At 39.6% G+C, this 208,134-nt stretch overlaps 2 protein-coding genes and 1 long non-coding RNA gene across 10 annotated transcripts; 1 reads left to right on the top strand and 2 right to left on the bottom strand.

The window, feature by feature from the left end:
* Positions 1-9,113: 9,113 nt before the first annotated feature.
* On the top strand, positions 9,114-127,196 carry EML6 (EMAP like 6). 3 transcript variants are annotated; one of them, XM_027783268.2, is made up of 42 exons: positions 9,114-9,842; positions 45,251-45,410; positions 51,326-51,424; positions 53,547-53,615; positions 56,267-56,452; positions 58,362-58,497; positions 62,430-62,631; positions 68,894-69,031; positions 71,675-71,931; positions 73,543-73,755; positions 74,662-74,829; positions 75,745-75,851; positions 78,870-78,988; positions 79,649-79,835; positions 80,529-80,634; positions 84,156-84,249; positions 88,009-88,109; positions 89,972-90,174; positions 91,556-91,667; positions 92,276-92,403; positions 94,035-94,176; positions 95,385-95,537; positions 95,808-95,939; positions 97,724-97,812; positions 98,415-98,591; positions 98,700-98,901; positions 99,129-99,255; positions 111,152-111,230; positions 112,420-112,549; positions 113,743-113,841; positions 115,033-115,053; positions 115,420-115,593; positions 116,297-116,505; positions 117,460-117,617; positions 118,340-118,454; positions 119,699-119,887; positions 120,994-121,166; positions 121,756-121,918; positions 122,632-122,735; positions 123,863-124,016; positions 124,390-124,490; positions 126,062-127,196. In XM_027783268.2, exons 1-42 carry the CDS (start codon positions 9,646-9,648, stop codon positions 126,084-126,086), a joined length of 5,898 nt encoding a protein of 1,965 aa, XP_027639069.2. In that variant the 5' UTR covers positions 9,114-9,645; the 3' UTR covers positions 126,087-127,196. The 3 variants fall into 3 exon arrangements, with proteins under 3 accessions (XP_027639069.2, XP_005235088.2, XP_055671984.1); XM_005235031.3 differs by lacking the exon at positions 115,033-115,053; XM_055816009.1 differs by lacking the exons at positions 111,152-111,230; positions 112,420-112,549; positions 113,743-113,841; ... (10 more) ...; positions 124,390-124,490; positions 126,062-127,196 and adding an exon at positions 104,696-106,728.
* Positions 127,197-129,047: 1,851 nt separating this feature from the next.
* Positions 129,048-176,498, bottom strand: RTN4 (reticulon 4). Of its 5 annotated transcripts, XM_055816010.1 has the most exons (9): positions 175,903-176,498; positions 159,940-159,996; positions 156,653-159,103; positions 141,331-141,538; positions 138,396-138,534; positions 132,477-132,546; positions 131,752-131,798; positions 130,463-130,521; positions 129,048-130,076 (listed from the first exon to the last, which is right to left on the bottom strand). In XM_055816010.1, exons 1-9 carry the CDS (start codon positions 176,360-176,362, stop codon positions 130,034-130,036), a joined length of 3,534 nt encoding a protein of 1,177 aa, XP_055671985.1. In that variant the 5' UTR covers positions 176,363-176,498; the 3' UTR covers positions 129,048-130,033. The 5 variants fall into 5 exon arrangements, with proteins under 5 accessions (XP_055671985.1, XP_055671986.1, XP_055671987.1 ...); XM_055816011.1 differs by lacking the exon at positions 156,653-159,103 and having other exon boundaries at positions 175,903-176,480; XM_055816012.1 differs by lacking the exons at positions 156,653-159,103; positions 159,940-159,996 and having other exon boundaries at positions 175,903-176,478.
* A 3,912-nt stretch (positions 176,499-180,410) lies between these two features.
* Positions 180,411-187,250, bottom strand: LOC129785317 (uncharacterized). Of its 2 annotated transcripts, none has more exons than XR_008749225.1 (4): positions 187,126-187,250; positions 186,756-186,816; positions 185,488-185,580; positions 180,411-182,126 (listed from the first exon to the last, which is right to left on the bottom strand). It is a non-coding gene; the product is annotated as an uncharacterized LOC129785317 (long non-coding RNA). The 2 variants fall into 2 exon arrangements; XR_008749226.1 differs by having other exon boundaries at positions 185,488-185,595.
* Positions 187,251-208,134: the final 20,884 nt, after the last annotated feature.

Here is a 208,134-nt window from a genome sequence, read left to right on the forward strand (position 1 = left end):
GTTATTAAGCAGTGGAATATTCGTGCACATGAGTCTTTACTTCTGTAATATTGTATTGTTACAGTCTAATTATTAGTAAAATGTAGGATAACACCACTAGTCTTGTGAATGTGAAATTTAATACAAGATAAAAAGCTGAGGTTTAACATTAGAAGAGAATATGAAACGTTCTTCTTTAGTTGATTAAAGTACACAAAAATGTTGATGCCTTACCAGATTTGTCACGTCATTTAAGCTATTATGATGAGTAGTTTAACAGATTGATCTTGGTTACCTGTTTTGTTTAACTGTGTAGTGTCTTGGTTGAACATGCCTTCAGAGTTGCTTTTCTTGTTTGTCTTGCCTCTTGCTGCAAGTTGTTCCTGAAAACTATTTGAATAAAAATCCTTTCTGCTTAGGAACTGATTTCAAGTTGCTGAGGAACACGAGTGAATTCTAGTAAGCCTTGCCTGTTTTCCCTTTTGGACCGTAAGGGCGCAGTTTCCGTGCAGAGGGAGTTGGTGGGTCAGGAAGGGCCTCGTCAGACAAAGCCAGGTCAGACAAGTCAGGTCAGCGTGCACAGCCGGTCCTGGCTGCTCTGCTTCGGAAGGGAGAAGGACGGATGATGGACGGTGTGGGCGTGTGGAAGCGGGACTGGAATCGGAGCGGGCGTCACTGCCACCCGAGTTAAGTGTTGCAGAGGTGGCTGTATGACTTTCTGAATGGCACCGCTAACCGTGGTTGGGGCCCCTGATAGATGAAACGTTCTATTCCTCCTTACTGCTGTGCTGAAGAATGAGGATTTAGAGTATAGTTTAACACTCTACTGCAGTTTCCTTCGTTAGTTGTTCTTTTAAGCTAACCCATATTTAAGTTGTTTGTATTTCCTTGGGAAATACGTTGCAAAAGTAATACAGAAGTTGAACCCTAAAATTTTCAAAGAAAAGTCATTAAGGCCAACCACTTCTCAGCTACATGGCTGTCGTTATTAAGAAGAAGAGGAGTCATCCTCTAGTCAGGTCAGTCTGCCTTTTTTTCCTCTTGATGGGAGCCTCACATTGCATCTAAGTTGAGAGACTATCAGAGAGCGGCACCTGAAGGGTCCTTTCCAGGCCCTGACAAATGAAGTGCAACAAGAGGGAAAAAAAAACCCCAAAACTCATTAGCCATAGGAATTAAGCATGTGTTGGGTGGGAGGGTTTTCTTCTAGACTGATGCAAATTGTTAATCCATCTGTCCTGCACAGAGAATATGTTCTGTTGTAGGGTTGTACTCTGTATAAGGAAGATTAATGGTAAAGGAAAAGAAACATACAATTAATCTCTGTTCTTGTGGAATACTGTATTAGATGGTGCTTCACTTCACAGTGTTCTCTTTTTTGAGTTCACTGAGAATGGACTTTAAATGTGGAGGGTCTCTAAGAATATACTTTTGTCATAAATAACTTGCAGGTATGATAGAGTTTTGCTTTTTTTGGTGGTTTTTTTCCCTACCTTAACTAATCACAGGTGGCTGAATAAATATAGAAGCTTAAATTAACAATGAGTTGAAACAAACATTAGTCCTTTCCATTAAAAAAACCCAAACTATTCAGAAAATCAGGTTGTGCTAAATGACTGACTTAGCATTAAGAATTAAATTACTGAAAAAAGCAGAATTCAGCTTTCTAGTGCTACAGCTCTACCTGTGGACTGAGCAATCGAGGCCACCTGACAACAGGAGGAGCAGGAGCTCTCGGTCTGCAGAAGTGAAGAAGGATTCAGCTTGCTTTTTGATGTCCTGGTATTGAGAAGATATGTTTTGAGGTCAAGCAGAACAAAATTCAGGTAAGAAAGCACTGTGTTCTCAATCCATTGGGATCTGAGTTGTCCCGCTGGCTACGGCTGTGCAGGGCCTATTGAGGAGACCGTATTCCACGCTTGAGACTCTTTATTTCCTTCCTTACTACTGATTGTGATTTATCCCCTGTTGTCCAGGGCTTGTTTTCTCTAGGCTTGTGACAGCAATTCAGTGAATATTGTGGTAGATTGCTGTTTTTTGTTTCAAAGGATTTAAAATTATTAAAGTACAAGTAAGGCGAGGCATAAACCAAACCCGTGATGCAGTACTGTAAATGCTGCAGTACATGGGACAACGAGTGAGAATGAAGAGAAATGTATTACAACATAGAGCAATTAAACGCAAAAAGCATAGGAGTTAGGAGGTTTCCCTCTAATTCAGCTTGTACCCTTTGTTGCTGTGCATTCTGACAGCAGCCTGGTGGGGTGAGGCGTCTCATAACGTGCTAAAGCTATCGAAGCAAATCTAGATGAGTCGCATGTGCTGTCACCTGACATCTGAGTCACTCGGTGTAGCCGAGGCAGCGGAGTCGCTTCAGCAAGGCCACGTGGTCACATCTGCAGTGCGTCATAATGCAGCATATGCAGCGTGTGCATGGAGCACGGAGCAGCCGAGAGGAGAGCCGGTACTCGGTCATCGCACCTGCAGCAGGGTCCCAGAGCAAAGGATCAGGAGACCTAAAACAGCCTACTTTGCAATAAAGTGCCAATTTATTCTGTACAGCATGAAATGAAGGATTTTGTGGATAGGTGTGTAACGAATCCTCCCTTGCTGCTTAAGCTCGCCGTGCTGGTTAGTCTGACGACGGTGAACATCGAATCTACAATGCAGTTCAATTACATGTGGTGTTCTATGTTTGAAGTATCATTTACATCATATATCAAAATAATGAATTTCCCATAATAATCTTTAACTGTTAGATGAGGTGCTGTGGTGGTTCATTGCACTGTAATGGTAGCAATTGTCTGGGCCTACCGTGACTTCTGTTACTAGTTTCTTATTAATGCAGCTATTTTTTTTACTCTCACAGCTAGCTGAGAAAAAAATTCCCTTGTTCACAGCGTGCTGGCATTATCCATGAGAGGTCACCCTGTCCAGAGAGATGCTTAGCTGCAGCAGATCCACTACCGCCCGCACAGTACACCAAGTAGTATTTGTGCACTGGAGGGAATTAAGAGCTTGGATGAAAGATCTCTTAACTTGGAAAAGTCAGATATTGAAAGAGTTATGTAAACTTGTGGCAAGATTTAGTCACATCTCACATGAATCATCGTAGGAAGGAAGCAGAGTCAAGTATGGCAGCCAGAATACTGAAAGGTGAGGAACACCACCATCCTTGCTGCGGCAGGGAAAATTAGACTGTGGTTTCTGTGGGAAGATCAAGATCTCTGCGGTGGTGATAGTGATTTTAAGTCAGTCACTGAGGCTCCATAAAAAGCCTACAGAAAGCCAGCCCCATACGCAGGTCTGGATGAAGGCAGGCAGCAGCCTGCCAGAGGCTGGATCTGCTGCTGGGCCTGGGGTGCCCTGGGCAGGAGGTGCTGTGTTAGCCGGGGGCGGCTCGGGGGGGCTCAGCCAGGCTGCCGCAGGGGCTGGCCGGTCTCTGCGGCCCACCCTGCGCACTCTACCTGCAGACTCTGAGCAGGGATGAGCGCGGTAGACTAAGACAGGTGTTTTTTATTGATCTGCTGTACGTGGCAGTCCTGGACTGCACTTAAGACATGCAGCAAAACAAATGTATTATGGCTGGTCAGAAGGACTTTCTCTCCGGGCTAGGATTTGAAAGGCTCTGCTGTGTCTGATCTTTCAGAAATGAGCTTGCTTTGCATTTGAGGATGGAAAAGACTCATTTTTTTCTTTTCTCTTTTTTTTTTTTCCTAACACTGTTTCTGGCCAGATCCTAGCATTTCATCAATGCAAATCAGTATTTCTGCCCACAAAGAGTAAGAGCTTAGAGCCAATTCCCCTGTTATTTATTTTGTAGTTAAATTGTAAAATCACTGAGAGGCATCAATCAGGATTGGATTAATGTAATGCCAGGCAGCAAACAGAAATAGATCACAGTTCCTGCTCCTGATCCCTCCCCCCAGGTTCTTAGAGATTTTATATAATTTAAATATTTACAGCTCAAATAAGATGTACCTGTTTTGACATACCAATTAATATGCCATCTCTGTGCATCTGCTATACATTCATCCATAAAAATAGGAGTTATAAATGGTATTTTTTGTAGCAAAGATCTAGGGCATAGCACAGATGTTTCTGGGAGGGAAAATCTCAGTGTTTATTGTTAATCAGAGCTCTTAGATATGTATAGAGTGGGCAGGATATATCACAGAGGATTGGAGTTAATTTGAGATCTGGTGCTTTTTGGCATCTTCTGTACAAGGCATGCTTTAAAACAACAACAAAACACCACCACCACAAAAAACCCCAAAGCCCTCAAAAATCCCAGCAGCAGTGAATGGTCCCTTTAGCAGAGAGCGATTGTGGTAACTGTCATTCAGGTACTACTCATGCAAGATGCTATATTAGGGGATTTTGCATTTAAAACAAAGGAAGTAGTAAATGTCATGAGATGTATGTTCTAGGCTAGGCCAACAGGCTTCTTGCCACTATGAGGAGGAAAAATGGTGCTATTGCAAATTTTTATTTATCTTTTGATTATGTTCTTAAATATATTTTGAAGAGTGATTTTTACAAGAGTTACGTTAAATTGGAAGTGCATTCAGACTACTCTTTTTCAAACATAAATACCTTTCTGTACTGAGGTTCACACTGTCTTGGTTTGTATTCGTCCCTCCCAGCCTTCCTCATATTTGTGATACTGAGAACTCCAGAACCCCATTTATGGTTTTTTGCAGCTGCCAATCTAAAATAAAGCATATGTTATTAGGCCTCTAGCTCAAGAATTACATTCAGTTAGATTTATACCTAGTGCTAATGCTGAAAAGATGATGTGAAAGTGTCGGTGATATTGGCGCTGTTCCGAGGCTGAATGGTAGCTTGCAGTATCGAGGAGTGCTTTTAGTGACATGACAGCTCTGAATAGGAAAGCAATAATGCCTTCATGTTTTGTAATTGGAAAATAATACAAAAATACCATGTCACAAAATCCTTGAGAGTACAGATTATAGGAAAATAAGTAAAAACAGCTTAGAGTTCCTTGTGTTAATTTTAAGGTGTTTCAGAGTGTTGCATCACGACTAGCATACTTCATTGCTACAATAATGATAATGATTTATAACATAATTTTTTGAAAACAGAGGGTATATTTTTAGTAAAACATGTCTATTGTTTAATCCCCACACACTTTGACAATGCTAAATGGCTCCCCCCCCCCGAAAAAATCAACCACCCATAGTTTTACTGAAGGATGAAATCAGCTTGGCCACCGCTGCTCACAGCAAGATAGCAGCTGTACAAGCAGAGACTTGAAACTAGTTTTTTGTTTGTCCTTGTTGAGTAGGTGAGGAGCCTATTTTTCATCTGTATTAATTTTTTAATCAGAGTTATTCAGTGTCACAGCAAATGTAAAAAAAGAAGTCTAAGATCACACGGAGGTTATTCCATTACATAGTGCTGAGATGAGAGAGGATGAAGAATTCATAATTCATTGGAAGTCTTATTAGATACCCACATCCACTGCTCGACAAAACAATTTTCCACATTCTGATGTTTCAGACCATCAAAAATAAAATAATGAGACTGAAATTTTTCCATAACTACATGAAGATAATTTACGCTGGTTTCCAGCACAAGTGGGTAACGCAACACATGGTTGCTTTAAAGCTGTTCTTGCTTCTGTCCTTCTGAGGCTACACAAAGATTATGAAACACAAAAGAATGTGAGAGGTTATATCAAATTTCTCTTCTAGGAGAAAAAGCACCTGCCTACATGTGGATGGCTGTGGCAGCGTTGTCAGTGGGACCACCCAAGTTTGTTACATGACCTGTTGGGGAGTGGTGAGCAGATTACAAGTCAACAGAACGCTAGCTCTGTTTTATTAGCGGTTTTGTCATCGTTTAGCCCCAGCTGGCAACTAAACCGCACACAGCCACTCGCTTTGCCCCCCTGCAGCGGGGTGGGGAGCGGATCGGAAGGGTGGAGGTGAGAAAGCTCGTGGGTTGACGTAAGGACAGCTTAATAAGTAAGGCAAAAGCCGCACACGCAAGCGAAGCTGCTCCCCACGGGCAGGCAGGTGCTCGGCCATCCCTGGGACAGCCGGGCTCCATCACATGTAGCAGGGACTTGGGAAGGCAAACGCCATCGCTCCGAATGTCCCCCCCTTCCTCCTCCCCCCGGCTTCACGTGCCGAGCGTGAGGCTGTACGGTGTGGGATACCCTGTGGGAGCTGGGGCTGGCCGTGTGCCCCCGCAGCTCCGTGTGCCCCCAGCCTCTGTGTTGGCGGGGTGGGGTGAGGGGCAGGAAAGGCCTTGGCTCTGTGTAATTCTGGCCAGCAGCGACTGAAACATCCCTGGGTTGTCAGCGCTGTTCCAGCACAGATCCAAAACGGCCCTGTAGCCGCTGTCGTGAAGGACATGAATTCTATCCCAGCCCAAACCAGCACCCTTGTGTGGTCCGGGGCATCACAAGGTTCTTCCAAGAACGAATCTGTAAGAAAAGAAGTATCTTAAACCCTAAAGGGTTCCTTTATGATAAAAGTTAAATACATATTCATCATTTTAAATACATTTTCTAAAAAGAAGGCAAGACAGAGGGTTGATTTGGCAATTGCACATTACTGTAATTTTCAGTGTTTAAGTTTATTTCTCTAAATGAGTGGGAGATAATCATAAAGGCACTCAGGAAACTGCTGCACCCTGTATGAATGTGAAATATTTTAAATAGCTCTTAAAACCATTCCAATTACGTGCAGAACTGACTTTTAACATCGGTAAACAGCAGCCTTAAAAGTCTTTGCGACTAGGTTCCTCAAGGACTGCTGGAAGAGGGTCTTTTTATACAGGCATGCCTGTCCCGAGGACCTGGCATATTACCAAAGGGAAATGAATGAAAGATCAAAGACTTGTCCCGACAGATTTGAAATGGCAGAGATCAGCACACGAATGTAAATGCATTTGCTGTTTTCTGTGTTATCATTCTGTTTGAAAAGGGCTTTTGCAGTAATGGATTGTGAGCTCGGCCACAACGATCGCCGTGCTGGCAGTCCAGGAGCGCACAGAGCAAGGCGTGTATGTGGCTGCGTGACTGCTGCGATTTGCCCAGCGACCTGCTGGAAAATCAAGTGAATGCAGCAAAATGTGGACTGCAAAGAAAGGATGGACTCATTTTGTTGTACCTTCGTTTTCCTAAATTCTTGTGAGACTTTTGGATACAATTGCAACAGGAAAAGCAGAAAGATGAGATTTCTCGTGTGCGTTTGCATATGGCCCGTGTAAATACGCAGCACGACTTTTGAGGGAAGGGCTGGGGGCAGGTGCGTTCAGCGTCTGCCGCTCCTTTTCGGCTCGCCGGTGGAAGTGCCTGCGCGAGGTAACCCCACGCACGCCTGCACACGAGCAGCCCCCGCCGCAGGACGCGCCCTCGGCACGGCGGGAACGGCGGCGCGCGGGCGGGCGCGCGTGGCGGGCGCCGGGCGGGAAGGGCTCGCGCCGCTCCCGTTGCAGCCGGGCCGCCGCCAGGGCCACCGCCCGCCGCCAGGGCCACCGCCCGCCGCCAGGGCCACCGCCCGCCGCGGCAGAGCCGTCCCGCCGCCAGGGCCACCGCCCGCCGCCAGGGCCACCGCCCGCCGCGGCAGAGCCGTCCCGCCGCGGCAGAGCCGTCCCGCCGCCAGGGCCACCGCCCGCCGCCAGGGCCACCGCCCGCCGCCAGGGCCACCGCCCGCCGCCAGGGCCACCGCCCGCCGCGGCAGAGCCGTCCCGCCGCCAGGGCCACCGCCCGCCGCCAGGGCCACCGCCCGCCGCGGCAGAGCCGTCCCGCCGCCAGGGCCACCGCCCGCCGCCAGGGCCACCGCCCGCCGCGGCAGAGCCGTCCCGCCGCCAGGGCCACCGCCCGCCGCCTCGCCGCGCGGCGCCCTGGGAGTCGTAGTCTGCGCCCTCGCGCTGGCGCCGCCGTGAGGCGCCGCGGCGGCCCGGCTGAGCCCCGCCGTTGCCGCTCATCGCGCTGAGGGAGCGCCGGCCTGTGGCGCCGCCGCCTCCGGTGCGCACGGGGAAGGGGCGGCTGTCGTCGGGCGGCGGGGGAGGCGCCGCTGCCCGCCCCGCCGGGCTCCAGCTCGCCGAGGCGGAGGCGCGCTCCCGCCTCCCGGCGGTGTCCGGCCCTGAGGCGCCGGGGGTGGCCCGGCTCGCCCGCCCCGGGCGGGGACGTTGCTGCGTCGGCTGGCGAGCGCCAGGCTGATCGCGGTAGGGGCCGGGGGCCGTGAGAGGCGATACCCTCGTGGCGGCTGTGGCTTTGGGCGTGATGCCAGGTTTTACTGTAAGGTTTGCCCCAGGTGTGGAGCGCAATTCGCTCGGGGCAGGTGGTGCCGCTTGCGGGTTATGTTGCCTGCGTCCCGGGGAGCGCTGCCGGCGCCGTGGCCGTTTATGTAAGCCGCTATCGACACGCTGCTCTTCGGTTTGGGCAGACAGGGAACGTGAGGCAAGTTGTGTGGGGAAAGGTAAAGGGGTTAGCCTGCTAGCGGGCAGTTGATTCTTCCCTTCTCCCTGGCGCTATGCTGTATGAATGAGCCTTCGGTTTTGCTCCTCTGATTTTAGCGTTCTGTTCCCTGTGGTTGTGGCCGAGTTTCCGGAGGGTTGGGATTGGTTTCTTGTTGAGTGATACTATAAAGCGGTGGATACCTTATCACAAACAACATGCAGCAACCTCACGCAGCTGATAATGACAATACAAATCTTGCTTTAGAAAAAGCAGAAGACAGGAAAGGAAATTTTTCCTTGGTAATATTCCAAAGGATGACAGTAAATAAAAACACAAGCCCCCGCTGCTTCGTGGCAAATTGGAGCGGTTTGTAACTGAAAAATGGGAAACGTAGTATTGTTTTAATCACCTAGTTGCTGTAGACTCCAAAAGAAGGAAGAGTTGGGTTGCTGGGGGATAAGGAAAGGTGGGGTAATATCACCATGTTTATGCTGGATGTTCTATATGAATCCTCTCTTCTCATATTATCTCATACGAGGACTCAGAGCATTGGATCCTGCTGGAAAGGCTTGAAAGACCCTAGACCACTCAGAACTGCCACAGCATGGATCAAACAGTGCCCCCCCCCCGCCCCCCGCCCCCCGCCAGAGTAGTCCCTTTGCATTTGAAATACACATGCATTCTGCAATTCAAAACCACGGGTTTTGTGTTTTCTGTCTTTCAGTTTTGACCCAAAGATAGCTATCTTAAAAAGGAGAGCTCCCAGGAAGCTTTTTGCAGGAAGCCAAGAAGGTGCAATACGGGAGATGCAGCAGAGAGCCTTTGGCAGGTGGTGGTGGTGGTGACGCACAGAAGTTACTTTGCCTTCGGAAAGAAAAAGCCCTGTCTGCTGCTGATGTAGGTGTGTTTTTGTGATCTCCCTTCTCCCCCAAGAAGTTGCCTGGGTCGCGCAGCGGCGGGGAAACGGCAGCTGCTCGTCCTGGGCAGCAGCAGCAGCAGCAGCAGATTATGGTGGCAGCGCAGCGGCGAGAGCAGCGGCGGCGGCAGACCTGATCCGCGAATGCGTTTTCCACTTCAGATCGTCGCTCGGAGGTGCCACCTGAAGCTTCTCAGCTGGGCAGGGATCGCTAACGTTTGAGAGCGGAAAACCCTGGAGGGGGAAGGAGTTAAGGGAAGGAGGGGCAGCGCTAGGTTTTGTGTGTGCTTGTGGGGAGAGGGGATTGGTTATCATGGCGGATCGGACAGCTCCTAGATGCCAGCTCCGTCTGGAGTGGGTTTACGGGTACAGGGGTCACCAGTGCCGCAACAACCTGTACTACACGGCAGGCAAAGAGGTGGTTTACTTCGTGGCTGGAGTCGGCGTGGTTTACAACACCAGAGAGCACAGCCAGAAATTCTTCCTCGGGCACAACGATGATATTATCAGGTAAGGGGGCTGACTTTTCTGCTGGTGGGGTGGGGTGGGGTTTAAAGGGAAGGGAGGAGAATGTAGGGCTGGCAGAATACCCCCTCCTTGCTGCATACAGCTCAGCTTGTACCTGTCGTTTCAAAGCAGCTCAGATTTGTTAGCAGCAGGGTCTGTGAAAGCTGAATTTCTAGATACTGTTGATCATCATCATCTTTGTAGCAAAGCTTCAAAATGTTGCACTAAGAGAGAAGATAAGGTTTTCTATGGCACTGCACCAAAAGGAAAGCACTTTGTTTCGGTATGGAAATGCACTGGAAAGGTCTTGGTTCAACAGTGCTGCAAAATTGTGGATCCCGCACCTTGACATTTCCACAGCTGGGACCCTGGCTTACTCATTCTGATGTCTTATAGAAGGCAGGTGTAGCTCACCTTACACTCAGCAAACCCCAGCACAAGTGTGCCAATAATTTGGCACACAGGTCAAACTAATATTTTTTATTATTATTTATTTTATATATTTATATATCTATAAAATCTGGAAAATTTAAATCAAAATCAAGTTTAGCTTTTTGTACTGCAGCCAAAAACTCCCAAGCGTGCTGGTGCAAGATGGCTACAGATGCCCAGGTCTTGCTCCTGGTCTGACCGGTTCGTTGTCTCTTTCTCTTAAATTCTGCCCAAGAAGTGAATTTAATTGATGATGTTGTCCTACTGAAATACTACTTTTGTTGCATCTCACAAAAAAACACAGTAAAAATGTGGTTACAGAGTAAAAAGGTAGCCTTTTAACACATCTGTCCAAAATACAGAAATTTACATCTGTAAAATAGAAAATGAATGTTGTATCTACTACTTTATGACAGAAATCTGAACCTAGAAAATCCTTATAAAGGATGTTGTGTGGTAATGATACTCCTTTGAGCATAGCTAACTGCTGCCCTCCCTATTCACCTAATTCAGCATGAATGAAGTGTTTTCCTGATGATGTGAAACCAGAATAGTCCCAGGTGACTCATGGTGCGGTAGTACTGTGGAAACATCTGCTGAAGTCAGAGTTTTGACACTCAGTAGCAAAATCACATAACTGCCATGTAATCATTCTGGAACCTTGTTTACAGAAAACCATCCACTTTTCCTAGTGAGAGCTTGTGGCTGCTGTGTATCCTCATAGCATTCTTCTCTTTATAATGTATTAAAGCAGTAGCATTTTATGAAGTACGGTGGATGTTTGTAAAAGTTTGTTCTGGTTTCAAAGGTATTATCAGTTCCAAAAGGCTGTTTATATAGACACTCAGCTGCTCCAGACCTTCAGAGAAGAATGAGTATTTTAGCTGTTTATTTTAGGACATCTCATATTAGGTGACTGCTTTTGGCAGCGTCACATTTAGAATGTACCATGGGAATAGAAAGAATATCGGATTCTGATATTTGTACTTCGATACTGCCTATGCCTGTTCTCTTTAAAGAAAACTAGCAACCACCTCTTCAGGCTAGGAGGTGTTTTGAGGGACTCGCTGTATGTCCAACTAATGCTTTGGAAAGATGAGTTTGGTTTCTGATATGCAATGAGATCAAAATTCTGTAGGACAACTGTAGTTTCTATAAAGGATGAAACATTTGGGTCCAGAGAGCATGAGCAGGACCCAAATAACAGTTAATTTCACCTTTTAGTGGCTGAGAAATGTTGCTGTCGCATGGGATTTAAGGAAGTAGAGAATCTCCAAAATACTGCTAGAATATTCTATTGTTTGCAACCATTTGTTTGCCTCCTTTGCTGTTGATGCACTTTGCAGTCCTTATTGATGCGATATCCCATCACTGTAAGCACTTTTAAGTAGATGGTTCCTTGTGTGGTTATGTGGTATGGCTAATAAATGCGGGAATTTAAATTCTCATATTTTCGGCTTCACAGCTCTCATCCAATTGAGATGAATGGGATGAATGTACTTATTCAATTTTTCTGGTTTTGTTGGTATTTGCTTGCCTGAGACCAGCTTCTAAACAGCAGGGCTTACATTCGCAGTCCAACATGTTGTAATTTCTAAAGAGATTTGAAACACCATTTAAAAAAAGAAACCTTGCAGATTTTGCAAAATACCGCAAAATCATGAAGACTGGAAGACCTTGAAGTGGGAAGATCTTCCCTTCTGAGGACTGCCATTAGCCATTTCTGTGTTGAAAGGTTTCAGTGAATACTATTTTGTGGAAAAAAACCCTAGATGAACCCATAATTCAGAGAGTTGAGAACCTGTGTATTACCTTGAAGTATTTATTAAAATCATGAAAGTGGATATTTGTCCTTGGTGAAAAGGTCAGATGTTCAATGTGTTTTCACAAGATAAATAGTTCTGCCTCTTGTTTTTGTATCAAGATAATGCAGTTGGACATAATTTAGTTTGGCCTAAGGTAGACCAGAATGTATGGGATTAATGGAGAAATACCATTTTTTTTCCCCAAAATTTGTATTTGAAAAACAAGTTCTGTTTGTATAAAGAACTTGACCTATGCACTCAGCTAATAAGGTGGAGGTTCAGAGTACGAACAGGGGAGCTCTGAAGCATCTGTTTTCTGTGCAAGGCCACTGCAAGGTGTTGTGCTTCCAAGTTCTTCCTCCTTTTAACTTCAGGATGAGATGAGGTCCTGAACTACCCGAATTAGCTTTGAAGTGAGCCCTGCTTTGTGGAGGGGTTGGACTGGCTATCCTCCAGAGTTCTCCTTCAACCTAAAGTGTTCTGTGACTCTTTTGTTATTTCCAGCCATATAATACAGTTCTTTTTGCATGTTACTTAGTTCATGCTATTGATTAACAAGTACTGTCATTATATGTCCTTACTTTGGATCAACACGTAGTTGAAATGAATAGAGTTGGCTCCAGTCTCTGAAGTCTGCCAATGCATTTTGTTTAGAGAATAAAAAGTCATGTCATTTATGAAGTTTACTTTATAATCAGATCATGAAATACACCCTGTTCTTCTCCCTTCCTCTTTAAAAAAAAAAAATTAATAAAATTTTTGAGTGAAAATCTTTGATTCTTGAGTGCAGCCTAGCAGCTCTGGGGTGGTGATGGTCAGAATGCTCCTCCTTTCTCTGAGCTGTGAGCCCTACAGTTTACCCGACAGTCTGTGTTACAGGCTACAAAGCAATCGTGAAGTGTCTTGCACGGTAGTTCTACATTTGATTGTTCTGGAAAGGTGATCTAGCTGAAGCATCATAGCTAACGTGTAATAGCTAGGTAAAAGCATAGCTATTGCCACGTTTTAATGTGGAAAGTGTCATGTAGCCGTATCGTTGTGCGTGTAACTGATTTTCACTGAATTCAGTCATTCGTGCTTGGCAGGATTAGGTATCAGAAGCTGTAATATTACCATATGGGGATTGTTTCCTTCTTGAGTAAAAATGGCCTTTTGCAGCAGCTCATCATAATGGCTGTTAGGTTGATGTATTAATGAGAATCTTGCAATTCATGCAGTGTCACCACCTTCAATGGAATTCATGCAAGTGTAGGATCTATGTTTAGCATTACCACTTGCAAGACTGGATCGTTAGTTTTGACAGTAATTGAACACTTTCAAAAGAACAGTAGGTTTTCTTACTTCTATAGTATTACTTCTATAGCAGCAAGCAATTAGATCACTCCTCTTTTTTAATCTTGATGAAATATTGAATAGAGGCAGTTCTTTCCTCTAATTTTTCTACAATTTCTGCATGTGAAAGCCAAAAAATCTTGCCATGGAAAACAGCAAAAATAAAAATATAACCAGCTGATACACTTTCCAGTATAATTAAAAATACAGTTGATTTTATTTATTTTTACAGAATTCATTTGCAAACAGAGGTTCCTAACTGTGAGAAAATTTTCCAGTGGTGTTATAATAAAGTTATATCATATGACCCTGTTCTTGTAGTTCTAAGAAATTTTGCAGTATTGATCAGTATTCCTGAATATGTCGAAACTTACTGAGAGAACACCTTTGACAGCATATTGAAGACTTCACCTACCTCAGTTTCTTCTGTTATCTGTTGTAGTGTTACACACTTACAGAAGCACATTTTGCATTCCAGTTGCCTTCAGGCAAGTCACTGGTGAGGCAGAGTGCCACAAGAGACGGTTCCCTTTCTCAGATCTCTCTGCAGTGTTTGCTGCCTGGGCATGGTACCTGGAAAGCCATCCTCTTATCTGTGGATACCAAAGCATGTTGTTTATCTAAGGCTGCTTACAATGTAATAGCAATGTCGGATTTATCGGAATACTGCTGTAAGTATGCTGGGGGGGGATGTTCCACTGTGCTGACAGATTGAGATTAAAAATGTGGATGTGCCAGTGGTGATTAGATTTACTGGGCTGTGAGAGTGACTAGAGGCCTGGTTTGTTCTTTGGAGCGATTGTTTCAGGAGACAGGATGCATATTGGAACATGACTGCACGTTTTCCTGACTTTCTGCAGCTCGGAAAAAAGAAATACGATGCTTGAAGCAATGTCATATATTGTTGGCTGTAGTAAATCAAATTTTGGAGTAAGTAAATTGATGGCAGAGGTATGCAAATCAAAACCTCAGAGTTAAAATATCTAAACTATACTTTAATATTTTTACTTAGAATTGTGTATTATAATATTTCTGGTTATAGGGTTGTGCTTACTTGAAGGGATCTAAAATACTTTGAATTTATGTTTAGTTGCCACCACTTGGGTGGTAAATGACAGCACTTGTTTGCTACAGAACGAAGCTCAAGTTGCTGTGGTTATAAGTGCATGGAAGACTGTACTGCTTGTGGCTTGTGCTAAACCTTCACAGAAGGTGGACATACAGGACTTCTGAAATGTAGTGACCTAAAAGATAGCAAAATAGCAATGAAGCAGTCGGAGATTTTTAACAACAGAAATTCCAGACCTGTTTCTTATGTGAATGCTATGCAAGTTCCTGTGCAAAGCCATTAAAACTTGAAAGGACTTTGGAACAGCTAGGGCGAAGCAGAATGTGAGATCCACGTACACTAAGGTGCTTTGGGAACTGGTTTGAGACAGTAGGTTGTTAAGAGTTTCATATTTGAGAAATTAATCCCCCATAAAAACTCATCTAATCAGCTTATTGCTTCTTTTGCTTTCCATCTCAAAAGAAAAAAGGGGAAAATGCCATTTTTTTCATGAAATTCTGGTGGCCACTTTTTGCTCTGCCTCATTGCTGTGCTGCATTTAGATTTTAAGTCTTTTCTGGGGCATGAGCAGCTATAAATATTTGTTTCTTAAATATCCATATTAATGCATCAGACATGTTGGAATATATAGTTAGAGTATCTTATTGAATGTTATCTTAAAAATGCATAGATGAGTTAAAAGTGTAGAGAAACTCAGCAGGCGTTTGCAGCAATATGTCTGGGAGAACAGCTGTCCTTTAACTGCAGTATTTCAGCAGACCAGTCCACATGAATCCCAGTGGTAGGGGATGGGTCAGGTATGGTAGCAGAAGAATAAGTAAGATCTATTGCTTGTCCAGCCACAGCTCGCTTGCTTGTTTGGACAACTGAAAAGATGTTTATTATTAAAAATCACAATTAGAATTTTGAACATTCAAATAATCAAATTGATTTAACTCATTTTCAAAATGGAAAAGAAATTACCATGTCCAACAAAACAGGAAGTACTTGCATTGCTCTGTAGAAAATGTTTGGATCTTTATTATGATTTTAGCTTTTCACAGCTGAAAAAGACAAGTGGTTAAGTCTGTATCAGATAATATATTAAATTTCTTATTGGATTTCCATGAATAAACTCATTAACATGCAGAACTGAGTATCTAGCTTATTAAATATCAGCGTTTTCGTATGTGTTAGTCTTATATTGGTATTTTGCAGTTAGAGATTTCTCTGTCACATTATTTCACCTTACCCCTGCCCCTTCACTGCTTACAGTATCTTAAAAAAATTAACCTTTTTTTTTTTTTTTTTTTTTTTTACACATTTGCTCTGCATTAGCTATCTGCAAGTCTTTGCGGTTTTTATTTTAATTTTATCAGGTAGTGGTGTATAATTGCTGTTTTAACAGGATGAAAACTCATGGAAAACATTTTGATATGAATAACCAAATTATCTTTTTAATTAGAAGTATAGGGGTGGGGGGAACTTAGAGGTTAGTTTTATATTACCATTTTCTACTATAAAAATTCCTGCAAAAGTATACAAATTGTAATTTTTACAGAAGTTTATAAAATGTATCTTGTAGGACAGAAAAGATCAACCTCTATGAACTATTATTTGTATCTTTCTTACTGACTAAATAGATGTCAGATAGATTTACCTAGGCAATTTCCAGACACGCAGTTTCTTCCAAGTCTTGATTAGGATTTTGCAGGAAGAATCATATCTCTCTTTTAACACTTAATGGAAAAATACTATTGTGTATTTCAGCAATTAGGATTAAAAATTCATACTTTTGCCTGTAATAACTTGTTCATAACTGGGTATCTCAAGAAAAAGTTGTGTCTGGTAGGGGCTGCAAGCATCCTTCCAACATATTCACCATGCAGACTGGCAACTAGGATTTTTCAGATGAGGAGGTGCAAGTTGCTGTAGGCCAGGCTTTGGGCTTTTCCTCAAGGACACAAGGCCTGCACTTCCTTTGGTGAAACTAGAAGAGAGAGTGTTTTGGTTTTGTACTGCATTGCAGAAGAAAGCTCTTTTGCTGTAGTATATTTAGGAATAGAAACAGGGTTTTCAGTTTGTGGAGGCTGTTACTTATTTTTTTAAAAAAGTCTTGGATAAGAAGAACTGCAGCAATATTTGTAGGAGTACTTCTGAAACATCTCTGTAGAAGGACAAACTGCTGGCACTGTTTTCAGGTACCATAAATATTCTATGAAGTATCCTCCATGACTTTAGTACTAGGCTTGTGGCTGGCATCTATGTGCTTTCTACAGCTCCAAGGGTTTGAATGTTCCTCTGCAAAAGTAGGAGGGGTGTTAAGGTCTTCAGAAGTTTTCTGCTCACTTGCCTACTGCTCAGGCTTTTAGGAACCTTGGTGAACAGCAAAAATGCCTACTTTTTTTTCCCGCTTAAAGTCTCTTCTTTGGAATAGCAGCTTGTTTTTCATGACATGCATTTCCACCCCAAGGACATTTAGTTGTCCAGAGTTTCTGTCTTAACACATGTTGAATTGTTCTTTAGAGGTGGTATTTATAATGGACTTGGAATGAGACCTCCAAAGCTTTAGGTAGGCCTGAACTTAAGGCCAAGTATAAACCATATGTTTATGTCTGTCTTGAAGACTGACGCGATGAACCAACCCATGGGATCTCTAAAGGAGACACCGTTGAACCCTGCTGTGTTTCCGGGGACAGTGGCATTGGGTGCACCCCGGGAAGAACATCACAGCGCTTTTGGCTGGGGTCATTGGTAGTGCAGGGAAAGGGTTATAGGCATTGTGCAAATATGCTGGAAAGAAAAGTTACTGGTTTAGTTTTCACCTCACTTCTATGTTATGTTCTGAACAAAATTGTGAAAGTTGTTAAGAGCAACTTAATGATGGTGTATTACTCAAACGAAGCAAGGAGGTGTTGCTGTTTGCGTGACACTGCATAGTGGTGATGTATATAGTGAGTTGTACACTGGCTTTTGCAACCTCCTGAGCTTTTTGCGCTTACCGGTGCAGTCCCACTTACAGCGTAGTGACTCAACTCCACAGTCAGAGATGGACGTGTTGATTCCAAATGTTGGTGTGTTGTGTTGCTATCCACATTCAGATTTCAGAATTCTTGAGGTATTTTGTGTGTACTAATGTGGTTTTAATATAAAATGCATCAAGTTTCTTTAAACAGCCTAACAGTATAATGAACTTTGGTATGCTGTATCTTGGTGATATAATTTCTCTTGATGCTGGCACTGAAGCCTGTTCTTTGTTTTGTGACAGATGGATTGGAATACACTGAACCTATGGTATTGAAATAGAATATGAAATAAACTATACTCTGAGAGAGATATAGCAACCCCTTAATTTTGGTTGCTTGACACTCCTTGTTACAAAAGGTGTTACTGAATTTTTACGGGGAATTTTGAGCACCTTCATTATTTTTAGCAGACCTGCACATTCAAGCAATAATCCTACATGAAAGTTACAGACTAGTAATATAGTTGATGTATAGGCATACTAATATTGATGCATCTACATCAAAATTGGACGTGTATTTATGCAAAACATCTGCTTCCTCATCTTCAGAAATTGTCTTCCATATGCAGGGATAAAAATTGCAAGTGTCATTTACTCTTGTACTGTCTTTAGTAGTAACATTACTTGCAAATATTAATTGCAAAGTAAGGTTATCTATAACAGTTTAGGCCAAGATAAGCTGAACTGAAGAGTTCAGGATACAGTATAATATTTTCCCCGCTCTTTTTTTTTAAAAGTAATGCTGTTAATTCTAGAAATTATTTAAGTTAACTACAGTAAAAAGAGAGAAACACTAAAATATCCCTTCGGTATATTACAGCTTTACTTGCAATTAAGGTTAGAGTATTTTTTCCTGTCGCCCTGACTAATCAGACCATACTTCCTTCTATCTTAAGCTGTGTTTAACAAAAGGTTAGTCACTGCCAGCTTCTGTCTGACCAGAAAACATGTTAAATTTCCTTCATTTTTTCTTTCATATCTTTATTTTTTGAATACTATTCATAAAGCATCTCAAGGAACTTCTGGCTTAGTTCTTCAAATGCTGGTGTCTATGATTAAGTAGAAGCTGAGCTTTCTTTTTGGCCTTTTATCTGTCAGAATATAAGAAGGATGATGATATATATGTGACAAGTTGCACTAACAGGGCCAGCTCTTTGGTCCTGTTTACACTGGTCTTGAGTATGTATTAGTGTGGCTGCATTTAAACAAGATTTTAGCAGTAGGTCTATAGCAGAAACCTGATCCCTCTAGGATTCCGAGATGTTTAGAAATGATACTTTTTTTTTTTTAAAACATTCATTGAAATGCTGTTCAATGAAGCTACTCTTTCTATTAGCAGCTGTAAAACAAGTTTGAAATGTGCAATTATGCTCCTGATCCAAGGTCTTACGCAGGTCCAGTGACTACTGCGTGTGGACTGGCTCCACTACTTTGAGGTTTGCATTTTTTTAAAAATACCTGACAAGAGGAGGAGGCCACAGATGTCTAAAAGGATATTGCATTGAGCCTTTAGGAAAACTGTCTCTTGTTGAAAGAGCCATTTTAAAACTTTTGCTTGTCAGACAGAAGAGACTTGATTACATCTGGGAATTAGATACAACCATCGCAGTTTGACAAGCTGCCTTAAGGATGGGCAGCTCTGTGCTATATTCCTTGTAAGACTGCTTATAATGCAATCCCTCTTTCCCAAGAGGTAAATACTGTCAATGTCTTTTGCCAGAGAGTTCTCTTGGCTGTTTGGTTAAGCATCTGGAGGTGGCCTTGCACTAAACCGTAAGACTGTACCTGTGTTTTCCCTGCGTCTGTGCAGCTGACACCTTCAGTGTGGTTGCCTTAGGGTTGGCTATGTAAGTTGCGTTCCAGCACCTGTAGTCCTGATCTGTGGCATAAGAATGTAATGGTGTTGTACAAATGAGGATCTAACCCAGAATTACTTCTGTCGGACTAATCTTGAAGACATACTCTAGTTTTGGCCTGTAGTGGCTATTTTACGTCTTAATCCAGGAAACAGTTTTTAAAGAATTGCCCCTGAGCTACATGGTTGTGGAAAACTGCATTTTGCAAAAGGTGCTTAAAGCAGGTAGCCCACTAAAATCACAAACAGGAATATTGCTTTCTCTTCTTAGAAGCATGTTAGTTTAATGTAACACCATAGGTCTGGCAGGTAAGTATCATTAATTGGGTAAACAAGTAATAATTCATTAAACATTTTAAAAAGAAATGTACCCCAGAGAACTTTATTACCTAGTAATAGATACATGTCTTCCTTAAGTGGTATGTTTTCACAAAAGGTTTTACCAGAACTTGTTCAGGTAATGCTGTTTCAGGAAATTTGCTAGATGCATCTCTTTGGATAGAGCCACCTGAAAGAAATAGAAAGGGATTGTGCACTAAAGTTTAACATAGACATGACATTGATAATGATAGAAAAGTTGCTTATCCAGACGCTTGCGCAGAGCCTTCCTGGATATTTTTAGAAGATTGAGATTATTGGACATGGGCTCAGGATATGAAACTCTGCTCTTTGACACTCAGTAAGATTTTTGAGTGGTTAATGTTGCTAAATAATGGTGTTAAAAAGAAATGCCACTGTCTTTTGTGCATTGTCACTGTTTTTTAGGTGCATGGCACTTTCCTCCTCTTTATTTCCCACGTCTTCATTTAATGAATTGGTTTCTATACCACATGTCATGCTATTCAGAATGTAATTACAATGGGGGGGGGGGGATTCTTTTGGATATGGGACTCTTTTGAACATAGAATTTTGAATATAAATTGTATCACAGATCTCAAAATAAATGTTTCCAATTAATTTCAAATGAAAATTTGATACTTTATATTGTGACTGGAAACTTTAGCAAGGACTAGATTTAAATCAGAGAGCTAATGCTCTTTATTTCTCTTCTATGAAGTGGAGATAGAACACCTTTTTTAAGAAATCTGCACATCTGTGTTAGGTTCATCTCTCTTCCATCCACTTCAGAGGAGCCTCCTTCTCTCTGCCAGAGAAGCTGGGGGATGCTAAGGCTTGCTAGACTAGAGCTGGCTTTTGTGAACATTGCTGGAGCCTGACGTTAGCTACTAGAGCTTTTGGATTCCTCCTTTCTTCTTTGTATATGCTCTAAAAAGTTTTGCAATTATAGTTCAAGAAATGGGTCATGGTGTTGCTGGAGTAGGCTGAAGTTCTTTGGGAGCAAATGGGGGGGGGGGGGGGGGGAAGCAGTCTGTGTGATGTATTTTTTGAGATGTGACCACTACATAAGTGACCTTGGGATAAATGGAAAATGGGCTAGCAGCACTGAGGAGGATAGTTAAGATTATTAAGTGAATAGGCCGGTAATAAAGTGGTTATTGAGCAGTTTGTATCCATTTCCTATGCATCAACTTGTGAACTGTACCTCCGGACAGTGTTAAGTTGGCCTAATAGCCAGTAAGGAGTTGGACTTGATGATCCTTATGGGTCCCTTCCAACTCGAGATAGTCTATGATTGCATGTAATAGGTACTGGTAGCCTGCTGCATTCATAAAAAAGTGTTGATGGTTAAGGTAAAGGACAACAAAGTGGTTTTGGAATAAGGCTCGTGTTAGCCATAATTGGTTTCTGCATTTTGTTACCTCCTGAACAGCACATCGATCCCATGACTTTCTCTGAATCAAAGAATATACAACTATTGCTTTGTTCCAAGTGAAACTTCCTTAATCTACCCAATAACAAAATTTTTGCCGGTGCATTGTTCACAGTTCAGAAGAGTTCTAAGAAGCAGCTGTGCAGGTGCTGATTACTTTTATTTCAAACTAGAAACTTTAAAACAAGCTGTGTAGGCCATGTGACAGATCTGTGTAAATAGGCTTGCTGTTTACAGGTTTGGTCTTGCAAATCTTTTTGTCTTGGTGGGAGGTTGGTGCAGTCAATACAGTGACAGTGAAAGCTGATGTTTGAGACGGAGGCAGTAGCTGCAAAGTATTTTAGACTAGACTTCTTCCGGTGATAGAGGTCTGGAAAAGCTGATTTCTCTGTAATTGCCACATTTAAAAATATATTATTTTGTAACCTGTGACTAGTGAGGACAACTAGTGTGTAAGATGTATGCATTTATTAATGGTCGTAAACCATTACTTTGGATCCAGCTAAAAGGGTGAAAGCTTTTACATTTCTGCTGTGAAATGTGTTTTGAGAAATAGATGAAAAACGGGAAGAGTTTAATCCACTATATAACTATAGCCATTGAATGTTGATAACTAGATTAATCCATCCAATATCCTCCATAGCCTCTAATTTAAGCTTATACAATGGATCAGTGAAGGTACTTCATTCCTTGCAAAGGTAAATATCATTACATCTTTAAAATGTACATACACCTTTCTAAACTAAGGATAGTAATCCTGAGTTCATTTGGCTAAGTGGTAGTTGGTTTTGTTTTTTTTTAATTTCCCTGCATGGTCATATTTCTGGTTCAGTGAAATTAATAATTCAGAAATAGAGCTAAGATGAGAAAATGTTCAGGGATCTGCATCATAAATCCCTGTAAAGGGAAAGACAAGATTAAAAGACAGTAATAAAGCATGCATGCATGTGCACACACACAGAGCGTAAACATTGTTCTAAAAAAACCTGGGGTGTTAAAGAATTTGGAGATGATGAACTCCAGATACTAGCATTTTAATGAAATTTGCATTTAATTAAATCCCTCAAATTCTATCCAAAGATCGAATACGATGAAAACATGTGGGGTTTTATTTTTTGCTGTGACCAAAATGTATCGGGCTGTGTCTGGAATTTTGCCCAGCCAACCAAAAGGGAGATTTTAATTATTGGAAGGAGTAGAGGCACTGAAATACCACAGTTGCATTCTGTTTAATTGAGCAGCATATTTGTATCCCTATTCACTTTATATCACAGCCTTATATCACTAGTATACAGGTTTTGGACTATTCTGGTATTCCTATAGCTTATAGATTGCAAGCTTCTTAGCTGCTCTTGTACCATACTGCTTCAATTAATTATATTTTAGATGATGATGAATTGCCAACAAAATCACTTTTGATACTAAAACATTTCTTGTATGAGTGATGTCCTAGTCTGTATGGCAGCCTAAAATTACTTACTGCCTTTTAAAAATTATTCTTTTATCCTTTTAAGTTTTCTTATATCCTTTTTAAAATTACTTTTCATAAATTCAGGTCTTCTCTGGCAAAACGCAAATAGTTCTATCAAAAAGAAGTGCAGTTTTATCAATAATTACTATCTTAAGGAATAGATATAAAGTGATTTCTTTGAGATAGAACTGAGCTAAGAACTTAGTTTTGAGGTTTTGAGGCATTTGCATTTTTTGTTTTGTTTTCACGTTTACTTTTCTCTAGGTTTCTATCAGATTTTCAGATTTCTAAGTTATATTGCTTCTCTCCTTGTAAGGAGATTAATTTCTTCGAGAGAGAAATAAAATACAGCATGAAAGAATATCGTATCATTTTAGTTATGTTTGCAGAGTGAGTGGAGTGCATGGCGCTAGCTATGCTAGTCTCCTACCAGTTCTTGGCTACTCACCTCCAAGGCATCACCACTGTATTACACAGCTAGGAAGGGGGCAATAAGGAGTTGTTACAAGCAGCCAGCAGTATCATTATAATAGAAGCTATAGAAAATAATTCCTCTCTTCATGTAGCAAGAAAATACAGAAGTTGATAAATGTTGGTACCTTTAAAGGCTTTTAGCAAAATATGACCTATTGTTTTATTGCCTGCTCTGCAGATGTAGAGAAGAATTCTAGAATAGTAGAACTTCAAAAGCACGTAAGGCAACAGCCTCCTACAGTTTTCAACTCTTGCACCAAACTAACAATGTCAGTGTGTATTTTCAATTTTTTTTATTGCAGTATAGATTAATGAATTACTGGAGAAATTATAAATAATAATATAATTATACAGAAAATGCGTGGCTCACATTAACAATAAATGCCAGGAATGGGATATGTTTTTGGAGAGTCCACTGTATTTTTTTGCTTAGGCTTATACTGAAGAATCAGGTATGATATATCTTTTTGCAATAGGTAACTAGCATGGATGCAGTTTAATTCTCAAAATTCCTTGATTAAGAGAGGTTGTTTTGCTCAGGAAACCTGTAAGAGGACAGAAGAGTAAGTAGATATCTGAACTGTATAGAAGGACACATGAAATCTTTAAGAGCTTGTATTTTTCAAAGCTCTGAACTAGCTCTAACTAGTATCTTAAATCAGTAATGAAGACCTGTTTCTTTGTCTGCCCACAATTAAGTCCATTGTTATTTCACACACCTGGCGGTCTGCCATCATATGGTTAAATCTGGATGTCTGCTAAGCCAAACTGAATGCAGTTGATTAGCTTGTTTTATTGAAACTGCATTCCTTTAATCCTAAATTGGGTTCATGCTCAAATAGTCTGTTCAGTTTTAGCTTCTGAGTATCATATGAGTTATTAGCAAAACCCACTTTCTCCGTGTAAGGGGAGAGTGTAATGCTTTGTCTACAGAGGCAGAAGTAAATAGAAAATAGGATATGAAGAGGAAGATGAATTTAGTTCTTCAGATGAGCCTGACAGTTGTGGCATGAAGCCTGCTGTCTCTCCTACTGTAATGTAGAAGGCAAAAACCGCTGTAACATCCATGATGCCATAAGCTAGAGAAAAAACAGAGTATTAGAAAATGACAAGCAGTAAACCGGATTATAACTGCCTGAAACTACATGCTGCCAGGCAGCTACATAATTGCATGAAACTATTTAGTCTCCCCTGCAGCCCTGAACCAAAAATACAGCAAAAAGGTCTCTGATGAGGTCTGCTCTCTGAGATTTCACAGAAAGCAGAACTCCAGATTCAGAATCTCTGCTTTGAATAGTTTGCTAAGAAGTCAAGAGAAACAATAATAGGCAAGAGAATGAGTCATAGTGCTTATGTAAAAAAAAACCCCAAACAAATATTATGACTTTTTAACTCCTAGTACCAGACTCGAAAAAGAATAATAATAATTTAAAAGGTGTTCTTTGGATAATTGTAATCTCTGTCAAATACAGCACTTAATGGATTTTGGTGGTGTAATAACTTTACAATACCTGCTCTTTCATATTTGTATCTGTGGCTGGCTGCACATCCAATAAGACACAGATAAAATTAATAACTATATGGATAATTAGTAACTGTATATTGTATAAAAAGATGCATGTGTTCTGAATAATAGGGTGTCTTGTATTATGAGGGTCCCTAATGTAGCTGCTCCTACTGAAGAAAAAATAAGCTGAAGTGGTTTGTGTATATCTTCAAAATGTATGATCAGTCATTCACCAGAACATGGAGGTTAGTGAACACTTCCAGTGATACCCTGGTTCCTCAGATATTTAATATTGAAAATTTTATCTACGTATGTAAAGCCTAAATTAACTACATGGCATTACTTTTTATTTGAAACTTACTGTATTTGCATTTTATAACAAATCAAAGCAATCCTGCCAACACTACTTAACTCAAGATAAGTCAGTATCAAGTGAGATAGTGCGTGTAGCCTGAGGGCTTTGAAGAGCGTGTCAAGTATTTATGTAGTTTCTTTCAGTTATTTAGCTTAGGTGCTACTTGAGTCAGGAGCCCAAGTTTATTTGGTTGTCAAAGGAGGACTGTTTCCAGTCAGGCAATTCAAACCTCTACCAAGTTTGTTGCCTAAAATAACCTTAAATAGAGGTACTGAGTGATTTCCCTTCATACTTTTTTTCCCAACTATCCATTTTGTAGCCAGCACAGAAGAGAAGTTACCTGATTCAAAGAACATGCTAAATTTCCAAACTCCCTCTTCGTTTTTTGGATACTTCTCTTACCATTCTGTAGAGTTGCCACAGATGTAATTTGCTTTTCAGCTATTGTGATGGCTCTGTGGGCACCACCCTATGTGCCAACATATGAATTGCTCTGTTAACACAGATGGATCATTTTAAAAGTTTGGAAGTAAATTAGTCTTCAATTTCTAGAAAATACTTGAATTTCCAGGAGTTATTTGTATGCTATGATGGAAACTAGGATGTAGATCTTTAACTGTAAAGTACTAACACAAGTAATCTAAAAATCTTTACCCTTTTTCAAACCAAAAATCTTTATGGTTTACTAATGTAACTCTGCTGAAACTTTCAATAAAAATTTCTGTAGTTCAATTGACACTGAACTTAGCTCTTAATTGCATGATTTTAATATTGATGGTGAAGCTCTTCTCTTTTAAATCATCAGCCTGAAATGTCATTCAAATTAGAGTGTGACAGTGATAAACATAACAACTGCTAGAGATGGTGGAAGTCCTGGTGTGTGTAAATACTTCTGTTTAGCTGTCTATGTTATATGGCGCTTCCTCTGTTTGCTAGCAATGATCGCACTGACTATCTGCATGTGATCTCTGCTGTTCTTAGAGTACACTGGTTAAACCAAGTTCAAAACAAGTGAAATCAGCATACTAGATTTTGGGTAAGAGATTTACTTTACAAAATCTGGTGAATACATGAGTGTGACTAGTCATGTAAGGAGATCTTAGATCTACCTAGAAGATGGGTGACAGCTGTTTATTTTTGTAAATGCCTATCTAAGAATATTTTCAACCTGAACAGATACTATTTTTCTCTGCAAGTTGGCATCATGTGAGATACAATTTTTCTGTAAGAGAGCTGAGAAAACAGTGTCCATTTATCTGAGCAAGGAACGTTTTGACACTTGTGTCTACATCAGTATAATTTTACAATTATATTTCAGTTAACTGTTAGACCTGGTGGTGGGTCATAAAATAATTTAAATTAGGACTAACCATGGTATTTTGTTTTTCAATAGAGGACAGATGAAATCAAATATGAGTACACTGCTGTTAAATAAGACAGCTCTTTAGAAAGTGCTGTGTTTCTTGCTGTATTGAATAGTTATTTGATGGAAGTATTCTGAATGTGCTCTGTTCATAGTGTATTGCATTTCACGCTTTCCCTGTGGTATCCATTATTTTTCATTTTGAATCTATGAGATGCCCTACTGCCTAGAGCTAAATGTTCTTTTACCTCATCATTTAGTTTGTTATGAATTACTTTATACATGGTGACAGTTAAGTGCTCTGCACAGATATTTTTTTTTTTTGCCTTCTTCCTCCCTAACAGATACAACTATTTAATCAGCCTCACCCCCTTGAAATGGAGCATTTTCTGCAGTTGTCACAGATTACCATCACTTGCACTATAGTTTCTGTGTACCGATCCCCCTCAATCTTTTGTCAGGATTGCGTTCTGGTTTTTAAGTATTTTTTAATATGTATATGCACACACAAATATCTGTAGTGTGTGTGTGTATATATATATATGTGGAATGATTATATAATTATGTAGATTTATATAATACATAAATATGTAAAATATACATATTTGCTTTTCAAATGAATTGTTGACTAAATCTTTTACATAAACGTTCAATATTACAAAAAGCCCCACACCTTTCTTCCATGTTACAGCATCATCTGTGCTTTGGATTTATGGACAACTGAGCTGATCATGGCCACAGTCTATGTAATTATGAGTTACCCCTGGCTAAACAGGAATATGTCTCTCCCAGAAAGATGTGTGTTCATACAGCAACAAATTAGGGAATGAGCTTCCCTTCAGCTTTCCAAAAAGTCCATTTCACCATAATTTCAGATCAATAGTGTTAGAACTCTTGACAATGAAATCATACTGATTGTGGCTGCCTCAGATTACTCCTTTAACTTCTAGACACTTCTGTCCTGGTGGTAGTAGTGATGCTGTCCCTTCATTCAATTCAGGAGTGTACTGGACTTCAACCTGGAATTTTTAAGCAGTTGGAACTAAATAGAGATGTTCAATACTGGCAAATCTGAGACTTTTCTGAGTTGTGACAGAATTTTAGGCTCCTAGGAAACGTTACCAGTAAAAAATAAGCTCCTGCAGTGTGACAGGAGGGGTTTTTTTGGTTGTGGTATGTGATAGAAATTAAAAAAAAAAAAAAAGTGATAGGCACCAAAAAAAGTGACAGTCACAACCATATTAGTTCTTTGTGGATTGATCTACTGGCTTTTATAATGACGTGTCCAAATCTAGTTTATTGGTAATAGCATACATACTCTCTAAATCACAGATAGAAGAGCTTCACTCTATTTCAACATAATTTTAAGGCAAGAGCCTAAGCGATTACATTCTGCTCAGAAGATGATGGGGATTTTTAGCTCTTCATTTCTTTCTGAAGACAGATAATGGTGTTTCACGTGCCATTTCCAGTTATCTTCTGTACTGATTATTCCTGTGGGAATGTTACCATACTCGTTCTAACATGTTGTACTTCAGTGTTTCTTCTGTCTCCATTGAGTCAGTTAGGTAGAACAAGTTTCCTGTTTCCCTTGGCATCCACCACCCCATGTAGAATAGCGTCGATGGAACTATAACTAAAGTACATTTGTCTCTCTCCTGTTTTGTTCTTGGATTGCTCACGGGTGTGGGACTTCCCAGACTCAATTGTTCATACAATATGCCAACATATTTTACCAATCTTATTTTGAAAATTTTAGCATGTGTCTTTGATCAGCTGTTTCAGAAACCAGTAAAAAAGCCCTGACATATTTAGTTCATAGAAAAACTTGCCAGCATATCATAAGTTTTGAACATAATTTTCTTGTTAGATATGTAATCTTTATTTTTCTTGATTAGTCTTCATTTATATTTTAAAGTATGCTTCCCTTGATTTAATATTTTTTCCCTTTTTTTCTCAAATTTATTATACTTCTTACATTGTTGTAAAAAGAAAGCTTAACTTTGTGAATAACACTTTGTGACAGTGAATAAAAATGAGTGCTTCTGGCTAGCCTTTAGGGAGATGACTTCATAGTTATCAATTAAACTCCCACGCAGCTGCAACAATCTGCTTTGACTGATGACCGAAGTCACCTCCCTAAAGGCTGGCTAAAGGTCTCTCTTCTCTACACTAACTCAGAGACATTCTTTGACAAGTATGTGGAAAGTTTCCTTGCTGTGTTTTCTTTTAGTTCTGTTCAGCTTGCAAGATTACATCCTTTTTTTTTTAAAAAAAAAGAAAAAAGTATCTATTTTCACTCTTCTGTGTTAATCTAAATATTTATGTTATAGTTCCTTCTAGTCAACATAAGACGATACCCCTTGGGTAAACAATAATTTGTTACAAATCTGCATTGTTTCACCAGATCTGTGAGAGTTAACTCTTAGCTGTGTAAATCAGGATCTGTTTCTTTCTCTAAAATGAGGTTCCGTTGTTTGTAATTTTTCTAACACAAGAGAGTGCTGTTGGGTCAAGGGGCAGCTGACCGCTTGTAAAAAAGAGATGAGGCGTTTGGTTCTCCAGCCTTGAGAACAAATAGCATGGTACAGCTTGCATCCACACACTAGCCTGGTTTGCTTCCTCAAAAGAGGTGACAGCAACCAGATCACAGGAAATGTCCGTGCCACGTTTTTTCTTCCAAACCTTGTTCAGGCATTGTATGGGAAAGCACTAAATGCCATGGGCCAAAACTGCTGCAGTTTCAGTGACACAGATCGCAGCGGGTCAGTGCTGAATCCATGTTCTGGCAGTGGTTTATTTGCTAGTATAGACATAGCTATTAACACGGTTTATGCTGAGGGCTTGGCGATTAAATATCCAGCTCTGAATAATAAATCAGGAAATTGCTATTGAAGACCCTTTCTTGGTGGAATGCTAGGGTGGTAGCAGACTTCCATCAGGCCGCAGTACTAGAGGTCCTGGAGGTACAACAAGCCAGGTTGGGTACAGAACTGACAATTAAAACTTGGTCACTTGTAGAAGCTCTCAGGATTGTGCTACACATCTAGATATTTTAGCATTTGTAGAAGTAAGTAAAATAAAGCCCATCAAAGTGTAATCTTTTTCTCTTCTTTGCCCTCATACAAACATAACACAATTGCATGTATCCCTGAAAATTGCCTGCAGTACTGTTATGCAGATTTCCAGGAAGGATGGCTTTCCCAGAAGAGTGCTGCAGAAACTTTTGCTATTAATCTCTCCCACACTTCAGTGGCTGAACCGTTCTGTCCAAGCTATCCAGGCTAGTGTAAAACACAGAAATAATGGCACATATTCCCTGTTCGTTAATATTTTTATTTTCTGTGCATGTCCGTAGTCTCTTGCAGTTTCAGTGTATGTTGCTTACATTCAGTTGTGCACCAGAAACTAGTGACATGTTTACCTTGTTCATCAATAGAAGTGTTTCTCCTGAAGAAGGGACCTTGTTTCTTTTGAGGATTGTTTTCAAAATACTCAAATGAAACCTAAAAGAGATTATCTTTGTATGTAACAAGCTATTTCCATCTGGCTAGGAGGAACTGTGACTCAAATGCGTGCATTATCTGTAAAGAGATTAAAGGAAAACTTAAAAGGGGCCTCTTTCTAAGCCTACTATATAGATATGATGATGGTTTTTAAATGAGGAATTGTTGGAAAAATGTATGGCAATCTTCAGGTTTGGGTTTTTTTGTTTAATATTGTTGAACTGCACCAGAAGGGTTATTTAGGTTTGTTCTTGATGCTTATAATATAACCAAATTACAGATTTATTTTGTTGTGGTCAAGAAACCAACAAGGGGTGACATCCTGTTGGACCTCATATTTACAAACAAGAACTGGTCAGGGATGTCACAGTCAGGAGCAGACTTGGCTGCAGCAACCACCAAGGTATTCAGGATCCTGAAAGACAGCAGTGAGGAAATTAAGCAAGATCACAAACCCAGATTTCAGGAGAGCAGACTTGGGCCTTTTCAGGGATCTGCTTAGCAGAATCTCATGTATCAGCATTTGATACATAGTGCTATTGCTCGTCTGTTTTTTGCTTTTAGTTTCGAATCTTTATCTTAAATGTGGAGCACCTCCTTGTTTTTATGTTGTTAGGCCATCATGTATAGTTTAAAATTTGTTTTAAAAAAAGGTCCAGTGAGCCATATTTTCAGCCAAATGGGATAATTTTAGTATTATTAGACTTAAATACAATCATTTCAGTCATTTTTTAATTAAATAAAAAATATATATTTATCTAATGCCATGTGAAAAAAAAGACATGAAACTTTTTTTCTTTTTAAAAGGTGTGTTCCAGTCAGGTTGTGAAGCTCATTTCCAAAGTAAAAATGCAAATGTTTCTAAATATATTTATGACTTTGCTATGAGATCATAAAACCCAAAGTATATAATTTTAATATTTTAATCATGAATATGAAATAAAACTTTGGCTTACAATTTTTTTTTAATTCTGAGTTGATTACAGATCTTTTTTTACTTATTCTAGCTGCCTGCATAATACAAAAATGAAATCAAGTTTATGCAAAATGCATTGAACAAATTAACATATTAAAAATCTAGTTGTTTCTCAACTAGTCTGATATTTTTGCCAGAAAGAGAAGAATGTGGATAATGTGTCACACATCAGTCAGATGTATTAATCTTTTGCTTTCAAAAATACAAATGTAATCAGAAAATATTCATGGCTGTATTTTTGGCTGAACTGCAAGTATATTAGTACTGCAGAGTATAATGTTCCTGGAGATATTTTAAACTAGCTAGCTTAGGTACCACTAGCACGGAACTCAAAAAGGGCAAACTTATCCTTAGTTTTATTATTCTTTCAGTGGCAAATCTGGGAATTCCTCCAATGTACCATTGCTTAAAATACATCTGCTTCCCATTTGATCTATTTGCCTATACTGAGAACACAACACATGAATACCCAAATCAGCTCAGAAGCTGTTTTGCCACACAACATTTTGAAAGCTATACCCTGAGTATGCTGTATCTATGATATATCCCGTAGACCCTGTAGATGCAGTAATTTGAATTAGGTGGATTTATTGTATTAAAATCTTAAATTAAATTTTAATATGCATGTAAAAAGTTATGATTGTATAAACAGTTATTGGTAAAACAGCTTTTCGATTTATTTCACTTGTAGAAGTTGTATTTGCTGTCATACGTTTCTGTTCTGAAGCTAATGAAGAATGAAATCTGTATATAGTTTTTCTAGTGTTGCATATGAAGCTTGGGATGTATTAAGACAACTTATACCTGGTATATCCTTCTCCTTTATGGAATTCCACATTTATGAATCCAGTGCCAAATAATACATTTGCTTTGTTTCTTGAGAAGAGGTACTAGTCACTCTCATTCAGTTCTTTGATTTGTTCTGGTAAAGTATGAGGCTGTCCACATGATATAAGAATTTAGAGAATTTTAATTGTCATTAAGGTAGACAGCTTGAGCCTTTTTGAACTTTCTTACCCATCATCTCTATTGCTTTTAGCAATACTAATTTATGGTGCCTCCCTGTGTTAGGTCAGAGACATTTGGGAGAAGTAGATTCTGCTGTCATCTGTAGCAGAGGAGCTGGTGAATCTCGGTGGCAGAGACAAGGGATGTCTTTTATACAGTACCCAGACTACATACAATGGGCTTTCTTAGATACAGACTGCACAGTGACTTGCGTGTGCATACTCTTTATGTTGTATATATGTTATTATGCACATAGACATAGTCCTGATATGCTTTCAAACAGTTATCACATGTTCTTCCTGAATATCGTTAAAATACTATGTTTATGTTAGTATTAACTCCTGATTTTTGGAATTATAATCTCAAGGATAAACTTTTATATCATAGAAGTCTAAGAAGTAATTTGTTTTTCTAGACCTGCTGAACTGCAGTGTCTCATCTGAAAGCACTGCTCATGCCCACATTACCCTGGAAAACAAAAAACATTGTTAGAGCTTATACAGTCTTCTGTGGGATTCCAAAAGGCAATAGCAAAGAAAGATTTTACTTTGATTTGTGTAATTAGTATAAACATTTACAGCTGAAGCTGCTTCTTTCTTTTCCTTGGTTAGACAGTGGGTTGATGGAATAATATAATTGACTTTCTAATGGACTTTCTAGCTCCTCAGGCAGTCTGCTTTTGTATGGACCACCTGTCTACAGTGAACTTGACGTACTGAGTAACTAGTAAAGCCATTTACTTTTTCTCCTTGGTTTCTCTCTTTTTTTAGAAAAGCATGAAAAGTACTTACATAACATGGCAGTAAATGACTTAAAGGAAATAATACTATCAAAAGAAAATACTAAGGGTTAAAAACAAATTAGAAGTGGAATAATTGAAATTTTTTTTAGTAACCATACAAAGTTTATTTGAATATTAAGCATCATAGAATTATTCTAACACATAAAAATGATCAATGAATCAGGAAAGACATAAGAAAATTAAAAGAAACCTACCTTCCTGATTATAATTTTTCTATACAGTTCAGTTTTAAAAATGACATAAGTGAATTTCTGTCTTTCACCAGATACAGGTGTGAGATAAATTTGTTTAAATCACATAGTTTTGGGTTTTACACTGCTATGGCAAAGGGTAATATTTTCATACTATCTTAGTGATTTCTGTAAAGATAAAATCAATGTTTGTACATGTTGAGTGAAGCACGATTTTTAAGGGCTTTAATGTGTTTATCTAATTCTTACGGTATTTTTAGTTGTTTTAATAGGAAATGTAGGTCTCAGTGACATATGTCAGTGTTAGGTTTGTTTCTGTTAGCCAGTAGCCGAAAATATAACTAAGAAAAACTTGGCAGAATCTGACTTTTAAGTAAATTTGGAAAAATGTCAGTTTATTGAAATACTTTGAGTTACAGTTCTCAGATTGACAAAGGCCACAGGTTATATGGCCTAAATAAAATCACCATTTACCTACAGTTTGTGAAGAAATAACTTTACAGATATATTTGGTATCTGCCCTTGTTTGTAGTGGATATATTTATATGTACTGCCTTCAGGAAGAAAGGCTGCTTCCTTTATTACTGTGATGAAGAGGGAGGCACTAAGCTAACTGTACATCTGTTTTGTTATCTTTTACATAGGCTTTCACAGTCCTTTAACCTTCACAGTGCCTCTCTGTGATGAACAGCTAGAAGGAGGTGAGATAAACCCTTTGCTAGTAAACTTCCATCTAGTTGGCAGCTGTAATGTGGAGCCGGAGAAATTTTGAGTTCACTTCCAGTTTCTGAGAAGAAATGGACCTTTGTAGTCCCACAGATTTCTGTTGCTGCTAGATTAAAGAACTCTTAATATCTTAAGACATTTTCACCTCCAGTCTCCCTGTTCCCAGTTCCTGCATCTAGTGTAACAGTCAGAGATGGAGCAATCACAGCTGAAGTCTTGGTGCCTGTGTCCGAGATCTTCAGAGAATTCCACTAGCAAATAGATGTCTTGATGGTGATTTTCTAAGACATGTGAGTTGGCCATATGTAGGCATATTTTCACAGGTGAAGCAAAACACATACCATGCTTCAGTTTGAGCAACTGAGCTTTGGAAACATTTTCGATTACTGCAGGCAGTGCTATGAGCCAGATTTCTGTTGAAATTGTATCCTTTGATTACTTTTGATTAATAAGGTTTTTATTTCAGTGTAAGACTTCAAAATTATCTTGCTTTACCTAGACATCGGAAAACCTCCACCTGGCAAAGTGAACACCTTAACTATGCTTAGTGTGTAATGTCTGTGTCTCAGGTGCTAGAGATTCCAGTGGGGAAAAGACCTTGACTGTAGAATGAATTCTGTGATATCAAATTTATGTGGACTTGAATTTTAGCTTTTTCTAATGTCTTTATATTGTGTCCTGTGAGGATTTTCTAAAGCAGTTAAGCACACATTTTTCTCAGCTGTGTCTTTCACCTCTACTTCACCTGCTGAACTTGAAAAAACAGAAGTTTCTACTACAGCATGATCAACAAAGATTAGCTGCTTTTTGCAGCAGTTGGCTAATGTAGATACTTCCAGTTCCTGTGTACTGTGCAAGATTCTGCTCTTCATTATACCTAGAGGTCGCTTAGCTTATGGAGGGATAACTGGCTGCAGAATATGGATAGTTGTCATTCAGAAAGTACAAAAGTAAACTTAAATCTAATCTCCACCACAGGAAAATTTTTTATCTCCCTCACTGTGATCTGATGATCCAGAGTACAGTCCTATATTTTTGAAAAGTAACAAAATTTCTAGTCTTACCATCTCACAGAAATGCAAGGCCAAGAAACGTCAGCTGGCAGTGTTCAAAGGAAGAAAATCCATTCTTAGTAGCACTGAAAACTCCCCATAGTTCATGGCACCTAAAAATTAATCTTTTTTCTCCAGCCACGTTTAGTGTCATCACATTTATCATTTCTGTAGACATCTGTAGACATTCTGTGTAAAAAGAATCATCATCTGCTTCTGACTGACTGAATGCAGCTCTGCGTGCATTCGTTTGATATATTATTGAATCAAGCTCTTGCTGTTCTCTACTTCTTTCCATTAAAGTGCTTAAACTCAAAATGTTGTATGACAGCGTTATTGTTAGAAGAATGCCTAAGCAGGATGCATCTGTAACACCATGCGTTCATCGTTCTTCAGGTAAGAAGTTTCCCAGTTCTGCTTATCAGTTAAAGGCAAACCTATACAAACAATATTGTTATCCCATGTGATTTTTTTAGCAGGAGCCTATGAGTTTTGTCAGATCATACAGATTGTCATAGATGTGAATGCTCAGGGTGAGATGGGATGATGAGATGAAATCTCTTAAAATTAAAGTGGGAGTGATCCAGAAAAGTTATGACACTGGCTGTTTTTTTCTGTGGTCTCAACAGTATTTCCTATTTCTCCTTGACTGTTGTTCTCTGGGCTTTTTCTATTTATTTTTATATCCTTTAAAAAAGATTTTAATATTTTTATAGTCTGTTACATATTTTTATATTTTATGTATTATATATTTATATTTAATTTCAATATATTTTATATTTTTAGTTTTTATATAGTCTTCTATATTTTATTGATTTTGTAAGTCCATCTTGATTCCTCCTTTTGTTAGCTATATCTATTTATCTGTCCTTTTTCCATGATTTTCTTTCTGTTTCCTCTCTCCTTTTTCTCAGGTGTTTCTGCAAACATTTTGACTTGGATTGTGTCTTGGGTGATCTGCATACTTAACACCTATATTCACTGCCGGTTGTTAGCTGTACAAAAAATAGAGTAGACCCAGGAAATCCCAAAGCAGTTAATTACTGAATTAGCCTCTGGAAGGAATACCTTCAGCAGTGCTGTCAGGAATAGGACCCATCTGCAGCAGCACTAGTACAACTTGATTGACATCATCATTCTGTGGGCAATTAATTATCACACAGATATTTGCTGTTCATTGTGACCACCAGTTTTAGAGCTGCTGGCTTAACCTTTTGCCTGCATTATGGTCACATGTCTGCATTTGGGAGAAAAGGCACAGCTCCGTTCAGTCCAGTTGTTTCAGCCCTAGAGTGTGATGAAATCAGAAAAATAAGGAGTTTGATTACTAGTAGCAGTGCACAGTTCATGTCATCTGTTTTGACTGCACTTTGAATCTGGTATTTCAACACAGTCAGACTGAAATAGGGTGAACACAGGAAATAAAGGAGGCTACAGCATGTGACAGTGGCTGTGATTTCTTAACTTAAAAATTTTATCTGATGTGTAAATTGCATTTTCAATCACAGTGTTCAGAGTGGCTTTAAAATTCTTTATACCAGATGAACATGAAACTTTTTCTAGTTTCTGTTGAGCAATACTAAATTTACAGCTGTGTGTAATTAGTTTTTCATGTATTGAAAAATCATTGAGTTAACCTGGTATCATTTATGTTACTGTTTTTATCTCAACATCATAGACCAAATATCTACTTGATGTTTTACTATGCATTTTATTGCAAAACATTATACATTGTCCATTTAACTGTCATAAAAATTGAACAAAATAGGGTAGGGGGCAAATGAAATGCTGAACTGAAAGTCTTCCCTCTCTCCTGACCCTCCATTTTTGGTCTCCAATTGTAGCATGTTTTTCTTTACAATTGATTTGATTCAGCTCTGTCTTACTGATTTTGTCAAATCACAATGCTTAAGTCAAGAAGTGCCACATATATCTGTCTTGGGTATTTATTTACTCATTCTTTGGCCAAAGCCTTTACAGTCTTGTCACCATTTTTTAGTGATTGCTATGATTTTCAGACTTACATGCCTATAATTTTCAAGCAGAGCAAAGAATGAGGCCATGCAGGAAGAGGTTATCCAGAAATTCTTCAGGTATCTGAAAAGCCTATTCCCTCTCCTTTCTAATTTATGGCTTTGGTAGTTTCCTGCTCTGTTTCTACACCAAAAAAAAAACCCAACCAAAAACCCCAGTAAGTTTTATTTCAGACCAGAAAAAGTACTATAGCTGTTCTGGCTAAACCTCGCACATCAATGCAACTTTTTCCAGCTCATGTTTGTTTAGCAGTATCTCCATACTTCTCTCAGCATGGGCCAAGGCCCTCTCTTTCCAGTATAGCTTTATAGCTTTAGGTCTTTCTTGAAAAAATACTCACACCATGCTACATATGAAAAGTTCTGGGAATGTCATAGTTGTGTCATTTTGGGGGTTATTTTCACATGTTGCAGCATGCTGCAATCAGCATTGTGAATGCAAATATGATTGGACTCAAATGGAAACTCTGTGCACTCAGTGAAAGCTGAAGGGGAAAACTGCTATATGGTAGTTTAATTTCAGAATTGCACAGTGGGTTCTGTTTGGTGCAGTGCAGCTAATATGAAATACTGTCTATTTTTCTGATCACTTGTTGCTCAAAAACCACATGAAGACATCAACTGTTGTTTATACTTAGCTTTCAATGTCACTAAATGGGCGTTGGATAAAATCTAGGACTACTTTTCACTGGCAGAAGCTTAGAGTTGCAGAACATACATGAGATATATGTGAAGTAAATATGCATGAGAAAAATATGTCCTTAGAGAACCGTGTGACCTTTGTGTTACTGCAGCCGTGTGTGATGACGAACCACTGTGCTGCAGTGCCATTCCCTTTTATTGAACCTGCCCAATTTTCGTCTGTGTACAGGTGCATGAGTGTAAATTGGAGCTGGCCTTAATTACAGCGCAGAATAGTTCTGCTCAAAACATTACATTTTAAAGAGTTTGTTTTCTCTTGCTTCTTTTCCCTTCTGTTGTTGGGGAAATCTTAATCATTTGATGAAAAGCAATTTAGTCTTTAAATCTGGACTGACACTGTGACCCTTCTGTAGCTCTGCAGCGCAATCACAAATTCCATGTTCTGCTAGGTTGCTTACACAGCCTTTTGGGCCTGATCTGTCAAGACTTCTAATAAGCACTGAGCAGCTGAACAAATGTTATTGAAATGTGGTGGAATAACTCCGTAGGCTTGAATAAGAAACACTGGCACAGGGAGCAGCTCAGCAGTAATTTCCCCAAAGACAAAGAGGAGTAATTTTAGAGTGGCAGGAATGGTTATAACTTTGCATGCTTTTGTCACCATTCTGCTCCCCCCCGAAGTGAGTTCTGGAAAATAGAAATAAAATCCTTGTCAAAATGCCCCTTGCATTTCCAGGACACTGTAAGTATACTTTAGCATAACAACAACTATTATACTTTAGCATAACGACAGCTATTACTGTGTGTGCTTCAAAGACCTGCATCAAGGCCAGCTGAGCCGAACATCCACCTCATAAATGATTAAACTTAAGACTCAGTTTGTGACCAAGACCAGTTGTGAGCACCAAGCCTAAACCAGTGATTTTCAATCACAGTCTGCATTGACTTCATTCAGAACTGTAGGTGTTTACTTCCTCTGACAAACAGATGGTAGCTGTCTGAGGCAGGCCACCAAATTCAGAAATTGCTGCTGAGAAAGTTAGCCTGTAATGACTTGTTCTAGGTAGGAAGCCAGTGCAGAATGACAAATAAGTGCTCGAACCTCTAGCTGTATCACTCTTCTTCCTACACAGGGAAGATGGAAGGGAAAAGCAAGTAGTGGAATAGTTAGTAAGAACGTAGACCTAAAAAGTGCCTTACTTGCCAGATGATCTTAAAAACATATTTCTGTAGCCATATGCTGTTCTGTGATATATATATATATATAAAAGCAAGATATTACCGAATGAAAATCAAGCCAGTAAACTAAGATTTTGTCATTGCCCTTACCCAGTGGTGTTTCCATCAATATTTATATTCTTATTTTTTCAGGACAAACATGTTCTGTACTTGAGTTGTTTGCAACAAGTGTGTGGCAATATTTTGTAAATTTAAAAGTGTTATTACAGCTATATGTTCACATGTGTAAAAATTCATTTGTATGGGTGTGTGCATTAACTGTGTTATACACACACAGTCTGTGTGTGCATCAGAGCTACCAGGTCACTGTTGTCTGTTCTGGCAGTGAGACCTGCAGCGCACTCGCATAGCCTGTCACCTGCACTATGGAACGTGCCAGATATAATTGGTTATCCTGGTGTGTGGTCTGCCCGCCAGCTCTTTACTGCATGTGGGGGTCACTGCCTTGCACTGGAAGAGCAAAATTTGGGAGCTGTGTATGTGCATGAGTAGCCATCACTTTCATTATTAAGAGACTGATTTTCCTCAAATAATAGTTGTGGTGTTTATGTTTCAGAAGTAATCTGGGAGGAGATGATATTCAGAATAAGCCTGTCAAATTCCTGGAGTTTTCTTGTCAACACTCCTTTTTGTTTTTACAGCATGATCTAGTGGGGTTTGTGCAGGTTGCTTTGTTCTTGCCTTGTTCCACTTCCCTTTTCCTCACTCCCCTTTCCTTTCTCTTGTTCCCTTGCTCCTGCAGGCCCCCACGTTTGCTTCCATTTAACTGCTGATCTTTATTCCGTTGCTCCTTTTCATTAGGCTTCATTATGTTTTGTGTTATATTCAGAAATGGGGATCAGGCTGCGTCTTGCCTTACTTTGCTCGTAATACGCTCTGTCTGTACAGTGCATTACAGTCTTCCCTTTGGCCCCAACAGCTGAGGAAAGAAATTAATTTTGTTCTGTGAAATGAGGAATTCCTGAAAGAGCGTTTGTGTTCTTTGCTGACACGTGAAGACAGCTCTGTCCTTAGCACCGCATGAGCAGTGAAATGTAGCTGAAAAGTTCCCTGGTCTTCAGACATGCCTGCTGGTCTCTCAGGATCTTGAAAGTGTCACTTCTTTCTGCACTGAGAACTAAGTGGCGGAGCTGAAGGAGGCAGCAAAGTAGAAAATACCTGCTGGCACGTAATGGCCTGTTAAGGGACAAGCTTGGAGCTTCTTGGAAATATTCTTTCTTCAGAGATATTTTTTTGCTGCAGAGAAAAGAAAATCATAGTTGTGTTATTTATCTGTCCGTCATTCAAGCACAGTGCAGTCAGTGCCCCGAGTACTTTGCTACAAGTTTGGCCTAAATTCTGAGGAAAGACTGCTATGTTTGTTCTGCAAAACAGTAGGGTTTGTAGCAGGTTTTGAGCAAGAAAGCATGAATTCTTTCATTAATTTCTGAAGAAAATTAACATATACAGACAGTATCTAAATTGCTATGGAATTTGATTTTAAATTTACCTCACATTTCTCCCCAAGTCTTCATTATCATTGTATAGCACTGTGTTACATAAAACGGCATAATTCTGTAAATGTTTGTCTAAACATGAAAGTTATCCCAAATTTAAAACAGGATGGATTTGAAGTAGGGAATAATTTATCTGTTTCTAACTATCTAGAGTTATTTTAGAACAGCATCAAATTGGCGCGCAGCTTTAGGGTGCACAACAGCCCTAGCACTGGGAATGACATCTTGCATTGTCAAGAGATGGATACAAGTCCATCTAACGTGGTGATTGTCAATGACAGTCTGCATTGACTGGATCCAGAACTCCAGGGGTTTGCTTCCCCTTTCAAAAAGCAGTTCTTGTTTGTCAAGTGGGGCATTCTGGAAACCTAGGTTTAGTTTGTATGAAAAGTGTATTTGCTTGATTTATGCTCACCAAAGGATAGTTAATAGGATGGTTATAAAAAGATTCAATTTAATACAACATTCATTAATACAAAACAAACCATGAAAAATTACACACTCAAAATTTGGAATCATAGAAAAGTTTAGTTTGGAAGGGGCCTCTGGAGATCATCCAGACCACCTTTCTCTTGAGAGCACAGCCTTAGATTAGGTTATCCAGGGTCCTGTCAAGCCAAGTAAGTCTTGAATCTGTTCCAATGGGGGAGATTGTGCCACTTCTCTGGGCAAACTATTCCAATCTTCAATTCTTCTTGTGGCGAAGAATGCTTTTCTTGTATCCAGACAGAATTTCCCATGAAGCAACTTGTGTCTCTTACCTTTTGTCGTCTCACCGTGCATCCTTGTGAAAAGGGTACTCCACCTTCCCTGTAACTGCTTTTGATGTTCTGGAAGACTGTCATTAAATCCACCCTGAGCCTTCTCTTATCTCCTTGAAACTTCTCTTCCTCAACCGTCATCTGTTCCCTCATCCCTTTTTTGTTCTTCCCAGTCATCTATTCTTTCTACCATCTGTAATCCTCTGGTTCCTTGACTGTGTGCTTTATGAAGAAAAAGTTGTTTTATCCACAGTTTGGGAACAAATTAAATACGGAAATTACAATTTAATATTCAATGTAATATTCAACTATTTGAAGTAGCTTGCATTCCATATCTAAACTTTTCTACTTAGCTCTGTCTGTTTTAAACTTTAAATCTGTATTATATATACATAAGCGTATAGAACCTGTTGCAGAAAAAAGACTTATAGACAAGAAACAAATACTTTCAGTGCCTTGAAGTTCTCATGTGGTTATAAAAGAGAAAGAAAATCTTGGAGCGGAATGTTATTGCAACAGAAATTGCGGAGGTAGTAAGAGTTTACCATCTGGCAGGGCCCCCAGACCAGATGGATCCACTAATGACTTTTATAAAGCATTTCATCAGACCCTGCTGGAACACGACTGGCATCTTTAATTATCCTAAATTAACAGGGTTCCAGCCTTGGATGCTGGATTCATGATTGTTGATCTTGGATGGGAAGGAAAAGGAAATGTTCCCTGAAATCTCTTCTTCCTAACAGAGCTTTTTATTAATGAAGTGTAATGTTAAAATATTACCTAAAGTTTATTGGTTCATCTTAAATGGATTGTTGGCTTAAGAGAAGTGCCTATCAAGGTACTTAAAAGACATTTTTTGCAAACATATCAGAGTGGCTTTGGTATTCACAGTTAGCTTTATGAATACACAAAAGCATTCAGCTGCCCAGAAGAGCAGACTGCCAGGAATCCCCTTGCTTGCTTTAACCTTCCCTGGAAGGAAGGGAACATACATTTCCAAAGCAGTTATCTCTGCTTCTTACTTTACATGTGCATCTGCTCCTGTTAACTGTTGCCACAGAGAGAGGGTCGAGTCTATGGGGAAGTGGCTGCCACTACCAGCGAGCAGTGCCAGCAGCAACTGCTGCTACTTTTATCCTCTCTTGTTTCCACCCCAACTCTTTAGCAAGAGAGCATCCGCTTCCTTTTCCCACAAACCTGGAAAGCAGGGACAAAGTTTCTTGTGAAATTTCTTCTGCCCTTCCTGCTTAGAGCTTGTGGGACTACATCCTGGTCAGCAAGGCTGCCCTTGGTTTTCTGCTTCTTTCCCCTTGGAGCAACCCTTCTCTCAATGCTCATTGATAGTAAACCCTTTGCTAGTGTAATTTGTGGTTTGCTTATGGGAAAAGCACAAGAACTACGCGAATTACATTTAAGAGAAATGCTGATTTTAAGGTGTAAGTCTTGATTTTATTTTCCCATTTTATTTATTTTTGTTATTGGTTACTGGAACTGTTAGGTATTCTCTAAGCTGAGAACAGGTCTGCAAATGTACATACCCTGAGAAGACTGGGCAGACGCTAGCGGATGAGCAAGCAAGGGAGTACAGGCACGGGGAGGTACCATTGTGTGGTAGGGGGTGTGGGAGTGAAGAAATTCATAGCTTACTCAGAGGTGTTAAGTCTTCAGTGGTCCAGCCATTCAGTTTAGTCGAACAGCTCTGTTGTACAATAATGCATCTTGAACAGCTAATCTGCAGAGCTGTTGCCTGTGACTTGCAGAAGAATGTCTGGTTGCATGATAAATACTTTTGTTTCTAGATGATCTTCCTGTTGGGAGGAACAGGAAGTAATTCCCTAATAATATTTTTCTATATCATAAATTTATGTTGTTTTAATGCTTAATCTATTCTAATAATCTGTTCATACTGCACTAATACCATAGTATTTCAGTATCTTCCCGTGGCACAAATGGTGATGTGGTATCATTATAAATGGTATAGATACAGGATAGGATGTTTGCTTAGAAAGGTTGAATAAATGCACCTAACAGTTCAAAACACAAGCATTGAAGTTCATATTCATTTTAAAAGGCAGGGAAGGTCACAAAACCTGTGCCAGCAGGAAATCTTACAGTCCGAAGACAGGAAGTGACCCATGCAGCAGGATATATTTTATAGGTGTACATATACTTTTTATATTTTAACACACAACAGATACTTAAATCATATACGGGTTTCAAATCATCACCAAGATTTGTTCTTGAAATTGGACTCCTTTTCCTTACTCTGTAACCCACTGTTCTGTCTGCCAAAAATAAATGCTTGGTTATCTAACAGCCAGACTGAACGTAGGCAGTTATAGTGCATTGTAAAGGCTGTTAGCAAGAGATGAATGTCCTTAGCGGTTCTGAAAAATCAGACTTCTTATTTAGGTGCCAAAAATTGATATTAGTTCCTAATTTTAGTTCCCCCACTAGTTGACTTCATGCATCAAAAACGATAAAAGAAATAACAGATACATTAAGTACAGGTGTATTTACGTTGTAGGAAATGTGTTCTTGTTTTTAACGTTATATCCTGGAATGGAAATACAAAACATAAAATAGGAAGTTCTAGTATGTGAAAACTGAACTGTGCAAAACAGTGGTAGATGTAATTAAGCTGCAGTTCTGTTCTAGCAGTACGATAGATGAGCCCAATTAATCTTTTCCATCTGGTTCTTAGCATTGAGGGAAAGTATTCTGACTTAATTATAGGTATCACAGCTTAAGTATGGTGGAGTCATCCTTTATTCCCCTTATAGGTTTAGAATTGAGGTGAACTAGTTGACACGCAGTTGTAATGTAGAATCCAATCCTATAAAGGAAAGGAGGAATGCACAAGTGCAGGAGCAGATAAGACAATTTTACTGGGCATTGTGCTGAAATTGTTCTTTTTGCATGAATTGTTCTTTAACATGAAAAACTGAGTACCTATGTTTGTGACACTTCCTTAACTTTTTTGATGAATTCTTCTTAATAATTAGAATTATCTACTCCTGGGATAGAAGACATATTCAGCTTCCCTAAGCAATCTGTTGAATGTCAGTTTATTAATAGGATATTTTTCCTTATTCCATCTGTAGCTCACGTACTCAGACATTGTTCAAATTTGTTTCCTGGATAATAGTGTAAAACTGTCTTTGTATTCATATTACTTTAGGGAGGGTTTTTTATTAATAAAATCCCCAAGTTAGATTTTTTCAAACTAGATCCTCTGGGTTTTGGCAAAGAGAATACCTCAAGGGTTGAAGAGTAGCTTCATAATAGGTCAGAATAATTGCAAACAACAGCTTCTGGTACTGTGTCACTACTGATAGCCTGCATTCCTCATGTTAATGTGCAATGAGGTTTGCTAATTGGTGGCCTTTCGTCTTTTGTGTTACAGTGAAAATCTGGTATGTGTGATGAGCAAAATGGAATTTATTTTTTTTAAAATGATGCTACTGCTCGGTTCCAGAAAATGTATGTAATCTAAGAGAAATGCTCCCAACACAACAAAATGGAAGTCAATACTAGTGTTCATACTTAGGCAGGGGTGAGAGAGGATAGTGTGGGCTGCCTGGTGGAGATTTTCATGTATGAGAGATTGTGAACAGAAACCTAGTTTGCTTCTGCTAATAGAGCCAGCATTAGAGTGCAGCTTGCAGTAACAGATCTCTGTACAAATACTACACAGAATAAAAAAGTTGAGTGTTTAATATGTTTAATAAATGTATAAGAAAGAGTTGGCCAAAACAAGTCTTCTGAATGGTGGTAGTAGAGTTAATCGCTGAAAACCAGGAAACAGTTTCTGAAACATTGGCACCTTTCTTGGATTTAAGTAGTGGAAATAGTGCTTGATGTGAAAGTTCTTGTGCAAAGTACTGTTTCTAATTGGTTGTTAGAGAAAATGAGGTAAACTAATGGTTACAGTAAATTTTATCTCTCCGTAGACAGCAGTAACTTCAAGTAGATCTTAAAATACAGATCATTGTTCTTCAAATGTAGGAGAAACAATTTATTTCTCTGTCTCTTCTGAGGCTACTACCTTTAAACATGTAAAGATAAGAGCATTTCTTGCATGTGTTTTGCATAGTGAAAAATATTCATTAAACTGCCACTGGTCCATATTTCAGAATATTTGAGCTGATGTGTGAAAGGGGAATAAATTGTACAAAATGATCCACTGACTTCATAAAGCTATGAAAGACTAAGATAAAAGCCTGTGTGTTCATTCAGCTTATCAGTCAAAAGTATTAAAAAAAATTCTGGTTATGTTTTCCTTAAGTTTTCTAGTTAAAATATTATTATGTGATAAATTGTATTCAGCACTAGTCATGTTGGTCTACGTAAAACATATTAGGTAAATAATGGGATAAACTGAGTTTTGAAGACAGTCGGTGTGATCATTTCAATAAATCAAAAGGAGCTCATAGTTTTTGAGAATTAAAAAAAATATTACTTTTAAATCTGATTTTTACATGTTATACTACTTTACTGATCCAGAAAGTGTAATTATAACCAACTGTGTTCTATTTCAGCCTTGCAGTTCACCCGGATAAAACTTTAGTAGCTACAGGGCAGGTTGGGAAGGACCCTTACATTTGCATCTGGGATTCCTACCGTGTACAGACTGTGTCTGTTCTTAAGGATGCACATACACATGGAGTTGCCTGCTTAGCTTTCGATTCAGATGGCCAGGTTTGTATATCTTATTTCTCTGTGAAATTTCTCCGTGAAATCTTATTTCTCTTTGAATTTAGTTTGATTTCTGATTCTAGATGATATGCCCATTAAAGTATTTTATGTTTAGGTAGCTGTATGGCTGTAGCACTGAAAGTCCTATTACAATTAATTTTTTAATGCAAGGACTGTAAACATAACTCCTTCAAAGATGATGTTTCTGAGGCAAAAATCATGATGTAGAGGGATTGGGTGTTGGACAAATATCCAGAGAAGAAACGGCCCTCTGGCTCAAATGTAATACCTCCACCACATACTTGTCACCTGCTGTACAAAGAGATCAGTTCCTGGCAAAGTTCTCACAATCCTGCAGCTTTTTTGGCAGAGGAGCTCCAGCGATCTCACTGCTAGGAGAGCTCGTTGGCTGGGGTGTGCAGTCAATTTAATTGAATAATGGGGTTAGGACACAGAGTGTGTGGCTTTGTACAATGTGATTAGATTATATGATATTTTGAGACAAAATTGAAAATATAAGTAAATGGTGGGCTATTCACAGCTAAGCACGTTGATTTCCACACACATACACACACACAGAGGCAAACTGTTTAAAGCATTCAGTTGTGAGTGAAGTAGGACAATAGAGCTACGATTCACATAAACCTGAGAAATATTTCACATTCATAGTTTTATAGATACTTATCTGTGCAATTTTGTTGTTATTGATATCCAAATGAGCTTTCTGCTGTAATGCTGTGGTCATACTTTATAGATGGTTGCTGAAGTATTTTTTGGAATGCTTTGATTAGCTGATACCTGGATTCTTGCACAGATCCTGATTGTTTTTTGTATTTGCTTGTGTACCTCAGATTTACATCCCAATAGGGTGGAACTGCCTTTAGATGATTTTCTTAGAACAGCTGTACTAGATGGTTAGCTGTCTATTGAGAAGTGTGTTATTATCATGTGCCTAGCTACTCTTCCACTGACCCCACAGTGCTTTCACTTTTTACTCTTTCAGAGAACAGAACTGGCTGTGCAATGCATAAAATGTATTCTCACAGGAAACAAAAGTACTTTGGGGGGGGCGGGCATTATCTTGTGTATTTTCAGTTTAAAGATTAGTCTGAAATGAAGGACACCAACATGAGCAATTGCCTTGAACGCCTTTAAAAAGCATTGGGTAACTTGAATTACTGAACAGCAGTATGGATTGCATTTCCCCATTAAAAATTGGAACTAGCTTTCTATTTTAAGCCCAGTTTTCAAATATCTTCCTCCAGTTTTCTTAAAAGTAAAGCCATTTCCTCTGAAATCTCCTGTGCCAATTATAATTAAAGAAAAAGGTGTTTCTGGGAATTGTGGAATAAAAAAATCAACAGAACAAAATTTCTAATGCTATTATATTTTTAAAGACATTGCGTGTTCAGAAATACCTGTTTTTACATTTTTTGCTTATTCTGAACTTTGTAAGACTGGTAGATAAACTTATTTAAGCACCTAATGGGAATAAAGCCTCACAAAAGAGCCTGGTCAGTATGAATTAAAGGTGGAGGCTCTTCTGAAAATCCTGCTGGGTGCTGTGCTGTAATTTAAAACTGAACTTTCTGTGGTGTTGACCTTGCAGAACAGTAACGTTCTGTTTCTGGAAATGCTGGAGAAGTTGCGGTTTGTTCTGGAAATAAAAATTTGCATGGGACGCTTTTATATCTGGAGCAAGACCAATGCTGGAAAACATAAATATGGATAATGTATCTTGGCTTTTTGCTGCTCTTTCTGGCTTTGCAGAAGAAGCTGCTGTGCTGAGCCAAAATCAAAGGGCATGGTAGAAAGACGTTGAGTATTTGGAATTCAGAGCTGCTAGCAGTTCCAGTTTATTTAGTCAGCACACCCAAGAGAGCTGGCATCTTGTGACAGGGCAAAACAGACTCCATACATTGCTTACACCTTTCCTTCTAATGCATATCTTTATTTTATATTGATTATCTATTAATATCCAAGAAAGATTGGTATTTTAGTCCCAAACCACAAATAAATTCAAGTCATGTAAGGTATAGATGCAATAAGAAATGTATTCTTTTCTCTGCTACCTCTGTCAGCTGTCCACTTTCTAAATAAAAGTGGACTGAGGAAAAGCCCAGATAATTCTGCTTCTCTACCTGAGCTGGATCCCTATGGTCAGCTTGGCTTCCTCCCACTGCTGTGCACAGCTTCTAGTTCCAAGGGTAGCTGCTGTGTTGAGCACCACACAGCTCCAGAATGTGGACTTAGTGTGGATCTCAAAATAGTGACACTGCGTCTATATTTTAGCCAAGTTAATTAGCTATGCTTGTACCAGAAACTCTAGGGTGTCTGTTTCAGGCATTCAAATGAATTAGTTCTGAAATATTACTCCCTGCTGGACTTCAGCTGACCCTGCCTGGAGACAGCATAGTAGTTTCTGTGGTGCTTGCCTGGCATAATTTACCACAAACTGGCTAACGGAGAGTAAACAGGGTTTGTTATTTTTTTATACTATATGAAGAAGATCAATATGCAGCTTAAATGAAGGGATAGCTTATATGCTTCCTTTATTTTATGTACCTTCAATATGGCTTTACATTTGGAAACAGATATATTTTGAGTAAATTTTCCATTTTGTATGTTACGTGTAATTATTACTGTATTTTAAAAGTACTGATGGGAGCTGAATATCTTGCAGAACTGTTGCTATTTGAAAATACTTTTTTTTTTGGGGGGGGGGGTTTGTATGGTCAGGAGGTGACATTTGATGGGAGGCAAGCTGCACTTTGGTCAAATGTTTAATGAATAGCTGTCAGTTTGCCTATGATTAAAAACATCTTTTGTTGAATCGGGAATTAATTGCAGTTTCTCCTTAAATTACTAATACCTACCCTTCACAGAATTACCTACAAGGCTGATGTCTTTTATATTGAAGTATTTCACCAATACCGCACAGTTCAATTTCTGGTCTGAGTTATTCTAGATGAGCCCTTTTGTGTGCTTTCCAAAAATAATACTTTTTTTTTTAAAATGAAGTGAGGAGGGCACTGCCATAATACATACATACACTTCCAAATTTGGCATTAGGTAGCAGTAAGCTTCTTTAGCCAATCTTCTAAATCTGTGTAGATTTAAAAATAATTGTTTAATTATGTGCGTAAACTACTTGGCAGATATTTTCTTCTGGTAGTTCTGTGAATACTCTAAACATAATTCTGTCAACTTCTCTTCCAGAAGGAGGACTTAAAAGGGTGTTTCAACCAAAAAGGAAATTCTGTGTTTATCACTTTTCTGCCAGCAGGAGATCTTCCTCAGTAGACCTATGTTAAAAGAAAATATAAAATATTTCCTAATTTCCCCTAGTACTTTCTCTGTCCATCTACCGCCCTAATGGTAATTTCCTGACTGGTAGTTACAGTTCAGATCTGCTGTTGTTCACATTATGAATCTAAAAGATACTGTAAGTACTGCCATGGTTTCCATGGTGAAGAGGGAGAGTATAAAAGAGGTGAGAAAAAGTTGGAATCGGTGAAGGTTCCATGAAAAATATCCTGTGTTTCGATCAGTACATCCAAGCCCCTGGCTAGGTGTAGATTGCTCAAGGACAAGTAAGACTTCTGCTACAACAGTCTTTTCTGAAAGTAAATGTTTCTGTGTTGGTAACTGGCAGGAGCAGGTTTCTTTCCCATATTTGATTTTCTTTTTCCTTCATGACCACACATCTGATAATCAAGCATGTTACCTTTGGTTAAATGTAGATATTCAGTACACATCTGAGATAGAACTCCAGATTTTGAACCTACCTTTATCTGCCATTTCAAAAACTCACATATGGTGAGTCTTCGGGCAGATTTTGTGTTAATGTATCATAATCAAATCTTCCAATTATTTGGTGTCTTGCAAGTTCCTGCAGTAGATTCTCACGCAGTTTGGTTTTTCAAGACCTTGAGTATTTTTATTTCAGTGAATGACAACATAAAAGTAGGCTGGGCTCAGAGATATTTGTGGCATGAATCTGTAATTAGGTTTTTGGGGTTTTTTGTTGGTTTGGTGGGGTTTTGGGTTTTATTTTTTTCTTTTCATTAATACCATGTTGCTTAGTACATTTGCTGGTAAGATATTGGTTGGGTTATGCATTATTCACTAGGCAGAGTTCAGGTATTATATTAGGCATAACGCATGTTGTCAACTCCCATGAAACCAGTCAAAAAAGATATATTTCATTGCTCTGAAATAAAGGAACTGTAACTGTTAAGAAGGCAGTGAAGGATGCATGTGGGCCTACTGCATTTAAACCAGAGCCTTTTGGTGTAGTGGCTGGCCTAAGAAGGAAGACAAACACTATGTTTCTACACTTTAAAATGGTGTGGAAAGGCATGGAGTACCTGGTCTCTGAATTATTTTGCTACAGAATGAAAACCAGAACCTTCTGTTTCTTTATGAATAATGATTTATTCTCTCAGTTGTACAGTAGTTGATAGCCTTACTGCAATTAGTATTTTTTCTAATGTAGCATTTCAGAGGAATCTCTGGTAATTATGCTTGTTTTCTTTGCCAGCTCAGTCTTTTGGATTATCATAGACATCTCTAGACTGTAAACAATTTGCCTATTGAAAATTTGAGCCAAAAAATAGTGGACATTTAGTTCAAGGAAATCCAGTTGAAGAGATTCACTTTGCAAGTCATGTTCTTGAAGCAAATCTTGAGGGAAAGGATCTGGTCAATCTGATCTCTGAAGCATATGTCCCTTTGGACCAGATGGTTCATCTGCTGATCTTTGAGGCAAATAGAAAGGTTTCATTTATTGCATGTTCTTGAAGTGCAGGCTTTCCTATAACAGAGCAAAATGCATAGAAGTTTCAGTTGGACTGTTAATTCCTTATGATAAGAAGTTATTAGACAGGACAATGAGAACAAGGGATAGGCAGTATGGACACAACAGATCTGGCTGTTTTTAAGAAGTCATGTTACTGAGCTGCAAGATTGTTTCCCATGGAAACAGCCTCGCCTCTTCCCAAGGGGCAAGTTACTCAGGCATATTCCTTTTAACTAATGCATGTTGGACATATCCATTACATACCCCTATCCACACGCATTGGTATCACATCCATTATGTACACTTGCAGTTATGTACATTTGGCATTGGCTTGGTCTTTGGTACAGATCACAACACCCAGTTGTAACATCTCTGATCTGCAGTCAAAGCTTTCTCACCTAATAAGAAATCCTGGAAATAATATAAAGTTGGACATAATTAGTGCAGTCACTGGAAGGGAAAAAGTCTACAACCTTCACAATAACCGTTGGTCATCTGGGTATGTTGCAGATTTTCCCTTCCATTTTATTTTATCCTTTTTCTTTCTTGCATTATTGAGATTTATAAGTGTTAGAATTATTAGTTATCTTAATTGATGATTAATTAATAATTTTAATAATTTTAGTTACTTTGGTGGTTAATTAATAATTTAAGTTATTTTAATTGGTTTGATATACTAAGCTATGTAAAAGGCAATTATTAAAATTATATCCAGTTCTGATTCTAAAGGTCAGCAAAATGAGCATAATGAACAAAATTGTATTTGGAAATAAGAGGGCTTCTATTTCCCCTTCACTTTTATTGTGAGATTAATAAATCAAATGCTAGAATGGTGTGTACCTGAAACAAACACTTCAAGTATTTCATTATAAGGATTGTACTTGAAACATTGGTAACCTGAAATCAATGATCTGATTTTTTAGAAAAGATGAGACATTTCAGTACTTTCTACAGGGAGTAAATGTTAAGCGCAAGTATCATGATGGTGCCTTTGCGATGTAGTTCAAACCCAAGTCACATGTGGGAAAATCAGTTTGTACACCTAATAATCTGAAATACAGTAAAGTGATTTTGGAGTTGTTTTTCTGTTAACTGGATTACTATTGTTTTTCCTTAGCGTTTAGCTTCAGTGGGACTGGATGCCAAAAATACAGTGTGTGTTTGGGACTGGAAGAGAGGAAAACTACTGGCAACAGCCACAGGCCATTCAGACAGGGTAATTGTATGAAGGATTTACTGAATTTTTTCTGGGAGTTGCAAAATTTTATTAAAATAATTTTGGTTTGTATTAGGTTAATGCAAAGATGATTTTGATCATTCTACCTGGCTTTTAAAATACTGAACAAGGTATTCGTTTATTCTCATTATGCCAGATATAGCATGCAGCACTGTGTTAGTAACTGAGGCACATGATGGATCCTTGAGCTGACTAGTAAGCCTAGGGAGGAAGTACTTTGTAATTGCACACTGATTAGGACGATTTAGTGCTCTTTACATGAGCTGCGAAATGCTATATCAATGGACACAGATAATGTTCCTTCTGAATATGTCAAAAAGACAGTTTATCCCGAGGGAAAGTTTAATTCTCTCTTTTATTTTGCTTAAGAGAGTTACCTGTAGAAGAAACACAATTAGGATAAATATTCCTTTTATATCTATTAACTTCAGGTAAAGGATCATAAACTCAATAAATAGGAGAACTGAACAGGTTTGAGTTTGGAATATTATTCAGGATTAGGAAATGTTTAACAGGTTTAGCATAAGTGGAATACCTCCCCAATATATATAAGCACTAGGATGCAAACATTAAAATAAATTAAGGACATGTTCTGACAATTTTTCTTTTATCCATATTATGATATTATAGCATGTTAGAATGTTATAATATTGAAATAGCATAATGTTTTACTACATGTGATGGAGTATTTATATATGCAAAGCAACAGACTAAACCCTTCTTTACAGTTTGTGCGCACATGCAGTCTATTTGCATCTTCTGTGTCATCTCAGTCAATCTGGTAGTTAATTTTTACTTACAGTGTTCACAACAGAACAGAATCTTTGTCCTTATTCGAATTTCTCTTTCAGAACTGATTCACTTCCAAGTTACATCAGTGGAAGTTTTGCTACTGACCTCAGTAGGTACAAGATCAGGTTCTGAATTAGCGGAAGACTCCAGGACAGGCAAGAAGTACTAAGATCTTAGTCCCAGTAGAGTTTCACAACCACAAAAAGGAGATTTTGCACTGAAGAGGGAGTGGGAAAGAATGCATATCTAATTAGGGCACAAATTCTGATGATTTAGCATGCACGCATCATAAAGCATTTCTGGAGTTGAAGTATCTTCTGTGTTCTAACAAGATTCAAACAAAATAGTACTTGAACTATTGTAAATCCTGATGATATCTTTATAAAGAAAACAAGTAGTTTGCAGGAAGGCATTGCTTCCTCGTGTATAAAATGAACGATGGGTAAGCTTAAGATAGTATGGTCCTGTAAGGTGATTGAAATTCTCTTGTGACTTAGCTCCTCAGCTAGCTGTTAAGTATATCAGAAGCAAAATGTCCCATTGTCTTTCTCTACAGACATACATTTCCTGAAGTGATTTATGGTTGTGGTAACCTCACTGTTTTTCAGCTTGGGTGTTGAAAAGCTGAATGCCGGGGGTAAAAAGTCTAAAAATGACATATTGTTGAAAATCTGGGCCAAATTACAAACTTTTTGTTTCCAGTCTTTATACAATATTCTTCATTTGTCATAATCCCATAGGCATAGAATAGACTGTAAGTTTGTTCTGGTAAGCTACGCAGGATCTGATACTTCATTTTTTGATGTGTACTATTAAAAATGTAAATGTAACATTAATCAAAACGAAAAATTCAATTTTAACTCTGTAGATTAGGTCAGATGAACTACATTCACTCATTTTGTCACCGTGGTCTTCCATAATCTTGTTAAATTAGACACTGTACCTTTTACCTAAAATAATGAATAAAGATAAATATACTGATCTTTCATCCCTAAATGAGAAGAACGTTATATTACACTATAATTCCCATTTTATGTGAGACAGTAAGTACCATTTATTCAGTAACACCTTGGAGCTGGGATAGATTGGAAGTGTGAAGGCAGGAATGAGGTGTGTTGACAGAACTGTGTGAGGAAGCCTGCATATTTGCCTTCATCTTTGTTTACAAAGAGTTCCAAATTTACCTAAATAGCATTCTTTCCTTTTTAGTAGTACTTTGTACAACAGAGATTATGCCTAAAAATTGGTGGAAGCTAACTGACCTGAAATGCAATTAATGTATAAATCAGCTTATTGTATTTCTTAACAGATATTTGATATTTCCTGGGACCATTATCAACCAAATAGAATCGTCAGCTGTGGAGTAAAACACATAAAGGTAAATAGTTTTTATTGCTTACTTGTTAAAAAGTAAATAAATATCATGAAATAAAATTGTCCTCTTACATGATGTAGGCTTTAAATATAAGATTATATATATTTTTCTTTCTTTACTCTATAAACATTTTAGCAAAACTTTTTGTTTGAAGCCTATTTAGACATTGTGACTGAGGCACAGATCCACTTAACAAGCAAGGAAGGAAGATCATTGGTACAGTTTTTATCATTATATACTTGTAATTTTGGGGTTTTCTGCTTTCTCCATTCCACCTAAATTGTCTCAAAATTGTCTCAGCTGTTAGTGATTTCTCTCAGTTACTGAACAGGTATAGGAGGAACTAAGTTAAAAGAATGAATTGAATGAACTGCTTGCTATTTGGCCTATCATGCTACCAGCATTTGTAGCAGTACCAAAGAGAAGGTATGCAAGACCTGCAGAGATGAACAGATGAAAACTCTAGTGCCCCACTATTTGCTCCTTCTAAGTCACCTTTTCTGGAGTTGTTTTAAATATGAAAATTAATATATACTATAGTTTAGGACACAACATTCTCATGTCTGTGAAAAGCTTAGAAAGTAATCCTTCTGTTTGCCAATATTCCTTGCAGGTTTCTAGTTTTCTTGTGTCTTATCAAAAGCATTCCTAACAGATGGCAATTATTTCACATGACTGGGGTGGGAAGAGCTTTAACTGGAAGTTTAGGAAACCCGTTAATATCTCTAGTTCTGGTTACTGAGAAGCTTGTGCCCTTAAAACCACCGCTGCTTTCAAACTGTGGGTGGTTTTGACAGCAATGATACCATCTGTTGTATTCTGCAAGCTGTTTTCCCAAACCTGTCATTGTTTGGCACCTGTATTCTGTTTAAAATGGCCATAATTACCCTGCACATGCATAATACCAGGCAAAGTAAATACATATAGAGGCATGCCAAAAGAAAAGAAAAGAAAAAAATAGTGAGGAGGGGAAATGAATCCTCTGCAGTTCCCCTCCAGTGATGCTCAAACAGCAGTCTGTATACTTGCCATTTGTTGTAAGGCTGTGGACATGTGATAATTAACTTGCAACAAAGCAAAAGAACAGCTCTAAAGTAATTGTATGACTGTGAGAATTGGAACTAATGCTTGGGAATAGTGCCATTTATTCCTTTAGTGTTACAGGTCTGTTGGCTTATTTGGCTGAGCAGACATTAGAAGCTGTGGTAAAGCCTAGGAGCTGAGGAATCTCACACTGATCTCAGGATCCTCCCTCCGCCCGTTTCCTAACACTGCTACCCGCTCTCTTGCCCTTCTACAGCTAACCAGAAGTGAGGCGAGTATATGTTTTACTCACAGGATGAAAGCCCTGGGGAAGTATTCCCGCTGTCTTCTCATAAATTGTCTTAAGAGGCAAAGGGAAAATTTAATTGAATTAGAAGTACAGAAGGATCTGAAATAAAAAGTCTTGATCCAAGGATTTGCTGGAATTCAGCTTTATAGGAATTTTATAGGAGTGAGTACAGAGAGGAAGACCTAAGAATTCAGCTTATAGCCATGAAAAGATGTAGGCATATAAAGCAGGAATGAGATAGACATTATGCATCTATGTTAGACATTTCAATATTCCTGTCCAGTCCCTGACAGTATCTCTGCAGTGCACAACAGACCACAGGGCATAGATGCCTTGACTAATAAAGACCTGAGCTGGCAAGTCCATTCAGGACTGTGCTACACCACGTAGATTTACTGTTCTGTTCCTGCGTGTGTCCAGAACGTCCTAGTGCTGGCAGGCCTGAATATTTCAGCATGTCTCTTACAAATCTAATTGAAATGCTTTTTGCCTTCCCAGGAAAGTCTGGTCCTTGAGAGGGAGCTGAGTACATGAACTATCCTCTCTGCTTGATAGAATTAATGTTTATTTTTTAAAAAGGGACTCTGATTCTAAAAGAAATAGTATGGTATTTCTAGCCCACCACTACAGGCACCCTTCCAAGACAAACTTTGTATTGTCTTGACTCTTTTTCTCTTCCCCAGTCAGTCTTATGTTCTTTTTTTGCAGAATGTTACTGTGTCTGTGTAGACGTAGAGAACCTATTACTCTCATAGTTCGAGAGTTGTTTCTTATACAAGCATTTGCAGTCTCCATCCAGTAGATGGTTACTCAGTAAATGTAACTATATTTGAGGGATGTATATCTCTCAGTACACTGGAAAAGGGCAGAGATGTCTACTCCAGGCACATAAATTCTGTAAGATAAAGTATTTTATTACTTCAGAACTACACCTGTATTTTAAGTTTTGCAGGCAAGAAAATTGAGATGTTCCTGGCTTTAAAAGGTGTGCATTCTTACTGACATATCACCGAGCAAAACACCATAAAAGATAGTGAGATAATGAGAAGGGGTAGTGTAGCAATAGCAAGTCAGAACTGTGCCTCACTTTCTCAAACAATTTGCTTATTTTGGTTTATTCTTAGACTTACTGCGTTTACCTGGGGGGTTCCTTGGTTAAGTGGGAAGTTTTGGAGTAATGGGCAGCCTGGTAGGACTACCAGGAGCATGTCTGTCCAGATGCTGCTCTGTAACGATGTACATCTGTGAGATCTGCATACTAATATGAAAAAAACAGAAATTGTGCAGAAATTTTTCCTAATATGCCGTTTACATTTCACAGTTTTGGACATTGTGTGGAAACGCACTGACAGCAAAGAGAGGAATATTTGGTAAAACAGGAGATCTCCAAACTATACTTTGTTTAGCATGTGCAAAAGAAGATATCACGTACTCTGGTGCTTTAAATGGAGACATCTATGTTTGGAAAGGGCTAAACTTAGTCCGCACAATTCAAGGAGCACATAGTGTAAGTTATGGTTTTAATGTCAATTTCTGAAATTATCTTTTTTTGAATTGAATAACTTCTTGAAGGCTTATCTACAGAGATGTTCTTCTGTTTCAGGTCAGAAGAATGTCTAAGACTGTTTATCAATTAAGAACTTTTATGTAATCTTAAATTTGTTTACATGTTGTCAACAGATGCTAGCTGCTGAACTGATACTGACAGGACTGCTGATATTTATAGCATTGATTTAACCAAGCAGACTAAAGTGACCTGTCTAAATCTAAAGTTTTACAGATTGAGTAGCTTCAGTTATGATCAGTTTACTTAAAAATAGTTGGTAATTAAATCATCTTATTTTAAATAGAATTTTATCACTAAAATTCCCAACAAAGAAGACTGACTCCTCATAAAAGCTTCAATGTGGAGTAAACCTGTTTAATCTGTGAATTGCACTCCAGATATATTCCAAAGACAGTTTACTCCAGTTGGCTTCGTAACAACACCACCACCACCCCTCCCAGTTTGGAGCACTTATAATGACAGAGAGAAGGGGGAGTGCATTGGATCGATTTCTAACCAGTCTAATAAATGTGTATCTCTGTTGTTGCTGCAGTAAAGGCACAGTAGGATGGTTTTTTTTTTTACTAGTTTCAAATGTATTTGAGAACTACTCCAATTTTGAATATGATTGTGGCTAATGGCATTCTAGCAAGGGGGGGGGGGTGTTGAACAAAAGGAAACAAGTGTATTTTCCTTAGGAGTGATATGAAATCTAACAGTTGTTGCTATAGTTTTCTTCTAGAACCTTTCTAGAAATAGCACTGCAAACAACAGGGTTTTTTTCTGATCTTCCCAAATTAGTTACGTTGATAGTGAATCAAGATTCATAGTAGCTCTTCAAATTAGATCTAAGTGTTCAGGAGACTAATTGTTATTTATAGATATAATCCCTAGTTTGTGAAAGCAGTCAGACTGAAGTCAGTGGGACACCTTACCTGCAGAACTACTGTGTACTTGCCAGGTTGTGGTTATGTGCAACTGCAATAACGTGGGAATATCTTTGGCAAACGGTAAACCCCGGTAGTATGTTTGCAGAATTCTGTTTGCAGGATTTTATTTAGATTCATTAGAATGATTAAATACAATCTCTTTCTATATAATGTGTTCTGTTTCATCATTAGAAATTATGGGGTTTGCATAGCTAACGTGCATTCGCTTGCCCAATTCCTAATCTCCATGTAATTGATTATTAGAAATGTTCATTTATTAAGACAATGAACAAGGCCATTTTGAAAACAGTTGTTCATTGTATTAATTTCCATGCAGTTCGACACGTCTCATAACTGAGAAATGTTCCTAATAAAATACTGAATCAGCAGGCATTCCATGAGCTATTCCAATGTAGTACAGCATACTCATCATAATGAGGTGTTTTCAAAAATGAAGAAGGAATTCAAACTGTAATAGAAACTTGTCTTTCAACAAAGAGAATGAATTGACACTCTTTCAGTTCCTGTCAGATTCCAATGATGTCTGAATTCATGAAAGAATGTCTCAATCGTCTCTGCACCTGTAAGAATATTCGTATTGCTTGTTTGCTTGTTTTTGTTTATTCTGGGTAGCTATTTATTTTAAGTGTTCCATTATTTATTTAACAGTCCTTATAATAGTATTAACTAAACTAAATTTAAAGTTCTGCAAATAGGCTATATCACTGCTATTTGTACAAAAATTTCTACATAAATCACTGAAGTGGGAGCACTTGAAATAAAAGTATCCCCCTGTGTTTGCTGGTTTGCTTTTTGGATGGACAACATTTTGCTGCCTAGCAGTTTCTAGACTTTAACAAGAGTCTGTTCAAAAACATTTGGTTTGTGTGTTTAAATCAATTGTAAAGAACTTTAAAACTTGTTATACTGTTGGTTAACAGGCTGGAATTTTTAGTATGTATGCTTGTGAGGAAGGTTTTGCCACTGGAGGGAGAGATGGTTGCATTCGGTTATGGGACACTGAATTCAAACCAATTACTAAAATTGATCTCAGGGAGACTGAACAAGGATACAAAGGTAATGAGCTATTACTTTAATGGTTTTTCACACATCTAGATAATGGATTATGACACAATTTAATCTGAAGCATTAATGTATCTGCATACTGCTGATTTTCTTAATGACTGTATTTACTTTTGAGATCTGTATTCCCCTTTTTTCTCTGACAATGATGTAGCCTGAAGAGAAGGGGTTTCCATGTTTCGTACTATAAACAGAGGGATGCTTATAGTTGCAGCTCCCCACCATGCAAATAAAAGAAGATAAGTAAAACTAATTAATCACAAAACAATAGGAGAATGAAGTTGGCCAACCTTTAACTTAATCAATTGCAATTTGTTTAACTAATTGAGATTTCTGGAACCTGATATTCAAAGATGCTGACCATCTTAGCGCTCTATTAGGTTCATTTGGAATGGTAGCACCTGGCATATTTAATAGAGAGAATGTTATTAAATTCTTGACCATCATATGCTTCCTATGAGCTTAGTCATCATTTCATTTAATGATTAGACTCTCGGAGCACTTATAACCTCCATAGATCATAATGCATGCTTTATCAAGACCTTAGTCTTCTGGGAATTCTACTCTTGCATTTGGATTGAGAGTATAGCAGTCTGTTGGCTGGTTTGAAGCAAGCTTTATACGCTTTTGGCAGCCAACTTTGTAATGGCTAGCGTTAATTTCCCCTGCTTCTTGGCTTGTGTTTTCAGACCTAGTCTTCATACTAAAATTGCCAGTGAAATAGTCAAGAGGTCACTAAGAAGGAAAAAATTTTCTTTCTCAGTTCTGGATATTTTGGCCTGTGATCTAGTAATGAGCTAGTTATGTTTATTTTTCATCTTAAACCAAGTGAGCTGATGATTCTAATACTTGTAAAATGCATAGGTTTGCAATATCTAGGTTCATCCAACAAGCAAACTGCCAGCAGCCTTAGATGAACACTGCTCCAACAGTGCTTACTGTAGTGTAAACTCATGGAATTTAGCCCTTAAGAAAGTCAGATACCCAACCAGGAGTCCCTTTGCTCTCCTGTTCTGTCTTTATGTAGTTTTTTGCAGCCAGGATCATAATGTTTAACATTCATTTCTAGAAAACAATAGCAGTACTTTATGACCATTTACAGCAGTTTTGATAAATTTAGAAATACTTTCTAAAACTGTGGAGAAATAAGCTTGTATACCTGGGTTAGACAGGTCATTCTGGCTGATACCAGTCTTGCAGGCCATCTGTTCCTAATAAAAGTCAAAATAAATAGGAAGGGTGACACAGAGAAAGCAGTGCTCACCAGTGAAACACGCATCTTCAACTTCCTTGGTTCTTTGTGAAGTGATTCTGGGAGGGAGATTTATCCCACACATTTGTGAGACCAGAGTAGAAGCTTTTTTTTTTTTTTTTTTCTCTCACTGCTGCCTGGGATGTGTCAACACTGAAGGCAAAACAGACTTTAGCTAACTTCAGTTACTTTTAATTGACTGTAGTTATCTTCTGTGGCAAATTATTACTTCAAAATTATAACTTACATTACAGAGCTGTAATGTAGTCATAAGGTATTTTCTTGCTGCACGTTATCTGCAGAAAGCACCTAGCTATCCTGCAGGTTGCCTAAGAAATTTTGATCTTGATGGAAGTGAAATCAAGGAAGGGCTTAGTGAAGGTGAATTCTCATTAGACACGCGATGGAGTGATTCTAACTTGATGCCATTATTTCTACCATCTCTTCAGTGCTACAGGATATAGAACATATAGATGAGAGCAGCTGAGTAGAACCAGGCACTGTAACAACAGCGATATGGCTGAGAGACAGTCAGTAGAGGTTTTTGCTGTCTTCTTACTCAGGGAAAGTAGTAGAAAATTTCATTTCCAGAAAGTGAATTGAGTTGCCATTTAGACTTGTATGTAGGTGCTAACAGTTTGTTCAAAATTGATACATTAATTGATTTCTAAAAACTAAAACTAGAACACTGTCCAAATTTTGTCTTCGAAGTATTTATTCAGGTTTACGTTTGTTTGTTAAAATAAAAACATTGCCTGGTTTAATGGCAAGAAACTGACTTAAGCAAAATTTATCAAAGCTTAGGCAAAGACGGTGTTCCCATGAGCATAATCATTGAGACTAAGTAAAAAGACATAATGGTGTATCTGTGAAAAGTGTGGCGGGACTGCTGATCTGACTACAACTATAAAAAATTAGTGCCTTGAGGATGACTGCAGGTCATAATAGCCAAGCATACACTTACACCTTGTCACCACAATTTTTTAAAATCTTTACCTTTTTCCTATTTCAGGGTTTCTTCTCTCTCTGTTCTTTCAGTGTGATGGAACTCTTGCCTGCAATGTTTCTGTTATGTCTGTCCTTTTCTGCTGTTTCTGTCTAACATGTCACCCACTGATGATCACTTCCATTTATTGCTTGCTACTAACAGACTGTGGAAATTCTGTTTCTGTTTTCAGTTATGTCAATGGCACTGATTAGTTTAAGCACATATGTAACTTCAGGCAATGGTGGTAGCCTTAACTGCTTACCTATGACCTTCTGTCCCTCCTTTCCAATTACCTTTTCCAAAGCAGTTTGCAAAGGCATCAGCTTTGAAACTTAAAACATCTTTCTAGGGTGCCAGGAAGACTTTTTCCCCACCCTCTTGTATACCAGTCATCCTGTACTGAAGGGTACTAAACACCTGTTAAGTGAGATGCATCACCAGTAACAATCTGATCATGGGCTTGGGTTTTGTATTTAAATATATATATATTAGTAAAAAAATCTAATACATAATCTTTCTTTATGTGCAGTACCTCACAGAAAACATTACCTTTCCCACATCAAAAGATGTACTTTGTATTCTAAAACTTAACAGTATCCATTTTCCACTTAACATCTGAACATCATTTATTGTGTGGCCTTTGGCGTGTACCAAGAAGATGTAAGTCATAACTTCAGTTTTAATTTAGCTAAGTCACAAAACGTCATTATCAAAAGTAAAAAGTACAGGGAATGGACAAGACAATAAATGAAAATTAATTTGCCCTTCTCAAGAGATGACACAAAATGCCTACAATGTGTTTTATTTATGTGACCAGTAGTTAATTGCATTATGTATTTGGTGCCAAAAGATGTTGAAATGATGAAGTGGTTGACAATGACTATGCGACAAATGGATTTTTTTATTCATTCACATCTCACAGCATCTAGACCCATTATTCAAACTTTGATTTCCATATACTGGAACAGAAAATACAAATGCTGCAGGCAGTTCACCAGAGAATGCTATCAAATTGCTCAGCCACCTAAGAGGGTATTTTTAAGATTGTGGGTAGTAAAATTCCAGCTGCTAAGTTAGGATCAGATTTGTGGAATAAGGTCAAGTTCTCTAAAAGTTATGCAAAGCAAGATTCTGTTGGTTTGGGGTTTTTGGAGGATTTTTTGTTCATGGTTTGTTGGTGTTTTTCAGTAATCTTTTGGGGCTAAAATGGGGAAGCATGGTAACGTCGGCACAAACCATTTAAGTTCACCATTTGAATTTTATTCAACATTTTATTTAAATGTGCAAATAAGAAAAGTACTGATAAAAAGGAATAAAACCAACTTCAGTCACAGGAAACTACTCTAATCTAAAATTTAGATTTTTAAATCATGTGAAATTAATTGTTTTTTTGAATTCAGTTCCCAAGGTGTGCACAAAGCGTAAGAGCTTGATCCATTGAGAAACTGGCAGCAGCAGTATTAGACACTCAGCATTTTCGCAGGATTGAGCTTTCTCTCTTTGTCAGGTGGAGATAATGTAACAGAATTGTTTTGAGATTTTAATCAGCTGTCATGTATCGTAGGACTTCAGTGTCAAAACATAACAGTTGTTGCAAATTAACTCTTGAGGTCTTAATGATCTTCATTGTGCTATCACTTTGTCTTGTCATTTCCATTAATCTAAGATTATTCTGTCCCCTGTCAGGTTTGTCCATCCGAAGTGTCTGTTGGAAAGCGGACAGACTTTTAGCAGGGACACAGGACAGTGAAATATTTGAGGTGCTAGTAAGAGAGAGAGATAAACCCATGCTGATTATGCAGGGCCATTGTGAAGGGGAGCTCTGGGCCCTGGCGGTCCATCCAAAGAAGCCTTTAGCAGTCACAGGCAGTGATGATCGATCTGTACGGTAAGGCTAGATCTTATTTATTTTTTATCTATTCTTTCATGTACACATTAATTTGTAATTTATTCATTTTATGGCCCTATGTTATGACTCCACCCCCCTTATTCTTAGCAGCTTTGCTTTTTCTTGTCAGCCCTCATATTTGGGCTCTACACATCATGCAAAAAGTATTCAGAATTTGTGTTCAAAACATGTTGGATTTATATACTCTGCTTTATGTACCAATTCATTACTGTTCTGAACAGCAGATGTAGGTATCTAAATGGAGAATGGTCACCTCATACTTCTCTTCTGTTAATAATATGCCACAAAGCTAAAACCTGAATATCTTTGACCGGTGTTTTACACAGCAGGTGTCTGCCTCAGCCTCGAGTATTTAGAAAATTTGATCTAAAACCTATTCAGTTAAAATGCCAGAAAATGAGATTAATGAAAATGGGCTGGTGTACCCCAGTGAAACAGATCTGCCTCAAGGCTTTGTAGCAGAGATTTGAAATTTTGTACACATTTGTGGGAATTGTTGCAAAGTCAAGGATGTTCCTTTTCCTGTCCCTGTTAAAATTTGGCAAAGTGATAAGCCTCTGAAAAAAACCCTCAGCATTTTTAATATGCTTAGTAAGGCTTTACTGTAAAGGTTAGAAGTTAAGCTAAGATTCTCATTGTAGTGGAAGTACTCCCATACCCATGCAGCCGTTGTGTGGTGTCTCAACTGGGCGTGGACACTACCCATTGTGACTTACTGTTTACCTGTGACTAAAGAGAGTGAGATTTTCCTGACTGCCAAAGCTACACAGGGGGACTGGAGAAATTTTGGGGAGACCTGGCTTTATTATGGCAGTCTCTGGAGTCTTTCATCAAATTGTGGTTCTGCTCTTGCCCTGAAGCCCTTGCAGCACAGCGCATACAGTGGGGTTCATCACAGCTTGGCTTCCCAAGCTCTGATTCCCCTAATGTCCTTCTTAGTGGTTTCTCCTGACCGTACTATCCTAATTTCTAGTCCCTCCATCAGGTTTTTCTCCAGCCCTGTGCTAGATGGATGATGACTGCTTTTCATCTTTTGTAGATAATTTGAGTGTGTATTTTCAAATCAACCCCAGGCAGTTACCAAACAGTTTTTCTTTTTTTACGGGCTACTGGTCAACTTATTTCAGAGACGTACATGTGGATTCTACCACTCAGCCATATTTCAATAGGAAAAAACAATCTCCTGCCATACGTACAGCTTCTAATTTATGCTCCTTCAGATTACACATTATGATTCACCTCTGCCCTGAAGCTTGCTGGTCAGTTGGAATTTCTTTTTCGCTTTTCTTTCTATCTTTTTACTTGTACTGGTTTCCTGTCCCTGCCATCCCTCATCTCTTTTTAACCATAATTAAAATCCAGAGTGTGTTCACTGCAGTCTGTTCACTGTACTAAGTTCACTGCAGTCATGTTATCTCCCCATTTCCTACATATTAGTATTACTTCTTTCAGTTGATAAAATGCATGAATAGTCTCTTCTGCTTGGGTTTGTCTGCAGAGTTTTATAGACAGGCACAAATTCACACTGCCTGCTTTCTGATAGGGTGCAAGTCCGTTCAGAAACAAGAGCTGCAAAGCTGGGATTAGTATTGTACTGCCCTCAAGCTAATAAGCCATGCTAAGACTTTGGATTTATTGTCTTGGACTCTTGGTTAGCATGGTAATTCAGCTCTGGCTTGGTGCTGGATAACGTACTGCTACTGAAAGTGTGTGTGAACAAACTTGTGCCCCTGCCCCTCTATGGAAGACACTGCAAGCATGCTCTTTGGGCACATAAAGCCTTAATTAGTGGTGCTCTTATGATTATTATTATTGTTTAGTTATTATTATATTACTGATGCCTTTGAACACTGCCGTTCTATAAAATGTGTGTTTGTTAACATTGCAGGTATTTTACTGCACTACATTACACATCCATTTAGGTGTTTAGGCACTAGAGAAAGTGGGATTTGAATTCTAGTTCAGACAGTGGTATTTTTTTTAAACTATGGCTTCATGCAGGGAATTCCAGTGAAATATATAAATATTTTCATTAAGATAAAGAAGTACAAAATGTTTTCTTACAATTCTTTTTTCCAAATAATAAAGCTGCATTGACAGGAATGTTTCTGTATTGCTGTTCATTGTATAATTTTTATTAGTATTTGGTTATCACATTATTTTGAAAAGAATGGCTATATAAATTGTTTTACAAATAAAAGTATTTAGTGGCCCAGGTTATATACTCATGTCTAAGTGAGGTTCTAAATGAAAAAGACCTCTGTGGAGTTAAGGGGAATTACTGTAGATTTTCCCTAGTGCAGCTGAGAGAAGGCTCTAGCCAAATACAGGTTTCCTACATTTTGAACTTCAAAAGCCTATCAACTAGGAAAGCTGCCTGCTTCCTGTCTCATACAACAGGAACAGGAAAAAAGCATCATTCTATCTGAGTGCTGAGGCATACAAAATTATTACATTTGTTCCGTGGACCCCATGTGTCTTTTTGTAATGTAACACTAGAAAGTCTGGCTGCCAGACCAGAAGTAGCTGCTGTTCTGGCAGAATATCTCTGCTGCACTGTCTGCCTTCCTGAATGATCTCTTTCTGTGTTCCTGCATTTATGAGAAGATTGATTAGAAACCTGTTTTTATGTGAATGCATTTGAATATTCATATCTCTGATTTTTGTGTGGAATATTGTTGTGCCAGCTGAATGTAACAAAGCGGCAGTAAAGCTCCTGTCATCAGCCACGGCTTTTCCTGCAAATGAAGTGGTTACCAGTAAGCCTTTGGGGAGGCTGTAATCTGTAGGTACTCCAATAAGCAAACTCACCTGTCAGGTATATGACAGAAAAGACCAGAATACTGACTAATAAAATAATGTTTCATGAGCCTATCTGTGTTTTTTTAAACAAACACATAGGAAAGTTGCCAAAGAATGGTGGAAACACATCTTTGCTTTATTTGGAAATATATACACTATATGGAAATTGTTTGTTTGTCTGGCTTTTCCAAAAACAGCGTGCAGAAGTATTTTGCCAGAAAAGATACTTTTTCTGGTTTTGTAAGCAAAGCCAGGCTTTTATGTTGTCAGTGGTGTAAACAAATGCCTGTATGTATATGTGTCGTGGTTTAACCCCGGCTGGTAATTAAGTACCACGCAGCCACTCACTCACTGCCCCCTCACGGAGAGGGATGGGGAGGAGACTTGAAAGGAGTGTAAAACTCAAGGGCTAAGATAAGAACACTTTAATAATGTAAATAGAAGAAAATGAAAGAACAATAATAACAACTATGACAATATCAGTTATAATGAAAAGCGGGAGGGAAGGAATAAAATCCAGAGGGAGAGGAAGAAAGACAACGTGCTGCGCAAAGCAGCTGCTCGCCGCCCGCCCCTGACGCCCAGCCAGTCCCCAAGCAATGATCTGCCCGCCCGGGCCGGAATGACCTCCCATGCTATGTTTGGGTCACCTGGGCTGGCTGCATCCCCTCCCAACTCCTTCTGCCCCTCCAGCCTTTTTGCTAGCAAGGCCTGAGGAACTGAGAAGTCCTTAGTATAAACATTACCTAGCAGCAACTGAAAACATCAGTGCATTATCAATATTCTTCTCACATCAGAGCCAAAACACAGCTCTGTACTAGCTACTAAGAAGTTAATTATCTCCATCCCAGCTGAAACCACGACAATGTGTACAAAATACTTTTTTTTCTGTTATGAAATTAAAAAGCCAATATTTGAGATTACCTTTCCATTAATTTGCAAAGCTTTTTTGGTGGGTTTTTTTTTTTTCTTGTTTTTTTTTACAGAAAATTGAATCGTTCTACTTGCAATGCCATTATTGCAATTATGCTTCTAATGTATTGGACAAAGTGATTCACATGGAAGCAACGTTTTGGAGGCATACTTTATCTTGGTGTTTCCTTTGAAATCTTTGCAAATTCTTTCTGGTTCATTCCTTATTGTATTGGGCTCATAGCTTCTTCCTAGCAAGGCTGCTAAGATTCTTGCATCTGATCCTACTTCTGTTTTGTCTTTGAAAACATCTGTTTTTTCATGAGGAAATGGTACTTGTCAGTTTTTTCCACAGAAAAGCCTTTCAAGTTCTTTCTCATCCTTGAATTCTCTCAGCCTAAGAGGAAATCAGCATCATTCAGGGTTGTTGATTCTAGACTGATCCTGATAAACATTAACCTCACAAGGCCTGAAGGGTTTCTGTTTGAAAAGAATTGCTCAAGTCATAGGTTACCACCCTTTCCCAATGCAGGCAGGCAAAGCCTGTAATGTAATCCTCTTACTAAATTTATCAAACTTTTCTTTTTTCCCCTGTTACTCCAAGACTGTATCTAAATGTTACTGCTGGGGTGTCAGAAAATTCCTTCTTTTCAGGAGATATTCATGTTCTGTTTATGCTATTTGTTCTAGTGCCAACATGTTCCTTCAACATAACTTTTTCTCCTTTGACGTTTATCCTACTGATGTATTTTTCGAAGCAATGCTATCTCTTCCCAGCCTTTGTTTCGCTCAGGTATAAAAGTTCAAGTCTTTTGATCTTCTTTAATGTGATACAATCTTCATTCTCTTATTCATCCTAATAATCCCTCACTGCCTCTGTTCCTGTTTTTATTCTGATTTCTTGAGGTAATTCATAAAGAACGTGCCAGATGAGGTCACTATGTGTTGTGTGCTATTGTTTTCATGTACCTCCTGGAATAGCACCCAGGATATATTTTAGGATCAAATTTCCTTTTTCCTGTCTGCAGCTCACTTGTGGATGATGGTCATTCTATAATTGAAAAGTAGTGTGAGATCTTACTCCTTTTTGCTGGTTCCACTTGTGTTTCAAGCTTACAGCACCGTGCTAGGCATAAGGCTCTGAAAATAGGGCTTTGGTTAAATTTCATTCCATGTCTGTTTGTTTCATCATCAAGAAACTTCTGTTCCTTCTGATACAATAAATCCATCCCTGGGTTCACAGTGCCTCCCAGCTTGCTGTCCATAGCAAATCTCATTAGCATTCTCATCTTTTGTGCCAGTGTCTTTAGTGAAAATATTAAATGTTACTATTCCAAAGCTTGTACCTAGAAATCTGAGTAGTATCTTCCATCCAGCCTAATTGTTTCTTTCTGTAAAGCTTGCTATAAAACTTCATTCAGTATCACATTGCACTTCTTGTACAAATTGTCATTTTCTTGAGTTTAGCCAATAATCGCATATGCTACGATTCAAATATTTTACTGAATATTTTATAAATCTTGTACAAATGCATTAATTTATGACACTGTCCTCAAAATAAAGATAGTTGGGTGTTGATGACTTAATTTTTCTACCCCAAGAGGTCTTTTGTGCATTTTGTTCTGTACTTTATTAATTATCCTTTTCTTTAAATTTTTTTCTAAATCTTACATGCTAATGAGATCTGATTAACCAGTTTGTAGTGATCTGGGAAACTCCTTCCATTCCTTCTTAAAGACATAGGTACATTATTTGCATTTCTCTATCTTATGGCATAATTTATTGGTTGATTCTTTTTATTTAAAATTATGTAAATGAGCAAATCAGCATGTAGTTTTGTCCATTAGCTCATTCAGGGTTATGACAAGAAAATTTTCCCCACAGTGGGTATGTTTATGCTCTGAATATTGCTTTCACTTTTAGTGAAAATTTTAGTCTGATCTGCATTGACCCTTTCTGTCTACAGAAACTGCATTTTTTTATTATTCATCCAAGGGAGTTCTATTATACCAAATATAGTTTGGAGATAACACCAAATGATTATGTAATTTAGCTTCACCCTGTTTTCTCTTCTGCTATCATAGATGTATGTTCAGGCCTGAGGTGCCATTCCTGCTAGAACTGGGGACAGTAGAGACTCCTTCATTTTTGAAAGAATTTTGAACCTGGAGCTTCACTTGAAGGTGTCCAAAAGCTGCATTTGATAGTATTTGCCAAGACATTCAGTGCCACTGTCGTGAAATTCTGTGTTCATGTATTGATTCAGGCAGTCGTTGTACACCCTCTTTCTCTTCTGGATTAATAAGCAGTTTTGAGTTTTTGTGTAAGTCTGTAAGCTCAAGTCAGTGAAATTATCTTCGTTCCATGGTTGGAAAGGAATCAATACATTATAAAATCTAAATATAAGATATGCACTTAAATAGGCCTTTCCCAGTTGGGTTAGGCTTTTCCTTTTTTCTCTTGATGATACTGAAATATTGCACAGCCGGGAAAAATCTGCTACTGCTTTCAATTTCCCTTGATGCAGATTGTGGAGTCTTGCTGACCATGCCTTGATAGCTCGTTGTAACATGGAAGAAGCAGTGCGGAGTGTGTCTTTCAGTCCTGATGGATCACAGTTAGCACTTGGAATGAAGGATGGCTCCTTCATTGTTCTTCGAGTGAGGTAAGATGGAAAATTCTTACATTAGTTTCTCATGTTAGTGGGTTTTTTTTCTCTGAGTAACTCAAGATCATATTATAAAGTCTTTTATTCCTATAAAAATAATTAAAAAAAATCATCGGGTATTTTATCAGAAACAGAGAGTAAAAATTGAACATATGTTTCCATAATATCACTTGGTGTTTTAAAAGTTGGTAGTTTGGCAATGAGGAGAAAACCTGTGCTTTATTTAATTCCAAATATTATGTCTTAGTAATAATGTAGATAAAATTCAAGATTTTCAAGTTTTACTTTTTTCCTTTATTGAGAAATTATACAGATATTTTGTGAAAAGAAATGTGCATAACAGAGATAACAACATAGTTTTGAGAGGGATCTCCTTGATTAAGTGGTTCATTTCCTGTCATTGACAAGAATGGCTGATTGAAAGACTTTGAAGCATTTGCAAGACACACATGAATTCTGCTTTTCATATGAGATGGCAAGTGGGTTTTTGCATGACTCCGTCTTATACCGCAGATGTTTTCTGTCTGTAATTCTATTATGGAAGACATACAAAAGCATGTAAAACATAAAATTAGCCATAGAGTGAAATAGCCAAACAAAATAGTGTGATTTCAAGACACATACGCTATTTTAATTGATAATTGGAAGAGCTTACCACTTATTTAACATTACTCCATATGTTTGGTAAGCATATATTTAAAATATTTTGAACTACTAGCCGATAGGAGGGAAAAGACTGTCATCAACAGAAGATCTGTGAAATCTCCTGTAATGCGCTGCTTTAATGACTTCAATAAAACTGATCTGTTCATATTAATTTAAAATCCCTTTCAAAGACCAGTGTTTTTCTAAAGAAGTTAATCTTCTTTGTCTCACAGTAATCTTGTTTTTGCTAATGGGCCTGATTCCTAACATTATTCATGATTCAGCTGGTGGAGACTGATAATGATAAGCCCAGCAGTATTCCTTGACAGTGGCAACACCCTCATGTAAGGCACTGAATGCAATTGCTTCTCCACCTGTTCCTTTGCCATGACAGGTCTTCTGTGAGAGTAACAGATCTACAGCCTGTGATCCAGGAAAACTAGACAATGGCAATGTTGGTTGTTGGCATTTCTTTTCAATCATGCACTCAGCAACATGAATCTTTATTCTCATTTTTCTTGGCCATAAAGGATCTAGATCTATGGAAAAATCCGGAGAATTATCTGCTCTTCTCAGTAGCAGTATTTACCGCTATGGAATAGTTATGTTACTAGTTTTCAGTAATAAGGCAGAGCTAAGAATATTTTTCTTTTCTAAAATATGTTTTGAAGGGAAAAAATGGCTATGAATAAATAAGAATATTCCCAGCAAAATTTCTCCTGTTAATTGACTTTTGGAGTTTCACCTTTTTAAGAGAAGTGTCTAACAAAATTATTCTGTTAGATTTTTTTAAGATCCTGATTGTCTGCAATATTAACCTTTCCAATCATATCGGCATTTTCCAGAAATCTTTGTCTTCAGTTATAGATTATTCTCCTTCCAGGATTCTGCTTGCAACAGTTTTATGTATCAGTGTTTTTAAGACATATTAACAAAAATTATTGTTTCTTTAAGTAAATTCAGGTATTTTCATAAATTTGATACTACTAGCCATAATTAATTAAAGCAAGGATCAGGAAAAATACTTAAAAAGCTTAGAATAGTAACAGAAGCATGACACCTGCAGAAGACACTTCCTCCCAAAATTTCTTTACAGCACAAATGTATAATCTGGTATGGATTGTCTTTGTAAATACATAATTAATGGCACTGAGACGACTCATTGTTCAGTCAACTCAAGAGAAGATTTGTTTTTGATTTAGTCTTAATTTTTTCCTCATAGCCAAAGAATTTGGGAAACGTACTTGCAAAAATTTTGTCTGCATTCACTAGCATTGCAGTTTTTTGTTTCTTGATTGATAGGAAAAGGGGTTATATCAAATGTAATTTGATACAGAAGAATTGAATATATTTTTGAAAACTATACTATATAGCTGCCTCTAATTTTTTTTCAAAGACACATGCAAGGTATTATCCCTTCTCTGTTTTCCCACTGTTTGATGATGGTGGTGCTGGAACCTCAAGACCTGTAGCTGACTGGTCATGGTGTGTGGGATTAGTTATATCTAACTTTAGCCATCTTAATTGTTAGCCTTTAATCTAAACTTTTCTTGTCTCCCCAAGAGTCAGTGTGGAGAAACAGGTATCTCTCTCCCACAGGCCATTTCAACAGGGTCTTGCGAGAGACAAGGTAATTGCTTTTTAGATAGAACTCTCTTCCCTTTGTCTGTGTAAAACAAACAATAAACCCCCCCAAAAACGTAACAAAGAAAGTCTGGTCTGGTTTAGATTAGATAGCTAACAACATTACAGCTAGAATTAAGTGAATAGAATGAAAAGTATCGTTGACAGCTAAAGTCATCTCTTGTCTTTTGCTTTAGAAGTGTGCTTGTAACCAAAGAAAGCAATAGGAACTTAGCAAAAAAAGGTTTTTAGTGAAATCTGTTTTTTGTTGTACAAATAATTCAGTGCATCTATTTTCATAATTGTCTTAAATATTTGTGGATTGTGTGTTCACAAGTTTACAGTTCACGTTTTCACTATTGTTTCTTGCAGAGACATGACAGAGGTAGTTCATATTAAAGACCGAAAAGAAGTGATCCATGAAATGAAATTTTCACCAGATGGCTCTTACCTTGCTGTGGGTTCTAATGATGGCCCAGTGGATATCTATGCGGTTGCTCAGCGATACAAAAAAATAGGAGAATGCAACAAATCTTCTAGTTTTATTACTCATATTGACTGGTCTGTGGATAGTAAATTCTTGCAAACCAATGATGGTGCAGGAGAAAGACTGTTCTACAGGATGCCGTGTAAGTTTGCAAGTGGCTTATGTTATGAACAAGGAAACTTCAGTGTGGAGTTGCAGAGAACAACAAAAATATAATAGAAATAGTACACTTACAAGCAGAGTTTCTTTGCTGAAACTTACATAAATATTTACTGTTCATTTTTAAAAGCAGTGTTCACAGAATATACCCACCTTCAGCTTTGATTAGGTAAAAGCTGCCTCTGCATTTACTGTGCATAATTGCATGTTTCTGTATAGCAGCTTTAACAAAATGACTCATTTTTGCTTTGTAGATAAATACCAAAAGCACCTCTGTCCTTGTTGTAGTTCATTCAAATGATGAACAATTCCAATATCAGTGATTAGAATGTTTTTAAGAATGTAATAACTAAAAATGGGAGAGATGATTGGGTCAAATTATTTAACTGATTAAGTTTTAATGTTAAAATTTGTTATTAGAAACAACATTCCAAACTGTCACTTTGACAGGCCAAGTGAAAGCCCTGAAAGCCACAACCAATATGTGGATCATAGCAGGGAGTGTGCAGCAGAAATTGAGAACGCTGTTGGTAACGGCTGTGACTCGAGTAGCACAGCCAGAATTGCAGAAGACAATTCAAAAGACTTCAAATAAATTAGAGATGCCTCTATGGCATCATACATGTTACCTCAGTACCTCTTCTGTTATTGCAACAAAACTCAGAATTCTAATTATGGGGTTGTGATAACAACATAGAACGGGCTTAGAATGAAAGTATAAATATCACATTCACTTGTAATGTGGGACATTGATATTCACATCATCAAATTAAAAAAACACCCCACAAATTCATGTATACCAAACGTGTAACCTTTCCTTATATATTTGGAAGAGTGCATTTTTCATTTGTTGGTAGCAACCTCAACTTTATATATATGTCATATATATTAAGATCTATGCCCAGTACAATCGCACTACATGCCCACAATCCAGCTCATCACCTTTCAGGATGATTGTCCTGTAAAAGTATTTTTAATTAATCTGTAACAGCTTGATAAATAATTGATTTATTCTTACTCTTATTTGAGAATGCTTTCTAATATTGAGAAGCAACTGGCATAGAACAGAAGAGAGCTTTAGGAATAAGATTTGTTCTTATTTGAGCTAGTTTGGCAGCCTTCAATCAACTATAAAGCAGACTCTGTAAATGAAAAGTACCATAGTACGACTGGCTGACCAAATACTCAGATTTGAGTGACTTTATATGATTAGAACGAAACAATTCCTTCTAGCACATGTAGCATTGTTTTAAAATGTGTGTTATTATAGCACTGGAAAGCGTTCTAGGAACTCATGTTATGTAGATGTACTTTTTATTGAAGACATTTCTTTGGTATAAGTGATGTGGAATTACAAAGGTTTTCCACTGTTGTATGTTCTTGGCATGTTTCTGTGCAGCTGCATTAGAACTCGTAAGATGTGTGATGACCTTAAACATCACAAATGTGAGATTATACAGATTTAAAGGAAATTGTGAATCTTTTTGATTAATTTAGGTTAAAAGACTATTTGCAATAAAATTACACAGGTAAATGATGAAAAGAAATGGAGTTTACTGAAAAACAAATGGATTATTCACTTGTGTGTTTTCAGCTGGGAAGCATCTAACTAGCAAAGATGAGATAAAAGGAATTCACTGGGCCTCATGGACCTGTGTGATAGGATCTGAAGTGAATGGAATTTGGCCGAAATATGCAAATATTACAGATGTCAACTCTGTGGATGGAAATTACAACAGCTCAGTGCTAGTGACTGGAGATGATTTTGGGCTCATTAAATTATTCAGATTTCCATGCCTAAAGAAAGGTAAGGCGGTATTTTGTATTTCTGAACAGTGCAGTATTTACCTTGATACCTTGATAATCATGCTTTCTAATGGTGGCTTTTGATTCTTGTGTATAATTCAAATTGATGTGTGTACAGTTCATATTAGTATTAATGGACATAAAGATGAGCATTTTACCCTCTATATATCTAGCAATTTCCTGCCAGTGTATATGTGCTTCGTTTGAGAACTGTTGCGAATGTGTGGTTTAACGTGTGCTTATTCTGATACTATATTTTCAGAAATTAATTCAGTAAGACTTTACATCACATCAAAATTGTATCAACACCAGACGCACTACTATAATTCGTCCATGTTTATGCCAGTAACAATTTCAGAAACTTCAGTAGGGTTTCACTGTCTGTTAGCACGTGTCAGTGTAGCTGTGTGTGAACTATTTGCTTTGTATCTGTAGTAGGCTTTTAACATAGGTTGTTTCCCCAGGATTTGCACTGTACCATGCATAAAGCCAACAAAACTAAATAAAACAACCTTTTGGCTTTCCATGATCTTCAGTGTTTAATTTGGTACCATATTGGTATGCTTTCTTACAGTGAATTTTAATTTATGTTTATTGTACTATACATAATACATGTGTAATTCCTTTAGCAGGAGTGGCTATGAAGGTGAAAATCAAACCCTATGTGTATCTGGTACTTCCTGTCAGGATTTAAGTACTTTTCTGAAAACTGAAGTGAATATATCATCCATATTATTTTATGCCATTTATTTTACATTGTAATTAATTTTAGTATCATAATATCAAGAGACATTTAAGTATTTTTTTGCATTCAGTTTTCGTAAGTGTGTTTAGACTGTGTTTCCATTAAAAGCCTAACATTATAGTTACAGTGTTACATACCAACAACTCTATATTTGTTTTTTAGGAGCTAAATTTAGAAAATACATTGGCCATTCAGCACATGTAACAAACGTCCGTTGGTCCCATGATTTTCAGTGGGTTTTAAGTACAGGAGGTGCTGATCACTCTGTTTTTCAGTGGCGATTTATTCCAGAAGGGATAACAAATGGCATCCTTGAAACATCTCCGCAAGGTAAAAATGATCTCTTCTGGAGTATTTATAAATAAAACCAACATAGAATGAAGCGCTGGTGGGAAAACTTTTACAGAATTGACAGAAAATATTTTTATTGCAATTCCTGCAATTACATCTACTCAGCATGTTTGGGACATTTTACTTTTCATAGACAACCATTTTTTTCAGGGAAGGTATATTAAAAACTCCTCTGCAGTCTGTAATATTGTTTGTTTAGGAATACACAAGTAGTATTCATTGAAGTATGTGGAAAAAGACATTTAGAGGGAGATTACTAGATCAGATTGAATTGTCAAAATCAGCTATCTAATTTGCATTCAGAAGTCTCACTGCAGATGCTGAATTGTTTAATTTTTTTGATGCAATTGTACTTTAGAACTTTTTACTTGTTATATTCATGATACTTACAATATTCTACAAAAGCCGTGTGAGCTACATAGTTGTAGTTGCTGAAAACTGGATTCCCTTCAGCAAAAGGGCGAAACTTCATGCCATTCCCACACAATTTGGTAAAATATCTATGTTACAGCAAATCTTTTTAAACACAGGCTGTGATCACACTGAAAGTTTTTTATTTACCATTTCTGTATGTTTTAACTCCAAAGCCTGTTAAGAAAGCAGTATTCTCTGGAAATGTACAAGTAACTACGCAGTTATTCTGCTTCCCTCTGCCACCTTCCTGCCCCAGGCATTGAAACAGGAGAAACAGAAGTGAAACCTGACAAATTAAGTCATCCCCCTGATTTTTACAAGATGCTTAAGCTTCCAAAGCTCTTGAATGCTGCGTCGCACATAGTCCAAATTATATAAAAGTATCACATACTATTTTCTTGTGATGAGATGCATTCAATATATCTTTTAGTCTGTTGGTTGTTTGTTGTTTTTTTTTTTTGTGTGTGTGTGTGTGTGCAGAGGGTGGCGTTGATTCCTACAGTGAGGAATCTGATTCAGATTTATCTGATGTGCCAGAGTTAGATTCTGACATTGAGCAGGAAGCTCAAATCAACTATGATCGACAGGTGAGTAAAAATTAACACACTATCAATTTATCATAACTATTCAGTAAAGTAAAAGAAGTTTGCATCATCAGACTACTCAGAGAAGATTATTTTGATAGTATTCAGCTGATTATGCAACCAGTATACAAAAAACAAATTTACTTTAGCTGGAGATGAGAATTTAAAAGGGTTTGGAGAAAAAGCATTGGTATATATACTACTATATGTTAGAATAAAGAATATATCTTAAAAAGCACAAAATTAAACAAGAATTTGTGAGAGCTTATTGCTATTGCTATTCCCATTCCCAGGTAGGTGCTTGAGAAGACTTTTCAGTCTTCTCAAATTCAGAATCCCAATTTGTGGAATGCAGCTCATGGAGGTTTTTTTAAGACTTCTGCATATTCAAAGCAGAATACTCTTAGTATGAAGCCTGTATAATACATTTATTTGTGACAGATTCTTTTTTATTGCCGAGGATGACCATGTCTCAAGAATTAAAATTGCCATGGTTTATGGGAACCAAATAAAACTGGTCTTTAATAATCATTTAATATGCTTAATCTTTTTTTCTATTTACACTGCAACTATATTCTGAGATAAATTAAGATAGATTGCTTCCATGCAAAAAGAAAAGAAATCAAGTTTTCTTTACTGCATTGATTTTTTTCAGGAATGGTAGTATGCAATTCCACTCTTTACCCTGAGCTTTCAGTTTTGATTTATGCTGTCACTATGGGCTTGCCTGGTGATCAAGACTGTTGCCTGAACTTGGTTACAGTCACCAAATCTGCTGAGCTCATGTCACTCGGGCACTGTGGGACTGCACCCATCTCTGGAAGGGCATTCTCTTGACTGCCCTTGTTACCATGCTCAGCTCTTGGCTCCTTTTCTTTTACAAAGCAGTTTTACTTTGCTGCTCCCTGATGCAAAGTTTCTCTCAACCTGCATCATAACAGTTTGCACCCACACTATTATTATTCAAGTCACAAAGTTACATGACGTTTAGAAAATGCCATAATAGAACACAGTTTTACTCTTTTTGGGTGCATGGATTATGATTACACATTTCTGCAAGACTTCTACTTCATTTGGAGTGTGGGATATTTAGCTCTTGCCTAACAAGAAACTATTCAGTCCGTTTTCATTCATCAGGCTGTTCCATGGCCATCTTTATTGCACGTTGCTTGAACATGTCTCTGAAGACAGAATTATTTTCCTCGTGGTTCTTTCCACTCCATTCATGATACTGAATGCTTTGCGAACACTGATCTTTGCAACAGTTTGATGTGGAAAGGTGCTGTTATCCTTGTTTTGTAGGAAAGGAAACATTAACGTAGAATTCTGCTGTAGCAGCTGTAGCTACTGCGAATAGAATATTACTTGTTGCCATGTCCTGTTACCTTATCAGCTGCATTTGTGAAAGGTCAGAACTTCCTCAGACCAGAACTGGGATCTGGTACTAAACATTAAAAATATGCAATAAGCCTGCTTTGAGCTGGTTTGAGTGGTGCAATGGCTGATACAGAGCTGCTTTCTAGAATGTGGAAGGAGCACCTCTAATGTTCTATGCTTTAGCCAAGGACCATCCTTTGTCTTTTCACCTTACCTTCTAGATTCTGCAATAAATGACATAGGTCCTTCTGACAGCAGCTTATTTTACTACTTTATTACAGAGATCAATTGTGTTTGCCAAAAGAAACAGAGGTTTTGTCAAATTTTCTACCTCCTCTCTGTCTCACTCCCAAGCCTCACTGGAGTGCTTGTCCCATCCTCTTGCTCTTCTCCTCCTGATTTTCCATCTGTATTCAAATCAGACAGCAGCATCTTCCATGCTGTCTATGTGTCAAAAAGGACATCTGGGTTTAAAAACTAAAAGTGAAAAAATAGTTGTAGTCATCTAAACAGCAATATTCCAGGCAGGTAATGCATGAAAAAAGCTAGAAGCAACTTAAAATAGAATCTTATCTAGAAAGTGTGAGACAACCCCAAGCATAAGCTGCATTTTACATTTTTTTAAAGGAAATAATTTGCAAAAATCACATGGTAACAAAAACATTAATCTTTTTTTGGTAATTGAGTTTGTTTGGGTTTTGTTTGTTGTTTTTTTTAATCTTATGGATGAAGCAGTATAGAGGATTCTTGATTTTTGAGATGCATTAGAAAATGATGATTCTATATTCTGTTTCATTGGTAGCATTCACTGAAGAACAAGAATAAGTGGATGAGAACTCAGCATAAAGTGCAATATGTATGAGTGACAGACACAATATGTTATGCTCTGTGTGCCTACCATTTCAAAATCTCAGCCCATTATATGAACACATTTCTTGTAACAAATCCAGTGTTCTATCTTTGCAGTCAGGAGATTTCCATGGGAATGGCAATTTCATTGTCCTTTTGCAAAATCCAAGAAACATAGACCCAGAAACCAAACAATAAAGCTGTATTTCAGCATTATAATGGATTTTGTTTGGTACCACAGCTTTGAAGATGCTTTGAACATCTTTAGCAGCTCCGCAGAGTTTCAGCATTTGTGAAAGATTTAAACACATAGTATTTTATGTCTTTAGTCTATTTATGGAGCTGTAGTTCTACTTCAGGATTCTGGATACTTTGGAAAATCACTTAAGTGCTGTTGGTTACTGTATATTTCAATATAATCCCTAGATAGAATTAATTCATTATGTCCAGTTTAGAGTATGTACACTCAAGCACATACGAAGTTAAAGTGACATTTAAAGAGTTCCAGTCAATATTGAAATTCCTTTTCACTAAGTGATGCTGGAATCTTCTAGAAAAAAATACACTCTGTGCTACTCCAGACTAATGTTCTGGGTCACTCACATGTCAGGGGACTTTATTGTTTGGAAAAAAATCATTATTAACTGAAGTTCTGTATGGAGCAATAGTGACGTACTCCATGTTGTAACTACTGAACATCACATTAACATATATTTAACACTTAAAGTTACTTTCATATATACAAATATTTCAAAAACAGGAGATGTGCAAGTAACTTTAACAATTATTCTTCAGGTTTACAAAGAAGACCTACCTCAGCTGAAACAGCAAAGTAAAGAGAAAAACCATTCTGTGCCCTTCCTTAAAAGAGAGCGAGCGCCTGAGGACAGTTTGAAGTTGCAGTTTATACATGGGTAGAGTAATGTTAGATAATACTTGTTTTTTCTGGTTCTTTTTCTGAAACTTCCTAGCAATGTTAATCCATTCGTATCAGAGCATTTAGCAAAGCATTTTTCAGTGTTTACCAAGAATAATTTGTCATTATTACTGTGGGCAATTTTTTGAATATCAGACATAGATTTTCCTTTTTCAGTTGTATTTGTTAAGGAACAATAATAATAATAATAATACTGTAGCCATATAATAAATAATGCATCAGCATTTTATAAAATTATATTTCTGACTAGCTGTTTCCTACACATTATGTTTCCTGGAGCAAAGATTCTCTGTTAAGCTGATCATGATTGTTGTGATTTGTAAAAATGCCCAATAGCTTTCTGCTTGAATCCATTCCATGTAAAACTTACCTGGACACAATTCTATGTGAATTATATATTCTTTTTGTGAAAATAGTACTAATTTAGGAGTTAGGTGCAACGTAAACCATGAGAAGATTCATGAATGTCTGCTGTTGGTGGGAAGAGCCTGCCTGTGTGCTGTGAGACTTTTGGTATAAAGCTGACACCACAGCTATACTCTTTTCAAGTTAATGCACAAATTGTCTGCACAACTTGTTACAGGAGTTACCAGAATAGTTTTGGAACAGAATATAACTTGTTTTATATTTACTTCAGTTACAGAGGCTACGACTGTCGAAATAACTTGTTCTACACACAAACTGGAGAAGTAGTGTATCATATTGCTGCTGTAGCTGTTGTATATAATAGGCAACAACACACTCAAAGGCTGTATCTTGGTCACGATGATGACATCCTCAGCCTAAGCATTCACCCTGTGAAAGACTATGTTGCTACTGGACAGGTGGGTATTTAGAAGTGATGATTTTGGCAAAATGTGGAAATAAAATCCCTTTACAATATACAGTTAGGAAAAATGTGGTTCTCTTTGTCCTTCAGTAGTATAGTGTTTCCTCCTAAATACAGGTGAGTTGTGTGTTGTTTCCCATATCCCTGCCAACCTGCTGGGGAGTACTGGACTGGAAACTATTTGAGGTGATTGTTAAATCATTCCTGTATAACAAAATCTGCCAATTTTATGCTGTGGCCTGGCAAAAAATCTTACATTCACTCTGAACCTCTGTTTTCATCTGTAAATACAGGAGCTGTATTTTATCTACATCCTAGGAGGATCTGAGGTTTCATCGGTCAGTCTCAGTATTTTTGTACTGTAGTAGTGTTCAAAAGCCTTGTTCAGATAAAGGCTGTTTTATGTTGGGCACTTTACTGATACCTGGTACTGAATATGATATATTCAGTGTATTCATATATATTCATAGATCATGATAAGTTATATCATTAATGTGATACTGAATACTGATGTTTTAGAGACTATCTACTGATCTAAAAGAGAAAATAGATCTTGAAAAAGATAAAATAAAGCAGTTGGAAAAGCAGTTACCTCTGGAGTGTTTTGAAGATACGATAGGGCTAATTACTGGTACTGGTGTGCTTTGCACTTCTATGCACAGATACTCTGATTAACTCTCTGATTTAGGTTGGAAGAGATGCTGCTATCCATGTTTGGGACACGCAGACACTGAAATGTTTATCATTGCTCAAAGGCCAGCATCAGAGAGGAGTGTGTGCACTGGATTTTTCAGGTAAGCCATAACCTGCATTTATGTAAACAATCAATCGAAAAGCAATCCTTATGATGAAATCTGAATTTGAATAGCTAGCCAATTTTACAACCAATACAAATTTTACCTAAAAGTCTGCTGACATTTTTGATAAAAATAGTGTGTGTAAGTGAAGTCAGTCAATGGCCTTCTGTCAATCGATCAAGAATTGATTTTTGTGATGCATAATACATAATACCAAGTGTACAGCTGGGACTCTGGTAGCTATCTACATGGTGATGTAATAATTTAAAAGCAGGCAGGATAGTGACTTGAAGTGTATAAATGAGGTGGAAATGTGATCTCTGGGCTCATACAGTTCTTCACATTTGCCAACAATTCCCACATTTTTCAGTGAGTTTACAGAAGTAGTAGATATGACAAACAGTTGTCTTCTGTTTCTCCTGTCTTTCTGGGATGGACGACCTAAGTTGTCTCAGTTCTCAATGGGTATTCCCTGTTTCAGCATTGAAAAACATCATCCATATGGTGGTGACTTACATACTTTTGCATCTTTATAAAAATGCTTACAAACTCATTCTCCTTTTTTCTATATTTTTTAAAAAATGAGATTACTTTAGCTGAACTATCCTTTTCTTAATCTGAATTTTTTCAATTTAACATAATTTATTTAATATTCTCTCTAGAAATGTGGTAAGAATTCATTAGGACGTAGATCACATTTATGAGACAGGATTATTTGAAAGAAGTTTTACTTCCACAAGGTCTGTGGTACTGAGTCATACTCCATTATGAGAAGAGGAGCCTTGGTGTTCATCCAAGAGCTGGAATTCAAATGTGAAATTGCTGATCCACTGTGGCATGTAACGTAGCTCTGAAAGTAGATGCGGTACCAGAAGAAGGGAAAATTGATAAGGATGATCTAATTGACATCATGTGCATAGCTGTTAAAAAAAATTCTCATTAAGATCCCTAGCTGAAAAAATGTTCATATATTTAGAAAATACTTTGTGGTTTACTTTTTAAACACAAATTAGATTCCTGTTCTACGTGTACTAGAATCCATGTACCTCTATCAAAGCCTAAAGAATAAGCTGGCCACATTATTCTGAAGACACAAATCTGTAAAAAAATATTAAAGCTTTTCCTAAAAGTAGCAACCACGGGCATCATTACAGCATTGCTTTAGGACCTGATCCTGAGAATGCACATGCTGCATTACTCACTGGCTTCAGTTAAGATTCTTGGCATAGGGAGGAGCAGACAGGTGTGCAAATATGCACCTCACTATGGGATCAGAGTGTTACTTTGGTCTTATGTAGGGAGTTTTCATTGCGTTAATAACAGATATTTCTAAATTAGGTTCAGGTCACACTACTTGCAGCTTAAAGAAAGCCAAAATTCCCAACCTTTTTGGGTTGGGTGGCTGACTATACTGCCAGTTCTTTCTGCACTTTCTAACACCTCTGCTATTGGTCATTACTGAAAAGATTGTACAGAGCTAGATCACTTTTGTAGGACCATTCTGATGGTGTTACGATTTGAAGATTAGAATTTCATTCATGCAATGTTTGGTTGTGCCCTCTGGTGGCTAATTTAACTTCTATAGTTTTGGATGTGAGTCGGCTTGTATAGCCCGTATTAGTGCAGAAAACCTCCTGTTTCAAGTGAATAAAGCTTAAATTGTATTCTTACCAACATAATTTTGTCAGCCATGCTCAGTTTACATGATTGAGTTACCCCTAAAAATAACTATCGTCGTCAAAAAATACAAATATACCTCCTAAACATTACATATTACTGCACGTTTACCTTTCCTATCAGCTATCACCACAGCATTTTATCTCACTAAAACTGAGATATAGAATAGTATAGGTATAGAATAGTTCTTACTGCCTCCTTTGCTTTCTTGTCTCATTAACTTTTTGTGTTTCCTTGTTTGTGTCTTTTTTTTTTTTTTTTTTTTAAATAAACTCAGTTTTGGTTTCCTGTCCTGTGTTTCAACTTCATTCCACTCTGCCTACTTACGCTCCTTCCATCTAGGCCTATTTCATTCAACTGTGAACTCTTTCCCTCTTTCTGTGATTCCCCTACTCCTTGACTTGCTTCTCATAGAACTCGGTTGCTAAATACTGTGAGCCCAATCTCGCTGTGAGGGCTTAGTCAGCCTTGTGAGCTTTGATGTAGTCCTAATGCAGTAATTTATACCAGTGGCACTCTTACTATTCTTGAAGTCAAATATGCTTAAGCGGAGAGTCTTTACCATCTCTGTTAACTTACAAGAAGTAACATCCTCAAATCATTGCTTCCGTTCACTCTTTTGACCATCTCACCAGTGCTCTACCTCCTCCAGCTTTAACTTTTCTTCAGTTAAAAAAAAAATTAGGGAGTGAGCTCCTGCTACAACCTATAAAGTTCAATTGTCTTGTCATGTACTTCAACAGTTGTGGTTAAGTTTTTAAAATTTTTTAAAATTTCATTATAGTAGTTTGTCTCTAAAGTTTGTTAACAATGGTCTTGTTTATCATTATTTCATACACATAGCAAGGATGCCTAGGTGTATGATATTGTATGTGTGTGATATGTACGTATTGTATGTCTGATATTCTGTTCTTGGTTTTCTTCCTCTTGTTATCAGTAGTTCTGTGTATTTCCTGCAGTAGAAGAGATGATAGCCAGCAATTAATTTTAGCCTTATAGTTTCTTATCATATTTATAGTTTCATAACATTGGCTATTAACTTTTAACCACCCATTTCATTATACACTAGTAATTCTTGTCACCATTTCAAGCAGAAGAAAGGAAGCATAATCTGGTCAGAAATATTTCAAATAAAATTATTTTGGAGTGCTAGGATTTTATGAAATTGACTTTCATTGTCTTGTTTCACCCTACCTACCTTCCTTGTACTTACACACAGGAACGTTTTGTTGTCTGCCTTTGGGAAAGGTCAATGGTTTGATAAGGAATACAAATTTTAAAAAAACTAAATTAGGTCAGACATACAAACATAATAGAAGATAATGAAGTCAAAAGAACACCTTTTCTAGAAAAGAATAACCTGTCTTGTAATCATCCAGTTAAAAATTGAGCAGAAAAACCTATTCTGTCTCTGATAAGGGTGATGCCATATTTAAAATCACCTTGGTTAGGTAATGGATTAGTAGTGTGCTCTGTGAAATCTAGGGATTCCAGTTTGATGTGTCATCACCCAATAGGTACTCATTTTGGTGCTAAATATTGCACTTGTGAATAAAACTTTCAGCAGGTATAGACCAGTTATCTTAAGAGTTTGGACATGCTGACTGTCTCAGTTTGTTTAATTCTGTACGCACTCTGCTTTGGGAATTGAAGGCCATCAGTGAATCTGAACTCTCAAAGTATTAGTTCTTTTTTTTTGTTCTTTTTTTTTTGTTTCATATATATACATATTATATACATAATTTGAAATTCAGGTTACAGTGTATTTGTTATGTTCATTGCATGTTACATTTTCAGCTAAAGACTTAGCACCTTTAACATTAAGTATTGTTTCTGCACAGCTGATGGAAAATGTTTGGTGTCTGTTGGACTAGATGATAATCATGCCATTGTGTTTTGGGATTGGAAAAAAGGAGAAAAGCTAGCAACAACCAGGTAAGAATACATTCCGGTGTGTCTCCTGTGATTATGTTTTTCTGAATAGCATCATCCACATGTATTACTTTGCTTATAGGAAAAAACCTGAATACCTCTCTGAAAACAGAATGGTGTTTCAGAGCAATATATCAAGACTAAAATCCTTGGGATCTACAGCTTAGTGTCTGGAAATCCTGTGAACTGTTTCTGTCAAAAATTCCCTAGCTTTTCTGTTAGGATAGCTACTTTGATATTGCAGTTCATTTAATGATTTTCAAGTTAACATTTTCTTCCAATTTTATTCCTGATTCAGGGCAAAGTCATCAGAGAGGTCACATTTTCCTTTATGTATTAAGATGATATGCTGGGTTTCATCAGTATACATAACCAGATCACTTTTCTAAAAAGAAAAAAGAGTTCCCTCTAATACAAGTATATTTTTCTTTGATGAATATGATCTTGACTTTCTTCTGAGTCAGCTTTTTCTGAGATACTTGTTCTATGCAGTTACTAACTGAAGGCTTAGCTAATAACCCGACAGTGAAGAAGCTTCTGCAATTGCTTGAAGGGACCAGTGCTGGGAAGAGGAATGGATTATGGTTTAAGTGTTTGCTTTATTTCTTCTAAAATATTGAACTGCAACATTTTCTTTATACTGAACTAGTTGTACATGTCAGAAGCATCAAACTTTTTGAAAGCTTGGTTTCTGTCTTACATTTGGACAAATCAAACATACCTCTGATGTCAAGATACTAGAATTGTATAGAATTTGTGTAAGCATGGGCGTCTGTACCAGAAAGGCAAGGAGTTAATTTCATATGCTGCCTGCAAGCATGTAACATCTAGCATTGGTCAGTAGAAATTGTAACTGCAAAAAAGTGCCTGTAAAAGATAATTTACTTTAATTACTATATGGTGACTAGTTTCAGAAGGAATAAGGTTTTATTGTGGCCACACGATCTGTCAGTAGTGTACCGTTACTGAAGAAATAAATGTTTTGATCCTAGTATGTATGTACCATAATCTATATTAGCTATATAATTTTATCTCAGACATATAGTTTATTAGGCAGCAAGATTTTAACTCCTGTTTAAAATTTGCGATGTAGGGCTTGTTTATCAACAGTGTTATCTGTGTTGTAAAACGTGATGTTTTCATTTGCTTTGCAATCCTAGTTTTACTGTCTCCAGACAGATTGTGCTTCATACTCACACGTGGAGAAATACCTTATATATTCCCATAGAGACCTTCTCAGCTTTTAAAAACAAGATAATGATGGGCTGTAATGGCTACCTGTCTCATGTTGCTCACAGGACAGATGTAAGATTAATTTCTCAGGTTCTTTTCAGCGTATAATACTATATGTACCCAATGTATCTACTATTATTGCTAATTTTTTTGTTTTGCAAATATGCAGGGTCCTTGCAGAGAACATAGAAATAGTTTGTCTTCTAAAATGTTCCAGTTTAAATTATTGATTATATTTTAGCAGTGCCTAAAGGCAAGTCCCTCATTCTGGTGGGCACAGTAAGACATATAAAGAGAGAGACAAAGGCCAATACAGGACGATTTACATCTAAATTTTAGACATGACCTTTGTGGCCTTAGGAGACAAGAGGAATAGGACACCTCCTTTTAATCATATAGATCCACAAGAAGAATTCATCTGAAGGACTAATCTGATTCTGCAGTTCTTTTATATATATTTTTGTTAATATTATTTTTGCTTAATCTTATTAGGATTATTTATTTCAGCGTGACTTCTCAGTTTTCTGGTTGCAGTGTTCAGAATATATGTATATTTATTTGTTTTAATTGCTTCCTAGATAAATTATACAGCTTGTTTCCCATTCTTGGCTTCACAATCTTCTGTCTAGTTTCATTAAAATCCTTACTGAGTAAGCGTATGCAGTTGGAATCAAAATCTATCTGAGCTTCTTTTGCTAGCTTCTTATGTCTTATATGCTGATACAGTGCTGGTCCTGTTTGATCCTTGTGCTTTGTGTTAGTGGACAGCAATCCCTGGGGGAGCTGAAGGAGGGCGTTGTCAAATTTATTTACAATCTAAATCAGTGAACATCATGCTCTTCTCCTTTCTTTACTCTGTAAGAGTGAGTATCCTGTACCAGTCCCTCAGAACACAAGGACACAGAGGACATTGGGGTGGCAATGTAGGCCATGCAGTCCAAGTCTCATGTGTCAGCACTATTCATCCTATCACAGATGCAGCCATGCTCTTGTCATTTTATAGGGACACCTGCACTGGGATGCAATTAGTTTGATTTTGCACTCGAGGCAGTACATTTTGCTTTCCAGAAGCAGCAGTACAACTGGCCTGAACTGAAAGGCTGGGCATCATTACAGCAAAGTAGGGGAACAGGAGAAAAAGGAGTCGCAAGAAGATGTACTTCAAATGTCAAAGGTGTAAAGGACTGGTTTTCATCTAAACTGATTCACCAAAAGAAAATACTGAATCCAAGGAGGTTATCAGAACCATGTGATTTTCCAGACCTCCTAAACCTGTCAGACAAAAGTGCACCCTCAGCAAGTTTGATGCTCAGAGGGCTGGAGCCTATGAGGACAGGCTGCGAGAGATGGGGCTGTTCAGCCTGGAGAGGAGAGGGCTCCAGGGAGACCTTAAAGCAACTTCTGGTACCTAAAGGAGCCTAGAAGAAAGATGGAAAGCAACTTTTTACAGGGACGTATAGGACAAGGGGTAACAGTTTTAAACTGGAAGAGGGGAGATTTAGATATTAGGAAGAAATTCTTTACTGTGGGGGTGATGAGGCACTGTCCCAGGCTGCCCGGAGCAGCTGTGGCTGCCCCATCCCTGGCAGTGCCCAAGGCCAGGCTGGACGGGGCTGGTGGGAGGGGTCCCTGCCCGTGGCGGCGGGTGGAACTAGCTGATCTTTAAGGTCCCTTCCAACCCAAACCGTTCTGTGATTCTGTGACATTATCACAGCACAAAACCTGAAAATTGAAAAGCTAATGATTTTTTCTTTTGGTGTTTTATAAAACACTGAAATAGAAATAATTTCTACTTTACATCTAGGAATATTTTTTGCCATGGTGAAAATTAAACTTACACATTCCCATAAATACATACTCCCAATAATAAATTTGATTACCTGACAACTGAATTTGAAGGTGTCTATGCTGCTGAATGAACTGTTTCCTAAATTACAATTTTATAATTTTTTTCCTCTTGAAGCACAGTAGGTTAAAGACTCCCTCATGTTCCTTGACAGAGCATTTTAAATATTTATTAATTGAGTTCTTATCCATTTAAATATTTATGTTGCTCTTTGTAACTTCTTTTAATTGCATTGACCTTTGTTGCCTGCTTCTTCATTATGACTTAAATGAACGGAAATTCAGTGGGAGACAATTTTTATTCACCATGTTTCTGTAGTCTAATTCCTATACTGCATATGCTCAAATATATTCTGCCAGCCCTGCGGGGTCAGACTCCCAAGGCTAAACTCTTGTGGGTTAGAAATACGGCACTCAACTTCTTGTTAGATGGGGTGACGATGCTGGGACTTGTCTGCCAATCCTCCTAGTGTTATGGACCATGCTGTTGTATTTGCACCGAGACTATGACAGTCATGGTGATAAGATTCTCATTGTTACAGACTATGTTTGCTTATGTATTTGCATATTTCACAATATATCGCAATACATTCATTGAGATACAATGAAATGCCTATTCAAAATAAATTAGTTTGAAATAAAGTCATTCCTTACTGTGTTTTTTAATTTTTATTTTTATCGCAGGGGCCATAAAGATAAAATATTTGTAGTGAAGTGTAATCCACATCATGTAGACAAACTAGTCACAGTTGGGATGAAGCACATCAAATTTTGGCAGCAAACAGGTACTGTCTTGAATATTTTCTATTTAATTTATTTGAGACTGTGTATTTTTAATACTGGAACATCATGTTCTTGGTTTAAGAATTTTATTTATTTGTAAAGCAATTTTCTAGTTAACAAAATTCCGAAGGGGTGAAAACCTACCTCTGAATCGGCAAATGTCACAATATTCCTTTCTCTTTAGAAGTCATTTTGAACTAATTGTTCTTTAACTCTAGTCATACTATTAAGGATTTCTCCTGAACAGGCCTCCTTGGCTCACAGAAAACATGCAGTCCTATAATTCTCTTAGGCAGATTATGACCCTTGTGAAAATGCCAGCTGGTAGCTAAGAATCTTAGGTGCCTTTGGCATGCTGCGAAAAATGGTAGTGTCTGCACTTCAAGTCAGCAACCCTTCAGTTTCATGACAGAGCTGTTTTTCAGTCATCAGAGATGATTTACAGAGATGGAAACATATTTCAAGGTGCCAGGCTGGAAAGATAGGTTTCAGGATGGACCTTAAAATATGTGCCTGGGCAAAACAAAAAAGAAATAAAGAATCAGGTATTTTGCAGAAGTTCAGTTAGAGTAATTTATGTTTTATCCATTGGGCTAAAAATCACGATATGTTATCATAAGAATCAAGATATCAAGGCGTGTATTTTTTGTATGACACGGGAGTTTTGTTTCCTTTTCTAAACAATGAAAATTGAAAATGCTTTTTTCATTATTTATAAACAGGACATGATTCTGCAAACTAATAAGCAACATGTTCAGAATAGAAAGTAGCTCTCAGTCTAGACTGTTCTGTCAAACTGAGAAAGACAGCAAAGCTGGTTTCTCATTGAAGGTATTTTTTATGCAGGACTGGGTTTTTTGTTTTTCATAACTTTTAATCCTATACATACTACATGAGTACTCAGTAAAAAGATTTCAAGGAGCATCTGTGTAAAGTTCAGCAAAGGTAGGCAGCATAAGGGCAGCTAAATATAGAACTCAAGGCAACTCAAAATTAGATAGTTTTAAGAAGTTCATATACTTATACTGTAGTTTACAGTGTTCAAGTGTTTCAGGTGCTCTCAGATTAATATTATTTTTTTTACATTTTTTATGTTTGGGCTATTTTTGTAGTAATTAAATAGGGTTGCATTGCTGTTTGCAAAATTCTATTTCAAGAATTTGCATGAAGCAGTATCTTACTCCAAGAATAGTCTCTTTGGTATATTTTGGATTAAGACTTGGTCAGTGGAATTGTGACCATCATTCTGGTGTTAAAAATTAAATACGTGATGCCATGATGCAAGGACAGCACTGCCTATATTATTTTGTAACTGTATGTGTATTTTTGTCTATAAGCACTCAATTTATGGGCACATATGGCTACTTCTGCTGTCTGAACCAGAGTAAGGCAATTTGGTTTTCTGACAATCAGAAAAGAAGCACATCCTGGCATTTATTCTCCAAAGCTGCTGTCAAATTGTCAGGTTGCCAGTGGACAACTAAAACAAACCCCTAGCATCTCATTTATAGTTGTGGTCACCCCTAAAGAGAAGAAGCTTGGTAGGCAGTTTGCAGACTGTTCTGTGCAAAAAAATACTCTGCCAGCCATTGTATTAAGGCTTTTTACACAATTTCTCACCAGAATTTATCATTTGCGTGGAAATCACAATCGGAAAAAAATAGAGCCTGTACTGCTTCAAAACTGTCATTACTAGATAAACTTTCTTCTATTATGTTTTTCCCTTGTGCACTGTGTTTTCAGTATTTCTAGTATCTTATGTCCTAGGCAATCACAAGAGATGATGGGGTCAAGATATTTGTCCTTTACAGCACTATGGCTACAAACCAAAATAGAAAAAGACTTACTTTCATTTATATTGCAGGTGGAGGCTTTACATCAAAACGGGGAACATTTGGAACTACTGGAAAATTGGAAACTATGATGAGTGTTTCGTATGGACGAATAGAAGATCTGGTTTTCTCTGGTGCTGCTACTGGAGACATTTACATCTGGAAGGATACTCTGCTGCTTAAGACAGTGAAAGCCCATGATGGACCTGTATTTGCTATGCATGCATTGGATAAGGTATTTATCGTCTTAGGTGATCCACTCATCTTTAATACTTTTGTTGCAATAATGGATTTTAGAAGTGTATAACTAACATATCTCCTAATGAAGTTACTCAGGTTTTGTACATGTTTGCAAGCAATATATTGTTCTGCATTGCACTAACATTGAAGATGTTTTAATAAACAAAGGCATAACAGAAAACAAGTTGCACTGGATGAATCTGAATGTGATTAAAATCACAAAACCAATATTAATGAATTCTAGATATGTATTTGTCTGCACCATGTTGTATGTGCTTGTTACCTGGCCAATAGACTTCTGACCTGTAAATGTGCAGAATTTGTTTCTCAATGAGCTCATGCGTGTCATTTTCATATTTTTAAACCACAGGAGAGTAACAGGTAACATTCATTGCCTCTTCAACTTGATCCCAAAAATATTTCTGCATTATCAGTTCCCAAAATGTGAAACGTGATTTTTCAATAATATTATCCGTGTATCTTAAGCAAACAAGGATTTGGATATCCAAAGGTATTGTTTTTTCTGGGTTAATTATTCCAGATATCAAAAGTATTTTCCTTCAGTTGCATCAATAAATATTGAAAAGAAACTATGGCAAAATATGTTATTGACCTGACATAAACAAGGTTGGGGCAAAGTTTTGCCACTTGAAATCCACCAGCAATTTGAAGATGTTGATAATGGAATATCCTTTTGAGATTATTGTTTCAATTTTAAAAGTAGAGAAGAGCATGAGAAGAAGAGTATTACAATTTTTATATGTCAAGGTCAGTTAGGATCCCTGTGGCTCAATCCCTCCTGGCCCCAATCAATTGTTCCTAGCTTTTTCCATCAGTTTTTCTATTTGATTTTGGGACTTTTATGTTCTGAACATCCTCTTCACTTATGTTTTTGTTGGTTAGTTGTTTACACTGTCTTTTGCACTCACTTGGCACAGATAAAGAGAATCTACTAAGGGAATTAATCAAAGAATTGGTCCTTATGTGTTATTAGAACTCAGTTTGAAGAATCTATTAAGTCCATTGAATTTGGAATAACTTAAAAGCCTGTTACTACCAACTTACTGCCTCTTCTAAGGATGAAGCATGTATTTTTCCATAGCTTATTTCCACATGCATAAAAATGTTACAGTCCAGCATTACTATGTAAAATGGTACACACTCTGCATGGTTATAAGTCCTTATAACCCTTGAAAAGCAACTTTCTAAATCTTATCCCTTATATTTTTTTCTTCATAGGTACAGGCTCTAGTATTTTTAATCTGACATGTGAATAAAATGCAGGGAAGAATTTATACTGCCTTTGGATATGTCTTTTTAAATATTAACATATGTATGCTGACGTGTGTGTATGTTTTCATATTGTGATTGTTCAGGGTTTTGTAACTGGTGGCAAAGATGGAATTGTGGCGCTTTGGGATGATATGTTTGAAAGGTGTCTGAAGACATACGCTATTAAAAGAGCAGCACTATCTGCTAGTTCTAAAGGTATTATTTTTCAGTGTGTTTTAGTAAGGACTGTATGCATGACGGCTGGTAAAATGGCAGTAAGAGGTGTCAAATCTTACCAGAACACCAAGGGAGCAGGAATACACTACTTAATACTCTGTGCTGTATTGCACAGAGTCTTTGCCATTTATAGTTTGTTCTGCTATTTCCTCCTCTATTCTGTGACACTTGGCTTTGTTTTCACGGAAGAAGTGATTTTTAAAAGAAATGTCTCAAGCTGAGACCAGGTTCCTTGTGAGTTGGAAAGGCCTGTTAAATTCCCCAGGCATCCGTGTGGAAGGCTGCAAGGTGATATTCACAGAGGATCACAGAATTAACGTCCATGTTGCTGTAGCATCTGAACCCCTGATACACTGTCACTGTTGAAGCAGTAAAATATCAATCTTTATCTTACCACAGTATAGACTACCACAAGCTCCCCTCTTTTGAGCTATTAGTTACCTCTAGTAGTTTGATCAGGCAAGTGTATCTCATGTTTCATGATTTTAAACAGATTTTAATTATAAGTGATATAAGCTGTATAAACTATAGGTTTCTATTTTGATTTCACAATAAAAACCTAAAATCACTATCTTTCTATTCTTCAGGTTTACTTTTAGAAGACAATCCCTCTATTCGAGCCATCAGTCTAGGACATGGACATATACTAGTGGGAACTAAAAATGGAGAGATACTTGAAATTGATAAAAGTGGTCCTATGACTCTGCTTGTTCAGGTACTGTATGGATCTTCCATATCAAAATATTCCCTGTAGAAATACAAGATACGGTAAGATTTTCCTAGCAATTTTCTTTCTGTTTTCGTTAATCCTGTTGGCCACCATTCCTTTCTTTGCTCAGGCAGAAGTTGATTCTTTCTTACGTAAATGACTTTGAGATTCACTGTGCGTTACAGAATCCTGAAGGTAAAACAAACAGTCCATTAAGTTCAAAGGTTGATGAGACTTCTTAGGATTTTTTCAGACATTTTAGTTTAGGACCCAACATAAAAATGAAGCATAGAGCTAACGCAATTTATTTTGTTTTGACAGTGTGCTTCCATGTATTTGCTTTTACTGAAATAATACAGTATATTCTGAAGGATCCTATACTTTAACGTGTGAAAAACTGCTTTAGAGTTATGACAGTTTACTACAGTGACACACAGTTCTCATTGCATGTGCTGCAAAGCATAACGAGACCTCTTTTGCAAGACAAAGGATTTTGCAAAATTTGGTTTAAAACATTTCATATTTACATCCACTGATGTATTTGATGTTGCTTTGACTTGGTGTCCTGAATAACCCTCATGTCTATATGTAGAAAATTGTATATATCATTTGCTGAGTTACAATTTATCAAGTTTTTACTTTTTGTTTGCTTTAACTGACTAAATTAACACTTTTTTTACAAAAATACTGTTTCTTTGCTATTTTTCTTTCTAGTTAGTTCTGATCACATAAAGTAATCTTTCAAATTTATATTGCCTACACGATAGCCTTACTAACCTAAACGTGCAAAGTTTTATTTTATAAATTATTTAACTCATTCCCTAATTTAGAAGGGCAATATCATCCTAATATAGTTGCCTTCACGTGAATACTAAGGTTACAAGGTAATAAAAATACCTTAAAATTACCTGATTGCTGTCAGTTTTGTGATAAAGAGAAGTGTTACAATTGTCATCCAACTTACATTACATGCATACATGCATCAACTTGAGCCAACATAGAAAATATATAAGGTGTAATCAAGGTGTCATGACAGTTCCTCCCCTTTTTCTTCTTATGGTATTTTTCCATCTCAACAAAAACACCAGTTACAAAACTGAAATCCAGGCTGAGAATAGTCAGAAATGATTTAACCTTGAAATGCAGTGCCAGCAAGCTGTATGCAAGTTGAAGGAAATCTAGAAAAAGCAGAAAGAGTGATTAAAAGGTTTGAAAACCGAGTTCTGAGGAAAGATTACAAGAAGTAAGTATGTGTATGTTGGGCAAACATGTTCTCCAGGATCTAAATTTATTACATGAACCTCGAAGACAAATTAGCCCGTGCTAGGATTTCAGGATACAGTCCTATTTGGGGCATAAATATTTCCTGTTCGTTTGAAGTCTGGAAGAGAGAGAGTATTGGAAGAACGTTGGAATTACAGCTAGTAGTAGTGGACGAGACTATGGAAGAGTGTATTTTAGGTGGGTATCAGACGTTGAAACAGACAGGATATTCAGGTCACTCTGAATGTGGAAAATTTTTGAGAGGAGATGGTAAAAGCCTAATTGTCCAAGACTTGTAAAAGGAGGCAGGGCAAATGTTAGAACATACTACATAAACACAAGTGCATTGTTTTATATTAAATTATTTCCTTTAGGGACATATGGAAGGAGAAGTCTGGGGCTTGGCAGCTCATCCTCTCTTGCCTGTCTGTGCAACAGTGAGTGATGATAAAACACTACGAATCTGGGAACTTTCTTCCCAGCACCGCATGCTGGCAGTGAGGAAACTCAAAAAAGGTAATTCTCATTTGGCCATACACTGTGAGGGTAATGGTACTATTCTATGTCTGTAACAGTTCCATCTTTGCTTTTGGTGCACATCACAGGCATTAATTAGGTAGGAAGAGGACAGTCATTAAGAAATTGGAAGCATAGGAGGTAGATTGTCTTTGGCATGTGTCAAGTCAATGAAAAGGGTAGAAAGGAAAAGGATTATAATCTATTGTAATGAATAGTAATAAAATTAACTTTAATCTCTTTTCCTCTGATTCCGAGGGGAATGAGTTGAGCTCAGAATCATTTTCCTTCCTAAGAATACTTAAGGCCAGTGTACTCTTTGCTGACATTAAGAAGTTTCCTTATAAAGACAAATGTAAAATTTTCTACATGTTGAGCACAATCAGCCTTCAGTGGCCATATGAACTTTACATGTTATACAAACTTCTTTGAAAATGAACAGGTTTCGTGCCCTCACGTCTATAAAATTAGGTGAGCTATGTTGAAAAGCTGCCTTCTCAAAAATACTCTTATTTTGTTTACTCATTGATATCCTTAGGAAATTTTACGGTGTAAATTCAACATGCTTCATTTTCAGTGACAGATCCAAAGCACAGGAACTCTAAGTGGCTGAGGGAAAACAGAGTCAAATGTTTTGGAGAGGTGAACTCGGGGATGGATAAGGATTATCTGTATGAGACAGTATGGTCAGAAATAATGTTAAGGGAAAAAGTAAGTGGAGGAAGTGTAGTACATCTCTGTTTTAAGTGTGCTCCACCTGAAAGGAACCATTATTCAGTCATGTAACAAAGAAGCTTTCAAGTGTAGTATCCCTGAAAGACATGTAGTTATGCTGCCCATAATAAGTCGTTGAATTTTCCATCTGGCTATCCTTTCTGTATGTTGTGGGGGTTTAGGGTTTTTTCCCATTTTATTTTATTATAGTTCTATCATTGGTGCATTTAGAACATAGTTGGAAGGTGATATTTGCACCTAAACCCATTTCAAGACTGATCAAATCACCATCGTCAACTCAAGAAGAGCCTATACAGAGGGTACATTCCCATTTAGTAAAACATTGATCATAGCCCTCCTATCACATAATATATTTGTTTTAATGAATAAAAAAATCTATTTTAGAAGTATACCTTTCAGTTGCAGTTTATTGATGGTTTTCTCAATCCCAAGTTTGTAAACCTTAAGATACTCTTTTCCGTTTTCCTTTGTAGGTGGACGATGCTGTGCCTTTTCTCCTGATGGGAAAGCCTTGGCTGTGGGGTTGAACGATGGGAGTTTTCTGGTGGTAAATGCTGACACTGTTGAGGACATGGTCTCTTTCCACCACAGAAAGGAAATGATCTCAGATATAAAGTTTTCACGAGGTATAATCACATGATAAGGTGGAAGGGGAGTGTTTATCCAGGAGTTTGTTTTTCTCCTCTAGACAAAAGATAGAATGTTCAGAAGGTGGTCTGGCTTTATATGCACTCCATGCATTTAAATACTTTCACTTCTGTGTGGTTGTATGCAGCCTCGTGTAACGGGGCCCACCCCTAACTGGTGCATTTGGATGCACTACAGTAGTAAAAATGTGTAACAATAATAATTATAACATGTACACCTTTAATAACCTCAGTGTCTCTTCTTTACAGAATCAGGAAAGTACCTGGCTGTGGCTTCCCATGATAATTTTGTAGATATTTACAATGTACTTACCAGCAAAAGAGTTGGCATTTGTAAAGGTGCATCTAGCTATATCACACACATTGACTGGGACTCGAGAGGTAAAATGTTTGAGCAGAGATATGGATTTAAAATGACTATAAAACAGAATATCAGAAAACTGTTCTTGTACCAGTTACTAAGATACACTGTAACAACTAATGCAAGTGATTTTTCAGCATCAAGCACCATATGGGTGCATTGCAATTACGTTTGTTGGTGTAACTCGTCCCCCCTTGTAGCATTTGTACCAGAGTATGTGCGACTTGACTGCTGACAACGTACGACTAAATGTCACTTACGAACATAGCGTTGATTTCCTTTGCCCTGTTCTTTTTATAGTTTTGTAGTGTGCGGCACATTCTTCTTTTCCACCTTTTATGTCCAATTTCCTTTCTTCTTTGCTGAGCGTTGCCTGGCAATCACTGCAATGAAGTTAGAGCGCCTTATTGTCACAACTAATTAAGTCTAGCAGGATCAATAATGAGCTCATGCAAATAAGCCTTCCTAGACCTAATATGATTTTGTGTGGAATCACCTGTGTGTCTGAGCCCTGCTTCCCCTGTTGTGCTAGTCCCAAGATGTGGTGCGAGCTCACTGACATCAACAGAACTCCTTTCAGAATCTGTCCAGGTCTGGGTTCTCGAGCCAGTAAGCCATGCTGCAACTGAGCTGGCACTGTGTGCCTGCTTCCAGTCCTGATAATCTGACTGCTGATAGTTACAAACATGATATCAGCAATTTGTCGCATACTACCCGTATATCTGTAGTAGCCAGTTCTGGGATGTGTTACATGTACAGATAAAAGAAAACTGAAAAGTTTTTGTGTCCTTATTGGTATTTATTGCACTAATTCTAACTGAGCTTCTAGCTGTAAAGGATTAATATACTAAATTGTATAAGCTTGTGTTATGCAGGTCAGATGGGAAGGGCATGATATTAATATAGCCCCATATTGCACATCTTGTGGTCAGTGATTCCAACGGCCTGAAGGTATCTCATGTAACAAAGGGTAAGATGCCCAGCCAAAGTACAGCAATGTTGGAACTGCACTAGTTCATGTCGGTTGATAATCTAATTGAGCATTTCTCAGTAAAAGGTGCTTTCCCTGGCAGTTATGCAGTTTAGCTATTGTAGAACTGCATTTATGATAATAAATCCCTGCAGTATTTCTTATACTGTTATAGTTGTTATAATTTGAAAAAAATCAGAAAATGCCTTAATTTTCTTATATCAGAAATATTCTAAAACTGAATTTGAAAGCATTTTTTGCTTCATCATTCACAAATGCTTGCCAATATACTATCAGTTGCATGCAGGATTATATTCATGATATCACATTGTACGGGTGTAGTAAACTCCCTGTGCAAGGACAGTTTGGTGTGTAGCTGGACTGTAAGCTAGTTAGGCAGTACAAAGTAGACAGGTGCTTACAATGTTTCTAGCTTTCAGCAAAACAGTCTTGCAAAATCATTATAAAATAGTTATGAAAATGAGTAGGACAAGGTTTTTTGAGTCTTTGGTGGTTTTTTTTTTTTTGCTTTCCATTATCATGATGATGAAAACACAAGCAAAATACTTCTTAACAGAAGAAAGTGATTTGCTGCAAGACAGTAACTTTTTAAGGATGTTGGATGGTATTTAAAATATTACTTCGGCAGTGAATCAGGAGCATAGGATTCTTATGAGAGTGATTCTAAGCATCTGTTTTACTTTTGCTATGAATAACTCTCTGGAGGATAATTTCTTAGCTTATCCCCAGAAATCTCTTCACTCAATCAAAATAAAGTTGATAATATTCATGTTAATGAATAAGATTCATAATAAACTCTTGTTTTGTATCCAGGAAAGTTACTGCAAGTCAATTCTGGTGCCAAAGAACAACTATTTTTTGAAGCACCAAGGGGGAAAAGGCATATTATAAGAATTGCTGAGGTACGAATTCTGCTTACTGCATTTTTTTAACTGTGAAAGTTATTTTTCTGGACTGTTGAAAAAGAACATGGTTTTGTCTTCAAATGGTATATTTTTCCTTTTGAAATACTATATTTACAGTGGTTAGAATTAGAATTATTTAATGATTCTTTATAATGTCTTTCCTAGCATTTGTGTGTGGTGGAACCTGCAAGTTTCTGTTTGTGTATCTAAATTTGTTGTTTGTTTAATAGCAGTCATTTCGCATAATCCCCTTTCCTGACCAATCGCCTGGTTTCTGTGTAATTGGTGTGCATACAGGTTATAAACCATCTTTAGACACGGCTTTTAACAATGTTGATTCTTCTACAGAATTGCCAATGTTTAGCACCTCAGAAAAATCTTTTAAGGAGATTTGTATTCAAATCATGCTCTGCCTTGGGAAAGCAGGAATGTTTAGTTTTAAGCCTTTTGATGAGGATATGCAGTTTGTATATTAAGCTGGAAACAGTATGTAGTTTCTAAAAACACTGAAAAAAAACTAGTATCAAACAGAAAATATACATGTGAAACCAGTGTGAATTTGGTATGTATGACTTCTTTTGGGGAAATTTTGATTGCAGATAGAGAAGATTGAGTGGGACACCTGGACATGTGTTCTTGGTCCTACTTGTGAAGGAATTTGGCCCATCCACAGTGATGTCACCGTTGTAAATGCAGCTAGTCTTACAAAAGATGGAACACTATTAGCTACAGGAGATGATTTTGGGTTTGTGAAGCTTTTTTCGTATCCAGTGAAGGTAATAAGCGTATTTATTTCTGAGACTAGAAACTGCAAAAGAAAAAGAACTAAGGAAGACACTTCGCAATATGTCAGATTGCTAATACAGGAATTCTTTGTGCTGCAGGGCCAACATGCAAAATTCAAGAAGTATGTGGGTCACAGCGCACAGGTAACCAACGTGCGGTGGTTGCACAATGATTCTGTGCTGCTGACTGTAGGTGGTGCTGATACAGCTTTGATGATCTGGACCAGAGAATTTTTGGGCATTCAGGAGAGTAAGCTGGTTGATAGTGAAGAATCAGACACAGATGCAGAAGAAGATGGAGGTAAAAAGGATTACCAAAAATACGTCTTTAATTTAGTCTTTATTCCCCAGGGGCTCACACAGGTGTTTAACTTGAAGTGGGCAAGAAACTTTTCATGTGCTAATGTTCAGTGTAGGGAGAGCTCAGTAGGATTTGTTTCCTTCCTTTTATTGGCGCAGATCTTGTTTGCTACTCTTCCACTATGAAACAAGGGTAGTCTGTTTTATTTTATGTTTTATTTTTCAAAGGTTATGATAGTGATGTTGCAAGAGAAAAAGCAATTGACTATACCACTAAGATTTATGCAGTAAGCATCCGAGAGATGGAAGGGACAAAACCACATCAGCAGCTGAAGGAAGTTTCAGTAGAAGAGAGGTATGTCACACAAAGGCATTCGTTTCCAAATGTGTGTTGCATTCTCTTGAATCTCTTTGAATTCAACTAAAATTAGTCCCTAGAAAGAAGCAGGAATTTTAAAATTCACAAGATAATATTTAAAATGGTATTCACAGGGTACAACATGTTAATGTGATAGAGAAAAATACATGTAGGTAAGTAAAACACCAGTAAGTGTTTTGTTCTCTTCTGCTGTCCACACAAACAATTATATTCTTTCCTAATTAGCTTGCGTAGCTGTGCGTATGTCTACAGCAGGACATTTGTGGTTGGGTGAGCTTGTAAATACTTTGCAGTTAAGGCTTTTGGTGATGTTTTGGTTGAAAGATTTTCAGTGGCTTGTAATTGTGTCAGGTTGTTACTGTTAAAGCTGAAACTTCCTACGGCACACATGGACCTTAGGCTGAATTATTCTGAAAAAAAATAAAAAGCAAAACCAGCTGGAAAAACACTATTGGAGAGGACAGTAAAGAAAAGGGATAAGAGCTAAGCACAGAGGGTGAGGTCCAGTGAAACACAAACGTAGGGGAGTGGGTGAGTGAAAACTGACTGGGACAGGACTGCTGGGACAGAACAGGAGTTTCTATAACCAGTGAAATACGTTCCTCTTTGTAATCTGGAACAGTAAATCTACACCTGCGAGTCCAGTTGATGACTCAGCTGTGAATCCATGCAGTCTCTTTCGATAAAATTTCTTTTTATAGGTGGTTGTTCTTTTATCATGAGTTTTCTTGCTTTTGCCCAATGTTGGGCACTGACAGAAAGGACTCCTGAGGGTTAGCCCACAGAAAGAATTTAAGCCTAGTTGTTTCCCCTCAGTTTCCCCAGGACGCATGACTAGTAACAATACCAGTAGTGTGATGGCATAGTGTTGTCCCCACAGGCATCCTGCCCTAGTTAGAGAACAGGATCCCTAGTCCTCGGGGAATACAGCGGGTGTGGAAGTAAGCAGTGCTGTGCTGTAGGATCCCTCCTGCAGGTATTGCAAAAGATAAGAGGGCTGTGTGTAGGAAGAGGCTGGGGTGGCAAGAAGAGAGCGCGCTGGAGCCTGTGGAGAGCTGCCTTCTTGTTCCTGCTTCTGTCACAGAGCTTCTTGTGATGGCTGGCAGATAGAATATTTTGCAGGCAGCCTCTGGCTCTGAGTACCACCTCGTTTCCTGCTGTCAGCCGAGAGGAGCGTGGCTGAATTTGCAGAAAAACTGCATGCTCATAGCTGCAAGTGGAGATCATATAAGCGGTTTTTTGAACAAACACGTAACACGTAATTACACTGAACAGATTAAGTGGCTGCTTCTGAGATTTTTGGCTCTAAATCTCCTTGGTGTCCTGATTTGCAAGATACAAAATGGAGTTAGGAATACTTCCTAATCTCCTACAGACCTTCGAAAAATAAATTAGCTTCTGTTTTTAAAGCTCCCAAAGAAAGCAGTGCTGAGCATCGTGGACAGCAAGTAATAATATTTTTTCACTTGGTATTTGAATAGGAGAACAAATGTTGAGTATGAAAAATGAGAAGAATAATGTTGCACACCCCCCCTTTTTTTTCATCACAACATTTTAACAAAAACATGCAGCGGGAGGATTAGTGATTTTTTTTCAATATAATGTTGGACCATAACCATTTCTTTTCCCCTTCTTTTATGGATATCTCTTTCCATTTTCTCATTTACTCCTATAAAGTCTTTGCTCCTCCATTTTTCTATAAAAAGGCATAGTGTATTATCTAGTAAACATGAATGTTTTGAGATTGAATTAAAAAAGGAAAAATATTATTTTATTTTGGGCAAATACTGCTAAATCATTATTACACATGAAATAACAAGTGCCAGTGGTACAATGGCCAGATGTTTTACACCAGCAACCCTTGTACCCTGCAGCTGCTTTATTCTGCTTTGATGATGCAAAAGTAACTGTCGAGTGAGTTTAATTGACCAATTAAGCTGGGCTTACAATTGTTTTGTACTAGTGAATTGCCAACAATATGAGCATAAGCATCAGCCTCTTCTGCAGCTTTTCAGTGCTATTTTCAGTCCAGGAATGAAAATCATTGCAGTCCCTTTGGGTCCCTAGGAAGCTTTTCTTCTCTGAAACCTGGCCACGGGCCTGCTGTCTGATGCAAGCCAGTACTCTGCTTCTCAGAGGAGCATCTCAGTCTGCCACATACACGTCAGGCTTCCTGACTCGAGTCTGTCCACATTCTTAGTCCTGCGCTGGATGAGCTGATTCAGCTGAGCCTGCTGTGTTGCTGTGGAGGAAGGCACCCCCTGAAATAAACAAGCCGTTTGCTTTTTTTCAACCTTTTAAACCAAACCTGCGGTACCTGCAAAGCAGCATGTAAGAAGAGAAACGAAGCAGGCTTCCCATTTGTCACAACGACACTGATCATCCTTAATGCCGGGAAAACATGCTTTGTGCTATCCAGCACCACAAAGCAACACTGAGGCTGGAAGCTCCTCTAGTATTTCCACACTACCCACTCTGTTTATAGCTGGTGCACCTAATTACATGGGTAGGCACCTCCTCTGTAGTGAGGTTGCCTCCGATTTCCGTAGTAGTCTCTTCGTAATGACTGTAAATGAAAATAGCATACTGTAGCCTATCTGAAAGAATAATCTATCCTGTAACAAGCTCTAGACTGAAGAGAGCAAAAAGGAAAATGTTTACATTCTCTGTACCTTTTTTTCTTCTTACTGTCTCTGTGTAATCAACAGTTTTGTATTTCATTTTAAAATAGCTTAAAAATAAACCCTTGTACCGTCCTTTCCATCGTTTATGCTGAAGAGTCACAGCTATTCTACACGTTCTTTATATGACCTCTAGGGCTACTTCAATATAATCACATCTTTTGTATTTGGAATTTGCTGTTCTGTTACATTTGTCAACAGATCCCATACTTTTCATATATAGCTTCTTAGTCAAAGATAAATTCCCTTCCCTTTCTTCATCAGATTGGTGTACATTAGCAGAATTTATAGTCAAACAGAAGCAGAAATTATATGGTGAAATGCAGGCAAATGCAGTTTCTGAGGGTGTTGTGCTGGGATAGAGCCTGAGGCTGTGAAAGGTACTGGGTTTTGGATGCAGTTAGAGGAGATGAATGTGTTGGCGACTGCAGTTGTCAAAGGCTTCAATTTTTGGCCACAGTTGCACTGATGTGTGCACAATTTATGCAGAATCTTGACACTCCCTATTACGAGTGCTTCAGGGTGAAGCTCGCTTCCCTCGTAAGACATAAGGATTAGGAGGGAGGCTTCATAGCTGTGCCACGTTCATCTTTTCAGAGAATACAAAGACATGCAGCAGCTAATGAAGGGTTTGTCTGAGCATGTTCTAAAAGCTTCCTGAAAGCACTGGGCTGACTTTTCTTTGCATCTGCAAGGGTCCAAAGTGACAGTCGATCAAGCCAGATGAAATTGAAAGTTTACAAGTACTCAACTGTCAGTGTTAAGGAAAACCTAAGTTCTAAATCAGCAGGTCTTCAAGACATGGAGTCTTGAAATCCCTCTGTGCACAGAGCTGAGTGAGATGGCAACGAGTGATACTGAAGCCAGTTCACAAAGCTTTAAAGCTTCTGTAAAGGGCACAGCTGAAGTAGCCTCTCCCAGTCCCTTCAGATACGAAGAAGGGAACCAAGAGGCTGTATTCCATTCTCTTTCAGGCAGGTACATGTGAAAACCTGGTAGTCTTTTCAGGGGGAAGATTGTCTGGAGAAGATATTCTAATCCCAAATCTTTCGTCTTTCTAATTGTGCCATATATCTGTATGAAGACCCCAAAGACTGTGCATTTGGCGGGATTTACACACTGGGAATATTCTGAGATTGTTAACATACTGTCTAAATTTTGAAAAATATGTTACAAGCTGGAAGGCCACTTAAGATAGTTAATCCCAAGTCCTGAAAAACTGCTGGTCCACTTTCACTGCAAAATGCAATAAGGATCTGAGAAGTATCCCCCTTCCTGTATTTTCATTGCATGTCTGAGACGGGAAAAATTGTGAGATATTCAGAAGTATAGTGGGTAGAAACCCAGAGTTAAACAAAGTAGATTTAAATTAAGAAAAGGAAAAACAGAAAAATAAGCATCCAGCTCAAGCAAGAGGCAGGAATAGCTAGGGCTGTTGCTCTGAGCTTCTTCTTGGGAGCAAGGACTTCAAGATAACGATGTTTCTTTCTTTAAATAGTAATATTTAGAAGGTGAACTGTTGCTGTGAACAAGTTATTTCCCTCCTTACATAATACAAATATGCTTCGAAGGTACTATGTGACACCTAGTAGACAGTTTTGGTTCAAGAAGATGGCTGTTTTATTTTCCTCTTCATTATAGCTACATTTCCATCTTTTTAACATTTGTGTTCGCTAGAATAAGCTTGCAGGACTCTGTGTTTCTGTAATATTAAGAGTGGTGAATCTGAAAAACTGGAAGTACATTATCCCTCTAGAAATAACGAATCGTTGTACAATTCAGGAGGAGTTTGATCTCAAGAACTGAGATGTGTCTCCTGAGAAGATTGCAAGTATGTGGCTGAATGCTGATACAGGCAGCGCCGGGTTATGAGGGGAGAGTTTGCAACAAACACCACCCTTCTGGAAAGGAATCAACAATTCACAATGACTCCCCCAAAATTAACGCAAAGACTTACTCTGCTGTCTTTTTGTCAAAAGAGATCAGCCACTAATTCGCCCTTCTCTCCCCCATCATGGGAGAGAGTAGGGGGACAGACTGGAAGTAATACTCGATACCAGATAACCGCCTTTGAGATATCTGCAGTTATCTGCTCTGCATCCTCTAGTACTACCCAGCACGTGCCCTGTGCTTAGCACGATCCAGCAAGGTGAAAAGGAAATCTGTATTACACTGGTCTTCCCCAGGGTATTGGGCCCCTGAGCAAACAGGGCAGAGAAATTTCATTATTATAAAGGGCAAAAAAACTTGTATGTGACAAATTTGGGGATAATATTAAGGTTTTTTTCCTTAGAAAAGAAAATGAAAGCACTTTATCAAATGTACTTTTCCTGTCTTATTTATTTACATAATGAAAAAAATGATGATTCCGTTAATACCTCCAAGGAACATAGAAGTTACATGATAGATTTTACTTGCAGGATTTGAAATAAGTCATGGTCTAGTATTATTGAGGGGGACCCAAGGTTTACTGTCTCCGTCAGCAGTTACAGCTTTAGGATGGAAAAAGAACAGAAGAGATGAGGCTTAGGAACAGTTTTAAAATGTCTTGCTGTTGTACTTGTCAGTGCGTTCGGTTCAGATAATTAATTGATTGTTGTTTCTCTCTCCTCTCCCCAACCTTCTTGTTTTTCTTCTTCTCCCTTTCCATGTCCTTTCCTCCCCACCTGCCCTTATTTTCCTCTTCCTTTTTTTGCTCCTCTGATTGGCATCCTCTTCGTTGCTCTGCCTGTAAGGTACCGAAGCGGGGTGCCAATGAGAGGTGCTGCAGGAGCAGTCTCACGGTGTGGGAGCTCCAAGAGCAGTGCTCCCACACCATGGGACCACTTGGTCACTGGTGGGACTATCCCAGACAATCCAGGACAATTGTAAGCTATACTGCGTGTTCCACAGGCATTGTGCTTTATTTCAGAAAAAGGCTGACTTTTGAACTGGGACCGGTTTAACTGGCAAAGAATTTATATTATAAAATTAAAACCAGCTTGCGTGAAGACTACATGTTACTAATATGAAAGGCAAAGATTTGTTTGCATTTTGCATTCTATTAACCACTAACATGTATCCTGTTTGCAGCTTTCATTTAGTTTGATTTGCATGATTCTACATAAACTGAAAACTCTTGTAATACACCTGGTGATGGAAACCCCTTTAAAGCAGGTTGAATGTGTAGAAAACAAAAAGCAGCATTAGCATGTTTGTCTAGTTTTCTGTTTTCTTAACATGCTTGTCTCCCTTTCCGTGGGTTATCTGTCTCAGAGCCTGTTCTCAGTTGTGTTATTACACGTCATTTGTAATCATATGTTCTGATAAAGAGGAGAAGTTAAGGGAGGTTAAGTTGGATTTTCTCTCTTCAAATATTATTCTCTTGATTATTTATTTCTTTAAAATTATATGAGCTGAATTATATAAGCTTTCAAAATAGCCCCCACACGTGGCAAGTACAAGCCTTTGTATCATAAACTGAATTATTAGACATATGGTTACAAAATTTGTTCACGCAGTTTTACATGCACACTGCTGTGGGCGCAGTGTAAGAGCTTTGAATGTAAATCTGTGTTGTATTGATGTGTAGGTGGGAGCTACTCAAAATGTATCTGGAAAAACACATCTCTGGGGTGGAGAAAATAACTTGGGCTTATTTCAGCAAAAACCCACTCTTTGAGAATGAGTAGCATCCTTTGGAGTATTCACTTATACCTCCTCAGCAGCATTATGTCAAGTTAATGCATCCTAAATGGATTTGGCAGCACACTGGTTTCATCACAGTTGTCCCCAGGCTTGAACACATTGTGCCTGGTATTTTTACGATCCCTGCCAACCTACTGCAGTCGGAGCCAATCTCACTTCTCCCACAGGTCAGCACAGAGCTGGCCCAAAGGCATTTGTGTGACACTTGGTGGGTGTGGAATTGAGGGATGCCAATGCTGTCACGACACATGGCGCGTTACCAGTGTTTCTCTCTCAGAACCTGAGCGCTCTCTGTGCTGAGGTTGATGCGAAACATTCAGCTTTGTTTGAGAGTTGTTGTGTGGGTTGTAGTCCAGGACGGATCAAAAAAGTGTTGTTTCCGATAGGTTTTGTTGTGCAGGGGAAGGATCTGTCTAGTATGTTTTGCCTCCAGCCCAAAAGTTCTCCATATACTATTGGTTAAATATTTTTACTTGTACAATAAGCACAGCTTCCAAACAGGGAATCAGAGTTTATGTAAGGAACAACAAAAAAATGGAAAAGGCTCTTCCTCTCAAACATGATCACACACCCCAAGAGACATCTAAGGAAAGAGAGAGACCTTCCAGAACATGCTAAAGTTGGGTTGATTCTGATGCTTTGGGAGTGTATGGAGAGAGTTCTCCCGAAGTCTCATTACCTGAGGTATTTGAAACTTTTTAGCCCAGGCAGAAACGTGGGTTTTGCCTAAAGCACATTATTGCAGGGTGTTCCCTGAAGCCGGTTTTGGCAAACAAGACTGAAGGATCTTCCCAACAGCCCTGCCTGTCCAGTGTGTTGCACGTATGGCCCATCTCTGCACAGCAGGGCCAGCCGTTTACAATAGCTGTTTAAACTAACAGCTTTACAAGATGTTTTGAACAATGACCTTGTTAAAAAAGAAAGGCCTTCAGATTTCATTCAGAAGTGATTACCCGTCTTACTAAGCTGCTTTTCTCCTTGGTTCACATTTGGAGACTGAACCAGAATGACATGTGAATGCAATGACTAGCTTCCCTTGCAAAGCACAAAAATGGCTATCACTGCCATATGTTCTGCAATACCTTTGGGGGGGGGGGGGTGTTGGGGTTTTTTTGGTTTTTTTTTTAAAGAGTGCATCAGCATACATGTGAAATTATAAATACTGTAACCATGCTAAGGCTTTTTCAGTGCTACACTTTTAAAAAATAATTTACACTACAACTAATGTTTCCCTCTAGTTTTGTTTCAGCTGCACTTTGGTCACTGTGTCAGTCTCGGCTATTTTTCCTATTGAATACTATTCCTTTTTGTTGTCTCGTGTTATCTACAAAATGTAAAGGAAAAGTAACAGCAGAAAAGTTATATGTAAAACTCCTATGTATGTTGGCATGGGAAAATGCAAAGGTTTAGAATTCACAAAATCTTTTAATCACTTCTTACAGCTCTTGGAGTTTTGCAGCAGTTTTAGGGCGCTTGGGAATTCCCCTCCTGTCAACTAGCAGAAGCACACTTTTAAAAGCTGCTTTTGCATTTTTTTTTCTGAAACGAACAGTATTATTTTCTTAAAAAAAAAAAAAGCTTGGGTTTTTTGTTCTGTTGTCCAGACACCAGTAGTAGATTGTCTTACCTCTCTTCAAACCTTGCTTTCTCTTCTTGGGAGCAGTCCTGCTTCTTTTTGTTTTTGTGTAGCATCCAAGTATGTTCCCTCTCCAGCAAGCAGCCATCTAAATTCACGTGTTAGTCTCCCTTTTGGACTCTCTTTGGTTTCTTCTCTACCCATTCCTGCTGGGCCCAGCCCGTCACCTTCTCAGTGTCAGGATGTTTTTGTCCATCTGTCCCTGCTCCAAACCTCATTGTTTATCGCTTTCATGCAATGTTGTTTTTGAAGATCCAATTCTGTTCCCGTTGGTGTCAGAACAGAATATTTGTGTTCTTGCCAATTTATTACTGATGCAGACATCTCTCACCAGAGAAGCAATTATGCCATGTGCTTTAAAAACATGAGTTTGTTATCCCTATCCCTTAGATTTTATTGTAAAGATTATTTTTGGTCTGGTTTTTCTCCATTATTTTCAGTATAAGTGGATCTAACACCATCCCCCTGCTCCCCACCCCCACCCCTGCACTTTGGCCCTGTTCTCGGACATCACTCTCTCTTCTCCCTCAAGGTGCCCACTGTTCCAGAACTCCATTCCCTGCCCCCCGCCCCCCCCCAACTCTTGGTAAGTCCATCCGATTTAGGCTCCTCTTCCTGCTCCCTGGTCTTGGCCATTTCGGATGGCCTTCTCACCTGGTGAGAGAGTGAAAGAACTGTCACTCACATTTCTTTACATTTCTGCATGCATGAAGACAGTGGGTGAGATTTTTGTCAGTTTAAATCTGGAGTTAGCACACTGATTTATAGCCGTGCATACTTGTGTGAGTGTATCCTCAAAATAATCGTTAATAACAGGAATTTTATTTGCTGTATTCACAGTATCTAAAGAACTGAAAACCTTCTAATGTCTGACTGTGTCTTATCTTTCCTGGAACTCATCCATCCTGTAATATAATATAAGCACATTTATTATAAATTACTGGAAAGAAACCGTTAATGCTTGTATTATGTTTTAACTTGCTTTCCTTTGGAGGCAGGGAATTGTCAAGTAAGTACTAACAACACAGAGCACAGATAAAGCACAGCTTGTGGTGAATGTACGATGCAGATTGCGAGGTCAAAAAGGGTAAATATATGTAATTTTCTGCAGAGCAAATTTCTTGTCTTGACACTGCTGCCATATGTATGAAAATAAATCAGGTGTAGTCACAGACTTGTTCAAAATGAAATGACTTCTAAAAATGTAAAACATTTAGTGCTGCTTTACATTTGTTTTATTAAGACGATAAGGCAATGAATGCATACATCTGTGTATATATACATGTATATATGTATATATGAATGCACACAACGTTCGTGTTTGTGTGTACTGTGAATAGATATATATAAAAGTACATGTGTGTATGTGTATGTTTCCAAATTAAATCTCATGCTTACAGTCTAGTGATTATCAATCACGTCATAGCAGTAGTGTTCTCTTGCTTTCGTAAAAAAGTTTGGCTTGCTCTTGTCATAACTCTAACTGATATTCCTAGGTAAAAAGTGTAAAAATGATCCATTTTAAAATTACACTAAAACAGAAAAAAGAGCAGGAAGCGTGCAAGGAAATTATTTATTCTTTTCATAAGTGCTGATTTAAAGGCCCTAGTAAATCTGGGCTGAAATGAAATAAGATAATTAAGTTTTGTAACCACTTCCTCCGCCCTTCTCTCCTGGTGACTGCACTGCTGAGCGGTCCAGTTACCGCTGACGGTTATGTAACGTGGCTTGACCGACCGCTTTCAGAGAGAATAAAGGTACTTGTTTCCTTGCGAACAAAAAAGTACAGGCTGTCCCCCAAGTGAGCTGGCCTACCAGCGAACAATTACCAGGCTAAATTGCAGGCTGAGCTGGGATAGAAAACAAGCATCCATTGTGTGCGTTCTCAGCAGTGCTTATGAGACTGTCACGTGCCTACCAGTTTCCATCCCTGTCAGGCACCTGCAAATAAACAAACGTGCGGAATCACGTTCTCCTTCAGTATAAAGCATGCAGGAAGCATGGATGTAGCTTCCCTTTTTTCCCTCCGTCCTGTAGGATCTTTAGTTCAGAGTATACCCAGGGCTGCCAGAGTATGATGATTCCAAATTGTAGACTGGTGCACTCTTTAATTTCTGTTTTAGTTCATGCTGGCATGCTCAAATAGCATGTTTTGTGCCACAAAGGAATGACTGATCAACTCTAAAAATGCTTGTGCATGAGTAAAGTGGTCAGAAGTACACCTAAACTGTATTAAGTTTCTTACTTGGCTTTGTTTGCTGCTTACAAGGGGATCAAGGTAACTCTTTTGCTCTTTTAATGTCGCAAGATCCACCTGCTAATGTCCTTTGCTAGTACTCAGTGAGTTTGCTTGTTTGCTTGAGAAGTGGGATAGTTTGTTTACCTCCGGCTTTGTGTTCTGTATTTTGTAAAGCTCAGATCTTCATTCTACTTACTCCTGCAATAAGTATTCTAGCTGTGTAGCAGTGTTCTAGCTGTGTGTTTTGTCAACTGTTGCCCTTAATACCTTCCATAAAAACCACAATTCCAGAAAAAGCAGCTCCCCCTAAGTGAAAGGGATTTCATTCTTCTGCAGTTAATTTTTGCAAAATGAAAATTAATGGTAGTTACAGGATAAGGAGATCAACAACCTAATTTTCACAGCATATATGTAATGTACATCAGGTTCGAACTTTTTGAAATCTCAAACTGTGGAAATGCTTTCCAAATCTGAGTGTTTATTAAGTAAATTGAGGCCAGGCATTTTGGTATTTTACTTACAGAGCCCCACTCTGGTTTAACCCCGTCTCCAGAACCTGCAACTGGAGTTTAAAGGCATGCAGTGGGGGTGGGTTTGTGTTACTGACAGCAGCCACTGAGTGATGTTTTGGAGCAAGTGTTTAACCATAATACCTCATTTTATTCTCCTGCCATCACCACTTCTGCCCCAGCCTTCTAGCAAGACCTGTTTTCTAAGTCAAAGATGATCAAACGTAATTAAGAATCCAGGTCAGATTTCTATGAGCTAATTTCTCCAGTAATCCGGTGCCATTTTTATGGCGCTGTTCCACTGCTGACATGGTTACAATTAGCCCTCATGGATTTCCCTTAACAGAAAGCGAGAATCATTGTGCTTAAACTAACACAATGGTCACCTAACGCGGAGGGAGCCTGTGCAGCAGGCGCTTGATTTTTGCAAGGTCATGAACTTCCAGAGACTGAGCTCCCTCTACTCCTCCTAGGGTTGTGCCCCTTCTTTTTCTTTCAGAAGGGTCAATAGTAGCAGTAAAGGGTATCTGTCCATAAAGACCATTTGCACAAGTCACATTTTGTTTCAGTCTGTTCTACATTTGTCTTTTAACAACTGTAATTACATAAAAATGCTTTGCTGGCCTTAGTCTCTGTTAAATTCACACGGATGAATGACTTGTACATTTAAAAATTAATCACTTCATCTTTAATGTGATTTTGAGGAGATTTTAATAAATCATGTCAAGGTTGATGGGCTTCTCAGAAGCAGCAAGTTGGGGAAAGGTCAACTGCTAGCTGTAGAAAATGTTTTAGATCATTTCTGAAAGCGTCAATTTATTGTCATTCAGTATTCAAGGATTTTTCCATGGATTGAAGTCATTATGTTTTTTTTTAAAAAAATGGTGTAAGGCGTTCTGTTCTGCCACTCATCCACAAAATCTACATCAATGTTATTTCTGCTCTTTCCATCGAAATGCGTATGATTTTAGTCAGTTTATCGTACAACTCTAAAAAAGCTAGGAATTAAGCTCATATAGTTGCAGTGGGGCATTTTCTGTTCACATACGCTATGGTTTTGAAGATTTTTATCTTGCTTTCAAACATATTGATTGTATTCTTTTTAAAATGTTTGTTTCAGGCCACCAGTTAGCAGAGCTGCTCCTCAACCTGAAAAACTGCAAAAGAACAACATCAATAAAAAAAAGAAACTGGTGGAGGTAGGCTTAATACTTCTTCATTTGCTTTAGAAACAATAGGTGCTGGGTGATAATCATCCGTGTTTTGAGGGCAGCTAAAGTCACGTGTAGGTAGAAGAGAGCGCCATTCCGAGACAGTGCTTTCAGCTCTGGTGGCAAGCACCAGCAGGTGATGGTAGACAGCAGCCTCTGTCAGACAGAACCTGGGATGCAGGGTGGCAAAGCTTGCCTCTAACAGCAGATCTCTGCACACCCAGAATTTGTCTCCTGATTTGAAGGGCAGGCAGAGCCCATACTCACTGCGTAACCCCAAGGTTATGGGCAGTCAGAAACCACACTTTCACACTCATGTGCAGGAGCTTGCACAACGTTGCTTATTTACTTTGGAATGCACCTTTTTCCTCAAACTGTAGGGCCCCCCCCAAGCAACTTGATTGAATTTCCCCGTAATAAGCTGAACAAGGACTGTTCCGTGATCTGTGTGGAGCATTTGCAACAATCACTTGGTCTGTCAGTGTAGCTTGAGTTGTTCCAAGTAAGCTGTAATCGTGTTTGGGATGGATTCATGAAGTCTGTCTTCTGGGCTGTAGAGGCAACTTTAGCAGCAATCCATTAACTGTCACTGTTTTTCTGGCGGAAATTTTCTTGGCAATTGCTTATTGTAAGCTGAAATTACACCTCTGATTAATGTTTATAATTATAGAGTTACTTATAGCTTGCCCTTGCTTCATATAAGGACTTGACGGTCAGAATTTGGTCTGTTAAAGTTTGGTAGTTTGTGAGAATGATTTTTGAAGACTCTTGAAGTAGAAGTCAAGATATTTGCAAATATCTGATACCCTATACGGCTATTAAACTGTGATGGGCAGATTAATAATGTTGGGCCTGGTTTGTAAGTTGTATCTATTTTGAATGGAAATTTACAGAAACCAAACATTTACAGCCAGCTGAATTATTAGAGAAATAATAATATAAATGCAGTGCCTTAGTTAACCGATCAAAGCATTGTAGATAGCCTGTGAGAATGTCATGCCTCAATAATTAGCAAAAGAACAGGGATAACTGATCAATTATTGTTTAATTATTCTAGTGCCTCTACAAGTAGCTTGTGTAATTATTTTAGAACTGTGCTTATGTGATCTGAACTCTGTAGTTTCCTTTTTTGGTCTTTCATTTCACTCTTATTCTTTCTTCTGTTTTACTTCACCAGGAGCTGGCTTTAGACCATGTCTTTGGATACAGAGGATTTGATTGTCGCAACAACCTTCATTACCTAAATGACGGTGCTGATATTATTTTCCACACAGCTGCAGCAGGCATAGTTCAGAATCTTTCTACTGGTAATTCAACTTGAAACAATACTTTGAGATAAAAAATGCTTTACGAGTGCAGTATTTCTGATTGAAAGCCCTAATTTTTTAAGATTCCTGTAATTTTCTCACATTTTGCATCTTGATAAATAATGCAAAAAAGTTTTAGGTGGCTGTTGTATCACATCAGCAGTTTCTCCTGTTGGGGTCATCCTGTAGAGCCATCCTGTTCATTTCAAGAGGTACAAGATTCTGGGAGGAAGCGAAATAAAACCCAGTTCTGGTCCCGCAGCTGTGCCGGTCTAAAATCCCTGCTGAGGACACAGGAGTGGGGTTCTCAGGGGGGAGAGCCTGGGTGCTGAAACGACTAGTACCCGCAGACATGTGAGGAGCGCTAACATCTGTCATTTCACTTTGGGATGTTTTCACGAAGCTGTTCTCCAGGGAAGGGTGCATCCTGATGCAATAGTGTGAGCAAATTGCTCTGTGGAAGGGGTAGAAATATTCCATGCCTTTTGGGTAATGAAAAGGAAGAAAACTGCCAAAAATTTATCTGGCTGTAGGATGTAGCACCAACATACATATCTAGAGAAACAAAGATAGAAATTAAAGGAACTTTGGCTTTATTATATTCCCTCTTCGTGCCACAGTGAACCAGAGGGCCAAGAAGCGGGGAGGCAGAAAAGCTGCCACATCTGGTGACCTGTGGGGACCCCAGTCCTCGCACAGCCTCTGACCTGGGAGGCTGGGAACATGCCCCCAGCTGTTCTCTTTGGGCCCTTCCCCTTGGGAGGATACTGCCAAGCACAGACGTCGCAGGGCTGTGCTCTCGCCTGTTTCCCACTGACTGCTCCCGTGTGCTGGGGAGCCTGGGCCCTGCCTTTGCCAGCTTTGCTTTTTCTTGCAGGTACAGGTGGCTACAGGATGATTCTTGAGCTGATTCCTGGTTCCCTGGACGTAGCTACTTTAACAAATATTGCTTTTTATATATATGTGTGTGTGTGTGTGTGTGTGTGCATCAACAGTTGCGTTCACAGTGCGTTCAGTCGTGGCGCCTGGCAGTGAGAGCGGAGCAGGTGCTGACGTAGTTGCGGCCCTATCCCCAGCATCCCCGGGGAGTACCGCCTGGCAGCAGGAGCAAGCTGCTCGGATAGGCTTTGCTTCAGTGCCAGTTCTCTTTCTTCGATCCTGTTGTGAATAAAAACATGTCTGAATTTTATTAGGTAGTCAGAGTTTCTACCTGGAGCATACTGATGACATCCTCTGCCTCACCGTGAATCAGCACCCGAAGTATAAAAACATTGTGGCTACCAGCCAGATCGGTAGGTGACTCTCCATATAACAAAGTTTTACTCAAAAGTTATCAAGGGCGCTGATTTACTTTGGGCTTTCTTGTGTAGGAGTTTGTAGCAGGCCATGCCAGTGTTACCGTCCTCAAACTTTTCCTTTGATTTCTTGCAGTTTCAATGTCATCTCTGATTGTGAGGGGGTTTTTTTAGAGTTAATTGCAGTATAATCCTATTTCAGAAAGCAACCTTAGATAAACTGTGCTAAATCATCTCATTGATGTGTAGGCATAAGATTTACAGAATGCCCTCTTTCCTTCGTGTAGCCAAGGCACTGTTTAGCAGTGAAAACACAGCAATGAGAATTTCCTGTGCAGGAGAACAAGAGCTATACGGAAACGAAAGGAAACGGAGTGAAAGCTCAGCAGAAGTTGTGACACATGGCAGGGGCCAGTTGTGAAGCCGCGTGTGTTTAGGTGTTTATTATTTACACGGAGGGTCCTGTTGGGACTCTCCCATACAATGTTTACTCCTTTCGCAGGACTAAGCATTGGATGGGAAATGCAGGCTTGTTTGTCCTAAAGCTGGAGAAGGACCTGTTGCCTTCCACTTAAACCAGCTCAATACTGGAGTAATTAACCTCATGACAAAGAATGGTGTCATTCTAATTCTCATCAGTCTGGAAGGAGTCCATGACTTAACAAGAGGCAGAAAAGTGGTAGTAGATGAACGCCTGGACGGGGCGCTGTCATTTCAATCTGAACGTTGAGTAAACACAAAGATCTGGACGTGTTGTCAGAGCTCCAGTTCCAAATACTGATTTCTATGACACGGAGAAGGTGCCTGTTCAAGGCCCTTTTCCCAGTCTGCCAGTAAGTGCCCATGAAATCAGTTTTTCTGCTTTTGGTTGCTCTTCTGTAGAACTACAGATTGATTTATTAATTTTTAAAAACTGCATGTCTTCAGCATTTCTTTTAAATAGCATTTTAAAAACTCAAAGTACTAAATATTGTTGCAAGATTTGTGTATAAAAACCAATATACCCAAAAAAGTTCAACAATATTCCTGCTTATTTGTTTTGTTGATTTAATCCATATCCATTTTCAGATTTTTAATTTTTTTTTCCTTCTGGTGCCGACGCTGGCACTTCAGCATTAGAAACATGACTTATTTCACCTATTGTTTTCCCTTGGTGCTTCCTCATTTGCCATTGCTCTCACAATGCAGGTGATATGACAGAATTTCCAGGTAAGGCTGATTTGTTTGTGAATTTTAGTCAGCAGAGTTATGTAAAAGTTTCATGTTACCTCGTATCTGTGAATCGCGGATACAAGTGAAACATCTACAGACGATTTCTTTTGCATGAGGCTCTTCACGAATGTTATGCTGTTCTTTTAGAATCTGTCTTACTTCATGAAATACAATGATTTCCCCTGTGTTTTGCAAGCATTTATGATTTTTTTGTTTTATTTTTTGAGTACTGTTAAAAGAAAACAAAGCCCCGCAACTTGTAAGTGTTTGTTTAGGTTAAATGTTCTTGAAAAATGCCCATTTTGCATTGAGACTTTCCAGATCCTGAATTAATTCTTTTCCAATACATCTTTTTGCACATAGGTACAACTCCCACAATTCATATATGGGATGCTATGAGTAAGCAAACGATTTCAATGCTACGTTGCTTCCATACCAAAGGGGTCAACTATGTTAACTTCAGCGCAACTGGCAAACTTCTGGTTTCAGTGGGAGTTGATCCAGAACACACTATCACAGTGTGGCGGTGGCAAGAAGGTAAGACTGGAAAAATCATGTTCCTTCAGCCTAACGGAACTGGGTACAATTGCTTGCTTTCCCTTTCAAGTCTTTGAAATAGATTTGTGTTCTTAGTCTGAGTATCATGGCTCCCTAAGTCAAAGTCAGTTAAAGGAGATAGCAAAGTACTAGAAAAACATCAATAAGAAAATAAGTTTATTGTAAGTAGAAGTAAGTTAAGAATGTTGTTTAATATAAAATTCCATCAAATTGAGGAAAGTATTTTGGTTTTCTTCCTAAAATACTCAAACTTGAAATTCTGCACTGTAGCTAGGCCTTTAGGAGGTCATTTCCAGAAAATAATTATCATCTTTTGAAACGGTGGGGAGGAGGGGTGGCTCAGCTCATTAGATGTGTCCTTGTGCATTTCACCCGATGGCAACTCACAATTTCTCTGTTGCTACTTCACTGACCAAGGAGATGGGTCATGCTGTGAAGACGTAAATTTGCATTTCCTAAAGCTGTCAGATGCAGTGGAATACACAGGGCCCTTGCAGGTTGCATGAATTAAGATGTTTGATACGCTAAATAGTGTTGGGATTTGCAAAAAATCATGTTAGCTTTCAGCATCTGGGGCACAGTTCTCTAATCCAATACCGGGTGAATTTCTTTTATAAAATCGTGTCAGAGCTTAATTTTGCGGGTAAATTTAACTGTTTTTATCCTTTCCTAATCAAAACAGGGGCTAAAGTTGCTAGCAGAGGAGGACACCTGGAGAGGATATTCGTTGTAGAGTTCCGCCCAGATTCAGACACACAGTTTGTATCTGTTGGTGTAAAACACATGAAGTTCTGGACGTTAGCTGGCAGTGCTTTGCTTTATAAGAAAGGAGTCATTGGTTCCATGGAAGATGCCAAAATGCAAACCATGCTTTCTGTTGCCTTCGGAGCAGTGAGTTCAAATTACTTGCTACAGAATTTTATGATATATTTTTATTAAAACTGCAAGTGTAAATTTTCTTTGTTAAAATCCAGTGCAGCGTGGACCCTGCAAGACCCTGGAGCTCTTGCTTAGTAGTTGAACTTTTAATGTAAAACCTGTCCACCTTTAGATCCTTATGTAAGTTTTCCAAGCCGGGTTGAGTTTCTCTGGTCATGAACGTATTTTTTTTTTAATGTCTGTGCATACCTACAGCATCAGCTGCCATGGCTTTTACTTTTTTACTTTGCTAGTTCTAGTTAAGTTAGAAAAATGCCATAGTTATTTTGTGTGTAGGCTCTGCAACCTTTTTTCCTGCTAACAGTACTTGGTATGACACATGCTAGTGATCCAGCTAACGGTGACAGCATAGAACACTCTCCAGTATGATCATTAAGGAAACATAGCACCATGCTTTAGTCTGCACAGTTAAGGAAATTAATACGTGACAATAGTGCAGAAGCAATGTTACCATGATACCAAGGTCTGAAGTAATTTCTGCTTCATTCACAAACCCTACAGAAATTACCTTTGGAAAGGTTAATCACACATTATACAAATCACCAATTCAAAGAAACGCCTTGCTCCTCATTATCCACCCTGAACAACGGTACCAATGTGTGAAATGTGAGCGTATAAAATCAGGCTCCCAGACCTTCATCCTTGTGCCCAAACAAGTGACTTTGTTGTCAGGAATTGCTTAGTGCTAAACATTTCTTTCTATTCTGATGGCATTAGAAAGAGCATTAGGGTGCAGTTATTAAACTCATTGAACTCATTCCCTTGATGCAGATGGGTTTAATTCCTACCTTCATTGCATAGTTGACTTTTCTCGGGAAATTCAGTAGCTAAAAGCATTTTCATTCAAGCTGAATGAAAAAGCTAAGGTATATGTATTACATCAGAGATTGTTGCTGTTCTTTGCAGAATAACCTTACATTTACTGGTGCCATAAATGGAGATGTCTACGTCTGGAAGGATCATTTTCTGATTAGACTTGTGGCAAAAGCTCACACAGGGCCAGTGTTCACAATGTACACGACTCTTCGAGATGGACTCATTGTCACAGGAGGGAAGGAGAGACCGTAAGACATAGAATCTTCCTAAAGCGCACACCTCTTGTCTCTTGCACATTAGGGTGGTTCCCCCCGCCCCCCCCCCCAGTTTATCTAATACTCTAGACATACACAATACTTCCACAATACTTCCCAGGGACAGATGGTATCTGTACTGTAGCTGTTTCAATCTAAATTTTACTTAACATGCCCAGGTGTTTTAGTAAGTAAAGGACTAATAAGTAGTGCACTCGAGGGTCACAGTAACGTACGTTACACACAAAGGCCGTACTGAGCTGCAAATTAGCCATCAACAGGAACCCCTGTGTAAGCTTCTTGTTGCCTGGGCTCCCGCCAGCTTGGCATAGGTGGGTTTTTCTTAATTTTTTTAATTCTGTCAAGCTACAGACAACCTCTCCCAGGGGGGACTCTGTGATGAGCAAGTTCTTTGAGTTCCTAGAATTAACGTATGTGCCAAGCTTATCTTGGTGGCAGAGATTTGAGATTAAGTGGAAGAGAACAATTTGGGTTTTGGAAATGAGGCACAACGCTGTTTAAAACATGAAGAATGATTTAAATGTTATTATCTGATTTCTGTTGCACAGTAGTGACGCGTCTCCATATACAATAGCAAGTGATTTGATGTATGTTTTATTATTTAATTAGAAAAATACCGATGGGGTTTACATATGGGATTTGTTGTAGCCTATGCAGGAGGAGACATCTGGGTAACACAACACGCTTCTTTGCAGCACTAAAGAAGGGGGAGCTGTAAAGCTATGGGATCAAGAGATGAAACGGTGCCGCGCATTTCAGCTCGAGACAGGCCAGCTCATCGAGTGCGTGCGCTCCGTCTGCAGGGGGAAAGTAAGTGAGCTGCCGCGGCAGATGTTACGCTTTGGCACGCATTGCTCTGTATTGGTGGAGGCTGGGTGGGAAATACCGGGGAGAAAAGTTACGTGAAGTTATGGAAGGAGGCTTTGCCTGCCCACCTAGTGACATTTCCTTACTTGTCTTCCTGAGCTCAGCCATGGGCTTTAATCTGCGTTCCTCATGCTTAGTGCCTGCCGTTCTCTGCAGTCAGCAGGGAGAGGGGAGGACCTTTAAGGCCTCTAAGGACAGTGCTAAGTGTCGGAACATGTTTCACCAGGGCAGGCCCTTGTCTCCTGCCTTTCTTTTCAAGAAACAAAAGGAACTTGGGTACCTACTCTACAAGGCTTGCTGCTTCTCGTGAAATGTAGGCACAGCTCGAGGTGCTTCGGTGAGGCGGAATGGACCCTAGGTCGTTTTTTGTTGTGGGTTTTTTTTTAAGTCACAAATAAAACAAGTTGCCACTGAGAATTAGTGATGGACTTTAAGTTTTGGTAAAGCGGAAGACTAGAAATAACTGAGTAATTTGACATGCTAAAGTCACTCTTGCACGTGTTTCAGTAGTGCTTGCAAGCGTTGTGAAAGGAGCATGCGATGGTGCGGGAGTGTTTCTTCATGTGATAGGTATCTGTCCAACCCAACACTTCACAAAATGGTCTCTCTTTACCTTCATATATCAAGTCTCAGGAATTTGACATGCTCTTTGATGACACCGCCACTGAGGAATGTTGGTTTATATTTCAAATCAAAGAGCAGTGAACCAGTCCCAAACTGTACCTATCTGTGCTTTTTCCAAGTATTTGGCAAGAGAGCTCTTGTGGTTTGGTCAGTGACAGTGCGGCTAGGGTAGATACAAGGTGTTCTTAAACAGCCTAACTGAGCCTAAATCCCTGTTTTGATCTTTTATTATTGCCCAAATATATTTCATTACCTCAGAGGTATGAGAATCGTGCTCTGCCAACTTGTATGTAAACATTTTGATCTGAATTAAAATCCTTAATGGCAAGACAGAAGCCCACCACAGTCCCTCAACAGTAACACCAGACGATGATATCAGATCGCGAGATGTGCAAGTGCCAGTGATTTACTCTCCTGTTTTTAAGATGCTGCGTGAACAGGCAGTATAAATCAAGATGAGTTATCACAGATATTTCTGCAACACATCAGTATTTTACTGCTGTTGATCCTGTCTGTTACACTGACAAACTTTCTCTCATTCTTTTTTTTTGGGCTACAAATAGGGGAAAATTTTAGTGGGAACAAAAGATGGAGAAATCCTTGAAGTAGGAGAAAAAAATGCTGCTTCAAACTTGTTGATTGACTGTCACATGGAAGGGGAAATCTGGGGCTTAGCAACTCACCCCTCAAAAGACATATTTATCTCGGCAAGTAATGATGGGACAGCAAGAATCTGGGACCTGTCTGACAAAGTGAGTGCACTAAATCTAAAAGTGTATGATTAAAAATGATCATTTTATACAACCATGCATTTTCCCCACTAAATGACGTGCCAGCTACGTACACCCCTTTGTGCAGCCACGTAAAGCAAGCCGGGGTTTTCTGCTGTTTTGGTACGGTTCTTTTTCTTCTGCTATGTGGCTGTGTGAAAAGGTGAGTCCTTGGTGGGGTAGCTGCTCTTTCCAGAGGCAAGCAATTTGCAAAGAAATGCAGTTATTTAAAAGCATTCATGCTGATGGGATGCCTTTTCTTGCGTATCACTTATTTTGATCTAAAAGTACAGGCTGGCATGGATTAAGAAGCATTTTAATTCCATGCTGTCGGACTGGGTGGCACAGACTGTCCTGTCACCGACTAATAGGCGGACCCTGACAATGAGCCTGCCGGAGGGCAAGCGTGGCCCCCTCCTCTGCAGAGCCTGCCTTTAGGACCAATCAAGTTGCATGTGTGTGGTTCAGGATTTTTTTTTTTCCAACTCAAATTGTATATCAACCACCATTTTAAAAAGTAACAAATCAATAAAATGTTTTTTAAAAATAACAGAAAGGTCTCTGCTTATGCTAACCTACGTAAACCTTTTCAAAAGGTAGTTACCTGAGCTAACAGGAATGGATAAGTATGAATATATTATAAATATCATCAGATAAGTAAACATGCAGGTTTGTTCTAGTATGTTCTAACATCGCAGATCAAATGGAAAAAAACCCCTACCCTGAGCAGCAGGTGTAGACGCTATCGAAATCACCTTTCCAACAAAATGGGAAATGGATTTTTCAGCCTTTTCTGCTAAACAGTATTCTTCCTGCTGTAAAACTTGAAGTCACCCTGCAACAAGATAGATGCAAACATGAAACTCCCATCTGAATTACAGTATTTTGAAGTCTGTTTTGTGACATATGCCTAGTGGGATGTGATTTTTTTTTTTTTTTTAATGTGAAATTTCAGATTTATATTTAGAGGAAACTTTAGACAATTTGTTTTTAAGAACTCACTTTTATACTTTGTGTTTGGAAGCTTTCCATTTGCTTGGTAGCGTTCTCCAGGAGGAGGTGTGAGCCATTTGCTTTTATTAATGCAGAAACTGCTGAACAAAGTGAACCTGGGTCACCCAGCAAGATGTGCCACGTACAGTCCCGATGGTGAAATGGTTGCCATTGGCATGAAGAATGGAGAATTCGTTATTTTGCTCGTGAACAGCCTTAAGGTTTGGGGCAAAAAGCGAGACAGGAAGTCTGCAATTCAGGATATCAGGTGAGATTTCAGTTCAGGTTCCCTAAACATGCAGCCCTTACGCAAGAATAAGTCCATCAGGTTTCAAGTTGATTTTCAGATTTTCCTGTAACTCTGCATTTGTTGAAACCTGCATGAAATCATGAAATGCAGTTACTGGCTGACTGGTGGCTTTACGTACACCTAAAGTTATGTATCTTATATGCCACACACCTTTGGTTTTCCTGTGATTAATTCCATTATATCCACTTGACTATAGCCGGTAATTTGCACGCTGTGGGGCCGTGATTATGGGAATTAATCTTACAGTTTATTTTAAAATTGCAATACCTGTTGCTTCCTCACAGAGTATTGGTGTTACTCTGCACATTGTGCTGTGCGCGTTATGCAAGTGCGATATTAACATCAGTTAACGACATACAACGTCCTCAACCCTCCTCATCTCTTAAGCATCGCGGTCTGGTTTGGATTCAATCTAGCTGCTGCCAGGAAGGTGGTTCTTGTTTTCCAGTGAAAGAAATTTGTTCTCTTGTGTTAACCTGAGAAGCAAAAGAAAACCTGGCTTGCACAGAACAGTAAATTATATCCCCGTTCTGTGTTTTGTGTCTAGGATCAGCCCAGATAACAAGTTTTTGGCAGTGGGCTCACAAGAACATACTGTAGATTTTTATGATCTCACTCAAGGTACAACCCTAAACCGAATCGGCTACTGCAAAGACATCGCGAGTTTTGTCATACAGATGGATTTTTCTGCAGACAGCAGGTACATTCAGGTATGTCTCGGGCAGACCCCTGTTTGTGTTGGTTGTGACTTCCCTGTTAGCAGATGTAACAACAGGATGGAGGTAAGAACGGGTGAGGGAGGCTTTCCAAAGTTGTTCTGAACCTCAGGTGCCCTAAATCTTCTGAGGTAGGCCAGCCAGCCCTGGTTGCCTTCAGGATGTTCACAGAGCTGTTTGCTTTCTAAATGCTCGGGTCTTCCCCCTGGGTTCTGCATCGCTGACTGTGGCAACATAGCTCAGTTCCCTGCAAGGTTCGAGCGTGCTAAAGGCAAAGTATTCTCTCGTTTCAAGGGAATGGGTACAACACCGAGAAGGAAATTGTGGATCGTAACAATGTAGAACCGCTTCTCCTCCTTCCCCTGCCGAGGATGGGATGCGTATGATAGCTGAACTAATGTGTGCGGTTTCCTTCTGAAAATTTTCTGATTTAGTAGAATTGGGTTGAGATAAACCACAGAGTATATTAACTAAAAGGAGATCTATCAGCTATGCAATATGCATTGGAACACATCATTCAGTTATTGTCCTGTAACATTGTTATTACTTCATATTGTACATAATTAATTATGATAGCTAATTAGGGAAAAAAGAGAAAATTTATCCTAGATGTTTATTTCCTGATAAAATCTGTAGAGACTATTACTGCTGGAAATTTTATAAATATTTATGGCGAGGTTACTAGCTTTTTCCTTTCCGGCTTTCAGGTATCAACGGGTGCCTATAAGCGTCAAGTTCACGAGGTACCACTAGGAAAGCAAATAACAGATCCTGTGTTAATAGAGAAGATCACATGGGCCACGTGGACAAGGTAAAAACCTAAACCCAGCGTTCTGCCTGATCGGGGACGGGTGTGATACAGAACCAAGATCAGATTGTGTAAATGAAATGCTGGGGTTTGGCAGACCTGGGAGAACTCTCCCTTTCCACAAAGCTCCATCAAACACCTTTTTTTATACACATTTGTAGCTGGTTGGTGTCTGGTGAGGCCGAGGGCTGTCACATTTGTGTGTGTGTATCTCTCTCCCCACAGCTGTTTGTTGCCTTTGGTCCCAGGCTTCGCCCCAGCGAGGGGCAAGGCCCCTCACACCGCTCTGTGCTTCAGGCTTTGCTTTTATTGGCAGGCTGGTGTAGGTGCTGCCTTATCCCTCATCAGCAAACACAAGCAGCATAGGAGGCACGGAAACGTGAGCTGACTGTGTTAAGGAAGGAGTTGTGGGTATCATTAAAATATATTTACTGGCCAGGATTTATATAGGACCCTTCCAACACGCTTACGAAACACTGTGGAAAGTGGAACAGGCCAAAAGCAATCTGACAGTAACCGGTGGGCGGTAACGCCGGCGGGCTTTGCAAGGCGAGTGGGAATCCTCCTACGCTAACTGCTCTGCTATCAAGCAAGCATAAAAATCTGCCCCAAATTACTCTTTCCTAAGGACTCTTGACAGATTGTGGGAGTGGGGCAGGCGCACCCGACAGGTAAGATGCAGGTAAAGAGGAATGATTATAAAGGAACTTAAACTAAGGAAGAACAGCCATTTTAAGAAATACCCTACGTCCAAACAAGCACCCCCTCATTCAAGAACTCCTGGCCCTGAGAAGAGAACATCGCTGTCAAAAATCACCATGGGAGGGCACGTACTTGTCCACAAGGAGGGGAGGGCAGCAGAGCTGCACAGGCTGCTTGTGTAAAACGGTGCGAGTGGTTTTGCAGGAAGTAAACCTTAGGATCTCAGCTGGAGATGATTTGGGAGCCACACGACAAAGGGGTATTCAGGTGGTCTTCCCCAGTGATGAGATCGCGCTCAGTGCAATGATTTAGAGGGAAAAAGACTTTGATCTCAAAGGCAGCAACATTTTTTTTTACTGGGCTGTGTTTATTACTGAGCAGCAGCAAGTAAGTCTTACACTCTTTTTTTTAACTTGGTTTTGGAACAGCATTCTTGGAGACGAAGTCATTGGAATTTGGCCGCGAAATGCAGATAAAGCAGATGTCAATTGTGCATGTGTGACCCACGCTGGCCTAAACATAGTCACAGGAGATGACTTTGGTCTGGTGAAACTGTTTGATTTCCCATGCACAGAAAAATTTGTAAGTGGCTATTTTATTTTAATCTAAACAGCTTCCTTCTCCCCATGTTCAGACTCCTTAGCACAGGATTTCAAGATGTCCAAACCACACGGTCCCACGGCTCATCTCCAGGCAGCTCCCGGCCAGCGCCGGCCTGGGAGTGCAGGAGCACAGCTGTCCCCAGGTCAGCTCGCAGGTGACAGGGTAGCTGCCGCCCAGGAAGGCCGGTGCCGAGCTGGGATTGCCGAGCTGGGATTGCTGAGCTGGGATTGCTGCGGGCTCCCGGCACCAGCACTGCCCCGGGGGGATTTCGTCTGTACCCGGAGGCAACTTTGTAACTCCGCAAGGCAGTGCTACCCTACCAATTCCTGAACTTCTGCTCTTTGCCCAACAGGCCAAACACAAGCGGTATTTTGGGCACTCCGCGCATGTCACCAACATACGCTTTTCTCATGATGACAAGTACGTTGTAAGTACAGGAGGAGATGACTGCAGGTAACTGCTTATTTATTTTTAAAATAATCAAAAACCGGGGCTGTACTTTTCTATGCCAAACCCAGAGCCATGCACTTAACACCTTTCTCGCCCACTTCACATTCACTGAAGCCTGCTGATGTGTGACGGTTTCAGCTTGTTTTTCTGACTGGAATGGCTGTATTTTATGGTCACTTACACCCAATTTGCTCCTGCCACCTTGGCGCCATTCACAAGGTCATCTCTACTGGGTACGGTACCTTGCATTTGGGTCTCTGTGTTTACCAGGCACCTGGGGGAGGGCAGAGGAGGCAGGCCCTCAGTCCTGGCTGCTGGCGCAGGAGCCCCTTGGTGTGGCTGAAGAACAGTTAGGTGAGACAAAGACAGCTGGTGGAGCGTCAGTCACATAAAAATAACTGAATAGCTCCTGCCCAGCAAAGGGTAGACCAGGAATTCCAGCTGAACAGAAGGACAGATAGATTTAGAAAGACATTTCAAATAACAGGAGGCTTGTCCAAAGGTGCCTTAAGTTTGTGTTGGGGTGTTTTGGGGTGGGTTTTTTTCCTTCCTTAAGTGTGTGGGGGGGGGGGGGGAAAGGGCAGTACTGTCAAGCAAAACAGGGAGCAGGAAGGTGAGGAATTACAACAGCAAAACATCACACTAGAAAAACTGAAAAGCAACAAGGTAGGAAATGAAAAGGCACAAATTCTCACAGGAGCAAGTATCAGGAAGCTGCATTCAAGAACCAAGTATTTATAACTGCTTACTTGGCAGGAAAAATAAAAGCCAGAGACTGCAGGACCAAGTCATTTTTGCCAGTGAACGAGACTGTGCACCTTTCCCAGAAGCAGCCTCCCTCCATACTGATGTGTGTTCCCTGACAGGAGGCTCCCCTCAGGGAGCTGCAGCGCCTGCAGCAGAGATACTGCCCTTCCCTTGGGTTTGTTCAGACCATGCAGTCGATCTAACTCTTGCTGCGCGAGATGAGCTGTTCTTCAGATTTCGTATTCACAGTCTTTTGCGCAAGCCTGCTGGTAATGCAGCACCCCACACCCCGAAATAGATGTTATCATTTTCCACTTTGGGAGAAAAAGAAAGGAGGGGGGTGGGGGGTGGGGACACCAACAAACCCTTGCAAAAGTGGCTGCGCAGTGGGAGAGCAGGGAGCTCTGTCGGATCAAAAAGCGGCTGCACAGGAACAAAGGCTGCATTTACCTCAACTCCCACCCTGCAGGCTGCAACTTACATGAACGCAGAAAAGCTTATCAGCTGCCTTAATTTAGACAATGTAGTTCTGGTGAGGATCTGATGCAAAGCGTAACGATACAGAGTAAAATAACCATTTCCAAGCTGCAGGCCTTCACCAAAGCCTGCACGCGCACTAGGTACAATGCTTTAACTCTCGCCCGAGCCAAGTGCGCTCGAGGAACTCCAGGGCTTCACGTTGCTTTACCTGGCATCCTGCTGGTAAATCTACATTTATGACCATGTATGTATGTATGTATGTAATGCAACCCCTCTCTCGGTATGGCATGCTGGAGGTTGTCGCCAAGTTACTCAGAAAAGTAAGTATGTCCTCAATTTCCTTGTAGTGTATTTGTATGGCGATGCCTTTGAAAGGAGACTCTTCTGCCGCTGTTACTGCCACCACCAAGGGACTGCTCTGGACTGGACAGCCATGAATGCCTCTACCCCTCCGGCTGCTGTAATTTCCATATGATGCTGCATGGATTACACATTTTCAGATTACTCGTACAAATTTACTGAATGTGAATGTGATCTTGCATTTGAAAGACCAATATCCTTGAGAAGGAAGCTGAAGTTTGAAAGGGCGTCCTTCTGTAACCTGGGTAGGCTGAAGTGATGAACAGTTCACTCACGAAGCTGCTTTTGCCTAATACTGTGTTATTTAATCCATGTCTGAAAAGGGAGCACGCTGAGAAAAGGCTGGGCCCTTCACAATTTGCATAATTTCAAAATTTATGGCTTGAACATTTGTTCAAGGAAGTTGGTGTCTTTTAACCACACCTGCTTCTTAAAAACTCAAATTTGGTGCAGAGTAAAACTGCAAGCTTTCAATCAGCATGCTGGGGTTCACACTTCAGCTTTCAGTAATCGAAGGAGCAAAGTATCATTTTTTAAGTCCATTTTATTTTTAAATGTATGTATTTGGCAAAATTTTCTATCCATGAAGTGCCTTTGAATAATTTTCTAGTAGTACGGGCTACAGTCTTACCTCCCACCAATTGCTTTCAACATACGGTGCTAGAACTTTCACAGGGAGGAGGGCTAACCATTAACACCTTTTCCAGCTGTGTACTTACATTATCCCTGCTTTCTGCTTTGGTTTTTAATAAATACCTTCACGTGTGAATTCCAAAACGTTTCCAGCAGCAAGAAGCTACGCGCTCTTATAAGGACAAATCCCTCTCGGCATTACACCTCTTGATAGGCTGTTCACAGTTGGTTTGCGATGGGAGTAGCTCGACTGCAGCCAGAATTTGAAGCTTAACTCAAACGGTGAGTAGAGGGGAGAAAGAGTACGGTGAGACTTGGTTAAAGAAATTTTAACACAAATATTGAGGAAATTGTTCCCCAAGAGTTCCAGCACAATCCCCGTCTATGGGAAAATGTGCTTTATAGGTAACTATTTCTACAGGCAGTGGCCACGTAGTGTATTTGTATTTTAGAAGCGGTTTGAAAGCCTCCAGGAATCATCACTTCCCATTCTGGAGGGGCTTCCTGAAGATGCCCAAAGGAACACCTGGTACCTCCCTAGCGGGGACTGCGTGTACCCTCCAGCAGGCAGCTAGTCCCATCCTGCTCAGAAGCAGAACATAACTCCCTCCTGACAGCAGAACCTTTACCTGTCCTCGAGAAAAGCATGATCTTTGCTAAATTTTGGCTCCTCTCCCCCATCACTGCTTCTCATGCAGCCCCCTCGTCTGGGACCGGGCTGTGGGCAGCAGGCAGCTGAGGTGAGAGTTGCCTCCCTGTGGAAGTGGAAACTACGAGCTGATGTTCACAAAAGACCAGTAAAGCCTTTCGACATTTGTTAAAGAACATTTTGTCAAAAGCAAAAACTACAGGGACAGTGGAACTGGAGACAGCAAAAGTAAGTTCCACTTTTTCCAATTAAACTGTTTAGGGAAAGGAACAGAAAATGCAGGCAATGTCAGAAGAAAAGATTGTAGCGATTTCTGATACTTTGAAATTACCTTTCTATTTAAAAGACTGTTAACCGAGAAAAATAAAGGCCAAAAGAAAACATTTAGACTTACGTTTAGTCTTTGAAAAGGAATGTTAAATAGTGCTTTAGTCCCAGTTCAGGAAAAATACTATTTTGAACTGTGGAAACTTGGAAACTTCCTGCCAATCCACTCCTGGCGCCCACTGCATAAAAAGGTAGCTGCTGGCTGCAAGTAGTAACCAGTTACATGTACATTCAACACACAAAAGTGCTTCAGCAACCTCAAAGAATCACCTTTTTTTAAAATTGTATTTATTAATGCCTTATATTACTATACAGAAGATCAGTTTGTCAGATACACAATAAGAGTCCCTATGCAGTCTTTTTTTTTTTAAAAAAAGAAACCTTCTTGATCATATAATGTATCATGTTAGGTGGTGATGTCAGTGAGCACCTTCTTTGCCTATGTTGTAATAACGTTTGCCTTCCTTTCGCACTGATTGTATCCCAAATAAAACCAGTTGTGTGGCAGAACGCATTGATCAATGGTGATGTGAAAAAATATCTTAAAGCAATAGTGTCTTGTCAGGAAAACACTTAAAATTTGTATGTTTATATGGTTTGGGTGTAAGTATAAAATGTTCGGAAGTAATGATGTATCATACTGTAAACTAAAATATTAGTGCATGAATTTATTTTTCAATGATCAAGATGCCATTCATTCAAAATCTGTGTCTCAAGGAAATATGGATACAAGTTTTCAATGTCCAGGTCTCAAACCAGATTCAGCAAGTTGATCTGAAAAGATTATTGGACTTGCTTCACCATTTCCTTCAAACTAGAATATGACATCATACATTACTGTCTCAAAAATAAAAGAAACCAAGGATCTTCACTTTGTTTAGCAGAATCTAAAATTTAGTCTTTCACCATTTTCTATCACCGACTACTCACAACACTTAAGTGGCGTCTGACACTCCGTGTCACTGAGCTGTCGGCACAGCTGGCAGCGGGTAACAACGGGGGCCTTGAGCATTCAGCACAGTGGCCTCCTCGCTGCCGGCGGGAATCTGCGCTACATGAACCACACGCCGAACTGAGCATCACCGGCCGACACGGCTCCCTGGGACATCAGCTCTGCAATGGAACTGAACAAACTGCTTCACACTGCACATATGAAAAGAAAAGGGATCCTGGGAAATCCACCTACTCACATTGCTATACGTCTGACAAACTAGTACTTCCACCACCATGTACAATGGCTATTTAATCACTATGAAGTTAAACAAAATAAACACAAATATATTAAACTTGCCTCAAGAAAGCAAAATACCAATATCATTTTATGTCTATAAGCTTTATTGATACTTGGGGTTTTGGTTGGTGGGTTTTGTTTTTTTTTTTTTTGCTTTTTTGTTGTTTTTTTTCTTTACATTTCACAATGCATTCCACAGACTTAGTTCAATACAGCTTAAACTGCAAGTGTATAAATTTTCACTTATCATTTCTTGCATAACAAGGCTTTAAGTTTCCAAACAACAGTTGCAGCATTAGATAATCGGTCCACAGATTATCAGAGTTTGAGAGACTGTAGATTTGCTCAAAATCAACTACTGTACGTTTGTGCAACAAAGTGTATGCTGTAATTATCTTTTAATGTATGTGGAGGTTCCTTTGTTCATGTCTCTTTTGTTGTTTTAAACAGATGCTAGTGTTTACAGACAACGTTTTCGTTTTTCAAGCTTGTGTGCTATGGAGCTAGTCCAGAAATCAGTCAATTCTCTGAAGTACGAAGCACTGTGGAGCAGCTGAAAGATCTAAGCTTTGTGAAACACATATATATATATATATATTGGCAATTGATAAAACAATAAAATCACAATACAGCTATACTCATACCAAAAAGGCAAGATTTTTCAAAACTTGCTAAAATGGTATATTCTTCTAAAACATCTCATTTTAGAAAATCTGCATCAATCTACACAGACCATACACAGTGCACAAACTGGGAAGTGTTACCCTCCGCTCCACCTGCACTACCTCTTCTGGAACGCAGCAGGGACTACCTCTGATGAAGCAAAATGTACAGCTTTCTCAAATCTTTTGTATTAGCCAGTGCTGCACACAGGATAAAGAAAGATGATTAGTTTTAGATCCATACATAGCAGCTTACAATACTTAAGATGATGAAACACATGGCAGTCAAAACAGTTATTTTTCCTTAAACACTGCGTTGCTAAAAAATAAAGATCTGTGAAATTGCACTGCAATGTCAAGGGGTTTGCTATTCCCTGACCCTCCCCATGTAAATCCAAATGAGTATTTTTTCCCCCTTAAAAGATGAACTTCCTATTGATAAGTTGCTTCAGGCTCTTTACTCGGTTTTGCGCTTCAACCCAGGGATCTTTGCTTGGATCCTGCAAGAGGAACAGGAGAGGAAAAAGAACAGCATTTGAGTAACAAACGAAAAACAAGTAGGTGTCAACACAGTCTTAAAAACAGCAGCACATACAGATCACAATCACGGTGACCAAAACTGGTAAATTCTCCTTCATTTAGCCCTCGGGTGCAACTGCTGAGGGTCTCATGAGCGGTTTCAAATACACAGAATTCTATCAGAAATAATACAGGATTAACAGCCTCAGCGAGAAAGGAGCTGATTTCGGAACCATTCCAAAATCAAACAAAGGATGTTCTCCTCCCAGGACTAGCGCACGTAATGCATTTGTTACACACAGCAGTACCAGACATACCAAGAACTGTAAACGTTATAAAGTGAAATAACATAAAAAAACCAACTCACTTAGCCATCGCGTCTTTGACATTCTTGTTCACGAGCCCCAAATAATGGTCAATTTGGGCCTGGAATGGAAGATGAGAGGTGTCAGAGCCAGCTCGGGAGCAGGCACCGCGGTGTGCCTCACACAGAAGACCGCTGACGGATGGAAGGGCTCAACCACGCTCATTTCCAAGTCTGATGCCAGAGCTCCCGCGGCTTCAGGCTCAGCACACCCTACCTAGCGTCTGCCTCCAGGCATGCACACAAAGGCAGGGAATAGCAGGCAAATACCCAAACAGATTCGCCCCGGCTTCTGCACGTTCTACCGAACAGGTCACCAGCGTTTCCCTTGCCTCTTCTCGAGGGCGCGCAACCTGGGCCCTCGGTGAGGGGCAGACGGGCAGCGCGGAGAAGGAAAGCTGCTTAGATGGGCCAGGCCTCCTAAACAGCTTATGCCTGCCGAGAGCAGCCTTCAGCTTGTCAAGAGGATTGAGGAGACCAAGCTAAGCCACACAAATTGTCCGTCATCTTTCCTTGGGGCTACAGGATTTCCTTTCACTGCAGCGTACTTTGTCCTTTCCTGGGAGCTCGGAGAGGAGCCCAGGAGACTCCGCCATCTGCTCTGGCCCTTTCTGCCTCCCTTCCCAAGTCCCAGGCTGGCCTCCATGAGCAGCGTTGTTTTTGAAAGAGGAGAAGGAACGGCTAAGCCAGAGCTGGCCTCCCCCCTCCTGTGCTATGACCTGCTGAAGACAGTCCCTGCTCAAGCTCAGCTAGAATTTAATCATAAGCATTTTATTTTGGCTCCTTCTTACCTCTTACTTTTACATTAGTCTCTCCACTGGAGAGGCACCAGACTGTGCCAGGCATCTCCCACCTCCTCTTTTTGCCAGGGCTACAAACTCCACAGGGCTTCAGGACACGAATCCTGAAGATCAGCTCCAAAGAGGTTTCTTCAGAAATTGTTTTAAAAGTACTTACATCAGGACTGACTGTGCCTGCTGCTCTTTTAGCCCTGACCCAATCTGGATCAGGAGAGGAGGCCTCCAGGTTAATGGGGCTTTTTTTCTAACTGTTTGCTGGGGAAGCCTTCTTACACTTCCACCAAAAAGGAGGAGGGGAAAGCACACGCAATCTGGACTTCAAAGTGAACTTGATTTTCTTGGCCCCAGCACTGACTCCTGGTTAAAGGCCTATCTTTTAAAGGCTTTAAAGATTTTCGAAGATTGAAACAAATTTTGGTTTTACTTGCTTGTAGCTTTGCTTCAACGGAGCCAATTTTATGAAACATTTCACAAATCACATTAAACGCTCACCTGATGTCTCTCATAAATAACAGGAACACTGAAGAGTGAAATCAAAGCTGGAAAAGAGCACATCAAAGGTATGAACAGACGGAAGGGATGGTGTTCAGGTAAAACAAAGACTAGTTTCTACACCTTGACATTTATTTCAAAAGGTTGCAAGAAAAAGATATAATTAAGCCATGTACAAAAACTGTTGGCTGGTAATTTAAATAATCCCTCTTAAGGAGAAGCTGGGCTGTTCTCCAGGTCTCATTAACAGTACAGTAAGTCTAGTCACAGGTCACTTTTCCACTGTGGGTTATGCAAATTCTTCTAAAAGGATGCTCAGGCCTCTGCCAGCATCAGTCGGTTTCTGCCACCTGAGGCCAGCCTGCTCTGGGGTGCAAGAAATAAAAGTGTCTGCGCCAGGACACGGCCAGGGGCAATTTTGTACCTCCTCCAAAGCTCAATGCAGCGATGGTATTCAAGTCAGGCTGACCCTGATAGGGACAAGCACAACCACAACTGCTTTCAAATGATACAAGGTCTGGAAAACTGACAATCTCAAGGAATTCAGCAATCCAAAATGGCCTGTTCTGCAGTGTTATCAAGGTCCTGGAAACAGGACACAGAACTGTAACATCTCGCTACACTCCAGAACACAGGAATAGTTTAGCCTCACAGTACTGAGCAGCTTCAGTGCTTTTCCAGAGTTATTTTGTATGCCAGTATTTAACGCAACTCAAAACACTTACCCAGAATCAGTAATGTCAGACCATTAAACAAGGCACCGACATAGGTGAATACCCACATCAACACTGCGAACTAAAAAGGAAAAAAACAGCATGTCAGCCCGGCGTCTGTGTCACCAGAACATACCAGTCACAACAGTGAGGGGCCTTCTCAAAACACATACGAAACTAAAATGCCCCAAACGCCACTTCCCCCTTGCACATCTCATGTAATTATAGATGAGTGACATGATGGCTGAAGGGCTCAGTAATAGGATAGTCTAGGTCATCGGGCTGAATTCAGCCCGAGTCAGCAGTGACCACTGTTAGTACTCAGTGGCCGCTCAATGCCCTCTGCATTCATACAGCACTTCCAATTCCGCGTTTATTAACGATGGGCAAACGCCATTCCTACCTCCCACCCTTTGAAAAGACGGAACTAGGCAGGCAAGTGAGAGGTTAAAGAGCTGGCATGTGACACAGCACTGGGTGACAGAGCCAGAAAGAAGCAGGTCGTTTGTTTGCGTGGCAGCGCAGCAGCCAGCACACCAGCGCATCCCGCTCTGGGCTGTGGCACAACCAGCAGCGCCAAGCTATCACAATCGCACTTGGCTCAGCAAAGGTCTCGGTGAAGCGCTGACTAGGCAAGGCAGAGGTTTCTGTCACACCAGGGGAAAAACCTGTGTGGAAGGTGAAGTAGCAAGGTTGGCTTGATTGGCTTTTTTCCCTTAAAAGAAAACATAGGAGAGCTTTGAATATCAAAAAATTCAGGAGACAGAGGAATGAACAGTGCCGTAAAATGGAAGCTGGCTCTGAGTCCTAGAGTAACTCAGAAGGAAAGCCATCCCTTTGCTTCACTGCTCACACTGCCACAATTTCTGGCTCCATGTCCCAGCCCCTAACTCATACCCAGCGGGGGTTCCTCCCCCACCACCATGCTGCTGCCTGCACTTGCAGAGCTCCCTGTGCGCTTCACCAGCTTTACACAAAGGTCTGCAGAAGCTCAAGCCCCTCAGCCTTCCGCCAGGTGGAGAGTGTCCCAAGCACACCTCTGACCTATAGCGGGGTGGGCGGGGGCTGAAGGCTGCCAGCTCTATTTCTGTGTAGGATTCCTCCCTGAGGAAAATCAGCCAGTTTCTTCTAGTGTTGCACAGCTTGTAAGGAGCTGAACAGAAGCCAGGATCTGGATGTCAGAAACACTGGGCTTACCAGTGCTTAGTCCTGGCTAAGCACTGAATTACACGCTGTATTGTGCGGAGCACACAGATGAGACCCCTAGCTCCTTAATCAACTACGCACATCTGGTTATTTTCTGTGCAAAACACTGCAAATTAGCCAACAGCTGGACAGACATGGTGGGAGGCTGCTGCTGGCATCAGAGAGAGAAAGCCTGGGCACAATTAACCACCGGAGGTGAAGCACTTTGGTAAGCTGGAGGAACATGCAAGGAAAAAATGGATACAAAGCACTGGAAAGAAAAAAACCGCATGTCAAAGGACTGCGGGTGTAGGCAGGGCTCTAGCCTGCAGCCAAGTTATGTACCCCAACACCCATCTTTAGCTTATCATAAGATGCAATAAGAGACCAATCCATCGTAAGAGACCAAACCAAATCAACAGCCAACAACAGGAAAGGGCATGACAATCACTATGAGTTTAATTGCATGAGCCCTGCACTGACATGAAGTTTACTTCAGGAGCTGCATTCAGAGCTGATCCCATTCAAAATGCAGGAGGATTAACTGCAAGTGATGCAGCTCTTTGTCAGCTCTTCCCAGATGCAGTGCAAGCAGCACTAGGGGCACAAAGTTAACCCTCAGGCAAGGCTGCGATGTTACCATCAACTGCATTCCGGCTGAAGGATTTTGGCAGGTTTATCAAGAAAAATAAAGCAGATTTCTCTAAACTCCCTCATGATTCATTCAAACCTTGGCCCAGTTCTGCTCCCCACAATGCCAGGGTGAGAGCTGGCTGCCAGCCCCTCTGCACAAGGCATTTTAATGGAGCAAGCATTTTCCCTTCAGAGCAAGCCGGTGCACGCAGCACGTCCCCCTCCCCAGCCACGGGAGGGAAGTCAGCAACCTCTACTACAGCAAAAAGCCCCCAAGTTTGTGACCATTCAGAACAATTCCCTTGTAGGCTGCGCGGTCCATATAAACTAAGTATGTCGACTTCAAGCGCACACAGCAAAGCATCGTGACAGCTATCCAGGATCTCCCTGCACAAACACAACTACCGAAGCTAAGCACCGCCCCAGTCTGGTGACAGTTCAGTAATATTGCGGGAGGTTATCACCAAGGCAGAAAATGTGAGTTTATGTAAGCAGAGCGGTAACAGATACGAACCAGTCCCAAAGTCCAACAATTAACAGAACTATCCAATCCTATTTAGTGAGCACTGAATTTATGGCCTGAGAAAGATCAAAATCCAGGCGTTAACATTTGACTGACACAGGCTCTGCTTCTCCAAAAGTCTCTCCAGAGCAGCATCAGGGTCCAACGACGAACTGTGGTACACGCACAGCTTCTAATCCACTTCACTTATTCACACGAGGCGGGAGAGGGAACCACGGAGCCCAGCGAGGCCACCCCCCTCTCTACCGCATCCATGAGGGACAGCTACTTTGAAGGCTGGGGCTACCAAAGTAAATGAAGTTCAGAAAAAACCTCAGACCCCCCAGCTCCCACAACTCCCATCTCTCTTCACACCCTTCTGACAGGTAAAACAGCACTCCTGGGACTGACTGGAGCTGATCTCAATCCCACACTGGCGTACTGGTCTCTTTTTTTCCCCCCTTAGAAATGAGACAAACTCAGAGAACCTTGCAAATGCAAAAAGGTTACCCCTGAAACACACGTCTGAACACTTTAAGCTCTAAGATGGAAAAAAAAGCAGAAGGCATCCCAGGATTGACCTACAAAGATAATATTGCTCTTCCCACACACTTGGGACACAAGGAAAGCACAGGGCCCAAGCTCAGCCTGAATGTTACGATACAGGAAACCAGTAAAAACCCCTGTGTACCCAATGGAATGAACCAAGTTTTTGCCTACCTCATTCCAATGATTACTGACTCCCCAGCACCCAAAGCATGCTGCAATGTAATGGCAAATCCAAAGATGTGCATGTGTCAGTTTCATTACTCTAAACCAGTTCAAATATGGCAAAGAGCTCTGTTTCTCAAAACATCAGTTAAGCAATGAAAATTGAAAGCAATTGTGCCCCACTGTCGGAATGGCTACCACCGCGCAGCTGGGGAAGCAGCACTAGACTGCTATCCATCACAATAAAGTGCAGGTTTCTCCCGGGGCTCTGGCAAGGGCTGCTCTGGAATTGCTCCTCAAGAACTGTGAGGAACTTCTGCTGCTGCATAAATATTTAGAGTTCATTTTAAGACTTCCATGACTGAAGCATTGTTTAATAAAAAAAGAAAAAATCTTAACAAGACATTTTACAGCCAGAACTATTACACACAATAAACTGACCTGCAGACATTTTCTAAATTAAAGCTCTGTAACTTTTAATTATACATAAACATGCTGTTTCCTACAGTGAAGATGTTTAAACTACACAAGCCAAGGTATTTTTAAACCAGGGCCATTACATTACGTAAGACCCCAGCATCTTAATGTTCTCCTCAGGCTCAGGCACAAACCCTTCAAAATCAGCCGCTTGTGCTTGTGAACTGTCCTGGCATTCCCTGGTTTCATGTAAGGGTTGCTCTCTACTATGATAAATTAAGACTAAATAACCTACATAAAACATTTTATATGTCAAAAGAAGAGAGGGGAAATTAATTAGTTCAGCTGAATAAACATGTCTTTCCTATATACCATAGTATTTGGAAAGTGATTAGTGCCTTAAAGACATTCTGACTGGAATTAATTCTAACATAATTCCTCTGAAAGGCCTCATTTTTAAAACAGTGTTAACTGGAACAGCAGTTGGCTGTTCGCTGCTTCCTTTACTGTAAGGGATTGTGATCTCTAAACAAATGGTGTGGAAATGCTTATAACTCAGATGAAGGAACATATCACAAAGGGCTTAATTATTAAAGAAATACAAGTGACCTTGTGAGTGCAAGTTTTTCTGTGATGCTTGTTGTTTAATCAGATCCAAACATGACTTAAGGAAAATAACTTCTCTTTGAACACTGAAACTCAATGCCCTTAAACACAATAAACAAAGAATATGTTCCCTTCCTCCCTTGCACATCCAGTTTAAGTTATCAAAATGCAATTCTAGCCATGTAACAGCAATTCTTTTGGTCAAGGCTGTGGCCTTGAGATGCTGCAGAGATGAATCCTAAGTACTCAGTCACTCAAGTGTGAAGGCGAGACACAGCTTCTCACAGACCAGACTGGTGGGCAGTGGGCGAGAGGATTTAGCCATCAAAATGCAATCCCTGTGTGGAAACACTGGCAAGGCACAGCCAGTAATGGCCTTATTTAAGCCATTTTACCATAAAACGACTGCAGCAATATCAATCACATCCAGAAAAATGACCAGAAAGTAAGAATGCACAGCCACCTCCCTAAAAAAAAAAAATTACAGCCAACCCTTTAGGATCAGGAAGATTATTACAGTAAACCTTGGGGTTAATATCCCATTCTCCTCTTTCCCTTTGAGAAAATTTATCTTTATCATGAACAGCAGACCCCAGGAAACAACCCAACAGCCTTATAATCTTTCCTATCTCCAGAGGGAAAGGACTCCCACTACAGGAGACCAGCACAGCATCAGGTACAACTTTCCTGGCACAAACTCTATGATCAAGTTGCAGCATAACAAGAAACTGGGTCTAGAAACTCTGCGTAAGATCCCGAGATCTGCCTCCAATTTCTATTCCACACATATAACAAAGACTTCTAGAGCCTTCCTATTTTTCTCCAACTGTCACTCGAAAGCCCTTCCCCCAACCCCACAACTCAAAGGACTTTTATAAAGCAGTACGTAAGGGATTTACTGGAAGATAAATGCAACTATTTCAAGAAGATTAAGCAAACTGAAAAAGAAATGGACAACACATTGGTACTCAGTAAAGGAAACAATTGTTTGAAAAATGAAGAAAGACGATTAGCTTAAAAGGAGAGAATATAATTCTCACAGAACAAAGCTGAAGGGGTTTCAGCCAATATTTTTATTTTTTTTCCCCCCAGATTTTTTCTTAATAACTATTCTTCACTGTCAGTTTTGCTCTGCCACCTTCAATAAATTCCATTAAATATTACTTGGACATATTCAAGATACCTGTTAAGCAGTATTGCACACTTTAGGTAAGGTAACCTGCAAAACCCATTGCAGTGATTTGCATCACTAGAAGCAGCAGCTAGTCACACCCAAACCCAGGGACTGAAACAAGTGTCCACCTCCCTGGTAAAAGAAGGGCATTGCTCAGCCCCCAACTCTCCCAGCAAAAGAGGCTGACACAGGAACTCCTCCTGTTTAAGGCAAGGATCGGTACACTAACCACACGCTGGTCTCTGGACAGAAACAAACACAAAACCCAAACCAAACCAGACCTGTGGCAGTCTAGCCCAAGACTCAGGTCTTCAAGAAGGACAAATATATATTAGTGACACATTCTGAATGCCTGTATTAAGAGCACTAGCGAGGAGGTTTAACAGCTGAACTGCATGCAGCCAGAAACTATTTCAGTTTTCCATCTGTTTTTATTATACTGTCAAAATAAAGTGCAGAAAGTCACCCACTACTACTGCACACAGAACTTTATACTCAGCTCCGTGGCTAACAGAAGGCTATACTTCTTGAAAAACAAAAAGGCTTATTACTTCCAAAAAGCAAACTAACACTCATTCTTTACTTATACAGAGCCAAAGATGCTATTGTTCATTCATGTTTACAAGGACTACTGGGCTTTGCTAACCTAGGTCAGCAAGGAATTTACACAAGGCTGCTGTATCTACAGCTGAAGCAAACTTACCTTCAGAGAATCAACTAAGTCATCGACTAGGAAGAGACGTCTCAGCTCTTTGACTGTGCCATTAACGTGACCAAGCACAACGTTACTGTATTTCTGAATAAGCTCTTCAGACACAGCTACATCAGACTCCAAGTAGGCCCTGCAAGAAAGAAGGGCTTATGAGACTTTACTGTAAAGACTGTTGTCAAAGCGTATCAAATATATAGATGTTATATATGCAATATCAACATACCTTCTTTTTATGTTATAAAAACAGAAACCTTCCCTCATCAGGAATGCCAAAAGGATAGAACAGAACTAACCTAAGTTACTCTTAGAAAGTAAAAGCCAACCTCAAAAAAACCCCAACCCTACAACCTCTTAGAAGAAAAGAAAAAATGTTTCTTTCTTACTCCTATGTTGTGCTAGTGCGTTTATTAAGTCACACACAGTCTTACCTGGCCTACACACAAAAGGCGCACTGGCTGACACACAGGTGTGACCAGACCAGGCTCGCGAGCAGCCAGCACCACTGGCCATACGCTGCCTGGTCTATGAAGGCTCTTCCTACTCCTCAGCATATGCTGTAATCTAGAACACTTACACCAATGACAGACAGCCAGGCTGGGGGGCATTGTGTGTGTTATTCTCAGGTTTTGCTGTTGTATGAGGCAGCCTGATATTCTACCAGACTTGGTATTTCATTTTTCAAACTGAAAAAATCCTGCACAAGTAACATTCATTCATACCACTGGAAGGCCGTTCTGAAGTCACCATTATGCTGTAAGAAACACACTAAGGCACAGTAAAATGAGCAAGTCTTTCATCATTTGCTTAAAAAAAATAGAAAAAAAAAATCCTTACAGTTAGTGACAGCAGTTCTTTTAATAGAAAGATATAAGCTCCTATCTGGCTAAGCGTTCTTTACGCTACAGCGTTACTCTTATCTGTATCTGCAGCGGCTATCGCAATTTAGTATCTTGAAATTGAAAATAATTTATCTAATTTGCATGTTGGAGAGGGATGGAGCAATGCAGCACATCTGTAACAGGGCGCTCATTTTACAGTTACTACAGTTGTTAAACTTTTACTTTCATTTCTGCTTTGGGGTGGTTTTGATTTTTATTTTTTTTTAAATAAAAAATGCACAGTGGAGGCTCCTATGTACATCATTGAAGGTGAAGCTAAAACATGGCTTTGTGGCAAGTCCGGCACAAATGAAAATACTTTAAATGGTAACTACAGAGGGCAGCCATTTCAAGGCTACATTCTGCCATCCACACTTGGCTTGAATCTGCACACCCTTCTCAACTCATCAGCCAGACAGTCGGTACCTGAATCATACATGAAACTGATCTCATGGATGTGCTCTTCACTGCCCAACTAAATTCAACTAAAAATACCCTTCTTGTAGTTGAAGCTATACAGATAAAAAGTAAGCAACCACGTACGTTGGACTAAAACGCCTGGAAGCTTCTTATGAAAATCAGTATTTTTAGAAATAAACTGCAGAAAGAGCTCAGGTAGGAAAAGTTCTGCCTGTTCTTGCAAAGAAAGAACTTGACTGGTAAACTGGAAATGCTGTTTGGATACTGACGAGCACTACTGGGTAGAAGCTCCAACAGGATTTTTGCTGGGAATTACTCACCCTAATGATGGTGAATGACAAGAGCCATACAGGGCCCTGATGGTTAAAAAACCCCACCAAAACAAACCCAGAAACCTGAGTTTACAAGAAGATACGTATTTCACACTGCTATACCGAATATGGTTGCCAATTGTTCAGATGTGTTTTTTTTATATTAGATCTAAGCTTGAAAGCCAATACTCCCTCTTTTCCCAGTTTTTCTCACAGCTGTTCTAGGCACAGACTGGCTTTCTCTGGGTACATGGTCCACTACACGTAGTCAGGGAGGAATGGAGGTAAACCCAAGAAAACATTTTGCCCGCTTTACTGAAGATGAGAGGAAAACAATGAGAATAATTAGAAACACCACAAAATTAGTAAAAGAGCTGTAAATAGGAAGGCATGCGGGAGTTTCTGAAAGGGGCAAGGGAAGCTGAGATTGAACTGCTTCACTGGTCAGTTAGAGGAGAGAAGCCAGTCTGAGCAGTGTGAAACAGGGCTGGCATGGAAAGAGGAAACATGCACATAGTAATAACACATTAATCAGTTTTTACTTCTCTTAAGATGCAGCTCCGCAATAGTGGGCACCACCATACTCGCCGCAGGAGAGGATGGATGCCATGGATACCGTGCTCCCACACCGCAGGAAGTGCACACAAGACATGCCCCAAGGACTTGGCTCACTCATCACAGACTGCTCAGAGGTCCTCTCTGAGGGCCTGAACCAATCCTATGATTCAACTCCTCAAGCCTTAGAGTTCAGAGTCCAATTTTCTGGATTTCTGATCTGAGCAGGCTGCAATGAACATTCTGCTGATGACAAGGCACCCTTGCATGTGGAGAACACAGCTATTGCTGCTTCATAGTAAAACATCTCATTTTAAGAGTATTCTTAAAAAACAAGTTCCAAAAAGATAAAGATATTCCCTGTGACATTTATGCTGATTTTTGCTACATATATTGCATTGGAAGTGCTACATCTGCTGGGTATTCTTTAGATTTTGTACATCATCTGCCACTGGTTCACATTCTGAAGACTATGCCATTCTAAAACACTTATTACTTCATTTGATTCAAGTACTTAATTTTTTGTAATGTAACTCTAGCATTCCAAAGGAAACCTCATTTTGTTTTCTTTATCACTGTGTATGCCTACTGAGAAAAGCTGAAAGAAGAGTAGTCACAGGCTGGGTAACAGATTTTTCAGTACAGACTATTTACATTATTATGCAACATATTACGGCATATGTCATCTACTGCTTCTACTGGCACCAAAACTGCCGTTCCCCAAAACAACACACTTTTTCTTAATTAAAAGAAAAATCTCACCTAAACGGGTGGCCTTCATCGGACTTCTGGATCGCCTGGATAACTCCCTTATATATCCTAAAGCTGATGGTCACAGAAAGCAGGGCCAAGGCAATGTAAGCTGTCACACTCACGATGCTGAACACTGTTAATGAAAGCAGCAGGAACAAGCTGGCACCAAACACCACTCCCGTCTTCTTAATGTCTCGCCAGTAAAGGAGGTCAACAACTAAAATTTAAAAAAGGTAAGAGATTAGAACAAGTTACCTTTTGCATCCATACGAAAACAGTAAAACATGATTCACTTGACTGCTGAGAGTCATCAAGAATGGAACTTGCGATCTCACTGTCAAACCACAGCTGAAATAACAACTAGAAATAGGTTATTTTAGCACAGATTCTGCACTGGACTTCAGATTATTGGTATTACTGTTATTAGGATTACCTCCAACGTAATTGCTAAAATTTACGAACAATTCTGCCCTTCAGCAATGTCAGAATTAATCTCTTCAACTACCGTGCTGTGTTCTGCACCAGAACCACAGCAGTTTGTGCTTCATTTCATTTTATTTTTGTGCATTTTGCGGATGTTGCTCACTGAAGGGACTTATTCAGATCCTCTGTTAGGACAAAGGCCAAGGCACTAACAGATCTCTAAACCGTTTTATCTTTGCAAACCTGGTAAGAGTCAAAGGCACTGCTCAAGAGTCATTAACAGTTCATTTGGTTTCCTTTTGACTGAAAACACATCAGTGGGAGTTTATAATAGTGTGCTCCAATGCAAAGTACTTCATTTGTAAAGTAAGTTTATATTTTCCTTAAGTGACCCTCATGAGAGAACACAGTATCATGCCATTTTTAGCATCACTGTTTAAAGTAAACTGCACCCTTGCACAAGTCATAGGTAATGACCTAACACATCCACTGCAGATTTGTTTGTTTTGAGGTGCTGCTGCATCCGGTGGATTCAAATCTGGCAAACATCATTCTCCATTGCTGAGTACAGAACTGGGCAGGGGCATCTAGTCTAGTTTAACACTTCATGGTGAGACAAAATAAAACTCACTCTTGACAATTTCTACTTCCACAGCTGATCAGATTTTCACAAGAAAAAATTCCTCTTCTGCATCAAAACTGCTTGTTAATAGCAACAATGTATTAGATACAGAACTCAAGATACATTACAGAAAAATTATTACTATTACATCATCAGTTTAGTAATCCTCTCTCATCTTAAACATCACAAAGCCAATTGTAAAATAGTATATCACAATTCAGAACACTTTTTTTATTCTGAATGACTGTAAAAGAAAATTTTAAAATAAATTTGACTATTATTTCTCACAGGATGAAAAGGTGGTAATGCACCAACATTAAATACTCAGTAGCCTCTGCAGGGAAAAAGTCTGCTTAATCCCTTTGGAGTTACAACATGAAAATGCCACTGGGGCTCTAGTGCAATTTCACTGTGTTTCAGAAGCTGAAGTCCCTTCCCAATTATTTCTGTAGGGAAACTGTACTGAGCAGCAAGCTCTGGAAAGATGAGAACTCTGGTCAGAAACTTAAAGCCATCATTTTCATAACGCAAAATATTTTACCCAAAAATTTAATTAATGTTTTACTAGAAACTTCCTGAAGTTCTACAGACAGAACCAGGTTACAGTTGCATGAACATCTTTGTATTTATCACGCACCAAAACTGCTGTGGAAAGAAACAGCCTCACCCCTTCACCAGCACTCAGTTCCACTCCTTTCCTCTGCATGGCCACGTACAGAACCAGCCCAGTTTTCTGCATGCCACTGACAACTACTGCACAAAAAAAATAGAATGAAAACTAAGCAGCCAGCCAGATCAGATTCTGGTTGTGGTTCACCACGTGACTCCACAAACATATGGGGTGGGAGATAGAGCAGCCAACTGAAGGAGGCGACACTCCTGCTCTGCTCTCGGAACACCACCAACCCTGAAGTCCTGTCAAGTTGCAGCCCAACCTACCTGTGCACCCTGTTGACCTGTTATTCCGCTGGCTCTCTTCATGTTACAAAGCTGCACTCTATTTCCCCTGTCAATCACATGAAGCTCTAAGCAAGACAACTGTTCTTTAATGTTTGTAAAGATCTGTCTTGGTTTCAGCTGGGAGAGAGTTAATTTTCTTCCTAGCAGCTGGTACAGTGCTGTGTTTTGGATTTAGTAGGAGAATAATGTTGATAACACAGTGATGTTTCAGTTGTTGCTAAGTAGCACCTACTCTAAACCAAGGACTTTTCAGTTTCCCATGCTTGGCCAGCGAGGAGGTGCACAAGGAGCCGGGAGGGAGCATAACCAGGACAGCTGAGCCGAAGGGCTGTCCCATACCACAGAACGTCAGGCTCAGTATATGAACCGGGGTGGGGTGGGTGCGGGGGTGTGTGTCTGGCTGGGGCCTGCCGATCGCTGCTTGGGGGCTGGCTGGGCATCAGTCAGCGTGGGGTGAGCAACTGTATTGTGCATCACTTGTCTTTCTTGGGTTTTATTCCTCTTTTTCTTTTTGTCGTCTACTATATTTTTTTTCCCCATTTCAATTATTAAACTGTTCTTACCTCAGCCCATGGGTTTTACCTTTTTTCCCCCCGATTCTCCTCCCCATTCTACCTAGGGGGAGTGCAGTGGGTGTGTAAGCAAGCAGCTGCGTGTTACTTAGCTGCTGGCTGGGGTTAAACTGACAAAATAAAAAAAAATATTAAAATAATCAAGTCATAGCAGAATTCCTTTTGTACAGGACATAATCACTAAATTTAACATTTTCTTTTGTTTCTTTGGCTTTGTCTCTAATCACAAAAGTGTCTTGTTAGCATCTCTGTACACCTTATGTTAAGCAAGTTTAGCATGTAAAAGCAACTTAGGAACAAAATTGTGAGCTTGACCTAAAAATCATTGTAAACCGTAAACCTCAATCGAGCTGCAAGTATCCACAACACCTGGGTGAGATTTTTACTAGTCTTGTCAAAAAAGTTGGTGGATTTTGTGCTCCTAAATGATGCAGAAATTTTGGGGAAAACTCCTTTCTTTCTGAGTATTTGCTGCAAATACTGAAACTGTATTTATTTTTAAATGCTGCAATTTGAGCATCCATACATTCAAATCTGGGTGCTGCTCCCATATCATGTGACACATTAAGTATGAGCCTTACTTGTCTCCATTTGCAGACAGTATTAGTTCTGTAAATGAGATACCCCCTCCTCTGTAATACAGTTTTAAAGGGTCTCCACTGATAACGACTTCTTACTGCTTCATCAGAAATCACTTACTACAAGTAGTAAGGCATTTTACCTGAAGCGAGTTATAAGGAATGTGGACAGTAACTCATGTGTATGACAGTTTCCAAAACACCAGAAACAGAGGTAAATTGCTGGAATTAAAGCATACCATTAATGCCAGACAGCCTCTAGCAACCCATTTTCAAGTCTTTTGTTCTCAGTAATCAATAAGAAAAATCCCCAAGCTAGTATATCCCAGACCAGAGTTAAGCAGCACACAAAGCCTTTTTCCTCACTCTAGTCTCAACTCCATTTGAAGAACTACCAAATCAGCCTCAGCTTAATGACACACGGATCTGGTTTCATTGTAAATTCCTCAAATGGAAATTCAGTGTTAGAAGTCACTGAAAAACTGATTTGTAATTTTCAGTCCAAAAGGGCACACAATGCAATTGATTTCTATTCTCCAACTGATCAGAAACAGGTAATTTGCATTTCTTTCTGAAGTAAAAGAAAAGATTAAAAGCATTACTAGAAGCAGCTTTCTGGCTTTAACTTATACATGAGATATTCACAGCACATAAAAAAACCCCCACCAAACCCTAGCCAATTCTCAGGAAGAACCCTGCCAATCAGCATTTTTCCTCACGGAAATGGTTTTAAGCTATATTTTATACAACATGGAACTATAATCTCACGCATTTAATGCAAGTATTCCAGGCCTATTCTAAAGCAAGAACAGCTGCCTACATTTGGTAAGCACGAACTGTCACTTGGCACGTCTAAAAATAGTACTGCTAGCATCCGTGCCTTACATGCAGCACTCATCCAATTACATTTTGCTTTTAAAGCGAGTGCTGTGATAGGTTTATCACTGTATTATTTTTTTAAGTCTTTTTTTTCTTTCACAGACACTTAAAACCGAACGATTCTTAACGTTTTTTGATGACAAACCCAAGTGGTTTAATATATTTAACCTGATAATCCTCTTTTAATAAAACCTGAACGCAGCAATCCTCTCCTTTTTTTGACAGAGAAATTAAAAGCCTCGAGATCTACAAGCGCGTTTACTTCACATGTATTAAAGAAAACCAAGAAAAAGGGACTAACCCATTTTGGCATCCATCTTGAGTGCGGCTGCACGCCCCAAGCTCTCGCGCAGCTGACTGCCCGCGCCGTGTCACTTCCGGCGGGCGCGCGGGCGGCGGCGCGGCTACGCAACGGGCGGCGCGGGAGGCGCGCGCGGGCCCGGCCGGGCGCCAAGGGCCGCCCTGTCAGCGCTCGGGGACACGGGGGTGCACGCCAAAGAAAGGCCCTTTGTGGAGAGGGATGATTAAAAAAAAAAAAAAAACAAAAAAACAAAAACCGCAAACAGCGTACGATTTACAAACGTTGTACGAACGAGGGCCGTCGCGCTGGGACCTCTCAGTAAGCTGAAAGGTAAGCAGAGATTCTTTATATTCTCCCAACAAAAACCGTGCCGAGGCGCGAATAGGCGCCTCCTCTGCATCAGCCTGGGCACAGGCAGCGTTGCGCTAACACGGACATGTAACAGAAGCGATGGAAGCTGGCTGCTTTCAAACGCCGCTGAAGCGCACCGCCGCAGTCACCATAGCACCGCGCAGAGAATTCACCGGAGACCAGCAAAAACCAGCAGCCGGGCACCGACTGGCGAACTGCTGCCCGCGCTGCTCAGGGGCACTTCCCAGCTGGCGACACACACCTGAGCGGCCTCCGGGCTTTGCGCCGGGCCCTTCCGCGGGAGCCCGGCCGCGCCGGGTGCGGGGCAGCCGCAGCTGGAGCCCCCGGCCCTGGGAGCAGCCCCTGACCCCTCCCGCGGGCACAGGCGCACACAAACACCATTAGCAGGCCGGGGCTTTGGCATTTTCAAGATTTCCTGCATCTGAACGACCACTTGAAATCACGGGTGACATGCCAGTGGGAGCAGACCAGACCACAGAATCCAATCCTCCTTCTACCCCGATCAGATGTGCTGGAAGCCAGCTTGGAGGGCCCTTGACAGCCTTGTTGCAAGTCAGTAACAACAAAACAATCCCAGGCTGGTGAAACTGGGGGGGTTACAGCATGACTACAAGCGGTGCCAAGCACGTGGAGCTGACTTCAACCAACAGAGCTTTCCCTGTCGCGGGGACAGGCACCACGAAGGAGTGCCACATCCACGGGGCTGACAGGCTCGTCTGACTGGACCCTTAGGGTCCAGAAAACAAGTCTGCACCATGCATGTTTCAGACTTGGCACATCTGCCCCACAATCCCTAGCAAGAAAAAGCAATACACGTTTCACGAGTACATGCTAGAATGAAAGCAGAGTCTGACACGACAAGACTGTCCCCCAAAAAGGCAAATACTACCTAGAAATTACTAATGAGCCAAAGCGGAATTTCTTTCGGTTTTACTTAATCATACACCCGCGCATGTGCGCACAATGTAGGAACTGGGAAAATTACTGCAAAGCCCTGATTACTCACAATAAAAATTTTAAGAGATCAAGGACTGCACAAGCCTAAGCAACCTTTTCCACCATTTAACTAATCTGAACCAGAATTCAGATAGATTTTCAGCACATTAATACAATAAATAAATAAATATATAAAGTCAGGATAGCCTGAGAGTATACCTATGGTGTTCATCCTACCATTAGCATTATTTGGCTATTAAAACCTGAGAATTCAGTGAAATAATTAAAAAATAAATATTACATTTTAGTACCAATTACTCCACAGAGGCCTGTCTTTGAAAGTGCTAAAAATAAAAAGTCACGCCATCCCCAGAATAAACCTACTTCATCCTGCCTATCTAGATGATCGATACCACAGGTACTAATACCACAGGCTGTACCACTTCCATTATGCTGCTTCCTCAACTACTACAGGTGTAGCACAAGAAACAAGCATACCAAAACTGAGTTAAGGATTATATTAATTAGAAAGTAGTGCTTTAGCTGGAAAGTCTAACTATGAACCATACTTTTGGCTCTTCTCTGCTTTTAGATTTGATGATTTTTTTTTAAAGGTTATTTTTTAGCATGGAAAGAAACATGTTGCAATATTTGCTTCTATATTTATTTTGGGGCAAGACAAAGAGTGTAATCTGTCCCTGAACTTTACCCATAATTTTCCACGCCACTGGAGCCTGACCTAACGAAGGAAGACATGAAACAAGGAGTCTTCATCTTGTTACAATAAACAAACGCTACCAGAAACCACACTGAACCAGGATTCAACAACAGTTACAAAAGGAGAACCAGACTCTTCTGCTTCCTCAGAAAACCTTCTTCTTGCTCTGCTTCCCTTTTCTTTTAGACCTTATTCCTACCAATTAAATTATAATTAAACCTCAAGGCAGTAGGGACTTCTTTGGAAGGAGAAATAGGCACTTAACCAGCTTCCTCCACCCAAGGGGATATCACTATGCAAACCCAAAGAATTTAAAACACTGCTTGAAGCAGTTATACTAGCACAAAATACCCACGTAGGATGGCTTGAGGTTTGCTTACACATACAGTAGTGCTTACACACTACTCGGGTCTACATTCTGCAAAGAAGCCAACTGCACACACCCCACCTTACTGGCCTCCCCCCAGGTGGGCCATACAGGCATGCTTATGATTGGCAACTCGTTAATTTTAAACCAAGAAAGACTCCATTATTCTCAGGGCCTCAAACTGTAGGCTCAGAAATGTCTGCCTTCAGTTGGAGTGAGGGACAGACCACCACCAACCCTGCTTGTCGGGTTGTGGAAGGAAACCTGAAAATTGGGCCTGAATACCAGAAGGTAACTTGCCTTTCACGTTTTAGAAAAATGTTCTGACCTCACCCCCTCACCCTCTTCCCCCCGCCCCCCCCCCCCCCCCCCACCCCCAAGAACTTCAGGCCTGACATACGGGGCGCTGAACATTTAAACTAGTCACACATCAAGAACATGTTACCAAATGCTGCAGTATATTTTTTCCTAATATTTTACAGCCCTTTAATGAAAGGTTAGAACTTTTAGAAACGTGTTTTGTAGGGGCAAAGTTTTTTCCCCTGCAGGCTTTTTTGCTACATATTTCAGTTTTGATAGAGCATTCAATAGATACGAGACAGCTGGCAATTTTGTCCAAGTGGGAAACAAACACAGATTTTGAACAACAGTTAGAAAAAAAAAAAAAAAAAAAAAAGAGGAAAACTTCACAAGTACCAAGCATGACAGGGCCCTTTAAGAAGAAGACATTTAAGTATCTAAGGATGATTAAATTTTTTTAAAGCTTGTTTTGTCAATAAAGTATGAAGATTACATATTCAAATAAGGCTTAAACTCTTACACACTGAGCACTAATGTAATGATCCACAGAGATTTACACTGGTGATCTCCCATTGGTGGTTACAGGAACAAAGGTCAGAACCACACTAATTTAAGGTTAGCTACTTATTTACCTAAAACAATTTGATAGTATGGCTCTAAATTCTGAAAAAGAATCAGTTTTAACCTAGAATCCAACAGAATTATGAAAAATCCAAAGCAAACGTGATTAAGGGTATACTCGAAACATGCTATGCCAAACATAAAAAAACAACCACCACCACCCTGCTGTAGTCCGCATGCGAATTCTCCTCATAAAATTACTGAACTACATGAACTGCATGCAGACACGACATTCTTTCAAGTTAATGGTTAGTACTGTTATATTATTAATAATCTAGGAATTTCAAAGGCACATCAACTAAATTCAGACTATGCTAGCACTTGTGCAGTGCGTACCAAAACAAGCTGTTCTTCAATATGCTCTGTAGGACTGAAAAAGATCTGCAGTGTCACACAAGCTATTTCACCTACATAAATAATTTATTCTCTGCATTGCTCGTATTTACCCATTTTAACTTCAAGCTTTTGCAATTTTGCATATAGCATGCACATATCTTACATCTTCACATACATTTCACAACCAAATACATGCTACAAACACCGTTTCCTAAAAACAACGCGCAGCTTCTTTACCTTTAAAAAAAGAAAAGGAAAGAAAAAAAGGGAAAAGAACAAATACCCTTATCCTTCCAACTGCTTGGCTGACTGTCCATCTCTCCACAAACGATCTACCCTCCAGCTGTGATTATCAATTATGCATACCAAGAGGACAGCTGCAAGAGAAGAAATCTACAGCCCAGGATGGGAAACATGGGCTTCCCCAGCAGCGTCTGCAGTCTGCTGCTGCACTGGTGCTGCAGGAGCCCGGTCAGCTGACGGCGCGGGGTGTGGAGCACTGACGCAGTGCAAGCTGTCACCAGGCTCCTAATGCTCCGGCACTAAGACTAAATAAAATGCAATCCCCAACTGGTGCAGCCATTTGGTTCTTAACCGCTTGCCAACAAAACCGAAAAGACACAAGGCAGTGAAAGAATTCGCCGGCACGAGGGGAACAGCTTCTCCCTGCAGAGCAGCACCAGTGCATTGGTAACACCAGTGCATTGAAAATGCCACTGCTGCAAGGCTCAGCGCAGACTAACAAAAGCCAAACCGCCCTAAGCTGCTTTTCACAGCAGAGCAGAGCTAAAAGTAGTCACCAGACAAGCTTTGAACGGAATGCTTTTCAAACAATGGTTAAAGCACATCTACAAACCTCCTAGATATACCCACTCACTCGTGTTTTGTTTTGTTTTTTTAAACAAATGTCTGACTGTCTAGAAGACTAACAGAGACACCTTTGTAACACCCCTCTCCCTTTAAAAAAAAAGCTTGAAGGAAAACAGAATAGGACCCTTTCAGTGCCTGTAACAAAAGCAAGAGGGCAATGAAGAACACAGTAAGTCTTTCTGCTGATATTTTTAATCCTTCTGAACTGCTCAGCTGTATTTATTCTTAATGGAGGCTTGAGAAGAACAGTTACCTCTAGCCCTCTACCCAATTCCTACAACCACCTTCCCCCTTTTTATTTTACATCAGCAGTTTCTTTTGTCAGCTGCAGATCTGACAATTAAACGTTCCCTTCATTTAAATAAAAACAAGAACCTGGAAGTTTACACTGCTAACATACAGAAAGTATTGTGCAGACATAAGATAAGCATAAACTAGAAACTCAAAATCTAAAAGAGAAAAGCTGTGAGAACAATGTTGTCATTCTGTTTTCCATCCCTGCTGAAGAAAATATGACTTTGCTAGTCTGGAGTCTTTGTAATACCTAGGGCTGACAATAAAATGCTAAAAACTCCCCAGCACTGCTCCAAAGCCTCTTAAACATTTGATGCGCCATTTTCTGAAGAACTAGAGAAGGGCATTTATAAATTTCCACACAAATACTGTGGACTGGCTAGGATGAAGATCCTGCTTCGGTCCTTAAATAGACAGTTTTACTTTCCATTAGAACAGTCAGTCTTACATGGAGAAAGATTACCACAAATTTACCTGAAAGCCCTATTTATTGCTTCAATTGCTATGTAAATGTAAGGCCTCCTTTGACAGCAACACCAGTTACATGTATTTTTAAGTTATGCAAAGATGTGCATTTCATTCACAATTTCAACAGGTAAATCTAAACACGTACTATAGAAGGGAAATGGGAAGTGTATATTAAAATATCATAGCGCAAGAAACTTGAAAAGTTGCACTGTACAAAAAAGTACAAAAACACATCTGAAAAACTGCTTCTGTCTTTGAGCTGAAATTCTTAAGATCAACTGGAAGCCCAAACTCTCTGATTTTCCCCCCGACATTTGTTTAGATGACTGCATTGTCACTGAATTAGTCAAAAACTTGATGCTTTCAGGAAGTTCTTCTCACCAATTGTCAATTTTCAAAAGATACACAGTTAAAGCCTCTTCCTTATCTTCTTCCTATTCTTTAGTTACATACTCAAAATAGTACACTTGGAAAGACTTTCCTAAACAGACATTTTGTAGCAGCAGCCATACAGCAGCCAGGGCAGATGAGCAGCCGCCAGAACATGGACAAACACACAGCTGAGCTGGGAGCGCAGCTGCCTTACCAGTCCCTGTCCTGTGTCTCCAACGGGCCACTGACTCCCTCCACAGGAGCTTCTCCCTGCCCTCAAGAGTCTCCTTTACTCTTTGCATACTCAAGTGTTTGCTCATACCACTCCACACAAACGATACCTAATAGAAGTCTGTATCCCTCTGCACTCACATCTCTTATTTCAGGTGAGAACACACCCGTGTAACCCCATTCCACACATAAACTGAGTACCAGCACTGTCAACAAACTTCAGTATAAGCTTTATTGTTTCAGTAGGGAAACTGTATGCCTGCTTCTACACCAACATTTAAACAAATACTATCCGACAAACAGGCTACTTACAAGATGGTATTATCAACTCACCCAGACATCCAAACCAGATGCAATCAGTTCTAAACATACTGTTCTACTGAAAGCGCCTATGTTCAAAGGGGCTGCATGCCTGCAGGCTGAGTACTTCACTTGCTACACAGACGTTAAATTATCCTGAGCAGACGGACTGACAACACTATTTTTGCCCTGAAGATCATTCCTGACTCCCCACAGGAGTGCATTTTGGATGACTACCTAAGTCTGCTCTCACCGGAAGCCTCATTCAATGCTGGCCGCCTCCCTGTGCTGCTGGGAAGGTCGATAACTTACCACGAACGCTCCATTTTCTCCATAATTCTGCCACTCTGCAAGTAACTTCCCAAAGGCTTGCTCTGTTAGTGGTCTTAGCTATGCAAGCCTTTGCCTCTCAACAGGGGAGACATGACAGCTCTAATGAAACGCAGCCTAGGTCTTCCCTTCAGAAAAATTTCACTCAGGGTTGTTTAGGCCTGTTTTCTTTCCTCGTTCCTCCTACTCCTCTGCAAATTCTCCACCCTGGAACAGAAGTCTGCAATTTATTATTATTTACCTGGTAGCATAAAGATGACCTGAAGAATCAAAGAATCTAAGAATCCCATCAGATGAAATTAAATCAAGATTTTATGTTGAGTTAAAAAATATTTTAAAAATAATCAGCTCCTGAAGGAAACTCCAGAAGCATTCCAAGGTACTTCTCCCCCAGTGAAAAAACAAAACCAAACAAAACCAAACCCTTCCCATCTGCTGAATAGCTCTATTTAAACAACTATAAATACAGGAACTGACAGAAATTAACCAAATGGGCATAGTGCTGGTGTAAGGCAGCATTTCTGACTTATTTTAAGCTTTTCATAACTGTAATGACCTGGTCTGCTGTTACAGAATCATGGGTAGTATTTTATTTCTACCCCCATCATTTAGGAGCAAAAAAGGAAAGCTTCATCATTAGTACTACTCATTCAACCTCTCAAAGTACGTTTCCCACGTGGACTTCACCTTTGAATTTGCCCCCTCAAGAAAATCTGAGAAGTGTAAGTTATCAGTAATTAGCTACATTTCTATAACTCAGTTACAGAATGCCCTCCTATAGCAGGTATGAAAACAAGAGATCTGTGAAGCCCTAAGATTTAATTGGAAATGAATGTCTGCAGAGCTGGATGTTCAAAAACACTATGAAAGAGGGAGTCCCATGAAACTGCCCGCCTCAATAGTAATGATCTCAATGCCATTTTCAAATATCATAACACTGACCATGAACATACAGAGAGGTTTAATTGAAACTGCCGATGTGGTTACATTTCAGTACACAACTTTCTGCCATGGTCAGAAGTTTAGATTTCAGGGGGCTGCGCGGGGTGTTCTATAAAATACTTGGATTTTGTAATTCAATAATACGAAATCCTCCACACCCCCCAATCAAAAAAAGGTTTCTGGAGAGCATGGTTTTCTAGCCTATTTGGGGAATTAATGATGTTGATATAAAATAAGGGGTTATCAGTGAAGCAAGTACAAGAGAAGGGCCGAGATACATAATACATCTATTTAGCTTTCGATTTAAATGTACTCAGTTTAACAGCTCCGTTTCTCAAAAGCTGGGATGCAGTCTCCAGAAGGCACAGCGTGCTCAAGCTACAGCCCATTTACAAGCACTAGATGGCATCAAAGCCCTCCCCGAGGAGCACGCCGTGACATACGACTGGCGAGTCCCTGCCGCACCCTGCCGCTGCCCACCCACAGCCCACCAGCACAAGCCCTGGCACAGCTGGACGTACACCAGCCGTGGCACAGGTCAGCAGCATCTGAACTATCAGGAAACATCCAATCTGAAGTCACATCTTAATATGCACTATTTTTATGGAGATCAGAAATGTGCGTTTTGAAGTCTGGTGAGAGTACAGCAGGATTATTATCTGCTAGAAAGGCAAATACAGCACATACTGAGAAACAGAATGGCAGCGGGAGGGGGGAGAATCACTGGATCCAAGACAGTAGGAACTGCTGGTGGTGTGTGGGGATAGCTGCTGTTGAAACTGCTATAAATAGAAGCTTCTAACAAGGAGAGGCATTTCTTTATAGTTAACTACAGTTCTGAATTTGGTTTGGGGTTTAGTTTTTTTCCAGACCTGTGCAGCTATAAAGTATGAAGTCCCTGTGGTCCAATACCATTACAAAACAAAACAGGTTACCCAAGGGTCTGCCAGGCAGCTTTAAACAAACCTCATTCTACCCTGGAGGCTGTTCAAAGCTTTATGTTTGCTTTATTGGAGGGGTGGAGGTTTTTAAAAAAAAAAAGTCCACATCCTTTTCAGGGTTTGTTAGCTCCCTGCAATCCGCTGGGACTCCTGCAGTTACACTTGCAGGTACACATAAAGCATGTTGGCACTTCAGTTAGCTTTCAGAAAAACAGGACTGTTAAATTAAGGTCCTTGAATGTTAAGTGCATCAGTAAGGCAGTTCAGATTAATGTTCTAACAAGCATCAGAGTCGTACAATCACACCAACTGATTTCCAGAAGTCTTGAGGCACAGTAAAACCTATTTCAGTTCCACTGATTGGAAGACTGAAAAAAACCCACACAACAGAATTAGACTCAGAAGGCCAAACACAGGCACAGATCCATTCTTTGCCTTGTGATGAATTAACACTCCTTTCTGAGAGTGTGGAAGACAAATGTATGTATCAGTTCTTTAATGCTACTTTGAAATTGTGCATAAGTAGCGTGGTATTAAAATCAGACAACTGATTTTGTTTACAGCTTGTCCTTAGACTCTTCAAGGCAGGTCTCAGAAGTCCAGTTCTGTATTCTATAATACAGCAGAAGCAAGCAAAAAAGTAAACAGCACATATTGCTGAGAAGAATATAGGAAAAAATGCATCACATTTTTGAGTTCATATTCTATCTATTTAGCTTTAAGTGTTCCTCCACAGTAAAGCAAAAAACAAGATTAATTTTCCTTCCCAAACAACACAGCATGTCCAAAGTTAACATTGCAACTGCTTTACAGAGCAAGCACAACACACAGCAAGGCTGCAGACAGTTCCACCAGACCAGCCACGTGCCTGGCCCAGCTCCCGCCCCTCAACTAACGCCACTGCCGGACAGATGAGCGCCCTGTCCCAGCACTGTGCTGCTGGATGGGAGCACGAAGACACCATGCAACTCTCTCCTCTTCTGCTGTGGCAAATGGTTTTATGTGCAGCTTCTCTGGCAGACAGAAGAGCAGCAGCTGTGTCCTTCGCAGACCCAAAGCAAGAGTCTTTCTTCCCAAAGCAGTGATTTACCACCCCCAGTCTGCTACATCTATGCAATGACTAAATACACCTCTGCAAAGGCTTCTTGTTAAAAGAACTAAAAAGCTAGTATACCAACTGTAACGTGGGGGGGGTTGTTTGTTGGTTTGGTTTTAAGTAGTCTGATCTCTAAACAATTAACCCTTTAACATGAAGTATAGATACACAGCAGCTGTTCTCTAGGCAGTACTATATGCTGGAAGTCTGAGCGCAAGGAGAGAAGTCTTCACAGAACACAAAACACAGTGTTTTAACAATGCAGGTGTCGCTGAAATTTCACCACAAGGGAAAAGGGAAACTCTCTCCTCTCTGCCTACCTGTAGGTATAGAAGAGGCGAGACAGGACAAATAGCAACTATCATGCGAAGTTAACATTAAAACTACATCTTCTATCTTATTTTCCAAATCCTATTGCAACTGCAACAACACCCTGATGTTCCCCCTCCACACACGCCTGTTACTCCCTTCCAAAACACATTTGATGTAGAAGACGTACAATAGGAATGTAGTATTCTATGAACTGTAGACTGCAGCACCTGCAAATATACCAAACAAACGTTTGGTCTCCTGTTTAGAACAGAGTCATGCTTTCTGCAGTAGCTGTTTTTAGCAGGAACACTTCTGGTGCAAAACTCAAGTAGCAGCAGAGTGTTGCAATATCAAAAAGCAAAGTACTCCTCTAGTCTACACAAAGAGCTGGAATTTCATGAGGCATTCACTTCAGAGAACTGAATGCAACAACAGTGGTCTTACCCTTCCTGCAACCTTCCGCTACTTTAACTACAGATTATTAGAAGACAAAGTAACTACGCTGAAGTGCAAGCCCCACCTGCAAAAAGAAATGGAAGTTAGTATCTGTGCTGTGTATAAACCCATTTTAATGTTTGCAGGATACTCTTGCTTCTTAATGGCTACTTTCCTAGTAACGCCAGTACTAAGCTCCCTCACGTGCACTATTTTATTTTAAACCACTGGCCTCGATCTAATGCAAGCTGCAAGTCACGCGAGTGGAGATGCACGGGTTCTTTTCCAGACACGTACAGTAGCAGCAAGGGTACTTTCCTAAGTTTTGACATCTGATGTCTGAACTGTGTATGAAAAGAAATGCCTCTTCAAATCACATACACACAGCAGACTGAAATACCATCTTAATACATATTAAGAGCAAATTTGGAAGGCCATCTCATGCCCAGCCTGTAGACAACCACAGAAGAGCTTGCAGTGAGTAGTGACTATTTCTGATCAACAGATCACCAGCAGGAGAACTGAAGAAGAAAACAGGAGACAGTGAGTCCATCCCTGATAAACAGAAAAAAAAAAGTACTAAAGCAATCAGAATATGAAAAAGGTAAAAGTGCAGGCACTAACATTTTCTGTAAACCTTCAGCCTACATAGAGAAGTTTACAGAAAGTGACTTAAAAAGAATGCCATGACATGCTTAAGTTTAGCTAAAGAATTATGTAGATTAGTGAACTGGAAGACAGCATACACAGATTACCTGAAGATTTATTCAGCTTTGCTGAAAATACAGCAGTAGGTTTTTCCTTTTCTTTAACAGAAGCAGCTTCTCGCTCAGCTTCCTTCTCAAAAGCTTCTGGTTTTACTACACTGACTATCTCTTTTTCAGCAGGTAAAGGTGAGGTATCTGTGGCCGGTAAGGACATCATGGACACTTGAGGCACTTCTCTCTCCACCTCCTCCAAGGACTTTTTCAAGGCATTAGTATCTTCCTCAGCTTTTATTTCTACATTCTTTATAGACAGATCACAGGGTAGCTCTGGGCAAGGCAACTGCCTCTTCTCACCTTGGATTGCCTTACTGATCTCTTCACTTTCATCTTTGTGCATTACTTCTCTGTCAGTGGCTTCTGCCAAAAACTCGGGAGCAGTTTTAGGATGAGCTAACATCACAAAGTCTTCTTCCACTGGGACTGGGGAAGACTCCACGGGTGAGAGAGCTTTGTTGTCTCCTGGTTTTGGTTCTGTAGCAACAGATACATCAGCTGAATAAGCCAGAGCACCCAGCTCTTCCATTTGAAGAGGAATCTTCTCCGTCTTGGTTATTTTTGTAGGTGTTGGCTCAGATGGCAGAGCAGCAACAGTTTTGGAAGAGTCCAGTTCGGGTTGGAAAGACTCCAAATAAGGCTTGCCTGTGGCAGCTACAGAATCCACCAGTCGTTCCTCATATTCATCATCAATTACAATGTTCTCAGTTGATTTACTTTTTAAGACGAGAGATGGATCTTCACTCACTTTCTCAGTGAAGTCGGTTATCACCTGGCTGTTGAACAAGTCAGATTTTCCAAACTGTGGAGACAGCTTTTCAACATGTTCCTTGTGTTCAGGCACATCCTGAGAAGTGCATTCTGTTATTAGTGTCTTCGAATAATCTGTAAAGGATGGAGAAGTAGATTCACCAGAGGCCTTTGTTTCCTTAATTAAGTCACATGCAATAGATATATATGGAGTCTCTACATCTTCAGGACTGACCCTACTCTCATGATCTGTTTTTTTAAACGCTAATGCCTCTTTTGCTTCTTGGGCCTGTGTCAGTGGTACATTCACTGCCTCTTGGTATAAGGGAGGTTTTTCAGTCTCTTCTTTTACATTCTCATAATTAGCAATAGGAATAAATGTTTCTAATGGGGAAGCTTCAAGCTGCACAGCAGATGCTTCTGCACTGGCAGCCCCAGTGCTTAGCGGGGCTTCCATAACAATATCTGGCAGTATTGGTGACGGAGCAGCTTCCGACCCTTCAAATGAGGGACAGAGTTGTGTCACGGGTTTGAGAGTCTCTTGTACTGACTCGGAGGTTTGAACTAAATCAATCTTTGTTTCATAAGCAAGTTTTGTACATGCTGCATCATGCATTTCACTTTCATACGCTTCTTGTACTAGATCAGGAGTAAGACCTTCAGGCATATTTGCTGCAGTGTCAGATGGCACTGTTGATACATTCTCTGTTTTAGCATAGTCAGCTTCCCGACCTTCCTGCTTGCCAACTGCTGGAGCACTAAAATTATCTTGTTCTGTGCTTGTCTGAGCTTTCATTTCTGCGATTTTTTTCTCATCATCGGTTCTATTTTCTGAAGTGCCTTCCTCTAGTGGAGAAAGAGATTTGGCTTTGTTACCATCAGGACTTACAGAGGATTCCAGTTTAGTACAAGTGATGTAAGTCTGTGAGGGTTCTTTTACAGCTTCTGGGGTACTTGGGAAAGAGCGATCTTCAGTGCTGCCTTCACTCTCTCTTTCGTAATCCTTCTGCACATTCAGCTTACCTACACCATATTTCTCATCTAAACTGCTTTCTAGTTTGGCATCTATTTTACTTCCAACATCCTCTCTCACACTACTCAGTCTGTGGCTAGCACCTTTTACTTCCCATATTGGCTCAAACGGTTTGAAGTCTGCATATTCTTCACTCCTAAGAGGGTCTTCTTTCAGCGCCCCCTTTTCACCATCATCACCACCTCTGTATTTGTCTTTGTCGTAAAAGAGATCTTCCTCTGTTTTCTCAAACAAATCTTGAGGAGTTTCTGGAGACATTTTCAGCTGCTGTGCAGGCATTTTCTCCAGATTAGGTAATTCTTTAGGGCCCTCTAGCTGTGTTCCTTCCTTTGCTTGAGATAAAATGGCTGCTTCTGCTTTAGCAAATGGGGATTCTGAGTATTTCATCTCTGAAATGTCTTTTTCATTCCCCTCTGCAAGAAATGGATTTCTTGCGTTTTCCATAGTTTCTTTATAAACCTCACTTGTATTTTCTTTGTAAATGCCTCTTGCAGTTAATCCACCTGACAGTGTATCAAAGGCTGCGTGCTCTTTAAAGGGATCAGCTGAGATAGGAGAGAAGGAGGGAAGAGAAGGAGCAGTATCAAGCGGGACTGCAGTAAAATCCTCTTGACCAAGCGACTTAGTGCTACCTGGCTGCTCCTGCAAGTCCATAATTTTTTCTGTGACCATGGACAGAAAGGAAAGTTAGAGAATGCAAGTGCTCTTAAAGTCAATACAAACTTTCATGACAGGTTCACATGATGGTAGTTATTAAGAGGTTCTTCCAAGTTCTATCATAAATACTACTAGCCATTAAAACAAAGTATCAAGTTAAAGTATGTTATTCTATTTCATTTCTAGCAGAGAAGTATGCGAGAGCCTACAGAAGCAGCAACTTTATGCAGCGCAAAGGTCACAGTAAAGCTGAAGATGCCAGACAAGTGCAGAGCATCCAAGTACAGCAGGCAATATTAACAAAGTAAGAGAGGGAGAGTGGGGTGGCAAGATGAGACAGAGGGTATGTGTGTATGCTTGTGCATAAACACATGCACAAATGTGCATGCTACGAAGAAGTCTTCTTATTAAACACTTTTTTAAAAATGGGAATTTGGTAAACAGTGTAGCTAGCAAAAACCATTAAAGAAATACTACAGGTACAAATTTTACTTATCTGAAATACTGCAGAAAGTTTTACTTTCTGCTATATCAGCAAAGCAACTATGCTTTGATGTGTTAACCTGTTAATAGTATCAACTTCTCTCCTACATCAAGGGTCCAAGAATTCACAGATGGCTGTAGCTCATTTGTAAAACAGTTTACCATGTCAAGAAATGAATGTGTATTAAAATCTTGAACAGATCAACTGAAAAGTCAAAACAAAAACATGACAGAACAAAACAAAATTATTCTTGGACCCATGCTGACTTTTAGTAAAGGCAGACTACTACAAAGGGTTAATGAGATCGGGTCAGAAATGCAGGATGTATTCAGACAAAGGTGAGCAGAAAGAACTTGCCTGCAGAGGAGTGCATCAGAGGCGCAGATGTAGCAGGAAGAGCAAAAAGGGTCTCATCTGAAAAACAAACAAATAACCTCAGCAGAAATAAAGGGCTAGGTTGAAAAGAGGAGAAAGCACGCAAGTAGTCGGTTCCCAGTAAATCAAATAAATATATAGCCAACCTCTACACCCACAGAGAACCACAGAACTAGATACAAGCCAGGTAATTTGAAAGAGACAACGCTCAGATCTCTCCATTTATAATGGGATCTTTACTGAGGCAGCTCAGGGATCTCCACCCTCCAAGCCAGCGACCAATCTTAAAGTTAGACACACCATAGTAGCTGCTCTTTATTTTCATTCTCCAAACTTAGGCTACCGAGCAGCTACAGTGTCTCTAGCACCAAAAAAAAAACCCCACAGTTGCCATTGACAATGTTACACTGCTCTTCATCAGCTCACTTTGTCAGAGGGTCTACTAACACCAGCTTAACAGCAGCCATAAGGAGACTCAACCAAAATTTGTGAAATGTTAAAATGACTGAACTAAGCTTTGAAAACTTCCCACAGAGCACTGATCCGGCATGCTGATACTGACTAAACCGAGAACAGTAACTGACACTACTATTTGCTTTATGTTTACGTCTTTTACTATTTTTATTGTCTTATAATGTAGAGAAGTTTCCAAATGAAGGCATTATTTTTAAAGCCTTCTCTGGCATGACCCAAGGAGCATATTTTGCTTTGCTGAATTTGTTTTAATTCTGATATTTCACAAAGACAATCCCAGTTCCCCAATTTCAACTTGAAGAACTAAGTAAACATAAGGAAGGACACCCTGCTTCCAAGCTAAGGAAGTCACTCCCTTTCACTAATGCACAATGGTGAGAAGAGTTTCATATTGCGCATTATCTTAAGTAAAAGCATACAACCATGACATTTTTACTAAACTGCATAAAGCATGTAATGAAAAACCACTCTAGAAGCAGCAATACCAGCAGTTGTGAGCAACCAGGCAAATCAAAAACAGTCCTTCTCTGGATTTCTGTGTCAGCAACAGTATTTTTCCCAGGTCCACCGTAGCCTGTTGGCATTATTGTGTTCATGTAAAAACAGTAGCATTTAGATAAATATATTTCATTCTGAAGAGTGCATCAAATTTTCAAATTAAGGCTGTTAAAGAATATTTGCAATTTACGTCAATTGTATTATCAGACTGTAAAACTATATTAAAGCATTGCAATTAGATTTTGAATTTCCAGTACAGACATCAATAATCTTTAGTTTTGCTATTTGCCTGGACAAAATCAAGTACTGAAAAAATTAAGAACTTGGGGTTTTATTAAAACCAAAGAAAAACAGAAGCAATTGATTTAAAAGATGAAAGGCAAGTAGTAAGAAATATAGCAGACACAGCAGCACATACATAATAATCAAGTAAAGCAAGGCATTAAGGTAATTTTTGGTTTGGCACTGAGCCATGACTTTCTGCAAAAGCAATGCCACTTCAAGATACTCATGACCTGTCTGTCTTACTCAAGTTAATCCCACCAGCAGGTTTCAAAAACATCAAGTCTCCTCACAACCTATGTTTCCTGTCACAACAAACGGTGGGTTGGTTTTGTTTTGCAGAACATTGTTATCTTCAAGTGATATTTATAATCCACAGAACACAGCAAGATACAAGAAAACTAAGTAATGAAGGTGGAGCGTAGGACTCTGTATTTAGAAGCTTCCTAAACTCCTGCCGGGGCCAAAGGGATTTCTGTTCAGTTTTCTAGAAATAACGTTTTCCTATTAAGGACCACACAGAGAGAAACCTCAATTCCAAATTTAGAACACATTAAAGCAGCGTTGCAGTTCAATGGTGGCAAAAGCTTTTAAGGACAAAAACCCAAAAACCACACTGGAGGACAACTGATCAATAAGTGACATTTAAGTCACAGAACTGCAATGTGCATCCATACACTGCCAAGTATCATCACATTCCCTTTATTTCAGCAGATGCTCAACTCTGCATGCCCTGGCTCGCTGGGATCCCTTCTGCAAGCAGACCACTTGCATGGGGCCCACCGCCCCACAAGACAAGTTAGCAAGTCACCTGGTCTGGAGAGCAAAACAAGGGGCTTCAGTAAGAATGGAGCCTGGGGTTCCATTCCAGTCTCCAGTCCAGTCCAGAGAGCTGCTCTGCCTTCCTTAAATGAGGCTTTTGGCAGTAACACCAGAGTTTTTTCTTCAGTTCCCAGTGTGCCTGGTCCATCAAGGATTACTGCTGAGCTTCATATTTTAGACTAGCAAGCCTTCGGGTTTGCACCAAGCAGCAGCACACTCTCCTTCCCTCTCAATGTTAGGCCCAGGTGGACCAAGGAAGCACCGTCTCCCACCACAAATGCAGAACCGTCCCCCTCTATGTGTGCACTGGATGCTGATCCTGCTGAAATACCAAATCACTTGGTGGTCAAATGGAATAGTATTGCCCACATACTCCATGCTTGAGCCAGTGTCAATCTATCACCTCAACTCTTACCCACCTGTGGCACACTGCCCTCGGAGCACTGCGCACAGATACCAGGTCCAAAGCCTCAAGGGACCCATGATATGGCAGTCCACCAGGAAGCTGGTAACAGAGGCTGCAGGCTGAGGAGTAGCCTCGCTCTCACCTCCTCCGAGTCATGTCACAGCAGCATAACCTTTATTTGCTGGAAGGGGCCTACACTTTGGAGTGGAGAAGGGAGAAAAAGCAGGCTGCACCTGATGAGACCAGCTTGCGCAGCATGAAGACAGACACCCCTGACAGCCCAACAGAAAAGAATCTCACAGGGAAACCAAGAACAAGTCAATGAATTGGAAGGGCCAAAAAAGCAGACATAAAAGAAGGGCAAAGAAAGAATACGGAGTCCACTGGGGTAAGGAGATTAAGCTGAAAATGCACAAGTCCCTGAAGGTGCAGTACTATTTATGCCCGAAGACCAAGCGCAATCTGTAACCAAAATTCTAGACTTAATCTATTTAACACTTCCGAACCTCAGAGAGAGAGGTTTCAGTTTCTGGTGAGGAACACTGGTTTTAGGAGCATGGGCACTGGTTTTTCAGTGCTCCATTACGACAGCACAGTGCAGAAACTCCTCAGGTTTGCCTTCCATTTACTCAACACAGAAACATACAACAGCTATGCCAGTCACTGAATTCCCAGGTTCTCTTAATGGGAGGATATTATGCCCACACCCAAATTTTATTTTCCACATCTAGCTGGAGTGTGAAAAGAGATTACATAAAAGCAGTATTTCCTAACCAGCAAGGAGAACCACCCACTTGCCCTCCACCCACATCAGAATGGCACTTCTACTGCTGAAAGGAAGATACCAGGTCCTTTCCCTGCTGTAGGCCCTATATGACAACTCCAGCCAAGGAGGGATAACAGAGTAGGACCTCTATAACTTCCACATCAGCATGATTGCTAACTGAACCAACCATTCTCTTCAGATCGTCATTCAAATGCCATGGTGAAAGGAATGGCATTTCCTTTCCTTGTCATTCTTTCCACCAATGACACTTACACTGAAAAATCCTTTCCTCCAGTGTTACATGTAGAAACCTTTCAGAAACAGAACTCTGTGCTTCAGTAGACAAGAGAAAAAAACCACATCATGTATCAGCCTGTCACCTGGCATACAGTAAGGCTGCCCAGGCTCAAAAGCATACCACAGGGAAGGTGCAAGCCACTCCAGCCAATACTTGCATAACCCTCTAGAGAACTGGCCGCCTCTTCCCACCCTTCACTCAAGTGGTAGCACTGGTAACAGCTGACCACAAGTGTAGTAAGTTTTGTAATAAAGTACTATGTTTATCAGAATAACTTCATTTGTTAGAGAAGCTCACAGAAGATAAATCACTGAGGGTGGCTTTTCCTATTTGCATATTAATGGCAGAAATAAGGCAATTGAAACAAAGTAGTAGTACACTACTACTAGAACCAAGTAAAAAAAAATCAGAATAGACCAAGCTCTAAGGAAGATTATTTTCAAGTAAAGGTACATATTCAAAACTCCTTTCTTGATCCATGAAGCAGGCCTTTGTTACAGCAAAGCTTCACCCAAAGATACAAAGAAATCTAAGCAAAGCAGTCTCCGGATTTTATGAATCATAACAAAAAAAAATCAGTAAGATGAACTGCTCAATTATTGTTTCCATCAGAAGACAGATTTTGTTTCATGAAATATAGAATGAGACCTCAAAATGAACACTAAATCTCCAGGAGAAAAGTCTTTACTCCAAATTTCATCTGTCAAAAATCCATAATGGTGCAGGTTAGTAACTTACCCTCAGCATTACCATTACAATAAAGGCAGATGACCTATTTGTGAATGGCATTACTATCATATTAGTTACTGAAGTAGTCCAGTTGGTGGGTTTTAGAGAGAACTTTATAGACCAACTCAACCTTGCTCAGGTGATTTTACACCATTCAGTAAAATACTAGTAGTATATTCAAACATATACACCCACACATCACCAAATCGGTAACCGCATGACTGCTGTTTGCCTAAAGAGAGAAAGTTAACAATTTTGCTCACTAGCACATACTTGCCTGGCTTTTTTTTTTTTCCCCTCAAGCCACATATACAAACATATTCCCCTAATGTGAAATGAATAGCATTTATGAAACAACAAAACAAAGTGAAACACAAAGTGATTCATTCTGATTTCATTCCTACTTTTTTTTAGCCAAAACCATTCTGCAAATTTTACCTTGGCTTTCACAACATAAAATTTTCACAAAATAAGAATTCCCTCAAAAGAAAAAAAATCCACCCACAAGCAACCCTGTACCTTCTCCTTTCATTAGCATGATCTTTCATACTTTAAAGCTTTGTATTATGGTTTCAGCTAAAAGGTAAGTTCCACTAATAAGAAATAGATCTCAAAGTTTTTTTGTTTAAAAATCAGCTGGCACCATCACAACAAAGAGATATCATTTTAAACTCTCATTTTAGTTTTTGCCAATTGCCCACTACCTGGTGTTGTTGCAAGATACTGATATTACCAGCATAAAACTTTAAATTTAATATCAAAATTTTGGATAAAAAGCAGAGAAATAAATGGAGAGAGATTTTTTGGACAACTAAGAAAGAGAAAGTAAAGTTAGTGGCAAAGGTTTCCAGAGAAAAAGAGAAGAATGCTTAAAACTAAAAACTAGCAAACTGACAATTCCAAGAAAAGCAATTTATTTAAAAAAAAAAAAAAAAGCGCCTTTTTTTTCCCCCCTTCTTCCCCCCAAAACACACTTGCAAACAGAAAGCAGAGGACTTAAGTCTACTCATAGAAAATAATTCAGCAAGAATGTGTTCTACACCCCATTGCTGGATTTTTGGTCCAGCTGCTCTCACATGTGACTCCTCCTAAGCATCTGCAGCAGGTCTGTGATAAGGTAGGTTTATTAATATGATACTCCATTTTTTAATGTGTGAGCTCAGCATTAAAAAAACCAAACTAAAATATTTTATTTTCTACATATAAACACCAAGTAAACTTAATCTTGATGCACAGTTTAGGTTTGGTAGGAGACTATATTAGGCTGCTAGATGGCAGTTTCGATATTCAGAAAATAAAAAACATTTCCTGGATTAGTTTGCTGGAGAACGTATGCTATTCTTAAAACAAAAGAGAAAAAAACAGTTGGCAAGAATACAGTTTTTAAGAAGCTACTTCACCTTTAGAAAGCTACTTCACGTTTAGAAAATTAGCAAAATGCCTAACACACAACACAGGAACTGCTTTTATCTTACAGGAGCTACCACAATGGGACACTGATTGCGAAGGGCCTCTCTTGTTAACATTTAATATTGCCAAATATTTAACAATGAAAGAAAACCAGGAAAAATTAATACTCAAACGAATGGCATATCTGTGACATGACTCACAGCAGCGTAAAAGTTACATTTGTGGCAATCCCTCTAGGGCAGATTACAAAATTCTTCAACCCACCCAGTTGTTATTTGCCCATAATGAAGGCTGCCCCAAGCAGCATTTCTGATCTCAAACTAGTATCTAAGCAATAAACACATATGTAGTACCGTGAAGTTTTACACTTTTACTAAAGAACTACAAACACCTCAAAAGGCTTCTTCAGACCCATGCAGTACCCTCACACTTCATAACCACAGGGAGGAACTGCCATGGGGTTTTTATCCTGCATGTGTTGATGTCAAATTATATACAAGCAAGTTGTTAAGTCTTGGCATGAAATGTCAGATGACACATGTGGTCATTTAAAAGTTAAATTAAATTATTTCAAGGGAAGTTAAGTTCTTGGATGCCTAATTTCCTACTGTAGCAGGAAACAAGGGCACGTAACTTCACAAGAATTTCCTGAGAAAAGCTGCTGCCTACACAAACTCCATTGAAATCATATACTGGTATGATGCAATTGTTCTAAATTCAGTATTTCACCAAATATTTAAGCCATTCAAGGTTAAGAACACTAACTGTTAATAGCATCCTTTCACATCGTTAGATCAGGCTGCAAAGCCACAGCAAATAATGAGGTTTTCTCATCTGGCTCCTTTTAGCTATACATGCACGTTCATAAAGAGAAGTTTCCAGTTTAGGAAACCCTGCTTGTAAACTACTTTGAAATCTTTGAGGAAAGTATACAAGCTGCTGCAGAAGATGGAGACTGCTGAAGATTAAGTGAAAAAAGGAGCTCCATTTTTAACATCTTGAGGGTATCACACCTAGGATCACAAAAGGATCCAGGAGTTTTGATTATTAACAGGGGCAGCTGTAGGTCACCTCAGGTCTTCATGGAAATTACTGCAAAGTGGTTTTACACATCCCTTGCAGAGCGAGTTCCACCAAACTGCACAGGAGAGTTCTCAGTTAATGTGATTTGAGATAAAGAAAACCAACCCCAAACAAGCATTTCAAACAATGCTTGCTGCTTTAAATATTCTGTTCAGGGAAAAACTAGTCTCCAGAATGAAGCAAGTATTTTCTTACTCTCTAAACAGAAACCTATAACCAAACTGGTTTAAGTAAGGTTTTGTGGGGTTTTTTTTCAATATTATTTATATGGCCCAACTTGCAACAACTTTTCCTTTTTTGGAAAAATTACACTTGAGGCAAGTGGCCCAGCAATGAAGATACTCTGCATCATACAATGGCAGCACTAAGGTATACGCCATTTCATCTTCCTCTGATCAGCTAACAGAGGGAGAAGAAAGACCCACCCACTTCCCCTGCAACACCCAACTGCCAACCAAAGCCAGAACAGATGGACAAGGAAGATATGTCAACTCTGGCTCTGTTGCAATTCTTTCTGCTACAATTCCCAAATCACCAAAATAAGTACCCACTATAAGGATGTTTTTAAAGGGCCATTAAATACTTCTGACACGTAACTGCCAGCCTCACCTCACTCTTTCAAACAAACATTTTGATCAATAACGCTATGGACAGGATCCAAGCAGCATTTCAGAAGATGGTTCTACAATGCCACTTCCTATTAAAAGTCCCTCATCCATATGGGTGTTGCTGTATCTCCTCAGAGCAGGGGCGGAATTTTGCATGCCATGTTTTGTTATTAAAAGTAAACAAGTCACACAGGTCAGCTCCAAAGAAACTTTTCGTTATTCTTGTAAGTATAGCAAGAGAACAGGGAATTCTCAGGAATAGGATGCACATACCTATGACAGACCAGCAATCCAGTGGCTCATCATGAGTAAAATTAAATCCTCTGAAGAATGAAGATAAACCATTTGGCTTCTGAGCATAAACTAAGCTCACAGACAATTAAAGTGACACACAGGACAAGAAACGCCACATAGATTAACTGTGCCTTCTCCCCCCAATTTATCAACTGACCTCACCACATAAATTCTGCCTTCTTTTAGAGTCAGCATCAGGTGGTGGGTAAATAACTCACTTTAATAAAGTCAGGTGGACACAATAATCAACTACAACTGTTCACAGCCCACCTGATGGCTGGAAATACCCACTTCACAATCACAACTACATTTAAATCACAAATACATTTACTAGCAAAGCTTGGAATGAATTTAGAACAATCTCAGATGCGAACATTCACAGATCCAGCGTTTACAGTCACCAATTTAGATTGTTTCCTTCTGCTTCTTTCTCTTTAATATATTAAAATAATCTAGCCAACTGCAAACACCTGTCCAGCTAGACATGGCTTCAAAGATATGTATTCTGTCTTTGGCAATATTTGTAACCAAAAATATACCATGTAATTCCTCTAAAAACTAAATTAACTCTTCCTTAAGACCCAGACTCTTTAACCACATTTTGAAATAAACAGAAATCTGAGTTCTGGCAGTGCCATAAAGCAGAAAAATACAATAATTACCCCAGAACTTAATCAAAGGCATGAGGTCTAAAGAGCCATGCAAATCCCATCATTATGCAGACATTATCCAATTTAATTTTACAGATTAAACCAATCATAAGATTCCCTTTCACCGATTTGTACAGATGGAATTTTTCCCTGCTTTCCCCATAATTAAACAAATTAAGCAGTATTTAGATTAGCAACTTTATCATTGCAGAAGAATATATTTATTAGCTCAATTAATCTTTAAAGAATGGAGAACAGATGCTGCAAGATTTCTTTTAGCATCTATTCCCAAGACATTACCTTGTGTGACAAGCCTCTGATATAAGAGCTTACAGTCTGCAAAATAAAAACAAATCGATGCATAAGATATCTTCAGGTCAAAAGAGGGAACATGGACATTCATTAGAGGATTCATTATAGCCACTAGCATTTGTATAAGACTATCTTTACATGAAATGGATAAGGGAGTGGGAAGATTGCACACACTGTCCTGATGTCCTCCTCATCAATAAAGATGACCAGGTATCAAGCAGCACTGCAGTAAGATTTTGACCAATACAGGTTTTAGCTATCCACTTTTTTTGTTTGTTTTAAGTTTTTAAGTTTTTGTTTTAAAATTTAAGTTTTAAGTTTTTGTCACTTAGACACAATCCACATAAGAAAATAAGTTTTCTGGTGTATCTGATTATGTGATCTTTTAAAGAAAATGTGGGCTTAAAACACTGAAAATTCATGCCCTTGCCCCAGGAACAGCATTTCTCAAGCTGAAGATGAAGAAAAGCAGCAACTTTTCTTCCACCACTACCACATACATTTTGCTACTTCCTCCAGATCTTGCTTGTGCCTTTCAGTTCTGCAGCTACAACCTGCTTTTGAAGGCCTCACACATGCTCTTTCATTTGTTTTACTTGGCATTCATTTCCTTATGAAACACAAAGGACAGAGAAGGATAGGCATTAAGGAATTTCACCTTCTGTCAGAAAAGAGGGAACAGCAGAGTTAAAAAAAAAAAAAAAAAAAGACACAAACCAGTAACAACTGCTTAAGTACTAAAATTTTGACATTAGACCAAAAGCATCCAATAAACTCAAACACTTTTAATTGACAACAGAAAAGTTTATATTTATCTCAGTCTTGTCTTATTTAAAGACATCTTAATTAACATATTCTTCAGAGCCGATGAAGTTGATGACATGATTACTGCGTTCATTAAAAAGCTGCAAGCAGAAGTTCACAGTACATGCTGAAGACACAAAGCAAGCCTTCCAGCAAAACCAGCGAGGGTCACACTGGTATTCCTAACACTTCTACATGTCAGAGGAGGGGGCACAGAAGTATTCTTCATACATCAGAAAGTAATAAAGGAGACAAACCCATTAAAAACCACAGGTAAAGGTAACAGCAATAATTTAAAAACATCTGTAACTTAAAATCTTTGTTTTGACAGCTACAGTTAGCAGCAGATTGATTATTTCCATTTGAAAGAAAAAACATTCTACTGAGATAATTTGATTTTCTCAGATTTTGGGAATATTAGTAACCCCATTATTTTTATTGTAATAGTTCTCATTGATGGAAATACCAATTTAAAAAAAGCTATCCACCAAACTTACGTCATATTGCTGTAGTCCAGTGACGTCAGTGCTAGTTGTACTGTGCTTCCCTAAAAACTGTCTTAAAAACTGGAAAACGCTATGCAGTGTTTTCAAAGCATAGCAGGAGTAATTTCTATTTTAGATCACAAAAGAAGAAACAAACAAAAAAAAGCCACATGAAAACACACTCAACTATTCTACTCAGAATGGGTCTCACACTTTACTATTTTTTACCAGGCACAAATAGCTTTTTTTCTTTCATTTCTAATGCAGCTTGATAGTTACACCATTTTCCTCCTACTTCATGCATAAGCATTTCTGAGTATCTCAGGACAACTCATCTGTAAACTATACGCTGCTTTACATTTTCTAGCCAGCAGAAGATCAAGAACTATTTCCTTGCTTGTACAGTATCTAGAACCCAAAGGACAACCATACATTTCTGATTTTTTGCATGCGAGTTTCATAGTTACTATAGTAACATGCCAGCTCAATTCAAAGTATTAACAGAAAACAAAGAAACATAACTCAAAGACACCAAGACATGCCTCAATTTGTGGGTTAACTGTCCTTTGTTATTCTAACACCTTCCTAGCTCACAAATCCAGACCGATCTAGTAAGAGTCACCAAGCAGTTGGGTGTGGCAAAATGGACTTTTAAACAGGCAGTCAAAGCCAGTAACCTCCCTCAAAATCAGGTGGCAAGCAGCAAAGCCCCCACAGAATTCTAACAGGATGGAAAAAATCAATCTCCAGGGTTAGAAGAATGATGCCTATATGCCTTCTGCTAAGTAGCCAGGCTCCCACACCGAGTGCTCTCCAAAATCCTCATCTTCCCCATCCTGAGCACTGGAAGAAGAAGAAGGAAAAGCAAAGCAAACATCCTCACGATACACCAACCAGAAAGTTACACTAGAAAAATGCATCACAAATTACTGAAATAACAAGATGCATCTGCAAGCCACTTAGAAACCACGTTTTTCCAGTCACTAATCTACGTTTAAGATTGTCTTTTCACCATGCTGAATGCCAACAACCACAGCTTATTTCTCTCCTCGTGAGCTGCCAAGTTTGAGTCTCTTGACCTTAGGCCTTTCTATTCCAACCGCCACACATTTCTAACCCATCTGCAGATCAGCTGTTGCAAAAGAACTTGACGCTTTCCTAGCAACATTGTACTAGTCAGCAGGAGAGAACCACTGACCAGGAGACTTAAACTTTGTCCTCAACTTGTTAGCAGCTATCTGTGAGATAAGAGATTCAGTGCTCACCAGGTGGTGATGCAACAGAACGGACAAAATTGTGTAGACATGCCACAAACTTCCTTAAGTACAGATAGGAAGGAAGGGAAATAAAGGGCAAACAAATAGTAGTTCTTCACTGTCTCCTAACTTGTGGTTTGTAGGATTTCATCGCCAAGAGGAAAACTCCCAATGCAATTCAAAACTTCCCTGAGGGCTACATCATTATATAGTAGGTGGAAGCTGTGTGGTTTTTCCTGGAAAGCAAGTCAAAGATATACACCAAAGCAAATATACTATCAAACTTGGCTGGACTACCCTTGCACATACTTCTGGTTAACAGAATAGATAGATGTTTGGCTTTAGAAACTCTTACACCAGCTGAAATACAAAAGCAGGCCCCACTGTGCTAGACATTGCACACGCACATGACACCAAACAAATAAAAACCAAAAACAAATAAAAACCAAAAACAAATAAAAACCAAAAACAAATAAAAACCAAAAACAAATAAAAACCAAAAACAAATAAAAACCAAAAACAAATAAAAACCAAAAACAAATAAAAACCAAAAACAAATAAAAACCAAAAACAAATAAAAACCAAAAACAAATAAAAACCAAAAACAAATAAAAACCAAAAACAAATAAAAACCAAAAACAAATAAAAACCAAAAACAAATAAAAACCAAAAACAAATAAAAACCAAAAACAAATAAAAACCAAAAACAAATAAAAACCAAAAACAAATAAAAACCAAAAACAAATAAAAACCAAAAACAAATAGCCATCTCTAGGTGAGCCAACTCACCTAGATGAGAACATGAAATATGAAAATGAAGTTACTAGCTTCACTATACCAGTCAAATTGCTGGTTACTCTCCTCCTTATATGTCACTATAATGGAAACTATGTAATAGAAATAAAAAAAAAAAAAAATCACAGTCTACCTTTGATATACCTAGGTCATAACCATGTCCGTTACAGCTTTACTGACTACACTTGGGCAGAGAAAAGGTCTTGCACCTCAAGGAAACACTGAATATCACTGAAGATCAGTGGGAATATATTTTAATAAATCAAAGTCACCAGTGGCAGTATTCAAGGACAGCTATATTTTTTGCAAGTTGTGCTGCATTCCATCCTTAAAAAGATAAAAAAAACCTGAGAAGCATATATGCTGCTTCAGAATTTGTATAAAATGCACACTACAGGATCCGCATCTTCCCACTGCAGGATAAAAGGTACAGTCTCTAAGAGTAAGCAGAAGTGTGCATAGATCAGTCTGTATAATCACCACCTACTGAGGGTGAACTCTTAATACGGAGCAGCTTGCATGCTCCTGGTACAGCTTGGGGCATCCCTGCTGACCTCTGCTTGACAGTCTGGCACATAAACAATCTGTTCATGAAACCTCCCTCCTCAATGTTGATGAATTAAAACCAGGCCCTATAAAACTAAATGGAAAAACAAGATTAATTAATAAACATTTGCGTATGTATTGAACCGTGGCCGAGTTGCAGGCAACTGACACACAAGGAAATGTAGTTATTCACTTTGGATGCTGGTCTGTGGGCAGTCTGGTGTATTTAGTAGATGGGTTACTTGTAAGTGTGGTTTTAACTTCAAAACACAGTAGTTTCTTCCAGGAAAGTGATACGTGACCTTCCTTTAAAAGCGGGATCTAGTACTGCTAGGATTTAGGGCTTTAAAGATGGCAGGCGTTATCTTCTCATCATTTACTGGTTAATCTTACTTTGGACAGCTAGCAAAGAAAAAAAAAAAAGTGCATTACTTTTACCACGTAACACTACCTCAAATTTACTCTTCTTTGCACTGCATACAAATTTAGGTAATCGTAACATCTTAGTAGTAATCTCTCAAGAAGAACTGCAGGTTTTGCTACCCACATAACTGTACGTAGCAAAAAAACAGAAAGCATGCAGGGGAGCATAAGTTTTACTTTAGTCCTTGTTTTCTTCTCCAGCAAATATTTGTATTAGCTCTTAAGAGGATAGGCTGCTGATACACAGCCAGAGACTTGGGTTAGATATAGTTATGCGACAGTCTCTTACAACGATAATACTGAATACTCCTAAGTACACAACCAACAGAAATTACAAAGATAAACTGCTTAAAACATGTTCAGGTATATTAAATAATATATTTTAATGGGCCATCAAGTCGTCCAGACGTTTCCTCTATCGTTATACTGACAAAAAACAGCACCATGGCCTACTGTTGCAAATAAAATAATCCCTACTATTCTTTGCATACTGGCTATAGGCAATACTGCTTTCTTCTTCTCTTGGAGATAGAATTTCAAAGTTATTTGCTTCAAATTCTCACTAAATCAAAGCCTTAGATTTTAAGTATGAAGAGAATGGAATATTTTCAGGTTTTCTAGAATATGAACTCCAACTCTGTGTTGTATTTTAAACTCAACAAACAGAGCTGAAAGTGAATGAAACCGTAACACTCCAGAAGAGAGGGAACCATCCCAGCCACGTGACTATCCGTACCACAGTCACTGTGCCACAAATTGTGGGCATCAAATTGATTTTGCCAATTCCACAGCAAAACTAAAAGTGAATTAGTTTGAACCCAACTTAAATATTTTGATTGAGAGAGTTCTGCATCTAGCAGCTGGTGTTAAAACTAAAAAATATTTGATGTTTAAATAAATACTTGACAACTTGAAACCAAGTACTCCTGTCATGAGAGGACCAAGGCATTGGTGGCGTAACTAGACAATGCTTTTATAAAAATAATTTGTTCTAGTAGTTTCAAGTACTTAAGACATAGCCTCCAATATTCCAACCCATCGTTAGATGGGCATTATGTGTTACAACACATTGTCTTGGGAAACCAGGCCTCCCAGAGACTCCAGTCAGAGCTCTAAATTAATCATCACTGATGAATTGAAGTCACTCTTCAACACCATCTCAGCTACACTATCCAGTTCTCACACAGATAAGTCTCTAATAAGAATTACTGTGCTTTTTGCCTAACACTTCAGGGGTCAGAGAGTAGAAAAAAAAAAAAAATCAGCTCTAGAAATCACAATTTTATCCCTACTTTTCAAAGCAACAGCAAGATTTGGTTGATCCTATTCCTTCCATTCTGTTTTGTTCCAGTCACACCTTCCAGAGCTCCATTCAAAGAACCTGCCTCAAAAAAAAAAAAATCTGTTAACCCATCATATAGGATCCCTCCCCTTAAGTCCTTTGCGAGCTTTTGTCATCATCTGTCCTCCAGACTGGGGAGGGAATTCTCCTCAGCGTACTGCTATAGAGAGAGCCACCAGAAGAACAAAAAAAAGTAGGCTTCATGAAAGACAAGAGCACAACTGACCACAAAGTCCTATTGCATATGGAAATAAAAATGCATCGTGAAACTGCCCCCCAACAAAATTGAATTCAGGTTTAACAACAGGCCTTTTTTGTTATTGTTCCAGATGCTTTTCTAGAGTAAGTCTTGAGAATCATGCCCACTCATACCATGACATCAAATTAGTACTGAAATCCTGCATCTTTTAAAACCTATACAACGTAGCAATATGACAACAGCACAATGAAGACAAGAATGCACCATCACGATGATAAGGCGCTTCGATTTGCTCATTTTCGCTGTTTTAATAGCCTCGAGTTAGCTCTTGTATTCTGGACTAAGCAAAAGCAGAGCCAAGGCACAATCACAGTCCCCATGCAACACATTAGTCATGCCGGGTCAGCTATCAGACCTTGCAAGAAGGGGTCTGGCAGCAGCACCAGCAATTGTTGGGGGTGGGGTGGTGTGACACGCCCTCCACTACGGCAGCTCTGCACTCCGGAGGACCCCGGCCCGCAGGGGTGACCCCCTCCGAGCAGCCCCGGCTGACAGCTGTGGCTACCTGCAGCCACCCAGCAGGCATCTGCAGGGCCGGAGGCTGGTTATTTTCCTGCCACACCTACGGCAGCCTCTACGCCTTTTGTGCTTCCATACGCACTTCACTAGTTTACGCTCCCTTTTGGGCCTTACGATTCATTGTCTGTACCCGGAGAGCAGCGCTCCCCACACCGGCCCGCCGGCCCAAGGCCTGCCGCCCGCGCCAGGCCCGCAGAGACGCCCATCCCCTCACCTTCCGCCCGGCTCCCGGCCTCCGTGAGGCGGGCTCAGGGAAGGAGGGCGCGCTGCTCCCCGATTCCTCTCCTTGCCCCTCCCAGCGAGGTGACTCGCTTAAAATGAGTAAGATTAAAAGCAGCTGTCTCCCTCCCCCCCTCACGCTCCCCCAGCCGCCGCAGGGCCGCCCGTCGCCCCCACACACGGGGCCGCGCCACGGGCGCCGCCTGCCCGGGACGACGCGCCAGGGGGTCGGGGAAGCTGCCGCCGCGGGCAGGTTTCGCGCCAGGGGAAGCAGCGGCCGCTACCTCAGGCGCTGCCCCGCGACGCGGCCGTTGCCAGGCGGCGGCGGCCTCGCCCCCGGGAGGCCCATGTGCGAGGCGGCGCTCCCCCCCTCCCGCCATTAGCATAACACAGGAGAGGGGAGGGAAAGAGATGAAATTAAAAAAAAAAGGGGGGGGGGGAGGGGGAGCCCTTTTTCCCGCATGAGCTGCGACGGGGCGGCGGGGAGCGGGGCCGCGGGGCGCGGCTAAGGGGAGGGAGCGATGCTGCAGGAGGCGGCCGCGGGCCGGCAGACAAAGGGAACCTCCCGGCGGTGCAGCGGGGAGTGAGAACGGGATCGATTCGGGCGGAGGCGCCCGGCTTGCGAGGACCGCCGCCCTCCCCGGCCCTGGGGCGGAGGTACTCACCAGCCGAGCCGGAGGAGGACCCTCTTCTCCGGGGCGCAGCGGCGGGCTCGGACTTAGGCGGCTGGGGCTGAGCGGGCCGGGGGGGTGCCGAGGGCTGCTCCTGCGCGGGGGACGGCGTGGTGGCGGCGGAGGAGGAGGAGGAGACGGCTCCCAGGGGGCTCCAGTCGGGCTGCGGTGGCTCCGGAGCGGCGGGGCGGGGCGGCTCGGCGGCGCCGCCGAGGTCCAGCAGCTGCGGCGGCCGCTCCTGCAGGGCTGCGGCGGGAGCTGTGGCGGGCTTCCTCTCCATCACCTCTAGCTGCTCGTCAAAGTCTTCGTCCTCGTCCTCTTCTTCCTCCTCCTCTTCCTCCTCCTCCTTTTCGTCGTCGAGCACGAACTGGTAGTTAAACTGGGGCTGCTGCGGCCGCACTGGCCCGGAGGAGGAGGAGGAGGAGACCAGGGGTGACTGGTCCAGCTCGTCCATGGTGCCTGGAGCTGGCGGAACAATGAGTGTGCGGCGCTGGGGCTGTGCCTGTGCCGGCTGCGGGGGGAGGGCGCGAGCTGCGCTGCCGCCGCCGCTGCGGGACCCAGACTCCACGCCCTGGTGAGTCACCGCCGTGGGCGGGGGTGAGGCGCGGCCGCCTGCAACGCCCCGCCCGCCGCGCCGCTGAGCGACGGCGCCTTCAGCCAGTAGGAATGGGAGAGGGGCGTGTGCGCGCCAATGAGGCGCGGCGCTGGGTGCGGCTGCCTCATGCATATGCAGTGTTGGGGTGGGGCGCGAGGGCTGGCCGGGCGCGGAGGGAGAAGTCGGGTAAAGTTCAGCGCGCAGAGCGCGGCTGGGGCGGGAGCGGCCCGCGGGGCCGGGGCTGGGCCCACTCCCACTCCCACCTGCGCGCCCGACGGGCGCCCCGCGGCGGGGGCGGGGCCGCGGCGCCCCCTGCGGGACGGGGCGGGCCCGGGGGTGTCCCTCCATCCATCCGCGGGCCGGGCTCGGCGGCGGCGTGACGGACATCTTGTGAGCGCGTGTGGTGATTCATCGCTTTCCCCTGCCGGGACCGGTGTTCCGTGGTTGCTGTTCGTACAGCGGGCGGAACCCCTTCGCGCCCGGGGCAGGGGGAGAGGGCCGCAGGGTTCCCCGCGCCCCCGGGCACCGACCCGCCGCGACGCGGTTCCTCTCACCCTGGGTGCGACCGAAGGGTCCCGAGGCTCCTCCGCACTGCGGGGCTGGGCGAGGCTCCCTACCGCTCCCGCGCCGGCTCCCCGGGCTCCGCGCGGGCGGGGGCATCACCCCCGGGGTGGGCAGCGCAGCCTCCCAGGGGCATGGGTGCTTTAACCAACACATGATGCAAAAAAACCTGCTGTGTCTTAAAACAAGAGTGAGACATTTTCAGAAGAGGCAAACTTGTTTAATCCCTGGCGTAAGTCAGCCATCCGAACAGATCTAACCAGCTCTTTAAAAATTTAATTATGCAACTTGTGCGGGCGAAAAAAAAAAAAAATGGCAGCTTGTTCACAAAGTGAAAACTGGCGTCTGTCTGCGTTAGGCTCCGGTGTGGTCTCTTGCTTTCTGCTCAGAGACGGAACGCTGGCCACAGCCCTCAGGGTAATGATTTAACTTAAACCATGTATATTTGGATGTGATTTCTACCCACACGGCTACCACAGTCAGACCAAAAGGACTTATAATTCTATATTTAATACTATTCCAACATCGTTACAGATTCTTAACCCACAGATGATTTATTCTCCCACATATGCCAGTATAAAGAGTTCAAGGAAATGTTCAAAGCAAATTGCAAGTTCAGTGAGACACAAGAACTTGAACAACGCTCGCATTGCTTCCGCTGCTCTGTGCCCAGGTGAGCCGCCCCGCTGAGCAGAACGCCCGATGCCCTGGCACCAGAAGCTCCCGAGCAGGCCCTGTGCAGCACACCTGCGGTGAGGGGCAGCTGCGTTTCACGCTGCAGAGGGAAGAGTCTCCAGCAGGAAACTGGGGTTAGATCTCCAGTGTCTGATGGCTTCCTGAAACACTGGATGGCAACACATGAATGGTGGGGCTCTAGGGGTCCCAGCACTGAGTCCTCTCTTGTCTCAGAAAAATATATCATATTCTTTGCGTAAACTGAACCCAAATATTTGAGCATGGGGTGGTTTGTTGCTGCTATTTGTATTGGGAAGGCTATTCTAAAATACCCCCTTCCCCAGTCTTAATTTGCTCAAGGCCAACACGTGTCCTATTCCCTTTAATTTAAATTTTTCTTTTCACTGACACTTAATATTTAACAGGCTTTAAAGAATACACTTTGTCCAGCCCTTGCTTTCTTAAGCTAAAACTAGAAGAGCTCCGCTGTCACCCTTTCTCCTGCTCCTCTGAGCAGCCTTGCCCTGCACCAGATCCAGTCTCAGTTCAGGCACAGGAAGTTCCAGTTGAGATTTTTTGCAGGAATGACATTAACATTCCCTATCTCTACCATAAATTACTAGAAGGAATGTGAAAATTATTTTTATAAATACAGTGAAGGCAACACTGTTGCCCCAATGGAGATAAAAATTTCGCAGCAGGTGAATAAGGACTTAACAACCTGCAAGGTCTTCAGACTTCACTCTTCTCCACTACCATTTTGTATCTCCTATTGACAAATTATCATGTATATTTTCAGGTCAGCCCTTCTGACAGTGATATAAGGGGTGTTACAGTGGCAGCAGGATTAAATTCCATGTTTTGTAAAATTCAAAAGTTCTGGCTAAATTCTTTTCCCAGATTTATTGTTACATCTCTGTTACCGCCAGTGGACTATGTATGAATAAATAAAGACAGAAGAGGCTCAGTGGCTCCCATCATGCTCACTGAAATTCATATTGTACCACTTAGGACAGAGTGTAACCCAACATTCAGCTCAGTCAGCTTAGGTATCGACCCTGAATGCCACCTAGCTGTCAATTATCCCTGAATGATATTCCGATCTGGTAGAAACAGTGGGTCCTGACATGGAGGATCACAGATCACAGCCCTAGATCTCTGCTGTAACTCCAGTACCAGCACTTCTACTTCCCCAAGCCAGTAATTTGGTTCCTGATTTACGATACAAAGTGATACCTGCACTCTTTCCACTTACCGATTGCTATGCCTACCTGGTGTCTTACACCAGCTGCCACAGGGTAAGTACATGCAAAGAAAATCTGAACACCGCTTCCTTTCTCTTCCTACCAGCTAGTCAATTTGGAGAATGTACGTGGGGGAGAGCACTCACTTCTGGGTAATACAAATTCTCAGAACATTTTTACTCTTTGAAGAAGCTTAATATACTAAAATGTATCAAGAAACGAGTAACAATCTAGTGATGGCTTTTATCTGAGAAAAAAGCCAGGCGAGACTTAATGACCTTATCAATGAATAGAGAGAGGTCTGTAATCTTCAGTGGCATTTTACCCTGTTCACAGTAGATGACTGGGCCTGAAATAGTTTACTAAAAGGAAAATTCAGCTTTTCTGTGTACTTATTTATTACATAGCAGGAAAGTAAAGGGGGGGGGGGTGTTTGTCTTATTAATCTGCCGTTTCTGTGTAGCAAATAAAAGTACTTTGACTGAATAAAGTCATTATAATTTCACTAGCCAATCTGGTTTTTGCATCTCTTGGTTAAACAAGAAAATGGAATTTTAACATTCCATTAAAGTATACCCTCAGGCAACAAGGTACTTTTGAAAATTTGTGAAAATCTGAGTACAAACATAGCGCTGAAACTAATTTTAACATATCAAACTGCAGTGATTTTTGTTCATTTACAAGTAGGAAAAAATCTATATATAATTTAGCTGATTTTATCAGAATGCTTGAAAGAGAATCTATCATCAGTTAAAGACAAATGAAAGGGGTTTTTATTTAGAGAAAGGAAGTGACTAAAGGTCTTGGAGGGAAACAGGAAGGGAGTTCCAGATAGCCTCAGCAAGTCAAATTAACAAGCCAGAGGAAAATACAGCTCTCCAGCACTGAAACTATACTGCAAAACACCCTTTCTTTTAGCTCTTTAGAAAATTATTTTACAATTCTTTTATGAAGGATTGTCAACAAGTAGGAGTACTTTGCAGATATTCAGCAAGTTAATGTACAACTTGGTTTTCGTGAGGTGTTTTTACATAGCAAACTTAGGAAAAAAAGCATTCAGCACGTGAAAGAGAAACCAGTTGGTATGTTTCTGCATTTCCACAGCAGTGCTGACATTGGCTACGTACTGGTTGGATTTTTGAACTTCTGCTTGATCTCACACAGAAGTAATATGATATCACAGCATATCGTAGGCTAGGAAAATAATTGTGATGGGACAAATGCAGTATTACCACTTCACAGCGGGACCAAACAGAAGAAAAAATAATTTGGTCTCAGATAGCAATTTTAAAAGATGGAGTTAAAACTGCAAGGGTGGCTGGATTTCTGTCCCTCCTTTTAAGCCTGAGGTACAATCCTTCAGGTTTCAGGCATCATGTCTTTATCTCTGGAAGGATAAAACTCCGATTCTTTTGCTTTCAGATTTTGCCTGTCCTCCAGTGCCTTGGGCATCAAGTATATTTACCTAGCAAGTTTGTCTTTGAACAACTGCTGTACTTCTCTTCAAGATCAGTGCTGGGACATTGTGACAAAATCACTGCTCTGTTTATTAATACAAATGCAGCACATGGAAGGAAAAAGTGTTAAAGCAACAGTACAGAGGGATTACTATCTCTTGATGGTAACTGAGTCAGGTTCAGCTTTATCAGAATCTTCTGTGGGGCCTGCCTTTCAGCCTCATCCTCTGCAATAATTAACATTTTCTTGAAAACAGCTTTTTAAACCTTTTATGTTCTTGTTCCAGGCACTTCCTATTCTGGTATTGTTTCTAACATCCCATAGGCTGACTGAGATGAAGCCAATTTTTCCACTTTTTTTTTATGCCTCCCAAGATCATCTTGATAAATCAAAACAGTCAGTTTCTACAGTAAATGTCTCATAACCATGTCAATATGCAGTATCCTGATCCAGATCTGTCACTAAGCATTCTTTAAAACTTCCTTCAGCCAGCCAGCCAGGTGCTAAGCCAGGCCATCTGCATAAAGGAGAGTGGTTTAAGAACAGCTCTAAATTACACCAACTGCCATGAGTGAGAAGTTGCCATTAGCTGTAGCTTTAATTTCCTATACCTGGGTGATTTCTTCCTAGGCCACAACTTGGTCTGTTTAAGCTTTCATTCAAAGGAACTAAAGCTGATGCGTAACATTAAAATCATGTTACAGCAGTGAACAAGAATATATTTGCTCACCATTAAAATATACCAGCATTTGAAGTGAATCAAAGCAATGACAATGCTCTCCAGCAAATGAAACTGACATGAGAAAGTCATCTCACTAAAACTGCACAGGAATCCACTGTTAATTGAATTTTGATCTGTCGACTCTTTTCCTTGAGAAAGAACCATTGAGTCTTAAAAGACAATACATAGTTAAGATACCAATTTTATGTCTTACTGACGTACAGAACCCTAAGCAGTGGCATCCTTCCACACCCAAAGAAGACCTTGTTTACACTGAAGACAGATGAGACTTCGGTGCAACATAAGAAGTCTCAAACATTTCCTGTAGCGCTTCCATGTTCCTAGATAACCTCCTATCTAAATACTGACCCCAGCGAAGGCTGCTTAACTTGCAGGACTGACAGGTTCCCAACGAGAAGATAGCGTGGATTTAAAATAAGTATTATCCTTGAAGTCTTTTCCTTTCTGCCCAGCCAGGGGGCTGAGGGTTGGATACTTTGAGAGACCAGACAGTCAATCAGAAAAGTCCTTAAGTGAAAATGAAGACTAAAGATTGAACTTTCATTATGAAATGACGTGATATATTAATAATAAATTGTATCAAATGTGTCCATTCACAGGTTAATAACAGTGTATTAGGAAAACATGACCATGGGAATGTGGCAGAACAATTGCTAATACTACTTTCTAAATTAATCAGATTACTGTAGAAAATTTAAACGTACAAGAATGTGAAGTCTTCTGAGACTCTCTGTGAGTATTCATTGATTTTCTAAGGAATTAGAATGAATGGTGAAAAATTTTCGCATTACCCAGAATACAGGCAATTCCCCACTTTAGGGTTAATATTGCTACTCTGCAACTCCCCACACTTTCAAGAAAAACAATTAAACTCTTCACTTACCAGTTTGGCTATAATGCTGTACACTCTCCAGAAACACAAGGACCACCAGCTTCCTTGGACCTAGACAGAAAAAATCCATTCTTTATTAATACTTCTTGCAAACAGATCAAGGTAGTATTATAACTGCTTTTTCTAATTCGTGTTTTCCCCTCCTACTTTTCATTTAAACATCAATGCTTAAAATCTGTATCGAGTTTAGATCTCAGCATGCCTAAATCTATACCCATGGACATGTCTAAATTCAAACTTTTCAGCCTTAATACTTAGCTTTTTTTAATGTTTTTATTATAGTTATGTTCTGTATTATGTGAACATCCCCCACACTGTAATTAAAAGTAATGAACGAGCAACGATTGTTCCCTGTGTGCCTGAGGGCTCAATGGAGGGAATAATGGCCATTGATGCCCAGGTACCTTTTGGGTCATTTGGACTGACATATTTGTGACATTTAATTCCCAGGGAGTAAAGGAAGAAGGATCTACTCATTACATCACAAACTAGAGCAAGGGCAGGACAGTTCTACAAGTTACAGGTGTAGTTTTAGAGCAGGAACAGAATTTGGATGGTGTGTTCCAGGCTCAGAATATCTAACCCCTCTCTAAATCAGAGGTGCTCAACCTCTGATTTCTTAACTTGGAACATACAAGTGATTGAGCCAAATTAGCTGAACAAACCAATTGAGGAAAGTATGTTCCCTGCATATTCAGGGGAAGATGCAGGTGGCAAGAGCTGATCTGGCAGCTCCACCATTCTGATTCCAGACACTGAGCTAGTGCTGCTACAAGCTCGATGACTAGAATTTACAACTCTAACAGCAAGAATGACCTATCTGAAATCATGGTATTCTATCTACATTATTTTAATAGCTTTTTGAAAACTTAGGAATTCATGAAAGTTATAATAATTTGGAATTAAAATTGGTTCATTTTTTAAAAGGAAAAGTGCATATAATTTAAATTAGAAATCAATATTTGGTCTTTTTCAGCATTGATATTTAACCACGTAGGAAAGAAACAGCCTGGGAACCAACACTCAGGGTTATTCCCTTGGCTGCCAAATATGCCCAAGGAGTAAACAGATTGGTAACAGCAATATTTTCACCATTACTGTAGACAAGGTTGGTGGCATTGCTACTGGGACTTAAATATACAGGCAAAGTTTGCACTGGAAGCAACAGTACTGATTTTAAATGGCTCCCATTTGAAAGGTAGGAGCCCACCATCTTCTAGCACATTGCTCACTGCTTAATGACTTGTCCTTTGTAACTGCTTTTATCAGATTACAGCAGCTGGAGTCTTCACTTGAGTTATGGTGGTGTTTTGGGGTCACAGTGCCTCTTTGACTTGCAAAGGCAAAACGTATGGCAGCTTTGGAAGACGCCACCAAGACTGTAACTGCTGCTTCTTTCTTATGAGCATTTAGGGAGTTCTTCCTTTTATATGGGTGAGACAAAGACAGTACAGCACAAAAAAATTTCAACATGACTACCCTGGTTTCTCTGTATCACATCAAGCTGATCATCCACTGACTCCCTCACCTTTCCTCACATAAACCACCCCAGCTTTTGAACACTTTGGACAATTTCAGTTAACTATGGCAGTGGCAGAAGATTCAAGGATATTGAATTCCTGATAGTTGTGTAAAAATCAGCAGCTGGCTAAATTACAGAGAGCTGCCTAGCTCTCCTGTGGAGAGGGAGCCAGGAGAACTTGGTTGTTACCCATTCCATTTGGGAGCCATCAGCTAGTATGTAGTTTCCACAAGCCTGTCTGTCTTTTACCTACATGCCAAAACCAAAGAGGAGGATGAGAGAGATGTGAGAATGACTGAAGATATTCCAGGATAGAGATGCAAACAATGCAAGACCTGAAGCTATATGAAACCTGAATTTTCTAGTTTTACTGGTTTTGGAACTGGTTTCTGACTGTTGTAGATAGGGATGTATTTTAGGTGAGTCACGCCAGTGGAACTGTGCTACCTAGGTGTAGCCAGTTTTAGAAGGACAGGAAAAAAAAAAGATATAAGTCTTGTAGGCTGAATTCTCTCTGATATATCCTGTGAAAATGAGCAGAAACAAAAGGAAAAGATCCTGAAAAAACAGCACATGAAAAAGAAGTTACACAGGGCTACTTTATACCCCAAAGAAAATCGAGGTGCTTCAGACTTTCTAGGCCATGGTGTTTAGCAGGTACTACCTATTCTGTTTTCAAATGTCTTTTTTTTCAGTGCAAATACAGGTTTTGCTCTTCTAACTTGTGAAAAACAACATATTTCAGTAGAATCTGACTACTTGAATACCATGTAACACCTGCTCAAATTACTACTTCAGCACAGGCTATTAGCTAAAGTTAAGTGGTTGTATTCCATCAGGTAGAATCAGGTTGCTAAACAGTGCAAGTTTTAATGTATAAGCCTGGAAATAAATATAACTTGAACATATCCCGGGCAGAAATGCCCAGGATAAATTAAAAAAACCACAAAACCCCACAGTTTGGCTTTAGAGGTAGCTAGCTATTATGCTATTTATCTTTCATCCAAATCTTACCCACTTTAAGCTTTAGGAAATAAAATCAGACTTTAGAACTAGCAGTCTTTAAGATTTATCCAACTAAATTGATTCAACAGAGTTCTTGTAAATTTTTCGTTGTGCTATTGTCAAGTTGAACAGATCTCTTTGATGGAGCACATCACCTTCCTGAAGCTAATATATATAAACTAAGATGGCAGGCACTATCTACCATCAGGAACTTATTTCATTCTCCATTTCTCTTTGCTTGCAATTTTTATTTTTACCTAATCCCTATTCACTCAGATGTTTCATGAGAATAATGACTGACTTAAAATTTCTTTCTTTTTTTTTCCCGCCAAATGTCACCTGCTGAATCAGCTTCAAATGACTGCTGCTAAAAGAATAAAATCATATAATGCTTCAGCTGTGTAGTCTGCTGTAAAGCCAGCCTCACTGAGTGATGACAAGTAGCTTTTGACATTACACCAGTAGTAATTTCTTTTACCTAGACTATAATCTAGACAAGAAACAAGTTAATAAGGCATACAAATATGTGCATACTTATAGGCAGCCACTGAACACATGTCAATTTTAATTACTCTTTCAGCACATTGTACTTCTTACAGTGTAAAACTGTTTCGTAAGTATCCTAGTAAAAAGAATAAACTTTAAAAAGGCCTATTGATTTCCATTTGAAATAAATACTTTTGATGGTGTGAAGACAGCCTTCTTGTTCCTGTTAGTTAAATCTGAGAATTCCTCTATTTTACTCCATAGCTGTCTGATCACAGACCATATACAAGCAGTTTCTTCATGGTTTGGCATGCTCATGTGGCTGATGTGATGGTAAGATATATGTCTGATGACTCATGTGGTCTCTTTTCAGCACTTTAAACCAAGTGCCATGCTTACCTTCTACTCTTGTCTCAGAGGAATTCCCAGATTCAGCCCACCTTTAGACAAACGCCCTCACCAGATCATCACTGCCATCAGGCTGCGGCTCATCTGACAAAATAAAGCCTGAAATTCATACAGATATTCAATATATTTGTACTGAACTCTTTCTTTGAAGCAAAGTATCCTTCATTTTTCTTCAAGAATATAACAAAAAGAAAGGCTGTAAGACACCAAGATGTAGATGCATTTAATATTAAATAAATATAATATTTCATCCAAACCTCTATCCTGGTTTTTCTGCAAAGCGGGTAGTGGTTGCTATCTCTGTAGATTCAGCCCCTCTGCCCCGATCTTAGGCACTTCCCCCTCGCCCCACCAAATCCATTCTGTGGCTGCCCCAGGATGCTGAACTTGTAATTTCTGTATCCCACTGTGGGATAAGAGGAAAGACAGCTGGGAGCAGACAAAAAGGGATGCTAAAATGGACTAGACCTCCAACTGCTGTCCCACAGAACAAACAGTACTGTCAACTGCCACAATCTAAAACAACTAACTTTAGCTCCCTCGGACTAAAACAGCCCAGGACTGGTTAATTCTTACTTCTTCACATAGCATCCATCTAACTGCAACCAAATAAAAATAAACGTATTATTCCTAAAAATAGTACAGGATATCATCTCCCATATTTTTCAGAAATGGCAAATGCTATTTGAACTGCTTTAACAATGAAATTGGGTGCCGCCATATAAATACATAGTATATGATACATTGGTTCAATTACAGATAATTTTATGGCAATTGAGTGACATTTAAATTTCTATTGCATTCCTACCAGTATGTAATTTTTAAACACACTGTGTTAGGGATTTCATCTTCCTCTCTGCTTGGAAATTGTGGTTCAAATTACAGATATTCCTTCAGCCTAATTATTTATGCATTTATAGTTGTGTGTGGCATATATATGTATGTATGTATGTATAAATTCATATGCAAAATGTGAACCAAAAAAGCAAAAGATACTGTCTCTGGCCTGACCGGCTGTTCGGCTTTAATTAGGTTCATGTTTACGCTATGGAGTGCTTAGGCTTCTCAGTCAGGTACCACGACTCACCGCGTTATGCAATGTACTGGCATGTTAAGAAGTCGATTCCTCCTACACACAGCTCGCAAAACACAATACAACAGGTGGATGAAAGACATGTTGTGTGGGAGTGTTTTGGAAAAATGAGGTAACAACAAACCAAAGAGGTCAGTGGAAAAAGAGCAGTCAATTTGCTACCTACCATTATTGGTTAGTTGATTTCTCTTGCACATGTTTTTGATTTGCTTGGATTTGAAAGACATCTAGAAGCAAGCAAGGAAATATATACATGGATTGGGAAGACAAAAAGAGTAAATAAAAAGATTTTCAGTGAGCCAAGAATAGTATCCCATAATATTAAATTTAGATACATAAGCAGACCAAAATATAACAGATAGCATATACAAGGCACTATATATTATACTATACATAATTGCACACATTTCTGTGAGTCCTCCTTTGTTGTAAGGTTCTAAGGCAAAGACTGCATAATCTCCTATTTACAGAGCGTAACACCATGAACCCACAATCCTGATCATAGCCCCTGCACAATACATAGATATTATAAATACCTCCTGCCAGGGTGGGCTTTTTCTTTTTTTCTTTCTCAATCAGATTTCTCACAACTCCGAAGACAGGCCAAACACGTCAGCTGGAAGCACTGCTGAACCAGGTGCTGGTAACCCACACTGCAAAAATTCACAAGAATCATTATGCCCATGAAGTCAATGGCACAATATACAGAACAATTTAATTTCCATTTATTCTGCTTCATGTCTAGCAGATTTGTTTTAAACTCCTGAGTACTGGCAGCACACTGATGTGTGGGATACGTGTATGCAATGTTTGTAGCCATGTCACCTGGGGCAACGTCACATGGGATTGGACAAGATAGGCAGGTTTTGCAATACTTGGATAAGGAACTCAGAAGATTACTGCAAAAGATAACATTGGGTATTTGTGTTCTCATACACAGAAACTGACACTGCCACAAGCTGGGTTGTACTCTTCCAAAGATAATGGCCATCTAAACCAGCATGCACAAAAAATGGCTGGTTCTTCCTGTCCATATGTCTGAATAAAGTTGTTTTCTTAGGAGGAACAACCAATACTGAAGCCAGGAGTTTGGGGGCTTGTCAGTGATGGTTATGCGGGGAAGAGACTTAAATGGCAAAGGAGGAAGGTGGGAATTTGTGCACGGAAGCTGTGAATGGTAGCTGAGCAAGCTCCCAGAGCTTTGCGGCCTGGATGGCAGAACAAGCCAAGCAGTGTCAGTCGGCAGCAGCCAGAGAAAAAAGAAAATGGGCAGAACAAAATGGAATCTGTATCCCTACATTTTTGAAAGAGTAGCCTGTGGCCAGACGTGAGAGGGTTAGGAAGAAAAGAGTGAAATGAATCATGAGTCCAATATACAGAAATTGTAAAAGGTGAAGACACAAAGGAAAGGGCAAGAAATCCCCTTTCCTAGCACAAAAATAGATAAGGCAGGGAAACAACGAAAAATGTAATTTCAGGTTACCTTGCTGCACTTGCATGTATTAATAGTTTGATTCAGTTCTGTTATTTGAAATGAAGACAGAAGAAAGGAAAGGGCATAAAATCCTCCTTGCAAGCAGGAAAACAGATGAGGCAGAAAAACAACAAAAAATCTGATTTCAAGTTACCTTGGCAACTTTTTTTAATAGTTTTTTTATTATTTATTTAGTAGTTTGTATTTGTATCTTTATTCCATTGTTATTTATTTCAGTTATACATTTAAGCCTATATTATTCACTACTCTCTCATTCAAAACTTATTTTTAAAGACCAGTTTTTCTCTCAGGCATCTGCATGTAAGCATTACTACAGTAACATACAGTTGTTTATGGGTGACTGAAGGCAATAGGCCTAAAATCTGATGCAAGACAAATTAAGAGGTTTTTTGGGTTTTAGTATGACGAGGACTGACTTTGCACCTTTACCTTCTGCTTTTACCGTTCTGCTTCTTCCGGTTGTATGAAGATATTAAAATAGGAAGGTGTTATCCTAAGTTAGACAATTTTCTGAAACAACCATGCATTCATTTAATGAATAATAGCAAGCTGGAGTCTGCATTTATGAATACCGTTCAGATTAAACTTCTTGTAGACTAATCATTTACCCTCAAATTACTATTAAGCAAAAAAACCCACCCACAAATAAAAGCTGAAAAGACATCTGAACGTATAACAATAGTAATAAGCAAAAGCCTTACTATGATTAAACCTTTAATGTGATTAAAGCATTTTGGAAGGATTACACCTAAAACCTAGAAAGCACAATAGAGCTGGGGAAAAAATCAAAAGGTATTCAACTTGGAAAGGAACAGTTCAAGAGATGCAGCCATTTAACTCATGGCTTCCTCAGCTGCAGGAAGTATGATCCAGTACAGCTACTTCAAACCTAGAGACTGGTGTAATGAAGTGAGAAACACAAATGAGCTGAACTGACAAGAGTTTGGGAAAGCAATGTGAACCTCAGCTAGCAGGGGGAAAAAAGGACACTTAAAAAGAAATTGATGTTGTCCTAACATAAAGTTACCAATATTAACATAATCCTGAGTGCTCATGAGGGTTTGAAGTACCACAAGAAGAGATCTGAAACCCTGCTGCATCGGTTTGAGAACTGTGGATTGTGGACCACTTTCTGGGCATGCAGCAGCACTGCAGAAATCGTCTCCCCCTTGTTTCTCCAGAGGGAGCTTTTCTTCTACACAGCTCTGCTGTGTAAGGAGCACAACCTCATTCTAAGAATACCACAGCCCTTTGTTGCAGCTTTACACGTTAACAACATAGGTAGGCTACGATATTTTCAAAAGATAACCCCAGAAATGTGTGAAATCATGCAAATATATATTTTCTTCTGGAAAAGTGAAGTGATCCTTAATTTTTATCAACCTGGGTAAAGATCAGCTCTAGAGAGTTCATATTATGTATTTAAGAGAATTGTCACTAAAATCAGATTGAACCTTCTTATGCAAAGAGTTACTGGCTTAGATCCTCAGCTTGTATAGATTCAGGTTGCTTTATTGAAATCAAGATGCTGTTGGGAATTCATGTTAGCTGAGAATCTGGCTTGCTACAGTTAGGCTTAAGAGGTTCAAAACTGACTAAATGAAGTGTGGGCTACATGAAAAAGCACGGTGTCAGAAAATATCTCTGTGTAGAATAACACTCCAAGCTGAAGTCTGATACCAAATCCACCATACATCACAGAAACATGGAAGTGGATCTGACTCCCAAAGTCCGCCTTCCCGATGTTTAGTCAAGAGAGGTCAGAAGATCATCCATTCTTCACATACCCATATATCACAAGCTAAAAAAATACTTCCCAATACTCTGCTACAAGCTTTCAGCCCACAGCAAAGACCAAAAGCTAGAACTTGCAATATTTTTTATATGAATGACAGTAGGTCTCTTCACAGATAAATTTTAAAAATACTCTGCCTCCAAAACCAGTTACATTGTTTCCTGTTATTGTCTATAATGCCCTACAGCAATTTTCCTCTGTACATTTGAAAAAAGCAAACCCAAACTGGAAATACTGCTGTTTTTCAAACTTGAGCCCGTATTCCCACTACTTTAGTAATACAGTTTCTATTTGGGATGATATGCAACACTGACACCAAAGAAATTAAGAGATGGATTTAGTAGGACCATGCTGTGATCTTAGGCTGACAAAGAACAAGCCATTAAAAGGGCTCTGCAAAGTCTAAAAAAAACAAAGAAAAGAAACCTTTAAAGCAATTGTTGTTCATAATCTTTTTTTAAAAAAAATGTATACTAGGGTTTGTGCAACATGCATTTTTAATGATATCTGGCTTAACTATTAACTGTGTCTTTGAAAATAAGTGAATGTTGCCACTGTCAGTATTTTTCAGAAATTAATTAGATGGGATGTACCTATAAAACCATCTTTTAACTGCACCCATTTTCTTGTATCTGAAGATTTCATCTAGTCTTTGTACTTGATTCTAAGCTAAAGATTCTCCTGAATAAAGTCCACATATTTCTAAGAACAAGCAGTTCAGATATTTATATTCTAGTTACCACCACACCACAAGAACTGAAATAGCATCAATTAAAATTGTCATTGACCTCTTACAGAGCACTGAAATAAGTGCCATTCTCCCTGTGTCCCAGCTGCTTTTTATACAACGGGGTATTTTATTTCCTCTGAACATTTGATAGGAAGATTAAACTGTCCAGTGTTTCCAATTAAAACCAGTTTATGTACTACAGTGGGTTTAACTACTTCATTAAACCACTCATTATGGATCTCCTCACAGCACTATTTTCAGTTCTTTCCTTCAATCCATAATTTTTTCACTTATGGATCTAATAAAATCATCAGGAAGCTTAAATTTCATTCATATGCCAAGTATCACAAAGATGTAATTAAAAATCATTACCACTATCCCATCTGCCACTTCTGTGTGTTGTCAGTGCACCTGACTCCTCTGTGCGCAGAGTGTTAAGAAGTCTGAAAATTAATGCAGTATGAACAGAGAAAATGTCCGTGTTTTCTAGATATAATTTAAACTGCATTTCTTTTACAACACCTTATGCTGCTCCTTCCCAACCCCAAGAATCTCTGGTGTGCCAGTGGGCCTTCATGGGAGAGAAGTGTTTCTCCTTTCTCTTTGGGAATACTGCCAATACACTTCCTTGCCTCTTTCGGGTGCAATTGTCTTTCTTCATGTCTATGTTTTGTTCCATTTAGATCAGCGTAATGTTAGACCCTTTCTGCTGATGTGTATGCATGCAGAATTAATAGACTTCATCTACTACAAAAAGATGTTGGCAGGAGTTTTGTTGGCAGCAGACAGAGTAAGCACATAACTCCCTTAGTGGCTCAGTTACCCTGGTTGCCAGCCACATTCAATATTGGCCTCAAGGTGCTTCCTCTTGACCTTTAAAGCCTTGTGGAATCTTGACCCGACTGCATTCTCCAAGGCAGCAATTCCCTCTCCTTCCCGAGTACTAACAAGCTTGCCCAAGTCCTCCCTGTCTCACTAGCAGGTATACAAATACGCCCAGCTAACTAGCAACTTGACTGCATCTGCTATCTTTTTGCTGCACAATGTCCAACCTACTGTGATCACCAAAGAGATTGTACTCTTTTTGCCCCTTTTTTCCCCAAAAATGCTGGTTTGGCATCCAAAGTTACACTGATGTCCTTAATTTTTATGTAAATGCTACATCTGGTTGTTATAAATTGAAATACAAACTGAAGATGTCACCTTTGATCACATTCTTCCCTCATCAAACCAATACTGAGATTTAAGAAAGAGGTGACAAGCATACACTGCTCCTGATGGCAATTCATATTACTGGGTGAAAAGATTAAAAATAGTGAGCTTTCTTTAGTATAAATCGATCCACACAATCTACCTTTATTTCAATTCGGTAAAACTTTCAGTAAGTAAACCACGGTTGTATGCGTGATGTAATTCAAGGACAACACCAGCTCCTAATCCTTTTGACCCTCACATCCATGAATGAAACCAGAAGCACTATCTTTGCTTGTGTGTCAACTAACAGGTCTTGAGCTTGAGCAGTGCTTGAGGTGTATGTGCGTTCCCCTTCATAGTCACAACCTGCCCTATCTAGTATCCAAAACTGTGCTTAGTAGCAAAGTATTTGCTGGACTGGACCTAAGAGCAAATTTATATTTAAAAAGTTTTTACTTTAAGAAAATTAGGTTATATTCTGAAAATAAAACACAACTTAAAACAATTTGTTGCCAGCTTTGGGGGAAAGAGATCCAGATTAGCTCTGTGACCCCTTTGGCCTTTATGGCACTTGCGTCAATACTGCCAATAGTAACAAGCCATAACAAATAACAGAGTTTGCATCTATAGCCATAAAGGCATCTGCAAAACCATTGTACGCAAACATGTAGTTAGAGTTGCATTTCAAAATACAATTTTAAACACCAAACTCAAGCTAACTGAAAAGACCGTTTAAACAATAGTCAATAAATATGTCACTAAAATATAGATTTTTTTTTCTGTTTACTTTTCAGGGGATTTGCACATCAGTCCTCTCATGAAAATGGTTTTCATAGATAAAAATTTTAAGCTTCTTTTTAACAAGTCCATACTTCAGCTTCCCAGTAAGAGTTCAGCTTTTCCAAATATCACCCCTTGGGGAAAAAAACATTGGTTCCAGAGAAACACATAGTTGTGTTTGAATGGAGGGCACAGCTTCTGTTTTTAAAATCCTGGTTATACTTAACAAAGTACTGACACAGGCCTGCATTGCAGACGGCTTATTTCTGAGCATAAAAAGACAGCATAAAGTGAGAAAGCTGATACAGGCCTCTTTTTATATTACTGGAAAGTTTGGCTCAACTCCAATCTTCCCTCAGTTTAGGGAGTACATGTCAGTATAAGAAAACAAAATTATTCAGACACTTTACCTTTCTAAGATCATTTTCCTTGAGGTCTGTCTCCTAGTCTTATTCCACGTGCCAGAGCTTTCTGTGACAGTCACAGGTTAACATAAAGTGCATGTGATAAATACTGCAAGCGGTACCTTCACTGTAATTGCTGCTATAGGTACAGTGTAATTGCTACAAATAAGCAATCATTTTTATCATAGTAAAAGAAGGTGTGGTTTAGTTTGCACTTGTCAGAGGGTCTGTAGGAGTTTTCACAACAGAGAATCAACACTGCTTTTATTTTAACAACAGGAGCTGTTCAAGTGATGGTATTTAAGGAATGAGGTCACATATTCAAGCTGTTTAGATACAACAGTGTTCAAAGATGTCAGTCAGGCTCCAAAGTAGATAAAAAGTGCATCAGCTTATCAGCCAGGCATTTCTAGTGCTGGTGTGCTTCTCACATTTAATAAAGCAAGGCATGCAAAGTGAACTCCATCCTGGCACAGAAAGATGCTTCTAAAGCCACAGTTAGAATTAAAAAACTTGACACATGTCTCTCAATGCCTACACTTCAATGGTTCAAGAAAAAAAAATCAGTGTTCTTACCTGAATCAGTTGTTTTTCTCTGTATTAGGAAAGATCTCAGTAAGATAAATGTTGCAGCCGGAAAACCTAGGCAACTAAACATATTTCAGTCACTATATTGATGAAACTTACTCAGCAGTGTAAAGTACTAATCTGACTTTATAATTTAATCCAGATGTATTTGTCTGACATGGAAGATTCGGCCCAAGGTTTTTTGCCAATGGCAGAATATATTTGAGTTTTCCCATGCATCCACATAAAGACCAAAATCTACTCCTTTCAGTATCACATTATTTGAAAAATTGGCTTGATGGCTGGCATGGTCTGAAATTACTTGGTATGACTGTAACCTCAGAAGAAATTTGCTTGATCACAACTGGACTTAAATTTGATCTTTTGTAAAAAAGATCAACAAATTGTTGATAGTCAAGTGGTCCAAATCTGATTTACCATATGCAGTTCTACTAAAATCAACAGGATTATAAACACTGATACCAGATTGTATTTGGCCCACAACCTTTGCAATAAATTTCTTTTCAAATATAGGCAGTTTAAAAAAAATCTCCCTTGTCCTAAATACATGTAGCATGATTACACAGACAAGTTTATCTGAAAAATTTAAATTTTGTGTCCCAACATTTTTACACTCCTGTGAATTTCTTCTTAATAGTTGCTAAGTGGTATGTCCTTTCTGAGAACACATTTTAGAGAAAGTATTTGCCTCTGAAGTTTTTACAAATATATTTCTGATACATGTCTAAATTACCATTTTTGTTAAACAGAGGCCAAAATGAGGAATTATAATCACTTCTCTGGAGAATTTACACTGAACAAGGCTCCACATTGAAAATATTTACATGCATGACTTCAATAAAAGTATTCATATAAATAAAATAATTCATGTGTATAAATGTTGCAGACCTCAGCCAAAAAGACAATAGCACTCAGTGCAAAAACCCTGGAATCGTCTTTAATACACACAGGATAAACCAGGCTGTCAGGCAGTGATCTGTATTAAATTTTTATGAAACAGTTGATGCCAAGTACATTTCCTCTGACTTCATAAAAGGAAAACAATTTCTTTCCAGGCCTCAAACACCTAGCTGATACTTACATTAGGCTTTAGCCATTTACATCATTACAAAGATATCAAGATTGGGCCTTTGCACTGAAAAATATTTTAAAAAATATTATTATTAAGTTTCTAGCTTCCCCTAAATTGTATTTCACTGGGCATTGAAGCAACGAGATTGCAACAGTGATGAAAAATATTTACAGCCTAATTGAATTTACATTGCTTGATGTTTACACAGAAGCCAAAAACATTCAACAAGCCTCACCTGTCCATGTGATTAGTGCCCAAGGAAATACCCTTTATTGCTTAACAGCAATACTTAGGTACATGAAGAATTAGCTCCAAAGAAAGGACCTGAATTTCAGGAATTAGCCCTGAGAACTTGCTGCAATGCCTGCTCCCATTATTTTTGTACAGCTCCAAGGGACTGTAGAATTAGGCCTAGTATGGTACCAGAAGTCCAAAAATACTTAAGTATAATTGAAAAATATCACAACTTCAGATTTTTCCAAATGTGATTTTATTTAATATTTGTTATGTTAAAGAGGAACAGAACATGTAGGGGTAAAACCCTTTAACAGGGACTTGATTCACAACAGTCATGTACCCTGCATGACATAACCCTTCAATGCAAAATATTTTTCAACCATAAAAAATATCAAGCAGCAAGTTATGCAGACAATTATTTCACTAAATTTGAAGCAAATAAAATTAGCAAATCAGTAACTGTTGCTTACCCACTTTTAACCTGGACAGCAACCATCTGAACCGTAAGATATTCAGTATTTATCTCTACAGAAAAGAAGAAATGTGGAATGTCCAACTGTAGACATGATCAGTGAAAGTACTGCCACAGAAAGTGAAAGTACTGAAGGCAGCAGCCAGTGTGTAAACTGAGACAGTTAAAACTGACTATCTTCTGTTTGAAAAAAAAATATTTTCACTGACATGACTAAAACTATTCTTGTTGATTTCCATGCTGTATCAATCGCTCTTTTCTTTCTCTCTCCCTCCACCAACAGCAGACATAGATAATTTTTGTCCTCTCCTTATTCCAAAATGAAATTAAAGCCTGTCTGGAAAAGCCTGATTTTTCTTTCAGGAACTTTCATCTTGTTCTTTTGGCACTGTTTGTTGTCTCTCTTGTTTAACCTGTGCATGTAGTCTACGTACCTGAACCTGCCCCAAAACAAAATTATGATTCAGGCTAAAAATAGAAAGCAGATTGTACCTAGACTTCCTGTTGGAAGTATAAATTGTTTATGTTCATTGAAAAAGAGGAAAACCTGTTGCTAGCTACTGGAAATAATCTTTCCAATAGACAAACCTGACTGAAAGACAGTCTCCCTAGACAGTAAGTCCCTGGACAGTCTCCCTGCTCTCCAGGCTCCCACTGAATATTCTCCTTCCTTTTGAACTCTCCCCATGGTGGAAGGTGACGCAGAGACTGAGGTCTTATTAAGGAGCATTTACATTAACATTGGTTGTACACGTAGATTGCACTCAAGATAGCCAACAGCAGTAAGTTAGTCCCTCAATGTAAGCTGCCATGGCAACACTTTTGGTTTGGGTTTTTGGGAGGATTGGCTTTTGGTTTGTTCAGTGTTTCTTTTACAAGTATGGTGGCATCACACTGAACATCCCTGTTGAGATATGACAGGTTAGAGGTGACAATTGCTTAGTTTCTTAGAGTCATCCAGGCTGCAGAATTGTTATCAGTGCTGGAAATACAGTTTTCAAGTTCAAAACCTTATTACACGGCACCAAGGCTATGTTAATAAGGTTTCTGTTGAGCATTTTTTCCCCAAAAAGTTTTTGACCAAACTCACTTGTCTGTATAATACAATAAACATCTCAAAAACCTCCCAGACAAATGAAACCTATCTTAAGTTGTCCATTAAACAATTTCCAGCCAAGGTAATTTACTTCCATTACAACCAATTACTAGGGAACTGACAGCATTTTACCACTTCATTATTTCATGTTATCAAAATGCTGGGTGACCTACCATGTTCAAACATCTCATTTCTTGGCTGAGGAAAAGCTATCACAGTTATTTTACATACCTGATTCAGAAAATCTGCCATTGCTTCTTAAAAATGGAGTTCAAATAGAAATGAATGATTCTATTTCAGTTGTTTACCAGAGATACTGGTAATTACAAGTGTTTCTAATTTTCTGTTTATTGAAGGTACATTACAATTGTGCTACATGCTGTAGTACTTATTTTGGCCAGATCCTCAACTACAATAAACCAGCAAACCTCACTTATGTTAATTAACTTGTGCAATTTAGGCCAACTGAATGTAACTGCCTTCTGGATTTTTCTGTATTTTACGCTTGCTCACATTAATACACTTGTTTCTTGTGAGAAGCAGAATTACTAATTGCAAATGCAAACAGAGCAAAGTCCAGAAGAGTAAGCCTGGAATAGCCTCTTCATTTCTCTACTGTGATTGGCTAGACATTACACAACAGCTTCAAAAAGAAATACCCCAAAACCAGAACGCGTTGTCATCTTTTGGTCAGCTATAGTATATATTACCTCACAAACTATTCTTCCTTTTGACAGCCCCAGCAGAGCCTTCTCCTGTTTGAGCTTTTGCCAGCAAAGCTCTGAAAATGGTGTCAGGGAACTGATTTAGCCCAGTCACACAATGATGCTGAGTAACTCTGATCTTCACCGGGAGTCACTTCTGCTGCTGTCACTTCTGAGTCATGACCCTTTCTGAGGAAGGAGCCTTTGCTGCTAGCTCAAACTTTCTTTGCGACATCAGTGCTGAGTTCAAAGTGGCAACTTCCCACAACAAAACAAAAGGTCCAAATAAGTTCCTTTGGGGAAGAAACAATCACCAATCCCTAGCCATCACTTACTAAATACTTCTACTTTTTTATTGTTTCTTTTCTTCACACGGAAGTCAAATTGTCTTTGAAAATCATACATCCAAATCCGCAAAATGAGAACTTCCTAAAAGCAAGTTCTGACCTCACTTCAATACTCTCTGCCTTCATTCCCTTTGGTCCACATCATCTTCCTCTTTTCCTCTATAGTTGTTTCCATCTTTCTATGTTTGTTTCCTTCAAACACCTTCTAATCTTTTTATGGTTTTTAAACAAAAACATGTTTTCTTTTTTTTTATTTTGGGAAATAGTGGTAAAATTCATTGTTGGATAGTAAGGAGGACACACAGCTTTGAGGTGACTGCAGATCTTGCCTCCCAGCCTTAGACTCCAGACTACCCCAACTCTGTAAAGAATTTTTCCACTGAGTTCAACAGACATTACTAGATCTCTATGGCTTGACTTCGCCATCTTACAGACACATACAAGGCATTATTCTAAACTATGACATACTTTACTGTTCTTTCTGGCTTACTTTTAGAGTAGTAAACGGGAGGATTCATTTTACTTCTACTACTTGCCTTCCCTTGTAAACATAACATTTATCTCCATATGTTGCCTAGTTAAACCAAGTCAATTTATTGTTTATAACTCTGGATTTCTGATTCAGTGCCAAGAGAGATGACAATAAAAAATCATTGAGAGTGAGTGCTCTGGGAAGCTACTTCCAAACAATAGATATTTACAGATTTTGTTAATTTTACAGGCAACTTAAGCCATCGTGCAATCTAGAAATACTTGTGTCTTCAAGTTAGGTAACTTAGATCACTCCATGCTAGGTAAACTTTTACATGTCACTCATTCTATGTAGGCTGCCGACATTTACGTTCTTAGACCGATGAAGTGTTCAAACCATAAGCACAAGCATCTGAATTCTTTCAAAAAAAGGATATATAAGCATAAGACAAGGAAGAGGCAGTCATAAGAAGTCTTTATCAGCTCTGAAAATACTAAGTCATGCTCTGAGGAGTGCTGAAATTACTTTTCTTTCTCAACCCACCTATGTAATGCCTTTGCAACACTGGCAAACCACAGATAAGCTTTCTATAACTCCTTTTTAAAACGTCACACATCTGTGAGAGTCCAAGTAGCTGACCAGTGTTGTCCCACTTCAAGAGTTGGTTGGGGTAAACTCTCTCTCCCTTGCAGTGTGCTCAGAGTTAATCACCTCTTCATGAAACAAAACAAATTTATTTGGATTGAGCTTCAAACTGACAATAAGCTTACCACAAACTATTAACAAATAAAATGGTTTTTGTTGCAAAAAATATACACACACCAGGATATCACTCAGCTTTAAGAATCATGCCATGTAAAGTTCTCTTAAATATGTCAGATGTAGTAAGCCAAAAATTGTAGCTTAAATTGTCTATACATTTACCCTTCTGTGCAAGTAGGTTTCTCTTTTCCATTCCCCATTGTCCGTCGCACATTTTCACCTGTCAAAGCACATTTTTAAAACCAGCACTGGGGCAATTTCTTCCCACACACAACCCAGTAGGAATCCCCAACTAAATAATTTCTGCATTCTCTCTTTCACCACAGCGTAGCGGCATAACCATACTGGGCTTCTGAAAGCAGTTGATGGCTGCATCTGTTTGGAGACTTTGAAAAAAGCCCACATTTCCCCAGGCTCTTCAGCTTTGAAAAAAGCTTGCCTGTATTAAAAGCGTTTCCCTTTCCTGCCTTATAGCAGGCCTTACAGCCTCACCAAAGTAAGGACATATCATCAATACAGACAACATTCTTTTCTAATTGAATTATAAATGTTTCTTTTTTTCTTTTCCCATATAGACAGCAGTATTCTCAGTTCAAGTATCTCCCTCATTCTTTTTTCAAGACTTCAAAAGTGAAATATTGACCCAAAACACTTGCTACAAACACTGTGACATCGCATACGCCAAGCTCTCTGCAAACAAGGTGGAAACATAGGACATCAGGGAACAAACTTCACAGAGTTTTCCTTGAAGTTGGAATGACTTGCTAAGCCTGAAGGATAAGCTAAAATTTTACATTTCTTAAACTTATCAACAAAAAACACTGTTTGTTATACACGTTCTAGATCATGAATATCTGGAGATCTGAAGCCTTCTAAAAACGCAGAGGGTGGGCTAAAACAATGTAGAAAACGTGAGGGTTTGCAGTCCTTTCTCTGCCAATGGTATTTGCACAGCATGCTTGACTGTGCACAGATGCAGCTGCTTAAAGAGGACCCAGGTAGTCATGATGGCTGCAGAAACAAAGTGTCCAGAGCCCGGCATGTCACAAGCAATGAGGCAAGCCATGTCTTGTTACTGCCTTGGGGATGAACAGCAGTGGGGCATTTTTTTCCCACAGACACCCCAGTAGGAATCCTCACTTGGTAACTGAAAAGTCTCCTTGTTACCTCTTGGTCTTACACGGTTACAGTGCAAGAGCTGAGCAAAACCCTACAGATAATGACTAATCATCTAAAAACATACCATGCTGGTTTTCCCAGTGAAATGTAGCAGCTACAGAAAATCCATTTACAGCCTGTCAAGGATGGGTGAAAGAAAGAAAGGAAAATCACAAAGGAGCTAATTCTTCATCTTTTTTCCTTTTTAGTCATTAGTCAGAGCCCATTAAGCCCAGCTACGAGTTCCCTATTAAGGACAGAAGACCCCTGCAGATATAATGGGGAATTTGAATGTGAGGAGACCCTTTGCAGCAGTCTATGCACTGCCATCTGCCTACCACCAGCTTACTGTTGACAATGCTTCATTACTGTGAATATCTTCGATTAGGGATCTTGAGTCAGCTGTGCCCTCTTGGTTTAAGTCTTGCAATATGTCACTGCAGCAGTACAAATATAGCCAGTCCATTACTCTCAGGTTGTTGGCTGACTAGGCAGCTTTTGGCTGAGAAAATGTTCTGTTATTTCACCACTGCGACCAAATTTTTGTTTCAGATATAATCCTGCTGTCTTAGCATTTCCTAGTTAGGGCTACACTCCTAAATATCCAAGGACAGACTTGGCCTTTACTGGGTAAATGCTGGTGAACAGCTTGGAAAGGAATCCACAACTAAGCCTCTTTTTTTTTTTTTTTCATCCTGAGAGTTAATAAAGGGATGACAAGACACGCAAAAATGGACAGAAAACAAGATGTTAAAGATACTAAAGGATCAAATTCTGTTCTCAGTAAAATATTAACTGCAGATATTCTGCAAGAATTTACTAAATCTAGCACTAAAACTACTTGTCTTTTCAAGGGTATGGAGAAATATTCAGTAACCCTGAGTCAGGTGTTCCTGTTTAAAAGGATATAATATACAATATTATACAATATATTATTGTATACAATATACCTGTAATCCCACATGCAGTAATTTAAATACAATATTGAGTAATGCTTTGGAACATAATAATGCTACCTTTTTATTTACTACTTAAGAATATGGGGATCATGTCTTCAGAAAAACTTCCTGACATAAAATATATTAACTGTAGAAAGGTTGCCTTTCAGGGTGGTAAATCTGGTGCCAAGAAGTAAGTAACTTTTTGTGTGCATGGAAATAATGTGGCAAGGTCTTGTAGGCTGACTACAGATATCTCCCTCTTTACATTCTGCACACACTCAGCCCTATACTGCATGAGCTGTTTTTGTTTGCAGATGACAGGGTTTCTCAGCAACATAAGAATGTGAAGTAGAAACAGCATGTGCCAATAAGAATAAAGCAAAAAGTCAGTCTTGGTTTCCTTTCACAATCTGGTAGTTTTCCTTTCATGCATTTCCCCTAGTATGCTTTTTGCCTGCAGATTACCCAACAATTTTCAGAGCTCGTCTCAGGTGCACTCCTGCTGCATACACAAAAATGCCCCAAAAGAAAAGGGGAAATAAAGGGCATAAATGTGAGTATAATAGATGAAATGGTTATGCTTCACATGCATCTACACAATATAAATAAACAGATCTAGATCCTATTCGGTGTCACTGGGAAAACTCTCACATCGGATGCAGTTTTAGGTCTGTTGATAAGCAGACTTGCAGCTTAGAGCTTAGCCCTAATATTCATCCCACCTGGGTATTATGAGTGCTTCTGAAAACCATACTGGTTTCATCTGACCCAAGAGTGGGTAAGTTAAAAAGGAACCTAATGATCAGTTTTAACGTTCTGGGAATATGCAAGAAAGCCATTCAAAGCTTTTTTTTCTTAATGGTTATGTCTTGGAGTAGAACCATTGGTCTCTTTGGCCACATTTGACTGCAAATAACATTCCCTAGTACTGATGTCACCGTATTAATTAGCTTTTAAACGCAGCCCTCTAACTGTCACTGAGAGCTGCTTCTTCACTGTCACTGAAATTAATTATCTTTTGCATCAAGCCTCAAATTGATAGGCAATGAGGTGAACTACCAAAAAAAAAAAAAAAAGGCCTAATGTAGCCAACACCAAAGTGCTCTCTGTCATTTATGCAGCCTCTCTTCAGCCTAGAAGAAGCAAGAGCAGCCTTGAGACTCAGCACGTTTGGGAGGGTCCAGCAAGCTAAGCCATATTCACTTACCAGCTCTAGCTTTGTTTGCAGAAGTTGAAACCAAGTGGAAAACAGTATCAACAACTCCTCACCGCTCAGTTCGATTTGTCCTCTAATGGCTTACCTTGGGGAAGGAATGAAACTTGTTGCTGGACACCCTTCACTCCTTCACAAAAGGAGTACAAAAGAAGGAAAGATGTCATGTCTCAATTTCACTATTCCCAGCAGGCTTATGTCCTATGTACTGTCAATCCAGTCCTGAATATTTATATCACTACCAGTCAACAGACTGTGTTCTTTCACAAACTGCCAGCCAAAGTGATTTCTCACAGCCAAGCAGCTGCTATTCTTCTCTGTCCTTTCCAAGGGCTCAACTTCACAGTCGCTAGATAGAGAAAGATCAGGCTAAACAAGGGGAAAATTCACATGTTCTTAAGTCTCAAAACAAGAAATAAGACAGATTCATTCACAGTCACAAGGATCAAGGGCACAAGAAGCTATCAATTTTTTTGATCCAAGGTCTTTTCGAAGAGGAGTTGCATTAGGAGACTCTATAGAAATAATATTAACATTTTGGTAGCTAAGTCTGTGAAGAGGGTGGTTTGGGCATCACAATAGAGATGACATTTAGCTGGCCACATGCCTGCTAACTTGAAGGGATCAAACACTCTGCCTGATAGAGGAGGTGATGGGTTTCAGAACAGTACAGGAATTATAACTCAGCACTTCCAACACACTGGATGTCACCCTGATTGTTCATCTAACACGTCTGCCACATGACTAAAGAAACCGCGATGGAAATTCTTTTTGTCAGTGTCATTCCTCTATTTTGTCATCTCTGAAATTACCATATGACCAGCTGGGATAAGTGTCAAAGTTTTAAATCTGCAGCATCTGTCTCACTCTTTCTTAGCAGGATGTGGGGAATACAACATTTTACTAGTGATACTTGAAGAAGTTATCTTGAACAGAGAGTCACAGACCTGTTCTGTGACTCACTTAACAGACAAGGGCTAATTCAGCCTGTTTATAGTATGATGCCAGAATCAACTTCTCAGAATGTTTTGTTTTGTTTTCAAAACTTTCCTCTAATTGAGGCAATGTACTGATCCAGGATAGTTCAATTTTATGTTAATAAGCTGTCTTCTGAAATTGTTATGGAATTTCCTCACACTCTGCAAAAGCAGGGTTCTCCTTACTAATACCAAATACAAATCTTGGGATGTTGATTTTTATTCCTCTCCTAGGCTGTCCACTGTTTTTTACAGTGAGACAGACTCAAGGACATTATCACTTAGAGAAATTTTCAGAAAAGCACATTCATTTTCCTATTCTTTAGCATGGTTCACAGACTCACAACAGTGGCATTTCCACAGTAGTGTGACTCTAAGGTGAAGACAGGATCATCTTTGAAATGTGATCTTTGAACAAATAGAGATTATTATATATCCTCTTCATTGTTCCCTGGAGATTGAAAAGCGCATCATTTTGCTAAAACTGAATGCCTAATATAAAGACTTAAAAATGATTATACCACTGTATGTGTATCTCGGCTCTCTATTTGTCTAGAACAATAAACAGAAAAAAATATTGAGGAAAAGATTAAAGTATTTTCCCTCCTTCTTTTTAAAAAGCCAATATTGAGTCAGTTGTGCTGGAACAGGCCCTAGGACCATGGTTAGATCAAACAGTTACAATAAAAATTTGGAAAATATGATAGCTACCATCCGTAGAGCAAACTGTAGGGCCTGTTCAAAGATGGTAAAAAGAAAAGTCTAGAATATAAACCTTACTCTTTTTCTGCTTCTGAAGCAAAAGGCAGAACGCGAATGAGTTCAACCTAGTCCAGTCACTGTTAGATGATGGATGACTTCATTCATTCAAGTTGTAGCATTCCCTGAGGTTGCCAAGACTCAGAGGAGACAAAACCTGCTCCTGCAAATTCCAGCACAGGTCCACAGGCTTTGACCAGAACAAGACAGCTCTGCAAAGCCTGGTGTTTCTTTACTTGGGAAGCACTCTGGTGCATGGGAGAGAGAGATTACAGAAACTCTAAAATGGCCAGGTGGATCTTAACAGAATTGGACACTGTTGGTTTTGAAAAAGCATGGAAGCTGTAAAGGTGCGTTACCAGATTGGGCCAAGTTAACTTCAGACTTGGTGGTTAAATCCCCAGACAAATGGATTCCAACAATACTGTTTTTTCCCGCTCCCAATGTCTTCTAGCATAAGCAGCAGTGCAGTTTTAGGCTTCTGGTTCTTTTATGCAAGGGAAACCTCTGTTACTCTGATGCTACTGAAACAGAGAACAGTTTCTGCAAGCAAAAGAGGAAGAAAGCTGCAGTCACATGCAGTGTCACACGGATGAAGTCATACACTGGCATAACAGCAAGTGTTGTCAGTTGTCAAAGGCCATCTGTAGCCAGCAGACTTAAACTGTCATCCTGGAAAAAGATGCAAACAAGCCTAATGGGAGATTGCATTATCCTCTCCCTGGCATTCAATCAAATGAAGCTTGTTCCCTGAACAGATACAGAAAACAAAGGGCCACATTCTTTCATTTCCTTTTTTTTTTAAAAAAAAAATCATTATTTTTTGGCAGTTGATATATTTGCAAAATGACAGGAAAAATAGGAAGAACCAAAGAACTCCAGAATTGAACAGCCACTTGTCAAATGCAGGCCATATATACTCATTTGCTGCTACTGGAAGAGAGAGATTTTGCTCTGCTGTTTGCTCTGCAGAATTGACGCACAGACTTTTCATTTGAAACATTTAGGGGTTTGCTAGGTATGTGATTTGACACTCTCTTTGTGTGCTTTCTCTTTTGGGGGATTTTTTACAGTGCCAAACACACAGTGGGAACTGCTTTAAAAGGATACTCAATAAGAGATCAATTCCTCGCAGCAGGAAATGGTTATGCGCTTAAAGATGATGCATGAAGCATTCCTGAGGGAAAGTACAGTGATGGTTCCCAGTACCCTTTGTGTATCCTCCAGCTGGTGTCAGATTTCCAAACCAACCTGCAACAGAAGACAGAAGATATGCTTGGAGAGAGGTATGCATTCCATCACGTGTAGGCCCCAGTGATGCAAGAAGGGAAATATTCCTATTCTGTATTCCAGGAGGCAAAGATAAACGCATTTCTTTGGTTGGTTCTAGTGCAGGCAGGGGCCAAAGAAGAGGAGCACTGAAAACTGAAAAATGAGTCTTGGGATCTGTGCCTGGTACTGATGCAAATGAAGGTGAAACTATACAAACAGCTACACAATCAGACCATTCATCATTCCTTCATTAGCAGCTTTTCTTTGCAACACCACCACCAAAGAAAAAACCTTCCCTCTTTTTATGAACAACCGAGAGGACTGAAAAGAAAGCCTAATTGGTGAGCATACAGTATGCACACTGTAAGACCATTTGTTACACAAATGAGATAGTCCTGAATCCATAGGTGGTGGTAGTGTAATACAACTTACACAAGCTTTGTAATACAGAAATTTACTGAGTATGTGGTATGGAATCTCAGTTTATGGCAAAACAGTTGCCTGCTAGAACAGAAAAGCTTTAAGCCGCAGTGCTAAGCAGATACAAACTACGCTCCAGATTAAATCAAAGACATGTTAGGAAAGGTCAGATTTCCATATTACTTGCAAATCTAATATGCTAGTCTTGCTTACCTACATGAACATAATTACTATTAGTGAAAAAATATTAAATTGTTTTAAAATATTTTATATTCCTTTAACAGAATAAAAGTCTTTCATGTTCTATTCCCTTGGACAATCTAAGATTAAGGTTGAGTTTTCATATGTGTGTATTGTACTCTGGGCTCAAAGAATTCCATACTGTACAGCTGCCTGCCACTCCCCATTAAAACAACTTGACTTCAGCTTCTTAGAAACCTTTGCATCAAAACTTTCCATGGCATTGGCTGAAAATTTTGGAGGGCTTTTCAGCAAGAAATGATTCAGCTGTTTCCCAGAAATCAGTCAGAGAGAAAAATACACTGTCATGGTGATATTAAAAAATAAATCTGAAGAGGATTGGGTTTGGGTTTTTTTGTTGGTTTGGGGTTTTTTTTAAATCTTGAAGAGCATATAACTGGTAAGGTGTGCATCTTATTGTCCCTGAAATAAATCTACATATAATCCTCAGAAAAATTCTAACTCATATGTACTTTATACAGATTCTTGAATTTGAAGCTACTAAATTTCTAGAGATCCCGATGTCGTTTACAAGTCTGTATGCAATCAGACTGTGGAAGCACTACCCGCTTGCAGAGTCTGATCTCCAGGGACTCACAAGGACTTTCATCCGTAATTGCTGAACCCAGATGCTAGAAGGCTGGGCACTAAAAATGAGGTCAGGAACCTCCCTGTCCTGCTCACCATAACCTTCTCTTCAGTGCAGCCAGCCTGGAGAAGGTAGCCGTCTGCTTCAGAGTGCACGTGGGGGGGACAGATTGACACAAGGACCTTACAACGGAAACGAGCAGTGGGATAAGATGTCTTGCCTGCACCGCAACAGACAGCTGATTCTACCTATTAATATAAAATAAAGCATTGCCAGGTTACCCACAAAGATCACAGATGGGTACTTCGGGCAGCACAGCTTGTTTCTTTATTTCCCCTTTTTGTTTCAATTGTAGTATTTATAACACTTACTAAAGCATCACACTGACTAAACTGTTGATCTGCGGAATAACAGAGCCAGGAAGATTTCTGTGCTCAGTTTCCAATTTTTAACCACAAGGAGACAGGGAGAAAAGCAGAGGCTGTGTGTGCAGCTTGGACTCTTTGGAGGAGTGCCTTCTATCACACTGGGATACTGCTTCCGGACCGACAGAGTAGCACTGATGCAATTCAAAGTATGCTTGCTTGTCAGCTGAAAGAGAGTACCACAGAAGTAAGATTCAGTGAAATTAGTATATCAAAAAGAAAGTGCAAAACCACCAATAATGCGTGAAATAAAATAAAATGATGTGAAGGACTGCTTCAGAAAAAAAAAAACAAACAGCAGCAGAGATAACATTAAATTCTACAGAGGCATAAGAAGGAACAAAAGAAACTTAAGACAAAAAGGGATTAAGCCTTTGGAAACAGACCAACAGTCAAGGATTCTTTGGATTTAAGGTCAGCCTTACCCACTGGCTGCATTGCAGAAATCGTATCTGAGCAGATTAGAATAAATGCAGATTTCAGCATTGTGGTGCCTGAGCCTGAATACTTGCCAGCTCTGTCCTTGATTTGACTTATGCTCAACTCTAGGCCAAGTCTGAATAGCACTTCTTCAAATCATGGCTGATCAATAAGGATCTTTAATGCATGAGCTGCCCTATTATAAAATATACAATATGGATAACTGACAGTAGGAGACAGATGAATTCACAGAAGAAAGCTGAATTTGAATATACGATGCACTATTAACTTATGCGGTGCGTGCTTGTGTGCCTGGATCTTACAGCTAGCTGGTAATATGGATATGCATGTGTTCCCCAGAATCAAGTACTACTACAATAAAGAAGGTAGATGGAAGTGTGATTACAGCTGGAGGTTATCTGAGACAACTGTGCCAGACACAAAAGCCAGAGTAGCTATATAAAGATGACCAGTTCCAGAAATTCACAAGTTGCTCTTCCAAAATATTTTGTCAGTTCAGAGGCAACTAATTCCTTTCAATCTAAAGCTGGGGTTACAAACAAACAAAAATCAAAAGTGGATAAATCAGTTCAGATGAACAGTCCATGATGTTCCTAAAACATACAGAGGTTCAAATGGAAAGTTTTCATTCTAGCTAAAATTAACACATCTGCTATTTGTCAACCTGGATTTATTTCAGATTCGGTTTTTACATGTACCTTTACACGAAAATAAACATGCCTGTAGAACAATTTAAAATGCACAGCTGCTGAACTGGTTCAAGCATGACTCAGAATGAAACATGAACTGCAATGCAGGAAAATATAGTCCTTGCAGTGGGATTTTACAGTCTCGGATCTTGATTTTCCATTATTTACATAGCTCCTGACTTCAAGAAGACTATGCTTAGGCGATGGCTAAAATGCAAGTGACCATATTGGGGCCTAAAAGGACACAAACCCAGAAGCAGGGTGCTGAACACT

The sequence above is a fragment of the Falco peregrinus genome, chromosome 11, assembly GCF_023634155.1.
Source record: "Falco peregrinus isolate bFalPer1 chromosome 11, bFalPer1.pri, whole genome shotgun sequence".
Lineage (NCBI taxonomy): Eukaryota > Metazoa > Chordata > Aves > Falconiformes > Falconidae > Falco > Falco peregrinus.

Excerpts from the sequence above, each read along its gene's own strand:
- EML6 (XM_027783268.2), top strand. The coding sequence starts at position 9,646 with ATGGCGGATCGGACAGCTCCTAGATGCCAGCTCCGTCTGGAGTGGGTT. Across the intron at positions 58,498-62,429 it reads GACTGAACAAGGATACAAAG|GTTTGTCCATCCGAAGTGTC; the intron begins GTAATGAGCTAT and ends GTCCCCTGTCAG. Across the intron at positions 84,250-88,008 it reads GAAAAGCTAGCAACAACCAG|GGGCCATAAAGATAAAATAT; the intron begins GTAAGAATACAT and ends TTTTTATCGCAG.
- RTN4 (XM_055816010.1), bottom strand. The coding sequence starts at position 176,362 with ATGGACGAGCTGGACCAGTCACCCCTGGTCTCCTCCTCCTCCTCCTCC. Across the intron at positions 138,535-141,330 it reads GATGAAGGCCACCCGTTTAG|GGCCTACTTGGAGTCTGATG; the intron begins GTGAGATTTTTC and ends TCTTTCTTGCAG. Across the intron at positions 130,522-131,751 it reads TTATTTATGAGAGACATCAG|GCCCAAATTGACCATTATTT; the intron begins GTGAGCGTTTAA and ends CTTCCATTCCAG.